Source organism: Cyprinodon tularosa, unplaced genomic scaffold (genome assembly GCF_016077235.1).
Source record: "Cyprinodon tularosa strain WSP-4 unplaced genomic scaffold, ASM1607723v1 ctg40, whole genome shotgun sequence".
Lineage (NCBI taxonomy): Eukaryota > Metazoa > Chordata > Actinopteri > Cyprinodontiformes > Cyprinodontidae > Cyprinodon > Cyprinodon tularosa.
In genome coordinates, this window is record NW_024039119.1 from 2,474,394 (window position 1) to 2,762,751 (window position 288,358).

The 288,358-nt window shown below is 40.1% G+C and overlaps 7 protein-coding genes across 13 annotated transcripts in view; 4 read left to right on the plus strand and 3 right to left on the minus strand.

Annotated features, from left to right (window-relative positions):
- Positions 1-31,698: 31,698 nt before the first annotated feature.
- On the minus strand, positions 31,699-37,255 carry fam72a (family with sequence similarity 72 member A). Its single transcript, XM_038298173.1, has 4 exons — positions 36,727-37,255; positions 35,421-35,498; positions 34,879-35,003; positions 31,699-32,487 (listed from the first exon to the last, which is right to left on the minus strand). The coding sequence occupies exons 1-4, from the start codon at positions 36,876-36,878 to the stop codon at positions 32,393-32,395; spliced, it is 450 nt and encodes a 149-aa protein (XP_038154101.1). The 5' UTR covers positions 36,879-37,255; the 3' UTR covers positions 31,699-32,392.
- Positions 37,256-44,181: 6,926 nt separating this feature from the next.
- On the plus strand, positions 44,182-159,261 carry srgap2 (SLIT-ROBO Rho GTPase activating protein 2). Of its 3 annotated transcripts, none has more exons than XM_038298045.1 (23): positions 44,182-44,719; positions 99,293-99,485; positions 113,593-113,755; positions 126,942-127,004; positions 128,788-129,003; positions 129,241-129,369; positions 133,973-134,194; positions 134,281-134,382; positions 134,480-134,677; positions 136,127-136,211; positions 137,142-137,169; positions 137,384-137,414; positions 137,988-138,048; positions 141,789-141,866; positions 141,962-142,096; positions 142,173-142,278; positions 146,339-146,563; positions 153,543-153,622; positions 153,862-154,060; positions 156,350-156,484; positions 156,554-156,767; positions 158,339-158,449; positions 158,526-159,261. In XM_038298045.1, the coding sequence occupies exons 1-23, from the start codon at positions 44,653-44,655 to the stop codon at positions 159,084-159,086; spliced, it is 3,402 nt and encodes a 1,133-aa protein (XP_038153973.1). In that variant the 5' UTR covers positions 44,182-44,652; the 3' UTR covers positions 159,087-159,261. The 3 variants fall into 3 exon arrangements, with proteins under 3 accessions (XP_038153973.1, XP_038153974.1, XP_038153975.1); XM_038298046.1 differs by having other exon boundaries at positions 153,880-154,060; XM_038298047.1 differs by lacking the exon at positions 44,182-44,719 and adding an exon at positions 94,524-94,584.
- Positions 101,117-102,771, minus strand: LOC119791761. Its single transcript, XM_038298048.1, has 2 exons — positions 102,514-102,771; positions 101,117-101,952 (listed from the first exon to the last, which is right to left on the minus strand). The coding sequence occupies exon 2, from the start codon at positions 101,933-101,935 to the stop codon at positions 101,132-101,134; it is 804 nt and encodes a 267-aa protein (XP_038153976.1). The 5' UTR covers positions 101,936-101,952; positions 102,514-102,771; the 3' UTR covers positions 101,117-101,131.
- An 11,284-nt stretch (positions 159,262-170,545) lies between the features above and the next one.
- LOC119791754 (putative nuclease HARBI1) lies at positions 170,546-177,132 on the minus strand. Its single transcript, XM_038298039.1, has 5 exons — positions 177,075-177,132; positions 171,465-171,500; positions 171,235-171,347; positions 171,042-171,153; positions 170,546-170,941 (listed from the first exon to the last, which is right to left on the minus strand). The coding sequence occupies exons 1-5, from the start codon at positions 177,130-177,132 to the stop codon at positions 170,565-170,567; spliced, it is 696 nt and encodes a 231-aa protein (XP_038153967.1). The 3' UTR covers positions 170,546-170,564.
- Positions 177,133-179,318: 2,186 nt separating this feature from the next.
- Positions 179,319-206,571, plus strand: ikbke (inhibitor of nuclear factor kappa B kinase subunit epsilon). Its single transcript, XM_038298005.1, has 21 exons — positions 179,319-179,625; positions 184,912-185,011; positions 185,185-185,322; positions 185,442-185,571; positions 185,636-185,817; positions 186,115-186,275; positions 186,365-186,475; positions 186,553-186,732; positions 191,537-191,733; positions 191,817-191,875; positions 191,944-192,035; positions 192,117-192,218; positions 193,885-193,942; positions 196,033-196,145; positions 196,227-196,303; positions 199,571-199,610; positions 199,703-199,804; positions 203,963-204,059; positions 204,221-204,312; positions 205,953-206,024; positions 206,117-206,571. The coding sequence occupies exons 1-21, from the start codon at positions 179,588-179,590 to the stop codon at positions 206,178-206,180; spliced, it is 2,205 nt and encodes a 734-aa protein (XP_038153933.1). The 5' UTR covers positions 179,319-179,587; the 3' UTR covers positions 206,181-206,571.
- Positions 206,572-213,246: 6,675 nt separating this feature from the next.
- On the plus strand, positions 213,247-273,187 carry rassf5 (Ras association domain family member 5). Of its 5 annotated transcripts, none has more exons than XM_038298105.1 (6): positions 213,247-214,044; positions 246,670-246,806; positions 265,862-265,975; positions 267,967-268,258; positions 268,351-268,466; positions 271,480-273,187. In XM_038298105.1, the coding sequence occupies exons 1-6, from the start codon at positions 213,351-213,353 to the stop codon at positions 271,621-271,623; spliced, it is 1,497 nt and encodes a 498-aa protein (XP_038154033.1). In that variant the 5' UTR covers positions 213,247-213,350; the 3' UTR covers positions 271,624-273,187. The 5 variants fall into 5 exon arrangements, with proteins under 5 accessions (XP_038154033.1, XP_038154034.1, XP_038154037.1 ...); XM_038298106.1 differs by lacking the exon at positions 213,247-214,044 and adding an exon at positions 228,017-228,092; XM_038298109.1 differs by lacking the exon at positions 213,247-214,044 and adding an exon at positions 228,358-228,882.
- A 6,907-nt stretch (positions 273,188-280,094) lies between these two features.
- Positions 280,095-288,358, plus strand: part of dyrk3 (dual specificity tyrosine phosphorylation regulated kinase 3) — an 11,568-nt gene continuing 3,304 nt past the window's right edge. The window contains exons 1-2 of the mRNA XM_038298079.1: positions 280,095-280,333; positions 284,729-284,838. Of these exons, the coding sequence (XP_038154007.1) occupies positions 280,291-280,333; positions 284,729-284,838 (153 nt within the window). The 5' untranslated portion in view covers positions 280,095-280,290. The remainder of the gene's footprint in view (positions 280,334-284,728; positions 284,839-288,358) is intronic.

Consider the following 288,358-nt stretch of genomic DNA (forward strand, 5'->3'; position numbering starts at 1 on the left):
TTTATAAACATGCAGAGATGTTGTTTACAATGTCTGACTGGATGGATTACACATCTACACAGACTAGTGAAGGAAACACTCTTAGAACACACACTGTTTACACTGGCAGAGGGAGAGAAGCGAGAAGCGGAGGGTGTTGAGTGCATCGCTCCGTAACGTCCCTGAGTGGCATGTTTTACAGAGTGAAATAAACATTCAATAAAATAAACACCCCTCAGCTGTGCTGCGCTGCGCTCTTCTGCTGGCATATTCTGGACTAGGATGACAAGCCGCTCTGTTCAGCGATTGTCTGCGCAGGCAGGTAGGTGGTGTGTGTCCACAGATGGGAAAGGACAGGAAACGGCTGCTTGATACACTGCAAAAACAATCTACAAATAAGTCAACATGTCTTAAATTAAGTGTATTTACCCTTAATTACAGTAGGTAAATAAGATGATTTGCCAACAGAATGACATTTTTACTCTTAAAATAAGATAATCAGATAATATGCACTTGAAATAAGACAACATAGTTGTTTTTTCTTATTTTAAATGTAAATTATTCCATTGACAAAGTGTCTCATTTACCTCCTCAATTCAGGAACAAATGCACTTATATTAAGAAAAAATGGCTTATCTAGATTTCGATTTTTTTCCAGTGTATGGAGACATTTATAGAAATATATGAAAAAAAATGCTCACATATCTTTAAAATCAGCGAATCTACTCAATGTATAGTCTGTTTTTTATTAATTTTCATTTCAAAGTATTAATTTAGACTCAAATGGGAGCAACCAACAGACCTAAACAGCGTTTTTTTTTTCATTAAACTTAACCAATATTATTCTAATTTAAAAAGTAAAAGGTCTTATGACACTAATATCTACATCTTAGTGGATGCTTTGTATAATTTTTGTCTTCATTTTTGGTCTTCAGGACCAAGCTGTGTGTCTCCTCTGCACCGAAATCAAATGACTGCCTTTCCTCCCTATGTAGGTTGTGAGGGATTTGCACAAACCAGCCAGAAAACCACTGAAAATTTCAAAAAAGTGTTCAAAAAATGATAAACTGGGCCCAAAAACAGAGCTCAACAAAAGAGACTTCAATTCAGGTGGTAACATAAAGAACTCAAGCTTAAACTGACCTATCAAACATGACAGGAGGGAAACAGTGGCTGATCAGACCACTGTTGACACACAAGGGGGATGACCAGCTAACAAACAAATAAACTTAATTAAACAGATAAATGCTGTCCAGTTACTAACTACTTTTTAAATTTAACAAATCAACAAAACTTTCCAAAACAGCGAATATCTAAACAAATGATAAACAAATTTCCCTTCCCATTACAACAAATTGTGCGACCCGCTGATTAGCCTGCAACGACCAATTGAGAAGAAAGCTGGAGCTCATTGCAGCCCTCCAGCAGGAGATCCAAAGGAAACTGTCAACTCAGAGAAAAAGAAATTTATCAATTGCATTTTCACCTAAATATAGCAAACTGACAAATAAAGTTAACTAAATGTGTGCACTGCAAAAAGCTAAGTTAAAGTCAGGATAATAAAAATATTTGAAATGTGCAACTCATTTTGAAGATGAAAAGTTACCAGACAGCTTAAGAGTGTGACAGCAGGCTGCAGAGGTCTGTTAATGCCTCATTTATTAAAGTCAGGTGTGTAAGAGTAAAGTGAGGAGGTCAGGACTCAACAAGCATCACAAGCATCACAACAACAGAGCGATAAACTTGTTGTAATGGCGTCTGCACTTATGAAGATTCACCCAGCATGGCAGAGTAAAATGCTGAGGCTCTCATTAACTCTGTAGTATTGAACTTTCAGCCCAAGATGGTCAAGCAATCTATAATTGTTGAAATTAAGTCAATATTAAATAACTTGATACTTAAGGTGTGAACTATTATTAATTTTTTGCCATCGGTGACATGATTTTTCTCCTCCCTCTCGCAAACAATTTGCATGGACAAGGTGGTGAAAATTTTTGCTGAACTCGCTTCACTGTGTCATCACATCGGCGGCCTGTCTGTCCTATTGTCTGTTCAACTCACCACTGCGGCCTTGACCAGCGAGTCCCTGTGCTGTTTGTAATGTGGAAAGCCAAACAGCATCATCAGCATCCCTGGGTCCAGCACATCTTCCAGAGATACAAAAAGTTTGGTGGGCTCCACCACCTGCTCCTGGAGCTGCGTCTGGATGATGGAGACTTCCAGTGGTACTTTGATCTGTCCAGGACCCACCATCAGGACCTTTTGGGAGTAGGTGGTTTTATGGATAAACAAAGCTTAACTCTGCTGTGCTCCTTCATCTGCTGTGCTCCAAACCACATCCAGTTCCTAATTGGTTAATGTGAAGCGATGTAAGCTGGATTTTGCTTTACTATATTCACTCCTTTACTTTACTATTCACAGTGTTGCTTAGCTTCAAGCTCAGATTGCCAGAAACCGTTCTCAGTCCTTCTCATTACCGACAATTATTCCCTCTTAATTACATCACAAGGTGGGATTTCATTCACCTGCTCCGTTAACCTTCTTCGCATTTGTTGTGAACGCAACCTTACACTGTTACCTGCTGCAGATTTTACAAGTCATTTTTCTACATACTTAGTATCAGTTATTACATGTAAAGTTGATGTTCTAGAAATCTCCTATTTTTTAAATTTGACCCAAGTGAAAACAAGTTTTTCGATGGATTCGGGGTCAGAAAGTGTCTGCAGGTTAACAGCAGCCAAAGTACATATTGCTGTTGTCCGACCAGATGTCCAACAGCATATATGCTGAGGTGCAGCGGAAATAGCTTGAGGCATTTCAGTCAAAATACGTCCTTTGTTAGTTTTGCTCTTTTGACACAAGTTGCAATGTCATTTACTGACAGGCCTGTCAATCACAGAACACAGTGGATGGGGTTATGATTAAGTATTAGGGCATTTATAGTTGTCTTTTTTGTTTATCTTTAAGCACATTCAATTTTCTCAGGCAAGAAAGAAAATTACAAAAGCCTTTTGAGCCATTGACTCGTAGACGCTGATTTTTACCTGTTTAACCTGAGAGAGATACGCTGTGCTTCGAACTTTGGAAACTCGTACTTCCACCATCATGTAGTGCTGTGATGATGCCATTTTTTGGCCTCGATACCTGGCTGTGCAGTATCAGTTGATACTGATAACATACCGATACCATCTGTTTGAAATTGGTGTGTGTCTATATATGAAGAACTGCATACTACTTGGATGCAAAATAATTACCATCATGGCTTTGTCAAGCTGCTGCCTTCCTTTGTGAAGCAAGAAAAAGGCAAAGTGAATCCAGTAGAACTTTTTTATTGCCTACCTGGAATGGGTGACAATAGTTGAATAACCTTCTGGCTCTCAAAATGGTATCAGTGCCCTATTTGTTGGTACTCGCCGATACCGATACCACCTGTTGGGGCCGTTTTGCATCTCTTTTTGTTTTTTTTTGTTTTTTGTTTTCTGAATTTATTATGAACTTATTGGCATTCTAATTCTCCTGATTTAGTTTTGAATCATTAGTTGGAAATATGTCTGTTTTCATTCTGATTTGTTCATATGCTCTCTTCCTGTCTGTGGGCGTGACGTTGAGCTGATTTGATTAATAGGTGCTGTCACCTGCCGCTCAGGGAGAGTGGAAGGGACAAACAGTTTTTCAACCGCGTGATGCGGGAGCGCTTTTGTTTTGTACGTTAGTGAAAGACAAATAAATGCCTCTATTTTTCGAAGACGCGCGTTGGATCTGATCTATATCCACTCTGAAGTGGTGGCTCCGAAGTTGCCACTACATTAAGTTGAAAAACTGTCCCGAAGTGTCGGATATTGCCTGATTGTGGATTAACGTTTCCAATATGGATTACTTGAAGAATTGTGGATTACTTCAAGACGTGTGTGGAATTAACGTTACCTGGCAATCATCGTCTCAGCTGTTGTGTGAGTAACCTGGTGGCTTATTGTTCTTCGACCCAGGTGAGCAAACATTTCGAGAGACTGGAATAGTTTGGATGGACAATAACGTTAACAGCGCATTCGCTCATCTAACGTGACTGTTGCTGAACTGAATGATTATTGGAAGCGGACACTTTTAATGTCGCTTGACGATGTTAATACGATCAAATAGACTGTTTGTGGACGTTATTTGAACCGCTGATTAAAAGGAAACAGACGGGCCTGCAATAAAAAAGAAGTTTAAGCGCTTGGATGCGCGCAAATGAAACTAAATGAATGCGCGTAATAAACGGAACTGAACTGTTGAATACTGACGTTGTTTTTGGAAAGACACGAAACGAATTTAAACGAAAGACTTAAAATAAACTGAGATCATGTCTGATGAAGAAGGCCAGAATGAGGCCAGAAGCTTGGAAGAGCAAGGCTATAAAAGCGAGCTGTCTTTCAAAGCGCTCAGCGCAACCCGACGTGGTAAACTTGGACAATGCACTCGCAAAATGAATGAGATCAAAGCTCTAATGTGTGAGAATGTTGATGTTGAGGATGTGAAACGGGAAGTGGCTGCGTTCCACACAATATTGAATGATTTTAAGTTCTGTCATGAGTCTACTCAAGCTTTGTTGTCTGATGATGTGAGAGAGAGTGAAAATCTTGATTGGTATGAACCTAGAATGGCTAGATATAATGAATTCCTTGTTAATGTTGATGAATGGTTGAAACAACAAAAAATAGATCCACAGACTCTAGTTGATGTGACTGACAGTGCGTCCAGGGTATCTAAGACTGCATCAAAAACTTCCAAAATATCCTCCACAGTTTCATCTATTCGCGTTCAGATAGCAGTTGACAAAGCTGGTTTATTGGCTAAAGCTAAAGTTTTAAAAGAGAAGCACGAAATAGAACTGGAAAAGGTGAAGTTACAAGCAAAAATGGAAACACTTCAATTACAAGAAGATCTTGCTATTTCACACAGTAAATTAAAGGTGTTAGAGGAACTTGATCCAAGCCAAGAAACAAAGCCACAATATGAAACAGAGGATGATATGAATGCATATCTAGAAGGATATTTGCAAAGTCACAAGACCAAAACTGTTGAAGTTAAATCCAGTGAAAGCAGCAGAATTGAGTCTATCCTGTCTCCCCCTCACTTCGTTGAACTAGGAGCAGTACCTAAAACCCCCTTACAGAAAACCCTGCGTGAACATCAAATGTCTGAACCACTGGTAACAGCAGCAGCAGCACCCGCAAAACAAAAAATGAAACCGAATTCATCTAAGGTCACCATGACAGATGTACAAACAAGAAAGGAATCCACTCCTGGAAGGGACCGGTCTGAACATTCAGATATTTCAATACAAAGACAGTCAGACTTGACAAATCTGCTTGTTTCAGTTGTATCTCAAACATCACTCCCTAAAAAAGAAGTTCCTGTTTTCAGTGGTGACCCTTTAGAGTTCCAGCTCTTTATGCAGGCATTCAGACACAATATAGAGAACAAGACTGACAGTAATGAGGACCGACTGTATTTCCTTGAACAGTTTACAGCGGGCCAACCAAAAGAACTTGTCAGAAGCTGTTTACATCTGGATGCTACAGCTGGTTTTATTGAAGCAAAGCGTTTGCTGAAACATCATTTTGGAAATGAGTTTAAAATCGCATCAGCTTATATGAATAAGGCCTTGACCTGGGCTACAATTAAACCAGATGATGCTAAAGCACTGCATAGTTATGGACTGTATTTAAGAAGTTGCAAGAATGCTGCTCAATCCTTTCAGTATATGTCAGAACTTGATTTACCATCAAACATGAAATTAATAGTGTCAAAACTTCCGTACAAGCTCAGAGAAAGATGGAGATCTGTTGTATGTGACATTATGGAGCAAACACAGCAGAGACCCAAATTCTGTGATCTTGTTAAGTTCATCGAAAAACAGGTAAAAATATTGCAAGACCCTGTGTTTGGTGACATTCAAGACGTCACTAAAATCAGCCAACCAAGACGGGTGGTAGCAGATCTGCCACATGTAAAATCTGGTGCAAAGAAAAGTTTTGCTACCACAGTATCCCCAGTCGTTTGTGTTGCTGACCCTAACAGAACTTATCCTGTAAAAATGGAAAATGGGATTAAAGGCCCTACAGCCGATATGAATGATGCATTTCTTAGACCATGCACCTACTGTAAAGGAAATCATGCTTTGGAAACATGTCAAAAAATAACAAAGATCCTTCACCAACAGAAAGTTGATTTTCTGAAGAAAAATGGTTTCTGCTTTGCGTGTTTGATTAAAGGCCATTTAAGTAAATCATGTAAGAACCGTTTGATATGCCGCTCATGTGGTAAGAAGCACCCCACCATCTTGCACATAGCAAACAGTCCTCCAGATGGCGCTGTAGGAAATGTGACTGTCTCTTCAGTAGCCAAGAAAGATGCCAGCAGTGGCACAGACTCAATCATCCTGGGCATGGCATCAACAGTCCAAACAGGGGCCGGTACCATCGACCACAAACTGCCTATCGTGCCTGTAAAGGTAAAAACAGCAAAGGGAACTCATGTTGTTGAAACGTATGCCTTTCTGGATTCAGGAAGTTCCGCAAAATTCTGTACAGAGACGCTCATGGAGCAACTGTCCATAAGAGGAAGGAAAACGGACATCTTACTTCGAACCATGGGTCAAGAAAAGCCTGTGCAGACCTACAAGGTGAGTGGAATCCAAGTATGCAGCCTAGATGGTGATGACTTCATAGAGCTTCCGGAGGTATTTACACAACCTGCCATACCTGTTAACGGAGGGAACATCACACATGAGGAAGAGCTCAAACAATGGCCTTACCTTCAAGCAGTCCAGTTGAAGTCCATCAGTGCCGACGTTAGTCTGCTGATTGGAGTGAATGTTCCCAAAGCCTTAGAACCACTGAAGGTCATTAACAGCCAAGACAAGGGGCCGTACGCTGTCCTAACACACCTGGGTTGGATAGTGAATGGACCTCTGGGTACTAGCCCACCCTTAGACCAACATGGCCGACCACAGATAACATCCAACAGAATATCAGTGGTTCGTCTGGAAGAACTCTTGGTCCGACAATACAATCAAGATTTCTCAGAATTGGCACACCAAGAGAAAGCAGAACACTCTGTTGAAGATAAAAGATTTCTTAAAATAATGAATGAATCCATCACAAAGAAAGAAGGTCACTATGAGTTACGACTGCCGTTCCGCAGAGATGACCTTCATCTGCCGAACAATAGGAAAATGGCTGAACAAAGAGCTCTAGGTCTCAAGAGAAGACTAGAGAAAGACCAGTCATTTAAAAATGATTACGTCAACTTCATGAATGATGTTTTCAATAAAGGGTTTGCAGAAATGGTACCTGAAGAACAGCTCCTCCGGATGGATGGAAGACTTTGGTACATCCCACACCACGGGGTCTATCACAAACAGAAAAAATCTATCCGTGTGGTCTTCGACTGTACATCTTCATTTCAAGGTACGTCTTTGAACTCCGAGTTACTGCAAGGCCCAGACCTTACGAACACCTTATTGGGTGTACTCCTTCGTTTCCGACAGGAATCAGTGGCAGTGATGGGGGACATAGAGGGAATGTTCCACCAAGTCAGAATTCCTGAAAATGATGTGGACTTTCTGAGATTCTTATGGTGGCCAGATGGTAACACTAACCAACCACTCAGAGAATTCAGAATGGTCGTGCATTTGTTCGGAGCAGTTTCCTCCCCAAGCTGCGCAAACTTTGCACTCCGACAGACAGCTGAGGATAATAAGAATAAAGCAGACACTTCCGTTCTTGCCACCATCAGACACAACTTTTATGTGGATGATTGTCTTAAATCAGTTCCAGATGCAAGCAAAGCCATCACTTTGGTCCATGACCTGACGGCAGTATGCGCCACAGGTGGATTTAAGCTTACCAAATGGTCTAGTAACAGCCGTGCTGTCCTAGCCTCACTACCTTCAGAGGAACGGGCAAAAGACATTAAGAACATTGACTTGGAGAGAGACAAACTTCCAGCGGAACGTGCCCTTGGCATGGGATGGGACATCGAATCTGACACATTCTTCTTTAATATCACTCTGAAAGAACAACCACATAATAGAAGAGGAATTCTGTCTGTGCTTAATTCAGTTTACGATCCCCTGGGATTCTTATCACCAGTTATGCTGTCTGGAAAAAAGATCCTCCAAGAGTTATGCAAGATGAATTGCGGATGGGACGAAGAAATCCCAACAGCTCTTGCATTTAAATGGAAGGAGTGGCTGAAAGAACTTCAGATGATTTCCAGCTTCAGAATTGGAAGATGCTACAAACCAGCTGGTTTTGAAGTCACAAGCGCTCAACTGCACCATTTTTGCGATGCTAGTGAGAGTGGCTATGGGACAGTAAGTTACCTGCGACTGACCAGCAGAAGTGGACCTCCTCACATTGCCTTTGTGATGGGGAAAGCAAGAGTGGCTCCTTTAAAGGTAGTGACTATTCCAAGACTGGAGCTGACATCAGCAGTTCTAGCTGCTCGGATAGATCGAATGCTGACGAATGAACTGGAGTTTGAGATGATAGACTCTGTGTTTTGGACTGATAGCACATCTGTTCTCAAATACATCATAAGTGACACAGAGATTCAAGACCTTTGTGGCTAACAGAGTAACGGTCATCAGAGACCTGACACAGAAGTCACAATGGCGTCACATTGGAACTGATCTTAATCCAGCGGACAAAGCATCCAGAGGAATGTGGGCAGAGACCTTTCTAAAAGGCACCAGTTGGATAGAAGCCCCAGACTTTCTGTTTGAATCCGAAGTAGCCTGGCCGAAGCTCATCATGGACCCTCTAGAGCTGTCTATCAGTGACCCAGAGGTAAAGCAAGCTGCCATGACTCTTGCCACGGCAGCCTATGAGAGTCCTCTAATTCGCTTCATAGAGTACTTCTCAGAATGGAACAAACTCCTCAGATCTGCAGCCTGGCTACTGAAGTTCAAGAAGCATCTGATCCAAAAGAGGAAGACAAGTGTCACATTAAATCTGTCAATAAAACCAGATCCTGCAGACCGACAGTTGTCAGTAAAAGATCTCAGCGCTGCTGAGGAGGCTCTTACGTCTTTCATTCAACATCACTCCTTTGGAGAGGAAGTATATGCTTTACAGAAGGGCCAAGCTGTGAAGAGAAGCAGTCGACTCTACAAGTTAGATCCTGTTCTTCAGGATGGAATTCTGAGAGTTGGTGGCAGGCTGAGCAGACTGGCTATGCCTGAAGAGATCAAGCACCCGGCAATCTTGCCTAATGACAGCCACCTGTCAACATTACTGTTGCGCCACACTCACAAATTAGTAGGACACTGTGGAAAGAATCAAATGCTCTCCAAACTAAGAACAAAATACTGGATCCCAAAAGCCAATTCGGCAGCAAGGAGAATAACCCGTGACTGCACACGCTGCAAACGATGGCATGGAGCGGCTATGACGCAGAAGATGGCGGACTTGCCTTTGGTGCGAGTAACCCCAGATCTGCCCCCCTTTACCCACACGGGCTTGGACTACTTTGGGCCCATAGAAGTTAAGAGGGGCCGTAGTCGAGTGAAGAGGTACGGCGCCCTGTTTACATGTCTTGCCAGCAGAGCTGTACACTTAGAGATGGCCTACTCCCTCAATACAGATTCCTGTATTTCAGTCATCCGCAGATTTGTCTGCAGACGAGGCCAAGTAAAAGAGATTCTGTCTGACAATGGAACCAATTTCGTGGGAACAGAGCGGGAACTGAGGGAAGCTCTGGCTCAGCTGGACCATAGTAAAATACAGAATCAGATGCGTACAGAAGGAATTAAATGGACATTCAACCCACCTTACGGCTCTCATCACGGAGGTGTGTGGGAGCGCCTCATACGGATCATCAAGAAAGCACTCTACTCCGTGATCAAAGAACAGACCTTGGACGACGAATGTCTTCAAACCACCCTCTGTGAAGTGGAGGCTATTCTCAATGCACGTCCAATAACAGTAACATCTGAAGATCCGACAGATCCTGAACCTCTTACTCCGAACCATCTACTACTGCTTAAAGCAAAGCCCATCCTTCCACCGGGGCTCTTTAACAAGCAGGACTGCTACGCTAGGAGAAGATGGAAGCAGGTTCAGTTCCTCTCAGATCTCTTCTGGAAGAGATGGACACGTGAATACCTCTCACTGATGCAGGAGAGACAAAGATGGAACGAAGTAAAAAGAAATCTTAAATCTGATGACATTGTCCTCATCATTGATGACACATCACCCCGAAATTCCTGGCCGATGGGACGTGTAATAGAAACTTTCCCTGACGCAAAAGGATTTGTACGTCGTGTCAAAGTCAAGACTCAGACTGGTGTTCTGGAAAGGCCAATCACAAAGCTTTGCCTCCTCAGAGACATGGCCTGACTGACCGTTCCTTATTGACCAGTACACTCATACACTTTACTGACCATAGAAAAGTTTATTGAATTAAGCTTTCATGTTTTCTATGTACTATGTAAAGGTATTGATTGAGTAAATTGCCCGATATGCGAAAAAAATTTAACCGCTTTTGAATATCTGAAAATATGACTAAAAACAGTCTGACTATGGTGTTGACTGTATGTTGTCTTATGGACTAAATGAACTTAATTCTTGAATTTTTTGGAAATCCTTTGACTTTCTTTTGAAAGGACTACTTTTTATTTATGAATGATTTACTTATGAATGATTTATGAATACATAAAGGGACTTAATGTGAAAAAAAGGGAAAAAAAGGATGGAATGTGAAAGACTTTATTTGAATGCTCTTTTGAAATGCACGGCTCCTTGTGAATGTATGTGTTTAATTGCCATAGTATGATCAATTAGGGGCCGGAATGTTTGAGCCGTTTTGCATCTCTTTTGTTTTTTTTGTTTTTTGTATTCTGAATTTATTATGAACATATTGGCATTCTAATTCTCCTGATTTAGTTTTGAATCTTTAGTTGGAAATATGTCTGTTTTCATTCTGATTTGTTTATATGCTCTCTTCCTGTCTGTGGGCGTGACGTTGAGCTGATTTGATTAATAGGTGCTGTCACCTGCCGCTCAGGTAGAGTGGAAGGGACAAACAGTTTTTCAACCGCGTGATGCGGGAGCGCTTTTGTTTTGTACGTTAGTGAAAGACAAATAAATGCCTCTATTTTTCGAAGACGCACGTTGGATCTGATCTATATCCACTCTGAAGTGGTGGCTCCGAAGTTGCCACTACACCACCATTTTAGTGCTAGATTGGGGCCCTGCCCTACTGGTATCGGTGCAACACTACTATAATGCTACTGTATGTAACTAAAGATTTTTAGATGGCAGGGTAGATCCACACAAAGGTTAAAGAACAGCAGCTTAATTTATGTTTTTTTCATGAGTTTTTTGGTGATTTTGCTGTGGCCAGTTAACAAGTTAATGGAGGCAAGTGAGGCCTGTAGTACCTAACATATTGTTTTGGGGTCTTTCATCTTTTGGATGAGTTAGGATTGTACACTGAGGAAGTTCAGAAGGCTATATAAAGGAAAATCAGTGGTCACCTGATTTTTGTTTTTATTCTGTATCTTATGGCGTTATTTTTTTTATTGATTTGTTTAATTGATTCGTCCACTTTGGGAGAATCTTGTACAGAGAAACACTGAGACATAAGACAGGATCATAAACTGTTTAAACTAATCGAAAAAAATCACAAAACAGAAGCAAATCCTTTTCCATAAGCTTTATATTTACTTTTAATGTTTTATGTAAAAACAGTTTAAAGCACGAGTTAGACGTGTTTTAGCGACGAGCTTAGGGGATGCAGCCAACATATTATGTGTGAGTGTCTGGGAATTTAGAAGCTACTATCAGCGGCTTTCCTCACCAATAAACTGGCTTACCTGTGTTACAAACTGTTTAATATTCTGCGCAGAGAAAGTGTGCATGCGGGCGGGAAAAGATGCTAACATCTCTGCCATGTCTGTAGTTGTCCTGGTTTCATAGAAGAGCAAAAAACTAAAGAATTCTATCAGGCTGCAAATTACTTTCTTACATTTTTTATCATTGAATAGATACAGCATCCTTTTTTGTGTTTTTTAATGTCATTTGAGCAAGTTTGATGATAAATAGAATTAAAACCAATCAGTCACTTTCGGTACTTGTAAGGCTCAGGTCTTCTGCATATACACTCACCGGCCACTTTATTAGGTACCCCATGCTAGTAACGGGTTGGACCCCCTTTTGCCTTCAGAACTGCCTCAATTCTTCGTGGCATAGATTCAACAAGGTGCTGGAAGCATTCCTCAGGGAGTTTGGTCCATATTGACATGATGGCATCACACAGTTGCCGCAGATTTGTCGGCTGCACATCCATGATGCGAATCTCCCGTTCCACCACATCCCTAAGATGCTCTATTGGATTGAGATCTAATGACTGTGGAGGCCATTTGAGTACAGTGAACTCATTGTCATGTTCAAGAAACCAGTCTGAGATGATTCCAGCTTTATGACATGGCGCATTATCCTGCTGAAAGTAGCCATCAGAAGTTGGGTACATTGTGGTCATAAAGGGATGAACATGGTCAGCAACAATACTCAGGTAGGCTGTGGCGTTGCAACGATGCTCAATTGGTACCAAGGGGCCCAAAGAGTGCCAAGAAAATATTCCCCACACCATGACACCACCACCACCAGCCTGAACCGTTGATACAAGGCAGGATGGATCCATGCTTTCATGTTGTAGACGCCAAATTCTGACCCTACCATCCGAATGTCGCAGCAGAAATCGAGACTCATCAGACGAGGCAACGTTTTTCCAATCTTTTATTGTCCAATTTTGATCAGCTTGTGCAAATTGTAGCCTCAGTTTCCTGTTCTTAGCTGAAAGGAGTGGCACCCGGTGTGGTCTTCTGCTGCTGTAGCCCATCTGCCTCAAAGTTCGACGTACTGTGCGTTCAGAGATGCTCTTCTGCCCACCTTGGTTGTAACGGGTGGTTATTTGAGTCACTGTTGCCCTTCTATCACAGAACTGCCGCTCACTGGATGTTTTTTCTTTTTCGGACCATTCTCTGTAAACCCTAGAGATGGTTGTGCGTGAAAATCCCAGTAGATCAGCAGTTTCTGAAATACTCAGACCAGCCCTTCTGGCACCAACAATCATGCCACGTTCAAAGTCACTCAAATCACCTTTCTTCCCCATACTGATGCTCGCTTTGAACTGCAGGAGATTGTCTTGACCATGTCTACATGCACTGAGTTGCCGCCATGTGATTGGCTGCTTAGAAATTAAGTGTTAACGAGCAGTTGGACAGGTGTACCTACTAAAGTGGCCGGTGAGTGTATATATATATGTTCATAAATACCCTCTGTGGTGGCCACATGCAATAAAAAAAAAACTGATATGAAGTAACTTACCATACTGCAAAAACAATCTCAAAATAAGCCAACATTTCTTAAATGAAGTGTATTTACCCTTAATTCGAGCAGGTAAATAAGATGATCTGCTAATACAATGAGTCTTTTAAAATAAGACAACTAGATAATATGCACTTGAAATAAGACAATGCAATTGTTTGTTCTTATTCTAAATGTAAATTGTTTGTTTTGTTCCACTGGCAAAGTGTCTCGCTTACCTCCTTAATTCAAGAACAAATGCACTTATTTTAAGAAAAAAAGGCTCATTTAGATTTTGATTTTTTTTCCAGTGCAAACTGTGGCACAGAAAAAACGGTGTGATTAATCCCTCATTTATTCAACTGCATACCAATAATCTGATCGAATGGTTTGTATTTCTCAGCCTTTTTTTCTTGTCACCATCCATAATAAACCCAAGGGGGCGAAGGGAGGCCGAACAGATCGGCAGAAGTAGTGATAAGGGTGTTGATGGAGCAACAAAGACAAGGAGATTTGGAGATTTGGAGGGAAGAGGATGAATTTATTGCTCTGTTGAGACACAGATATGGGGGAGATGTGAGGGGTAGGAAAAGGGCGGGGGTTTGGAGGAGAGGGAAATCAGACAGGTTGGACTTTAAGAGCACACACAGACGCACTCTGTTTAATGTCTCGCTGACATTTCTGCTCTCCGTCTGCTCCCCCGCCAAGCATCTCTCACTAGAGACGAATGGGTGAGAGGAGAAGCTAGAGCATGCGGAGACAGAGAGGAGAGGGGCCTGAAAGGATGTGCAACTCGCGGCCTGGATCTCACTCAAGGTCACAAGCTCCAGACAAAGTCAAGGGTCGCGGGTTCATGGGAGGGCCAGCCAATAACAAGGTGACCATGTCTGGATGGGATAAGGTTTCACTGCCAGCAGGTCTGCAAGGTGGTTCTGCCAAATTATCCTCTCTCCCTCTCCTTGGATTGTTCTGCAGACCCGAAACACTTTGCATAAAAATTGCATGTGCTAAAAGGCCATAGCTTTATCCCAGCATAAAAAAATAAAAAAAAAACTGCCCTTTAGACTCTCTTCAGACCAGTTGAAGGGGCTACCTAACAGCTCACTCTCTGAGTCCTTGATGAAATTCCTTTTGGATTCCGTCACTCCATTAACCCCGGCCGTTCAACGCTACACATGTGTGTATGTACACCGATGGGGCCTTCGTTCACTGTCACTGCTCAGTGTCTGCTGCTCATTGGATCGCTCTAATTCAGACCATCTGTGAATTCAATAGGTGGAATGTTGTCCTTCCAACACGCTGCCTAAACGCCTCTGTCTCACTGACCCAGCGCTAACTGGTGGTGTCCATATCAACAGATGAAAGACATTACAGTAGCTACCAGCTTCCTTGTTCTAAGATTTATACATGAACTAATAATTCCTTGCATTAATCGATTATCTGTTATTCAGTCTCAACTGCCTTTTATCTAGAACTGCACCAAAAGCAAGCAGCTGGTGACCAGATTCAGATCCTTTTCAAATTGAGTGGGCCTTATCTGTCAATTGGTCGCAGTAAACCCCGAAAGTATTTTGCTTTTGAGACTAAAGAATGCAAAATAGATAAATTTACTCTTAGTAATATCCCTATCACGCTTAGGTAGACAAGATGCTAAAGGAAAGTAATACCAGCCTCATGCTACACGTTTTACAGGATATGTAATTTGATCAGAACAGCTGCTGAACTGACACTGATATTATGGGATATGCATAATAATTCCTCCACCTCAATGTCACAGCTCTCACAGATTATACACATTTGTAACTCAGTTATTATAGAGATTACTAAATCATAATATATCTATCCCAATGCTACATGCCTCACTAACCTCGGGAACTGAAACTGACGCCATTACCTGCTTTTAGAGTACCTGGCAGAGTTTGTTTGGCAACTTGGGCATGGATATGGGATTTTCAGATGGTCACCTGACCCTGAGATAAAAAAGGTAAATAAAATAAGACATTAACATATATAAGTACATCAAATTAAGTTAATGTTCCCTTGGTTTTAGCAGTTAAGTTAAAACAATTTCCCAACAGGTTAAGATGATATAGCTTTGAGATGAGATTTTTAAAAACTTCAGTATCTTATTTTAGGTGAATATCATCTAACTATGTTAGTTTAAGAGCAGCAATATTCTGTTGGCAGGTTATGTTATATATCTGCTCAAATTAAGGGCAAATACAGATTTTTAAAGGAAAAGTCCGGTCAGCAAAGAATAACCAATAGATCATTATTCATACCTAAAACTAATACGTTTGCAATGATTTAATTCATTTAGCGTTAAGCAGTAAAAAAATAAAAGTAATATTTTTCGTCGTGATCACTGTGTCTCGGAGCGGCCATTTTTGCCCAAATTTAGTTAACACCTCTCTCCTGACATCTTCCAGCAGTGACGTCACGGTGCGGTAGGCCTAGCGCCATTCTCCCCGCTTTACAAGCAAAATCAATGGGAACTACTAGACACATCTGCAATCAACAACAATTATTGAAGATTTCCAGAGGACTTCACCATTGAAATTCACCAGAGCTATAGTGAAACTGACAATGCCCACGTGCATGGCAGCTGTATGTTGGAATACATTGGGTTAAAGTGGAAAAAGAAGTAGTGATTTCACCTTTCCGATTCCTGATCCTCCACGGACGGGTTCGTCATTGGATTGCCAACTTGGCGAGGGAGGATTTGCCATTGAACTTCTGGCCAGAGAAAAAACTGGAAATTGTTCTTCTAACCAAGAACTGCAATCTAAGACCTTTGGTCCAGATTTTTTTCTTAAAATAAGTGCATTTTTTCTTTAATTGAGGAGGTAAAAGAGACACTTTGCCAATGGAACAAGGCTGTTTACATTTAAAATAAATAATTGCATTTTCCTATTTTAAGTGCATATTATCTAATTATCTTATTGTAAGAATAAAAGTACTTATTCCATTGGCAGATCAACCTATTTACCTATTCAAATTAAGGGTAAATATAGTTGATTCAAGATATTTTCAGTTATTTCAAGGTCATTTTTGCAGTGTGGAGATACTACATGGAAAGCCTCCTTAAAATTATGTGATATAATCTCAAAACAAGAAGTCTTACCAAGTGTAATGGTCTTATTAATGCACAATCATACGATTGAAAAAACTTAAAGTAAGGGTTTGCATCCTGTTGAAATAGCAAATTTTTTGTAATGCTGAATCCTGCATAAACTGTACACTCCAGAATCATTTAGACTTTTTCATGACTGCTTCTTCCCTCTCTCTCCTCTTTTATCATGTGTCCAGCACTGGAACAATCATTTTCTCCACCCTTTGTTGTGCATTCACTGGTGACAGGCCATTTCCCTCCACCCAGCGCTCAGTGCAGCTGTTTAGACAGTCCCACCGAGGTCTGACCCGGCCGGCTGGCTCGAGTCATGTGGTGCAGAGAGCAGCGAGGACAACAGGCAGCAATGTGTCGACTTCTGGCCAGGCCTGAGAACACTTCACTAACCTGATCAGCACCAAGACAAATAGAGAGGTGATTGCTTCCCCGTGGCCCATCTGGCTTCTTTTAAGGCAAATGGGGGGGGTGGGGGGGGGGGGGGGTCAGGGGTGGATGGGTGTGTGTGCCTGCTCTTAAAGGCTGCTGCTTTACATAGACTATTTCAAACAGGCTATCGACTTGTCGACCAATTACAGCCAATCGCCGCTGTCATTCTGACTGCTTTCACCCATCAATAAAAACATTTTTGTTGGGCCTGTTTGAGGCTCCCTCCACTGCAGTCTGGCCCAGACAAACATCTCACCCACAGTTCTGGCACTCTGAGGACTTGGGCCGGCGGATTGTAGCACGGTGGGATTAACGATTATAAGAGGAAACGAGGAGCAGGTTCTAACCATGCAGGAAAAAGTTGACCGTGTTGTAACAGATGGGAGGGTGGGGGACTTAGATTAGGAGCAGTTTAATAAAACCTAAACATTATAGACCACCTTAACCAAACACCTGACAGTGACCATCTGAAGCAAAGGCCTGAACCTTTAGTTCAAGTTCAGGCCTTTGATTCATAGATACAACTATCCCCATCTACTGGCTGTTGAGAGAACTGCAACTGAAATCAACTCGATGTTCTCCGCAGCTCCTCATGGCTAACTCTTATACACACAGGTTCATGTTATGTCATGCATTAAAATCTGTATTTCCCTCTGTGCATCTCAATGTGTCCTGTTTCTACAAACTAATTAGGGTTGCTCTCCAAACAGCACTAGTGACCTTCTGCTGATTACAGGTGCCTGCTTTAACAAATACATAAATGGTATAATTAAGACCCTAAAGGTACATTCAGCCCCCTTTGGTTTACATCTTGCAAATTTTGAATTTTATTTCCCTCCTCTTTCAGTTTCTGGATCTTCCCATGCATGTGCACGGTGTGCACACGCGTGTGCTTAGGCTGAGGAATGCCCTGCCCGGTTAGAGAGTGTGGGCCCAAGCTGGGGGCTTTAGAGAGGGTCAGTGTTTGTGTGCCTGTGCGCACACACTTCGGTGTGTGTGTTTGAGCCAGTGGGAGCTTAGGAAGGGGCCCTATGTTTTGTTCTGTTCCACATCAATGGGACGTCAAGCCAGGTTTGGGCCTGACAGCACCCGGATTAAAGGTTTTCTACCAGACACTCTAACCCACCCACCCCCCCCCTGACACTCACACACATACACACACTCACAAAGTGGGCTGAAAGAACATTTTAACTCTTGGAGCACTAAATTGTGATTTGCAGAAAGGATACAAGAAGGAGGACCGTTGTTCACAAATGTGAGAAAAGAAGATAAAAGTTGTGCGTGTTAGCCGCTTTAATTGGCACAACTAAATATAAAGACAACTGTATGCTAATGAAAGCAGCATAAGAAAGAGTATTGCCTAATCCCTCCCCCCCTGTGGGTTTTATACTACCATATAGGAACTGGTGTCGTGTAAAAACATCTATTTCTCTTCAACTCATTCAGATTTCTTTTACAGATTTTAGCCATAAATGTTCTTTATTGGATTATTTAACAGAGCGAGACAAAAGAACAACATAACTGTGAAGAGGGCGGTTAATTTGAAAAGTACGGCCTTAAATCAGCGTCCTTTAGAGTAAAACCATGTCATGTAACCCAACTATAGATCCAGCTGTCCTGTGATGGCCTCAGACTTTCGTTAGAGAGCATTAGTGAACAAACAGCATAAGTGAGATCAAAGGGATTTAGCAGGTCAGGAAGAAAGTCAGGGAGAAGTTTAGGTGTGATTTTGACGGTTTGGCACATGCACTATTCAATTCAATTAAATTCAGTTTATTTCTGTTGTGCTGATTCACAACACATGTCATATCAAGGCGCTTTACAGTTCACCAGATCATACCGTTAAATGGATTCAAAGTTTCCTATCTAAGGAAAACCAGTTGATTGCATCGACTCACTGACTCAAATGCAATCCCTCACACTAAGCATGCTTGTAACGAAAGTGGAGAGGAAAAACTCCCTTTTAACAGGAAAAAACCTCCAGCAGAACCAGGCTCAGTGTGAGCGGCCATCTGCTGAGGCCGACTGGGGTTCAAGGAGACAGAAGCAGAGATACAAAAAGCAACAGTAAAAGCTCCGAGCCAGCTCCCATGTCAGAGGATGAAGAAAGCACATCCAGCCAGTCACAGTCAGAGAAACAGGACTACACTGGAAAACAGGCTGATCTCCGATATCTATAAACAAAGGTGTTGATGTCAGCCAAACAGGAACAGACGAGGCACAGCTACTATGAGAAAAAGCAGAGAGAGCAGAACGTTAGAGATTAGCCTATGAAGATGTGACCGTCCCATTAAAGCGACACAGACGACGAGGAAAGCTTTAAGCAGAGAGGCAACTGTGGAGGAGGCGAGACAAGCTGTTGTCAGAACAACTATTGGTCACATATCTGACCTTAGTGACCTTATCACAAAAAGAAAGTCACTGTTGATGTTCATGTAGGGGAAAAAAAATATAAGTGTCAGTTTTTCTTAAAATAAGTATATTTGCCATTTTATTTTAGCAGGTAGGTTAGAAATGTCCCTATGGATTAAAATTATTTACATTAAAATAAGAGAAAAATTAGAATTATATTATTTCAAATGCGCAGTATTTTACATTTATTTATTTTCAGGCCAATCATCTTTTTTTTACCTGCTTAAATTAATGACAAATATGCCTATTTTAGGACGTTTTTACTTACTTTGGCATGTTTTTTGCAGTATAATAATAAGCTCGTCTTAGGCTTGTAACTTTTTTTATTATGTTTGGGAAGAGAACAAACACTGTCTGTCACCCTGAACACCATATCACCACAGTGAAGCACGGAGGTGGTGGTATTCTTTTGGAATACCTCAGCAATGACAAGATTTAATGAGAAGATGGAAGGAGCTGAATGAATCAAACACCCAGACCCTCAATGGAATTGTTTACATCAAAGGTTAGTCATTAATATGTAAAAGAACAGACCGTCTACGTTTGAACAGTTTTGCAAAGGAAAATGATGTTATCTTTCACCTTTAGGTAGGCATAAAATCTCTATACTATACAGAAAGGAATAAGGGTTAATAAACATGTTTGAAACCGTTTTTCTTTGATAATATGTGAGAAAATATCTCCCACCAACTGCATGTGTGCAGTTATGCATCATATTAAGGCTTTACAGAGCTTTAAATTAATCAAAACATTCCAGCTCCAGATATAAAATCATGAGCATGTGCACCCTATGCAACATGAAAGAGATATATCGAAGTGAATAAGAAAAATAGAGCTAAAAGAGGAAATGCTAACCCAAGGACAGAAAAGGGTGCTCCAAAGGAAAAGACGTAATAAACACTTAGGATACAGACATTTCTGCCGAGGCCTGGAAACAAACAAATGCAGAAATGCCTCAGTTGAATCTATTCAAAGCTGCGATCATGAGGCATCTCCAGTTAATCATGGCAGATTCAGACCTGCATGGAACGTTCTTGATATAAAAGGAAACTGCCTTATTTCACTATAAGTTGAAAGAATGCAGCTGATAACAGTCGCTATATATCCTCTTTACATTGAAACCAACAGAGAGTAACTTGGGTTGAGCTTTGCTGGCTGTGGCGTGCAGGCAGAGGCAGAGAGATGGAGAGAAGATGGGAGGAGAATAGACAAGCAAGGCAGAGCTGCTTCTTTTCCCAGGCGGCGGCTTGGATCCAGCGGATCATGCCTCTGCCGGACATCCAACTGACAACATGCACCTTTGATGCTGACTAGCTGTTGGGCTCCCACTAAACCCCTATGGGTCGGGTGTTTGGGGGCACGAAGGGGAAACACATCCAAGCCAACCCCCTCATATCCCCCCATGACTTAATTAGTGCTCTCTGATTCCCCGCATTAGTTTACTGTATAGAAACAACTTTTATCCTTAACTGTAATCAGCTCGCCCAGAAGAACTGAGCACAATAAGGAGCCCCCGTTTGAAGTTTTTCCTTTGTGTTATCTTGAGCACTTCAACAAAAGCCCAGTGCAGCTAGCCTCAGCGTATGATAATGGTCCAGTGGGCAGCCCTGCTTGCTGAAAAACCTGCAATGTTGCACATGCCACCTGCAGTTACTTTTCCCCAGACTAACATAGTTGTATTTATTATCCCTTAATTATAGCAGGAGCGCTTATGGCTTCAGTGGGTTCCTCAAGGATTAGATGTTTTTGTGGGTAAGTGATCATATTACAAATGAAATTGATTTTGTTAAATTATTTAAGACTTCAAGCTGCCCAGTCTACCATTCTCATGAAAAGGCTCTCTCCTGATTAAAGGATTTATTCCTAAAGTGAATCAATTCTGTCATTTATCACCATTTGCCCTGCTCACCCGCTAAAAATACTAAAGGGGGGGGGGGGGTCATAAATATGCATAATCAAGGAAGGCTGGACATTACTTCAGCTTTTAGGTCTCTCACCAGAAGACGGCCATGACAGTCTGCAGAGTGTTTATGGAGCTCTTTATTTCTTTTTAAGGACTCGAAAGCTCAAGGTCATCAGAAACCTGATGGCAAAACTGAAAAACATACATTTAATTTTAAAAGTCTAAATGCATTCACTATGTTCTTGTCTAAAAGTCAGAAAAGGTGTACGTAGAACTTTGGCTTTCATGCTTAAAAAAAAAAGTGTTTTTGATTTTGAGCAGCCAAAGATTAAGGCAAATGCAAGGAGACTTTTCAACCTGTCAGAGATTTCAAATCTTGAATCTGTAGCAGAGATAATCTGATTAAAGTATCAGAAGAAACCTGCAAAAAAATAAAAGGTAGATCTGCTTTAAAACCATTTAAAATATCACTGATTACTAATAAAGGTTCTAGAAACATTTTCATGATAATTTGTTTTATTATAATGTAAAAAAAGAACAGAATAGTTGTTTTTAAAACTGATAGTCTTATTGGATTGTTTTGTTTTTTGAGAGATGCATGTTTCATTATCTTTCAGAGATCAGCCTTCTCCTTTAAAAAAATCAATTTAAATGAAACTTTCCAAGCTGCATGAATATTGTAGCGCTTAACTTTACTTTAAAGAGGAAGATGCGTTGAGGCTAAGCAGGTTGTATGCGTTGCAACCTTCACTCAGTCTGATGGTAGCCTATTGGTAGTCCATTGGCGCCATCTAGTGTCTAAAAAGAGAAATGGAAAATTTAAAATGAGCATTTCTTAGCCAATCTAAGAGAATGAAATATTAGACCACATGTTGTGGCCTTTGGTTCTGGACCAAAGTCAAAGTGCAGACTGATCCCACAGCAGCAGCATCCAAAATGCTGAAATAAATAAATAAATACAGGTGCTTGTAATCAGATAACGGAAAAAAATTATTAAATGAAGGAAAAAATACCAGGGATAATATAAGGTAGACAACTTTTATTTTCTAAATAGTCTAAGTTATTTTACAGTTCAGTACAGATCTCATGACCTTTCCATTTCTTAAAGTGCAGCAGTGATGAAATGTAAACAGTGTGGGGGAAAAAACAACATGGTGCAACAAAACGCATTGATATGGAAGTTCAGAGCATTAATATACACTCACCGGCCACTTTATTAGGTACCCCATGCTAGTAACGGGTTGGACCCCCTTTTGCCTTCAGAACTGCCTCAATTGTTCATGGCATAGATTCAACAAGGTGCTGGAAGCATTCCTCAGGGAGTTTGGTCCATATTGACATGATGGCATCACACAGTTGCCGCAGATTTGTTGGCTGCACATCCATGATGCGAATCTCCCGTTCCACCACATCCCTAAGATGCTCTATTGGATTGAGATCTGGTGACTGTGGAGGCCATTTGAGTACAGTGAACTCATTGTCATGTTCAAGAAACCAGTCTGAGATGATTCCAGCTTTATGACATGGCGCATTATCCTGCTGAAAGTAGCCATCAGAAGTTGGGTACATTGTGGTCATAAAGGGATGGACATGGTCAGCAACAATACTCAGGTAGGCTGTGGCATTGCAACGATGCTCAATTGGTACCAAGGGGCCCAAAGAGTGCCAAGAAAATATTCCCCACACCATGACACCACCACCACCAGCCTGAACCGTTGATACAAGGCAGGATGGATCCATGCTTTCATGTTGTAGACGCCAAATTCTGACCCTACCATCCGAATGTTGCAGCAGAAATCGAGACTCATCAGACCAGGCAACGTTTTTCCAATCTTCTATTGTCCATTTTCGATGAGCTTGTGCTAATTGTAGCCTCAGTTTCCTGTTCTTAGCTGAAAGGAGTGGCACCCGGTGTGGTCTTCTGCTGCTGTAGCCCATCTGCCTCAAAGTTCGACGTACTGTGCGTTCAGAGATGCTCTTCTGCCCACCTTGGTTGTAACGGGTGGTTATTTGAGTCACTGTTGCCCTTCTATCAGCTCCAACCAGTCTGGCCATTCTCCTCTGACCTCTGGCATCAACAAGGCATTTCCCCCCACAGAACTGCCGCTCACTGGATGTTTTTTCTTTTTCGGACCATTCTCTGTAAACCCTAGAGATGGTTGTGCGTGAAAATCCCAGTAGATCAGCAGTTTCTGAAATACTCAGACCAGCCCTTCTGGCACCAACAATCATGCCACGTTCAAAGTCACTCAAATCACCTTTCTTCCCCATACTGATGCTCGCTTTGAACTGCAGGAGATTGTCTTGACCATGTCTACATGCCTAAATGCACTGAGTTGCCGCCATGTGATTGGCTGCTTAGAAATTAAGTGTTAACGAGCAGTTGGACAGGTGTACCTAATAAAGTGGCCGGTGAGTGTATATGCTGCAGGTTATGCAGTGCTTTGGTTTGGTGTTATCAGTGTGATGCAGAGTCTGTGACATGATTTAGAGTTTTTTCAACAGTTCGGCTGTCTGATGGCGATGGGGAAGAAACTGGAAATAAAATAAACAATCTGAAAACAGAGACATGTTGTTTAGAGGAACTTTGAGAAAAGTAGATTAAAAAACACAAACTAAGAAATATACAAGAGAAGTATTTTACAAAACATCCTGGAAAAAAGGGTAAATAAAACAAACAAGTGTGACAAGCCCCAAAGAGAGAAAAAACAGGATAAGGCAAACCACAAAGAACCAAAACCATAAGATAACCTGCAGGAACTGAAATATTGAGCTTTCTATAGTTTGGCTGTTATAGCTTTACAAGGTTTCACTAATTAGCTCAAATAATGACGTCACGTCCCGTCAAAGTAGCTTTTTTACTGCCAAGCTGCTGTTCTATGCAAAGGATAGCTAGACCACTGATTATTAAATTGGGGGCCACCGGGAGGCGCTAGTGGGCTGCAGGAAATGGGAGAAAAAAAATATACAAAAACATTTTAAAAAATAAAATAAAATGTAACAATATTTTGGGGGGTTTTTAATATGACTTGTAATCATGCATCATATTAAGAGGAAAAAAAACTTTGACGATGTAAAGAAAATGCTCACATCTATAAAATTACATACGAGTCGAATGAACAGAATTGAAACAGTCATCTCAGGAAGAATAATGAACTAATTTAAAAGAGAAAAACTAACTTGGCTGTATGAGGTTACGTACAAAAAAAGGCCTAAGTTACTCCAAACCTTCTGAATAATTCCTGGTAAAGGCTTTATTGGCATCACAGTAGCTGCTAAACGTATGTATAGAGATCTGCAGGTTTACTACTGGTTCCTAGAGTTTCTAAAAGTAGAATGGGAGGCAGATCTTTTAGTTATCAGACGCCTCTCCTGTGGAACCAACTACCAGTTTTAGTCCGTGAGGCAGACACCCCGTCTACTTTTGAGACTAGGCTTAAAACTTTCCTTTTTGATAAAGCTTATAGTTAGAGTGGCTCAGTTTATCCTGATCTATCTCTATAGTTATGCTGCTATAGGCTTAGACTTCTGGAGGACATAGAGATCCATTTTCATTATTCTGTTTAGTTCTATCTCTGCAGAATCTGTTAGTTCAATCTCTAACGTTCTGCTCTCTCTGCTTTTTCTCATCATAGTAGCTTCATCTGGTCTGTTCCTGTTTAGCTGTGAAATTATCCTAGAGAGAAATATCAGCTGTGCTGCTGCCATCAACATCTTTGTTTATAGATGTTCGAGATCGGGCTGTTTTTCCAGTGTAATGTTAATATTTTACATTTGTAATGTAATCCGCAGTCTCTAAAGTTATGCTCTCTGTGCTTTTTCTTACAGTAGTTTTGCCTCGTCTGTTTCTGTTTGGCTGTGACACCATCCTAGAGAGAAATATCAGCTGTGCTGCTGCCATCAATACCTTTGTTTATAGATGTTGAAGATTTGCCTGTTTTCCAGTGTAGTCCTGTTTTCTGACTGTGACTGGCTGGATTTACTCTCTTCATCTTCTGGCATGGGACCTGGCTCGGAGCTCGTCTGCCTGGCTGTGTGTTTCCTGGATGGGGGCCGCCTTTTACAGCTGCTTTTTGTGTCTCTGCTTTTGTCTCCTTGAACCCCAGTCGGCCTCAGCAGATGGCCGCTCACACTGAGCCTGGTTCTGCTGGAGGTTTCTTCCTGTTAAAAGGGAGTTTTTCCTCTCTACTGTCACTACAAGCAAGCTTGGTGTGAGGGATTGCCTTCCAGTCAATGAGTCGATGCAATCAACTGGTTTGCCTTAGGTAGAAACTTTGAATCAATTTGACTGGATGATCTGGTTGAATTATCAAGTGTTTTGAGATGACCTGTTGTGAAATTGGCGCTATAGAAATGAACTGAATTGAATAGATTCCCCTGATTTGAAAAATCGGTAAAATACTAAGAGTTCAGCTTTCAAAAAAATGCCAACATTCACTCATGCGTACTAACATACATATAGCCCTATCTAGCACAAGCTAACTCCACTATTCTCTTTTATTTTTACTGTATAATGAATATTTACGTTGTTATAAGGTACTACTCATAGTCTGTGGCATAGAAAGCCTCATGGCAAGGACAGCAGAATTTAGTTTTCAGTATATGTCCTCTTGAGGGCGCTAAAAACCCAGGGCACAGCTGCACAGTGGTCTAATCATTTTCAAAGCCAGAGGGAGGATTCCTGCGTCATGCATCAGGGATTAGATGCTGATGTGGCTTTATTGACTGTTAAACACTTTCAAAACCTTTAATGTCACTGGAAAATAGTACTGCACATGGAATTCCTATTACTGTGAATGCAAATAGAGAACACTGTCACTTTGCATAAATATTACACCCTTCAAAACCCATTTTGTTCTTTATACTTCCAAGTAGAACAATATTTTTTTATCTAGATTTACTGATGGTTGGGTAAAGCAGATGTTTAGCTATGAGCATCACTACAGTGCTTTATTGAAATTTAACAGTCTTACATGAGGGAAACCAGGCTACAGCTTATTATGTGGGAGATTTATAAGTAGGTGTTGCTGATTCTCCAGTCAGGGAGGAAGTCCTGCACTGCATGGCTCTTGATGTGCCTCTGCATAGCGACCAGGCTGCAGCAGAAGTGATGGCACACGGTGCATGGGTCCTCAGATGTTTCATCATTGCAGAGTAGTCCTGTCAGCGTTGACCACAAAGACGACACTCATTAAGAGAAAGAAAACAGGCACTTGGACTTGGTGATATCAGTTATCCTGCTTTAGAATTATTTACTACACATCGGTACAACAATTTATGTGATTGCTTCCTAGTAATAGAGAGATGGTTATCATGCGGCTTCCTTCCTTTTGTGTGGAGATGTGAACCACTGATCTCTATCTATTCACTGGATTGCTAATTACCTGAAAAAAGTGAAGCCACCGTCCACCATATTTGTACTCCCCACTCCCAAAGAGATGCACAGTAAAAATGCCTACATGTGCAGCATTTGAATGCAAAAACAAACATTTTGACGGCTGTGGGAAGACGTTTCACATGTAATTTCACTGTCGGTGGATGTGCTGGCCAAGAAAATCCATATACACGCAAACAGTAATCTGGCTATCTCAGACTGACTCGAAGACAGTGACTGAGTTAGCCATTGACTTTGTGTCTATCGTTAAAAAATATAAAGTAGAGTAAACAGAAAGTAATTCACTGTAAAATGTCCATTTAGTAATTCATTATAAAGTGGATCTGACCGTCACTGCTTTGTATATCTCATTTGAAAAACTTATGTGCCGAAATACATTGCATGTTATTTTAAAGGGGGAAAAAAACAACACAAACATTTGACCTATATATATATAAAAACTGTTTTCTCACCCCTCGTGGGGTGGTATGTGTCATCCTCAAGCTCGGGTCCTCTACCAGAGGCCTGGGAGTTTGAGGGTTCTGTGCAGTATCTTAGCTGTTCCTAGGACTGCGCCCTTCTGGACAGAGACCTCTGATGTTTTACCTGGAATCTGCTGTAGCCACTCTCCCAGTTTGGGGGTCACAGCCCCCAGTGCTCCAATTACCACTGGCACCACTGCTGCTCTTACTTTTCAGATCTTTTCTAGCTCCTCCTTCAGTCCTAGGTATTTCTCAAGCTTCTCATGTTCTTTCTCCTTGATGTTGCTGTCGCTTGGGATTGCCACATCTATCACTACTGCCTTCTTCTGCTGTTTGTCGATCAACACGATGTCTGGTTGGTTAGCCATCACCTGTTTGTCAGTCTGGATCTTGAAGTCCCATAGGATCTTAGCTCGGTCATTCTCAACTACCTTAGGAGGTGTCTTCCATTTTGACCTTGGGACTTCCAGCCCATACTCATGGCAGATGTTCCTGTACACTATGACAGCTACCTGGTTGTGGCGTTCCATGTATGCACTTCCTGCCTGCATTTTACACCCTGCTGTTATGTGCTGTATTGTTTCAGAGGCATCTTTGCACAGTCTGCAGCGGGGGTCCTGCCTGGTGTGGTAGACCCTGGCCTCTATTGATCTTGTACTGAGTGCCTTTTCTTGTGCTGCCATGATTAGTTCCTCTGTGCTGTCCTTCAGTCCAGCCTTTTCCAGCCACTGGTAGGATTTTTTTATATCAGCCACTTCTTCTATTTGTCTGTGGTATACGCCGAGCAGCGGATTGTCCCTCCATGATGGTTCTCCTTAATCTTTCTTGTCCTCACTTTCGGTTTTCTCCTGCCTGAGGTATTCGCCAAGCCATTTGTCTTTGGGGGCCATCTTTCTGATGTACTCCTGGATCTTAGTTGTTTCATCCTGGACAGTGGTCTTGACACTCACTAGCCCTCGGCCTCCCTCGCTACGCTTGGTGTACAGTCTCAGAGTGCTGGATTTGGGGTGGAACCCTCCATGCATTGTGAGGAGCTTTCTCGTCTTGATGTCAGTAGCCTCCATCTCCTCCTTTGGCCAGTTTATTATACCAGCGGGGTATCTGATGACTGGTGGGGCATATGTGTTGATGGCTTGGATCTTGTTTTTCCCATTCAGCTGACTTTTCAGGACCTGCCTTACTCTTTGTAGGTATTTAGCTGTGGCAGTCTTTCTTGCTATCTCCTCGTGGTTTCCGTTAGCCTGTGGCACCCCAAGGTATTTGTAGCTGTCCTGAACATCTGTTATGTATATATATATATATAGATATAGATATATATATATATATCTATATATATATATATATATATATATATATAGATATATAGATATATTGCTGCATTGTTTTTATTATCAATGTAACATGCAAAATATTGTTGCACATGACACATGAGATATATTACATGATTTATAGACTTCATTGACTTCATAATAACTATGCTATTTTTTTTATTATAAGTTAAAATGAAAATGAGAACATTATCGTTGTTTGATGCTGAAGCACACATGTTGTTCACATCACTTCAGCTATCCAATGAATAAATAGAGATCAGTGACGTGAACACATACAGTGGTGACATCATGTGGCCCAAACCGTGAATAACAAGGGTTCCATCTCTTTAATGTGTTTTTTTTTTTTTTTTACCTTTTCCTAACATGAATGATGAACCAAGCCAAAACATCTTACAATAAAACAGAGATTCAGTGAGGTGTCGCTTTGAACCATGTATGACATTGGAGAACGGCTAATTTCGACTTGATCTGCGTCAGTTTCACAGCACCTACAAGGTACCGCTGGCTAACTGTAAGGCCAGCCAAGCTTCTGGCTGATTGCAATGCCCAAAGCCACAAGGCCTGCAGAGACCGGATGGCTGTCCAGAGAGATGGAAGAAATTCTGATTTCTCTCACTTGCACAAGTCTCCGCCTCGTGCTTGGTTTACTATCGGTGACATTCAGGAGTACAGAGCAGATTCTGTAATAGAAGCAGGGGCAGATTTACCATCAGGCAATACTAGGCAGTTGCCTAGGGCCCCAAGATCCTGGGAGCCCATAAAACTCTGTTTACATGTATGGTTAATACAACTATTCCTTATTTGTGCACATTGTTTTTGATAAAAATCCTAAATGCCATCAGAACCCCCCCTTCAGTGTCCACCACATTGGATCAGTCCACTTGCGGCACATGTTCAGAAAGGTCCAAACAGACAGCAGCGGCAAAACAACTAATGCGAATAGCTGTGTTGCCAACTTAGCGCTTTTGTTGCTATATTTACTGACTTTTCAGACCCCTCTAGCACTTTGATTTAAAAAAAAAGCACCCAGCGCCAAATCTAGCAACTTTTTTCTTCTACTGGAGACTTTGGGGACAACATCTAAAAGCACTGAACTCTGCTCTCCAGAGCGAGTAGATTGGTAACCCTGCCTCCTGCTCTCCTCTATCTTGTCTGCTGTCATGATTCATGTAGCTATTATTTCATCCAAATGAAAAATGAAAAACAGATAAGCAGATCATAGCTTGTCTACAGTGAAAAGAAGGACTGGGTTATTTACTTTTGCCGTCACGTTTTTGGAAACACAGGACGGAGAAATCGGCTCCTTTTGATGTTTTATTCCTTTTGAGACAGCATGAAAAGTCAGCTGAGTACAAAACAAGAGAGAAAAACAAGAAAAGGGTGAAGAAGAGAGGGACAAAACATATAACAAATAATGTATGTGTATTCTATTGAGATTTCTCTATCTGTATAATGGGTCTGTTTTATGTGTTGCCTTCTCAATTCAGAGGGCCCCCCTGCCTGACTTTGCCTAGGGCCCCAAATTTTCTAAATCCACCCCTGCATACAGGGAACGGAGATTGAGATAGGCTTAAAGAAAAACAACTTTATACTGATTGAAAGAATATTAATAGCAATAAAAATTAAATAAAAAACACACAAAGATTATTTTGAAAAAAACAAAACTTTTATTAACTTAACAAGCATACAAAACAACAAATCATTCTCAAACTACCAGTGCGTTTTTTTTAGTGCAATTCCAAAATATTTTCATATATATTCCATATGGGCATGTTAATAATCAACCGTCAGAAACAGCCTTTTAAATAATTTGATTATCTTTTAACAATTATCTATTTAAAGGAAATTCACACATCATACCGTCTTGAGGTAAAACTGTACACGTTCAATGCTTAATGTACAAAACAAAGCACTATGGATCGACACTTTAAATACATGAACAGAAGCACAATACAAATCAAAGCATTTGTTAACGACTTAAAGAAAAAAAAAAGATGTTTTGGTCTTTTTTTAATAAATATATAGCTAATGCATCATTTCATAAACAGAATTTGGTCTGAAAGTTACAGACTGTCAGTTTCTATTAAATAAAAAAAAGAAAAAAAAGTTATTTTCTCTGAATTTAAAGCTGCAGCATTGTTTAACCTGCAGGCCCAGGAGCTTTTTTTTATCCTAAGCCATCAGGTAGAAAAATAAGGATAATAATAATGTAACATTCAACCCTCGATTCTTTAACAGCGATCCTAAACAACACAAGCAGATTTCATTAACTTAAAGATTCCTGTTACTTTATGAGCAAATCATGGTATTACCCAGGCACAGCGACGCAAAAAAGCGCAAAGAAGCAAAAGAACAAAGTAAAAGTCACTGGGTTCCAACATGTCGCCCTTTTTTTGCATTTTCAGAGTCTTCCAGGTTTCGTTGCTGACTAATAGCAACCAATCATCATCCATATTCACCTTCATTTTGGATCTCTTAGGGCTTTTAATGATCAAAGTCATAAACCCTGGGAACAGGGAATCATTTATTTCATGTATAATTGAAATAAATTATGCATTTTCTGGAACTTCTTTCTACACAACTATGGAGTGAACTTTGTTACATTATTGCTGCAAGCAAAAAATCTGTTTTGTGAATGGAAATCTAAAAAAAGTGCACTCCAAAAATTTAACTAAAAAAAAAAAATAGAAAAGAAGGTATGGAGAGAAACTTGGCTGTTGATTCTAATTTAGCTCAAATTTTAATTTTTAATGCTTTATTTCTATTCATTTTTCATTTGCAGATATGATATTTTCAATTTTCTACTTTTTAGATTGCATTCTTTTAAGTTGTGTTTTACAAATCACATTGTCTTCAACCCTGGGGGGGGCGGGCTGTCCTCTGGCGTGAGGAAGCAATGAAACAGTTTTTATTAACATATAAAAAAAATGAAAGAAAAATAATTATTAGAAAAAACATAATTGAAGAAAACAAATAGTCACCCCCCCAAAATTTTTTTTTTTAAATCATAAAATTTTTCTAGTGTATCATTTTTGGATTGCATTTTGTTGAATTTCGATTTCCAAAACATATTATTTTATTGAAATAATAAAAGGGACATAATTAACTTAGTTAATCCAGAGCTCTGTAGATTTTAACTCTATAAAATGATCCTCACTTCTGCATAACTAAATGTTCCAATGAGATGCCCATCTATAAATACCTTTAGTTAATGGATATTTCAACTGAGCCCATAACCGAGTCGTCTCTTCTTCCTCAGATGCTGCAGGTACAACGTTGCATTAAGAAAAGAAATAAACTCATTGTGAAATTGTATGGTACTTTCAATACTATTTGCCCTTTATAAAAGCGAGGAACAGGTACATTATATAATATTTGTGCCATTTCTCTAATATGCGAGATTGAAAAAGCACTGGAGGTTTCATTCAGCACCAAGCCACGCAGCAGAACACCTACAGGCCTTTTAAGACACAACTTTCAATCACAGCATGTTGAACGTACAGATGACAGCTGGGTGAGCTGTGGCCGTCCTTTTAACCGAGTCTGGATTCTAATAAACACCGATTAGCATCAGCAGCTAACTTCTCTAGCTGCTACACCCAAAGTTCGTCACAGAATATAAAAACCAGGAGCTGATACCAGTCCAGATGTCCTGGGCTACATGTTTTAGTGTAGCCTGAAGAAATGAATGTGGGAGAGAACAAACACAAAGGAAGACCCGTGTTTTTAATGATGAAACAGAAGGAAAGGCATGGCCACAGCCTTAAAGGGTAATTCAACACGAAAGCTGTGGTGGACGTGTGCTTCACCTGCTGCCTGATGTCACAGCAGGTGTTCTCCGCAGCAGGTGTCTGCTGGTCCGGGGCTGTGGGGGGGGGGATTAGAGTAGAGCTTATCTGATTCCGTGTTCAATTACCCTTCAACGCTCCTCTTTTTGGTGTCCGCCCAGCAAGGTCTGTACACTCCACCAGCTCCTCCATCACCCAGCAGGCCGTCGGCTCTACCTGATGCACTCCTCATCTGACAGGCTTTCTGGTTCTTCGTTTTCGCTGTCGTCTAGCTCAGGGAGATCCCCCCACAGCAGCAGATTCAGACCTGCAGACGTTTTTAGGTTACAGAGAAAAGGTCTTAAACAGAATTCCTTGTTTAGTCAACTGATGAAAATATAACCACCACTTCAGTTCATTTAGTCGCACAAAGGGTGGTTCCACCTTAATAAAGTGATCATTTAAGTTTGAGGATATGAAACAACAGTTTGCTAAAGAAAGCAGCGCTGATTTATTATGATTTGGTTTATTTGTGATTAATCGATTATTAATCGTCAACTAATATAGTAATTGATTAATCGTTAACTGGAGTATAGAGACTGTAAGGTATGCCTGTAGCTGACAGATCAACACACCTAAAGCAGAAATTATAACAAGAGTAAAAAATATATAAATATTTTGCATTAAAAGTCGTAGGGAATCGGCCGTTCCAATCGTTGCATTTCCGAATTCTCCCGAGTGGTGCACGACTTAACACGAATGAATAAAGTGAAGGTGATTGGTTGTTTATCAAGGAGGTGGGGTTTGTTGTGGCGGAAGGTTCGCAAGCATGTTTGATTGTGACTGGTTTCTTCAAAGCATCGTTGCTAACCAGATTTTAAGACAGGATTTTTTTATTAAATAAAAATTCTCGAAATTTTGGGACAGTATGGTCTGATAAAGAGTACATTTATATACATGTTTAAGCCAGAATGATTTGAAATTCAAATATGACTTCCCTACAACTTTAAGATAAGAAAAAAATGTCTGTCAATATGCTCTATCCAGAACTCCTCAAGTGGAAAAGTTTGAGTTTCACCTGGTTGGATTTTGTGGAAAAAATCTTCTTTCAGGAACCTTTGGCTATCCAATTATTAATCGATTATAAAAAAAAAAAAATCTTTAAATTATTCGATTCGCACAATAATCAGTAGTTTCAGCCCTATAAGACAGTAAAACAAAAATAATCGGGTAATGCTTACATTGGGTAAATACAAATTTTAAATAGAAATTTTCAAAGCTGCAAATCATATAGGAAAATAAAAGTTTAGGAAATTAATATAATGTTTGGTGGGAGGTATTGCTGAAGAGTCAGAAACAAAATGCAAGTAAAAAGCATCAATGCAAGCTCACTGAGGAGGAGCTTGAAGTCAATGACTGGATGCAGTCAACTAGTTTTCCTTTCTGACTGCATCATCTCTGTAAAGTGCCTTGACATGACTCGTGTTGTAAATTGTTGCTATAGAAATAAAATGAACTGAAATCAAATTGAAAACGGTATGCTAAGAAGACTGAATTTATAAATGTTTAGATAAAAGTTTTTTATTTGCTCCTTACTGTTAACTTCATGTGACTTCAGATGATTTATCTGTGAGAAAACAAGTTTAGAAGTTACAAGAGTCCAACTACAAATCGAAAATGTATAACCCCTGAGGAGAATGTTCCGCTCCTCACCAGCTGGTGGCAGTAATGCACCTGAATTAAAGGACCATGATTAAAGGAGAAGAATAAAGGTGGACAACAATTAAACCTTGTACTGCATGTCACTACCCGATCCGTCCTTCGCATGCACAGAATGATATATATCCAGGTTTCCATAAATAATGTAATTATGGTACTAAAATCACTTACTTCTATCCTTAACTCTCTAAAGAATGCTGATACACATCTTTGAAAAAAGGTTTTCTGACTTTTCGGATACATTTTTGATGTTTTTTTATATACAAGTATTATAATTAAGTAATAAAGTAGAAGTTGAAATACTTCTGTTTAAAAACACTTCTGTAGAAGTTAAGCGTATCAAATTAAAAGTACTGCAGGAAAAAAATGATTCTTTACTGTACTACCCTATTAAAGGAACATATCTTTTACAGTTCTGAATCCTAATATCCTACTTAATTTTTAAGTAGGATATTAGTTCTAAAACTAATAGCAACAGTGTGAAAATGACCTTTGCATCATCTTAAAATATGTTGGTGTGTGTGTGGTGAACAACAGGTTGGGGCAGCACAGAGTCCAACCAGAAGGAAATTAATTGTCTGGATGAAACTAATTATTTTGATGGTTTTTATTTTTTTTAAATACCAACAGGCAGGAAATTAATCTTAAATGACACAAATTTAATTTTTAAAATGTAAGAAGTAGAAGTAAAATGTTGTCTACAGAATAGATAGCCCCCTCCAAGCTTTCTTTCTGAAATGGGTTGTTGTACGATGATTACAACCTTATTCTCGTAATATTACAACTTTTTTCTCGTAATTTTATGCCTTTATTCTCAAAGTAAACAATTTTAAAAATCTCTATCCTGGCCCTAATACTCCATCGTAAGATTTTTTTCCCCATTTCTCCATGTGATTGTTTTACTATAGTATTTGTTTTCAGGCTTTCCCTGCGTCATTATCAACTGTGCCACAAAAATGTGCCTGGTCAAAAATGACAAAGGAAGGGTTTTTATACTGACCCGTAGCATCAAGTCTGTTGAGAGTGGACACGGCGTCACTGTTAAACATCCAGAAATGGCCATTGTTACATGACAGGAGGCAGGGTTTGCAGGGGGCAACCACGTGATAACCCACAACATTGCCACTGGAAGCAGGAGTTAGAGGGAATAAAGAACAAACCATAGGTCAGCACTTTTAATTTGGGTTCATGTGTGAAAAAGTGCTTGCTCCACTAGTGCCTATTATGTACCAGCTGTTGGGGATTTTTTGCCTTGTGTACAACAACAACAAAAGCCTGGCAAAATAAAAGATGCTATGCAGCTCTGCTGTGATGTCAAATAACAGTAAAACATGCAACCATTAAACTACTTAGCATCTATTTTTATTTGTCTCACATGCATTTTAAGGGAAAAGATCACAACACCTAACTAGTATTGTAATAAAATAGTCCAGAACAAGAGATAAATTACATTTATTCCCATTAGTAACTTTATAAAATAAAAAAAGAAAGATTCAAACATCCTTGGGCAAACTTCAAAATGTAATGATAAAATATACATACCATTTAAGACATGCAATGTCTCTCAGTTTGCATTTGCAGCTGTCAGTAGAGTAGCAGCTGGCAACAAAATCAACAGTTCTGAGGACAGAAAGCATTCAGATATAAACAGAGGGCAAAAACAACATAAAATCAATGTTAAGATTGAATAAGATTAGGAGGATGGGGGTGGGAGGGAAAAAGTTTGTGTTATATTTTATATTAAATCATCTTCCTTGTATGGTTTTGACGAAGGAGTATTAGGGCCAGGCTAGAGATTTTTTTTTTCTATTTCGAGAATAAAGTCATAAAATTACAAGAATAAAGTAGTGACGTTACGAGACTAGTCATAACATTATGAGAATAAGTCATAAAATTACAAGAATAACCTCGTAAAATTACGAGAATAAAGTCGTAAAAAGAACGAGAATAAAGTAATAAACTAATGAGAATAAAGTCGTAAAATTACGAGAAGTCGTAAAATCACGAAAATAAAGTTGTAGCGAGAACAGTCATAAAATTGCGATAATAAAGTCGCAATGAGAATAAAGTTGTAACATTATGAGAATAAAGTCCTAATATCGCGAGAATAAAGTCATAACGTTATAAGAATAAAGCTGCAACGAGAATAGTGATAAAATTATGAGAATAAAGTAATAAAGTTATGAGAATGGTCATAACATTATGAAAATAAAGCCGCAATGAGAATAAAGATGTAAAATTACAAGAATAAAGTTGCAATGAAAATAAAGTTGTATAAATGCGAGAATAAAATCGTAGTATCGCGAGAATAAAGTCATAACATTACGAGAATAAAGTCAGATCAAGAATAAAGTCATAAAATTACGAGAATAACTAATAAAGTTAACAAGTCAATAAAAGAAAGGTAAACCCGCTAATTGAAAAGTGAAAAAATAAAGTAAAAAAATTTTCTTTAGATTTATAAACAAAGAAATTTGAAACAGTGCCAGTATCAGCATTAATACCACTAAGGTTTGGTTGTACCGACCAAAAAATGTGTTTCTTTCACTCTCATAGTGTTTTTCATTAATTTCTTATAGAAGCACTATTGTTATTTTCCTTAATATATTCAAGCAAGTTGCCTTTTTTCAAAGTATTTCACCGAGTGCCCTATAAAGGGTTAATAAAACAAATCTTTAAAAAAAAAACAGATTAAGATTTTAATTAAAATTTCTATACATGTTGCATTTTGAGTAGAAACACGTAACAAAACAATGTTGATATTTTAACTATTTCCATCCCGTTGTAGAAAAAGCAGCAGCGGGTAAAAACAAAGGCTAGCAGCAATGCTAATCCGGTTAGCACCAACCTGTTTGGAGGAATATCTGTAGAAAAAAGCTCAACTTCTGTGTCTGCAAGAAGCACAGCCTTCATCCCCCTGGTGCACAGCAGACTGTCGCAGAAGATGCAGTTCACCTGGGCAACACATTTGTTCTTAAAGCTGGAGTTGGATGTGGACATTGTTCTTAAGATAATCTAAATTAGGAAGAAATCCCTATTGGTGTTTAAATCGGTGACCTTAAACTAATCTAGATCGGGTTAATATCGGATGATTAATGTTTATTCTCGATGAGGAGATGCCTGCTGCTCTAAGGTCCTTGTGTAAACAACGTTAGCTTCTTTTATCCTCCCTCCAGCGCTAAACGGAAGACAGGTAACAGGAAACCGATCTAAGGAATAACAGCAGAACGATTGTTACATCCAAAGCGGTGTAATTTAATCCGCACACATGAGCAACATCGGCTTTTTAATCCGCTAGTTCAGCATCCGTGCAAATGTAGTGAACAGCTAACTCGATAGCTGTCAGCTTTGTTTACAACTTCCTGATATTTAACGACACTTCCTGAAACTACGTTTAAAACACCGGAGATCGGTTTCTCATTGGTTGCACACTACAGGAACCAATATCATTGGTCAGTTCCCTTCCAGTGCCTGGATTTGATTGGTTAAAAACTAAAGTTAAAAAAGTTTCACTGAATTATCTGAAAAGCTATTATTCATTTTTTAAAACCTTATTATTTTAACCTATTAGCCTACTATTCATGATAATTTCATTTAAATGTCAGTTGTCTAAAGAGCTAGATGTTTTTCTTTTCTGACATTTGTTTTATTTATTTTTTCAATAACTGACAGGATGAAAAAGGAATATACAATGAAAGACCAAAACAAATAACCAAGTTATGAAAAAAATAAGTAATAGAAGAAACATAAATGTGAGTAACAATGATTTACTAACAGTATTTAAGGTCTTTTATCATTTCCCAAATTCCAAAATCATATGTGGAGTTTTGAGTTCTTTTGAAAGAGGAAAAATGCAAATTGCATGTATTTTTTTTACATTTAATTTGTGATATTTATTATTAATATTAATATTTTACATTTGTAATGTAATCCACAGTCTCTAAAGTTATGCTCTCTGTGCTTTTTCTCATAGTAGCTTCACCTCGTCTGTTTCTGTTTGGCTGTGACACCATCCTAGAGAGAAATATCAGCTGTGCTGCTGCCATCAACACCTTTGTTTATAGATGTTCGAGATCGGGCTGTTTTTCCAGTGTAGTCCTGTTTCTCCGACTATGACTGGCTGGATGTGCTCTCTTCATCCTCTGACATGGGAGTTGGCTCGGAACTTGTTTGCCTGGCTGTGTGTTTCCTGGGCAGGGCCGCTTTTTACAGCTGCTTTTTGTATCTCTGCTTCTGTCTCTTTGAACCCCAGTCGGCCTCAGCAGATGGTCGCTCGCACTGAGACTGGTTCTGCTGGAGGTTTCTAAAGGTTAAAAGGGAGTTTTTCCTCTCCACTGTCGCTACAGGCATGCTTAGTGTGAGAGATTGCATTCGAATCAATGAGTCGATGCAATCAGCTGGTTTTCTTCCCTTAGATAGAAAACTTTGAATCAATTCGACTGTACAATCTGGTGAACTGTAAAGTGCCTTGAGATGACGTGTTGTAAATTGCCGCTATATAAATAAACTGAATTTAATTCAATTGAATAAATATCCATCTATATTAATTCCCTTGTGCAATAACCCTATATAATAATCCGTCTATAAAAAACTTTAAAAGCTGTCATGTGGACTCACTGTATATACTGTATATATATACGATGCACCTTTTTCTTCCTTTGGGACATTCTTCTTCTTTGACAATTTGAGCTGATGTCATGAGTAAATTTTTTCACTGTGAGATCAATAAATTCAATTAATCAATCAGTCAAGCTACTGTTCTGGTTCCACAAACCAAAAATAAGAATGATTAAAAAGGAATGATGAGAGTATCGTCTCCAGTATTCAATGCACTGGAGAAAAGTATTTGGCCCCTTGTACTTTTAAAACTTTTGCTACGTTTCAGACTTTGAACATAAATCTTATTTATTTTCATTTTTTGGGACATAAACAGGAAGTGGAATGAAATGTATTGGAAATAATTAGATATTTTATTGGCTATTTAAACATTTGATAGGGATATGGAGTATTCTATTGTAGATTTTGCTTTCTGTTTTGGATCATTGTCTTGTTGGAAGATAAATCTTCATCCCAGTCTCAGCTCTGTTGCAGACTTCAACAGGTTTTCTTCCAGAATGCTCCTGTACTTGGCTCCATCCATCTTCTCATCGTTTTTAACCATCTTCACTGTCCCTGCTGAATTAAAGCAGGCCCAAACCATGATGCTGTGGCCACAGCATTTGACAGTGGGGATGGCATGTTCAGGGTGATGAGCTGCGTTGCCTATATGCCAAACATAATGTTTTGCATTGCTGCCAACAGGTATAATTGGTCATTTCATCTGACCAGAGCACCTTCTTCCACATATGTGCGGTGTCTCCCAGGTGGCTTCTGGAGAATTCTAAACCAGATTTCTTATGGATATCTTTAATAAACTGCTTTCTTCCCTAAAGACCAGATATGTGGAGCATATAACTGTTTGTTTTCCCATGGACAGAGTCTCATATCATCCAGCAGGCATTCCCAAACTCGGTCCTCAAGGCCCCCTGTCCTGCAGGTTTTAGAGGTTTCTCTGCTTCAGTACAGCTGAATATAATGATTGCAGTAGACCAAAAGCCTGTTAATCAGCTTTCAATTAAAATCAGCTGTGGTGGAGCAAGGAAACCTCTAAAACCTGCATGACAGGGGGCCTTGAAGACCGAGTTTGGGAATGCCTGATCCAGAGTGATGATGGCTGCATCTCTCATCAGTCTTCTCCTTGTTTGACTTGAAAGTTTAGAGGAACGGCCGGGTCTTTGTAAATTAGCAGTAGTCTAACACTCCTTCCATTTCAATATTATCGCTTGCACAGGGCTTCCTGGGATGTTAAAGCTTGGGAAATCTTTTTGTATCCAAATCCAGCTTTAAACTTCTCCACAACAGTATCTCGGTCTGCCTGGTGTGTTCCCTGTTCTTCAAGATAATCTCTGCCCTTTAAACAGACCTCTGAGACGACCACAGAATAGGTGCATTTATACAGAGATTTGATTACACACACGGATTATATATATTATTATTTATTATCATCAGTCATTTAGGTCAACATTTGATTCATTCAGAGATCCTCACTGAACGTCTGGAGAGAGTTTGCTGCGCTGAAAGTAAAGGGGCAGATTCATTTTGCACACCCAACTCTTCAGCTTTTTTTTTTCAACAAAAGTTTAAATTATCCAATATTTTTTTTACACTTCATGATTCTGTTGATCCTTTACAAGAAATGACAATTTTCTATCTTTATGTTTCAAGCCTGCAACATGGAAAAACACCGATCAAATCAAGCGGAGCGAATACCTTTGCAAGGCCCTGTTGTTCTTTAGGAACTCTTGTGATCACAGGTTTATTATTTAGGAAGCATTTCACTCTGCTGGTGGGGAGGCTGTTATCTAGGCAGACGTTTATGCAATCAGTCACACAGATGTCGTTTCCGTGGGGCTGACACAGTGCATCCCAGTCCATAAGCCCCGAAACAACCTTGTAGGGTTTCTTCAGCTTCCTGTGACCATCTTTTTACAGTTCTTCCTAATGCACATTATCTTTATAAAGTGGCTTTTACTCTGAGCTGAGTATAAAGATTGTGATTTGATTTCTCAAGAAATCTTACTTTAGAAATGTATAAGTTCTTTACATTTGCATAAAACAAGTCCAAAGTTTAGTTTTCTCTGGTATAGCAGCAGAAGAACTGTTTGAACATTGGCAGTATAGCATAAAATGAGACATGGTTAAAATCACCAGTTACTGCCATAAATGCATTGGGCTTTTGTGTCAGTAGGTCAACACCAACAGAACAGATTACATTACATATAGTTTCGGCAACGGCAGAAGGTGAAGTAAATGGTTTCCAGATGAACACTGGTAAACTCTATGGGTAAATGATGTGGCTGAAAACCACCTGTCAATGGTTCAATATCTGCGCTGTAGTGATGAATATTCCTGGATGACACCATCTGTTGTTCACAAGCACTGACGACCCACTCCCCTTGAGTTTTCCAGTCTTCTTTAAATCTATGTCTACTCGTATGACCCTAGCATAGAGGCATTGGAGTCAAGGGATATGATCCTGCAGCCATTTTTCAGTAAAACACATAATGCTGCATTGCTGATATTCTAGCTGAGTCCTTTCTAGAACTAAGAGTGCTTTTAACTTGTTTCCTCTCTCTCTTCTCTTTGCTCCTGCTCTGCATCCTCTGCGCCTGCTGTTCAGCTAAGTTAGCACTTGTGGAAGTAGTTTAAGTATTATTTCGGCTTTAGAGATGTTAAAAAGCGGTTGCTGGCTGTAAAAAAAAATCTACTTCCTATGTTTTCCATGATTAAGCAACATAACAATTGTCCAAAAAAAGAAAAAATATCTGTAAAAATCCATTCAGTTTCACAGCATACAAAACCAGGGGCAAAAAACATAAGGAAAAGGAAGCCCTGATTCACAAAAAGAGCTAAGATTTTCTTTTAGAAAGAAATTTTTCATCAGAATCAAGCGAGCAGAGCTACTTCAACGTGCAGCCACCTTAAGCAGCACAATTTTACAATAATAATTTAGAAGAAAAAAAATATTTTGTTATAATATTTTGTTACATTTCTAGTCTTTACAAAGGGAACTATTTATATAGATACATGCCCTCTGGTTTTGCATAGTTTCTTTTCATTATTAAATACACAATGACATTAAAGAGATAAATTGGTCTTAAGGTAAGAACCTACATCTTAACGTTTCATTGAATACAATATTTCTAAATGTTACACTGAAGAAAAAAGACTGTAATTGTCCTTTAGGAAGGCTTTGACATCACAAGGGGAATAATAAAGTAGCTGATCAATTGGCGCTAAAAAAAAAACAGATGAAAAGCCTCAACAATCAACTTGTATTTAAGATGTAAGGGTTTCTGTATTACACTTTTGAGTCAGTTTGACTCCAGTGACCCTGAAAGCCATAATCGATGCAACCATTTTGATAGTTTTCTTCTTCAGGACAGAAGGTGGTTAAAATCTGTTAATTTTCCAGTTTGAATGTTGATCCATCTGGTCGGTTTATGTTTATATTACACACTCATAGGATTAGTTAATACATTTTGCTTACTGTACATTAAACTACAATAAAATTCATAATGCTGAATTAAAAGATAACTATAGTTATTTTTGTGGTTAAAAAGGATGAACAGAAATTTGGTTTGAGGAACATTTTTTGTATTCTTAAACCTTACGTTGTAGTTCTCATATTTGACTGTAGAGGGCGGTGTTTCCACAAAAGTGTTCTCTGGTGTCTTTATCCGTGTGAAACAAAAAAAGGTTGAATAAGTCAAACTATGTCTGATTTTAGGATCAACTGGGATGACCACCTCTGTCATCATTGGTAGTTTAGGAATTTGAGTTTGTTGGTAAAGGAAACTAAATGTAACTATATGCACATCAGTGTTAAACCTGAAAATAAAAGGGTTTTCTTTAATGGTTTATGAGTTATCCAACAACAACCTCATGCACAAATATAGATATTATTAGAAAATAACAATATTCAAAAATTAAATAAACCCTGATCATCTGTTTTATGCAATGTCACCAGAAGTGTGTATGTTTGTGTTAGATTTTGTTATGATTATAAGAAATATTTCACAGCAAAACATAATTTTGGTAGAATGGCCACTGCTGCGAAGGTGTGGCAGAATGTTAATGTTTTCTTCATTTCTCTCTCTGGAGCTGGAGAAATATGAGTATATGCCTGGCCCCTCTTAGATAAATAGATTTTTTTTAATGATGGGGATTTTTTTTCCAAGATATTTTATACTTAAAGGGGAGTGGCGGCCTAGTGGTTAGGGCAGAGAGCTTGGAATCCTGAGGTTCTGAGTCTGAGCCCCATTCCCACAGACTGCCACTCTGGGTCATCTCCGCTCCCCGGGCGTCCCACTGTGGCAGCCCACTGCTCCCCAAGGGGATGGGTTAAATGCAGAGGTGAATTTCTCCAAAATCATAAAGTTTAATTCGTTTTGTCAGATAAGATTGTATTAAATGTTTTTTTTTATTTATCTGGCAGAAATGTTGCTTTAGTGTGACCAGAAGCATGTAGCTAGTATAAAAAACAGTAGTTAATCCCACATAAACATGAAATTAACAATATGGTACAGTTCTTTTTTCAGTGGTCATTATAACGGATCTATTAAGATCATCTGATATTAAAACTAGTTTGACAATCTTAAACATTAATGTGTGTCTGGGGCGGATTTACCATTAGGCAACACTAGGCAGTTTCCTAGGACCCCATGTTCCTGGGGGCCCCATAAAACTCTGTTTACATGTATGGTTAATACAACTATTCCTTACTTGCGCACATTAATTATGTTTTTGATAAAAATCCTTTTACTAAAATGCCATCAGAACGCTTATAATGAGTGTGTCTCAGCCCCCCTTCAGTCCACCATATTGGATCAGTCCATTTATTGCACATGTTCAGAAAGGTCCAAGCAAACAGCAGCAAACCATTAGGAAAACAAAGGATTTGGTGCTATATTTAGTGACTTTTCAGACCCCTGTAGCACTTTTATTACAAAAAAGCGCCTAGTGCCAAATCTAGCCACTTTTTTCTGCTACTGGAGACTTTGGCGACAACATCTAAAAGCAGCTAACTCTGCTCTCCAGAGCAAGCAGATTGGTAACCCCGCCTCCTGCTCTCCTCTATCTTGTCTGCTGTCATAATTCATGCAGATATTATATAATCCAAATGAAAAATGGAGAACAGATAAGCAGATCATAGCTTGTCTGCAGTGAAAAGAAGGACTGGGTTATTTACTTTTTTTTATGAGTTATTTACTTAGCAATCAGCTAAGTGAGCTTAGTGCTTGGAAAAAAAATCTTTCATTCCTTTAGAGACATCATGAAAAGTCAGCTGAGTACAAAACATAGAGAGGAAAACAACAAGAAAAGGGACAAGAAGAGAGGGACAAAATATAGAACAAATAATGTATGTTTATTCTATTAACATTTCTTCATCTGCATAATGGGTGTGTTTTATGTGTTGTCTTCTCCATTCAGAGAAGGCCCCCCTGCCTGTTTTTGCCTAGGGCCCCACATTTCCTAAATCCGCCCCTGATTGTGACAAACTTCACGGTTTTAAATCTGCAAGGGTGGAAAAGCTTTATTTGGAGCGCCAGCCAAAAATGGTCTGGCTGTTAACCCTTCAGAACGTATGCAGAGCTTTAGAGGAGATAAGATGTTGCTTGCTGGCCGGTTAGAGTGCTGCCATGCTTGTCCTGCGCAGTAGAGCTGACCAGCAACACTCCATCACCACTTTGGTTTCCCCTTTCTCTCTCTTTCTCTCTCACTTCAGGAGGAGGAAGAACAGAGCAGTTGAGTTCAGACAGGCGGGCGGGCTCTGGCGAGAAAACCCGACGGAAGAGTTTTTGGCATCATAGGAACTTTTACCTATGAGCTGTGTTAGTTTCTCTTTGATTTTTCCTTTGAAAAGGGGATGAATCTTTTTCCTGTAGAAGCTGCTTTTACCATAACCGGTTTTGAGGAGGCGGAGAGGCAGGAGCAGCCGCGCCAAACGCACAATGCGCCCTGAGTGAGCCCAGGCAGGGAGGACAATACAGAGCACACCGAGAGGAGCTGCCAGCTCCCATCCCAGGATCTCTGCTTCTTTATTCCTCCAACTCTGCTCCCCTCACAGCCTTGTTCCAGGAAGGTTTTTCCTTTCATCCACAGCGGGCTTTTAGAGTTACTAGGGTGGAGGGGTGGGGGGGAAACAAGTGAGATCTGATCTCTAAACTCAGCCATGACGTCTCCGGCTAAATTCCGCAAGGACAAGGAGATCGTGGCCGAATATGAAACTCAAGTTAAAGGTAGGCTGCAACTTTTTTCCTTTGTTTTCCTTTTTAAATGTTTTTTTTTTCCTCCACAATGTGACGCAATGTTGCGTTAAATCCGCGCTCCCACGGTTTGGCACGCGCGCTCTGCGCCCTTACCTCTCATTTCTGCACCCCCTTTTTTCTTTATTTATGTTTCATTGGTTGCACCGATCAATTAGTTATTATTAAATGTATCTAATAACACTGAATGAGTTGCAGTCATTTAAAAAACGGACACCAGGGCGACTTGAAAGATGAAGGCTTGGAAATGAGGCAGCTCATTGATGGTTATAACAAAGGCAGGGGGAGGAAGAAAAAAACGCGCAGGAATCAGAGGTGTAGTCCAGATGTGGCCTAAAGAGAGAGAGAGAGGGGGGGGGGGGGGGGGGGGGGGGGGGGGGATGGATATGCAAAGGTGATGTTGAGGAGGAGAAGGAGGAGGTCAACACCAAAGCTGGGTGTAGGGCGTTTTCTTTCCCTCCTGCATGTCTGCCTCACTGCTCTGCAACATAATGGGTTAAACACACATTGCAATTAAACGATCCGATGCATTCTCATTGATTACAGCTCATCTAAAGGTCAGGGTGAGGAAAAAGCAGATTGCACTCACTGGTTTCTGTGGGTAATGTGGAGGTGGCTGCTTATCAGATTTGTGAGGTTATGAGTTTTACCTCAAGCTGCAAAAAAAGGGGGAAAAATGAGAGGTGGCAAAATGGGGAGAAGGATAGGGAAGATATAGAGAGATTAAAGGCTGGATTCTTCTTGCTTTGGTGCCAGATCACTTGATAAGATGCTCTACTACTTGCCTTATCATCAGTGGTTCTTACCTCCCATTGGGATCAACATGTTAACCTCTACTGTTACCCTTCTTCTTTAGGGGAACTGCTCTCCTTCATCGGTTGTTTTTGTCAGGGCCTGATTAGTCAGCAGCAAGGGGGACGAGGGATAAACTATGCTGCTGGACTGGAATTACTGGTGTTAAAGTACACAAATGAAAAGGGAAACATACACTGAATGTTCAGGTGTGGAGCCCTTTAAACTTTTAAATGCAGTCTCTACTTTCCTTTGGAAAGGATTCAACTCCTTGGAGGGTTGTGTGTCGCTCGCAGACTGAGAACTGTGGTGAAAATTAAATGATCACTGATGATGCTGATGGTTAAAGACTGAACATTTTCAGATTTTATCATGGTACTGAAAAAAAAGTAACTGACCTCTAACCTCTGTGGAGGAAATTGAAAAGCATTATCTGCTTCCTGACTATTTCATGATAAACACACATCTGAGAAGAGTGGGGTGTATTTTTGTGATCTTAATGATATTTAAAGTAGTACAATTTGGGTTGAATGAAAACAAATGTGTTTGGTTTGATCAAGTATCCCAACCAGGAAACAGTATGATGCAAAGATCTACAAGAGAAGGCCTGGGGTGTTTCTGGAGGAGCTTTTAAGATTCAAAGCTCAGGTGGGACGCTGTTGAGGGAGAAACTGTGGTTTATGGAATCCACAAATCGTGATGCTTAAAGATGCTTAAAGTGGAAGCATCTATTGTGCACCATCCCCGTAGTGGCACATAACAGTTGCAGCTTTACGCTGTAGGGGATCCAGGGAAGCTGCATGGAGCTAAATGCCAATCAGTCTTAGAAAAAAAAAAAGAAGAAAAGGCTTTAAAAGACCTGAGATCCATCTCCAAGCTGCACAAAGACCCAAATCCTACAGCTAGAGCTGAGCTCTGCAGCCTGCGGCGCCGGATTGGACCTTCAGCAGGGGTTAAAAATGCTAAAGAGCCGACTAATGGTTCTGATAGGAGCCTCAGCTGTTTTTTTTAAAGAGTATTTGAATTGAATTTTCCGAACTAAGCATCTTTAAAAGAGACAGAAATATGACTTTAGATTCAGGTTCTTGTCATTAGCTTAGAAGTTATTTGTGTTTCTTTTTAAATCAGCTTTTTCAACAAATGAAAAGATGATACGGAAGAAAACTCATTTTTCATATGTTACATTTTTTTCATCATTTTAAAGACTAAACATACGGATAAACTACAGGTTGTTTAAAATGGCAACACAGATATAAAAAAAAACAAGGATTTGTGTTTTATCGACATATCATTTCATATTTCCGTCTCTAAATAGCTTTATTTCATTTTTTATTTAATGAATTATTTAGCGGAGTCAGGGCAGGTTGCTGACCTTTGAACTTAACCTAAGGTGGACTTAGATCAAAGCATATTCATGTATCAGAACGGCCTAGTCAAAGTTCAGAGCTCCATCTAATAAAGAATTTATGTTTAAACTTCACAACACATGTTCACCGATGCCCTATTTTAAATCTGAGAGAGTTTCTTTAAACATTAGGTCTCAAAAAGGAAAAAAGAAAACATAATTTCTGGATGCACAGAGTCAGGTGGTACGTCCTCTATGAGCAGTAAGAGTGGTTTAATCCAAAGTCATGTCACCATTTGGGTTTTGTTGCAGAACCAGACACTTTTCTTCCAGGTTACAATCCTGCAGTACTTTGTGCATACTATTACATGAGATGTGATAGATGTGTGTGTTTGAGCCGCAGCACAGCCAATTACAGGTATATAAACATCAAAGGACGAAAACGCGCAAAGAAAATCACAGATGGAAATGAAACAGCTTACAACTTTGATTTAAGGTTATAAGCAGGTTCTTTTTGTTTTGCTACGATGAGAAAGCCGACTTCACCTAACTTAATCTTATTAGCAGTTGTTGAGTTGTTCTGATTTTACTATGTGTTGATTCAGATATAAAAAAAAAAAACACTGGGTCATTTATTTGCAATTAATATTTGTATTCAACTTTGTAAAAAAAAAAAAAAAAAAAAAAGGCTTAAATGACGAACCAGAAGTGAAAACAAGCCTTTGTTATGCAAGTCTCAGGTCTTTATCATCAAGCCTTGATGATAAAAAATTTGTCATTTTATTCTATTTGGATCACATTTTTCAATCTGCTCTGTTTTCTCTATTCCTTATTAAGCTTTATGAACTATAACATCAGCAGAATCGCTAAACAAGGCTTAGCTTTCACCGTAGCTCAGTGTTTCCCAACCTTTTTTGGGTTGTGTTCCTCTCTGGGCATTTTGTCTTACCATGAGTTCCCCTCTCTGTTAAAAGTCATGATGATTGTCCAAAAGTGGAACATACAATAACTGATTATAGAATAAAACTATAAAAAAAAAAAAAAAAAAAACATAAATATGTTTACATTAGTAGACATTTACATAAATATGTTATAAATGAGGAGCTCCTCTAATAATTCCCTTATAATCATATTTAAACTTGATGAATTAGGAACAAAATACAGAACTAAAATTATAGTCAGACTGACTTAAGTTAGTTTTACTTTGTTTTCATCAAGACACCTGAGCTGCTTCAGTGAGCTCCGATAGCTCAGTTGGAAAACCAGCTGATCGGCTGTTCTCTACATCCAGTCTGTTCCTCTGCTTGGTTTTGATGTGTTTATTTTTATTTTACTATCCTAGAAATAAATATTTTCAAGTACTCCTTGCAATGCACTTGTGGACCACTAGGGGTATGAGTACCCCTGGTTGGGAATAGCGATTTTTCAAGGCTCATACTGAATAAATCAAAAATAACTGGTTTGTATCAACCCACTGAATTCATTGAAATCCGAACCAAACCGGGTCGTTTTCAGACACACCTCAGAACAGAGTGAGAAGCAGCTTTCAGACCAAAACATTGATCTTCCACTTAATAAAGACTACTTATACTTCAGCGATAGTATCAAGGTGCTACTTTATTGTATCTCTTATACTGTGTCTGTTGGCTGTGCTGTTCTTGTTCATGAAGCAGACAGAAAACGTTTTATCATTGTCTCCCTTTTATCTCCTCTTTCTTTCATATTTTCTCCTTCTTTCCTGTTCTACTTACATTGCAGTGTCCATATACTGTGTAATACTCCCTGCTATTTATATGCATAAATCAAGCGGAATACTATGGCAATAGCCGTACTGCTCCACTTATGAAAGCAAAATCTGTTGGGCTCTTCTTTTGGCATCGAAACAATTATTCTTATTGCCACATTGCCAGACATTTTTTTGTAAAAACAAAAATATATATATATATAATTCATTAATTAATAAAAAAAATAAAGACCTTGACTGATAAAGAAAGGGTTTATAAACATGTCTTCTTTAAAGAAGCGTGACTTTCTTCCAAGGCCTTGGAGGTTCCAACACATTGAATGTTTGCTTTGTTATCTACCGATCTGTACTTTTGAACATGATGGACAAACAGGATTCCTGTAAACTCCACGAAACCACAGAAGAATCTCACCTGACTCACCTCGCGGCTGTTCCGACTTCCTCTTAGACTTTTTTAAAAACTCCTGTAATTACCAACATAGCGCAGTGTTTCTTCATCTCCCTCCAAACGGCTGTTTTTGCTTAGGCGCCTTTTTCCCCTCATTGTGACGGCTGGCAGCCATGCTTGACACACTGTGGCCTTAATGTTTGTCCATCGACCCTTCCGCATTGATTTCTGCTGCAAGTTGTTAAAGGCTGTTAAATCTTCGGGGGGTTTTTTTTGAATGAAACTGATAGAAGGGTGAACCTGCTTATCTGCATTGTTGTTTTAGGTATGTTTTCTACATTGTGCTGTTTGTGACTGTGGAGCAGAGAGGGATCTGTGTCATCCCTCTTTGTGAAAATGAGGCGCTCTGCAGCACCACACTGCAGCATCATGGGGGAAATAAATGCAAATCGTTCAGTGGATAACAGTCAGAAAGCTCTGCAGTACGAGGAGCTGCTGCACCAATAAGAACCACAATATCGTAGTGTAAATGAAGCACCTAAAGAACCTGATCATCTTGAATCTTTAAGAATAATGTTGCATCTATTCAATACTTCGAAACCCTGTAGTGTTTCTGCACTGTTCTATAACTTTACTGCACCTTACATCCAAAATAATTTTAGTAATAAAGTGCATAATGGATCCTTTTGTGACTGTCTTCTCAGCTTATACACCTTTATTTAGTTTTCACACCTTGACTTTTTGATGCTTCTTCACAGCTTTTTACTTCCTCTTATGTGCTTTATATATACTCGTAGTAACTGGTAAATTCTGATGCATCAGATCTTAAAGAGATTTACAACTAGTTAAACATTTTGGTTAAATATGTTGTAACTTTCCTATTATCTTCCTTCTTTTTGATCCTCTGCATCTTAATTACCTGTTGTGATTTCTACATTATCATAAATTTAACCCTGCTCCAATTGAAACTGAAAAGGTTTGGGGTTACTAATAGGGATGCACGATATAATCGGCCCCCTGTCGGTATAGGCCTGTATCGGCCTTAAAACTGAATATCGGACATCGGCCAGCCCACCAATATTTAACCCGATATTTGATCAGCTTCTGAGTTTCTAAAGTCTAAAAAAAAAAATACTACTACTTCTTCCTCAAAAACTTCTTTTTTACAGACTTAAAAACTTCTAAAGACGAGGGAAAAAATATTGATACATTAAAATATCCCAATATCTTCATATGCTGATATATTGCCATTTAAAAACACCATATCAATCTCTTTTACTAATGAAATATTGCTATATGTCATCGTTATGCTACGAAATCCCCCCAATTCACGAAATTTTGCCATATTTTTATATGTTGATATATTGACTCGGTATCGATCTATTTTACTAACAAAATCTCCCAAGAAATTGCAAAATATCACAAGAGTTTGTAACAGAACGATGAAATTTCACGATATTTTGAAAGTAAAATAGATCGATACCGCGTTTTTAAAAATCAATTTGATATCAGCATTTGAAAATATATTTGAGTATATTATTTTTCAAAGTGTCAGAAATGGATAACAAAACTGCTATTTTCAATGACTACTTATTTTTGTCCAGCTTTAACATCGATATCGGTTATCGGCTACATGAGTTTTAAAATATCGGCATATCGGATATCGGACAAAATCCCAATATCGTGCATCCCTAGTTACTAATTGCTGTTTAGGCTAAGCTAGCAGTACAGAACCTAGCTAATGTCTTTTACTCATAAATTGTTGCAGCATAAACAAAGTGGCAACATTTTATGTGACAAAATTTGATTTAAATATGTTAAAACTAAACAGCTAACAGTACTTTTACTTTATTATAATAAATATTTCTCAAATAAAGGCTATGGTTTTAACTAATCATGGATCCCTTTAACAGAATGTATCTTTTTGTGAAAGTTTTATTCACTTTGATGTTTTTCGTCCCCTCATCCCTTTTTTGAATCTGCCGTACTTCACACAGATGGAGTTTCTGGCTGGTGGGAGGAATGTTCCTGCTTGCTTTGGAACAGGGTGTGCTTCTGTGTGTGTATGTGTGGATTTAGAGGCACTCAGATAAAAGAGAAGAAAATATTAGTGTGGAAAGAAAGGCAAAGAGAGACAGAATGTGGGGCGAAATGCAGGTGAACTGTTAGAAAAAAACGCTGAAATATTTTAAAGAGTGCTCTTATCATCCCGTTTTGGGATTTTTACTATTGATAGTGGGTTTTAGAGCATAAGGGGAAAAACAGATTTCCTGTGAAGTACATTGTAAAAGGAAGACACAGAGAGATACAAAGCTGTATGAATGCTTTAAAGCACAGCCTCAAAATAATTCTTATTTTCTTACAAAGACATCTATGAGATTGTTGTCAAGGTGGAGGATGATTCTAAGATTGGGTCCCAACCTAACACTAATGTCAAGGCTCAGAATTGAAGACCCAAAATTCGAAGCAGACAGATTAGTGTTCACAAGAGCGTTTATCATACGTAGGATCTGCAATTCAGCAACAAAGGCGTCAAAAGCTTGAATCTGTGTAGAGGGAAAACTCAGGTTAGTGACCACTTAAATCTCACTGATTGTGAGTCACTAACCTGGTTTTAGAGTTTAATCTTTGCCCAGAAGAAGGAGGAGAGTCCAGCCCGATGGCTGCCAATAGCACGCAGTTAACACTGACAGAGATTCCCAGGAGCCAGAGCCTGCAGGCTGCTGAACTGGCTGACGAGCAGATCCTAGCAGACGAAGGAAGGCAGGACTTTCCAGAAGATGAAGCCAAAGTCAATGTTGAAGAGGTTAACAGGATTTCAGGCCAGAAGATCAGCGATCTCAAGAGGTCAATCCAAGTCAAAGTCAGCAGGAAGATCCAGGTTCATTCCACAGGCATAAACCAGCAAGAGTCCGAAGACAGATCAGGCAAAAAAAAAAAATCTGAAACAGGAACAGGCAAGCTCAAAGAGACGAACTGGTCAGGATCAGGCAATCAGAAGCGTACCTGAAGGTATCAGCAGGTTAGAGCACATTCATTGAGGGCTTGTATAATCTGGCACTGATGACTGGGAGCAAGCAGCTTAAATAGAGGAAGGAGCAGGTGAATAAAATGAACAGTGATTAGAAACTGGACGGAGCGAGAGCAGATGAATGGAATTAACCCTTAAACCAGTCATCAGTTCCAAGATCCTGACCACTAATCCCTTCAGGATAGGGCTTTTTGTTCCTCTAGGAATCACACATCTTCGTGCACTTTTCTACATTTTATCTCGGCCTTTTTTTTCACATCTATGCTGGTAGTTCATCACCTTTTTTTTTTCACCTTATATGAGCAGAAATAACACCTAAAAGACAAAAATAACATCTGACAAATTTGTAATAAACAAAAGTTGCAACCAGAGTGAGCTACTGGTGTATAAATTTAAATAAAGTGACTATGTACCTTTAAATAAACCCCTGAGGCCGCTATAGAACAGCTTGATATGTACTTAGATGAAATTACACAAGTGGACTCCTTTTCCATGTTAGGTTGCATCCGTTTGTATTTTTTTAGGGGGTATCAAATTAAGCAGACTGGAATTTAAATGCATGTGTCAATATTTCTGTATTTCGTTCGAATAATAAAAATAAATTCAGTGTCTTTAGGCTTTTAGGTTGTGTGTCTGCCTGCGTTTACATTACCAAGCCTTGAGCTGACCGGGGAGCTGTAGAAACATATGATTTAGGATAAAAGGCTGCCTTTTACTACCACACAATTGGAGAAGCGGCGACACAGAGCAGGATTGTATATCCGCATCTTTGTTTTCATGCAAGCCCTGTGCTCGGGCCATATGTTGAAGAGACAGCTCAGCAGCTGTGATGCATTAAACAGAACAACAGTAGGAAAGATGTACACAGCCCCACATCAGCTAAGTGTGATTGAAAGCTTGCAGACCGTATGCAAATTCAGGCAATTTGGCGGGTCAACAAGTGGAAAAACCCCGATCATAACGCGTTCCTTTAGCCCCGTGCGAGTGTGCTGATTGAAGCTGCTGACATAGCTCCAAATAATCAGACAGGAAGGAAGGATGTTTGTGTTCTAAACGGGAACACACTCGGATCATACAGAAGTGTGTGATGCTTCCTGTTAAGGCCTACAGCTTTGTGTTTGGCCTCTCAATCTCACACAGATGCACTCAAACAGACAGAGCACCTTTTTTTTCACTCTTTGCAGTTACGACCAAAAAAGAAACTGAATGAGACGAATAAAAACAGAGCAGAGCAGAGCTTCCCCCAAACCAGGTGTTCTTTCCCTCCCGTAGGATCCGTCAGAGCGCTGCGTCAGCACCGGAATCTACAATCATTGATTTCCTGTTTGCTTCCTTGTCCTTTGCTGCTCAATCTGACAATTTACTCTCTTACCTGAGAGGAAACAGGCAGCACTAAATTTAAGTCGCTCTGTAAAGTGCTGAGCTGGCCTCCTGCCTGTGGGCAGTGCTGCATAGTCGCAGTTTGATTGAGAAGTCTAATCCGTATGCATGATGGCTGAAGAATTAAACAGGAACGACTATAGTTAACGTTTTATCTTTAAAAAGTCAAAGAATTTATTAAACTATGAATATTTTGGACAGATATGAACTACTAAAGTAGGGAAAGAGCTGTGAAGTTGTAAAAGATCAGATTTCTTCTGCTTAGGGCTGCTTTGCCAGATGGTCCAGATGTGGAATTGATTGTGCAGCAGATGTTCAACCTGCTCTGATTGGCTAAACCTGACGCTGTAACTGCCCTCTAACCCCCCTCACTGCGAGCTTTATGCATTAAGGTGAGATTCAGCTGGTTGTAAATCTTCTCAGGTGCTCACTCCAAAGGCTGGCTCAGGCAGCTTCTCTCCGACTCGTTTCTCCCGTCACCATGGCTGCAGTGCTATAGATATTCTGCTGCTACACAGATGCTGATCGGTGACACCTTTTTCACCTCTGTCCCACAAACTGAAAACAAGGCCTCTCATTTGACCGACTCAAATCATGAAACGTTAGTAAAGAAAATGAAATTCAACTGCCCTTTTTCTATGCCGGGTGACAATCAAAACACAAACCATTTCATCACCAACCTGCGAACCATGCTCTTAAAGCTACAGTGTGTAATAATTATAGGGATATACAGTCAGAAATGTAATATATTATACATAACTATGTTATTTATCATCATTTACGAGCTCAGCCTCTTAACCTTAATATTTGCGTTGCCTTAGAATTCATTATTTATAATTACATAGGAGCGGGTCTCACAGCCATGGAGGCAGACATCTTTGCGCTACGGCAGCGCAGAGCCAACAAACTAGCGATTGCGAGATCGCCCATTACGCTCGAAAGTAACTACGGCAAGTTGAGAGAGATAAACTGAGACGGTACTGAAATCTATACCCTACACAGACTAATGAAATACTATCTGTAAAATTATCTATGTAAACAAACCTCCTCACTTGAGAAGGTAGGTGATGCGGACGTCATGGAAGACATTTTGTCCCGTAACGCTCGCCGTACTGTTGGGGGGGAGAAGCGGTGGGGGGGAGATGTTCATGTTGCTGCGGTCTGCAGTCTGGACGCTAGATGTCGCTGAAAATTACACACTGTAGCTTTAAAAAAGAACAAAGGAAGGATTTTAATACTAAATATAAAAGTAAATTAGGTTTAAATGACAGTGTGTAACATATATGTATTAAATATTAAATATTGCTTCAATAAATACAGATTCTTCCACAACATCAGATAAAAAATGAAAGTGTTTCAATCGCTTAGAATTTGTAGTTTATGAATTTATAGAGGGTGGTTCACCCAATGGGAGTCGCCATTTTTGATCAGAGTAGCTGGAAAGGGACAAACTTTTCAGCCTGATCTGTTTAACCTGTACCTGAAAAGCATGTCGTCAGTGATAGAGGAGATTAAAACAAGCAAAAACAACTCTAAGTTATTCTGCCTTCAACTTTCTGTTGCAATGGATAAGCATTTGTCTGCCGAGAGGCAGATTATATGAGCGGAGCGATGGAGCGGAGTGGAAGAAATATGTTTTTTAAAAATATGGTTTTCAAGTCAAAGGCCGGAGCGAGGATTTCGCTCCGCTTCAGTTCGTCAACTAAAAATGTTGGATTATAAAATTTGTAAAATTACATTTATTTGATTTAAGTGTGATTTTTTTTCGACATGCTTTTGAATTGAAAAACAGTTGCATATTGTTTGATAAAAGTAATCATAAAAACATACGCTAACTATACTTAACAATACAGTGTGGGTTTACGTAAAGTGATCGTTGCGGGATTAGAGGCGCTCGGCTCCGTTCACATGCTCTGCTGAGAGGCAAGAGAAACAAACTATCCATCCCTGATTGGAAAAAGTGGGTGTTTGTTTACCGTGCAGGCGCAGCGCAGTTAAGATGTGCATCCTGTAGGGGGGCGTTTATACGTTTGAATTCAACATCAGGTCATTTTCACGTGTTAGGGAGGAACTCATGATTGACAGAGATGCATGAATCGAGCAAAAAGTCTTAATGTCAATAATCGGAATCGAATCAGTTCTTGAAAATTTTAATCGATTCCCAACTCTGAAAACAGGTGAAATTAGAAACCATTTTAATTTGTCATATTTGATTCACTACTATAGTGTTTTGATTGATTTCTTTTATAGAGCTCTTATAAATCATCACTTCGAAAGATCATTTACTAGTAAGATATGGGGTTCCAAAAAGCTAAAAGTAAAGAAAGTGAAAGAATCTTGGCTGAAATCAAAGAAAATTGGGAAAAATTAAACATGAAAATCAGCCAGTGGGAAAAAAAGGCTGCATTTTTAATCTTTAGTGGAATTTCATCAGTAATGCCTGAAATCTAAAGATTCAATCAAAATTCACATCCCCCCCCCCCTCCTTTTGTCCTTCTTTTTTCCTCTGGTGTTTGTCAGCTCTCATGAAATACAACCCTCCTATGGAAACCCAAACCTATAATCTGCAAACTCTTTATTACAGTATACCACTCACGTATCGTGCATGTGTGCACGCCTCAGCTTCTCCGCAGGACGCTGATTTGAAAACAAGCTGAAAGCTGGGATGTGTAGGTGTCACTGCGAGTGTGCTGAGGTCAGTGTCTCCTTTAAGACTACAAAGATCCATGCAGAACCAATCAAGGTGGAGACATGGCCCGGTCACATCCTTTGTAGGACAATCGATGGGTGAACAGTCGCCCAGCTGTAAATAAATAAGAGAGAAAGAAAGGAGAAAAAATAAAACAGAAGAAAGGTTGTATAATTTACCCGAGGGGAGCCAAAGGAAACAGGTTGTGTTTAAACAGCCCTCATGCTGGAAGGGGGGGGCTTTTGCAAAGGAGGAAAAAGGGTCAGAAAAAAATAAAAGGAGTGGAAAGAAGAGGTGGATGTGGAAAACATGTGAGAGGAAACCTGAATAGATTTAAAAGATGCTCAGAAACCCCCCCACCACGGCTCTTCTATCCGCCGTATCTCTGTCTCTTCCTCTCTGCTTCCTCTTCCATCAGCAGTTTCTCCCGGCGCTGAGGAACAGTTTCGTTGCCAAGGTTACGGAATTGCCACATTTTTTTTTTTCTGGGTTTGAGAGACGCAGAAGAATGATGTAGATTTGACTCCCCTGCAGGCTTTGGTTAATCAGGTTCGCACCTCTGTCTAAAACCAGTTTTCCCTCATTCAGACGCCGGCTGTTTCAGATTTACTGTTTCCTTTCAACCTACTTATTGCTTTTAATTCCTTATTTTCTGCAAGATATCACTAATGTTTCCCTTCTTTTTGTCCTCCAAAGGAAACTGATGGTTTGGCAGAAAGATGCAGAGATCAGGTTTTAAGGGCAGATAATGATTCCCTGTTAATTTTGCGATTTTTGCTTTTTCAAATAAGGCAAGCTTATTTCTATTGTACATTTCAGAGGAAAGATAATTCAAAGTGCTGTATATGGATAAAAAGAAAGAAAGAAATGGAGTGCAATAGAGGCAACACAAATAAAAGTGGGATGAATAAAAGAATAATAATGTCACTTTTATAAAAGAAAAAAGAGGATTATATTATATTTATAGGAAAGGAAAGCTTGAACCCAAACTGATGTCATATTTTGTTGAAATCTACTGATGCTGTTTTTTTTTTGTTTTTTTTAAGACCGTCAGCGATTATTTCACATCACCCTAACCCAGGTTTTCCTAAAAAAATAATAAATATTTAAACCCCTGAGCACAAAAATAGCAATTCAACCAATTGGCGACACCTTAAAAATACAAATTTCTTAATAATGACATACGTTTTTGCAGTTTATATTGGTTTATACATAGGAATTACATTTTTTATATACATTTTTGAATTATAAAAAAAGTATTTTTTCTTACATTTGCTTACTTAATTCATCATTTTAAACGTATGTTTTATTATTTATTGAAAAATTTAATTATTTCATGGCACATTTTACAATTTAACCATATATTTAATATACATATACTTAGTTTATGGTACATTCACTTTTACTTATTCATTATTTTAATGAAATATTTTGGGAACTCCTGCTCTAACCGATCCCAGATATGTACTGCGGATATTTTTACAGATTTTTGTTGCTTTTACTTCCTTTACTTTCATAATAAAAACGAGCGAGTGATAACACATTTCACACAACTCTCAATTAAACAAAAAAAACAAACAATTTATTGAAAGATTAAACAAAATATATAAAAATGGAGGGAGCAGGATGCATGATTACGTGATCACAAGACTGCTGAACGCAGTAATGGATCGATGAACATGGGCTCGTATGGGCTGATAGGAAATATAGAAAAGTACATATCAGCCAGCCGATGTATCAGTCTATCTGATAAATCCTGTTTCTTTATAGACAGAAAATGAGTTTTTATTATTGATGGATTCAATCTGACTGTTCAGAATTGAACCTGCCATCTCTGGATAATGCATTTGCTCACCTTCAGTGGAACTATAAACCCTGCAGCTGTGCGATTTCACAATTATCTCATTGATTTAAACCAATTGTATCTGAAGCTGCATGTGTTTATAGAAGCCTGGTGCAGCATTCAGATCTCTGTAAATAATTAGCCCAGAGAGAAAACAGGATGTGCTGGAACCGAGGGGGAGAATCAGGCTTTCTGCGACAGGTTTTTCTCTGTCAGAACAGAGCAGGCGCAGCACACTGGCCCTCTATTCAGGTTCACACCTCTCCTAATGCTGTTTTAATGAAGCCATTCATCACCTCTTCTCAGCTGAATCTGCATCACTTTTTCGCACACACACAGCTTCCTGCTTTTTCTTTCTTCTGTGTAAACGAGTGTGAGAACGCTTAGTTCTTCGGCCCTCGTTGCCATGTGGATGCACCAGTTTTATTTTAGCTTTTTTTCCCCCAGATTTGGAGCTGCTCTCGTAGGGCTTAGAAAGCCTGCAAAAAAAAAAAGAAAAGCCTGACTTAAAATGCTGAGTCCTCCCTTTAAAACAGCGTTATATAGAAGCGCTGCAGTTTGGTTTCCCACGGTCAGCACGCATGCGCTGGTTACCTGCAGCAGGATGGTTGAACAACCAGGCTGCACATTCGCTGAAAAAAATAAGGCAACCGCTTTTGGCATTTACTTAATCATATTTAGTTACTTTAACACAATTGTTTTATGTCCTACCCTGCCAACATGAAACAATTGTGTTAAAGTAACTAAATATGACTAAAGTTGTAGGGAAAACGTATTTAAATGTCAAATCATTCTGGCTTAAACATGTATATAAATGTAGTCTTTATCAGACCATATTGTTCCAAAATAAAAATAAAAATTCTATAAAAAAAAAAATGCTTCTTAAAATGTGTGTGTTTTTTTCCGTTATGCAGGCCAGTTAGTTCTACGTCAGCCTGAACACCTAAATTCGGCCAATCATATATCAACGGTCATCTATCAATCCAATATTTTCGGTCATAGCATCTTGATTCATATGTTGCAGCTAATATACGCAAAGGTTGAAATAAGAAATCAGAATCATTTCCTTTCCCATTGAGTTGCGTCCCAGTGTTCACGGGGATGGACGTCTTTGTCTTTAGCAGGCGTAGAGCTAACAGAACTGGCAGCGTTGCGAGGAAAGGGCTCAAACATGTACGGCTGGAAGCCTTCTACACCAAACCAAGCTTCTGCCTCCCTGGCGTCCTCTTCCACAACATCTTCGTCCCCGCTTTCCTCCTCTAAATAAAAAATGGATGACGGAGGAGACTCATCCACGACCTCCGACACAAAACTCTCCTCCTCTTGCATGTTTCCTCTGTCCATAGCGTTCCTTGACAGAGTCGTTTCTAAGTCACCAATTTAGTGCTACTTGGTCCCAATGGAATTTCCCATTGGGAACCTACTAGCACTAAGTTGCTAACTGGTTAGCAAGATGCTCACGAGAAACCGGCCACAACCAAGCCTGCTTGCAAACCTTCAACCACAACAATCCCTCCCCCTCGATAAACGACCAATCACATTGACTTTTTTCACTCGTGTAAAGTTAGTGGCAGTAATGGAGCTGAAAGTTATTTACCAGCACATCTAAAGTCGTAGGGAAACGCAAAATTAATTCTATAAATGATTCTTATTTCAACCGTTGCGTATATTAGCTGCGACATATGAATCAAGATGCTATGACCGAAAAAATGTGATTGACAGATGACCGTTGATATATGATTGGCCGAATTTAGATGTACAGGCTGACGTATAACTAACCGGCCTGCATAAGATAATAAAAAAAGAAACATAACACATAAGACAGGATTTTTAAAAAATAGAAATGTTCTAACTTTTGGGACAATGTGGTCTGAATACATTTATATACATATTTAAGCCAGAATGATTTGAAATTTAAATATGACTTCCCTACAACTTTAAGTAAATGCCAAAAACGGATGCATTATTTGTTTCAGTGTTTCCATCGGAAGAACCGTCCTCTCAACTCTGATCCCTAAAACAGAGATTTCGGCATCTTGTGTTCCTGATTTTACATCATCTGCACAGCCTCTGGTGAGGCTTACACTAAAGCCAGTGTTACGTTACCACGTTTATAGGGGTTTCTGACGGTTTGTGGAAAGACTGCATCTCTGAAGGAGCCAGAGGTCGTCTCTCATCGTCTTAAAGGATTCAGTTTGTAACGTTAAACACATTTGGACTAAAAAATAACCAGTGTAGCATTTTTAGTTTGTGTTGTTTAGTGTGTTGAAGAAATACAGCCTTCTTTTTTAAGCTGAACACATGCAGAACATTTATATTTGGAACTACGTGTGAACTGCAATGTTCTGAGGTGACACTTCAAAAAATAACACATAAAAACCCAGATATTTCTTCCACCTATCTGTTCAGTCTGCTGCATTGAGGTTTTTCATGTAGCTACAGGGGAGATTACATCAGATAAATATTATTCATGAGGCTCAAGTCTAAAGCCTGCAGTCCAGAGTCTTTAGAGCTAAAGACAAAGTCAAATAATATGTTTTTCCAGTTGGTGTGATTTTGAAAGAACACATTTTTTAAGTGAAAATATAAAAAAAAATCACAAAAGTTAAAGAAATTTACCAAGAAATGAAACTTTTAATTAAAAAAAAAAGGTTTTTAAAATAACTTTGCTTTTTCTCCGATTTTATTTTTCGGGTTTACTTTTTAAATTTTTATATTTTCCAATTGATTTTTCCCTTTTTTTTATGCTTTTTCCCCCCTGTTTATGCATTGCATTCTTTTCATAACTGCGTTTTACAGATCACATTCTATGCACTTTAATCCAAATGCAAACACTCCCTCCTGACCAAACATGACCTACATGTATATCTATGCATATTTTGTATTTTTGTTGTTTTGGCCATTTGCAATTCATTTGATATTCACAATAAAGGTTGTTTTTTTTCTACATCTAGAAATCTTAACCTACTAAAAGTTGTGTTGCGCCGATGCTATTTTTTGGCCCCGATACCGATCCCTGATACCTGGCTGTGCACTATCTGTCATTTAAAATTGATCTTTGTGTGTATATATTCAATTCAATTCAATTCAGTTTATTTATATAGCGCCAAATTCACAACACATGTCATCTTAAGGCACTTTATATGAAGAAATTTTTATTGCCTACCTGGAATGGGTGAAAATAGTTGAATAAACTGTTGGCTCTCAAAATGGTTGGTACTCGGCAATACCGATACCACCATTTTGGTGCTGGATCGGGGCCCTGCTCAATACTGGTACTGGTATCGATGCAACAGTAACTAAAAGTATATTCTTTTGGATCAATCAATTAATCAGAAAAATAGAATAATCAGTAGATAAAATAATCGACAGCTGCAGCCCTAGTGTACACTTAAAACATTAAAGGTACACTATGCAACCGGTGTTGATTTTCCAGCAAGGCTCCCCCCAGAGGGCGAAAGTAAAAGTGCACTGTCGTAAATATGCACAGCTGTTCTCCTGGTTTCTCCGTTAAGCCAGGCGCGGTTGTTTTGAGCTTAGCAGATGACTAATGCTGCGTTCACACTGGACGCAGCTGGCGTGACAGAAGCAGCGAGTTTACATGCAAAGTCAATGGTTGACGCGCGTCAAGGCGCAGCAAAAGGTCCTGCGGCGCGTTTTGAGCAGCAGGCACAGCGCGTCTGAGCAGCTGAAGCAGCGCGTCGGGCGCGTTTAAGCATCTGACGCGCGTGACGCGCCGCAAACGCGCTGCTGCTCGAGATGGAAAAATTGAATTTTTGCTGCTCGACGCACCGCGTCAACCAATCAGTGAAGCTGATCTGGGAGCTGACAGGGAGAGAGACAGCGCTGATGATCAGAGCGCTATGATCACTCCTCTTAAACAGTTTATTGACGCCTAAATTAACTTAAAATGCAGAAATCTTCCGGCAGAATATGTTGGCTTTTATTATCCTGCTGCCTGCAGTTTGGATTATTTAGATGAAAAACACCTACCAGCTGCCGCGGTGAACCGTGAGGAGGCGACCCGGCCAGAGGCTGCTGATGAAGGGCGCACCGCTGGTATGTGGGGGTCTGAGCGGCTCCGACAGAAAAAATATTGGAAGGCAGGATGATAATCTGAATGAACTGACTGCACTGATTACGTTTTCAGGTGTATTTTCTCACTTAAAAACATATTAAAACTACTTTATTCCCACTGATCACAGCAAATATAGCTGCAAGGCAGAGAAAGGATAGTGAAGCTCCGCCCAACGCGCGTCAGACACACTTTTGCACCGCGCAGCCAGAGCAGCAAAGCTGCTTCAGAACCGCGTCAGAACTAACTGGTACAAGCAGCAAAAATGAAGCAGCAGACGCGATTTTGCTGCGTCCGGTGTGAACGTAGCATAACTGCACAAAGATCACCACTGTGCTAGCAACGAGCATGCTTTTAACTGGGGGCGTGTAGCAGTTCTCGCCGTAAAGCAAGACCGACTCTCGCGAGACTTCTGAGCCGAGGGCTCCTGCAATTGCAAGTGCGGTATTTCCCCCACAGACCACCAGGGCGGCCGAGAATACCTTTGTTCAAACTGAAATGACTCATTTAATCATCCAAAACGTTATGGAACACATTAATTAACTGAAAAATGTTGTATAGTGTGCCTTTAAACCTTTACTGAGATAGGGAGACAAACACATAGGCATCAGAAAAGGTTTTCAGGTTTTATTTAGTTTCTGTAAAAATCAAGTTGACTGGTGACTTTATATAAAAAAAGGCGGTTTCGTCAAAGTGGTGAGACTTTTTTATTATGATCACAGTATATTCTTCAGGGTGTGGTTGGTTTAATCTCTTTAGAAATGGTTTTATATATTGAGTTGAACCAACATACCGCTGTGGCTCGATTGAACCCCACCTTAAACTGCGGTTTACCTGCTGCTCGGCGTGTTTCTCAAGCTGTCAGGAGCTTCAGGCAGGAGGAACGGACCTGAGGCCTGTTATTTACCTCGCTGCAGGAACCTGTTAGCTGGCGCTGGCTCCTGAAGTGCCTTTCACTGAGCATGGCTGGAGGTGCAGCAGGATGAAGAGCAGGCTCCCATGTGCTCTTCTCTCATGCATGTGTGAAGTGTGTCCTGAGGCGGCAGGAGATGAGCCAAACTCATCGTCTACTAGCAAAAAGTGGGCGATTGCTGCGCTGATGCATTTCAAACAGTTGCACTTCTTAAGGGGCTTGGCTTTTTTTTTTTTTTGCTGCAGTGGTGACATCATCCTAAGAGCTAAGATACTAAATATAAGCACACAGAAATGAACAAAAGCCCTGCGACATAAAAAAAAATCCTAATTGTGAAGTGTTGTTTTTTTTCTTTGGCGTGCTGAATCAGTAGAGGCAAATCATTATTAAGATATCAGTGAAATTAGTGAGTTTTAAGTTTTTTGCTTGTATGCAAAAGTATTCAAATGCATGGACGATGTTTGACTTGTTGAAAAGGGGTTAGACACATACAGAATCATGCTACTTTTCTTCGTTGGCTGCGTTTTCTCATCTCTGGAGCCTGTGGCGGTTTTTTATTGTAGATAAATATGGCGGCATGACCTGAGGGGCAGGTACTCAGTTAAGAAACCATATATCAGTTGTTCCTGGACAGGTGTCTTTTGCACCATTTAAGCACTGTGAGGAAAAAACACCTTTACATCTTTGCTGCTGAAGGTGCTTTTGAGTTGGGTTACACACATGAGCATGAAAAGGTTCGATCCTACTGAGTTTTTTGTTAATTCAGCAAGGCGCCAAGCACAACAAATCACAATTCAGATGTCATACAGGAAATCCTACAAAAACCTCTCAAGATCAAACGTAAATTCACAGTAAATTAACATTTCCGATGGAGACGAATATGGTACAAATATATGGGCTAATTTTATTAGAGAAAAAGAACATTAAAAGACGTGGTAAACTGGTGGTGGTCTTTTGTTCCCTTTGTATTTCCATTTCTGATTGGCTACACATCACATTTAACGGATTGCGTCGTTTGAGCTCAGAGGAACTAGCATATCGATACAGAGTAACCCAGCTGTCATGATTCTTAGTTTAAGTTTTCTTTTTGAGATTCCAGTTACACTTTAACTTATATAATTCTGTGTTTTCTGGGTATTTGGTTTCATTTCAATTTTGTGTCATTTTTTTTGGTTGTATTTCAGTTTTTATGCATTTCTTGTTTGCTCCCTGTTCCCCTTTTGTACCTGTCTCGTTTCCTTCAGCTCCCCTCTAGATCCTTCTGCTCCCAATCCGTTGATTACTCCATTAATTGTTCTGTTTAACATGTATACTCCTCCTCTGCGGTTAGAACTTTGCTGGAGTTTTTTCATTCCTTCGGTATAAATTAGTGCTGCGCCGATGCCATTGTTTGGCCCCGATACCTGGCTGTGCAGTATCGGCCGATACCGATACATCCATCATGGCTTTGTCAAGCTGCTGCCTACGTTTGTGAAGCAGGAAAAAATCTAATACAAAGTGAATCCAGTAGAACTTTTTATTGCCTAACAGGAATGGGTGACAATAGTTGAATAAACTTATGGCTCTCAAAATGGTATTGGTGCCCTATTTGTTGGTACTCGCCGATACCGATACCACCATTTTAGGGCAGTATCGGGGCCCCGTCCGATACTGGTATCGGTATCGGTGCAACACTAGTATAAATGGAATAAAATGTCTCCTAGTTTTTGGTTCCTGAGTTTCTTGTCCATCAGTTCTGGATTATGACTTCCATATTTTTACTTCTTCATTAAATTTGGCAAGGAATCATCTCTGCCTCTCTGGCTCTGCATCTGGGTCCTCAGCAAATATCCACTAATCCTGACAGCGACCCGTTGGATTTTCCCATTCTACCATCACTTGATCATCCCTAGTTTAAACAACATTATAAACATTTTAATTGGGCTGCCCATAAAACAAATTCTCCAAAACGCGGGTCAGTATTTTTTTAATCTTTGAAAGAAGTTTGAAAGAAGCCACCTTTTGATCAATCCTAGGAGCCTGACGTTGCTTTGCTAATGTTACCAGCTACGCCTAGCAGGAAGATGGTATGTCTGAAGAAGCTGGATTTCCTGAGAATAGCCAATAGCAGGCATTTAACCTTCTCAGGCTGGTTTCGCCACTGATCCCTATTTATCCACTGGATGGCTGATAGCCCTTTGGTAGTACGGGGTTGAAGTGAAGCCACTGGCTGCCATATTGGTACTCCCTAGTTAGACTGGTCGCCATGTAAACAATATATGCTTTACAGCATCGAACAACGATGATCTCATTTTTATGGGGACTAAAGACTTTTAAAATAGACATAATTTCATACTGATACCATCTGTTTGAATTTGATGTGTGTGTATATATGAAGAACTGCAAACTACTTGGATGTAAAATAATTGCCATCATGGCTTTGTCAAGCTGCTGCCTACTTTTGTGAAGCAGGAAAAAGACTAATACAAAGTGGATCCAGTAGAACTTTTTATTGCCTACCTGGAATGGCTGACAATAGTTGAATAAACTTTGGGTATCTGTGCCCTATTTGTTGGTAGTCGCCAATACCGATACCACCACTTTAGTGCTGGATCAGGGCCCTGTCCCGATACTGGTGTCGGTATCGGTGCAACACTGTATATGTATATATATTTACTATGCCTGTGTACTTTTGGGAGTATTCTGATTTCATGTTATTCTTCTGTCTGTGGGAAATGTGGGCTTTAACGTTTGTCTGCTGCTGCGTTGTAATAACTCTGTCTGTTAACCAGGCAAAATAAAATAAAAAGATGTTGTTGATTCACAATGTTGCTTTTAAAACTATCCTGAGTTTGTGGGAGCTTTGTTTTCACTGATCTGTGTAGGCTAAGTGATCCTGCAGTTGGCATCTTGTCAATTCAGACAGTGATTGTGCTTCTCCTTTAGCCCATAGTAGTGCATAAAGACCATGTGCCTGCCTGCACTGTGGGATACCCCTCTCAGATTACTCCCTTCGCCCACCTCCCTTTCCCTCCCCCTACAGATTCCAGACTCACTCCATGTGCTTCAAATAGAGTGGAAATATGAACATCCCACCCTTTATACGTGCAACTACACATTCTCATTCCTGTTGTTTAGTGGCCCATTTAGCACAGGGTGTACAGTGTGGCGGATGGGTTATTTCCATTACAGATAATACACTTTATGGTACGTTTCATCTGATGGAAGAAAGTGGGAAGTTTGTTTCTGTCTGAACCTGTCATGAGTTGAAGACCAACGGGCTCTCCAGAAATGAGAGGGAAAAAAACAAGTCCCTGGTGTCAGGGTGAGGGAGATTATCACAAAGGGAATAAAGAGTCAAGGGGGGGAGAGGCCAAACCCAAAACCCACTTCGTCACATTTGTGGCATAGCAGTTTGACACAAGCATGTTCTTGTGACCCTCATCACTCTTTTTTTTGTTTTTGTCCTTTTCACTGGATCTCGTCTCTCCCTCTCTACCCTTTTGTGCCGTTTCCTTCTGTCCTAAAGCAGCGTTGCATGTTAAAGGTTGCTATCCATGACACATCTGCACATACACACAGGCATTGTCCATGTGCGAAGGTTGCAGTGGGAGGCAGCGGGCTAAGTGACAAGAGTTTGAGAGGAGCTCTTGTTGTGTCCTGATGGTGTTCCCTGTCAGGAATGTGGTGGCGAGAGTTTCCCAATCGGAAGGCTAGATTCCATAGCATGAACGTAAAACTTTAGGAATTATCATGGTCCCCTTTGCTCACTGAATTGGTTCTATTGTCTGGTTAATAAACCCGACAAGTTATACAGCTGTTTATTTTTGCAACATTTAGTTCTTCAGATTATGTAAGATGATATGTCTTCTTTTAAAATGTTTTGCTTAATACAGGATTTCTTGTTTTAAGAATACATATGATTTCAAGAGGACTTCCTTAGTGCGATGATCATACCGCACTGGCAGATTATCGCAGAAGTAACTTTTCAAATTAAAGGAAAATTCCGGTTTTTAACACTTTTAGCCCATTTTCTGTAGTGTCCAGGATGAAATCGAATGATCGACACCAACATTTTGACAATTGATCCTGTCTCTGCTTTTTGGCTCATTTAGAATCCACCCCTGGCTGCTTTAGAATGGCTTCCATAGTGCATGTCCGATAATGTCCTTAAAACAACCTTAAACGTTCTTTTTTTAAAATATGCTACTCACCGTGTCGTCAGCGCTGTTCAATGACGTTCCAAAAAAAGTTTCGTAAAGAAAAAACGTTCCTGTAGTGTTTTATTTAGCATTTTGTAAATCCCATTGAGTTCTGTTGGAATAGTCAATATCCCTCCGGAAACGGAAATGGGGCCTGTTTACACTTAGTTGTAGTCTTTTCGCTTCACTCTGTGTACTCCGACGTCGAGGTGCTAACGTCTCTGTTAAACACTTTAAAAAACTCTGAAAATGGAATACGAAAGGTGGATTCTTGAGGAGGACATATTGGACTTTGAGTTTGACGGTAGAGGATACCGTTTTGAACCGGAATATACTGCGGAGGAGTATATAGAGACATTGTCGCCAACTAGTGGTCTGGAGTGTGCAACGCTTCAGATTCGAACGGGAAGCGGAAGTTTATAAGCGGTTGTGATGTATCGGAAAAAATAGTTCTGGGATTTACAAAATGCTAAATAAAACAAGACAGGAACGGTTTTTCTTCACGAAACATTTTTTGGAACGTCATTGAACAGCGCTGACGACCCGGTGAGTAGCATATATTAAAAAAAGAACGTTTAAGGTTGTTTTAAGGACATTATCGGACATGCACTATGGAAGACATTCTGAAGCAGCCAGGGGGGGATTCTGCATGAGCCAAATAGCAGAGACAGGACCAATTGTCAAAATTTTGGTCTCGATCATTCGAATGCATCCTGGACACTACAGAAAATGGGCTAAAAGTGTTAAAAACCGGAATTTTCCTTTAAGACAAAAATCTGATATAATCTGTGCTAAAATCAGTCTAAAAACAAAATCGGAAAGACTTTGGCTAGATCTGAGATTGTAAGTTTTGGTTAGATGGAAGATATTTGCATTTAAAAAAAACACTGAATTAAGCGCAATAAAAAGGAGAAAAATATTACTGGACAAATCAAACAGTTGTAGAGAATGTGGAACTGAGGAAATATAACCAGAGAAGCTGGAAAACAAATAAATATATAAATAACTGCTGAAGTTCATTTAAAAGTCAGATTAATCAGATTGTTTTTTATAACATGGTGAACAGAGGGCTCCTCTCCAAAGTTCCTGAGGAACCCGTGAGGCCCGAAACAATTGTGCGATTGGTCAGGATTTGGTGACGCATGGTCAAGAAGGAAAAGGGTTTATTATTTTTCTTTTTTGTTGAAAGTTCCACTTTTTGTCGGATGTAGATATAGGTACAGTTAAAAGGGACAGCTTTAAGTTCTAACTCCTCCCAACCAGTAGGTGGCAGACTTGCCTGCTCTCGTTCTTTACTGTTTTCTCGTCATTTGCTAGTTTAACTAATAAGTTAGCATTAGCATTAGTTTTGAGGATTGTCACTACCTGATCCGTCCCAGAAGCACGATCCTGTCCTGCACATGTGCGAACAGAACTTCAGCGTAGGCAATATTTTAATAATGATAATTTTTACATTTTTGTCTTTTTGGTGAAGCGGGTTCCTTTTGAATATTTTTGTATTTGCGTAAATATTTCATATTCTAAAAGCAGTACATAAAAAAACACGTTACTGTGACTGCTCTGAGCATGTCCGATGATGGCAATACAATGGAGAGAATGTAAAACGTATCCATTTCTTCCAGAAAAGTTCAATATTTTCTATACGATGTAGTTTAGCATTCCTTAATGTTTTAAGTATATAAATGTTTATTCTGTTTGTGCATGCGCAGGCCGTATGGTTCTTCCTGGACGGATCGGGTAGTTACAATACTTGGCTGAGGTGATGAGAAAATGTTAAAAACTGTATTATGTGTTTTTTTTAGCGTGCTAACCAAAGGATAGCATTAGCAAACATTTAATGAACTAGTTCAGAAGAAAAGCACCATTCTAGACTGTGTGTAATGTTTAATTTTCGAACAATGAATCATTTCGATAACAAAGTTGTAGCTATGTAGCCTGACGTAGTCCTACTCAATTCTAGTCAGAATATGAGTCTGATGCTGCTCCATAGAGCTGTGATTATGGGGCGTGTTTCGAACGAACCAGGAAAAAAAATGCCTCTGCACTCAATTGGATAGACCTACAACCAATAAGAGCAACGGAGTGCGTGACGTATGTTAAGCGACGCATAGTTGTTAACAACAAAAATCAAAGCGTGCAGTTGCACACCTAGAATAAGAAGATGACCCTTGACACGTTTCTCTGTTCCTCTTTTAAAATTAATTTGCTGTCGATATCTTCTAGAACAGACCTAATAGCAGAATCTACACACCTCAACTCTCCAGCGGCAGCCATTGTTGGTGGATTACGTTACTGTTGATCATCTGTCCATCATCGTATAAAGCCCGCCCTGACAATTTGATTGGCCCACCAGATATTGTGCGAGCATACTCGCGCTACTGTTGAGCAATGCCAGACCGAACTTCCCGACCTCAAACGTTGTGGGCGGGACTAAGTTCGGAATGGCACCCAGGATAGTAGCTATGACCTTTATCTGTTAAAGAATTAATATTTTTGATGGTCAGTCAGCCCGCTCTTGATCTGTACTGTTTGCAACTTGGTTGCAAGGTCCCATTGCTGCTAATGCTAACCAAAGTTTAGCATTGTCGCTTACCAAAGGTTATTATCAGCATTCTTTTTAAGGAGCAACTGGCCAAGCTGATAAGAAAACATAGAAATTTGAATGGTGCGTCTTTTAGTATGCTAACCAAAGGAATGATTAGCATTAGTTTGAAATTGTAGCTAGGACCTTTAACTGTCATGTAATCAAGTTTTCAGGATATAAGAAATTATGAATGTTAAGTTTTTATAAGTAATATAAGACATTTTTTCTCTACTCCTTCATCAATCTGAATAAATGCCTCTGCCGCCATGGTGTCTGCAGATGTGACATAAGCTACAGTGGGCGCGGCTTTCTAAGGCCTTTCTAGTTAGAGAACGTTTGGAGGATAAATAACTTTTTTTTGTTCTTGCCATCAGAGAGCAATGAGAAAAAACAAATCATTGGTTGTTGTCTTCCAACCTCAAAGACTTGCCTCTAGTTAAAACATTATTCATTAGCAAGAATCTTTTTTGCATGCTAATTTTATTTTTTAGGGAGGGATACGGCACTAGTGGCTTGTTCTTTTTGACAGTAGGCTGACAGGAAAGGATGTATGAGAAGGGGTAAAGACGTGCAGCAAAGGACCACAGGCCAGATTTGAACCCCGGTTGGTCACGTCAAGGACTAAAAAAAAAACTTAAAAAAAACATGCGATTTTTTAAAGCTCCTTGGTGTAATTAAAATAACTTTAAATTTACATCATCCAGGTGTTTGTATATTTCAGTTTAACTAATAATTCAACCCTAAGCAACGTTTGGATACAAAACAAAGTAATTTACAATTAATCTGGCATCATCTAACAAAACTAAAAAAAGAAAGCAGACTGGTAGTGCTATGCAGAAAAACAACCATTATACCTTCACACATCATGATAACACTTACTGCCCATTGTTTTAGCTTCTGAAAACAGCCAGGAAGGCTTTACAGTGTGCCAGTCAGGTCCCTGGCTGTATCCCTCTCCATTGTTGTCATGCTCTACTGGGGATGACAATGATGGCCACTGTGCACCGAATGAAATACATTGCTGACATAGCTTTCATACTGCATGGTTCATATGCACCCAGCACAGCTGTCCTCAGCGTGGCTTCTGCAGCTTTTTGAATAACTGAATGATTTTGTTGTTTTCTAGAGGAAAAACAGCAGAATATGTCTGATTTTTGAATGAGAGCAGGGTGGGGTGATTTGGGGATTTCTGTGAAACTCTAAGGAAAGTGAGTTCTCTTGTTCAGTAAGGGAGAGAGAAAGAGAGGAGTGTTCACTTGATGTGGGAGCCAAAGAGTCAGAACAGCAGGACTCTGCAAGATCAAACAGGCTTCCTCTGCGGATAAGAAAGATAGCCTGGCGGGGAGGGAGAGAAAACACGAGTTGGGAAGGGATAAAGGAAAGCAGGAAGATGGCCCACAGCAGCCTTTCAAGCTGAGGATGACTGTAAGGCAGTGAGCAACAATACCAATCGGCTTACTGAGTTTGTTTACCGAGTCGGGTTCAGAACAGGTGCAAACCGCACGGCTCCTCCTCCGGTCAGTTCTCACCTTTGACCTCTTCAGGCACACACTCTACCTGAAGCTGCTCGCGGCTTTCCCGCTTGGCATCACACCGAATGGTGGCCGTGTATTTTTTTGACAGCTCTACACACGAGAAGGGCCATAGTCATCATGAGGAGAGTAAACCTTTCCAGGGAGTTTCATCTTCCCAGTCTTAAACTCAAAGACAGCATTAATAATTTATCCTCAGATTGCCTCGGAGAGATTTTTTTAAATTATGCTTTCTATTCTCCTCTTAGTCCATACTTGCCTGTTTTGTTGCTTAAGCCTCTCTGACAGATCTTCAAAAACCTCAATTTTCTTCTTAACTTTCTGCTTTTTTTCCCTTTCCTCCTACAACATTGTCAAATCAGCCGTATCTTTTAATTTATTTATTTTAGTCTGTATCCTCCTCCCAACTTTGTTTTGGAGGGGCCAAAGACGAGCCTTTGGAGAGCATGTGGAAGGAAAAGGTGTGTCCCCACCCACGCCGTCGGAATCCATTGTGCTGCTGATTTCGTCATGTCCTCTCTCCGACCAACACACGTTTACGCCACATGGAGCCGTCGACGCCTTGTCCCGCCGTCTCCACGGGCAGTGTATTCTCCTGGTAATCAGGGTTGTTCATTCCTGAGCATAGATAGCTTTGTTTAAAGCTATCTATGCTCTCAGCTCTGATACAAGAAGAACACTGTCTCCAGTGTCTGGTCAGCGAGCTTCATGTCCTTTAAGCTAACTGACCAGGCGGTGAAGTTAGCGTGTGTCAAAGGTCAAGGCCTGAGATAACAGAGCAGCTAATGTACAGTGAGATTGTATGAGTTACTGGAAACAAGCAGAACATTAAACAGGAAGATAGGCCGATGTTCTATCAGATGAGCATACCCGGTCAGACCAGCATACCCATAGTCAATACCCGTTTATCCCTTTAGTTTATCCCTTATATAAAAAAATGGACTTTACACTACTTCGAGGGGCGTGAGAAAGGGCCAGAGTTCTGTTTCCAGTGACAGGGGGGTGTTTGAAAAAGAAAGAGAAATCATTTAAAATAAAACCCAGTATACTGTGGAGACTAGTGAACAGGAAGTAAGTAGAAGTAAGGTATATTTGAAGAAATGTTCCTAAATAAATGCAAAGAACTAAAATAAAACATTTTGAATTGTTCTACTTTAATAGCTTTTCTGTTTTATTTATTTATTTAAACCTTTAAGGCAACAGGTAACTGTAATTTGATAATTGAACAGAGTTAATTCAAACATTAAGTAAACGAAAGTACGTTTTTGAAGGTGGTTGAAAGAGTTTGACCGTATTTCAATCGTATCTATGTTGTTGTTTTTTGTACATTTTGCAGCTTTTAGGGTTTTCCATACATATGACACAAAAACAGAAGAATGCGGTTTATATTTAGAGGTTTGATTGGATTAGATATTAGATTTTGTTTGAGTGCGACTTAAAAAAAAATCCTGGTAGCTGAGGATGTTTCCCAACTCTATGAGCCTGTGTTCAACCTCACAACATTCATCAAGGGGGTGTGGGTGTGAACATGCTGTTGCAGGTTCTTTGGGAGAATATGAAAAACAGAAAAAAAATCTGAGTCTACAGGTTAAAGAAACAATTACCGAGCTCAGGGCTCATCAGATGAAAACAAAACAAAAGCTCCATTTGTAACAGGTTTTTCTACTTTAGCTCGAAATGTTTTAAATATAAAACTAACCGAAAATAATTTTTAACCAGGAGGTTAATTAGTACAGTAGGCTCATAAATTCGAAGCTTTTCAGCTCTTAAATGGCAGAAAGTTGCAATGATTGCTAATGGGGATCAGGCTGCAGCAGCCATGTTGCTGCTGGTCCATCGTCAGCTGCATGCATTAAACACAGCAGCATGCAGAGACTCGATATTTAAAGGAATTTAAGCTGTGAGGGATAGTTTATGGAAAGTAAAAGTGAGAAGGAGAAACAGACAATCAACAGAGCGTATATGTCTGTGCAGAACAAAGGCTGTGGTCAGGGCGTCCCCAGGCTGCCTGTGGGGGAGCTGGAAGGGATTCACAGGCATCTTTAACCAACAATGAGCTCCCAAACATGTCTGACATTCATGGAAGGTCAAAGTTACTTAAAGAGAGAGGAGTTACTCTTGTCCAAGAATTATCAAAATGAATGGCAAAGATACAAACTAGATGTTTTTATAAGGTCAAAGGTCAACTAGTGATGAGAAAACTCTTTCTCTAAATTTGCTTTAAGAAAATTAATTAGTGGTAAGATTTTATATGGGCCATTTTGGCAGTTACCTATTTTCCTTAAAGAGACATTATGTAATTTTTACTGAAAAATATCTTTAAAACAGACTTTTTATTTAACCCTTTACGACTAAAACATCATTTGATGATCAGGGTGACACCTCAGTTGTTCAGCGCCGATGCATCTATAAGCCTGAAGCCTAATTCCCTTGATTTAATTTACTTGTCAAGTATGACCGTGAGCTACGAGAATGAGCAGAAGAGTGCTGCAGTTCTGTGTTTTAGCCACAGATGGCAGTATCATTGGAAAACAGCCTCTTTAAAGAACAACTCACTCCATCCTGGTACCTTACACCTGTCCTCATGTAATAATTGATAATTTCACCTTACACAGAAGGTGTGATCTCTCTGACGTGGTGTCACTCTGATTCGACTTGTTTCCATAATTTTTTTTATGTGCACCCTGAAGTATTGCAGAAAAAGAGATGAATGGAAACGGCAAGATCCAAATTCATCCAATTTTGTAATTTAATTTTCAAAAAAGGGAACGGCCCTAAAGAGTAGCTGGAAACACATCTGTTAGATAAGTTCTGATGTAACTTGATGCTGATGATTCTGATGCTTTTCTCTCTTGAAATCTCAGGATAGCGTGTGCTATTACTGATATTAGCTGATGCAATAAAGCCAGTCTAACTTTCCTGATTTCTGATTCTAACACACCCTTTAAAACCTTGGTTCATTATTGGTCAATGTTAGTTTGCTAACTATTTTTCCTGTTTATTTATTTATTGTGCTGCTGCCATCAACACCTTTGTTTCTAGATGTTGTAGATCGGCCTGTTATTCAGTGTAGTCCTGTTTCTTTGACTGTGACAGGCTGGATGTGCTCTCTTCATCCTCTGACATGGGAGCTGGCTCAGAGCTTGTCTGCCTGGCTGTGTTACCTGGACGGAGCCGCCTTTTACAGCTGCTTTTTGTAACTCTGCTTCTGTCTCCTTGAACCCCAGTCGGCCTCAGCAGATGGCCGCTCACACTGAGCCTGGTTCTGCTGGAGATTTCTTCCTATTAAAAGAGAGTTTTTCCTCTCCACTGTCGCTACAAGCATGCTTAGTGTGAGGGATTGCATTCTAGTCAATGAGTCGATGCAATCAAGTGTTTTTTCTTAGATAGAAAACTTTGAATCAATTTAACTGTATGTGGTTGAACTGTAAAGCGCCTTGAAATGACGTGTTGTGAATTGGCGCTACTGCCAAGTGTAACATCAACATCTGACATTAACAGATTTATTAACTTTAACGGTAAACAGAGCTGCTTTTATACGCTACTCACTTCAGTTTTCTCAGTGACGTCGCAGAAGTAGTAGAGCCACCACAAACACTTATTAAAATAGGATGCCATAAGGCTTTTTAAACCTTAGGATGGAACCAAACAGATGGTTTTAGACACAGAACGGGTAACAAATGGTTCAAATAATACCCCAGGCATGAAGATAGAACTATAGGACATATATTTTACAGTTTGTTAAGAAATAAAGTTACTTTTTGGTGTGTTTCCCTTTAATTGTGGCTTTTTTTGTCATTTACTGACTTCCTCTCTGCTTGCTATTTTGCAATTTAACATGTTCTCTTTGTGTTCCACTCGGTTCTAATCATGCAAACCTTTAGAAAACTTTGCTAATTTACTAAAAAAATAAAACACTTTGCTTTAAGTATCTTTAAGTTAGAGAGCGTGTGTTGCATCAGCTTCAGTCGAGCCTCACTTGTTTTCAGCGTCAGGACTTCTGTGTCGTGAACTATTCAATTCTATGAGGAAGCCTATAAAGCACATAGAATATTACACTCAACCATCCTGATGTTTTGAATTGCAGGGATAGAGCTTTTAAATGTGTTAAAGCATCAGTCATATAGTGCTTCAAAAGCAAAACAGAAATCCATATATATAAAAAGTATAGAATGCGACAGCGCTAACGCTATAAGTTCAAGTTCTTACTCATGTACATCTGAGAGCTCACAGAAGCCGTATTAATTTCTTCCTTCTCACATCACTGCCTGTAGTGCAGAAGTATAATCATTTAAGAACTGTGTGCTACAGACCGAGAGACAATGATTAGTCTAATCTGTTTCATTTTCATATTAAGCCTGCAGAAGCCCAATGAACTGTCTATAATTCTATTTCCTGTCTTTTAAAATGTATCCAGAAGCCTAAAATATTCATTAATGGTGGGAGGTTTTTCATTGGAAAGTCAGGACCTGAAATGAGCCCAAACCAGAGAGTTTGTGGTGAACTGAGCTTCTTGTTTCCTCTTTCACTTCAGCCATCTGTTGTGATCACATGATGACTATTTACCACGACGGCTAATGATCGAGTAATGTCCCCGTTGGATCATTTCTCAACAGAGCTCGTTTAAAAGCCCATTATTCTCTTTGCTTGTTTGTTTCCTGTTTGCGTCTGTACTTCTAAGCCGTTTCACTTCTTTACGTTGGCTATGTGTGTAGATTGATGCGATTGCCACTTCTGCTTACGATGACGTCCGATTTGTTGTCTGTCACATTGAATGAGCAGTAAGCTTTTGATTTGGATGGATTTACCCACTAACTCAAACCAGCAGAACATGTTTATTACGCCGTCTGCCTCGTTTGGCTTCATTAATGACACTGCAATTTAAACCACTTGATGAAGAGCTCCTGTATTTATCTGTTGTCATCTTAAAAAAGGAAATATACTTTATTCCTGTTCTTGTTTTTTCTAAATAAGCGCTTAAATTAGATTTATTAGACTTCGATTAAGTACTTGCCCTGGTCTAAAGTTGAACCATTCCGATGGAAGAACTAAAATAGCGATCGCTTCCCCAGTTTCTTTAAGCAGCCATATATGAACGCAGATTAAGAGAGAAGAACTTTAGACAAATAGGCCTAAAATGAGTCCTATTCTCTATCAAATTCTTTTTTTTAATATAATTTCTGCTGGGCTTTACTTCCTTTCCTCAAAGACCCAGTTTTCTGTTTCACCCCATTGTCCCTGCAGCGTTCAGACAGATGTCTCTGTGGATACGAGTGGAGGTGGGAATGCTAAAAACGGGTCTGCTTTTTACAAAGAAGGCAAAGAGAGAAGTGCAGAGCTGCCTCGGCCAAATTCATAACTCCTACTGGTGGGCAGATGTGGTAGGCTGGAGCTCCTGTGGTTGGAGACTTAATTTCATCTGCATTTATAGTCTGGTTTTGCAAATATCCTTAGATGTGTTTATAAGTTTAAGCTTGGATATTGTCTTCCATAAGGATTGCGTTGGATTGAAGCTAAAATGAAGGTCTTGAATGCTGCCTTTTGGAGGAGTTTGTCCAATCAGGAGGACCTTATTAGACTCCCTTTGTGTACAAACTGTATTGATTTACATTTTGAACGATCATATGTTTATTAGGACCATTCTCCAGTGTGGATATAAATGGCTGCTCCTAGACACGGTGACGGTGACAAAAATTAGGGATGCACGATATTGGGATTTTGGCCGATATCCGATATGCCGATATTTAACTCATGTAGCCGATGACCAATACCGATGTTAAAGCTGTACAAAAATAGGTAGTCATTGAAAATAGCAGTTTTTGCCCTCATTTCTGACACTTTGAAAAATAATATACTCAAATATATTTTCATATGCTGATATCAAATTGATTGTTAAAAACGCGGTATCGATCTATTTTACTTTCAAAATCTCGTGAAATTTCATTGTTCTGTTACAAACTCGTGATATTTTGCAAATTCTTGTGAGATTTTGTTAGTAAAATAGATTGATACCGCCTCAATATATCAACATATAAAAATATGGCAAAATTTCGTGAATTTTCGCGGGATTTCGTAGCATAACGATGACATATAGCAATATTTCATTAGTAAAAGAGATTGATATGGTGTTTTTAAATGGCAATATATCAGCATATGAAGATATTGTGATATTTTAGTGTATCAATATTTTTCCCCTCGTCTTTAGAAGTTTTTAAGTCTGTAAAAAATAAGTTTCTGAGGAAGAAGAAGAAGTAGTATTTTTTATTTTTTTATTTTTGGACTTTAGAAACTCAGAAGCTGATCAAATATCGGGTTAAATATCGGTGGGGTGGCCGATGTCCGATATTAGGTTTTAAGGCCGATACAGGCCGATACCGATAGGGGGCCGATTATATCGTGCATCCCTAACAAAAATTATTTAAAATTTTTTTACTGATTAACGCTAAATTCATTACCAATGATCCATTGGTTATTCCTTGCTGACCGAACTTTTCCTTTAACACCATCGTAAAAGATGTATTTGTTTTGATAAAATCAGTCAGGGGGCATTTTATGCCCACATGTCAATGGAGTCAGTCATCTGCAGAGAAGCACGGCTTGTAACAGTGTCCCCTTACTTCCAGTGTTAATAAACAAAAGTCACACTAAGAGACGTAAATGATACCAGCTTTGCCTACGTGACGGTATATACGTCCTTAGACAGCAGATTCTTATCCAAACATTTCACCAGATTCAGCGGCATGCAAAAAGTAGGGGGAAAAAAAAGATGGAAGCAGAGGATAAAGGGAGAACAGAGGCTGGGAAGTGACACACATCTGCTGATGGTGACTGATTCTTATCCTAACATTGGTGAAAGGCAAGGAGGCTGTGAGTACAGAGCTAAAGGGCTATGTTACATTAAATACAGGGTGACACCCTGAACAGCCGGTATTACCAGAAGATACTATCAGTAAATCTAACTTCATCTCCCTGCTCTGCTGTTCTGGTTTTTCAGCAAAGGCTAGGAAGGCTTTTAAGAAGACGTAATGTAAACTAAAGTGGATAGAGCACATGTAGTTCACTTTAATCTGTTTGTTTTTAGACATGGAAATCATTACTAATTGCTAAATGAAACCTATGTTTAGGCACTTTTAGTAAATTTCCAGAGTCTAAGAGAAAGGATTGACATTATTCAAAGAATTGGGTAAAATATTTCATTCATCCACGTTGATTTCCTTTTTGCATTATGGCTGTAAGTTAAAATTAGTTTTAGATTTTTGAAAAAAGACAAAAGCAATTTAGAAATGAAATCTTGATCAACTTCTTAATTTTAAAAAAAAGGGTATTGAGTGTATTTGTGTTGTTTTCTTCGATTTTATTTTTTCGAATTATTTTTTTTTCTGGGTTTATCTTTTTTTTTTTTTTTTTACAGATTTTGTATTAATTTAATATGTTTAAGTTTTTGTCTTTTTCAGATTGAGCTTTAAAAATTGCATTCTTTTCAAATTGCGTTTAACAGGTCACGTTTTCTTCACTTCTAGCCAAAAACAAACTCTCGCTCTAGACCAGTAAAAATTGTTGCTAACGTCCAAGCAGACCAATAGAAATACGTCTTCACTCTTCGCTCCAGTTCTCCTCATCCATATTGTCGCTGTCGGACGGAAACCTCGTATGTCCAAAACCATAAAGTTTACAGGAAATTGTAAAAACAGCGACAGGGGAAGAGTCCAATGGAGTAACAAGATTAAGTCCCAACCTTTTTTCAACACTTTTAATTGGTCAATATTTTCCAAAACATACGTTCACACATGGGGACTGACCAATCGTATCAATTTATGAAAAAAAAAAAAAAAAGTCCAAAATGGGAGTTACAAGGTTTTTTCCCGACAGCGACGATATATAAGTTTGTTTGTTGTTTGAGTTTTAGTTGGATATCATGGTTGATTTCCATAGTTCATATTCTCTCTTTCAGAGGCCAATGGTTTTTAATCTGGTCTTGGTGTTCCTGTTCATGTCCTGGCTCTTATCCACTGAGTGTCCCCTGTTCCTCTTTTGGCTCTGTGGAGGGAGCTAGTTTAAAGTTTTGTAGTTTCCCTAATATCACGTCTTGTTCTGCCTCTCAACTACCGAGCCTACCTGTTGCCATCTGAACATGTCAACCTGAACTTTCTGTTGGACTCATGGAAACCTGAAGCTGCCTGAACAGTCTATGGATTCCCAGAACCCTGGATCTGTCTGTTCCTGTTTTAACAGGAACCCCCAGCTGGGTTACGGACTCCTGGATCTCACAACTGTCCTGTTCTGAACTGTTTCCTTGACCTGGTTCGGACTTCTGCCTGTTGACTCGGGCTGCATCATCTGTTTCACTCTGGGTGGCTCCCGCATCTTGTCTGGCAGTCCATCGGCTGGATCCTGCCTCGCTGTGAGAAGATGTACTGAACTGTTAAACCAGAGTGCGAGTGATGGGTAGTGTCCCACAGCCCTCCGCAGCCACTACAGATCCAAAGCTCTGCGTTTCTGTTCTGTCCAGAGTATTCTATTAAATGTTTTGATTCTTCCCACTGTCTATCTTGCCTCAGATTCTGGGTCCTACATTCTGAGCTTATTACAAACGCTGTATTGGAAGTATTTTCATTTCATAGTTATCAGGTCTCTACTGCAATACATAAAGTTATTGTTTTATTTCCCAGCCATACTGTAAAGTAGGTGACTGTAATCAGATCTCTGAGGAGTGATTGTTTGGCTTGTCTGTTTACTTCCTGATTAGCCAGAGTGGATGTTAAAATTAAGACTTAATAATGACCAAAAGATCAGGGTAAAACAACATAGTGACCCACTGGTAATTAGGTTACTTCATTGCACTGACCCACATAAATCAAAGTTTTTAGGGAAATTTACAAAGTGCAGGATTACATCAAAAAGGTGATCTACTTTGAATATTCTCCTATCATTACAAGATTATCCTTTTGGTTTAAATGCCTGATGCCTGTATCACGTTTAGTTTTTTCAAAGTTCTTATTTCAATAATAATTTGAATGTGATATCATCAGCCACAGAAATCGATTGTGACAAAGGTGGTTATTTGCACCTCCGCTAATAACAGGGGTTCAATTTGGATAAAAGGTAGCCTAAACTCATCCATTCATTGGAACCACTTTTATAATGAAGGCAGAATCGATCCTTGACCCAACTGTTGCTGAGTCTGCAGATAAAACCATCCAAATGGGCCCACCATTATGTCAGAGAAGTTATGGACAGTTCTGCTGATGCCCGGTTGATTGAACGGGTGCAGACTGAATTAACTAAACTCACACACCAGCAGACAGACCTCTCTAAGGGAACACACACTTCTTCACATACTTGTGTTGTGGATTAGCCAAATCCCCCGACTGGTTGTTAAGCTGATTAAGGGGGTTGTTACAGCACTGGCCATTCTGAAATACTGGTGAGGACTGGGGTAGTACGGGCACAGAGATATAGTCAGCCTCATGCTTCCTCCCATATTGGTCCAGGTTGATTGACTCTCTTTGTCTGTTTGATGGAGTTTGTCTGAAATCTGTCCATACCTTCTTAGACAGATGGCATAGATCACCGGCGGTCATGGTTTGCATCCCTGTAGCAAAGTCGATGTGCATTTATCTGTGTGTATGTGTGTGACTAAGCTAGAGAGCAAATTAGTTAAAGGAATAAGAGACGGAGATGAAGCCTGTTGGAACAGACGGAGGCGCAGATGGCCATGTCCAGCAGAGACAGGAAATAGAGGTGACACCAGGTGGATGGACGGCATGCAGCAGTTCTAGTCTCATACTAATTCATCTTATTTAAAATGACAAATCTTTAGAGGTGCTGCAATTCATACCTAATTCAATTTACAATTTGTCAGAATTTCTCTGTATTTTACTGCTGTTGTTATAATAGACATTTTGATAGAAAGTATTCTGCTGGAGTTGCTCCAATACCAGAATAATGTTTCAGGTTAGGTCTGCTACTTGTTTGACACCTGGAGCAACTTAAACCAGCTCTGTTTTAAAAGGTGTAACCTTTTGGACAATTAATTGCATTTGCAATTTAATCACAATGGCAGTGGCACTCGATTTTGGTCGCATTATATTTAACTACAGATATAGAGTAAATTTGTCTCTGCAGCTTTTTAGATGGCCGTAATACACAAATAAATGTAAAGAGAGTTGCTGCTAGTACACTTATCCATGCATGCAAGTAGAAGTAAGCACTTTTTCACACAAAGATTACACTAAAGTGTAAATTTGCGCTATATAAATAAAGTTAATTAAATGAATCTTGCTACAATTGACTTTGGACGAGCGAGCTTTGACAGTGACAAAAAAGTGAAACCTTTTATTAAAACATTTACAAGCTTGTGAGTAGTGCTAAGCAAAATCGAAATAAAATCGCATTATTAGTAAAAAATAATCGCTATATTTGATTTTTGTTCAAATTGTTGAGCCCTTGTTTAAGTGGGATTCGAGTACTTTACGATAAATCTAGATTTTGTTTGTCAATTTTAGTGTATTCTTTAAATAAAAGGGGAAAATTAATATTTTAAAACATATTGACTTCAAATTTGTTGTTTAAGGAGTGACTTTTGTTTTATTATTGTTGCAGCAAAGAACATGTTTTGTAAATGGAAATGTAAAAAATATGCAATCCAGAAATAACACTTGGTCAAAAAAAAGTTTTTTAGATTAAATTAGCTGTTTTCTCAGTTTTTAGGGTTTCTAATGAAGTTTTTTTGTATATATTTTATACTCTCAAATTTTCTTTTTTAAAACTTCTCTATGTCTGACCTAGGTTTACAAAACGTCTTCTTATTATATTGCATTTTGCAGATCCAACTCATTTCTCACATGCATTCATGTCAGCAACATTATATTTCAATGATCGCAGCAACAACATTTTGATTGATCACTGTGAATGTTTGTATTGGGCTTGAAGTGAAAGGAATATCATATGTTAATCACAGTTTAAAAAGCACAACACAATTCCAAAATCTGATGAAAAAAGTCCCAATGTAAACGTTTTATCTTTCAGAAATAATGTTTAAAAAAAAGCCAATCATTCCATGTTCAGTATTTTCAAACTAACCCCATTTAAAGAAAACTCATCCACTTCAACCAGTGACATCTCCTCATTTTGATTTATGAATGTGTGCGTGTTCCGTCAAATAGGCTAAAAGTAAAAAAAATGATGGGTAAGGCTGCGCTATGTGGCTTAAAAATATAATCTGAGTTTTTTTTACATACCAAATCCTAATCGATTCTTTTTCTGCCTCTCATTTATTAAAATTTAGTTAGAAATGACAGATATGACCTTTTAAAACCGGCTCCTATTTTAGACTTCTTGTTAGTTGACATGAATTTAAAGCTCTTCTAATGGTACACTGTATAATATGCTAGTAAAAGGAATCTTTCTGTTTAAATGGAAAATATAATGCAAAATGTTTGCAGTTAGAAGCTTTATGAAATTAGTCAGTTGGTCAGTTTGATTAAACATCTCAAAAGGTAAGATGATGCAGAGGTCACTGCGTTATAAGGATGCCCAATGAGTTTTATCAGTGGGAGAAAAAAACTGATTTTTATAGAACAATTTAGAGCTCAGAATGAAGAGAAAGAAACATTGTTTAAAGCAGAAAGACAACTTATTTGACTGATGATTAAATCTTCCAGAAGAAACGCTCAGATTTCTGCTGCTACCAGCATGACCTTGACCAGATAATCAGACACAAAAATACGTGTTTGAACACAAAGCTACATATTCTGCATAACAAACACGGGGTCTCCGTCCTACAAAGGTATTTAATCTGATATTAGTTTGATGAAAACACTTTACTTCTAGTTCTAACAGCATCCAGACAAACCCCTCCCCCCCTCAGGCGCCTTTTCAAGAATAGGTTAGTAGAGCAGGCAGTGGTTGTAAGATTAAAAAAAAAGCTGGTTAACTTTTAATAAGCTGATTTTCATTATGCATGAAACGTCCATACTACCCCCCCCCCCCCTTAAGTCCTACATCCCGCAACTTGGAGATGGAGTCAGCGCACGCAAGAGCTGCTGGTGTCAGCAGGCGTGAAGCGTATCTGGGAAACAAAGAGGGGGGCTTCTAGAAAGATGCTTTTAGAGCTAATAGTGTTTTGGAGGAAAATGAGATGATTTTCCAGTTCTCAGTCAGAAGGTGTGGGGTTTTTTTTCTGGTGTTCCACAGCATTTAGGACAAATCTCAGGTCAGAATACAACAGGTTGGTTTAAATTCAAATTTTGTCTTTAAATGGGATGGTGCAGCTTTTGTTATTGTGAATTTAGGTTGTTTAGAGTGGATATAAATAGTTAGCATCCTAGATAAAACTACCAACAACCTCAGACAGAAAACTGATGACTTCTTGGATTCTGATTACAATTCATTTCATTCAGTTTTTTCCTATAGCTATTCGCAACACATGTAATCTCAAAGCACTTTACAGAGACAATTAAATAAGACCATACAGTGAAATTCATTTAAAGTTTTCTAAGGAAAACCAGCTGACTGCATCGACCTCACACTAAGCATGCCTGTAGCGACAGTGGAGAGGAAAAACCCCCTTTTAACAGGAAGAAATCCTCCAGTAGAACCAGGCTCAGTGTGAGCGGCCATCTGCTGAGGCCGACTGGGGTTCAAGGAGACAAAGATAGAAGCAAGAAAGGTGCAAAATCTATGCAGCATCTGAAGACAACTAAAAATCCTGATTAGAATTGAAATGTTAAATACATTTTAAGAATTACCTGGAGGAGGTGTCAGATGCAAATGTAATATGAGAAGGAAAAAATAGAAATGTATTAGTAATTTATGTAAAAGTTTTTATGCCATTGACTTTAGATTTAAATGGTGTGAAAATTGTTTGATTTTATGTGTCTTTAAATTGTGCCACCTCCGGTGAAGCACTGGATTAAACATGTCACAGCCCAGTAAAGGATTAAAGAATTCCTAAACTGAACGGGATGTGAAGCTGTGTGGAGGAATTCACCCCTGCTGATGACTAAACCCTCACAGTAACTCCCCCTCCTTAAATTGAAGATCTATTGGTCAAAACCAGCCTGGAAATATTCCTGACTTACTTCATTAGACTTATATGAACTTGTTGTGATGATTCGTCTTCTTATATTTCCTCTTTTTACATCATAATTTCAACTTTCTGGATGGCTGAATGTATTGCTGTAACATTGTTACAGTAATAGTACCCTTTGTTGTTTTCTTTATTCATTTACCCTCTCATTTTAACATTCATCCTTCAAAAGAAATAGTTTATAGACTATCAGATGGTTTAATTAATGTCCTTATATTTAGTTTAACATAGAAATGTCTATCTAATATTTCTCATTAATGCTTGACTCGGCCGACCCAGGTTCGAATCCGACCTGCTGTCTCTAATACCCCCTTTCCTGTCAGCCTACTGTTGAAAAATAAAAAACTTTCCTTAAAGTTAACATACTTATCAACAAGGACATATTTAAAAATGAGGGGATATATTTCTATAAGCTCTTTTCACTCTTCCCAGTGGGTACCCTGTCTTATTGCCTTTTCTCAGATACAAACAACTGTTTTGCGATCATCAAAGGGAGCTGACAACTTAAAATGGGTCATGTTAGGAAAGAGGAGTGAGAGGTCACACCATGAAATGATGGAGACCTGAATGCATGCTGTAAAGGGTTTCCCCTTCCTCAGGGAAATCTTCAAAAGTCGTATTCCCTCATCTGTTTCATAATCCATTTTTCCAGTGGGCAAAGCGTTTCATTGCGGTAGCTTGATCTGATGCCTTCATGCCATCCTAAAAGCCTTCTCCAGCTGCCTGTTCTCCATTAGGAGCTCGGGTCAGAGGGTCCTAAAGTAACAGAAAGAAGTCTGCAACTTTCCCATTCCAAAAAGCTTGTGTTCTTTACTTATTGATGGCGTAGATCGGCCATTTTGTTTCTCCCTGAGTTCCTTCTCTGCCCCTCTCGCTGCACGTTTTGCGCAGCGGTTTGGCTTCAGCTGGCTTTTCCATGTCTTCCAGTCGCTAAGCTTGTTAACTTGCATCCATGAGGCGACACTACTTTTCCTTATGCTCCCCATGTGTGTGTGCAAGGAAATGCCAGCATAAGTCTAATATGTATGTGTGTGTGTTTGTTTTTAGAGGAAACATCCCAGCCCAAGGAAAAGACTTTGGTTGGAATCGTTCCATTCCTGCAATAGTTTTCCCTCCAACATTTGGCGTACTGTAACTCTATCTTTCCTCTTCTCCCTCCTTACTGGATGTGTGTTTGCACACAAGCAGAGATGTCTGGAAGCAATAGATTCCACCCTGATGAAGAGTCGTATAAGAAAACCCTTCTTGTAACGTGAGACGTCAGTACCTATCCATTTAAATTGTCTGCAGAAAAAAAGGAATCAACCTGCAGACAGAAGCAGTCATACTTTTGTCTCATTTCAACCTGCAGACCACTAGGCCCAGTTTCCTGCTTAGGTCTGGTTTCATGGTGGCCTCCTTTACTGCCTGTTCTTTTTCCTTCATTGTTGTTTAGCCAATTCGTTTATAGATGCTCACCTCACTCCGTCATACGCATGCACACTTCCTGCAGTTGTTTTAGCGTAACCCCCCCCCCCCCCCCAACCAACACACACATTTAGCTCTACTGTGTACTCCCTGCTGGCACTAAACCGGTCCGGCTGACTTCCTGTCCTTCTGTCCTCTTTTCCTTAGTGTACTGGGATGAATGGACATATTATTCACACTGACGCACTACCCGCCCTCTTACTCACCCTCTACACTACTTTGTGTTTCTTTCTTCTTTTCTCTCTGGTTCGTTTTATTCTTTTGGGGACAATAGCATGAGCAACACGCCCCCTGCCCCGGTGGATGAAGTTGATGCTGACTTCCTAAACGGACTAAATAACTTCTTTGGGAGGTTTGAGGCACTAAATCGCACTCCAGCAGTGAAGGCTGTCCCACATCAGGAAGAGGAGGTTCTCTGCCTTGACACAGCCGACGTGTGGAAGACTCTGAGGAGGGTCAACCCGCGGAAGGCCCCAGGTCCCGACAACATACCTGGGCGGGTGCTCAAGGAGTGTGCAGGTCAGCTAGCTGGTGTCCTCACGGACATTTTTAACACCTCGCTGGAGCAAGCCACAGTGCCAGCATGCTTCAAGTCTGCCTCCATCATCCCAGTGCCAAAGAAACCTCAAGTCACCTGCTACAACGACTACCGGCCCGTCGCACTGACTCCCATCATGATGAAGTGCTTTGAAAGGCTGGTAAAGGAACACATCGTCTCCAGTCTCCCCCCAACACTCGACCCGTTCCAGTTTGCCTACCGGCGAAACCGCTCCACTGAGGACGCCATCTCCTCTGCTCTTCACCTGAGCCTGGCCCACCTGGAGGAGAAGAACACCCACGTGCGGATGCTGTTCCTGGACTTCAGTTCAGCGTTTAACACCATCATCCCACAGCACCTGGTGGGAAAGCTGGAACATCTGGGCTTCAACACACCCCTTCGAAACTGGCTGCTGGACTTCCTCACCAACAGACCTCAGTCAGTCCGGGTCGGTCAGAACACCTCTGATGTCATCACCCTCAGCACGGGCTCCCCTCAGGGCTGCGTCCTGAGCCCCCTGCTGTTCACCCTGATGACATATGACTGCGTCCCCAGGTTCACCACCAATCACATCGTGAAGTTTGCGGACGACACCACGGTGGTGGGCCTCATCAGGGACGACAACGACCGGGACTACAGAGAGGAGGTGGAGCAGCTGGTGGACTGGTGCAGTGAAAACAGTCTGATCCTGAACGTGGAGAAGACGAAGGAGATCATCGTCGACTTCAGGAAAAACCGCCCCCACCATGCTCCACTGCTCATCAACAGCTCAGCTGTGGAGGTGGTCAGCAGCACAAAGTTCCTGGGGGTGCACATCACGGACAACCTCACCTGGACTGTAAACACTTCATCTCTAGTGAAGAGGGCACAGAAGCGCTTGTACTTTCTGCGGAGGATGAGGAGAGCCCGCCTGCCCCCGCCCATCCTCACAACCTTCTACAGAAGCACCATAGAGAGCGTTCTGACCAGCTGTCTCTCTCTGTGGTGTGGAGGCTGCAGAGCTTCTGACTGGAAGAATGTGAGGAGGGTGGTGAGGACAGCGGAAGGAATCATTGGGGCTCCTCTTCCCTCCATTAAGGACATTTCATCACAGCGCTGTGTGTCCCGAGCCCGTAATATCATCAAAGACCCCTCACACCCCCCACCATGGACTGTTCTCCCTGCTGCCCTCTGGAAAGAGGTTCCGCAGCATCCGCTGCAGATCCACCAGGTTGTGCAACAGCTTCTTCCCCACTGCCATCAGACTGTTGAACCTTTGATCCACAATCCGAACTCTGCACCTATTGCACATTATCGGGCATCAAATGCTGCTGAACTTTTAACTTTTAGCCCTTTAAATTGTTCATCTCATTGTATTTTTCAATAACGCATTTTTTGCACAAATGCCATTTTGCACTGAACCACTGCAACTTGCACACTGTCTCTTATCCTCTGCACTGTTCACACTTTGACCACTGCTGCACTTTTTGTATTTTTCTATAACTCGTGCCATTGTGAAATATCAATGCAACGTTCATAAGCTGTATGTAACGCAATTTCGTTCTGTATGCACCCTGTGCATACAAAATGACAAATAAAGAAGTCTAAGTCTAAGTCTAAGCTCACAGTGGTACAACTGAAAAACCATTCCCAGTCGCCCCCCCCTCCTCTTCTCTTTTCCACAGCCGTGTAGTCTATGCTGCAGTATCAGCCCCCGGAGCAACAAAGACCAGGCCTTGCTGCATAAACACGCCGGGTATGCGAGCTTGCGCTCTCTAAACCACAAAAGAGAGCTAATGTTCCACCAGGCTTGTAGCTACATCACCTGGTCGGGTGTCTTTGAACCTTTACGTGTGTTAATATATCACAAGGATCCCTAGATATTACCTGTCAAGGTTTATGTTCACTTACGCTCCGAGTTGGCAGCTACCTTTAGAGAGTTATTTGAATTTATTAGAGATTGGTTTACATTATACAGATTATTGTAGCTAGTGGTAAGAGCTTGGTACCCGAGGCAAGGGTTGGGTAGTAAAATGGTGGGAATCAAAATTTACAACACTATTGCTTCAAATACCTTTACTGCCTGGTGTTTCCATTAGCCTGGCAAAAGGAGAGACCATTTAGAAGGGTTTGCCTCTGCAAAGATAATCTTTTACCAGGTAATTTGTATTGACCGAAATAAGTTTAAAGTGTGTGTATAAAAGGAAACTTTACAATGCTTGCTTTATTCTGATATAAATGTATATCTAGCCATCACTTGATTGTGTATAAAACAAAAATCGTTGAAATACTAAAGTAACGAGGAGGAAAATGGGATAAAGGAATAAAAATCATGAAAAAAGTTGCTTACAGTAGCAGGCAGTCAAAAGCCAGCCCAATGGCAGCAGAATCCCCTCCAACTTCCAGCCACTGGCCTTCTCATGGGCGTGAATATTTCTTTACTCTGACTCCAGCTTTTTGCTGAATTAAAGGGTCTGACCAGTAGATAACACTTCTCTTTATATCGTTAAGTCCACAAATCATGACAGAAAGAATATTTTATTTGTCTAAAAGGACATTTTAGGGGACCAGCCAAAACCAGCCAAGGGCCCTTTAAGGAAAGAGGGGAAATTTTTAATGGCTACTACTGTAGGTACATTCAATGTCACCATTTAACAATAGTATCACAATGACAGCGTGTTGCCACGCAGCCCTAGTGTAGACTAGTGTTGTAAAGTCTTCCAAATCTATAATGGTCTCATTCCAGCAAACGGGGCATATCCATCCCAAAAATGCCTGTTGATGTAGATTTAACACATATCAATGATTGTATTCCTTTAATGCCATGTAGTGACCAGAGTTATGCCTATCTACACACTAAATAAGTTTGTGATTTGGCCAGAATTAGGGGATACAATAGGTATCACCATAAACACGTCGCATTTTGATTTATCCCAATACATAAGTGAGGCGATATGTTGCGATTTTTATGATAATATACCTTTGGAAAACCAAAAGGAAACTTTTCAAACCGTGGCAGAGCAGCTGAGTAATAGACTCTTGGATGGTGCACTGCCCCCTTGCGGCTGGAGGTTTAAGATTTATCTAAAAGTAAGAAGATGGATGTATGCCTATAATATGTTTTTACATTTAAGATCCTTTCAGCTGTAGTTGTTGAATCCGTAACAATTTCCATTGTTCCATTGTTTCCATTTTCCATCGAAATATTGCAATATTTTGACATAATCTTATTCCAATAACTACAAAGGAGTTATACGTATTTCATGTGGCATTTTGAAAAGAACAATCTCTACTTAATTTAGCTTCAACGTTAAGTTAGAATTGCATTCCCCTCCGCAGGAGGCAAATGGTTCAAAGCACAAGGCCTCCCTCACCTACAGCACCTAGTATACCTATAGATTCTCTCATATACATTCTTTACAAGCCAGACACTTCTTAGGTTTGGAGGCTCTAAACATACCTCTTTTAAATTTAAGCCGATTTAAGTTCCTGACGTCTGACTCAGATCTGTGTTGAACCTTCCATCCATCCATTTTTCGTCACCCTTATCTCTGCTGGGGTCACGAGGGGGGGCTGGTGCCTATCTCCAGCTGTCTACAGGTGAGAGGCGGGTTACACCCTGGACAGGTCACCAGTCCATCGCAGGGCGACACAAAGACAAACAACCATTCACACACACCTAAGGAGAATTTAGAGAAGCCAATTAACCTAACAGTCATGTTTTTGGACTGTAGAAGGAAGCCAGGGTACCCGGAGAGAACCCACACATGTTCAGGGAGAACGTGCAAACTCCATGCAGAAAGGCACCAGGCCGGGAATCAATCCCAGAACCTTCTTGCTGTAAGGCAGCAGTGCCACCCACTGCGCCACTGAGCATCATGTGTTCAACCTTCACTGTAAATTGCATTCTTTGACCCTACTTTGAATCAGTCATTGCAAACATGTCATTGCAATAACATTACATCTCTTTATACCACAGCTGTCCTTTAAATCAACCGGTTTGTCTGTGCGGAGGATGTTTTCCAATCTGTTACATTTCCTCCGCTGCCATTTCAAGCCATGTCTCAAAGAGGCTTCACGTGTACTTGCAAAAAGTTGTCACATATGTGTTGGTGTGTATTAGCACTGTGTCTGCTGTGATGATGTGGTAATAAAGGAGTCAGTTTTAGCTTGGATAGGTTGCGTCCAAACAGAGGAAGTCTGTGCTGTGCTGATAACGTTTGCAGGTATGAAGGAGACGTCTGAGCTGCGTGTTTGTCTCCTGTATGTAGGCCAGAACCACAGCAGAATCCAGGGCGATCGTCTCACCTGTCAGCTCCAGCCTGAAGCTCCTGGCATAAATTTGCTTTGCAGCTACACCAAGCCAGAAGACGTAACTATGCGGGGAAATTATTTTTAGCTTTCGTGTTGTGCTTGCCAAAAAGGAAAGGCTGTCACATGCCAGACTTTGTTGCAGACTTCGGATAAATTTTCTGGTTTATTTGTATTATATTCTGGGCCATGCATCCGCATAGTTGTTCGCAGCCACATGCCGAGCTCTGGTTTGCTTTGAGGCGACCCGGAGTAACAGCCTTATAGCCTAAACCTGCTTCCAGAATGAATTGTAGTAACTATGATCCATGGTGGCCATGCCAATCTGATTTGGTTTGCTTTCTCCTTCCATTATCTATTTATTTTTTATCTTTGCGTCTTTTCGGACTAAAGCAAACGGCTTGTCAAAGGGAAAGAAGTGGCTGCAGTGAAAAGAAACCCAAATAATGATTGTTATTAATGTGGTATAATCAGTGTTATACTTCCCTAATAATAATAATGATTCCTATAGAGATAAGCAGCTATTTTTAAGGTAAAGAAATATTCCCAATGATTTATTACCCCTGGTTTAAAAGAGTGAGCGATGCGTGTTGAAGTTCCGTGCAGACTGAGCCAGACAGCCTGTAGATTCAGCTGACAGAGGAGGTGAGACACAAGAAGGCACAGAGGGAGGCAAGGGGAGAGGAACGCTTTGGTGAAGTAGAATCGCAGAGCTCTACTAAGACCTGCTCTCATCTGCCTGGAAAATGTGACGGGATTTTCTGTGCGAGTGTGTGCGTGTCGGGGGGGGGACCATTCCAGTTCACATCCTGTGGACTTACTCAGGATGATGACCATTACAGAGCAACAAACTAGAAGTAAAACCAGTTGGTCATTCTTTTTCATTGTCATCATGTGAGAAATAAAATCGGACTTCTGTTGATTCCTGTTTTTACCAGATCGAATTTCCAAGAACTATAACCATGAAGTCAGAATGCTGCCAACATATAAAATATATGAGCAGTTTTATATAAAACATGCATTTAAACTACTCTCCACACATTTTTTCTATATGTGTAGATTCAATACCATGAGCCCCCTAATATATCCCAACTCTTGTGCTTTTTATATCCTTGTAGATTCTCTCCTATTCGCCTGTGGACATGTTTCCTTGCGCTCATGTGAACTATTGTCACTTTTAGGGTGGAACCAACATGAGAATGTAAACTGCCTGCTATTGGCTAAATTTTAGGAAATCTCTCCTCTTGAGAAGGTTCTGTTTTCTACCTTGTGCAGCTAACAGCCCCAGTTTCCTCAGTATAAACAATGGAGCTAAGGTTAGCTTGGCTCATTCAAAGTTCCAAATTAATTTCAATTCAATTCAGTTTATTTATATAGCGCCAAATTCACAACACATGTCATCTCAAGGCACTTTACAGTTCAACCAGATCATACATTCAAATTGATACAAAGTTTTCTATCTAAGGAAAACCCGTTGATTGCGTTGACTCACTAACTCAAATACAATCCCTCACACTCAGCATGCTTATAGCGACAGTGGAGAGGAAAAACTCCCTTTTAACAGGAAGAAACCTCCAGCAGAACCAGGCTCAGTGTGAGCGGCCATCTGCTGAGGCCGACTGGGGTTCAAGGAGACAGAAGCAGAGATTCAAAAAGCAGCTGAAAAGGCGGCCCCGTCCAGGAAACACACAGCCAGGCAGACGAGCTCCGAGCCAGCTCCCATGCCAGAGGACGAAGAGAGCACATCCACTCAGTCACGGTCAGAGAAACAGGACCACACTGGAAAACAGGCCGATCTCCAACATCTATAAACAAGGGTGTTGATGGCGTCACAGCCAAACAGGAACAGACGAGGCATAGCTACTCATTCTAATGCTACGTTCAGACCGCACACAGCAGGAGCAGCAAAAACGCACGTGCTGCTTCATTTTTGCTGCTGGTACAAGTTTAATTCTGGTGCGCGGCTGAAGCAGCTTGCTGCTCTGGCTGCGCGGTCAAAAAGTGGGTCTCATGTGCGTTAGGCCACAGTTGTTGCACTGTAGTCGACCAAAATCCCGGACGATTTTCAAATTCCCCCCGGACATTTTTTTAGGTATGAAAAGTAGGACATGTCCGGGAAAAAGAGGACGTCTGGTCACCCTACCATATCAACAATTTGATGTTTCAGTGATTTAGTGCTTGTTGCTATGATGCATCTTTGCTCAGCAGCTTTGCTCGTTGTAAACCGACCAATCAGCACACAGCTCATCTAAATATTCATGATCATACCATAAAAGGAAGGAAACCTGTCGTTTCATTCTAGGCCTTTTAACCAGGTTTGCATTAGGGCTCATAGAACAGCAAATATGCCATTTTCACCCTATTAGGAGACCTGAAGGACCAGCACCAAATACCGTATAGAATCATTCTATCACCCCTTTGTTGTCCACAAATCATGACAGAAGGCCTTGGCTGTGACGTCATCCTGGAAAGAAACATCAGCTGTGCTGCTTCCATCAACACCCTTGTTTATAGATGTTCGAGATCGGCCTGTTTTTCCAGTGTTGTCCTGTTTCTCTGACCGTGACTGAGTGGATGTGCTCTCTTCATCCTCTGGCATGGGAACTGGCTCGGAGCTGGTCTGCCTAGCTGTGTGTTTCCTGGACGGGGCCGCCTTTTATAGCTGCTTTTTGTATCTCTGCTTCTGTCTCCTTGAACCCCAGTCGGCCTCAGCAGATGGCCGCTCAAACTGAGCCTGGTTCTGCTGGAGGTTTCTTCCTGTTAAAAGGGAGTTTTTCCTCTCCACTGTCGCTATAAGCATGCTTAGTGTGAGGGATTGCATTTGAGTCAATGAGTCAATGCAATCAACTGGTTTTCATTGGATAGAAAACTTTGTATCAATTTAACTGTATGATCTGGTTGAACTGTAAAGTGCCTTGAGATGACATGTGTTGTGAATTTGGCGCTATATAAATAAACTGAATTGAATTTAATATTTTAGTACAAATATATATGTTTAAAAAATGAATTGTAGGGGACCAGGAAAGGGCCCATCAAGGAAAGTGGGGAAATTTTGAATGGCTACTACTGTAAGATTGTTTATTACCCATCCTGGTCTGACCTGAAAGCAAAGAGCCACCCAGTATCAGCCAGTAAATGTCTGATCAGTGCATCTATATCACATGTGAAGAGTTTAGGTTTAGCAGCATAGCACAGTTTTGTACCACTTAAAGTCAATGTCGTTTAGGAGCCTTTTTTTAAGACTAATTAAGAGCATTCCCCTGCATATTTTCTTCAAGACGTCCTCCACCCCTCCAGCTGTCTCCAGCATGACTGCCACATGCTGGCCGTCTCCCCATCGCACACTCCCTATTTATTGGGGGGTCTGTTCCAATCTGAGGCGTTGCGTTGTTGTTGTTTTGGATGGGGCTAATTACAAGGCCACCATCTCGAGGTTTTGTGTCACAGCTTGAGGAGGCGTGACTCTGACTCACTCCCTATCACTGGCTGCGCTGCGCCACGAGTAAATTACACACAAACATGTCCGTGAACACACTGAGAGACAATAACACATGTTGTCAAAGCAAATCTTCACACCAGGTCATTAGCGTAGACGCAGGCATGCGTGCATTTTATTTGAGATTTGGTGCTGTAGTGGCTTTTTTTTTAAACTAAAAAAAGAGGAAAAAGAAATGAGTGAACTACTCTGAAAGGACATTTAGGTCCATGTCTATGGGGGTGTCAGAGAGAGGAGGGAAGAGCGGCACGGTCACAGACACATTTAGATATTCCACTTCTCTTTGTGATAATGAGAAACTGCACTCTCAGCTGGTAAACACAAAAGCTGCATCACTGCCGGCGTGTCAGGCGGCTGGGTCTCTGAGAGCCTCCGTGTGGCTCAGTGGGACTTACAGACTGCAGCGCGGCAAGTATGGAGGCCAAAACTGTCCGCTTTCTCTACGGCCAGCGTTGCAAAGGTAGGAAAGGATGCCTGCGTGTTGTTTTCTCAACTCAAGACAGGATTCATGCTCCTCTGCGTTGGCAGACTGCAAAGTGAGCATTAATCTGTCAGCACGGCTTCAGTGCGTGTGTGTCAGTGCCCTTGATTTTTTTTACCTACATATATGTGCGTGTGTTTTGCAGAGGTCTCGTTACCCGCAGTGGGCAGCCCTCTCCGGGGGATGTTTGTGTTGCCAGTGATTGAATGTGGTTTCTCAGTGTGTCTGCATTGAGAGCACTCTATTAATTTGAGGCCAGACCGGAGAGCAGCCGCGGTGCATGGAGTGGAGGAGGAGAAGGGATGGAGGCAGGAGGAAAAATGAAAAGTGATAAGCGAGGATAAATGGTTGCCTCTGGAGATGAAAGAGGATATCGGATATCTTTCACACACACATATGATTAGAGTTGGCTGTAAACATGATGATGCACGCTCATGAAGCCAAGTCTCCCGGCTCCAGGTGTTTCTTTTTTTTTTCAGTGGTAGGACACGTCTGGCTAGTTGTGTTATTTCTGCTAATGATAGTCCTGCTTTACCCCTTGTCATAGCTGTATCCCTTGTTGTAAAGTTAATAACATACCATTAAGGAGAAAATAAACCTTTATGTCAGAATTTCAGGAGGTAAACATAAAATACAGTGCAATGAATCATGTTCCCTCGTATATTTATCCTGTTTGTCCCTTTTGTTTTTGTCACATTTAAATATTTCAGATATTCACACAAATTTAAATGAGAATAGAAGATAACCAAAATAATAAAAATACATTTAGCATAAAACTGTTTTTCCAAAGCCCTGGTGTGTTAGATTTACTCCCATCTAGTGGTGGGCTAGAGGAATTGCAAACAAGAGAGAAGCTTGCTCTGGTGCCGTGCCGTTAAACGCGTAACAACTGCTACGGAAGCGCAGAGTGTCATAAACATGACGTCAACGTCCTAAAGGCTAATGCTACGTTCATACCGCAAGCAGCAGGAGCGGCAAAAACGCGCATTCTGCTTAATTTTTGATGCTTGTACAAGTTTAGTTGTAATTTGCTGATCTCTAGCTGTGCGGTCGAAAAGTGGGTCTGATGCGGGTTGGGCGGACATACCGTATCCTTTCTTTGCCTGTAACAATGATAGCTATATTTGCTGTGATCAGTGGGTAAAAAGTAGTTTTAATATTTTTTTTAAGTGAGAAAGTCCTGAAAACTTCATCTGTGCAGTAGGGATGGAACGGTTTATGAAAACCGCCCGAACTGTTCGGTTCGACTGCCTCGGTTCGGTTCGTGTGAGTTGCGTTCGGGTCACGCGCTGCTCCATTTTCTCATAGGTGAAGCGTTTACACTCCAGAGCAGAAGTCGGCAGTACTGCGACCAAAGCCAACCACCAGTAGTAAACAAGAAGAAGAAGAAGCGAAGCAGCGTAGACGGGTGTGGCAGAAAAAAATCAGTTGTTGTGGAGAATTGTGTGGGTATGGCGAGTGGGAAAGAACAGGAGTTGGAAGACGCGCCAGCAGCACTTTATAGGTCTGCTGTATGGGACCACTTTGCATTTAGAGTGACCTACGATGATGGCTGAAAGAAAGTCGTGGATAAAAGTGCAACAGTGTGCAAGCATTGTGCAACACGTTTTGTTAATGCTAACAGCAACATGACCAACATGTCATGCTAACCCCGAAATCCCACATACTCCGTCAGCACTCCGTTCCTGTGGCTCCCATCCGCTCCGCTCTGAGTTCCTTGGAGATCGTAGAGGGCATGCGTGAGATGATTAAATTCAAAGCAGCAAAACATGCGGAAATGATCCAGGGTTTCCGAGGATCATTAAAAATAATTAAAATTCATTAATTTTTTTTTATTTTTTCATTAATTTCATTAATTTTTATGGGATTTTTGGTGTAACAATCAACATACACCGAACCGAAAACTGTGACCACGAAACCGTGAACCGAACCCTGGATTTTGTAAACCGTTCCACCCCTGCTGTGCAGTCAGTTCATCCAGATTACGATCCTGCCTTCAAATATGAATTCTCTGTGTGAGCCGCTCAGACCCCGTACATCGGCGGTACGCTGTCAGTCGGAATCCCATTCAACAGCATCCTCTGGCACTGTTTTCTCTTCACGGTTTTCCGCTACTGTTCGCAGTGGCATGAAGGTATTTTTCACATACGTAATCCAAACGGCAGGCACCAGAATGATAAAACCCAACATATTTTACCTGCAGGTTTCGACATTTTAAGTTAATTTAGGTGTTAATAAACTGTTTCAGGAGAATGCTAATAGTGCTCTGCATCAGCAGTGCTTTGTCTCCCTCCCTGCCAGCTCCCAGATCAACTTCGCTGATTGGTTGAAGTGGCGCGTCGAGTAGCAAAAATGTTACATTTTTCCAACCCCAGCAGCTGAAGCATCAAACGCGTCAGATCCTCCAAAACTCATGACTCGCTGCTTCAGCTGCTGAGACGCACTGCTCCTGCTGCTCAAAATAAGCATGCCTTGATGTGCGTCAACCATTGCATGTAAACTAGCTGTTTCTGCTGCTTGCAGTCTGAATGTAGAATAATAGTTAATAGCTACAAATGCTGCTGGTCAGACTTCTATCGCAATCTGACCTATTTCTGTTTAGCATTGGATACCAAACAAGCTAGCTGTTTCTGCCAATGGCACAGAGTAGTTGCAGGACTACAATGCCATCTTTTTAACATAACGCCCAAAACTTCACTAATATATTGAATTATCTTATCTGTCCAGCTTGTAATGAAAGCTTCGTATAATTTCTGCTAAGCAGAACCTCTGCAACCTCCGTGTGTTTTCAAACTCTTCTTCTTTATGAATTGCCTCCGAATGGTGAAAGCTACGATGATGTATGCTCTGGTTATCACTGGAATGTTCTCCGTTTCATCAGAAAAAGCTAAACAATCTATGGTTGTCTTTGTTTCATACTACTTCTCCGCCGACAGCATGTCCCCATATACAGGCAAAACACGCAAGGCTAACAAGTTTGTCCCCTTTCAGCTACCATAATCAAAGATGGCGACTTCTATTGCCTGCACCCCCGTCTGTGTATTTAGAAACTATTTATACTAAGCTTTGGTAACAGTTTAATTTTTTATGCCATTGTAATTAGACTTTGGAATGATATTTATTCATAAAAGAAGTACTTGATTTTTACCAATAGAAAGCCCAATTATACACTGTCCCTTTAACTGTCATTAAACTTGGGCTCACCAGCTAAACACATATAGAACTATGTACTGACATTTAGACACAGAAAATAAGTTGTGTAGAACCTGTCTATCAACACGAAGTAGGCTTAATTAGCTAAAAAAAAAAAAAACACCATGCTACGATATACAGATATTCAAGAACAGCTATTGAGTCAAAGTCAATAGCTACGTTTACATGCGCAAAATTTCCCCAATCCGATCCAAACCTTGGTTGATCGGAAATTCAAAATCTCCGTTTACATGGACACTAAATGAAATGATCCGATCATGACGTGTGTATACATGTACCAAGCGTTGGATCAGATTAAATCTTTTAAGCATGCGCAGAACTTCCTGCCAAACTTGGCAGTTCTGTCTGCGTCTGGTTTTTGGGAGGCCTGACAAACGATGCGCTCAGAGCGAGCGGAAAGAAAAAAGGAGAGAGGAGGAAAAAAGCGCTTGGCAGCGAAATGTCCGAGAGAAAATGTAGAGAATGAGCGATTGAACCGGCGTGGGAGAGCGAGTGGGCTGTGGAGAGAGAAAAGAGGAAGAGGATAAATTCCTGCTTCCTGCAGCTTTAAATGAACTTGAGTGTATAAGTCGGCGTTCCTAGACTCCTCCCGCCATGTTGTTCACAACAAGAGCGAGAGCGACCGGTGGTTTCCTGTTGTTGACAAGGCGGAAAAACGTCACGCTGACGTCGCACACATGCGCAGGGAAGATTATTTTACTCTTAAGATCCGAATGGGTGTTTACATGGACGCCAATCAGAATGGCGATCGGCAAAAACCACCTCTCTCTTTCGGAATTAAATTTATTACCGATCGGACCGAATCGGATTAGAATCTTCAGTCTGACATGTTTACATGAAACATTTTTGATCTGATCAGGCCTTCAATCCGATTAGTTGTGTCCATGTAAACGTAGCTAATGATAATCGGGTTTGGAGACAGTTACAAATCTGTTTCCAATTACTGCTAAATCACAGTGAACGCCATTATCAATAAAAGGAGTCAAATGGAACAGTGTTGATGTTTGAAATGTTTTCAGAAAAACGGAATTTGTCTTTTTGTGGTTGAGCAGGGAAATCTGCTTTCAACACATCGGTTCTGATGTGAAAAAAACCCTGACTTTTCTTAAAACAGATGCATTTAAACAGATGCGTTTTGGTGTGACCTATTCATTCCAGACAACAAAAAAATAAAAAAGATCCCTTAAAGAGCCAGTTTGTGTTCAAACATCCTCCAGGGTGGCTTAAATCAAACTATTTTGAAAGGATGAGCCAAACTCCCTATTTTCTTACTGTTGGAAAATTATTTTGTTTCCTCATAATACGTATTTTCGTAATAGGTAACATTTATATTCAATTAAATGTGAAAAAGGAAAGAAAAGCAAAAGACTTCTACTTTCTTAAAAAAAAAAAAAAAAACTCTTATATTGCAGCTACCACAACAAAGTTGGCAAAGAGTTTTAGTTTCACAACCCTCTTCTCTCCACCTTCGCAGAGGTTCGAGCCCAGTTGGTGGAACAGCTCAAGTGTCTGGACCAGCAATGCGAGCTTCGGGTTCAGCTACTTCAGGACCTGCAGGACTTCTTCAGAAAGAAGGCCGAGATCGAGATGGACTACAGCCGCAACCTGGAGAAACTGGCTGAGAGGTTCCTCACAAAGACACGCAGCACCAAGGACCATCTACTAAAGTAAGCACTGGAACAGTCAATATGTTTGCACTCAATTAAGCAGAGCAGCAGGTTGATGCTTTGCACACGTAGATGTGTGCCAAAAATAGCCAGTCTCCTTATTTAGCCTTTTTGAGCAACATAATGTTGAACAAACTGCTGGCTTCCTTCCTGAGACAATACAGAAGTAGAGGCAGCAGGCGAGGAAATGAAACCAAAGGAAACGCACAGAGAGGTGACTGATGTCCTAATAATGCTGCTGAATTTCTAACCTAAATCCTGCATTACTCCCTGGATTAGATTTACCAAAAACGAAATATAGAAAGTTCAGGATCTTTAGCCTATAGGTACTTTTCCTTTTGAATATATTTATCTTCCTCTGATTGCACATAAGAGTCCGAATCTGCTGCCAAAAAGGGGCAGGTAGGGTTTCTATGCTGTGGCTGTTTCATAGCTTTTTGTGGTATGGGGAAATTTGCTCCAACATGGGGGCCTTTTTCAGTAGAATCTGTGACTTCCATTTCTATTTTGTTTTTTTTTCCCTTCTGCAGGATAGGATATAAGAGATGCACTTTAAAATGCACAAGTTTATGCAGATTCAGTTTGTCTGGCAGTTTTTAGTAGGAGAGAGCAGGCTGTTGCCCTATGGGAAGTGCTAGCTAATCATAAACCACATGCACACACAAACCTGGCAGAGCTGCTGCAGATAAAGGAAGCTGGGCTTTTACTGTCATATCTGCATCTAACCCCTATGACTTTTCACAAGTGACAGTGATAAAAAAACCCACAACACCTTTGTAAATCGCATGTTAGCAGAGCGGCTTTGCAACTTATTTAGACAATCGGTCTTTGTCAGACACGTGACTGACACGCCCCCTAGCGCCATTTTTGTGGTGAGCGGAAGAAAAACAAAACAGCAGAAAACAAGAGGAGAGCGCTGCCAGCAGTGAGGATTATCAGTTAAATGGAAAAGAACAAGAAAACTGAACGGATACCCTACCCAGACAAACTTTCTAAAGCTGCTAGGGAACGATATTATATATTATTATTACAGTGACAAGGCAGATGTTGTGGGCAGTTGCACAGATAGCTGCAGTTATTAGAGTAGATTGTGCTGCTCATCAGACTGAACGAAAAAACTTGTCATAATTTTTGCACATTGATAAGTTGCACACTGTATTTGCTGTTCACTTTATCCAGGCCTGTTTTCACTGGGATCTGCAGTCTTCTTCACAGATATCACCTGTTAGGTAATATCTCTACGGAAGACCACAGACCACAGTGAAAACAAGTCCAGGGAAAATGAAAATCTTCTAATTCAATCTAAAGAGCAATCTGCTATATACGAGGGAGGAAGACAAAGTAAAACATTTGAAGCTTTGCACTGTTCTGCATTATTTATGTATTTGAGATTTTGTATTGCATTTTCATAAATTCTCTGCTTGATTGAAAAGATAATAACAACACTTGTTTCAAATTTCAAATCCACTCTTTATTGTACACACATTTTTACAACCTCAGAAACATTGTTAATATTTGAAGTGATGGTGAAACTTATATTTGTTTTGCTGTTATTTTTCAAAAGTAACTTTAAAAAAAGCAAAATTCTATTTGTGTGAAAAGAAGAATAAAAAAGAAGAAAGTTGAAACAGTACTTGATCTGGCATTCATTTATTAGCTGGTTTCTCTGTGAAAATTTCAAAACAGTCGATAATCACTGTGACTCTATGTCCAAAGGCATCCACAAACTGATGAGGCATAATTTTGTGCAAGGTGTCTCTATCTGGCCACACAATTGCACGCTTTAGATTTGCATATAAAAATGACAGCATTTCATTGAATGTTCTGTACACTGTCTTTGGTGAAACACAGAAGAGATAAGCAAGGTGTTTTGAGGGCAGATCCAATCTCAGACGCATGAAGGTTAACAGAAGCATTTGAAATGGACTGAGAATTTTATTTTGAGCAGACATGAGAGGCAGCAGAAAATTAAACAAAGCCATAAAGGTTGCCAAGTTTGGTAGACCCGTATAGTACTGGACTTTTTCATTACTGTCTCCAAAGAAGCCATCAGAGATCCGCAGCTCATCAAGTTCACGCCGCAGCTCTCTGTTTTCTTCCAAAAGACGGTTCATCTCTGCACACCTGAGCACACACAGGTTACATTCTGTCTGTCCTTCCTGACGACCACCTTCTGTGTCATCCTTGGTGTTTGGCCGGCCAACGTTTTCAGCAGCCTTCTGCGTGTCAGTCTGTTGCTGGTTAGGGTTCTCTGTCGCCTCATGTGTAACTTCATCCTGTCGCTGAAGGATTTCATCAGCCTGATGGAGCCCCGTTTCAGTTGCTTGCAGGGCATTCTTTTTCAGCTGTTCCCGATAACCACGTCTTAAAGAGCGGTCTGTGTCTGTTGGTTTGATGTCAGTGTGGCCCAGATGCAGGGATGGAGCCCAGTCTGGGTCAGTTTCCATCATCTCATATGCGGGTTGACCTGCAAAGTAGATGAAAGGTTGAGTGTTTTACACATCTATTCAAAACACTATATAAAGCACCTTAATAACAGAGCCCATTAGATTAGATGAGTTATAAAATAAGATATGCTTATGTTTCCCACAGTGGGGAAATTTGCTATTTGAAACAGCACAAGTACATCGGACTAGTAAGGCCAGAGGTAAATAAATAAACTGAAAAGCTTACAGGACGAACAAAGGATTATAATAAATAAACTTAAGTAGATTGCACAGGATGAATAAATGCAGTGAGTTGGCTGACGAGTGGGTATGTACAGTGTTTTTATATGTACACTGACACACTAATACTATATATTTATTCATAAAAAAAATATATTTGTATTGCAGATTGTGTAAATGATTATATACAGATAATGCATTATTTATTAAATTTTAGCGGTCTAAAAAAGAAATAAAACAAACATCACTTTCCGCTTCTCTTCCACAGCATGTTTCAGTAGGTTTACATGAACTCCTGCAACTTTATAAGCAAACCATTTCAGCGTGTTGATTTCTATTAGTGTATATTTATAAGGACTTACCTTTGTGAAAATGCCGAGAGCAAACACGAGCATGAGGAGATATTTTATGAAACGTGATGTCTTTCCTTCTTACAGCAGCGACCCACGGAGCCCGACACCTCTTTGTTAAGTCCTCTGTCTGCGGTCCGTATTTTTTTTCCAAGTGGGGAATACGAAAAACCGTACGGCCCCATCTGCTGTTTTCTGTTTAGAATTACTATTGCATCCTTTGACGCAGCACCAGTGTCCCATTATTTCCACAGAAGCAACTAGAACACGTCTGCTCTCTGTTAGTTTTCTTTTGTTTGTTGCTGCTGTCTCTTCCCCACAGAAATGGCGCTAACTACCCTAAATGAATTGCGCTTTTGCGGAAGTGACGTACACTGTCACAGACAGATACCCCCGAAAACCGAGACTGAGCCGATACCAAGACCAGCCCCCCATACTTGGCGTCACAATAAAATGTGAAACATGATCAAAAGTCCTTTTCAGGTCAATCAAGGTTTCACATTAAGATTTAAAATATAAATCTCTCTTTCTCTATTTTATACTCTTCACTTTTTTAATCAAATATTTGATTAAAATATAGTCAAGAAATGCACATGTTTGGTTAAAGGTATACTATGCAACCGCCGGTGTTGATTTTCCAGCGAGGCTCCCCCCAGAGGGCGAAAGTAAAAGTGCACTGTCGTAAATATACACAGCTGTTCTCCTGGTTTCTCCGTCAAGCCAGGCGCGGTTGTTTTGAGCTTAGCAGACAGGCGAACGCAACGAATGACTAACACAGTGAAAGTATGAACATGCACACAGAGAGAGAGAAACCATTCCAATGTTACTTACAATCGCATCAGCAGAAACGCGAGGTCCGCGTCAGCCTTGCAGCCTTCTTTTTATTTTAGCTCTCGCAATTCGGAAAAAAGCTTGCCCGATGTTCACCCGTGTACGACTCCTCTCTCTGTCCGGAGCCCTTTTCCTCTTTCTTGCCTGCTCCGACATGGGCTTTCGCTGTTTTCACGCTGGTTCCGCCATGATAACTGCACAAAGATCGCCACTGTGCTAGCAACGAGCATGCTTTTAACTGGGGGCATGTATCAGTTCTCGCCGTAAAGCAAGACCGACTCTCGCGAGACTTCTGAGCCTGTGGGTGCGGGCCGAGGGCTCCTGCAATTGCAAGTGCGGTATTTCCCCCACAGACCACCAGGGCGGCCGAGAATACCTTTGTTCAACCTGAAATGACTCATTTAATCATCCAAAACGTTATGGAACACATTAATTAACTGAAAAATGTTGCATAGTGTGCCTTTAATGTTACGACTTTATTCTCGTAATTTTACGTGATTATTCTCGTAATGTTACGACTTTATTCTCCTAATGTTACAATTTTATTCTCATAATGTTATGATTTTGTTCTTGTAATTTTACAACCTTATTCTCGTAATGTTACGACTTTATTCTCGTAATTTTACGACATTATTCTCATACTGTTACAACTTTATTCTCCTAATGTTATGACTTTATTCTCGTAATTTTACGACTTTATTCTTATAATGTTATGATTTTATTCTCGCAATTTTACAACCTTATTCTCCTAATGTTACAAGCAGTAAAAATGAAGCAGCAGACGCGATTTTGCTGCTTTTGCTGCGTCCAGTGTGAAAGCAGCGCTGCACAAAGATCGCCACTGTGCTAGCAACGAGCATGCTTTTAACTGGGGGCGTGTAGCAGTTCTCGCCGTAAAGCAAGACCGACTCTCGCGAGACTTCTGAGCCTGTGGGTGCGGGTCGGTGCTCCTGCAATTGCAAGTGCGGTATTTCCCCCACAGACCACCAGGGCGGCCGAGAATACCTTTGTTCAACCTGAAATGACTCATTTAATCCTCCAAAACGTTATGGAACACATTAATTAACTGAAAAATGTTGCATAGTGTGCCTTTAACTATTTTGCCTCCTTTTCTAAATCGCATAATGAAAGTTAGCTAATCACCTTAGTGTTATGACTGACTTTCATGCAGCAAGAATGGCTGTGATTTTTAAGGCTAAGAGGTAATGAATAAATCCATTATTTATTTCATTGATTTTAACACAAGGAATGTGTTGGCCTAGTGGTTAGAGTAGTGCGCTTGTGCTCTCAGAAGGTTGCAGGTACTTGGTTCGATCCCCTGCACTCTGGCTCCCTGAGCAAAGACCCTTAACCTCACACTGCTCCTCGGGCGCCACACAGTGGCAGCCCACTGCTCCCTTAAAGGGATGGGTCACATGCAGAGAGTGAATATCTCCATTGTGGGCCAAAAAAGGGATTTGCATTTACATAATTTCTTCAGGACAGGAGCATTCAGTAAAAGTATGACATATTTATATTATCTGATTATTCTAATCTCTCTCAAATTCTAGGGAAATTGTGTTTTTCTCCAAATTCAAATATTGGAGTCTTGTTGTATAAATGGCTGCAGTACCGAAAATAGGATCATCAGTGAGTTAGGTTAGTGTTTGGATGTGAATTAGTGCATTTTATATTTAAAAAAAAAGGTATCAAAGAAAGTAACAAATACATTTCAGATTTTCACAGTGTTGCTCTTGTCTGGTATTTAGATAAAATCCAGAGTGTGCAATGTTAAGAAAAAGCATTTTAAGACCGATTTGAGACCAGACTGGACTTCAGTACTACAACACTGTTGTAGTTTGTGCTTTTCTGTGAGCTGTGTGTTCAGGGCATTGGTTTTACTTCTAAAATTTCTAGACAAATTTTACATATTGAGAAACCAGACAGTTCAAGGCTTAGAAAGAAATGCGCCTCAAGGCAGAAACATAAGGAGGTGCTTTGGTTAACTTTTTTAACATTCTACTTTGCTAGTTGATATATGTATACAGATTGTTGAGTGACAGAGTTGTTCATCTCTGTTGCCTTTTTGCTGTGTTTTCAAACAAACAGTCTCTCATGGTACCCTGGTTTCTTCACACAGTCCAAAGCAGGACTAATTATTGGTCTGAATGGCCCTTAGGAGTCAAAGTGGATAGTCCTGTGTTTCTGTGTGGGCTTCTGATGGAATGGAAGCCAGTCCAATCATATTACAGTTATTTGTTTGCTTTTTCTTCTTGAAGATTTTTATTTATTGTAAATATGATAAACTCATATCATTCTCGTAATGTTAGAACTTTATTCTTGTAATTTTACAACTTTATTCTCGTAATGTTACAACTTTATTCTCAAAATGTTATGACTTTATTCTCATAATGTTATGACTTTATTCTCTTAAAATTACAACTTCATTTGTGTAATATTACAACTTTATTCTCATAATATTATGACTTTATTCTCTTAATGTTACAATTTTATTCTCATAATGTTATGATTTTGCTCTTGTAATTTTACAACCTTATTCTCGTAATGTTACGACTTTATTCTCATACTGTTACAACTTTATTCTCCTAATGTTATGACTTTATTCTCGTAATTTTACGACATTATTCTCATACTGTTACATCTTTATTCTCCTAATGTTATGACTTTATTCTCTTAATGTTATGACTTTATTCTCATAATGTTATGACTTTATTCTCTTAAAATTACAACTTTATTTGTGTAATATTTATTCTCATAATATTATGACTTTATTCTCCTAATGTTATGACTTTATTCCCTTAATGTTACGACTTTATTCTCGTAATTTTACGTGATTATTCTCGTAATGTTACGACTTTATTCTCCTAATGTTACAATTTTATTCTCATAATGTTATGATTTTGTTCTTCTAATTTTACAACCTTATTCTCGTAATGTTAAGACTTTATTCTCGTAATTTTACGACATTATTCTCATACTGTTACAACTTTATTCTCCTAATGTTATGACTTTATTCTCGTAATTTTACAAATTTATTCTCATAATGTTATGATTTTATTCTCGCAATTTTATGACATTATTCTCGTAATTTTACAACCTTATTCTCCTAATGTTACGATTTTATTCTCCTAATGTTATGACTTTATTCTCGTAATTTTACGACCTTATTCTCGTAATTTTACGACTTTATTCTCGTAATTTTACGACTTTATTCTCGTAATTTTACGACCTTATTCTCGTAATGTTACAACTTTATTCTCCTAATGTTATGACTTTATTCTCGTAATGTTACGACTTTATTCTCATAATGTTACGACTTTATTCTCGTAATTTTATGACTTTATTTTTGTAATGTTACAATTTTATTCTCGAAATTTTACGACCTTATTCTCGTAATGTTACAACTTTATTCTCCTAATGTTATGACTTTATTCTCGTAATGTTACGACTTTATTCTCATAATGTTACGACTTTATTCTCGTAATTTTATGACTTTATTTTTGTAATGTTACAATTTTATTCTCGAAATAGAAGAAAAAAAGAATTTAATTACTTGATCCCATCTTAAATGAGTAGTTTAGGGTCTATTTTTTGTACAAAACTGAAGGGATAAATGCAAATCTGAAGTCTTGCGCATGTGTATTGACTATGGGTATGCTGGTCTGACGAGGTATGCTCATCTAACTGAACACCACCTCTTATCGAATAGTGAACATTGATAGTAAATGAAGCATCTGAAGTACTTTACATGTCGTGTCCACCTGGAGCAGCAATTGCTGCATCTTGGAGTAATTTCAGCAGGTTAGCCATGCATGGGAAGGTTAGAAAAGGTTTCCTAATTGTTTTGTGGAAGGTATGGCCGTGGTCGGCTTGAGAAAAGGCTTTAAGACCCTTTTTGAGACCGATAGATGTTAACACATTTGCTTCTCATTGCTTCATATGTTTCTTTAGAAAGATGTGTGGCGTTTTGAGATCTCTTTTCCCTCTTCAAGTTGTCGGACAGATTTTATCTAAAGGATATCTTGATTCTACATGTCAGGCAGTGCTCGCCCTGGGCGTGTCAGAAGGTACTGAAGCAACAAATATGGTTAAATCACATTTCATTCGTTTCACAGTGGGTCCAGTCAGTTTGGAAGCTCTTTTTTTCTTCCCTTTATAAAATCCATCATTATTTTTAACCATTTTTCTCTTTTTTTTTTCATTAAAAAATTTTGATGATTCAAACCCTTTCATTCTGAAAAAAAAAAAGCAAAATATGAAAAAGTTCCACGAGAGGGAAAGTCCTCTCTTTGGACACTTTATGCACATTATTTTTACTTGAAGATATTAAATAATTTCTGGAGAAACAGGAAGCCTTCTCCGGACTTTAAATCGACTGGATGTTACAAAATGATGGGAAACATTTGAGAAAGACTGGATCTTTGGCCCTCTTTAGGTTGTCTCGTTTCCTGTTTTTATTCCCCATTTACCAAAGGCCATCTCAATTGTCACTTTCTGCTTTTCTTTACTCTTATTTTCATCTGCTCTTCTTGTCTTTTAACTATCACAAACTTTTTCTTTTCTGCTGGGGACAAACCCCACATTTGTGCTCCGTCTGGCACACAAGCACAGACTAAAAGGGATCAATAGCTCCTCTAAACGAAACCCAATTCCTACCCCCAGCTCACGCCCCCCTACCTCAGATCAATATTCAGACAGTTGGAAAGTATTTGTTGCGTTTTGGGGGAGGGAAAAAACGACAACTAGAGTTACTCTGTTTGTTCACATGCTGCGGTCCATTCAGATCAGAAATAAATTGCTGCAGTTAATACACAGTGGTCAGCATTTCTTCTTGTATTTATTTAGCTTCTCTTTAGCTCCAACATCTGTGTGTTTAATAGTCTTCCTGCATCTGCTGCTGCTCTGTCAGAGTGCCATGCTGGAATTTCAGTTATTTTCCAGTGGTGTGAGTGTGTATTTATCTGGGTGTTTGAATGGAGATGTGTGTGTGGGTGTCTGTGTGTGAGGGCTGCCTCTGGCTCTTGCGCTCTCAGCAGAGCAAGCGTCAATGGTGCTCCAAACAGTCCGGGGTGTGAGGGCTGTAAGTATGTTAATGCCGTGGAGATCCCTGGTATGCGTGCTATTTGGCAGCCTGCACAAGGGTTATATGGTTAAACTGTATGGTGTGTCTGAGAGTGTGTGTCTTTCTGACCCTAAACGTTAGGCAGGTTTCAGTCGTCAATCTTTGCAGCATCCATGCTCTCATGGCTGTGTGACCAGAAATATAAATTTTTAATTACATCTGCTTTGTCTGGCCAGTTATGATCCCCCCCACTACCGCCAATGGACAACAGATTTAAACAATGCTTTCTGTCATTATGGCATTTAAGATGAAGAACTAAATTCATGAGATCTGGGAATTTCAATTAATAAAGAATAGGATTTGTTAATCCCTTACTCATGCCGTGGATTTCACATAGGAAAATCACATGTACTGCATGTGTAAAAGTTTGATTTCTGGAAAGTTTAATGCATAGAGCACATGTGATTGACATAGTTTCACATGTGCCTCAAATGTGAGTCGCGTGGGGAAAATATGGGAATCGAATGTGAAAAAACATGGAAATAACGTGGAAAATGTGCATAACATGTAAAATGTTCGTCACGTAGGGCTGCAACTAACAATTATTTTGAAAATCGATTAGTCTGTCAATTATTTTTTCGTTTAATCGATTAATAATCAGACAAAAGAACTTTAAAGAAGATTTTTTTTTATATATATATATAAAATTATACCAGGTGAAACTAAAATATTTCCACTTAAAGAGTTCTGGATAAAGCATATTGACCAATAATTTTTATTTTTTTTTTTAACCTTATTCTCGTAATGTTACGACTTTATTCTCGTAATTTACGACATTATTCTCATAATGTTACAACTTTATTCTCCTAATGTTACAATTTTATTCTCGTAATTTTACGACATTATTCTCATAATGTTACAACTTTATTCTCCTAATGTTACAATTTTATTCTCATAATGTTATGGTTTTATTCTTGTAATTTTACAACCTTATTCTCGTAATGTTACGACTTTATTCTTCTAATGTTATGACTTTATTCCCATAATGTTACGACTTTATTCTCGTAATTTTATGACTTTATTTTTGTAATGTTACAATTTTATTCTCGAAATAGAAGAAAAAAAGAATTTAATTACTTGATCTCATCTTAAATTGTTTTTTTTTGTACATGGCTAAAGGGATACCTGCCTGTCGAGGTAGTTTAGGGTCTATTTTTTGTACAAAACTGAAGGGATAAATGCAAATCTGAAGTCTTGCGCATGTGTATTGACTATGGGTATGCTGGTCTGACGAGGTATGCTCATCTAACTGAATACCACCTCTTATCGAATAGTGAACATTGATAGTAAATGAAGCATCTGAAGTACTTTACATGTCGTGTCCACCTGGAGCAGCAATTGCTGCATCTTGGAGTAATTTCAGCAGGTTAGCCATGCATGGGAAGGTTAGAAAAGGTTTCCAGGACCAATATTTTTTTTTTTTTTATCTTAAATGCAAACTGTTTCAATTTTATTATTTATAATTTTGATATAATTAATGCTCTAAGTGGATCGCTCTGTCAGCTAAAGGCATGTTTTAGAGTCTCTAAACTCCAATTAACGATTAATCTATTACTAAATTAGTTGACAATTATTTCAATTATCGATTAATCTGATTAACTATTTCAGCCCTAATGTCATGTGAAAAACATGGGTATGGAATGTGGAAAAACATGGAAATCATATGTGAGAACGTGTATCACTTGTGAAAAACATGAAAATTATGTGGTAAAATTTATGTGTCGCGAGAAAAACATGGGTATCACTTGATCTTAATACGAAACGTTCGAATTCCACACATACATGTGTTTCTACATGTGATACACATGTGAATTCCCATGGAATGCATAGATTTCACGTGGGTTTTCACATGGAAATTTCATGGGATGTTTCTGTAAGAAAATGAAATTTCCGATTCTGACGGCTCAAGGTTTTGCTAATAACCACATCTAGTTAGATTATATCTAAAATGCAGCATTAATATGTTTTATGTCATGTCCAGGTGTTTTTTGATTAAACAACGTCTAATATCTCTCAGAGGTAAACCTAACATCCTATGAATATTGTTTCTTCACCCGTTCATGAATGAGGGTGTCATTGAAAGACTAGAGACTAGTTGACAATAAAGACTGATGGACTGAATTCATCGATTGATTTCCCACTGAAATTAGCGGGTTAACCTGCGACTTTCAAACATGGGTCGACCCGCTAGCTATTGGCACTTGGCTCCCTTACCATTAGTTAAGAAAAAGTGGGTCAAAAGGGTGATTTATACTCAGAAGCCAGGTTGTCTGCTTGTGTCGCAGTGAAATCAAATTTGCCTGCAGACTCTGGTGCAACTCTCCAAAATTGTAGAACAACAGACAAGAGGCATCTGATTAGTCAAATGTACATCCCCTCTACACTATGTGTATTTCCTGTTTTGTTTGACCACCATTGTGGAAAATGACTTGTGAAGATGGACGAGCTAGAAGAGTGAGGTGCGTGAGAACGCTGGGTATCTGGTGACATCACGCTGGGTTAGCGTTGATGATGTTATCAGTTCGACATAAATCAGGAAAGTAAACAATGGACAGCAACACGGAAGGAAGCCAGGGCGTGGTTTATTTTATTGTTACGCTCTTTTATCTTTCCAAATCCCTCTCACCAGTTCTGTGCCATGTTTAATGAATCTAAGCAGAGTTGTTTCAGCTTGTTAGATCAGACGTAGTTGGCGCTGTGTATTGACGTCTGTACGTTGCCTTCAATGGTGTCGGGTAATTTAGCGGATGAAACCGGGTCTGATGTTCCCACAGCATGTAAAACAGAGCCAAGGCAATTTTAACGTGGGTTGTTTGACGAGTCTTTTGGCCCGGTAGACACACGTCAGTCAGCTGTTCCTACTGCCACTAAAACACGATTGTTCCCGGGTTTTAACCGTTTTTTTGGCCAATGGGAATGCGGTACAGGTGGCTTGTATCTGTTGGATGATACTTTTAGTTTTAGTTAATGGTTTATTAAAGGTTTATAGTTTTGGTTTTTATGTTTAATTAATAATATAGTAAAACAGGCTGGCACAGTTAGTTTTGTTCATTTGTTTGTCTGTGGCCTTTCAGCAAGAGGGTGCTGCATGTGTTTGTTCTCTCTTGGTTCTCCAGCCTTATCCTAAAGTCCAAAAACATAACTGTAGGTTGACTGGTGTCTCTAAATTGCCCTTAGGGGTGTCTGCATGATTGTTTCCCTGTATTGCTCTGCGATGTACAGGTGGATAGATAGAAACATGTCTATTGCGACCATCGGGCATTCACGCCTCTCTCACTATTTGCTTGTGTTGTCTGGAAAAAGGGTAGTGATTCAGACGAGCGGCATTGCCGCATCAACGACGGGGCGAAATGTCACACGGTGGTGCAGCCAACAGCTTGTTGAAGCAACAGAGGAACTTCAACCCCCGTCTTGGTGTTGTGCAACCAGTGGAGAACAGAAAAAAAAAAAAACTGCCAACCGAGGGAAGTGAACACTCACTCTGGTCCACATGACTTTTCAGCCTCAAACGTATTGTGGGGGGGTGGTGGTCAGTATTCTTGGTTTTGAATTAGAGTATTGGGGATTTTTTTTCTTCCTTTTGTCATGCCACGGTTGTTCTTATCACAGCCATTTGACCTGTGACATCATGTACCACCTCGTCCCGTCCCCCCCAGACACACCTCCCTATGAACAAAAACCCCAAACTCAATACCCTTCAATCAAGGACTTTCTCTGTCCGTGTGACATTGTGTATGCTTCAGTCACTGCTCTACTTTCCCTGGACCCCCCCTCATGTAAATGCCTTGCAGCTCTTTTGCTCTCTATCCAGCTAAGCTGCTCTTAACGACACAAAGGCCTTCTTTCATCCACTTACACTCACTCATAATCCATTTTACCCACTAGATCATCCATGGATCACCCATTACTCGTACTGTACTTACACAAAGCAGCTGTACTGTTGCATAAGCGGGCAGTTTTTTTACTACGCTAGCTTTTTTTTAATGGCTTTCCAATGGAGTCTTCAAAAAAAGTTGGTACTGTAGTTTTAAGTTTTCCGTTTCTTATAAATGGCAACTGTGCCTTTGCAGGAAAGGCCTCCTCTCCCTGATGGCCTTTTTTATGGCTGTGGCTTGTGTTTCTGGGCAAGGTTTCAGTTTCTTTAGAAGACTTGTGTGTGTGTTTTAAAAGAAATGATGATGGCTTTCTGCTCATATGTGTTTCTGATGTTAAGTTTTAATGTTTTAGGTGTGTGTTTAAAACTAACCAGGATAAACAGCTACATTTAGCAAATGTGTTAAAGCGTCAGACTTTCAAATCAAGGAAGGTCTGTGAACAAATTGCTGCAGATTTCATTTTGTTAGCTTATCAGCGAGAGTCCCGTCCTCAATGCTACTGGGCCATCATTCATGAACGTGCTTTGATCCAAGCAGTCTCCATTGGAGCTCTGACCTTATGTGACGTTGGAAAAAGAACCTCTGCCCCACAGGCTTCAGTCATGTGTGAACTTTAACAGATTTGCTTTCATGAGTTAAGCTCCATGCAGCTTCCCTGTCCCTGCTGAAGAACCACAGCATGGTGCCGCCACTGCCGTGTTTCATGGTACAGACTGTTCTCCAGGCTATTTTTCCACCCCCACATAGTATTGGACTGGAGTGCAGAGGCTTTTATTGACAGTATTGCATAAAGACCAGAACTTATCCTGTCAACAGATTATCACCCAAGCTTCGCTTCTTTACAGCTCCTCCGGAATTACTGTGGGTTTTCATGGCTGCTTCTTTGATTATTGCTCTCACTGCCTGCCCTGTCATTTGGGGTGGACAGAAATGACTCTGCTGTCAGATGAAGGACTAGTGTGCAGTGAGACGTTCACAGCTTATAGGATTTTTTTAAACTAAGCCTGCTTTAAAACTGTCCTTAGCTGATTTTTTGTGGTGTTTTGCTACCATGGCGATTATGTTGACTAATTGTTAATTAAGTTGTTTTTTTTGTTTTTTATTGTGCACAATGTACACGATAACTTACAATAATTAGACCTATTAATGTATGCTGTAGCTTTACTAAATATAAACAATAAGTCAAAGAGGGTTTGAAAGCTTTTGCAAAAAAGACGCACTGGTTTTAAAAAGCTTTTAAACTCTCCCCGTCTGTGTTTGCAGGAAGGAGCAGACCATCTTGTCTCCGGTTAACTGCTGGAACCTACTGCTGCTGCAGGTGAAAAGGGAGAGTCGTGACCACGCCACTTTGTCTGACCTCTACCTCAACAACATCATTCCCAGGTTTGCGCAGATCAGCGAGGACTCAGGACGCCTCTTCAAGAAGGTAAAATGCTCTAACCCTCCGACACAAGCAAAATGAAGGCAGCAGAGGTGGCTTCATAACCCCCATTTACACTACCCTTTTGAAACCAGTCCGAGATTGGTCTGAGCACGGTAACGGAGAAAACCTTTGAGTGTAAATGGCAGCCAGAACTGAACCGGGTCGCGCTCGACACACCTGAACCACGCTAAAGTGGCACTAGGTCATCAATAGATCTCGGTTTAGTTGTGTTTAGTTGTGCTGCAGTTCTCTGATACCAAAGAGCGCATGAGTATACCGTGTCATGTCCTTACAGTCAGATTCTGTAGTCATGAAATTTCAGAGATTCATAGAAATACAAGCTTCCCTACTATGCCCGACGATTTCCACTGATGATTCTGTTTTGCAGTGTGATTAACCTTAACTTCTGTCATTGTTTCCTGCGTCTGTAAGCCCTGATTACACAAGTGTTTGTTATATCCACTCCCCAAAAGGCTCCCTTCTGCGCCTGACTCTGCACGAACTTTCTGAATGTTCCATGTGCCGCCATGTTGGTTTGCTTGTTTTCTTCTAGAAAGCAGTAGTACCGTAGAACGTCACAATCTGTGCTAGCGTGGTGTGTAAACGGTCATAAGGAACAGAGCTTAGCACGGATCGGTTTTCAGAGGGTAGCCTAAATGGGGCTATTAATCCATGGCGTGTTTCAGGCGTTTCCATCCATCTCTCTGGCTTCTGCTTTCTGTCCTAAAAGACTCAATGGCAGCTAGAATGTTAGCCTGGGCAATTGATAGTGTCTGGTTTCCTACAGGAATCTGCGTTTATCTTTGCTGCCCGGTCTGTGAGATAAAGCAGATAAGAACAGGAATTGTAGTGGGAGAGCAAAAACAGCAAAGGATTGGGGGGGGGGGGGTTTAAACGTGATGAAGCAAATACCAGAGTGCAGCTCTCCCCTGGGAGACGGCTGTTCCTCTCCAGGAAGGACGTTTCAGCATATTTGTTCTGCAGCAGTCTCACGGTGCCAGCGCCACTGCGGGAGGCACTCATTTTCCCCTCCAAAGATCAAACCTTGGCTGGGTTTTAAAGCGGAGTGGGTCGTACCAGAGTGTAGAGGAAGAATGCAGGGAATCCAAAACCCTCTCAGGTAGAGGAAGATAACTCTTCGGAGCAAGTGTGGACCATGAAGGGAAGTTGTGTCTGCATGTGTGGAATGCTGCTGCAGCAGCGGCTGATTTCCACCCTGATATGTTGTTTCTGAACCAGGCTTACGGCCTGATCCTGATACACCTAAACAAACCTACAAAAAATCTCTCTTTCCTTTCTTTTCTCTCGCTCTTGGTCATCGATGACTAATGGTGGATTCGTGGGTATTTTACTAAGGGTTGTTTTCATCTTATCTGGTTCATAAACAGCCTGTGAACAATACACCCACATAAAGCTCTAAAGTCTAATTAAGCATATAATGAGTCCATTTATAATGTTCCCAGTCAGCAGCAGTAATACCAGTAAAAGCCAGAGGCTATGTCAGTTTAACCACAGTTCATATTAGACAATGCAGTGTTGAAGGAGCTAACAATAATGCTGTTTGACTGAAGGATCTTAATCATTTGAGCTAACTACAGCTCACTTTATGCGTGTGTATATATATATATATATACATATAACACACACACACACACACACATATATATATATATATATATATATATATATATATATATATATATATATATATATATATATATATATATATATATATATATATATATATATATAAAACAGCATTTTTAAAGCTACAGTGTGTAATAATTACAGGGATATACAGTCAGAAATGTAATATATTATACATAACTATGTTATTTATCATCATCTACGAGCTCAGCCTCTTAACCTTAAAGGAATAGTACACCCAAAACATGATTAGCCTTCATTTTCTACTCACCTCCATGCTGAACAACACTCTGGAGTACTTTTTTGATATCTCAAATGCATCTGGAGATCTGGGAGGCTTCTTGCTGTCTGCTGACATTCAAATAATGGAGGTCCATGGCGCCCGAGACAGAAAGGTCCATAAAAGTCCACAAAAACGTGTCAATATTCCTCCATACTGCTCGTCCAATGTAATCCAAGTGTCCTGAGTGGGTAGCATCCAGAATTTACTCGAAACGAAGTCATTTAGAATGTTTTTAGAGCATAAACAGTAGTGTATAGGATTTCCTAATAGTGCCCCCATGCACGCTCACGATTCTACGGAAGCCGGCAGACCAAACCGGAAGAAAGTGCGCATTCATCGTCTGGTCTGCCGATAATGCAAGCGTAGAAGAAGAAATGTGCTGTTTACCTGTGCAAAGAAAGAAACAACGAAAGAAAAATGTCTGAGGTCTTCAGTGTTGAGGAAGAGCATGAGTTCTTTGCCGAGCTGAATGCGCTGGTTTGGTCTGCCGGCTTCCGTAGAATCGTGAGCGCGCATGGGGGCGCTATTAGGAAATCCTATACACTACTGTTTAGGCTCTAAAAACATTCTAAATGACTTCGTTTCGAGTAAATTCTGGATGCTACCCACTCAGGACACTTGGATTACATTGGACGAGCAGTATGGAGGAATATTGACAAGTTTTTGTGGACTTTTGTGGACCTTTCTGTCTCGGGCGCCATAGACCTCCATTATTTGAATGTCAGCAGACAGCAAGAAGCCTCCCAGATCTCCAGATGCATTTGAGATATCAAAAAAGTACTCCAGAGTTTTGTTCAGCATGGGGGTGAGTAGAAAATGAAGGCTAATCATGTTTTGGGTGTACTATTCCTTTAATATTTGCGTTGCCTTAGAATTCTCGTACTCGTCGTACTCGTCGTCTCCCGCTTTATCCGGAACAGGGTCGCGGGGGCAGCAGACTAAGCAGAGACTCCCAGACTTCCCTCTCCGCAGACACCTCCTCCAGCTCTGTTGGGGGAAGCCCTAGGCGCTCACAGGCCAGCCGAGAGACATAGTCTCTCCAGCGTGTCCTGGGTCGTCCCCTGGGCCTCCTCCCGGTGGGACGTGCCTGGAACACCTCCCGAGGGAGGCGTCCAGGGGGCATCCGAAAAAGATGTCCGAGCCACCTCAACTGACTCCTCTCGATGTGGAGGAGAACCGGCTCTACTCTGAGCCTCTCCCGAATGACCGAGCTCCTCACCCTATCTCTAAGGGAGAGCCCAGCCACCCTGCGGAGAAAGCTCATTTCAGCCGCCTGTATCCGCGATCTCGTTCTTTCGGTCATGATCCAAATTTCATGACCAAAGGTGAGGGTAGGAACGTAGACCGACCGGTAAATTGAGAGCTTTGCCTTTTCGCTCAGCTCTCTCTTCACCACGACAGACCGGTCAGCGTCCGCATTATTGCAGCAGCAGCACCGATCCGTCTATCGATCTCCCGCTCCATTCTTCCCTCACTCGTGAACAGGACCCCAAGATACTTGAACTCCTCCACTTGAGGCAGGGACTCTCCTCCAACCTGAAGGGGACAAGCCACCTTTTTCCGGTCGAGAACCATGGCCTCGGACTTGGAGGAGCTGATTCTCATCCCGGCCGCTTCACACTCGGCTGCGAACCGCCCCAGCGCACGCTGTAGGTCTTGGCAGGAGGGAGCCATCCGCAAAAAGTAGGGACGAGATCCGCTGTTCCCCAAACCAGACCCCCTCCGGTCCTTGGCTGCGCCTAGAAATCCTGTCCATAAAAGTTATGAACAGGACCGGTGACAGAGGGCAGCCCTGTCGGAGTCCAACATGCACTGGGAACAGGTCCGACTTAGTGCCGGCAATGCGAACCAGACTCCTGCTCCGCTTGTACAGAGAACGGATGGCCCCTAATAAAGGGCCCCCAACTCCATAATCCTGGAGCACCCCCCACAGTGCAGGACGATGGACACGGTCGAATGCCTTCTCCAAGTCCACAAAACACATGTGGACTGGTTGGGCAAACTCCCATGAACCCTCAAGCACCCTGCAGAGGGTGTAGAGCTGGTCCACTGTTCCACGGCCAGGACGAAAACCACACTGCTCCTCCTGCAGCCGAGGTTCGACAATCAGCCGGACTCTCCTCTCCAGCACCCTGGCATAGGCCTTTCCTGGGAGGCTGAGAAGTGTGATTCCCCGATAATTGGAACACACCCTCCGGTCCCCCTTCTTGTGGAGGGGAACCACCACCCCAGTCTGCCAATCCAGGGGAACTGTCCCCGACCTCCACACGATGTTGAAGAGACGTGTCAACCATGACAGCCCGACAACATCCAGAGCTCTAAGATACTCCCGAAGCCTTGCCACCGTGGAGTTTTTTGACCACCTCGGTGACTTCGGCCTGGGTGATGAACGATCCCAGCCCCAAGCACCCCATCTCTTCTTCCCCCACGGAAGGCGTGTCCGTCGGGTTGAGGAGATCCTCAAAGTATTCCTTCCACCGCCCGACAATATCCTCCTTCAAGGTCAGCAGCTCCCCACTCCCACTGAAAACAGTGTTAGCGAAGCCCTGCTTTCCCCTCCGCAGGCGCCGGACGGTTTGCCAGAATCGCTTTGAGGCCAACCGATAGTCTTTTTCCATGGCCTCTCCGAACTCCTCCCAGGCCCGAGATTTTGCCTCTGCAAACGCCCGGGCCGTGACACGCTTGGCCTCACGGTACCTGCTTGCTGCTTCAGGAGTCCCACAAGCCAGCCAAGCTCGATAGGACCCCTTCTTCAGCTTGACAGCATCCCTTACCATCGGTGTCCACCACCGGGTTCGGGGATTGCCACCACGACAGGCACCGCAAACCTTACGGCTACAGCTACGGGCAGCTGCATCGACAATAGAGGCAGAGAACAGAGCCCATTCGGACTCCATGTCTCCAACCTCCCTCGGAACCTGAGAGAAGCTCTCCCGGAGGTGGGAGTTGAACACGTCCCTGACCGAGGGTTCCAGCAGACGTTCCCAGCAGACCCTCACTACACGTTTGGGCCTGCCGAGTCTTTCAGGCTTCCTCCTCTTCCAGCGTATCCAGCTCACCACCAGGTGGTGGTCGGTGGACAGCTCCGCCCCTCTCTTCACCCGAGTGTCCAGGACATGCGGCCGAAGATCAGAAGATACGACTACAAAGTCGATCATCGACCTTCGGCCTAGGGTGTCCTGGTGCCAAGTGCACCGATGGACATCCTTATGCCTGAACATGGTGTTCATTATGGACAATCCGTGACTTGCACAGAATTCCAATAATGAGACACCACTCGGGTTCAGAGCTGGGGGCCCGTTCCTCCTGATCACGCCCCTCCAGGTGTCACTGTCATTTCCCACGTGGGCGTTGAAGTCTCCCAGTAGAATGATGGAATCCCCGGGAGGGGTGCTTTCTAACACCCTCCCCAGGGATGCTAAGAAGGCCTGGTACTCCGTACTGCCGTTCGGCCCATAGGCCGAAACAACTGTCAGAGTCCTCCCCTCAACCCGAAGGCGAAGGGATGCGACCCTCTCGTCTACAGGGGTGAACTCCAACACGAGACGGCTGAGCTGGGGGGAGACAAGCAGCCCACCCCCGCCCTCCGCCTCTCCGCGCGGGTCACTCCAGAGTAGAAGAGAGTCCAGCCTCTCTCAAGGAGCTCGGTTCCAGAGCCCTGGCTGTGCGTAGAGGTGAGCCCAACTATTTCTAGCTGGTATCGCTCCACCTCCCGCACAAGTTCGGGCTCCTTCCCCGCCAGTGAGGTGAAATTCCACGTCCCCAGAGCCAGTTTAAGCGCCCGCGGATCAGGTCGCCGAGGTCCCTGCCTCTGGCTACCGCCCAATCCACTTTGCACCGATCCCTCATGGTTCCCCTTGCAGGTGGTGGGCCCACTGGGGGATGCTCTCGCGTCGCTCCTTCGGGCTGGGCCAGGCCGGGTCCCGCGAGGAAGAGCCCGACCACCAGGCGCTCGCCAACGAACCCCAACCCCAGGCCTGGCTCCAGGGTGGGGTCCCGGCACTTGCCTCGCTGTTGTGCTCATCATAAGGGTTTTTGAACCGCTCTTCGTCTGACCTGTCACCCAGAGCCTGTTTGCCTTGGGAGACCCTACCAGGGGCATTTAGCCCCCGACAACATAGCCTCTGGGATCACCCAGGCACTGAAACTGAAACCCCTCCACCACGTTAAGGTGGCGGTTCAAGGAGGGGGCCTTAGAATTCGTTATTTATAATTACATAGGAGCGGGTCTCGCAGCCATGGAGGCAGACATCTTTGCGCTACGGCAGCGCAGAGCCAACAAACTAGCGATTGCGAGATCGCCCATTACGCTCGAGAGTAACTACGGCAAGTTGAGAGAGATGAACTGAGACGGTACTGAAATCTATACCCTACACAGACTAATGAAATACTATCTGTAAAATTATCTATGTAAACAAACCTCATCACTTGAGAAGGTAGGTGATGCGGACGTCGTGGAAGACATTTTGTCCCGTAACGCTCGCCGTACTGTTGGGGGGGAGAAGCGGTGGGGGGGAGATGTTCTTGTTGCTGCGGTCTGCAGTCTGGACGTTAGATGTCGCTGAAAATTACACACTGTAGCTTTAAAGAGAAAGTTAGTTGATTATTAATTGAAAGTGTTTTTAAGAGAAAAATCTTCAGCTCAGATGCTGATGGATGTTTTTTTATTTTTTTTATGTGGAGCTAATCAGGTTTAAAGAAATATCTGTATGTCATTTTGACCAGACAAGATGAGAATGGAAATGCAGAGAAGTCCAAAGGTCAGCCACTACTGTTTACAAGTAGGATAACCCTTTTCATTGGTCGCCGCCCCTTACCTCCTACAGCTCTGCAGTGCCTCAGTTTCCTTGATATCACTGTCGTTATTGCACCTTCTCTTAATCTGCTCTCTTGCTGCTTCTTAGTTTTTTTATTGGTAACCCTTATGAGGCAGTGCGGTCAAGGATCAGCAAGGTGAACGAAAAAAAAACAGCATCATCCACCGGTTCCAGATCCCTCTGAGGATTTTTATTTGGTACTCTTTACTCTGACAACCATCTTCCTGAGCTTCCAAGAACTCAGTGCTTCTATAACCGATTAGCAACACACTTGCACTTGAGTGGACCAGGCCACCATTAAACAGGAAGAAAGAAATAAAAGAGTCTAAAAGAATAAAATTCACTAAATTTATTAAATCAACATATTAGTTTCAGGTATAAAAAATGATCCATAGATTATTCCTTGGTGATCGCACTTTTCCTTTAAATGTTAAAAAAAAAAATTTATAGTGACTTTTTTTTTTTTTTTTACTGTGAGCTAGGGCTGGGCGATATGGAAAAAAAAACTATATCACGATATGGATTATTTTATATCACGTTAACGATATATATCACGATATACCACAACTGATGTTGCATTTTATGTTTTCTGAAGGGGAAAAAGTGAATGCTACAGCACCTTTGTGTGTAAACACAACACTCACAGGTGCAGTAGCCTTCACTTTTCCCCCCTTCAGAATAAACTATACTATCAGTGCGTCCAGTAATGGATGCGTATGCTGTAAAAGCACACAGTTCATTGGTGTAAGCATATTAGTAAAACCAATAATAGTAAAACTAGCGAACGCACAAAAGTGCATAGCAATGTCAGGCTCATACCTTGGGCGAGCATCACTCCGGTGTGGTCCTCAGGAAAGTACACGGTCTGTAGACACCGAGCGCGGAGGGTCCAGTCCTTGATGAAATGGATGGTGAGACTCATATAAGGCTGTGTTGCTCTACTCATCCACATGACCGTAGTCAACGCATAATGCGTCGCACCACTGCGTACCTCTCTCTCCACTTCAGCCCGACAACTAGCATATAAGCCAGGCAGCTCCACTTTACTGAAATGTTTTCGACTAGGCATCACATATCTGGGATCGAGTGTACGGACGAGGTCCCGAAAGCTGTCTTTCTCGACTATGTAAACGGGGGCCATGCCTTTACAGATATAGCGTGAAATAGCACCTGTGATCTGCTTGTGTCGCTGAGACGTCTTCTCATATTGTGATCCTTGGGCGAATGCTTCCTTAAGCTTCGGCTGTGAGAATTTCTTTCCAGTGCTTCCTGTATTTTCATCCCTTGTTTGTTTTGATCGGACTGGTTGTAGTTTCCCGTGTTCTTGTTCATGATTTTTCTTCAGGTGGTAAAAGAGGCCGGAAGTATTTGCATCAGCCGCTGGAACGGCTTTGCTGCACAGTTTACATATCGGCTGCGTTTGTTCTTTATCAGATGGCTGAAATCCGAAAAATAACCAAACAACCGAGCTGCCTCCCCTTTTGGGCAAAAGTGGTGTTTGTTGTGTCTGTGACCTGGCAACCGTTTCGGACTCTGTAACCGCTGCTGTGGTAACATCTTCTTGGGTGTCCATCATTCATTTTTTTTCAAGCCAGAAAGAAATTTCGCGGGCTCTCTCCGTCAGTAATGTCGCAAACGTATGGTGCAAAGCCCCGTGACGTAAAGCGGTGTAGTGTCGCAAAACCACGTTCTCTACACATTATCTTTTTATTCTCTTTTTTTTTTTTCGTTATATACATTTAGAGTTTGCATAGCAAAAACGCAAATGTTATATTAACAAATTATATTAAAATGTATATTAGCAGTAATAATAATAATAAAAAAGTTTATCACGATAGAAAAAATAGAGGAGAAAGGTCACGATAGACATGTTTCTCTCGTCCTCACGATATATATCGCCATATCGCCCAGCTCTACTGTGAGCTGTCTAATTCAGTCAATCTAAACAAACGAGCAATCATGAATGGATGAATGTGACTGTATTCAACATGTTTTAATGTAAGAGATATAAAAACAGTTTACCAAAGCATTGTTTTTGGCCTTGATATCACCCCTCTATGCTGTGAGAAATGATACATAATTAAGCTGTTTGTTTTGCTTTGAAAGATGAGTGTCACACTGCTTCCTGCTTTGATTAAGCAAAGTTAACAGATCTCTGACCCAGCTTTCTGAAGGACTGGTTTCATCAAACAGCTCTGGGTCTTGTCACTTTGGCAGCTGAGATAGTTGATGCTGATCTCACTTTGAGCTCATTAAGGAAATCAAGTTGTCGTTTTTATTACTTTCAGTAAATGCCAGTGGAGGTCTTTCTCTATGTTGCTTCTTGTAATATTAAGATGTTTAGTTTACAGTTTGAAGGTTTTTCTAAATATATTCCCTTTCATGTTAGATTTTTTAAAAATTATCCGATTCCCTTTCATGGATCTGCTTGTTGGGTTCAGTTTGTTCCTATTTGTTCCATTGCATGGCATCAGTTGTAAATGTCCTTCATGTAAACCAGTGTTTCTCCATCATTTTGACTCACAACCCCCAATTCAACATGCACTGCTGTCCATACTATCAGTATACGTGATCAATGGTCTCACCTTTATTTAATCAGACAAGCACTTGTGAACTCACTTCAGTATTTAGTCTCTATCTCAAGTGACTAACTTCCCGAAAAGACAGACGATGGTCGCTACATGCCATCGTTTTGCATTTAAAATGTAAACAAATAACAAACACTTTATTTTCTTTTTAAAGTCATAGGGAAATCATATTTAAATGTCAAATCATTCTGGCTTAAACATGTATATGTCATGATGGGTTCACTAAAAGCGACCCAAGAATGCAGAACACCACTGACGGACACAGGGATGAAAGTTTAACAGTTTATTTATGCACAAGCACACAGAATATACTGGTTCAGGTTCGGGGCCTGGATACTGGTTCACCGGAGTCTGCGTGAGAGATAGTTCAGTTAGCGTTGCCAACAGAGGTTTGATTTCCATAAGTTTACTGATTGTACCTTGAGGGTTCTTGAGGTTAGCTTTGGGAGAGTCTCTGTTGGATCTGGAGAAGAGTTCATCAGCAGAGTCCGTTTGCTGCTTCAGCGTCTCACGTCTAACATGAACAGACCTTGGTTTAGGGTTTCCCAGCTCTAGTCCAGAGCTGCTTGGAGGTTCTCTGTGATTCTTCGGGTTTGGCTCTGAGGGTCGGCTCGGCAGGTTAGCTCTTCCTGAGCTTTCACAGAGGAGGCACAGGTTACCTGGAAAACAGAGACAAGGATTAGAATCCAAGCTGGATTCAAAAGTCATCGAGTTACTCAGAGGATCTAGGCTTAAGCGCTGACCAACTGGAACAACACTGCGGCGTTGAGGCAAGGTCTGAAGACAGCTTAAGTAGTGGATCCTCTGATGATCTTGACGAGCTGCAGCTGTGCAGGAGGCTCCCTCAGAGGATCCAAGGCGGACTCTGCTGGAGAAAGGTGGAATTTCTCCAGCTCCCAACAGTATATAAATGTATTCTTTATCAGACGATATTGTCCCAAAATTTAGAACATTTCTATTAAAAAAAAAAAAAATCCTGTCTTAAAATCTTTTTTTTTTTCCCCTTTATTTTATGTAGGCCAGTTAGTTCTACGTCAGCCTGAACACCTAATTTCGGCCAATCACATATCAACGGTCATCTGTCAGTCAAATTTTTTTGGATATGTCGCAGCTAATATACGCAACAGTTGAAATAAGAATAATTTACTTTTCCATTGAGTTCTGTCCCAGTGTTCACAGGGATGGACGTCTGTGTCTTCAGCAGGCGTAGAGCTAACAGAACTGGCAGCGTTGCGAGGCAAGGACTCAAACATGTACGGCTGTAAGCCTTCTACATCAAACCAAGCTTCTGCTGCCCTGGCGTCCTCTTCCACAACATCTTCATCCCCGCTTTCCTCCTCTAAATAAAAAAATGGATGACGGAGGAGACTCATTCACGACCTCCGACACAAAACTCTTCTCCTCTTGTATGTTTCCGCTGTCCATAGCGTAGGGTGACCAAACGTCCGTATTTCCCAGGACATGTCCGTATTTTACGTCCTGTCCTGGGCGTCCCGGTTTTTATTTTAGAAAGTGAGGAAATGTCCTGTTTTTTTAATTACCTTCATTTCACCATTAAATTTACAGGCACTAGGGCACTGCGCACGGCGCTGCGTGTGACATAATCCCTGAGTCAGTGCGGGCAGCCCTGTTCTTAATCAGAATACAGATAGCGTGGCTGTCAGTACGCCAACAACATGTAAAAGCGCAAATGTATGTTTACCAAAGATTTACAAAAGAGTTTTCCCGCTTTCACACCGGGTCGAGACAAGTGGGAGGCCTTGTGCACAGTGTGCAAAGCAGGCACATATGTCTTGGTGTCCAATGGAGGTGCAAGGGATCTGAAAAGACACCTGGACACCAAACGTAAAGATATTCTATTGATATGTTTGTTCGTTTTTGGTACATTTTGAGTTGTTTTTGCTACACAAGAAGTATTTTTTGTTAATTAGCTCATTTGTTAATTTATTTTTTCCAATAGCCTACAGAACAGACATTATTTCGTTCATTGCTGAGGCTGAGTATCATCTGTTATTGGGAGTTGAGAGTCATTGTTAACTTTTATTGTTAAGTGAGGGATGTTTAGATGAGACATAATTTCTTTCGTTGTGCTATTCATTCATTACAGGAATTGTTAAGCATTATTAATAAATACATTTTGAATAAAATTATCATTTATTATTGGAGTAATTGCTTTTCACTTTTACTGAAAAGCATTTTTTAATAAACCAACTGTAAATATATTATGTATATATATATTATTGTAGGATTACGTAGGCCTATGTTAAGTGAGTGCATGCCACAGACATCTCTATGGATGGGAACAGAGATCCCCCCTGCCGCCGCCCCCCGCTCCAAGGTGTCTTGGTTTTACCAAATGAAAATATGATCACCCTACCATAGCGTTCCTTGACAGTGTCGTTTCTAAGTCACCAATTTAGTGCTACTTGGTCCCAATAGAATTTCCCATTGGGAACCTGCTAGCACTAAGTTGCTAACTGGTTAGCAAGATCGTTACGAGACACCGGCCACAATCAAAAAGCTTACAAACCTTCCGCCACAACAATCCCGTCCTCTTGATAATCGACCAATCGCATTCACTTTATTCACTCGTGTAAAGTCGTACACCACTCGGGAGAATTCAGAACTGCAACGGTTGGAAAGCCCGTTTCCCCACGACTTTAATGTAATCCACTTTACGACTTGAAATAAAAGGATAACACCGTGTGCTAAACTTAAACAAAACATACTAGAAAACAAACCATGTTTAATTTTAAACATCTACATTTCTTGGAGCTTTAACATGAAAAATAACTTCCTGGTTAAAAGAAGTTTTTCTGCAGCTATTTAATGTGGTGACTGGGCCTGCTTGTTTGAACGGAGCAGCTTCTTGACACCGAGGAGTCATGATCTGTATTTTGTTTTCATTTATTTTAGATCAGAAAATGTCTTTTTTTCTCAGATATGTGGATGCAAATGGAATCAGCTCATCCTTTGAAGCTCTTGACAGTGCTGTGTACTCTGTTGCTATTGACAACCAGAACTCTTCCAACACGGATGCAGAAAAGTAGCAATCTGTGATCAGAGGGGAGATTGAGCAGAGCGTCCTGCAGCTCTGATGACAGGATATGCGTGCTGAAGGAGGTGAAAGGCTGCCGTATTCAGTTGTACTTTTGTGGCCTGTGATATTTGGGGTAACAGTTATTGAAACTTTCAAACAGGCTCCTGAGGGCTCCAGAAAGGGAATATTTCAACACTACAGATTGGTGACATGTCTCACAGATAAGATTTAATCAGAGGAACAGGCAGATTTAGTGTATTTTGCAGAAAATGTGAATGCATTTTTTAGAGTAGGGTTGTCAAAAGTATCGATACTCAAAAAAGTATCGACACTGAAACGTTGAATCCGGATACAATACTCGTTTTTAAAAGTAGAATAGAGGTGCAGAATAGAGGACAATGCACTTTCAGAACACTGTGTGATTGAATAATTCTGTGCACTTTTCAGTTTCAGACTTTTTTTTTGTAAGAGGTGCAGCTGCTGAGAATTATTTTTGTTTGTTAACTGGTTTGGCTAGTGTCATTGTTATGTCTGCAAAGCATAGCCAAGGAAGGAACACTTCATTTTAATTTTATAAGTTTTTTTATCAAGCTTGCTTAATATTGTGCAAAGCATACAACCTTTATTGTATTTTATTTATTAATGGAAATATTTCTGTAGAATTTTGGAGTCTTTATTTTTATCCTTGTGGTATCGAAAATGGTATCGAGTATCGAATATTTTTCTTAGCATCGGTGTCGAGTTGAAAAGTATCGTGACAACCCTAATTTAGAGTGCTTTGTTCAAATCAGCCTGTATTTTCTTTTCATTTCAGAGCAAAGAGGTTGGAGCCCAGCTGCAGGAGGACCTGATAAAAGTTCTCAATGAACTTTACTCGGTGAGAAACCTCCGCCCCCCGTTTGGTTATCATCACACATTATGTGTGATTGTTTCTTTTAGGATTAGAGATGCCTTCCTTCGAATTGGTCTGATGCTGAAATTGCTCTTTCAGATTAGCTAATGCACCAATGCAGTATTTTTACAGGGATTATTCTCAGTAGTGAGGGATGATAACCCTGACTACAGAAGCAAAAGCATGAAAATGTATTAGTTTTCTGTCTTTTTTTTTATTTTTTATTGAGGGTTTGTTGAAATTTGACCCTAAAAACGTGCTCACTTCATATTACTTGGCATCAGTAGTATAGTGGTCCCTGGAGAAGTGGGTATACACTGGAAAAACTATCTAGAAATAAGTAAAAATTTCTTAAATTAAGTGTATTTACCCTTAATTTGAGTAGGTCAATGCGATAGTTTGTCAATAGATTGAGTATTTTTACTCTACACTTACAATAAGAGTCACAGCTCCGCAGTGAGATGTCGCTACTCGGACTCGTCTATCCGGAAGCCAAACGAGTAGAAGAGGAATATGAAGCTGAGAAGAGTTAAACGCTGCCTTGGCAATTTCTATAATTTTGTGCTGAAAGCCCTAAAAAGAAAAGGAGACGTTGTATTTGGACAAAGACATGGCTGAGCAAACTTGGCTACTATGGTCTGTCAATTTTACTGAAAAAACTGCATTTCACTCATTGCATCCCTGACATGCTTCTGTGTTTTCATCTGAGAGGAAGAAGAAGAAGAGCCTTTGTTTGTGCACGCCCACTGAGTAATTTGCTCACGACAGTCGACTGAATTTCAAACACGTTTGATTTTCTACTGACCTCATGATTCCTGATCGGGAGATGAGAGGCTGATCACCGCTCGTTACCCCCCGTACACCACGTGACTCACCATCAGGCTGAAAGTCGGCTCGATCAAAAAATTCTTGCACGACTGGAAAGTTAGCGCTACACTGGAAAAAAATCTAAATCTAGATAAGTCAGTTTTTTCTTAAAATAAGTGCATTTGTTCTTGGATTGAGGAGGTAAAAGATACAATGGAACAAGACAATTTACATAAAAAAAAAAAAACACAATTGCATTGTCTTATTTCAAGTGTATATTATCTAATTATCTTATTTTAACAGTAAAAGTACTCATTCCATTGTCAATCTATCTCATTAACCTACTCAACTTAACACTTAATTTAAGAAATTTTTATTTATTTCAGGGTCGTTTTTTCCAGGGCAAAAACATCATACAGTGTATGCATTGCTTAAGACACACTATACAAATTAAAACTCATTTGCACAAATTTACATTTTATGATTATAGTTTCTGTTAAAATTAAAGATTTTCCAAATGTATTCCACATTGAACGTATTAAAGGGTTAACATCAGAGTAATTGTTTTACTTTATCCCATGTGTTATAGTATCTGGCTCTAAATAGTGCATGATACCACCAAATGACTGAGGCCATCAGCGTGTATTCCTGGCTTTATGCTAAAGAAAACTATTTAGCTGTACTGTAGGCCAGCCAGGCCCATAAAAGCAGTTCTTATTCTCTAATTATAACGTATAGAAAGAGATAGAAATAGATTGCTCACATAGATGCATAGGGTGTTTTTCTGCTGTTCTGTTTGATGGTCTGAGCAGAACGGTATAATGACAGCTCTGGTGGTGGTCAATGAAATTCGGCTGACGCTGCATGTAGTAGGTGCTAACTTAAACCTTCACCGTGAGCTCACAGAGGCGCAGGCTATCTGAAAAACGCATCGATTAAAGCCTCAAATTCCTGCTTCCAGGTGATGAAGACGTACCACATGTACAACACTGACAGCATCAATGCAGAGTCCAAGCTGAAGGAGGCGGAGAAGCAGGAGGAGAAGCAGATGGGACGCTCCAGTCGACAGGAAGACAAGCAGACGCCGCGCTCCCCAGACGCGCTGGGCAGCATCAGGACCGAGGAGAGAGTCGTCCGCCGTTCCAGCGTGAAAAAGATCGAAAAGATGAAGGAGAAGGTCAGCTGGGGCAGAAGATTTTTTTGGGGGGAGGCAACATGTCTGCGCCTCATGAATGATATATGGAGGATGGCTAACCCTTTCTGCTGTGGCTGCACCTCGTCTTCCCCTTTCATCAATACTGAAGCGTCTCACATTAACACCTGTTACCCTCCACCTTTCCTTCACGCATCCTGCCATCCTTGTTCAAACATCCTTCCTTTTTTTTTTTTTACATGAATCTCTTCTGCTTTTCAGAGACAGGCCAAATACACGGAGAACAGGCTGAAAGCCATGAAGGCCAGGAATGAGTACCTGCTGGCACTGGAGGCCACCAACAGCTGCGTCTTCAAATATTACATCCATGACCTCTCCGACATCATTGATGTGAGTGGAAACGAGCTGTAACCCTGTGATACGAGCCGGTGTGTGTCCTTCGTTCCTCTGCTTAGAGCTTGTGCTGTCCCCTGGGTCCGTCTCTTCACATTAGCCTCAGCGGCTCTAATGAAGGCGGCAAAGCGGCCGTCCTTTGTCCGTGTGTCACTTTTGTTTCCAAAGGCTTCATGCCATGAGCGCCAACAGCTTCTTTATTAGCATTTATGTAGCTTTCTCTCTGAGCTGAGACACATGGGGTACAGAAGTGTAACAAAGTCTTGTATAAAAGCTTAGAGAGACTCTGATGGTTTATAGGTGAATGCTTTAATAGATTATTAGAGCGCAGAGCTGCGCCATAAACGCGACATAAAATGAAGGAAAATATTTTCTCCCCGACTTTATCCCCTACCCCATTATTTAAATGTAGTTTTTCTTTCCTTGCTGTTTTTCTTTTGTCTTGAATTCCGCATGTGCTTACTTTTTGTCAAGATCATTTTTTTTTAAGTGGGCAGACAGGAAGGGGATTGAAGAAGAGCAGGGAGGGAGATGCAGCTAAGGTCAAAGGGTCGGGACTGGAAGCTGTGACAGCCATGAGGTCTGAGGCCTCCATCCAGGACATGGTCTCTCTGTTCTCTATGCCGAGGATCCAGGATTAGTTTCTTTCTTTCTTTCTTTCTTTCTTTCTTTCTTTCTTTCTTTCTTTCTTTCTTTCTTTCTTTCTTTCTTTCTTTAATGGAACCTTTTTACTCCTTCCTTCCTTCCTTCCTTCCTTCCTTTCTTTAATGGAACCTTTTTACTCCTTCCTTCCTTCCTTCCTTCCTTTAATGGAACCTTTTTTCTCCTTCCTTCCTTCCTTCCTTCCTTCCTTCCTTCCTTCCTTCCTTCCTTCCTTCCTTCCTTCCTTCCTTCCTTCCTTCCTTCATATTTTATGTTTCATTCTCTTTCCTACTTCCTTCCTTACTTTTATTTGTTTTATTACAACCCTTTTCCTTTCCTAGCTGTTTTCTTTTCTTTCTTTCTTGTTCTCGTTTATTTTCCCCATCTACCCTTTAATACACACTGCTTTTCTTTTCTTGTTTCATACCCCTCTCTTCCTCTATTTCTTCCTCCCTTTCTTTCAAAACTTCCTTATATGTGCCCTTCCTCTCCTTCCTTTGATTAATTTAATTTTTACATTAGAAACAAGCAGCACACCTTTAATAGCAAAACCTCCCTCTGTGTGTCTGTTGCACCTTCTCTGCTCCTCGGTGTGAATCATGGCCGACTGCAGCAGGGTAGTCACCTAGCCAATCTGGTGTGAGTGTGTGAGTGGATGGCAGCATGCAGAGCTCTCTGTTAGCGCTCAGTGGATGCTGGGTCAGCCGGTTCATGTCAGGGACACATTTGTTTGTTTTCTGTTTATTTGATTACACCTCCTTTTTCAAGTAATAGCGAAAAACTTCTCTTCCAATTAGAAATTGAGGAGCAACACTATTGCTCTGGCTCATTTAGAAGGAAATTCGTGCCATGTCTGAAAATGGACACACAAAAAAAGGTTATGTTGTTTTTAACTTATTTCATTCCTTCGTTGACCTGAAAACGATGAAGAACCACAGAATATAACCAGAAAACCATACAGTAGTCGCCATTTAAAATGGCTCTTCCCACTCAAATGCCAGCCAAATGGCAGCCCACTGCCCTGCAGCTCCCAGCAAAATCCCTCCAACTTCCAGCCACTGTAGTGACCCCCTCCGTCTTGTTGGCATATATATATACATATATATATATTTTTTTTTTACTGTGGCTCTACCGTTTCACTGAATTACAGGGTCTGACCAGGGGATGACGCCTCTCTTTAGGTTTTAAAGTCCACAAATCACGACAGAAAGAATATTTTAGTACAAAGATTCATATTTACCTAGGAATTGTAGGGGACCAGCCAGGGGCACATCAAGGAAAGTGGGGACATTTTGAATGGCTACTTCTGTAAGATCACGTTGAATCAGGTTTCACACAAAAAATAGATATCCATCTGATGTTAAACAGAATGTTATCCTGATCAGAAGTTCATTCCCCTTAATGAAAACAGTTCAATCTGAAGCAACGTGTCTTTAGATCATGATGCTTCCATCCCTGTGTTTTGAAAAGCCACCATCTTGAAAAGTGTTACATTAATTTTTATTAGCGCTGATGCCATTTTTGGCCCCGATACCAATACCCGATACATGGCTGTGCGGTATTGACCGATACCGATACCAACTGTTAGAAATTAATGTCTGTGTATTAGGGGTGTGCAAAATAATCGTGATGATGATGCATCGTGATTCTAATTTTCACGATCTACTGCATCGATTCTTGATGCCAAGTATCGATTATTAATTAAAAAAAATGAATAAATAAAATTGCATGAATGGTTGGCGAACATCAGCCATAAACAAGTGCAATACCACTTCCAGTCCAGTAGATGTCGCTGCAAATGTGTTGACGCCCGCTGCCTTGTGTCACAAGCATTTCCGGCCGTGGGATACTGTGCCGAGTCATTCAAAAACAAAACATGGAGGAGAAAATATTGCAATGCATCGCAATAATTCAAGTATCGTGATGCATCGTGATAGAATCGCATCGTGGCCTGTGAATCGTGATTCGAATCAAATCGTGACTTCTTTGGCAATACCCACCCCTAGTGTGTATAGATGAAGAACTGCATACTACTTGGATGTAAAATAAGTGCCATCATGGCTTTGTCAAGCTGCTGCCTACCTTTGTGAAGCAGGAAAAAGACTAAAACAAAGTGAATCCAGTAGAAATTTTATTGCCTACCAGGAATGGGTGACAATAGTTGAATACAATTTTGGCTTTCAAAATGGTATCGGTGCCCTATTTGTTGGTACTCACTGATACCGATACCACTATTCTAGTACCCGATACTTGTGTCGCTATCGGTGCAACACTAATTTTTGTGTTCTTCCAACAATCCTCTCATCCCTACCCCCAATAAAAAAAAAAAAAGCATCCCCACTGCATGATGCTACCACCACCATGTTTCCCCATGTAATCAGTTAGGATATGCTGCATTAGTTTCTGCATATCTGGTCAAATACATTTATCCGTGCAGTAAGCCAGCAATATATTAACACTGTGATGCACTGTGTCACAAAGCCTCTGGTTGAATGAAAGTAATAAATAATATTTATTCTAGAATGAAAATTTTGCAGAACTCAGCATGTGTTGATAATTTTTCCTGTGTATTAGATTACAAACACTGCTTTACACCGGAGTATTAGGGCCACACATGAAGAGAAAAAATATTTTTGCCATGGCGAGATTAAACTCGACATGTCGACTTTAAAGTCGACATGTCGACATTAAACTCAACATTTCGAGAATAAAGTTGAAATGTCATGTTGAGTTTAATCTCGATGTGTCGACTTTAAACTCGCCCTGTCGACTTTAAACTCGCCATTTCGAGAATAAAGTTGAAATGTCATGTTGAGTTTAATCTCGACATGTCGACTTTAAACTCGCCATTTCAGGAATAAAGTTGAAATCTCATGTTGAGTTTAAACTCGCCCTGCCGACTTTAAACTCGCCATTTCGAGAATAAAGTTGAAATGTCATGTTGAGTTTAATCTCGACATGTCGACTTTAAACTCGCCATTTCAAGAATAAAGTTGAAATCTCATGTTGAGTTTAAACTCGCCCTGTCGACTTTAAACTCGCCATTTCGAGAATAAAGTTGAAATGTCATGTTGAGTTTAATCTCGACATGTCGACTTTAAACTCGCCATTTCAAGAATAAAGTTGAAATGTCATGTTGAGTTTAATCTCGCCCTGTCGACTTTAAACTCGCCATTTCGAGAATAAAGTTGAAATGTCATGTTGAGTTTAATCTCGACTTGTCGACTTTAAACTCGCCCTGTCGACTTTAAACTCGCCATTTCGAGAATAAAGTTGAAATGTCATGTTGAGTTTAATCTCGACGTGTCGACAATAAAGTTGAAATTAGTTCAAGAGAGCCAACCGCTGCACAGGATACATGCACAGAATCCAGAATGTTACGTTATTATTGGTAGGCCACCGCTTCCTGTGATGATTATACAGTTGCAGCACGTCAAAGACTACCTTCACTCTTAAAACGCAGACTGCAGCTGTGGAGCGCGGTTGCTCTTTTCTCCAAACTTTGGAATGTCGAGATTAAAGTCGCCACGATATATCAACTTTATTCTCGAAATGGCGAGTTTAAAGTCGACACGTCGAGATTAAACTCAACATGACATTTCAACTTTATTCTCGAAATGGCGAGTTTAAAGTCGACACGTCGAGATTAAACTCAACATGACATTTCAACTTTATTCTCGAAATGGCGAGTTTAAAGTCGACACGTCGAGATTAAACTCAACATGACATTTCAACTTTATTCTCGAAATGTTGAGTTTAATGTCGACATGTCGAGTTTAATCTCATCATGGCAAAAATATTTTTTCTCTTCATGTGTGGCCCTAATACTCCGTCGTACTGATGAGCTCTAGTCACGCAGACGGATATGATTTCATCTCAACTCTGCTGTCTCATCACTTCTCTCGTTATCTTTTTTTTTCTTCTTCTTTCCCCTCGTCCTATAATGCATGTGTGACAGTGCTGCGATCTGGGCTACCACGCTAGTCTGCACCGGGCCCTGAGGACCTACCTGTCTGCAGAGCAGAACGTAGAGACGTCTAAGCACACGGGTCTGGAAACACTGGAAGGAGCAGCGGAGAGCCTGGAGGCCAATGCAGACAAGCAGAAGCTGATGGAGACCTACAACAACGTCTTCTGCCCGCCGGCTCGATTTGATTTTCAGTCTCACATGGGCGATACGGTACGGATCGTCTTCCGTTAGCGTTGTCTGCGTAAAAGGCAAAGAATTTATTAGTGAAAAGTGCTGTTTTTTGTGTGTTTTTGTAGATGGGTGGGATGTGTGCGCAATCTCCTCTGGAAACCGACCTCAGCCAGAGGTGTCAGCAGCTGCAGTCACGCCTCTCCACTCTGAAAATCGAGAATGAAGAGGTGAGAAGCCCCGTTGATCTCGCCTTCATGCTCCTCCCTTTCTTTCTGGGACAGCGGGTTGATTTGTTTGTTTCCCCCTGCCGTCCCGTTTCCTCAGGTGAAAAAAACCATGGAGGCCACTCTGTCCACCATCCAAGACATGGTGACGGTGGAGGACTACGACGTGTCCGAGTGCTTCCACCACAGCCACAGCATGGAGTCGGTGAAGTCCACGTTCAGCGAGTCGTATCTGAGCAAGCCCAGCCTGGCCAAGCGGCGGGCCAATCAGCAGGAGACCGAGCAGTTTTACTTCACGGTTAGTCCCCAAAAATACAGAACCACGCAGTTTGAGAAACAAGCCTGGCCTCCATCTGATAAATCCACTTCATTACCCTAAAAACAGGAGAAAATACTCACTAGTGGTGATGTTATGAGATGAGCTGAGGCGTGTCGAATAATGGAGGGGCCTTTTTCTCGAGGCGTGATTCATTTATGGGAGGGGCCAGAATTGATGATGTCCGAAGCCTTGCTACCGTGATAGCACAAGAACTTTGACCGGCATTTAAACAGCCTCATTGTTCAATCCAGATGTGGGAGTTTGTAGGAGTTGCTTTCAGTTGGATAGAGTTTGGATAGATTCCAAAAATAGATTGGTTGTTTTTCCAACCAATCTAGTTGGTTAAAACTAGTTTAGTTAGATGAAGCAATGTAATGATCAAAATCTGAGCAAGCTGCTAGATACAGTTGTAACTTTAGTGCTAAGTACTATTGCTGTCTGTTGAACGGTTATTAATGTTGGTAGCTAGAGACTTCTAGCCTGTCCAAAAGGCATTTTTGATTTTTCTATCTGGATCATTGAAATGCATCAGAACACATTTTAAATTTGTTTCTTTTTAACTTTCACAAAAAATGTATTTAAAGCTTGTAACTTGCTTCTTTTAATCCCTTGTGATGTTAAGACACATTAAGAGAGATGGTGTTGAAAAAAGAGCCGGAGAAGTTTGGAATCGTTTTTCATTAATTCTCACTTTTATGTCTCCAACAAAAGCACAGAGATAACCTTGGGATATTTTCTTTAAAACTTTTGTGTAAATACTGTAAAATTAAGTGATGATGTCATATCAGCCCAAACCTTGATAATGTTATCTTTGAAAGCAAGCAAAAAAGAGCCCTGATGTGCATATATGGAGTGAATTTTGTTCCATTATTATAGAAAGTGCAATCGAGAAATTAAACTAAAAAGGTTTTGAGTTACTTTGTTGTTTTCTCGCATTTTATAAGATATGTATATATATATATATTATTATTATTTTTTTGTGATAATTTTTTTATGGTGTTTTTTCAAATTTCACTTTTTCAGTTTCAGTTTTTTACAGATTACATTCTTTTCAAATTGCATTTTACAGATCAAATTGTCTTCACTTTATGAAGAACCAGGGCTTGAATTGAAGTTTATCCGATGTGCAAAACACTATTTAACAAGAATGCAAGTCATAAAAATCAGTCTTAAAATAAAAAAAAAATTGAAAATATATGTTTTAGAAGTAAAAATGAAGAAAAAAAATATATTTTTTTTCTGAAAGACAAGCAGGTTTTTGTTTTATATAAGAATTTTTCTGGATTGCGTTTTGTTTTTTAAAATTTCCACCTTCCCTGCTTGCAACAACAATGATACAAAATTCACTCCGTAAGTGCAAGCTTTCAAACAGCTTTACAATCTGCAGCCACACTGACCCTGCTGCGTGGATGTATGGTTGTGTTATAGAAGCTGAAGGAGTTTCTGGAAGGAAGGAGTCTGATCACCAAGCTGGAGGCCAAGCAGGACCTAATCCAGAAGACTCTGGGCGAGAGTGAGTGTCCTTCATACCTTCTGCATATTGCCTCTTTTTCTAGTCGTGTGAGTCCACTGTAAAGCCTTATGTATACTATAAAATTGTAGGTGACTGCAGACAGGAGGCCTCTGATTGGTCAAATCTACATCCGCTCTACACTATGTATATTTCCTGTTTGGTACCCTACCGGTAGTTTTGTTTGTAAAGAAAGACTTGTAAAGTTGGACCCAGATAGAAGAGCGAGGTGCGCGAGAACGCTGGGACCCTTTTTCCACCTGGATCCCCGCTCTTAGTCGCCCTCATGTCCCTCCGTTGTCGCACCAACTTGCCCCTTCTTCCTCACCGCCTTGGCCGTATCTAGACCGTCAGCTAGTTCATGATTGCCCCTGTTACGTTGTGGCATAGAATAACATGGCGCAGACCATACTTCAACATTTGGCATAAATCTAAAATATCTGCGGCAAGCTCACTGAGACACATAGGATAACCAGCCCTTAAGGGGTGGGGGGGGGGGGGGGGGGGGGGTCAGAGAGATGGGGAATGTGGCACAGACACATCGGGGTCACAGCAGTGAAGCAGAAAGAGTTTAATAAATCTAATAATCACAAGCTGTGTGTGAGTTAAAGGGAAGGTCGCAGCAGCTCTGACCATATGTGGATGCAGCTGTGCCCTCCAACATGTCTGCTTGGGGTGTGTTCCTCCTGCTCACACATGTCACAGTTTCCACAGCCTCAGAAAACATCTTTATTATTATATCTATGTGTGCACCCTGAAAAGGGAACTTAATGTCCCTGTTTTCATCTAAAGCCATTTCCTCATGAGTCTTGTTCCTGTTATAAACGCCTATCTCTGTGTCTCCTCTATAAACCCCCCTCTTCCCTCTTCCACTCCCTTTCTTCTTCTTCTTCTTCTTCTTCTTCTTCTTCTTCCTGTTTCTCCCTCCTATAGGTCAGAAAACGGACTGTTGCCCTGCCAGGTAGGTGTGGCTAAGGAAGGAAATATGCTCTCTCACACACTCATAAATGTGCGCTTATACATCGCTGCCAGTGGTCTTTGTGGCTGTTTCTCAAACACATATGAGTCTGCTAGTACAAATAGAGCATAACAAGAGTCGTGCATATAAATAGACTTTCTCTGGTGACATAATGACAGAGTGCTGTTACCAATTTTTCTTTTTTCTCCCTGCATAGTGGAAGGAGAAATTCAACCGTGCGGAAGCAGGTAATTATGTGTCTCAGGGTGTTTTTGCTCTAAAATCCGACTTCTTTCTTCATCTTTTACAAGGGGAAATAAATAATAGCTGCAGGATTAACCTGCAAATTTGGGTTGTTATGTGACCTAGATGACAAATTATACACATATGGGGGGCTAAATGATCAAAGGAGACTTTCTAAGTGAAAAAAACTTCAGTTTGTAGCGCCCCCTGGTGGACTGTTCTGGAGTATTTTTACAGTGTGAAGATTAACCAGTTTAGTTTCTAGTGTTAGAATAAACCTTCATCCAATAGATTTCATTTTCTTTAGCATAAATAATAGTTTCCAATGTATAATCATTTGTAGCCAAACCTCCCTGGGTTTCTGGAAAAGCAAGACAAAGAGAAAGGAAAAAGTGTGGTTTCCTAGCAACAGCTGCACCCGTCATGTCTACCTTATGTCTGATATGTTTTACCCCCTAAATGGGTTCATCTGTGCAAATTGCTGTGCCAGCATGCATCATGAAGAAACAGACTGTGTGTGCGTGTCGCATTTTTTCCCACCTATTTCCAGTAATAGCTTTCTAATTTCCCTCTTTCAGGACTCAGGTGAAACCATTCCACTAATGGTCGAGAGCTGCATCCGCTTCATTAGTCGCCATGGTGAGAAAAACCTCCCTGTTAGGTGATAGGTTCAGGCCCAGCTTTACTATTCCCTGATTGGTTGTTGACTTTTTAGTCTGAACAGTTGGATTGATTCTGAGTTTGCTTAAGAAAAACACTTTGTTTACTTTGTATCCTAAACCTGTGAGAAAGAGAAAAATAAGCATTAGATCTGAGTTGGTAAAAGATTCATACAGTGTTATAAGTTTGAAAAAGATACCTAAAGATACCTAAAGGTATATATATATACATATATATATATATACACTCACCGGCCACTTTATTAGGTACACCTGTCCAACTGCTCGTTAACACTTAATTTCTAAGCAGCCAATCACATGGCGGCAACTCAGTGCATTTAGGCATGTAGACATGGTCAAGGCAATCTCCTGCAGTTCAAACCGAGCATCAGTATAGGGGAAGAAAGGTGATTTGAGTGACTTTGAACGTGGCATGATTGTTGGTGCCAGAAGGGCTGGTCTGAGTATTTCAGAAACTGCTGATCTACTGGGATTTTCACGCACAACCATCTCTAGGGTTTACAGAGAATGGTCCGAAAAAGAAAAAACATCCAGTCAGCGGCAGTTCTGTGGGCGGAAAGGCCTTGTTGATGCCAGAGGTCAGAGGAGAATGGCCAGACTGGTTGGAGCTGATAGAAGGGCAACAGTGACTCAAATAACCACCCGTTACAACCAAGGTGGGCAGAAGAGCATCTCTGAACGCACAGTACGTCGAACTTTGAGGCAGATGGGCTACAGCAGCAGAAGACCACACCGGGTGCCACTCCTTTCAGCTAAGAACAGGAAACTGAGGCTACAATTTGCACAAGCTCATCGAAATTGGACAATAGAAGATTGGAAAAACATTGCCTGGTCTGATGAGTCTCGATTTCTGCTGCGACATTCGGATGGTAGGGTCAGAATTTGGCGTCTACAACATGAAAGCATGGATCCATCCTGCCTTGTATCAACGGTTCAGGCTGTTGGTGGTGGTGTCATGGTGTGGGGAATATTTTCTTGGCACTCTTTGGGCCCCTTGGTACCAATTGAGCATCGTTGCAACGCCACAGCCTACCTGAGTATTGTTGCTGACCATGTCCATCCCTTTATGACCACAATGTACCCAACTTCTGATGGCTACTTTCAGCAGGATAATGCGCCATGTCATAAAGCTGGAATCATCTCAGACTGGTTTCTTGAACATGACACTGAGTTCACTGTACTCAAATGGCCTCCACAGTCACCAGATCTCAATCCAATAGAGCATCTTTGGGATGTGGTGGAACGGGAGATTCGCATCATGGATGTGCAGCCGACAAATCTGCAGCAACTGTGTGATGCCATCATGTCAATATGGACCAAACTCCCTGAGGAATGCTTCCAGCACCTTGTTGAATCTATGCCACGAAGAATTGAGGCAGTTCTGAAGGCAAAAGGGGGTCAAACCCGTTACTAGCATGGGGTACCTAATAAAGTGGCCGGTGAGTGTATATATATATATATATATATATATATATATATATATATATATATATATTACTGGTGTATTTAATGTCATAAATACTGTTTTCATTTATATATAAATGGTTGTTGACTGGCCGTATCTCTCTCTCTCTCTCTATATATATATATATATATATATATATATATATATATATATGTACATATATATATATATATATATATATATATGTATATATAGGGTGACCAAGCGTCCGTATTTCCCGGGACATATCCGTATTTCCCGTCCTGTCCCGGGCGTCCCGGGTTTTTTTTAGACAGTGAGGAAATGTCCTGATTTCACCGCGCACGACGCTCCGTGTGACGTAATCCCTGAGCCGCGTCAGTGCGGGCAGCCCTGCTCTTAATCAGAGGCTCTGTTCAAAAACCTGGCCTGCATCCTCCAAGGACACGGTCTACCTAGACTGGATCCTTCGAAGTCTTTGAAAATAAGGAGACCGGAAGAGTTTAGGCTGTGAATTCGAACAGGTCTACCCTTCGGCGGGTTTTACCGGCGTATGCTCTGTTGCTTAGCAACCGTGAAAGTTGACACACAAAGCAGGAAAAGAATGAATACCGAGGTTTTCAAAACTGTTTGTTTATTTATTTATTTTTTAAAAAGTTAAAGTGAACAAAGACTACACTCACAAGAATCCAGAGTGGAATAAAGGTTCCAACCACCGGGAGCAGGAACAAATCAAATCAAATGTAATGATAGAAACCTTAGTCAGTTAAATAACCTGCTGCTGTCATTCTGCACATCTCTGATGTTGCTGCTATTTTCAAATATCCATTACTGTAAAAATGTCCATAGCTGCATATTGGTTATTAATTCTCACGTTTTATATTGTTAAAACACTTTACAGAATTTTATTTTTTATATTTTAACTCTTCCCTATTATGTTATTGTTATACATTTCTCTAAGGTCCTCATTTGTGTGACCATTTTCAATAATCTTTCTGCTGCTGTAAATTTCCCATTGTGGGACAATAAAGGGATTTTCTATTCTATTCTATAAAAGGGTTAGAAATATATAAGTAAATCTAAACAATGTATCTACAAAATATATCGGCAAAATCTCTAATATTCAACAACAAAAAATACTTAGTTAAGCATATTGTGCAAAACAACAATAAAAAAATTAAAATCCTATCAGATTTATAGTCCCCACTCTGCAGATCTATTAGAATCTGTCCTTAAATTACAGCCAAACTCATTTACACAGTAACAGATTAAAACCTTTAGATAAACCAAACATTACCGCCACATATCTGACTCTATAACCATTAAAACAACTATTTTCAATAATTTCAGACGGAACTATTCACAGAGTTGTATTATATTAAACTGAACTTCAAATTTTCACAACTGTTCTGCGCCAAGTAACATTTCCTCTGATCATGGAGCAAATCCCGATGATGAGACATTTGTCCCCCCCCCCCACCCCACCCCCCCCCCCCCCCCCCCCACCCCCCGCTCCAAATGAAAATATGGTCACCCTATGTATATATACCCTATATATATATATATATATATATATATATACTGTTTTCATTTATATATAAATGGTTGTTGACTGGCCATATCTATATATATGTATATAAAAAATGCCAGTCATGTGTAAGTGTTGATGGCATAAAAATACATTAAAAGAGCATTAAAAAGCATTAAATAAGAGTTAATCCTTCCTGTATAAACCCTGTGTTAGCATCCCTCCATGAATGACGTAAATCCAGAAGGCGCTTTTGGGGAGAGGTTTTAAAGGAAGGCCAACCCCAACACACATTTTTTAACATGAAAAAGTCCTATTTCCTGGGTTTTCAAACCCGCCCTCTCCGCTTAAAAAAAAAAATGCACATGCACAACCCTGTACCCACTACTGAGAGGGAACGCCTATCAAAGGCGCATGAGAGCGTGCAGGAGCCCATTTGTCCTCGTACATGCCCTGTTCAAAAGTTGCTGTCCAATTGCATCGCTCATACAAGCTTAGTTTCCAAAAGAAGATTTGCAATTTTTCACTATGTCAGACTCACCACCGGTAAGTGAAAATGGGGTCAAGCACGTAGGAGGGCCTTGCGTATTAATATCACCAGAATGACTGACAATTAGGAGGACTACTTATTTTGATGATCCTCCCAGAGAAAGAACATCCTCCCTTATAGCTTTAAAATCCCTAAATCTGGAAACCAGTCCACTCCAGGACAGAACATCTAAGAATGTTTATGTGTGCTTTTGTGTAGGTCTGCAGCATGAGGGCATCTTCAGAGTGTCTGGATCTCAGGTGGAGGTCAACGACATCAAGAATGCCTTTGAGAGAGGTAACAGTCCGATCCAGAAGGATATGTCATTAAAAAAGCCGTTTTTGTTTGATATGTTACACCCGTTTCTTCGTCACTCCTTCCTTCACATATAGGCGAGGACCCGCTGGCTGGGGACCAGAATGACCATGACATGGACTCTATTGCTGGAGTGCTGAAGCTCTACTTCAGAGGCCTGGAGCACGCACTCTTCCCCAAAGAAGTCTTCCATGACCTCATATCCTGTGTCTGTGAGTATCTCATACTATAATCTCTTATAGATCACTGAAGTGTTTGTTTTTATCATTTTTATTTTTTTTCTTCCAGCAATGGAGAGTCTCCAGGAGCGAGCAGTTCACATTAAGAAGGGTCTGCAAAGCCTTCCAAGTAAAACCCTCATCATCATGAGATACCTGTTCGCCTTCCTCAACCAGTAAGTAGCAGCAGATCCAGTATAAATAAAGCTGGGCAGGAGAAAAACACTTAATGTTAATATAGTCAAAATAATGTGCAGTGGCTTCCCACAGTGGGAGCCTTAATCGTTATTCCCTTGAGGTTAATTACCCTGAACCCTCATATTCTGCTTAGCTGTTTCCCAGATGTGCTTCTAATAATAAAACTAGAACTGATGATTTGATCATTTCGCATCAAAATGTCGCTCCAAACTCTGTGGAAAGGTTAAACTGTTTTTATATTTATTACATAGATTGCCTTCATTAAATCTGAACACAATCGATGACCAGAACCCGTGATTTGTTCAAAAGAGTGTAGCTGCAGACCCGCACTGTGAGGACCCTTCATTTTAGCCCAGCACTGTCAGAACCGGAAGTTTATTCAAAGCTTTTCAAAGTAAAAGCGAAATAAAATAAAATCTAGTATACCGGAAATATTTCAAGTTCCCGTGTTTATTTCCTGGCCCTTCATTATAGAAATATTTTCATCTATTTATATGTTTAATGAATTATATTTTTAATCTCTTTTCAGTTAAACTGGATAAGGTTAAAAAAAATGCAAGAAAATGTCAAGATAAGAAAAAATAAAAAGACATCTCTTATGTGTGTTTGCAAGCATTACATTATTCAGTTTCAATTCAGTTTATATAGTGCAATTCACAACACATGTAATCTCAATGCACTTTTTGAAAGTGGAGAGGAAAAACTCCCTTTTAACAGGAAGAAACCTCCAGCAGAACCAGGCTCAGTGTGAGCGGCCATCTGCTGAGGCCGACTGGGGTTCAAGGAGACAGAAGCAGCCCATGGCTCCGAGCCAGCTCCCATGTCAGAGGACGAAGAGAGCACATCCAGCCAGTCACAGTCAGAGAAACAGGACTACACTGAAAAACAGGCCCATCTCCAACATCTATAAACAAAGGTGTTGATGGCAGCAGCACAGCTGATATTTCTCTCCAGGGAGCAGACAAGGCGAAGCAACAATGAGAAAAAGCAGAGGGAGCAGAACGTTAGAGATTAGACTAACATATTCTGCAGAGTGGGAGAATAGAGATAGAATGAAACAAAATGATGAAAAGGGGTCCCTATGTCCTCCGGCAGTCTAAACCTATAGCAGCATAGCTATAGAGATAGATCAGGATAACCTGAGCCACTCTAACTATAAGCTTAATCAAAAAGGAAAGTTTTAAGCCTAGTCGTAAAAGTAGACAGGGTGTCTCCCTCATGGACCAAAACTGGTAGTTGGTTCCACAGGAGAGGAGCCTGATAACTAAAAGATCTGCCTCCAACTCTACTTTAAAAATTCTAGGAACCACTAGTAAACCTGCAGACTGAGAGTGAAGTGCTGTGTTAGGAACAGAAGGAACAATCATTTAAGGCTTTATATGTGAGAATGAGGAGTTTAAATTACATTCTGGATTTAACAGGAAGCCAATTATATATTCTTTATTCTTTTAATGATGTTTGTGCTATATCCTTTGCTGCTGGACCACATAGATTTGCCAATGGAGACTGTGTTATTTCAAATTAACTTAGCTTTTTGTTCTAAAAGCGAATCACTGAGCCAATAGTTTCTATTAGTTTCAGTAGAAACAAAACATTAGTACTAATAAAAACGATACATCACTTTGAAAGTGTTTCAAAACACAAAAAATAAAGCAGCAATAAATAGGGATTTAAATCAGAAGTGATTAAAAGTTACGGTTTGGTTAAAACTCTTATACAGAGGGGAGGTTTAATTGGAATACAAACAATAGGATATATTTTTTCCTGTTAACACAATCTACTGTTTGACAGGCATGTAATCATAATACATATTATAGCTCGAATAGTATCGGGTTCGGCAGTGTTTAAATTCAGGTAACCTGATCGCACTGGATGTGAAAAAAAATGCTCTAATAAACCAAGTTCTAGAACCCAAAGATCGTGCTGCAACTTTGTCCTATTTGCAATGAGATTTCCACAAACAGAAGATTATTTTGGGCCTTCATACAACATCCTCTAACCTTTGTCACTATCAGTGTGGGCTGTCATGAAATGTCAAACTACAAGCAACGGAAATGAAAGTCTCCCATTTGATAATCAGCCTAATTTCCTCTTTTAGGTTTATTTTGATGGCCCATAATAGCATAGCTGCACCCAACATACCCCCACTGAAGCAGCTTAACTCCTTAAGCCCAGAGTGTCTTAGGAGCAAATTCTGCCTGAATATATATGAATTAAAGCAAGTAGAGCTCTCAAACTATCAATCGGAAATACAGTTGTTTTTATTTGTGTGACAGAAAGGCATTGAGAAATATTTTTCAGGTTGGACCACTATTTCAAATATCACCATGTCTGATTTACAGGTGATTAAACAAAGAACAAATGGAAAAAATGTAGCCTCGCCAAAATTTTGTTCCAAAATAAACACTGCAAAACACCATGAAAGCCCATCTAAAACTCTGGATAAACCCTCAGACTTTATAGATCCACATCTTGACTATAACTCAAGCTAAAACTGCAGAAAGGCATTTTTCTACTCATAAAAAGGGAATATGGAATGTGCTGATTTACATTATTGGAGACCTTCTGCATAAGAGAAAGCCTTTGTTTGATTGAAATTTACAATAATATCAGCACACTGAAAAGAAAATAAGATTAACAGAGCAAGCTTATGTAATGGTTTCTTCACCTGAAATGGTTACACAATCCCCTCAAACCCCTCCTTGGAAAGGTCTGAGCCTCTAGTTTCCATTAGGGGGTGTGGCTAAAAATGAAAATCTGTTGTTGCATTACTCCTGCAGAGTCACACATGTCAGGTGGAATTTTAACCTCTTACACCCTCAGGGGGTATAAATAAATTTCTGCCTGACAAAAACACACAAAAGTAAATCACTTATAGCCTCACAGCTATTAGATTTAAGAATAAACTTTTGGTACCTCTGTAAAGGTAAGATGTCATAGAATGGTTTTCTGGTGTCAGCACCATTGTAGCTTTGACCCTGCCTGAAATATTAGGGACAAAATACAAAATATTTTGCTTTTTTTTGAACCTCGCCAAAATTTTCTTTGAAATAAACAGTGCAAAACACTACCAAAATATTATTTATAGCACAAAAAAGTAGTACAGACTTTTAAATCTACCGGTAAATGTTGTGTAAAAATATACCAAATTTGGACTCAATCAGATGAATCATATTTATTTTAGAATGGTATTAGTGAGAAATTTCTTAGGCGGAGGGGCCATTTTGGTACATTTATCCAAAAATGTCACCAAACTGTGCCAAATGTGTTTTTTACATCAATACTGGGGGTTTGTTAAAATTACGAGGTCACGTAGCAGCTGGACCCACCGGTGGGTCCAGCTGCTAAATTATATTTGTTTAAACAGCTATAAAACAAAAAGTACTTGTGAAAAAATTATTATGAAAGATTTTGAAGCGCCATTTGAAAGGCGTGTGGATGAAACACCATGTGACTGTGTTTTGGCCATTTCTAGAACTGGATCAGCATACTGTAAGCAAGTGTCAGATGGGCCCTGTATTGGACCCGCTGGACTAAAGGGGTTAAAGATGCAAGGAAGGAAACATGCGTTACAGCATGCCTATGAAGAAAATCCTGGAAAACAAAAAAAAGAGGTTTTTGGGGAGAGCTGAGGATAGAGCTGCCATTTCAGCCCTCTGGGTAAACCGAAGAGCTTTGTGTGAAGAAAGCGGAGATCTGATTTACCGTCACCTCCTGTGTTCCTGCGTTGTATCCTCGCTCACCACAGTGTGCTGAGCGTCATTTAGCGTCGGCCATCCTAAACTTTGGAATCTGAAACTTTTTTATGAGGCCGATTCAGTTTGAAGTTGCTTCTTTTTTATTGATAAGCAATAAAATGCAAAGAATTTAGAATTTTGTGTCCATTGGATGTTACTTTTCGCATGTATTTGAATTAGATTTTACATGATGTCAAAAATTAAAAAGTTGAAAACACACAATTTTAGCATTGTACTTTGTCTCTTGAAGGTAGTGAATATATGAATGTTACAAACACCTCTGTCCCCTCCCTTCCCCCAGTCTGTCTCAGTACAGTGAGGAAAACATGATGGACCCCTACAACTTGGCCATCTGCTTCGGCCCCACCCTGATGTCTGTCCCCGAAGGCCATGACCAGGTCTCCTGCCAGGCTCACGTCAACGAACTCATTAAAACTATCATCATCCATCATGACACCATCTTCCCTGGCCTGCAGGACCTGCCAGGCCCGATATACACCATCCCTGGAGCAGGGGAGGACTTCTGGTGAGGACAGAACGCTAACGGGTCAAACTGCCGGGATGTTTTTGTCCAAGTCTTTTCTAAAGCACATTTTGGAGGGAAGGAGGGATTTATTTAAGGGCTGCCAGGGAGAGATTTGCTTGGCCTGTCTGTGCCACTCTGAGCCATGAGACCATGGGAATCAGCTTACTGTCCATCACATGGGAGATTAAAGCCGCGTCTGAGCAGATCAAGCAGCACACAGCGGTGCAAGCAGAGGCTAATTTTCAATCTCGGTCTACTAACAAGTCTTGGAGTGAGTTATAATGATCACTGACACTCAGTGTAACTGGAAAGGTTTAAACGATGTAATCAAACTGTTGATGGCTGTGATTTATTGAGCTCCTAACTTAGAAGTCCAGCCTTTTATTACAGAATAAAATGACACTTGGGTTATTTTGCTTCATTTAGGCACAATATCTAGAAATAAGTAAAACATTTTCTTAAATTAACTGTATTTACCTTTAATTTGAGTAGGCAAATGAGGTAGTTTGCCATTGGGATGAGTATTTTTACTCTCAAAATAAGATAATTAGATAATATGCACTTGAAACAAGACAATGAATTGTGTTCTCTTATTTTAAGTGTAAATTGTCTTGTTCCATTGGCAAATACTCTTTTTTTACCTCCTCAATCCAAGACAAATGCACTTATATTGAGAAAAAATTATTAATCTAGATTTCAATTTTTTCCAGTGTACTTTAACCCTGCTATAACTACAGTTACATATAGACTATACTGGATTTACAATGCTTTTATGCCAGTAGATTTATCAGAACAGGTACACTAAAAACTTTTATTCCTTCCTCCAATACAACTTTTATGTATTACCGTCTCAGTTTTTTTTACTGCGCAATAAAGTTTAAAGGGCAAAATCACAAAATCCCAAGCCAAAACTAATCAGCACTAAAGGGTTGCTAACTTATAAATTATTTTATGACCTCACCATTGCTTAATAAAACAGACTTTAAAACCCAGATGGTTCCTGAAAAAAACGTTCATGCCCAATTTTTCTTTCGATAGAGCCGTGAACTTCAGTTCGTCGTATTTATTTTTATTTGCAAGAACAAACAGACACAAAGTTGCACTGTTACACACCAAAAAAGATGTTTTTTTAGTTGTCTCAACCCTAATATCTTTAAATGATATTCAGTCCAGCAGATGCCAACATGGTCCCTTTGTGTTTATTTAGAATTCAGTTTAATCTGTGAAGGCCCCTGGGGTTATTCAGTTTATTCAGTTCAGGGCTGAAACAATTAATCCGATTAATAGTGATTAATCGATTATTGATATAATCATCAACTAATTTAGTAATCGATTAATTGTTAAATGGAGTGTAGGGACTGTAAAATATGCTTGTAGCTGACAGAGCAACCCACTTAGCGCAGTAGTTATATCAATATGGTAAAAAAAAAACTATTGAAACATTTTGCATTTAAGATGAAAAAATGTTTTCGTCCATCAATATCAGGCCCGGTCCACACGAAGTCAAAACGAACACGAAACGCTAATATTTTCCAGAACGTTTGTCGTAAAGACGGAGACGTAAAATAAATGTGATCGACCACACGAATGCATGAAAACGCAGCAAAATGTATGCCAGGCCTGTAAGTGGCGCTGTGGTGCCAAAGCAAAAATAGGCGAAAACAGGCAACGAAATGTTGGGCATGCGCAGTAATATTTATACAACAACCAAACCTGCGGGTCCATTTTCGTGGTTCAGTCAAATTGAGGTGATGAACTATGTCGTCGATATTGCTCTGTTCTTCCTGGAGATATTCCAGAAGAAGAAGATTCTGTTGTAAGCCCGACAGCAGGGTGAGTAGCATGAGCAGCAACCATTCAACACAGTACGGCGCCATTGTTGTTGTGATACTGTGTCGCGCATGCGTGTTTAGAGGCGACGCTATGACGCATGCGTGTAAGAAAAAAAATGCGGTCAGAGCTTAAAGATGGAAACGCGAAAACGGCGTTTCAAAATCTTCCCACTCTGAAGGCTGAATAAAAGAAAGATTGTTTACAGACCCCCGAAACGCCGGCTTCGTATAGATGAGAGGCTGGTTTGGTGAAAAATTTGTTCGTTTAGGCCAGGGTTTGACTTTGTGTGGACGGGGCCTCATTGTTGCACCATTGCCATTTTTTGGCTCCAATACCCGATACCTGGTTGTGCAGTATTGGCCGATACCATACCGATACTATCAATCTGAAATTGATGTGTGTGCCTACCTTTGTGAAGCAGGAAAAAGACTAATACAAAGTGAATCCAGTAGAACTTTTTATTGCCTACCTAGAATGGGTGACAATAGTTGCCTAAACTTTTGGCTCTCAAAATGGTATCGGGATCAGTGCAACACTAATCAATGTGCTCTATCCAGAACTCCTCAATTGGAAACGTTTTCAATTTCATGAAAAGTCTTCTTTAAGGAACCTTTGACAATCCGATTATTAATTAATTTGCTAAATAATCGTTAGTTGAAAATTCAGTCAGATCACACGGTCATATTGGTTGAAAGTTTTCTTACTAATGAAGACTAACTGATTGAATTAAATCATTAGCTTTCCAGGATTTGCTTCACCTGGATGAGCATGAGGATTGAGAAGATATTTGTACTATGTCATTCTGACGCCATCCCTCAAAGCTAGCATGTAGGAGGTTTTAGTGGAGAGGAAAAACTCCTTTTAGACAGGGAGACACTTCTAGTATAATCGGGCTCTGATGGAGATTCTATAATATAAAGTTAGAGGTTGAACTTACAAGTACTGCAGAATTAGAGAATAGACATACGGTGAAAAGTGGTCCCTTAGTCCTCCAGCAGTCTAAGCCTATAGCAGCATAATTATAGAGATAGATCTGGATAACCTGAGCCACTCTAACTATAAGCCTATAAGTTTTATCAAAAGGGAGGTTTTAAGTCTAATAAAACAGGGTGTCTGCCTCACTTCTTAAAACTGGTAGTTAAACATTAGTGACCAAAAAGCATGGTGAAAGTCTGAAGGAACCCAGCAGCAGTTCTGAGTGTTAAGGCTACAGTCTGCAAAGGTAAGTAAAGGCACCACTGAAAATCCACAGGAACATCCACCTATACTGACAAGACAAACAGCCAGGAGGCCCCTGATAACTCTGGAGAAGCTGCCGGGATCCACTGCAAAAACAGGGAGAATTTTGCCTCATGCAACCTTTAAAAGAGTCATAGCCTGTCTATCCTTCGTAGATAATCCTGAAATTGTCTTTAAATTCATGTAAAATGATTTTTTGGGACAAAAAAAATTAATGTAGCTGATTAAGTCCCCTCTTTATACCCCTTTTTTTTATCCCGAGGGTTCATAGGCCTATGGCTATTGTGTGTATGCGTGTTCATGTGGATGTGGTGTTAGCAACATTAGCACTTTCCAGGTCTCGTACAAAAACTTACACAAGTAACAACACTTACAGTCTGCCTGTATGTGAGGCCCTGACTGGTGGAAGAGTGGAGATACCAAGGCGGGCTAATGTTAGCATCTTTCCAGGATTGATATCAATGCAGGAGTATCAAAATCACGCTTTGAGAAGAGCGTGTTTTAACTGAAACCCAACACCTGCACACAGAGTAAAACATAGAGAAATCTGATTGGTGGTGATTCCTTTAAAACACACATATAAAAGCCAGCGAGAGGAGCAAAGCATGATCTTAGAGCAGGATAGAAACACCAGAAACAAATCGATGGGTTACAGTCAAAGCCTAGCAACTCACATATCAATCAATCGATCACTTTCTTTATTGTCAATTACAATTTACATTGTAATCGAGATTTCAGTGTCAGTACAACTGTTCATCACATACATCGCATACATTGGGATGGGTGGGGAGCTGAGGGCCATGCATGCCCCAGAACGCTGACTTGGGCGTGCTCTTATTGCTGCCCATGGCATGGCCCCACGGTGAGGCGTTTTCCTATAGCGCTGCCTATATTCTTTGGAAAGATAGGAGCCACACTGGGGAGGGTGGGGGGGGACATATGTCACACTTAATCCTCGACAGGATACAGTTTGAGATAGTCAATCTGACATATACCACCTTTCAGATCCTTCTATGGAAACAAATAAAAAAAACAAAAATATATCTTCATAATTAAAGGTATTGTGGAGGAGTTTTTAAAGGACCTGCACTCTCCACTTTGCAGATGCAAAAGCGTGCACAAGCCCATTTCTCCTCGTGCACGCCCTATTTAAAACGTGCTGTTCTCATAGCTCATACAAGTCCACATACAGAGGGGAATATATAGTGGACTATAGTGAATTCAGTTAACTGACCTTAACTGACCGTTCATAACTCCTACTCCACTGCGTGGTGCATACGCCATCTTTGTTATTAGTCGCCGCTGTCGGGTAGTGACAGCCTATGGCGGCAGTGGGCCGCTCTGACAGCAAATCCCATAATGCTTTTTGAAGAGAGATCTCCACGCAAAGCAATCTGGGATATATTTGCCTTTTGTGAGGCATTTCTTTTCTTCTCATACAGGTGCTGGTCATAAAATTAGAATATCATGAAAAAGTAGATTGATTTCAGTAATTCCATTTAAAAAGTGAAACTTGTATATTATATTCATACATTACATACAAACTCATATATTTCAGATGTTTATTTTGTTTAATTTTGATGATTACAAATGACAACAAATGAAAATCTCAAATTCATCATATCAGAAAATTAGAATATTACTGAAGACCAATAAAAACAAAGGATTTATAGAAATGTTGGCCAACTGAAAAGTATGAACATGAAAAGTATGAGCATGTACAGCACTCAGTATTTAGTTGGGCCTCCTTTGGCCTGTATTACTGCAGCAATGCGGCGTGGCATGGAGTCGATCAGTCTGTGGCACTGCTCAGGTGTTATGATAGCCCAGGTTGCTCTAATAGTGGCTTTTAGCTCTTCTGAATTGTTGGGTCTGGTGTATTGCATCTTCTTCTTCACAATACCCCATAGATTTTCTATGGGGTTAAGGTCAGGAGAGTTTGCTGGCCAATTAAGAACAGGGATACCATGGTCCTTCAACCAGGTACTGGTAGCTTTGGCACTGTGTGCAGGTGCCAAGTCCTGTTGGAAAATGAAATCTGCATCTCCAAAAAGTTGGTCAGCTGCAGGAAGCATGAAGTGCTCTAAAACTTCCTGGTATGTGGCTGCGTTGACCCTGGACCTCAGAAAACACAATGGACCAACACCAGCAGATGACATGGCACCCCAAACCATCACTGACTGTGGAAACTTTACACTGGACTTCAAGCAACGTGGATGAAGTGCCTCTCTTCTTTTCCTCCAGACTCTGGGACCTTGATTTCCAAAGGAAATGCAAAATTTACTTTCATCAGAGAACATGACTTTGGACCACTCACCAGCAGTCCAGTCCTGTTTCTCTTTAGCCCAGGCAAGACGCTTCTGACGCTGTCTGTGGTTCAAGAGTGGCTTGACACAAGGAATGCGACAGCAGAAACCCATGTCTTTCATACGTCTGTGTGTGGTGGTTCTTGAAGCACTCACTCCAGCTGCAGTCCACTCTTTGTGAATCTCCCCCACATTTTTGAATGGGTTTTGTTTCACAATCCTCTCCAGGGTGCGGTTATCTCTCTTGCTTGTACACTTTTTTCGACCACATCTTTTCCTTCCCTTCGCCTCTCTATTAATGTGCTTGGACACTGAGCTCTGTGAAAAGCCAGCCTCTTTAGCGATGACCTTTTGTGTCTTGCCCTCCTTGTGCAAGGTGTCGATGGTCGTCTTTTGGACAACTGTCAAGTCAGCAGTCTTCCCCATGATTGTGTAGCCTATAGAACTAGACTGAAAGACCATTTAAAGGCTTTTGCAGGTGGTTTGAGTTAATTAGCTGATTAGAGTGTGGCACCAGGGGCCATCAATTTTGAACCTTTTCACAATATTCTAATTTTCTGATATGATGAATTTGAGATTTTCATTTGTTGTCATTTGTAATCATCAAAATTAAACAAAATAAACATCTGAAATATATGAGTTTGTATGTAATGTATGAATATAATATACAAGTTTCACTTTTTAAATGGAATTACTGAAATCAATCTACTTTTTCATGATATTCTAATTTTATGACCAGCACCTGTACATTTCGTAGACACTTTTTCTCTTACCACCCTCGGCCACTTTCAAAGAACCACGGTGAGAAAGGTGAGCTTCAATGGCTGTCTGAAACCGTAGCTCACCACAGAAATCCGCCTGAAAGTGAGCATGTGCAAAAAAAGATAGCTAACAGGACGAGCACTTAGGACGGAAATAAAAGATTGTGCTGTATACCTTTATGCATGGGCGGTACTAGACAGGGGCTAACAGGGGCCAGTAAATCATGTCCTGGCCCCTGTTATGGCCCCTGTACTGAACACATAATGCTAAAGAAAAATGCACTGGAACAGACATGGTTACTGATAGGTCCTTTGGATCTATTTCTTTTTCTTTTCTTTTTTTTTTTTTTTTTTACAAATTCTGTTCTGCTAATTATTTAAAAACAATAACAAATAAAAAAATACTTGAATTTTTACAGCTGAATTTATCAGTTTTTCTTGAGTTCTGATTCAGATTTTATAGGAAATGGTAATTGTAAGTTAAATTAAGTCAAAAACGTGTTAAATTCTTAAATTATGAATGTATATTGACCTAATAGGACACAGAATTTGAATTAAACCTAATTGAATAGAAATGTCACTTCTTTCAGCTCTCTTAATATATTTGAATCCCTTGCTCTGTTTTGTATTTCATGCTTGTCTGTGCCCCCATGGAAACAGACTGGCCCCCTCTTGGCCCCCTGGTACATTTGGTCTAGAATCGCCACTGCCTTTAAGTCCCTGCTTGTGTCACGCAGCTCTAATAAGTCATGATTGATGTTTATGATTTTCCAAAGCAGTGTAAATGAAATGTTTCCCCTTATTTTTGAACATCTTCTGCTGTGTGTGTTTCTGCTTCAGTGACAGTCCACAGTGTGAGCCCCCCCTAGTGGAAGAGCCTGCACCCGATGCCGTCTCCGTCAGCCGCAACAGTGAGGACGGTACGTTTTTTCACTCCGTTTACCTCAACACTCCCTCTGCTGCTCATTATCTAGAAGCCAGCTTTCCTTAGTAACTCCGTCACTCGCTTTAACCTGTTTATAATCCCACTGTAATGCTGCGTCACTAACCAGCTATGCACTAACCGTTTTCTCCATCTCTCTTTCTTTCTCTCTCTCTCCTTATGCACCCTGGCTTTGTCGCTCCACCCGCCTCTGTTTGCCCACCTTCTGAATGTCAGGCACCTTGGCTGTTTCAGAGTCTGAACCAGTCGAAGCCGTCGCCCGTTTCGATTACACGGGCCGCTCCGGTCGGGAGCTGACGTTCAAAAAGGGCGCCTCTCTCCTACTCTTCCAGCGAGCCTCCGAAGACTGGTGGGAGGGGCAGCACGATGGAGTGTCTGGTCTGGTGCCGCACCAGTACATCATTATTCAAGAGACGTAAGATCTTGGTTTTGTATTCTTTTATTTATTACTCTTTTGACAGAACCGTTACTGATGTTTGCTGGGTTTATTTTTTTCCAACTATTTTTATTAACTTCTGGAGAGAAAATAAGCATCATGTAACCAAAACATCCATTTTCTGTCACGTTTATCCCTGCTGGGGTTACGAGGGTTGCTGGTGCCTATCACCAGCTGTCTACAGGTACACCCGGGACTGGTTTGCAGGGCAACACAGAGACATACAACCAATCACCCACACCCTAAGGAGAATTTAGAGAAGCCAATCAACCCAACAGTCAGAAGCCGGAGTACCCGGAGAGAACCCACGCATGCACAGGGAGAACATGCATACTCCATGCAGAATCAAACCCGGAACCTTCTTGCTGCAAGGCAGCAGTGCTACCCACTTATCCTCTGACCAGCCGTCGTAACCAAAGCATGAAAAAGCCAAAAAAAGGAGACTGGAAAAAAAAGAATCTAATTTAGAAGCAGATGGGCTACCCCACCCAAATAAAATAATGCGAAATTATTATAAGAATAAATAAGCTAGAGAAACAGTCCTCAAGTTGTTTTGTTTTGGGGTTTTCTTGCAACAATTTTTATTAATTAAATGAACCCCATGTTTTTGCTTACAGGACAAACAGTGGTCTGTTTAAAACATAAAGAGGGAAGAGGTCGAACACATGTTGAGATTTCTGACCAAACACCAACTGAAACTCATGCACTGGAAATCCCCGTTGCTAAGGAAGTGGAGCCTGCATGTGACTGGGAATCTAGTCTCCTTCCCCGCATAAACAGAGCAGACAGAGGTTTAGTGAAAGGCTCTGATTTTTAGATGTTTTCACTAATAAATAATTAAAACCTGCAGCTGTTTGCTTAAAGGAATAGTACACCCAAAACATGATTAGCCTTCATTTTCTACTCACCCCCATGCTGAACAACACTCTGGAGTACTTTTTTGATATCTCAAATGCATCTGGAGATCTGGGAGGCTTCTTGCTGTCTGCTGACATTCAAATAATGGAGGTCTATGGTGTCCGAGACAGAAAGGTCCATAAAAGTCCACAAAAAACGTGTCAATATTCCTCCATACTGCTCGTCCAATGTATTCCAAGTGTCCTGAGTGGGTAGCATCCAGAATTTACTCGAAACGAAGTCATTTAGAATGTTTTTAGAGCATAAACAGTAGTGTATAGGATTTCCTAAAAGCGCGCACCTGCGAGTTCACGATGCTACGGAAACCGCGGCAGACCAAACCAGATGAAAGTGCGCATCTTAGACAATGGATTTTTTTTTTATATTCAATGAATTTTATTTTTCATATTTTATATTTTCGAAGTTCTTTATTTTATTTATCTTCTCCAGATTGAGTTTTACTTTACACAAGCTAAGCTAAAAGCTGTTGTTAGCTGACAGACATGCTGTCATCCAGGTCATAGTCATTCCAAAAAAAGTTAAACCTTATGGACAAAGTACGTTCTTTTGAGGAACAGAATGTTCACATTTTGGACAAAGCAGACAGGTGGTTTGAGAGGGGTGTGACGGAAGCCATTTATGTCAAGAAAGAAAAACCAGCCTTAAACAGAGGGGGTGGACTCAGCTTTCAAAAACCTACAGTGCAGCGATTGAGTTGATTCCTTCCCGCTATCATCTCAACCTCCACCTCCAAACAGTGGAACAGAACATCTCACCTATTCAGCCAGGACAACAATTCCCTCTAATGACCCCCCTTTCAGAGACGTAGACGGGTATCGGGTATTGCAGGCTAAAAAAAGAACTCAAACGGCCCCCATTCCAAAGGGGCGGACGCATTTGTTCGGTTCAAATTGCACATTTTCTAAGCCAAAACAAAGCTTTGTTTTCAGTCCACTATATAAAGCCTCGAACTCAACTCTGTTACTGTCATATTGAATTGAAAAAGCTTCCTGGATGGGAAGCGAAACGTCTTCAAACTTGGAAACAAAGTCCAGTGGATTGTTTTTAACTTTGTTTTTGGAATAGCTGACAGACCTATATCTGATGCAGAATTTCATCTAGAATGCCTGAGTTTATAACTCCACCACCTCTCAACCTGCTGGGCTAAACTAATCTACTCTCCGATTCAAACCACAGAAGCAGACTGATTCATTTAGCCAGTGTTGCTTTTAGGATTTAGTTTGGGACTGAAACCTCTATATTGTTGCTCTTATAGCTGTTTTGGGGCCGTCGTCCTGAACTCTGTTTCTTCCAGGATTGTCCTGTTTTAGCTTCTGTGAAACTTCTGAGGTTTTTTTTCCTCATTTTCAGAAGCGAAGTCGATCGTGGAAGTCCAAAGCCTGATGTGGACAGCAGGGAGATGCTGGAGGAGAGGGTGTCCGCTCGGGGCAGCGCCCCCTCCCCCACAGGAGGCCATGTAGCTGACATCTACCTCGCCAACCTCAAGTGGGTCTTTCATCCACAGAGCACGACTATTTGAGGTGTTTGCGGTTCTTACCATGTTCTGTGTTCCAGGCTGAAGAAGCGCCCTGAGCACGGAAATGTCCGAAGAGCATTCAGATCAGAGAGCGACGGCACTGGTCCAGGAGCCAGCAGCAGTGGGGCAGGAGGTGCCAGAACGGCGTCTCTACCCGGTGGAGCTCAGCTAAAAGACTTTGGAGACAAACGTCCAGTCAGCGTTCATAACATCCTCAACTCTGTCACTCGACACTCTTCTCTCAAAACCAAGGTACGCTTCCTTTAGATCATCTTAAGGCTGAGATATATATACATATATATGCATATATATATATACTCAGAAACCAGGACGTCTGCATGTGTGCAAATGTGCCCCCCGCCCCTTCCACACTTGGATGCACCTCTCCAAAAGTGTAGGGGACTGCAGACAGTGCCGCAGACACTCTACATAATGTGTATTTCCTGTTTGGTGCCTTACTGGCTTGTTTTGTTTGTATGACCGCCATTGTGGAAAGATTGTGAAGATGGACTTCGCGAGAACGCTGGGACCCTTTTTCCACCTGGATCCCCGCTCTTTTTGGCCCTCATGTCCCTCCGTTGTCACACAAATTTTCTCTCTTTAAAGGGCTGGTTATACTGGTTATGCATGTCCGCAGCAGTGTTAGCTAGTTAGCTAGCTGTTAGCTAGTGGAAGATATCACACAGATATTTTGGATTAATGTCCAATTTTGAAGCGTGGTCTGCGCTTTGTTATTCCACAACACAACGCAAGAGGGACAATCACGAACTAGCTGTGGATTCTGGGTGTCTGTGTGTGGGTTTTCCGCCGTCTACAACCCCTCATCCAACGCCGGACGACACACAGTTCACCTGTGAGTGTTCCCCAAAGTCTTGCCGTGTAGCTGCATGTTTTGGCTTCGGGTGCAAACCAAGAGACCGTCGAACAGAGCTACAAACTCGCGTCCTGCACGGTGTCTGGGATAGTGTCCAAGGTGTGCCAGGCATTGTGGACGGCTCTACAGCCAGAGTTTCTGCCATTAGGTACCAAACAGGAAATGCATGTAGTGTAGAGTGGATGTAGAATTGACCAATCAGAGGCCTGCTGTCGCCTACAATTTTGGGGGAGGTGCACCAGACATTTTTTCGGGAATCCCACGGGTCGCGGGATTCCCGTGGGATTCCCGTGGGATGGGAGTCAGTATTAGTAACGATCACGTGATTGGGACGGTACAGGATTACACATTAACGGGAGCAGACGGGAGCGGGTGCAAACCAATAGCTAAAAAAAAACTAGGATCGATGCCAAAAAATAAAATAAAATAGAAAGAAAAAATCCAGCACTGGCGCCGCCATTTTGTAGTTCTTTTCCTTGAAGTCTACACTATAATGCGAGTCAAAAAAACTACACGACCCAAAAACCTACAGTGCTTCCGCTCTGAGTTTTTCACCTGAGCTCAAAAACAACAAGAATGGGAGCGGGATGGGAGTGGGAGTAATTTCACCAGGAGTGGGACGGGACAGGATTTAGATTTCTACTCTGGCCCGGGATTGGGACGGGACACAATTTTTTTCTGTGGGAGTGGGACGGGACAGGAGTGAAAATCCACTCCCGTGTCAGTCTCTACACCAGAGTGTCTGCGGAAGGGGGGGGGGTTCTGAGGACAACCTGGTTTCTGAGCATAAACCAGGCTTTAGACTATGATGTTTTATGTGCTGAGGATCCTTTATCAGTTCCTCACCTTTTCCTGCTTCTTCATAAACTACTTGTAAGAATCTTGTAAGCAGAGTGAGAAGGTAAGCAGGTAAAGAAGGTTTTTAATGGAGGCCGTTGTTCCTGTTTAGGTTGAGAGTCCTCAGTTAAAGAAGACCACCCCTGCAGGACGCTCCAAGAGTTTCAGCAACCACAGACCCCTGGATCCTGAGGTCATAGGTCACGTGGAGCTCAGCTCACAGGTACGGCTCTATCTGCTCTGAAGCTTTGCTTCCCTCCATCCTCCATGTTTGCTCATGTTTAGTCTGCCTGCTGCAGGACCCGCAGGACTCCTCCCTGAGTGAGCTCAGTAAGTTTGAAAGACAGAGCACCTCCAAACATACGCACACCCCTGATGTGGTTCTGGACACACTGGAGCAGCTGAAAGGCATGAGCGGAGGCGGCGGCGGAGGAGGAGGAGCTTCCGAGCCCTCCAGCCCGCTCCACTCCCGGTTGCTGCGGGACGGCGATGGCGGCCCCTCTTACGTCCACCCGCTTCAGCGCAGCGCCTCGTCAGCAAGCGACGTCCCCTCCTCCTTCCGCCCGGCGAAGACTCCGACTCGGAGCCCGCTGCCATCCGCCACCTCCCCCTCTCTCTCGTCATCACCCCTTTCCTCCTCCGTACCGTCCTTCAGGGAGATGCGACCGCCGGCCACCAGACCGAAGCCTGTGGTGTTCCCCAAGGGTGGAGGAGGCACGGGAAGCCCCGCCATGGGCTCTCCGACCTCCACAGTCCCTCCGACGCCACCTCCCCCACTGTTAGGACACACACACTCTCTTCCTCACACACCACCTCCTCCTCCTCCTCCTCAGTCTAATGATAAATCCTGTCCGGCTTAAGATTCCTGTATTCCTCCTAACAATCCTCACAGCTCTTTTAGTGCAGAAGCACTTCGGTTCTTTTATAACATCTACTCGCTAGCAGCATCTTAGGATTAATTGACTTTATCAAGAAGAGTGCGCCCTCTGCTGGCGGCTCTGATTTGCTACAAGTCAACTAGGAGGAGAAGCTTGGATTTTTGCAACAACAGTTGCTGGATATCCAGAGATAGGAGCTACACACTAGTTTTTTTGTTTTGTTTTTTGATTGTGTGTGATTTATTTTCGCATATGAAATAGCTTTTAAGTGCAGGTGAAAGTGTGACCTGCTCTACATTTAAAGAACAAAAAAAGCACTGTTTGTTTTTTGTATAATAGACACAAAAGGGTTCTTCTTTCCTCTCTCTTTTTCTTTTTTTTTTTTTAGGATAACCCTGTGAGTAAAGCGAGACGAGGGCGTTGTTTGATTCCTCAGAACAGACTGTGAAAGCCACGCTCTCACTTTGCAGAACCGAAACACACTGACTCGCTGCTTCAGAGGAAGGCAGATGGGACATTTTTTGAAATGAGAGGGAAACTGGGCCAAATATCGGTGCAAGTCACATGATCAAGAGCTTTATTGAACCTCTCTCACTCAGTATTTAACACGTTTTCATGTCTGATTGCGTAACATGAACTTAACACGGCCGACAGTAAATCTAATATAGCAATAAAACAATGAAAGCAAAAAGTTTCTGCGGTGTGATGCTGCTTTACTGCAGCAGCTTTTTTTATTTGTGTTTTTTAAGGAGGGACCGTTCATACATTCTCTCCTGATGTGTGCTGGTTTGAGGCAGCTAAACGCCTTTCAGGTTTCTATCATGCATGCTGGCGCCCGCTAATAGAACCAGCTAGCCGATTAGGCGATACCAGCTGTGATATCACTTCTAGAAAAAACAGGATTACCATAAAAAAAAAAGGGTTTAAACACGCCGATCTTCTGTTTTCTATTTACTAGTCATGTTGATAACTGGAAGCATGCAGCTGCAGGTCTTCCCTGAGTGTGTGCAGATGTGAGCACAACCAATCACCTCATCTTATATGTCACCAAGTTAATATGTTGGGGGTTCGATTCTGGACTGTTATATCTCTCTGTGTGCACATCCATGGATAGAGAGCTTATGCACCTCCCTGACCCAGGTCTGCACGTAAATAAACGCCAACTGTAAGCAACATGGTGGAGACACCTTCCTCAGTATCCTGGAAATGTGGGATGTGCAGTTTGTAAATGTATTCATATTCCTTTTCCTTTTTTGTCACATTAGAACCTTAAGATTTAATGTATTTTGATGGGAATAAACCGACATAAAGTAGCTCATAAATCTGATGCACATTTCGCCCAAAATTGAAGATTGACAGTTTATTACATAACAAATTCCCGTTTAATCTCTTTAGCTGTTTTTAACGCAAACTTATAAAAAAATAGGTTTAAATAAACAGCTTATTTAATGTCAAGATTGTTTATTTAGTATTTCCAAAGTATTTTTGCTCAAAATGAATACCAAGGAGTTTATTTCTAATACATAAAATTGCATAGAAATCATGTTACCTTTATGCAAATAAACTAAATGTGTTTTTAACAAAAACGTTAAATAGTTTTAATTTTGATAAATACTAAATACTAAAATTTGACAGTTATGTATTTGAAATAAATACGCTTTATTAAAACAATGTATATGCACCGTGTAAGGGTTAGAAATGAATAAATAACAAATAATAAATGGAAATGTATTATCTGATAAATTTACACAAGTCTTAAAATGTGGGTGAAATATTTCTGTGTAGAAGGAAAATAGTGAGGAGATCCTACTGCCATCTGTGTAATTTCAGCTGTACTTTAAAGTAGTGATGGATAATTGTTGTTCATCATTACTGGAAAGAAAAACCTCTTATAGTAGAGTTTGGATTTTTCCTAATGGAGATGAAATTCAGTCGATGTTGTTTGCAAGATGCCATCATTTGTTATAAAATGTTGTTTACAACAAAAGTGAGTTGCTGGCTTTAAAAAGTCAAGTAAAGTGAGTGTACATTTAAGCAATTATTCGTGGAAAACGTGTTCACGAGGGGTGCTGGTGCCTATTTCCAGCTGTCTATGGGCGAGAGGCGGAGTGACCCTGGACAGGTCGCCACACAGGAAAAAGCTCAAATCTAGATACGTCATTTTTTCTTAAAATAAGTGGATTTGTTCGTGCGTTGAGGAGGTAAAAGAGATATTTTGCCAATGGAACAAGACAATTTAAATTTAAAATAAGAAAACACAATTGCATTGTCTTATTTCAAGTGCATTTTACAGTAGGTAATTATCTTATTTTAAGAGTAAAAATACTCATTCCATTGACAAACTATCTCATTTACCTACTCAAATTAAGGGTAAATAGACTTAATTTAAGACATTTTTACTTATTTTATAGATGCAGTCCATCACAGGGCAAAACAGAGACAAACAGGACAACCATTCACACACACTCACACCTAAGGCGAATTTAGAGAAGCCAATTAACCTAACAGTGGACTGTGGGAGGAAGCCGGAGTACCCAGAGAGAACCCACACATGCTCAGGGAGAAAATGCAAACTCCATGCTAAAAGACCCCTGGCCGGGAATCAAATCCGGAACCTTCCTACTGCAAGGCAGCAGTGCTACCCACTGCTCCACTGAGCAGCCCCAAAAGTGGAAAACCTTCTGGGTTATTTCTGTGTTTAATAGAATTAGTTTGTTCCTTTTCAGTTTTTTTTTTTTTTAATCTAAGATTATTTGGAGCCACTTTGTCTGCAGACCCGCTACAGGTTTAAAGCATTCCGTTTTTTGTAATTACAAAAAAAAAAAAAGGTTGCATGCACATTCCACCAAACCATGGGTCATTTTTGTTGCACTTTCTATTTTGAACCACTTTTTTGTTGGCTTATTGTGCAAAATCCCATTAAAATACACTGCGGCTGTGGTGGTAGCAGTAAAACAGTGAAAAGGGGTGTGAATACTTTTACCAGACACTGTAGAGGTGGTCAGAGCTGTTAGGAAGGCTGATATGTGGTCTCCAGTCATTGTAGCAACCCCCAAGCCCAGACCAGCTTTTTCTTATTAAAAGATGATGGTAAAAACAAAATGTATTCTTTTTTTTTTTTTGGTTTTATATCCTTTGCCCTTCCCATTGCAAAAAAAAATGATGTGAAATAATGAAAGAGTGTGAGCACAAATGTATATTTTAATCCTTTTTCTGTGTCTGTAACCTTTTTTTTGTTTTGTTTTAATCATTATTTGTAAAGTATTAAATGGGATCATATCATCCCCCAGCTCTACAGCTCAGTCTGCATTCCTGTAATAAACTGTAACTGTCAAGTCTCTCTGAAATCTTTGTACACTCACCGGCCACTTTATTAGGTATCCCATGCTAGTAACGGGTTGGACCCCCTTTTGCCTTCAGAACTGCCTCAATTCTTGGTGGCATAGATTCAACAAGGTGCTGGAAGCATTCCTCAGGGAGTTTGGTCCATATTGACATGATGGCATCACACAGTTGCCGCAGATTTGTCGGCTGCACATCCATGATGCGAATCTCCCGTTCCACCACATCCCAAAGATGCTCTATTGGATTGAGATCTGGTGACTGTGGAGGCCATTTGAGTACAGTGAACTCATTGTCATGTTCAAGAAACCAGTCTGAGATGATTCCAGCTTTATGACATGGCGCATTATCCTGCTGAAAGTAGCCATCAGAAGTTGGGTACATTGTGGTCATAAAGGGATGGACATGGTCAGCAACAATACTCAGGTAGGCTGTGGCATTGCACCGATGCTCAATTGGTACCAAGGGGCCCAAAGAGTGCCAAGAAAATATTCCCCACACCATGACACCACCACCACCAGCCTGAACCGTTGATACAAGGCAGGATGGATCCATGCTTTCATGTTGTAGACGCCATATTCTGACCCTACCATCCGAATGTCGCAGCAGAAATCGAGACTCATCAGACCAGGCAACGTTTTTCCAATCTTCTATTGTCCAATTTCGATGAGCTTGTGCAAATTGTAGCCTCAGTTTCCTGTTCTTAGCTGAAAGGAGTGGCACCCGGTGTGGTCTTCTGCCGCTGTAGCCCATCTGCCTCAAAGTTCGACGTACTGTGCGTTCAGAGATGCTCTTCTGCCCACCTTGGTTGTAACGGGTGGTTATTTGAGTCACTGTTGCCCTTCTATCAGCTCCAACCAGTCTGGCCATTCTCCTCTGACCTCTGGCATCAACAAGGCATTTCCACCCACAGAACTGCCGCTCACTGGATGTTTTTTCTTTTTCGGACCATTCTCTGTAAACCCTAGAGATGGTTGTGCGTGAAAATCCCAGTAGATCAGCAGTTTCTGAAATACTCAGACCAGCCCTTCTGGCACCAACAATCATGCCACGTTCAAAGTCACTCAAATCACCTTTCTTCCCCATACTGATGCTCGGTTTGAACTGCAGGAGATTGTCTTGACCATGTCTACAAGCCTAAATGCACTGAGTTGCCGCCATGTGATTGGCTGCTTATAAATTAAGTGTTAACGAGCAGTTGGACAGGTGTACCTAATAAAGTGGCCGGTGAGTGTATACTTTCTGTGCATAACTGGTGTATTTGGTGTTGCTCTTACCTCACAACTGGAGGGACGGTGTGCGTTCAGGACCACAACTTTTCACATGTGCGGCATAGACATGCATGCGGTTGGTGAAAAGCCGGCGTGGCGGTGGGTGGGGGGTTGTCCTTCTGTGATCTCTAATCATTGTGCACTCTGCTTGCATGTGGACTAACTGTGTGGGGACGATGAGTTGAATATTGTTGAATATGCATTTTACTGTGTGCGTGAATTTTTTTTTTTTTTGGGGGGGGGTAAAAATCACAGAACTAAAAAAAATGAAGACAGTAATGTCAAATCTATTTATAGTTGTCTCTGTATTACTGGAGAATCGTGTTCGGATGTATTTTGTATATACAATGTTGTACATTACAGAGGTACACTTTTTTGGTACAGTATTGTACAGCAATAGTAGTTTAATCAAACAGGCCTTATATAATTCTATGTGTAGTTCATCTTGTAGTAGATCTGTTTTTTTCTTTTCTTTTTTTTAAAATAAACATGGCTTGCTATAAGATTTGTCGATCGAATGAGACTCAAAGAATTCACAACCGAAACACAATAAGATAGATATTACATCTAATTTAACACGGAGAATTCCACGGATGTCCCGGAGAATTCCAGTTTTCCTGCAAGCCCCCCTCCCCTCTTCAAGTATGTGTATTCACTCTATGTTGCTAACTGTCCTTATTGTAATGCAAATAACCTGTGACATGACCAGCTGGATAAAGGCTGAAACAAACTGGCATCAGAACAAGAGCTTGCTTCAAACACTTTTCATTACCTGCCCCTGCAACATCAGACCTTTTTGCAGGAATATATTGTTAAGTCATATCTAAATCTTTTATTTCGACAAACCTATTGAACAACCAGATGTGATACGGGTCCTAGTTCCTGAGTTGAGAACAGGTCATAACCATGCTTTTCCAACAAGGCAAGGCAGAGCCTATTTATAGTGTTCATTCACCAACAGACTCATTTATATTGTTGCAAAGCTCACTATGTGAAAGAAGGAACCACACAGAGCAGAGGTCTTCAACAGGGGGTCTTGGTTGATTACTTTTTTTAATATTCCCTCCTGCAATTTTTTGAACTAATTAAAATGTCTTTAAATACACATGAACATGAATTTAGTGAACAGATAAATGGAGGCAGAAGATGTCTTTCAGTCATCAATGCACACATTCAGAGACACACAGGAGCTCTTTCAAGCTGGACACCGTTTCATTCACAACACCCATCAACCAGGAATCAGAATCAGAAATACAGGTGCTGGTCATAAAATTAGAATATCATGAAAAAGAAGATTGATTTCAGTAATTCCATTTAAAAAGTGAAACTTGTATATTATATTCATACATTACATACAAACTCATATATTTCAGATGTTTATTTTGTTTAATTTTGATGATTACAAATGACAACAAATGAAAATCTCAAATTCATCATATCAGAAAATTTGAATATTGTGAAAAGGTTCAAAATTGATGGCCCCTGGTGCCACACTCTAATCAGCTAATTAACTCAAACCACCTGCAAAAGCCTTTAAATGGTCTTTCAGTCTAGTTCTATAGGCTACACAATCATGGGGAAGACTGCTGACTTGACAGTTGTCCAAAAGACGACCATCGACACCTTGCACAAGGAGGGCAAGACAAAAAAAGGTCATCGCTAAAGAGGCTGGCTTTTCACAGAGCTCAGTGTCCAAGCACATTAATAGAGAGGCGAAGGGAAGGAAAAGATGTGGTCGAAAAAAGTGTACAAGCAAGAGAGATAACCGCACCCTGGAGAGGATTGTGAAACAAAACCCCTTCAAAAATGTGGGGGAGATTCACAAAGAGTGGACTGCAGCTGGAGTGAGTGCTTCAAGAACCACCACACACAGACGTATGAAAGACATGGGTTTCTGCTGTCGCATTCCTTGTGTCAAGCCACTCTTGAACCACAGACAGCGTCAGAAGCGTCTAAAGAGAAACAGGACTGGACTGCTGGTGAGTGCTCCAAAGTCATGTTCTCTGATGAAAGTAAATTTTGCATTTCCTTTGGAAATCAAGGTCCCAGAGTCTGGAGGAAAAGAAGAGAGGCACTTCATCCACGTTGCTTGAAGTCCAGTGTAAAGTTTCCACAGTCAGTGATGGTTTGGGGTGCCATGTCATCTGCTGGTGTTGGTCCATTGTGTTTTCTGAGGTCCAGGGTCAACGCAGCCACATACCAGGAAGTTTTAGAGCACTTCATGCTTCCTGCAGCTGACCAACTTTTTGGAGATGCAGATTTCATTTTCCAACAGGACTTGGCACCTGCACACAGTGCCAAAGCTACCAGTACCTGGTTGAAGGACCATGGTATCCCTGTTCTTAGTTGGCCAGCAAACTCTCCTGACCTTAACCCCATAGAAAATCTATGGGGTATTGTGAAGAAGAAGATGCAATACACCAGACCCAACAATTCAGAAGAGCTAAAAGCCACTATTAGAGCAACCTGGGCTATCATAACACCTGAGCAGTGCCACAGACTGATCGACTCCATGCCACGCCGCATTGCTGCAGTAATACAGGCCAAAGGAGGCCCAACTAAATACTGAGTGCTGTACATGCTCATACTTTTCATGTTCATACTTTTCAGTTGGCCAACATTTCTATAAATCCTTTGTTTTTATTGGTCTTCAGTAATATTCTAATTTTCTGATATGATGAATTTGAGATTTTCATTTGTTGTCATTTGTAATCATCAAAATTAAACAAAATAAACATCTGAAATATATGAGTTTGTATGTAATGTATGAATATAATATACAAGTTTCACTTTTTAAATGGAATTACTGAAATCAATCTACTTTTTCATGATATTCTAATTTTATGACCAGCACCTGTACTTTAACCTCTTACACCCTCAGGGGGTATAAATAAATTTCTGCCTGACAAAAACACACAAAAGTAAATCACTTATAGCCTCACAGCTATTAGATTTAAGAAGAAACTTTTGGTACGTCTGTAAAGGTAAGATGTCATAGAATGGATTTCTGGTGTCAGCACCATTGTAGCTTTGACCCTGCCTGAAATATTAGGGACAAAATACAAAATATTTTGCATTTTTTGAACCTCGCCAAAATTTTCTTTGAAATAAACATTGCAAAACACTACCAAAATATTATTTATAGCACAAAAAAGTAGTACAGACTTTTAAATCTAAATGTGTAAAAATATACCAAATTTGGACTCAATCAGATGAATCATATTTATTTTAGAATGGTATTAGTGAGAAATTTCTTAGGCGGAGAGGCCATTTTGACACATTTATCCAAAAATGTCACCAAACTGTGCCAAATGTGTTTTTTACATCAATACTGGGGGTTTGTTAAAATTACGAGGTCACGTAGCAGCTGGACCCACCGGTGGGTCTGTAGGGTTCTAGGGGTTAATAATCCCAGGGAGAAGTTACTTTCGTTACATGACTCCATATGTAATAGAGTGACTATAGGACCAGTTTGATATAACACAATTTCATACAATATATATAATTAAGGGGTCCCCGCTCCATCTCGCAATCAGTTTGGGGGTCCTTGGCCTCGAAAACGTTGAAGACCCCTGACGTAGAGAATAATTGTATTTTGTCTTGTCTCGCCTTTCACATCATTCAACATTTCAGCTTAGAAAATGAAAAACAGTAGCCTGCCCATCTTTACCGAACCTCCTGTAACTGGGTCAACGGTAAAATGGACGGTTTTCAGTCTATTTATACGCAGGTATTTTAACTCTAAACAGCGAATCAGTTACTATTCTGCTGTAAGCCAACCATTTATAACTTTATGTCAGGTGCTATTTCAGTTCTAATTCTGAAAGTTAGGATGTTTTTTCATTTTTTATCATCCTAGATTTAAATCCATTAAGCAGGTTTTAGGTTTTATTTATTTTAAAACATACTTGTTTTAAATGTGCCAAAAAATGATTATTAATTTTTCACTCTCTCAGGAAAATATGCCACTTTGATTCAAATCTTTCAGGAATTAATTATTTATTTTTGAAAATCTATAATATTAGTTAATAAACTCATAGCTTTTATGTATTTTAGTTGCAATTCCCCAAACTACATCCCATATATTTGATTATCTGTAAGGTTTATGTATTTTAAACACTTAAGGGATGAAAATTTCTGATTTCATTGTTTATATGTTTTAAATTATATAAGTAGATAATAATATTTTTGGAGGAAAGGAAAATCAATTTCTCTTAGCTTTTCATTTAGAGAAATCTAATTCAGATTAAACTGACACATAACTTTAGATTACATCCTATTGGATTATATTATTCATCCTTTTTCATCTAGAAGTTGCTGTTTTGTTTACATTTTCATAAGTCAGCGCAACAGTCAGCTTTTCTCTGTCTTAGTCAGAACCTCAGACATTCATGGCACAGGGATAAAGCAACATACCACAAAATCATGAAGAGATGAAGCTAATCTCTCCGAGTGGCTGCTGTGGAAATGGAGAATTTGGTTTGTGACTAAAACCTGTGCGCATTTCACAACTACTGTGTCAGACCATGTTTGGACCCTTTTCTCTCTCTGGATTTGCCTAAGTTTTCATCTCCAGGTCCGTCCATAACATTATGGAACATGGTGACAGCAGGAAATGAACAAAACGAGACCCGTCCTGTTTTTAAACAACTACAGGCCTGGGGCCTGTTTCAATAAGGAAGTTCAACCAACTCTGAGTTAAAACTTGAACTCTCAGTTGACTTATCCTGAGATTGGAAACTCTGAGTTTTGGGTTTCAGAACAGCTGAAATGAGTTAGTTCAATCAACTCTAAATTGACTGACTCCGAGTTAAGCGCGTGCACCACAACTATAAAAAGCCATTATCAATGGAGCACAGATATTACGAGTCACCATGGCAACAGCGTCAGACAAAAAAAGGTGTGCATATTTCTCACCAGCAGAACTGGATGTGCTTATGCAAGCATATGCAGAATTTGAACATGTATAAAAAAAAAAAAAGCAACATGGCTGCAGCGGCGAAGGAGAGAGAGTTAGCTTCGGTGAAAATAGCTGCTCGAGTCAATGTGTAAGTTTACATTTTAATTACTTTTATAGAGTGTTGGGTGTAATGACTTAAGTTACTTAAGTCATATAAATACTGTAATTAAATTAAAGACTATAAAACAATAGTGGATTTAATATCAAATTTTAAAAGGTATATTTTGATTTGAACTTTCTCCCTCTAGTTACACACTTTGGTCAATTTCAGATTAATTCATGCAATTGAATATTGTTTATTTGAAAGCATTAGAAGTGCAGTTTCTTGTCTCTCCTTGTATTGTTCAAGTGGTTGAGGTTGATTTGGGATTTAGAAAGTAATTAATAAGTAAGTAAAACAAATTAGTAAGTAGACCAATACTTTCTAGAGACAGTAATTATTACATTAATCTAATTAGACTTGTTGAAGATAAAATTTGTAGTTAGTAATTAAGAACTATTTTAGAGTAACTTACCCAACTGTTATACTATCAGACGTGAAACTGGAAGAACAGTATTTTATTAAACCTAATTTAGTTTTCATGGATAGGTGCAATCCTGCAGGCATCAAAAGAACATGGCAGCAGCTGAAAATGAAATATAAAAACATACTTCAAGCAGGTAAGCCTTGAGCACATCATGGGAGTAGAGTAGCTACCTGGCTTTACAAACATTTGACATATTAAATGACTAAATGGCATTCAGTGTCTAGCAGTGCAGAAGCATTTTTGACATAGGTCTAAATGTTCATTCTCATTTGACTTCTACTCAGCCAACAGAAAGAAGGCAGAGGCTCGTAAAACAGGGGGAGGACCTGCACCACCACCCCTGACAAATGCAGAAGAGATGGCCCTGAGCCTAAATGCTGGAAGGCCAATGGCTGAGGGAATTCCTGGAGGGACTTCATCAGAGCCAGTCACTCCAGAAGATTTAAGTGCCTTCATAAAATGTAAGAGGTCTACCTACAGTGTTATTTTTTTATGTAGACTAAATGTGATATTTCCATTTATATTACTTTGGGTTGGGTTTTTTGTTGGTCCCAACAGATTCGGATGGTAATATCTGCCTCTTGGAGCGTCCTGTCCCAACAGTACCCCATCCAGTTGTCAGTAGCCTACTCCATACACCATCAATTATGACAAATAGTATTATAAAGTGTACTCTATGAAATGCTCATCTTCACAGGATGATGGGGATGAAGAAATTGTTTCTGCTGCCACAGACAGGCCTAGAGAGGTAATTTTAATATTATTTGTCTACACATCAAACAATCTACACATTCACATTTATATGTGGAGTAGCCTATAGAATCCAAGTTTATATCTATAAATGTTCATTATTATCTCTACACCCCAGAGTGTGGAAGAACAGCAGGAGGAAGGTCCATCAACTTCTGGTGCACAGATGGACACAGTTCAGTGATTTACAGTAAATGCCAGTTTCATTCTGAATTGTAGACTACATTCATGATGTGACTCTAATCTAATGTATTTTCAGTTGCCAGTTAAGGAGTTATATAGACTTCTTATTAATAAGATAGAAAAAAACAGCAAAGAACTTGTATACTTGGACCGCCAGATCCAAAAGGCAGATCTGGAAATTGACATTCTGAAACTAAAGCTAGAGGTGAGTGTATGGTCACAGGTGAATTCTAGGAAGTATTGAAACTATTTTAAAATCTTTTTTTTTTTTTTTTTAGCAAATGAAGAACACCATATAAATTGCTGTGATTTTGTTTATTAATTAGTTTATTTTGTGGTTGCATTTGTATGAAATAAAGAACACCATAAATTGCTGTGATTTTGTGTTTATTCGTTTTTTTTGTAGTGGTGGTGGATATCATGTGTATTAATCTGAGAAGACATTGCGGCATATCATATCCCGGACTACCCTTCCATCCTGGAAATCTGCAGGGTTGATGGGCTCTTCCTCAGGGTCTTGTAATTGTAGGGCAGGGTGTTGCTCCCCTCTAATTATGGCAATATTATGGAGAACAACACATGCCACAATAATGTCGCAGGCCCTTTCAGGGGTTACCCTGAGGTGACGTAGGCACTGGAAACGTGCTTTCAACAGGCCTATGGTCATCTCCACCCGGGCTCTCGTCCTGCAGTGTGCCACATTGAAGCGCTGCTGTGGGCCTGGTTCAGGTTCTGGGTAAGGGGCCATAAGATTTGGTCGGCATGGGTAACCCCTATCTCCCAGCAGAAAGCCATCAATCTCTCCTGTAAGAAAGTTCACATTGCTTTAGAGCCGCATAGAAATTCCCCTGTAAGTGTTTAGTGCATACATTGAAATATGTGTAAAGGATATACATTTACTTACCCCTTTCCAATCTGTTGCTCAGGGTTGACTCCCGATACATTCTTGAGTCATGAACAGAGCAAGGCCACTTGGCCTCCACATTTGTAATTATATGTGCAGCATCACATATGATCTTGACAGTGCAAAGAATGAGAGATGTTACAGTATTGTGGTGTAGTCTTTGACCATTAGAAACAGTAGGCTGTCAGTGTACCTGCACATTAATACTGTGGATGGATCTCCTGTTCACATAGTCCGCTTCATTTTCAGAAGGTGCAATGATCGGAATATGTGTGCCATCAATGCATCCAACCACATTCGGAAATCCTAAAGGGAATTCTAATTATTAGGTTACTTCCAGGGGTCACAGCAAGATATTCTTAACTGAATGTAATTTATCAGGTTAGCCTCATTTACAGGTTAACCGATTTATACACCACTGACCTGTAATCCTGTGAAACTCCTCTTTGATGACTCTCACTGGTTTGTGCCCAGGAAACAATACAAAAATTCTCAGAAAGCGCTTAAGAGCGAGGCACACTTTCCTTACCGCTCTGCAAACAGTAACCTTACTAATATGTTCAGCATCCCCGATGTTATAAAGAAAACTTCCATTCGCAAAGAAACGTAAGGCAACGCAAAGAATCTGCTCGGATGTAAGAGCACGGCCACGATGGTTGATGTTTCTGATGTAAGGATGGATGAGATTATGGATGTATCTTATTGACTGTAAAGAAAAACGGTAACGCTCAAATAAAAATGGATAGGGATATGACAAAAAATCCACTCTGGGCCTAAAAATCCTTTCCCGACGTAAATGTAACTCCTTACGGAGTAATACAGCCTCTTTGTCAACAGGATCATCCATAAAAGGACATGCCATTTCATTCCCTTTGATGCGCTCTACGTGACTGAAATGTGTGCAATGAATACTGTATGTCCCCAAAGAGTCAATGAGGTGTTTAAACACCACTTCCTCTTTAAAAAAGGGGAGGAGACCAAAATAAACTCTGGATTTTCTGAAGAAAACCTGCTCCCGACCAGGTTAGGTTCACAGAGTAAATTGCCATGGTAACTGACTCTGAGTATAAGTTGGGCTTGACTTACTCTGCTTTCTCAGGTTTAACTTACCTCCCTTTTTGAAACAGAAAACCCAGAGTTTCCATCATTTCAGGGTTAACAAACTCAGAGTTTTCACTTAACCTCCTTTCTGAAACAGGCCCCTGATAATAAACGTTTTGTTTTCCAGTCCTGAAGCCGACATAGGAAAAGACAGTTGCTGCTGAGTTTTTCAAACAAACAGACAAACAGGACAAACAACCATTCACACACACTCACACCTAAGGGGACTGTATTAAGGTAAATATGTGCCAAAATGAACGAACTTGTGAATTTAATGTGAAAACTTGAGAATGCAATGTGAGAATTTGTACCACAAAAATCTGAACTTGTATGCCAAAATGTTCTGCTGTAAAGAAAAATCGCACACAAACAAACTGAATTTGAAGTTGCACTAAAACACATATCAGGCAAGACCATGTAGAAAAAAATTACACTTGTCAGTCCAATCTTCACCTGAAGAGGATTTTCACTCAAATCTGATTTAAATGTGAATGCACAAAAAAATATTTACTGGTGTGTTCATATAGTTTTACATAAAAAAAATTACAGCTGACAAATGATTATTGATAGTTTATTTGTAATTATTATTATTTTTTGCATATGTTAATCTTGCATTACAACCTCAATTTAGCCATTACAGCTTCTTGAATCTGCTGCTGCAAGAACACAAACGCGCTCTCGCGAGACACAGTGATCTTACCTCATACACCGCGCTCTGACTTTTGTCACATTCCTTGCGAGATATTTGTGCCAAAACGAACTTCTATAGGCCAACCAATCATAGGCTGCGTCTCAATTTGCTGCGTACTTGGGAGGACGCATTTTGATGCCGGTGTAAGGCTGTCCCATTTGGCAAAAATTATGAGGACGCTTAAAATGCAGCCTTAAAGGAATAGTACACCCAAAACATGATTAGCCTTCATTTTCTACTCACCCCCATGCTGAACAACACTCTGGAGTACTTTTTTGATATCTCAAATGCATCTGGAGATCTGGGAGGCTTCTTGCTGTCTGCTGACATTCAAATAATGGAGGTCTATGGCGACCGAGACAGAAAGGTCCATAAAAGTCCACAAAAAACGTGTCAATATTCCTCCATACTGCTCGTCCAATGTATTCCAAGTGTCCTGAGTGGGTAGCGTCCATAATTTACTCGAAACAGAGTCATTTAGAATGTTTTTAGAGCATAAACAGTAGTGTATAGGATTTCCTGAAAGCGCGTTCACGGCGCTACGGAAACCGCGGCAGACCAACCCAGATGAAAGTGCGCATTCAGCTCAGCAAAGAACTCATGCTCTTCCTCAACACTGAAGTCCTCAGACATTTTTCTTCCATTGTTTCTTTCTTTGCACAGGTAAACAGCACATTTCTTCTTCTACGCTTGCATTATTGGCAGAGCAGACGCTGAATGCGCACTTTCATCTGGTTTGGTCTGCCGGCTTCCGTAGCGTCATGAACGCGCAGGTGTGCGCTTTCAGGAAATCCTATACACTACTGTTTATGCTCTAAAAACATTCTAAATGACTTCGTTTCGAGTAAATTCTGGATGCTACCCACTCAGGACACTTGGAATACATTGGACGAGCAGTATGGAGGAATATTGACACGTTTTTTGTGGACTTTTATGGACCTTTCTGTCTCGCGCACCATAGACCTCCATTATTTGAATGTCAGCAGACAGCAAGAAGCCTCCCAGATCTCCAGATGCATTTGAGATATCAAAAAAGTACTCCAGAGTGTTGTTCAGCATGGGGGTGAGTAGAAAATGAAGGCTAATCATGTTTTGGGTGTACTATTCCTTTAAAATGCGTCCTCCTTTTCCCCGAATTCTGACCCCCAGATTCCACATACTCCGTCAGCGCTCCGCTCCGCTCACGTACGTCGTGCGGAGTACTTGTCTGTCAGGTAAATCAATTAGAGCGGTTCCACATCCTCCGCTACTCCTCCGCACGTCTCCGTCCACGTACGTCTTCTCTGTCCTTCACCTTCAGAATATGGAACTGAGCTATTTTTTGCTCCGCTCCGGTCCGTCCCAATCAAGACTCGCAATTGCAATCACACCAGACAGGAAAAAATATGTAGAGAAGACCGGGTTTCAGATCGGTAACTAGAAATTAGAGCATAGTTGGTATATATTCCCAAAAACTAAGAGCAATTAATTAAATAATTGGATGCAGACTGTTGGTGCTTAAACAGACCAGGAAGACGTTGTGAGATTCTAGAGCACATCTCACAACTTTAAAAGAAAATTCTTATGGCAGGAATGGATGAAGAGATGATGAGTTTGGAAGCAGAGAACAAACATAGTTCATACAAACTATTTTTGATCCTAGTTATCCCTGTTACAAAAATCCACAACAGAAAGAAAATATTTGGGCAGAAACTGAACATCTGCTGGATGATGATGGGGATTTCTTTTATATTAAATTAAACTTTCACAGGGTTTATACAGGAATGTGGAACTCTAATTTAATGCTCTTTTGATGCTATTAACAAATAATTTTATTGCCATCAACAAGTATCATGTACACAAGTTACACTCACCGGCCACTTTATTAGGTACACCTGTCCAACTGCTCGTTAACACTTAATTTCTAAGCAGCCAATCACATGGCGGCAACTCAGTGCATTTAGGCTTGTAGACATGGTCAAGACAATCTCCTGCAGTTCAAACCGAGCATCAGTATGGGGAAGAAAGGTGATTTGAGTGACTTTGAACGTGGCATGATTGTTGGTGCCAGAAGGGCTGGTCTGAGTATTTCAGAAACTGCTGATCTACTGGGATTTTCACGCACAACCATCTCTAGGGTTTACAGAGAATGGTCCGAAAAAGAAAAAACATCCAGTGAGCGGCAGTTCTGTGGGCGGAAATGCCTTGTTGATGCCAGAGGTCAGAGGAGAATGGCCAGACTGGTTGGAGCTGATAGAAGGGCAACAGTGACTCAAATAACGACCCGTTACAACCAAGGTGGGCAGAAGAGCATCTCTGAACGCACAGTACGTCCAACTTTGAGGCAGATGGGCTACAGCAGCAGAAGACCACACCGGGTGCCACTCCTTTCAGCTAAGAACAGGAAAATGAAGCTACAATTTGCACAAGCGCATCGAAATTGGACAATTGAAGATTGGAAAAACGTTGCCTGGTCTGATGAATCTCGATTTCTGCTGCGACATTCGGATGGTAGGGTCAGAATTTGGCGTCTACAACATGAAAGCATGGATCCATCCTGCCTTGTATCAACGGTTCAGGCTGGTGGTGGTGGTGTCATGGTGTGGGGAATATTTTCTTGGCACTCTTTGGGCCCCTTGGTACCAATTGAGCATCGTTGCAACGCCACAGCCTACTTGAGTATTGTTGCTGACCATGTCCATCTCTTTATGACCACAATGTACCCAACTTCTGATGGCTACTTTCAGCAGGATAATGCGCCATGTCATAAAGCTGGAATCATCTTAGACTGGTTTCTTGAACATGACAATGAGTTCACTGTACTCAAATGGCCTCCACAGTCACCAGATCTCAATCCAATAGAGCATCTTTGGGATGTGGTGGAACGGGAGATTCGCATCATGGATGTGCAGCCGACAAATCTGCGGCAACTGTGTGATGCCATCATGTCAATATGGACCAAACTCCCTGAGGAATGCTTCCAGCACCTTGTTGAATCTATGCCACCAAGAATTGAGGCAGTTCTGAAGGCAAAAGGGGGTCCAACCCGTTACTAGCATGGGATATCTAATAAAGTGGCCGGTGAGTGTATTAGTTTACATGAAATAAGGAGCTCTAAACACAGTTCCATGACTCAAGTTTGTAGATAGATAGATAGATAGATAGATAGATAGATAGATAGATAGATAGATAGATAGATAGATAGATAGATAGATAGATAGATAGATAGATAGATAGATAGATAGATAGATAGATAGATAGATAGATAGATAGATAGATAGATAGATAGATAGATAGATAGATAGATAGATAGATAGATAGATAGATAGATAGATAGATAGATAACACTGTGAAATAATCTTTACTCTCGACAGGCTGCAGCCATGTCACAACCCTGTACCCGCTCCAGAGAGAGAATGTCTATTAAACTCATGAGAGTGTGCACGATGCCATTTCTCCTTGTGCACGCTCTGTTTAAAAGTAGCTGTTTGAATTACTCATACAAGCGAACTTTCCAAATGAAGATTTGCAATTTTTTTCAGTATGTCAGACTCACCACCGGTAAGTGATAATGGGGACAAGCACGTAGGACGGCCTTACGTAAACAAATCACCAGAATGATTGGCAATTAGGAGGACTACTTATTTAGATGATCAACCCGGAAAAAGAACATTGTTCACTATACCTTTAACAGTTCAGAGTACTTTTTTTATTGAATGTAATTAATACTTTTGTTCTGAATTTCTCTATATGTTCTGTGGATTAGTTATTTTCTGAAAATTGTTTTAATTAAAGGTTGTAGCTATGACCTTTAATTGTAATCAATCACCTTTTGGGGTTTTTTCAGTGCAAAAACCTGGTGTCTAAAATCAAGAAAAAACTATTTCATAATAGCAAAATGCTATTTAAACAAACAAAATCATATTTAACAGATAATATGAGAAATTATATATTATTATCTAAATATGTTTTTTTTTATCTTGGTAAAATAATGTGCACACAGATCCAATGATTCAAGATATCTCTGAAATAGATCCTGTATGAAAATGTAAATATGGCTTAAAGATCTCAAAAAGCAACAAGTAGCCTACTGCCAAGATGTAAAAGAGCAAACATGTAAAGTTTTGACATCTGTGAGTTAAAACACATTTCCAGGTTTTCTCACTTTAGTGAATCAGTGTCAGACATTATCTAGAGAGATAAAGGATGTAAAAATGGTGATTCTTCCCACAGGATTGCTAAAAGAGTGCATTAAAACTCACCCAGACGGTCAGTGAAAGGCACTCTAGAAACTTTGGATTTACTGGGTTTGGACGACATGCACTGGCTGGTTCAACATACACATCACAAGAAAACATCCTTTCTGGCATTTTTCAACAGATTACAGACAAAGCATGATGGTTTTACAACCCTATAAACCAGGGGTAACCAATAAAAAATCAGCAGGGTGCAAATAAAGAACATCAACAACCAGTAAAGGTTTGGAGACATATTTCATTAGAATCTGTAACTTTAAACAGAATTTAACACTGAAATAAAATGAGGTTTTTATGCATCCATGTTACACACTGAATTTTTAAATATAAAGAAAAAAAAGAAAATGTTTCCATTTAAAATCTAATGTGTTTTTTGAAGTAGAGAACAACAATTGTTAGGTTTGGTATATAGACAATTTCCTGATTCACATATTTTATAAAAGACTGTGAAACACTGTTTTTCTGTCTTAATGAGAGCAGTGGGCTTTATGCTGCCCTGCAAGGCTTTAAACCTGGATTTGAATGGAGACAAAGCCATTCTAAAGCACATATCAAGGAGCTCATTTTGTGCCTAGATCCATATTTATGTTTTATTATGTTCAGAATTATGAGGAAAAAATGAGAATTATGAGAAAAAAGTCAGAATTCTGAGATTAAAGTCAGAATTCTAACAAAAAAGTCAGAATTCTGAGATTTAAGTCAGAATTCTAAGATTTAAGTCAGAATTCTAACAAAAAAGTCAGAATTCTGAGATTTAAGTCAGAATTCTGAAATTAAAGTCAGAATTCTAACAAAAAAGTCAGAATTCTGAGATTTAAGTCAGAATTCTAAGATTTAAGTCAGAATTCTAACAAAAAAAGTCAGAATTCTAAGATTTAAGTCAGAATTCTAACAAAAAAGTCAGAATTCTGAGATTTAAGTCAGAATTCTGAAATTAAAGTCAGAATTCTAACAAAAAAAGTCAGAATTCTAAGATTTAAGTCAGAATTCCAACAAAAAAGTGAGAATTCTAAGATTTAAGTCAGACTTCGAACAAAAAATTCAGAATTCTAAGATTTAAGTCAGAATTCTAACAAAAAAGTCAGAATTCTAAGATTTAAGTCAGAATTCCAACAAAAAAGTGAGAATTCTAAGATTTAAGTCAGAATTCTAACAAAAAAGTGAGAATTCTGAGATTTAAGTCAGACTTCGAACAAAAAATTCAGAATTCTAAGATTTAAGTCAGAATTCTGAAATTAAAGTCAGAATTCTAACAAAAAAGTCAGAATTTTGAAATTAAAGTCAGAATTCTAACAAAAAAGTCAGAATTCTAAGATTTAAGTCAGAATTCCAACAAAAAAGTGAGAATTCTAAGATTTAAGTCAGAATCCTAAAAAAAAGTGAGAATTCTGAGATTTAAGTCAGACTTCGAACAAAAAATTCAGAATTCTAAGATTTAAGTCAGAATTCTGAAATTAAAGTCAGAATTCTAACAAAAAAGTCAGAATTCTGAAATTAAAGTCAGAATTCTAACAAAAAAGTGAGAATTCTGAGATTTAAGTCAGACTTCGAACAAAAAATTCAGAATTCTAAGATTTAAGTCAGAATTCTAACAAAAAAGTCAGAATTCTAAGATTTAAGTCAGAATTCCAACAAAAAAGTGAGAATTCTAAGATTTAAGTCAGAATTCTAACAAAAAAGTGAGAATTCTGAGATTTAAGTCAGACTTCGAACAAAAAATTCAGAATTCTAAGATTTAAGTCAGAATTCTGAAATTAAAGTCAGAATTCTAACAAAAAAGTCAGAATTCTGAAATTAAAGTCAGAATTCTAACAAAAAAGTCAGAATTCTGAGATTTAAGTCAGAATTCTGAGATTTAAGTCAGAATTCTGAAATTAAAGTCAGAATTCTAACAAAAAAGTCAGAATTCTAAGATTTAAGTCAGAATTCTAACAAAAAAGTCAGAATTCTGAGATTAAAGTCAGAATTCTGAGATTTAAGTCAGAATTCTGAAATTAAAGTCAGAAATTCTTTAAAAAATCAGTAACTTTCTTATTTTCTCAGTGGCCCTAAGCCTCTTCCGTAGACTTGTGTTCTATAACTTATACCTTCTCTATAAGTTATTGCACTGTTTTCCTTCTGCCTGCTGGGCCTTTCCGGCAGCATCCAGGTCGCTTATTTGCGCAGCTTCTGGTTAAATAAGTGAAATTAAAAGGTTGTAAGTCCCCTTGTTATTTCCGCTGCCATTACCCACCCAGAAACGTCCGCCCCTTTTGAAGCCCACACACTTCCTCCATCAGACGGATCAGCCACAAACAGAGACAGCCTGCTGCTGCTGCCTTTCAGGAATCCAACTTAAACCCTGCTGTCACACTCAGGGAACACGGCCGGTCCTGCGGCATGCCGTCTGTCACTGTCTTCTTCTGCTAAACAACTTATTAAACATTGGCCTATTTTTGTTCCCAGGCGAGGGAGTTTTCTCCTCAGCTCAAAGGTTTGAGTCTTGGATCGAGTTAAACGGATTAAAGAAAGAGTGAAAGATGAATAACAGCTCAGCAAACTGCAGAGCCGGAACCAGGTGAGCTAACTGAGCTGCTAACTGAGCTGCTAACTTTATTACCAGTTAGCTAAACAACTGTTACTACCTGAAACTATGTAGCTAACTGCTAATTAGCATGTAGCCTCGTTGTACCTCGTTAATTTAATTGGTCCAATGCCGGGGGTACGGGTTCGAATCCCGGTTGTGTGGGTTTAAATGCTGGGGACAGGTAGCAACCTTATTTCACCTGCTGTGTAGCGATGGTTTAAAGCGGAGGTCTTCAACAGGGGGGTCCGCGACCCCTAGGGGGTCCACAGAGGTACTGCATGGGGGTCACGAAAGTTTCGGTTGATTAGACTTTTTTATATACCCCATGCAATCTTTTTCCACTAATTGAAATGTCTTTAAATAAACATTAAAATGAATTCAACACGCTGTAGTAAACAGATAAATGGAGGAAGAAGATGTCTTTCAGTCATCAATGCAGACATTCAGAGACACACAGGAGCTCTTTCAAGCTGGGCACCTTTTCATTCACAACACCTGTCCCATCAACCAGGAAGCAGAATCAGAAATACTTTAATAATCCCAGGGAGACATTACTTACATTACATTACTCCATCTGTAATAGAGGGACTATAGGACCAGTTTGATAGAACACTATTTCATATAATATATATAATTAGGGGGTCCATCTCACCATCAGTTTGGGGGCCCTTGGCCCGAAAAATGCTGAAAAACCCCCTGGTTTAAAGTTTGACTTTAACACACTAGTGTGGAGTTTGTTCACTAGATGTCAAGAAAAACAATGTATTTTTATTATTTAGTCACAAATAATTAAGATCCAGCTCCACAAACAAAAGCATTAAGCCTTTGTAGGGAATGATGGCCTAGTGGTTAGGGCATAGAGCTTGGAATCATCAAACCCACTCCCACAGACTGTCACTCTGGCCCTTTGAGCAGGACCCTTAACCCCACCCCGCTCCCCGGGCGCCCCAGGATGGCACCCCACTGCTCCCCAAGGGGATGGGTTAAATGCAGCGGTAAATTTCTCCAATGTGAGATCAATAAAGTTCATTTATAATTATGATGATTATAAGGACAGAGCTGAGCGATACAGACTTAAGTTTAATCACCATATTTTGTGATACTGTTAGATAAGGATTAAACTTATTATTTAAAAAAAAGAACTCTTATTTCTTTGCAGTCTTTCTTAGATAACTGAATGATCCCATTCATGGGCCCAGAAGCATAAAAAAATATACACATTTAAATTAGGCTTCTTCAGGACAATAGTTACATAAATAAGTCTGATATGTAAACTACGGTATTTTCACAACCATAAGGCGCACCGTACTAAAAGGCTCAGTCTCAGTTATGTGTGTCATTTCTGTATTTAACACACACATAAGGCGCATCGGATTATAGGGCGCGTTTTTTATATACAGGTGCATGTCCTCTACTACGTTTAAATACCTCTACTGCGTATTTAAAAATAGAGCGGGAGCAAAACTGAGTATGATTGTGCTTTATTCGTGTATTTATTACAAAGTATTAATCAAACCCATCAAAGTCATCATCCTCTGTTTCTGAATTAAACAGCTGCGCTAAATCAGACATGCCAGTTTCCCCTTCTTCGCTGTCAGAGTCACTATCCGTGACGTGCGGCTCCTCGGAAATGATGCCGGCTTTTGCAAAAGCTCGAACAACAGTGCCAGCAGACACGTTAGTCCAAGCATCTACAATCCATCCGCAAATGGTGGCGTAACTTGCCCGGCGCTGCCTTCCACTTTTCGTGGAACTGTGGTCTCCGTCGGTCATCCATCGCTCCCACGCCGCTCGCAGCCTTACTTTGAACGGCCGGTTCACACCGATGTCGAGCGGTTGAAGTTCCTTTGTCAGACCCCCCGGGATAACGGCGAGCACAGCGTTCATTTGTTTCACCTTTTTTTTCACATCGGCTGTGAGATGGGCACGCATGGAGTCACAGATTAACAGCAATGGTGATACGTGGAAAAAACGGTCCTTTTAATACCCCGTTGTGTGTATCGCTACAGTGCTGGTCCCCTTCTTCTCCACCGTGTGATTCACCAGGATGTCGAAAGTGAGCTGCACCTCGTCCATGTTGGTGATGTGGTTTGGCTGGATGCGTTTGTCGGTGATGTGTTTGCTGCAGTAGGAGTGGAAGCTCGGCAGCTTTTCATTATAATCCGCCAGACGTTGCTGCGCTACTGTAGTCCTGGTCCAGATGGAAAAATGGCACCGTTTCATAAAACGAAAGCACCACGACGGACCTCCTTGAAAATGTTCAATTTTCATCTCTTCCGCTAGCTTTACTGCTTTTAGTGGAACAGTGACCGTCGAAACGCTCGCCCCACTCGTTCTTTGCTCGATGATCTGCAGCTCGAGTCTTTCCTCCAACCCGGGCCACCTCGCCTTAAGTCCGTGGAAACTCAGCTGCGTCTTCTTCACCTGTCGGAGTTCGTTTTCCATCTTCCTCCACTTGCAAACCATCGATTCATTAATCTTGAATTCTCTCGCGGCTGCTCGATTTCCATGTTCCTCTGCGTAGCTGATAGCCTTCAGTTTAAACTGTGCTTCATAGGCGTGTCTCTTTGCCATTTTTAGGGTTGTTAAGACAACAATGTTCTGCATAAAGCACATACCTGTTCTTTTATACACAAGCCACGCCCACACTTCCCCCTTTAACATTCTCATGGTGGTCTCAACAACGTCCGCAGATAGGGCGCACCGCACCATAGGGCGCGCCACACATTTTGAGGGAAAAAAAAGACGTTTATATGCGCCTTATAGTCGTGAAAATATTGTAAACATTATACTAGGGGTGAGTATTGGCATGGGTGTTGCGATACTTGGTCACAATACGATACTATCACCATATTACAATATCACCATATATTTCAATATCTTTCTGGCTATCAAAATTAAATTTCCAGTTTCTGTCTGCTTCTGCTTTCTTTGTTCCCCCTTAACCTACCACATGTTTTCCTTCCACTTAACTTTCCCTTCAGCTGTTTGGATACAGCGCTACGGTACGAGCCAGCTTCTCTCACCACAATCCTGTTTTTGGTCTTACTCTGTTTAAACGTGGGGTGAAGGAAACAACTTTGGGTCGTCACGATTAGGGCTGGGTATTTTCCCCAAAGTCCTCAATCAATTCAATTTTGATTCATACAGTTCTAAATCAATTAATTTCGATTTGATCTGTTTTTACAATAATGAAAGTGGTTCAACTGCGTTTCAAAACACTCATATATTTTACTTTTTCTTGTCATTTTAAACACAAAGTGCAAATTGTAAATCAGACTTTTTTAACTTGAGATGTGAACAAAACTTTCTCAAAAGTGCAATATTGTTTGTGAAAAGTGAAAAAGTGAAGCCTAACATGAGCAAGCAGACGTGACACAGAGGGGTCACAGCAGCTGCATGGAATATGGATGGCAGCAAGGGCTAACGTTAGCCCGTCTCTCTGCATAGCCGTGTATGAAGGACTGCTGGCTCTGATGCCGATTTTTTTTTTTTTATTTGGCAAAATGCTCATTTGATTTGTGTTTATCTGACTGTGTTCATTATTATTCCGGCACTAAATGAAAAAAGTCAGAATTTATTATGATCTAGAAACTATTAATAGCAGGAGGTGAAATGCAGCTCTAAATGAGCCGAGCGTGTGGTGATGTCACAACTACGCTTCTGTTCCAATTGACCCATATTTTTGCTGCGTGCTCCTGTTCTCCCAGAGTCCACACTTTCCTGTGTTCTTCTCAAGAACATACTTTGCGAGGACACGAGTCTGAACTCGCGTTCTAGTGAATAGAGAAACGGCCATGATCATCACATTGAAAAGAATTGAACACTTCTTATGAATGACTCTCCTTTGGAGCCATGGCCGCGGGAAGCGGGGGTGCTGCAGCACCACCTAGTGGCGAGAATGAGAAAATGTTTTAAAGATACTTTCCCCAATTAAGAAATTTCTTATGAATATTTTGGGAAATGATTGAGCCTTTTTTCATTTTACGATAACGTGTCTTCTGACTTTCTATTTTCTTATTTTGAGACCTAATCAACACAAGTTTACGACATTACGTTTTAATGGCAACATCAAGTAAGCTAGAGGTTGCCGAGTAAAGAGGAATTCCGCTCACGGCAGACTAGTAAATTTACATATTCAAATGACAGAAAGGAGGAGGAAATATGGCACAGAAATGCATTTCAGATTCGTCCGCCGATGAGAGACTTTATCTCCAGGACCTCAGGGCGCAATTCAACATGTAACCATGGCAACCTGCCTGTAGTTCAAAGTTAGAGCATCTATTTGTGCAGTTTAAGGTAAGCATAGTATTTCAGAGTGTTATTTCGATCCTGGGTTCTTTGTGTAATGGATGTGGAGAACTGTTCAATAGTTTTAAATAGTGTAATAATATAATTATTTCCTTGTGGTTTGCTTAAAAGGATTTTGGAGATGAACATAGTGACTCAGGGACATGCCAGCTGACCAAATCTATGGTGTTATTGTGATGTTTAATTAATAGTGCATATACTCACCTGAAAACTGAGGATGTCTGTGTGTTACAGACCCTGGTTGCATGCACTGAAGTGTATATAACAATAAAGTAGTGAATCTCAGTCTATTTGCTTGTTGATTTATTTTTTTGTATTTTAAATAGTTCTTTAGGCTCATAGGTCTCTTAACCAAACAAAAGCAAAACATTTTCACAGCACCCCCGTTCAAAAATACTTCTGGCGATGTTGTGTGGAGCTAAATCATTCAAGAACAATTTTTTAACGGGTATTCCAGCACACCCTTAGTAATACGCATGCGCGCATGATCGTCATTAGAAGCTATCCGTCCCATAGGATTGCCTCAGATCCTAACCCTTAAGTCATTCCTTTTCACCCTTGGAATTAAAGTGTAATCTGAAAATAATTTCAGCAGTTCTTCATGTTCTCTAAATTAAAACTGAATAAAGATAAAATAATCAGCATGCCGCCTATGATAAACAAACTAAAACCCAATAAATCTCATATCCTGAGTTTTAGAATCCTCTCCCTATAAATGTTTAATCTCTGTGAAAAAATACAAATCATTCATCAAACGGACTTGCAATTATTAAAAAAACAAAACAAAAGCTAATGTGTGTGGTGGAACTATCAAACCTCCATGTAATGCGTATTACTGAGGGTATGCTGGCTAACACCAGATTCCTTTTTTTTGTCCACTTCTTAAAATATTTGTAGGGATGAAGTTGGTTTGTCTCATTCGTTTCAGCTCTTGCATGACTCTTCTTCCTGCTGCTTCCCTTTCAGCATGTCGGGGATAACAGGAAGCACCACCAACTACTTGTGGTCGGTACATGACGTCCTCGGTCAAGGGGCCACCGCCAGCGTGTACAAGGCGCGTAACAAGGTACTCACGCCTGAAGAGCCGTTTGACATCAGCAGTACTTCCCGTATCATTTTAGTCATCAGCTCAGACGTCTTTTGCTGATGCAGCTTCAGAGATAAGAAAGTGCTGTGGCTGCAGTGGTGTGGGCTGTCTGTGACGCTGTTGTGTGATGTTTGGGATGCGTGTTTGTGCAGAGATCCGGCGAGCTGGTGGCTGTCAAAGTGTTCAATGTGCTGAGCTACAGCCGCCCCCACGATGTCCAGATGAGGGAGTTCGAGATGCTCAGGAAGCTGAACCACAGCAACATTGTGAGACTGTTTGCTGTTGAGGAGGTAGTGATACAAATATAAGCTTGCAGATTTTTCCAATTTAAAGTCTGAACTTTTTTTCTATTTTCAAATGATGCCCACAAAAAAAGTTAAGGCTCCCGACTTTGTTGTTCTCCTGGCAGCTGCAGACGAAGCAGAAGGTTCTGGTGATGGAGTACTGCTCAGGAGGGAGTCTCCTCAACCTGCTGGAGGATCCAGAGAACGCCTTCGGCCTGCCTGAAGCGGAGTTCCTCACCGTGCTTCAGTGCATCGGTAGGTTCCCACGTGTGATTCTGGCTCATGTTTTACGTTTGTCCTCAACATGTGGCCTCCACAGTGCAGGGTATGAACCATCTGAGGGAGTACGGGGTGGTACATCGGGACATCAAGCCGGGGAACATCATGAGGCAAGTGGGAGAAGATGGCAAGTCTGTCTACAAGCTGACGGACTTTGGAGCAGCTCGAGAGCTGGAGGACGACGAGAAGTTTGTGTCTATTTATGGAACTGAAGAATATCTGGTAGGTTTTTTTTCATTTTTGAGATTAGGCAATTTAACAAGTTTTAGATTTTCTAAATAAAAAAAAACAAAATGCAGTCCTAACGAAAATGACAACTCCACTGTAAGCCGACTATACTCTACAGAGCCCTGTCACACATGCCGATTTAGCCAGACGTCCCAGAATCATCTAAATCACTGCCATAAGCTGAACTTTCTATCTGCTTTTTCAATTTTGGGCGTATGCATAGCGTATTGAAAAGTCCAGAGCTTATGTCCAGCCACATTTTTCCTCCACTTTCTCTCTTTCCATGAATAGCACCCAGACATGTATGAACGCGCCGTGCTTCGTAAGCCTCATCAGAAATCCTACGGCGTGAGCGTGGACTTGTGGAGTATCGGCGTGACCTTGTACCACTCCGCCACAGGGAGTCTGCCTTTCACGCCGTACGAAGGACCCCGTAAAAACAAACTCACCATGTAAGCTGCCGTTTCTAGCGCCCATCTCAATTCTGTTTGGAGTTTCGGACACCTCCAACGTTCCCTTTCCTGTTTGACTCATTCTTTAGGTACAAGATAACCACAGAGAAACCCATGGGGGCGATAGCCGGTACTCAGCAGGTGGAAGGTGGTCCCATACAGTGGAGCTACCACCTGCCGTACAGCTGCCAGCTCTCTCAGTAAGTCTGGATATCTTTATCCTCTTTACATCCGTTTCTTTCCATTTTTACTCAAAGTTGTATCTGTTTGTCTGCAGGGGTCTGAAAGTCCTTCTAGTTCCGGTGCTCGCAGGCATAATGGAGGCTGACCAGGGGAGGTGTTGGGGTTTCGACCAGTTCTTCACAGCCACTACTGACATACTGCAGCGGCAGCCGGTTCATCTGTTCTCCCTGCAGCAGGCCGTGGCTCACAGCATTTACATACATCACTACAACACGTATGTCTGCGCCTGAATGTGGTCCACCCCCCCCCCGATCCAATTTATCTGAAATTTCATGTTTGTGGAGGCTGACTGTAAGGAGATGACGCGGTCTGCTCGTGCGCTTTTTGTTATCTGAGAACTGAGCCAGAACTGAACCGAGCCGAGCCCTACTGATGAAGTAGTACCAGTATAGCGCGGTTCGGTTGTGTCTGGCACTGTCTGGTTCAGTTTTGCGTGCCATTTGCACTCATCTTTGCACGGTTTCAAAAGGGTAGTGCAAATGGGGGGCTACTGTCACCTGAGAAACTTTGGCTGTTAATTCAAACAGTTCTAGCCTTTTGGGGGCTTTTACCGCTGTACGCTCTGTCCCCTAGCAATTGTGACAGTTAACACACAAAGCAGGAAATGAATGAATACCTAACTTTTCAAAACTGTTTCTTTTTCATTTTTTAATTTTTTTTTTCATTGGAAAGTGAACAAAGACTTCACTAATGTGGAATAAAGGTGCCAACCGACGTGAACAACAAATAAAAGCTAATGTAATGATACAAACCTTACTTAGTTAAACAACATGCTGCTGTCATTTTGCACATCTCTGATGTTGCCGCTATTTTCAAATATCCATTACTGTAAAAATGTCCATAGCTGGATATTGGTTATTTATTCTCCAGATGCACAGTTTTATATTGTTAAAAAACTTTATAGTACAGTATTTTATTGTTTACATTTTAACTATTGTTATTGTTATACATTTTTCTAAGGTCCATATTTGTTCAATTATTTTCAATAATCTTTCTGCTGCTGTAAATTTGCCCATTGTGGGACACTGAAGAGGTTTTCTATTCTACTTTATTCTATAAAAGGGGTAGAAATATATAAGTAAATCTAAACTATGTATGTATAAAACATATATCTGCAAAATCTCTAATATTCAGCAACAATAAATACTTTAAAGCAAATTGTGCAAAACAGCAATAAAAAGATAAACATCCTATCAGATTTATAGTCCCTGCCCTGCAGATATATTAGAATCTGTCCTTAAAGGAATAGTACACCCAAAACATGATTAGCCTTCATTTTCTACTCACCCCCATGCTGAACAACCCTCTGGAGTACTTTTTTGATATCTCAAATGCATCTGGAGATCTGGGAGGCTTCTTGCTGTCTGCTGACATTCAAATAATGGAGGTCTATGGCGCCCGAGGCAGAAAGGTCCATAAAAGTCCACAAAAAACGTGTCAATATTCCTCCATACTGCTCGTCCAATGTATTCCAAGTGTCCTGATTGGGTAGCATCCAGAATTTACTCGAAACGAAGTCATTTAGAATGTTTTTAGAGCATAAACAGTAGTGTATAGGATTTCCTGAAAGCGCGTTCACGACGCTACGGAAACCGCGGCAGACCAAACCAGATGAAAGTGCGCAATCAGCTCGGCAAAGAACTCATGCTCTTCCTCAACAATGAAGTCCTCAGACATTTTTCTTTCGTTGTTTCTTTCTTTGCACAGGTAAACAGCACATTTCTTCTTCTACGCTTGCATTATCGGCAGAGCAGACGCTGAATGCGCACTTTCATCTGGTTTGGTCTGCCGGCTTCCGTAGCGTCGTGAACGCGCAGGAAATCGCGCTTTCAGGAAATCCTATACACTACTGTTTATGCTTTAAAAACATTCTAAATGACTTTGTTTCGAGTAAATTCTGGATGCTACCCACTCAGGACACTTGGAATACATTGGACGAGCAGTATGGAGGAATATTGACACGTTTTTTGTGGACTTTTATGGACCTTTCTGTCTCGGGCGCCATAGACCTCCATTATTTGAATGTCAGCAGACAGCAAGAAGCCTCCCAGATCTCCAGATGCATTTGAGATATCAAAAAAGTACTCCAGAGTGTTGTTCAGCATGGGGGTGAGTAGAAAATGAAGGCTAATCATGTTTTGGGTGTACTATTCCTTTAAATTACAGCCTAACCCATTTACACAGTAACAGATAAAAACCTTTAGATAAATCAAACAAACCGCCACATATCTGAATCAATAACCAATAAAACAACTATTTTCATTCATCTCAGATGGAACTATTCACAGAACTAAACTGAACTTCCAATATTCACCACTGTTGGGAGCCAAGTATCTTTTTCCTCTGATCACGGAGCAGCTGGCTTGCTTGGTCTCGCAATGAATCCTGGGATATCTAAGGGCAGAGAGGATACATCGGACCCTTCCTTAGAAATCAGGCAAAAAGAAAGATGCATTTGTATGTCGCATAACGAGGAGTCTTGGAATCCAACCAGACCTCAGCGCCGCGCTGTGACCTAATCGGCCTCCGAGGAATTCTAACAGAATTCTACCAGTTCCCCTTAAAGGAACACCTTGTAACTTTAGCCACTAGGGGTGCTAGTGGTAGTGCTGCAGCACTGTTGTAAAAGTAAAAAAAAAAAAAACAGCCGCCCAGCATCCCGTGTCTTTTCATTGGGGACCACGCTAGGCGTCTAGGTTCAGCTCAGAGGGCGTGAGAAACTCTGCTGCTCTCTGGAGAGCACCGCCGGGGCAAGATGTCCAGACCGCCAACGTGGCGGACCAGTGGCGGAGCGCCAAAGAAGATGCTGGTGAAGATTCTCAGTCATCCAGGTCATAGTCATTCCAAAAAAGTTAACAAGAACAATCCACTGGACTTTGTTTCCAAGTTTGAACATGTTTGGCTTCCCATCCAGGAAGCTTTTTCAATTCAAAATGTCAGTAATAGCGTTGAGTTCCAGGCTTTATAGAGCGGACCAAAAACAAAGCCTTTAGAAAACATGCAAATTGAAACAGACGAACGGGTCCGTCCCGTTGGAATGGGGGTCGTTTGGCTTCTTCTGTCAGGCTTCAATGCTCCAAACCTGTCTATGTCTCTGAAAGGGGGGTCGTTAGAGGGGATTGTCCAGTGAAGAGGGACTCGGACTGGGCGTCTCAATTAGCTTTTGTTTGTAGCCTGCTAGCTCTCTTAGACTGTATTTTACTTCTACTAAACATTGAGAATAATAACAAAGATATATGACTGCACACTAGGAGCAAAGTGTTAACTAATAATAAAGTTGAAAAAAGAGAATGGTTTTTACATCCAACTCCTTCTTATAGCGTGCGCCAACGAATAAACCTTTCCGTGATCTGCTCTTGTTTTTCCTCGCACACGATCCCTTTCACGTTTTCTCTTTTTGGCCTCAGTGTCATGTTTGATTTAACGTGTCTAACCCACATGCAGAACACTCAGAGGCAGGAGAAAAGTTCAAAGGTTTATTAAAAGATGAATGTACAGGTTAAATGATCAGGTCCAGTGGGGAACTCGTCTGGTCATGAGTGGGTTCGCTGCAGAGGGGGACAGAGGAGTTAGTGGAGGTCTAGGTATTTTGCAGGATTGAGAGTGTGCAGGGCTGTACCTGTTCTGGAGTAGAGCAGAGCAGCTGAGGGGGGGAACCTTGAGGTTCCAAAGGCTGTCGGCAGGCTGAGGGCTAGGCGGAGGCAGAGCTTAATGAGTGCAGGCAGATCAATGATTAAGAGTTTCCTTCCAGTATCTTCTGAGAACGGACAGCAAGATCACCGGCAGAGAAACTCTTCAGAGTTTCAGGTTTCAGGCAGGTTCAGTCTAGGAAGCAGAGAGGAGAAAACAGAACAGGTTCAGGTTCTCAAGAAGTCAGAGTTTCAGACAGGCTGGTTGGCTCAGGCTTGCTAACCGTTACTGGCAAACACTCTGGCACTGGAGAGAAGCCCTCCGCCTCCTTAAATACGGATCTCCTGATGAGCAGATGAGAGACAGGTGGTGCAATCAGCTCCGGCTCCAGGAGATCTCGTACGCCCTCTGGTGGAGAAAGTGGACAGACCTCCAGATCCCAACACTCAGAAGGTTTAAACTTTTTCCTTGCCTCAGCCATGACCAGTAGAGTAGGCAGAAAAATAGTAAAATAGAGTAAAAGCCTTAGCTCCATGGCGATATAAGCCTGTGGCCGTAAAGCCATATGTTCTTCCAGGTCACATGACCTGGCCAATGGCGGTGCATCTTCTCCCAACTTACATATTTGGTATTTCAAGAAGGGGAGCCCCGCTCGTAGCATTGATAGTGTCAAGTGCTATATATTGGTCCCGAGAAATCATTTAAAATAACTCATATGCATCAACTCTTTAGGTCACAAAGTCAGCGACGTGCCTTTAAATACTCGCGCTCATAAGGTGACCAACATTCTTGTTAAACTGAGATACAATGCAAAAGTGAGACATAACCAACGATTAAAAATGAAAAAAAATATATATATGTATATAACTGAACATTTAGCATCTTACCAGGGTGTTATACATTTACTTTGAACTGTAGAGACTTGATGCCATCTAATGAGTATAATATTATTATTATACAGAACAGATCCGTTTTTAGAGGCTAATATTTTACTTGAAATACAATCAAAAGATAAATATGGCTCTTTAAACCCCAGGGGTGCTGGTGCCTCTCCAGTTGTCTATGGGCGAGAGGCGGGGTACACCCTGGAAAGGTCCCCTGTCCGTCGCAGGGCAACACAGAGACAAACAACCATTCACACGCACACACTCACACCTAAGGAGAATTTAGAGAAACCAGTTAACCTAACAGTCATGTTTTTGGACTGTGGGAGGAAGCGGGAGTACCCGGAGAGAACCCGCACATGCTCAGGGAGAACATGCAAACTCCATGCAGAAAGAGCCCAGAGCAGTTTGGAAACTGCAGCAACGTATCGCAGCTGTTTTCTCAAACTGACAAAACAATATGGCTGAAATAAACCCAAACATGTCTCCTCTGGCGCTCCACAGAGTGTCGGTGTTCTTTGAAGAGGTGGCGGCCCAGACTGGTATTGGCATCCAGCAGCAGCAGCTCATGTACCTGGGTCATGACCTGGTTCTGGAGGGCGCCATGAAGGTGGTGAACCTTCCCTGTACTTCAGCGTCTCAGCCTCTTATTCTGCTCAGCAGCGCGCCGGAAACCAACACCAGCCTGCCCTTCAGAGAACGTGAGGCGACTCGCGTTCTTATTCTTTTGGTCTGAAACATAAACAATGACTTCAATAATATGATAATAATCATTTCTATGCAGCGGAGACGCCCCCCATCCCATCCAGGTTTGACGTGGTGACGGATTATAATTTCTCCAAGGTACTGCTGCATTTTTCCATTTTTTTATCATCAGCAATTCACTGATGGTTTGTTGGCTTCTCCTTCAGGTAACAGTGGGAATAGTCCACCAGTACAAGAGGATCGTACAGCAGCTTCACACGTACAGAGAGCTGCTGCTGCAGGGCTACCACAGCTACATGTGAGACACGAGCATTCAGAAAACTGCAGGTTATTTGACCCCCCTCTCATTCCTGTCTGTTACTCCCCTCTTTTTTCTCAGGATGAAGTTGCGTCATGAGTGCACAGAGGCCATGCACAGCATTGCAATAATCACCATTCGACTGCAGTCCTGCCTCAGTGCGGAGCACAGGATCCACAAACTGTACGTTTACTTACTGAGAGCTGCACAAGCCAGGGGAGGATCTAGGATTCTAGGAGATCAGGGGCTTAGCCCCGAGGGTGAAGATGAGCGTGTAGACTTTCTGTTAAATCCCGTTCTAATGTGAAATATGACAGATTACTGGATTAAAGAAATTTCTAGTATACTACATGCTATCACACATAACAATTCCAGCTCCATAACATGGGAAGAAATTCATTTACCTGCAAGTATTTAACTATGTTTATTTCTTTCTTCAACAACAAGCTCTGTGGAGACATTTAATCATTATTTGCCAAAGTTATGAAGGGGAAATCATATATTTTAGCCACCTGATATAATCTGCTCCCCCATAACATGGGAAAAATTAAACATATCCTGTGAATTTTGAAACTGTCATTATTTTTCTCTGTTATGTTTGAAACATTTATTATTTTATATTTTTAAATCTCAAATAGTTAATAAAAATATTTCAATTCTCAATTCAAAATGTCTGGAATAGCATTACTTCAGACATTTTGAATTGAGAAAGCTCCAGCTGTTTTGATTTGAACTTTTCTTTTGAAATATATTTGTAAATTGTTAGATAAACATTTAAACAGAAAAGAAATTTCATAAAGATCATCAAAGGGGAAACGGATTATATCAGGTGGCTAAAATATACGATTTCCCTCTCATTACTTTTGGCAAATAATGATTTAATGTCACCAAATCCACAGGATTTGTTGTTGATGATGAGAGGAATAAACACAGTTAAAGATTTGTAGGTGAATTAATTCCTTCCCATGTTATGGAGGAGGAACGGAATATTCCAGGCAGCTGAAATATCCATTCTCCCCTCTCCTCCTCCCATATGTTTAGGAAATAAACAGCAACTGTTTCCAAATTCTCAAAAAATGTTAGCATGTAGTATACTACTGTAGAAATTTCTTTAATCCAGTAATCTGTCATATTTTACATTAGAACGGGATTTACCAGAAAGTCTACTCTCTCATCGTTTCTGGAAATCTTAATTTTTGTGTCCTGCTATCAGCCAGTTTCCGTCCTCTTATATCAGCAGTGAAAAATGATAAATACTTCTGACTTTTATTTCTGTCAGGCTTAACTGACAGAAGTTGGAAAAAGACAGATTCTCTTGGCGTTTAAAAAAATAACACAAAACAGCTTAAAAGGACCTCGTCTATTTATTTATTTTACAATATTATAGACAACAGCTGCTGATTAAACTGGATGTTACAACATTGACATGAATGAAAATGGTCCCATCCGCCATGTTCGCCTCTCTGGCTTCAATGTGCGCTCCCGACACAAGGGGAACAGAATTTTTAACAACTCCAGGACAAAGAACGTCTGGAAGTCAGTCAGAGCTTCACATACCTGGGACATCAGTCTGTTTAGCAACAGCTAGTGGGGACTTCTTCTGCACAGGAATGCTACAGGCTGCTTTCCTGCACATGCTGCCACTCTCTGGTGAATTCCAGTACTGCACATTTTACTCTGATCAGCTCAGAAGCGAGATCCGGGGCTCTTGGGGAAACATCCGGGGCTGCAGCCCGAGTAGCCACCCCCTAGATCCGCCACTGGCACAAGTGTTAAAGTTCACATCTGTTCTCTGAGTTCTTATCTCAACAACCTTGTTTTTTTTCCTTCTTCTCTCTTTTTGTGTTAGAGCTTCTTTCTCTGAAAATCAAGGCTCCGTTGATGGCTTGAGTCAAAAGCTGCACCTGGTAAGTGACTCTGAAGTAACAGCAGGGTTCAGTCTAATGTGATGCAGTTTATTCCGCCGTGCTGCTTTAAATTGCCGCACAGATTGGTTTGCACAGTTAAAGCTTAAAAATGATTTCAATCTAAAGTGTTGAGCTGATTTTCTTTTGAACTGGATGCAGATCTTTATAAATGTGGAGAGAAGAGAAGGAAACCTGCATAGAAACATGTCTTTAATCATTATGACTGATTATTATGGAGCGAATATTATTGTTGCAAGCAGAATATAAACCTTTTGTAAAAACCTATCCGGAAGAAAATGCAATCTAAAAAAAAATTATATATTTAGACATAGGGCTGGGCGATATAGAAAAAAAGCTTGTCGATAAAAAAAAATGCATATTGATCGATATCGATAATTATTGAAAAGATTTGAAACCATTTTTTTTGTGCAGCTCTGCCTGGACTTTTTATGATATTGCTAAATGATTTAATTTTAGTAAAGAACACAAACACAGACTTCCAATTAAATCTTTATTTAACCAACTTTTTTAACCATAACAATTGTTTTAAAGAAAAATAACTTAAGAGACCTGAGTTATGATATTAAATGCTGACAAAGAATAAACTAAAGTGACCAGAAAAGTGACCAAAATAAATATAACAAATACATAAATAGAATACCCTATTTGGGTGGGAATAGTACACCACCAGCTTGTGGTAATTAAAAGATTGTAGGACTGACTACCATGTAAACTCCGCTCAACAAGAACAAAAACCCAAACAAAAATCAACTCACCCTTTAGCCTAGCATTTCTATGGGGTATTTTTTCTCACCCCTATTCTTCTAGAGGTGCTGCTGGCACCTCGTTATGGTTCAGCTTAGTTTCCTGCTTTAACCTGAGTTAATACTTTGAAGTTGCTGGCCCCTCATCATTTTTCTCTCAACTGTTAGAACTACGTGGGAAACTGCCCAGAACTGAATTATATATATATAAATATTTTCCCGAAATTCCCGAAGAAAAAAGCTAGCTTTTTAAAATTTCATAATGCTTTAAATTTAGATTTGGGTTGCTGAATGAAATTTCTTCTTTTAAAAGAAAGTATTGTTTTTTTTAACGGGGCTGTAACTATTCCTTGAATGATTCGAGCACCACATTTATTACATTTCATTGAGGCAAAGTATCTTTCTCAAGGTTTTAATGTTAGACACACTGTGTTGCAGGCAGGTGGCTCCAGCTAACGATAGCTTAGATGGCTAACACATGGATGCTACCATAGATATACATATAATAGTAGACTCCGTATTGATTGTTGCGGCACAGAAATTACAGGCGCCATCTTGGGGAGGTCAACCAGCTACCCCAACCTGCTTGTTTACATAGAACAGAAGATGAATGCCTCAGCACTGAGCAGGGTACTTTTGTTTGAATCGACGGGTTGTTGACATCAGGGCTGGAGGATCACTTTGTGAAGGCCTCAGAGCATTACATATATGGAGTGTATATGTGTAGTTTTTCAGTTTAACAATATATCTATTTTTTCTATTTTCTTTTTATATATGTATGCATTTATCTATGTATGTATGTAGATTAATATATATATATAGATATATATATATATAATATGTTTGTATATGTGTATATATGTATATATATATATATATATATATATATATATATATATATATATATATATATATATATATATATAATATGTCTGTATATGTATATACGCGCAGAACCCTCAAACTCCCAGGCCTCTGGTAGAGGACCCGAGCTTGAGGATGACACATACCACCCCACGAGGGGTGAGAAAAACAGTAGTATATATATATATACACAGTATGTATATGTATGTGTATTTGTATATGTATGTATATGTGTGTGTATATATATATATATATATATATTTATATATAATGAAGCTGGAGCAATAAGTCAACAATTTGCAGAATGTTATTTCTTTTTTGTTTGATTATTTGTGTAATCACTAGAATTATTGATTACCAGAATAATAATGTTACAGCCCTAATGTAGATGTTTGAATAATAATAATCATATTAATTAGTTTATTTATCACTGAAGAGATTCTGTTCATATTGTCGTTTTAGATTCATCAGCACCTGCCTATTTATTCTGCTGGGATCCGGGAGTTTCAGACCCAGCTGGAGCACCTGCAGATACAGCAGGCCAAGCTGGCCGAGACCCTCACACATGATAAGGGGTACGGCTCGTTTTAGAGCAAGGATTTGTTGTGGAGAATATATTTGAGTTGTTTGAAACTATGGTTAATTTTGCTCCTCAGCTGTCAGAAGATGCAGATGCTGCTGGAGAAGATAACGGCAATTCATCAGCAGTATCGCAAAGACAGGCTCACAGGAAGTATGCAGACTTTTTTTTTGATCACTCAACACTTATTTTATTTTTATTGTGGCCTTTAAGGACAGACTATAGATTTAGTACTGTGAAAAAATATCACAATAATATATATTTTTTTATCAGATCAATAATAATCTTTTGTGTACATTCAAAAGGAAGTTTTAAAGATACATATATTTATTAATTTGAAAAAACATTTTTACACAACAACCTGTTCTATAAGTTATAAAAAAGCTTATTGAAACTCTGCTCGCTATATACAGTCCTGATTACTGCCAGAGCTGTCAAACAAGAAATCACTTAACCCTTCATAGAGCACTCAGTGCAATACTTTGAAAATATACATTTCAAGCCAATAGTTTCATTGGAATCCTGGACAAAATCGTATTATCTTGGTAACATTAAAAAAATATGAATATTTTGATGGCAAAAATTAATGTAGATGTTACAACTAGAAATGGCAACTTGCCCGAATATAGTAAGAAAAATAACAAAAGCGCTTCTATAAGAAATTCATGAAAAACACTGAGAGTGAAAGAAACATATTTTTTTTGAACAACATAACCTTAGAGACATTAATGCTGATACTGGCACTTATATTTTTTAGTTTATAAACCTAAATACAATGGTTAACTAGACCTATTAACTTTTTACCTTTACTTTTAAACTTTTCAATTAGCTTTTACCTTTTTTCTTGACTTGTTAACTTTTTCAACTTACAGTAGGTAATATATCATTCAAGGGCTCACTTAATTGGTCAACTGCTAAAATAAGATGTAGCAGTATCTTTGCTGAATGGCTGGATATAGATCTTCTACTTCTAGACCTCACTGAGGGACGGGGGGGCCTTGTTTGTAAACACTATGCAAATGATCAAAATTGCTAACTTGGCCTATAAAGGGTTGAGAAGAAGTCTGACAAGAGGAAGTAGGCTTAAGCATTGCAAAAAGAAGCACATCATGAGAAAACGGCATTTAAATATATTTATATTATATATAATACATATATATATAATAATTTTTACCTTTACGCTCTATAAAAACACTTGCTTTCAACCAATAAAAATCAAGTTGCTAGCGTCCATACAGACCAATAGAAATCAGAGGAGAATTCGATCTGTGAAACTAGAACTAAATGTTTAGGGAGAAATAAAAAAATAAATAAAATCTGGAAAAAACATATGAGGTGAAAAATGTAAAGAAAATTTGGAAATAATAAAGTAATAAATTGTTTAAAATTTGTCATTTAAAGTTGTAGGGAAGCGGCCGTTCCAATCGTTGCATTTCCCAATTCTCCCGAGTGGTGCTCGACTTTACACGAGTGAATAAAGTGAATGTGATTGGTCGTTTATCATGGGGGCGGGATTGTTGTGGCAGAAGGTTCACAAGCAAGTTTGATTGTAGCCGGTTTGACGGAAGCATCTTGCTAACCAGTTAGCATCTTAGTTGGGATTTTAAGGCATTTTTTTTTTTTTTATAGAAATTTTCTACATTTTAGGACAAAGTGGTTTAATAAAGAGTACATTTATATACGTGTTTAAAGCTACAGTGTGTAATAATTACAGGGATATACAGTCAGAAATGTAATATATTATACATAACTATGTTATTTATCATCATCTACGAGCTCAGCCTCTTAACCTTAATATTTGCGTTGCCTTAGAATTCGTTATTTATAATTACATAGGAGCGGGTCTCGCAGCCATGGAGGCAGACATCTTTGCGCTACGGCAGCGCAGAGCCAACAAACTAGCGATTGCGAGATCGCCCATTACAATAACATGCTGCGTGATGATGCTGTTACTCTCCAGTATACTTATTCAGCAACATCCCTGACGTTTCACAGGTAATGATTCAGTAATTTTCTGTAAAATAATTTTCTGGATATATACCTCGGTTACTTCTCTCCGGCTCCTTTGGAGATCTTCAAGCCTTTCCTCCTCTGCTCTAGTCACCCCGCTGGCACCTCTCCTTCGCCTGGCCCTGGCTGCAGGCCCACCCCGGCCTCTCTGCCCTCTTCCTCGCCCTCTTCCTCTCCCTCTTCCTCGCCTTGTAACCCCCGTGCCACCAACAAGACTTGGACTCTGTAAACGGGGAATATATATTCTTCCAGCGAACACAATCTCGCTGTTAAACTAATGACTACAATTACTTCGTCTGTTTATATCACCATGCAAAGCAGCTCACCAAAACGTCACAACGATGTAGGAAAAATAACGGGTATATTTATTATCTTAAGTCTACATGAAATCTATACCCTACACAGACTAATGAAATACTATCTGTAAAATTATCTATGTAAACAAACCTCATCACTTGAGAAGGTAGGTGATGCGGACGTCGTGGAAGACATTTTGTCCCGTAAAGCTCGCCGTACTGTTGGGGGGGAGAAGCGGTGGGGGGGGGATGTTCATGTTGCTGCGGTCTGCAGTCTGGACGTTAGATGTCGCTGAAAATTACACACTGTAGCTTTAAGCAACAATGATTTGACATTTAAATATGACTTCCCTATGACAAAAAAAACCCCTCAGAAAACAGGAAAATTGCTGTTTTTCACTGTTTCATTTATTGCAGGCATCCCCAACCCTTGACCTGCAGGTTTTAGAGGTTTTCTTGCTTCATCACAGCTGATTTTAATTGAAAGCTGATTAACAGGCTTTTGGTCTACTGCAGTCATTATAATTAGCTGTGCTAAAGCAGGGAAACCTCTAAAACCTGCAGGACAGTGGGCCTTGAGGGCCGAGGTTGGGGATGCCGGATTTATTGGATTGCTTAAAACAATAATGGAGCAAAATTTAGTCCATACATTGCCTCAGTAAACATCAGTGTTTGTGATTCCACAGTAGAAAAATACAGGAATGGACAAAAGAGATTGCATGGATAGCGTACTAAATAAAAAATACTGTTGAGATAAAAATCCATTCCGAATTTCATATTCGCAAAGAAAAAAAATCGTTTTTTAAAGAAGAAAGTTATTAGAACATACTAGAAGGAAAAAATCTGTTAAGGTTTCTTCAAGGAGCAACATACCTCCAGTAAAACACGGTGGTGGAGGTGTAATGACTGGAGGAGAGTTGGAGGCAGATTTCCACTGATTCAGAGCAGATACTGTTTCACAGCTTTGCTCCAACAAATAACTCTTGAGACTCAAACTATTTGAATTATTTTTTTAACTCTTTGGTAAGGTTTTAATGAACCACTAAAAAGCAAAAGCTGTTAATGTAAGTCAGGATATTTACTTCTGTTTTTTTTTTTTCATTCTTTTTACCAGAACTTGCTTATAATGACGAACAAATACACAAGTTTGAGAAGTGAGTTTGCATCTTTTTTCTTCATGTTTCCACTGAGCTGAAGCATCAAGCGTTGGAAAGCCTTGAACTTGTTTTTTGTCTTTTTTTCCCAGAATCCACCTGTCCTCCCACATTAAGCGGGTGAAATCTCTATTCAGGGAGGAATGTTTGCTGAGATATAAAGACCTGTTGGCTTCAACAAGGACGTGGAGCAGGTCAGGGCAGCAGCATGATCAAAGTCATGCGTCCGCTTTAAATTAATTCTCTTTTTTTGGATCGATTTATCTTATTCCAACCTCGTTGTTTTTCATAAATTGAAATTGGTAAAAGCATTTTTTGTTTTAAATGATCTTTGGGTGCTGAGTTAGAAAAATAAAACCTTTCGAAAACGCGGTGTTTGACATTATTCCTGTTAACCTTATCAAGCACACCTGCCGGGCAGCCAGGGTGCCACGGTCCCATCTGTGTAAAAGGAAAACAAACTTAAAATATTTATACAAAAAGGTAAAATACAAAATAAAATACAAAATTGAAAAATCCGTACCATCACCCCATTTGCGCATGAGCAACCAGATATACAGTGGGGCAAAAAAGTATTTAGTCAGCCACCAATAGTGCAAGTTCTCCCACTCAAAAAGATGAGAGAGGCCAGTAATTTTCAACTATGAGAGACAAAATGAGAAAAAAAATCCAGAAAATCACATTGTCTGATTTTTAAAGAATTTATTTGCAAAATATGGTGGAAAATAAGTATTTGGTCAGTTACAAACAAGCAAGATTCCTGGCTCTCACAGACCTGTAACTTCTTCTGTAAGAGGCTCCTCTGTCCTCCACTCGTTACCTTCATTAATGGCACCTGTTTGAACCTGTTATCAGTATAAAAGACACCTGTCCACAACCTCAAACAGTCACACTCTAAACTCCACCATGGCCAAAACTAGAGAGCTGTCAAAGGACACCCGAAACAAAATTATAGACCTGCACCAGGCTGGGAAGTCTGAATCTGCAATAGGTAAACAGCTTGGTGTGAAGAAATCAACTGTGGGATCAATTATTAGAAAATGGAAAACATACAAGACCACTGATAATCTTCCTCGATCTGGGGCTCCACGCAAGATCTCACCCCTTGGGGTCAAAATGATCACAAGAACGGTGAGTAAAAATCCCAGAACCACACGGGGGGACCTAGTGAATGACCTGCAGAGAGCTGGGACCAAAGTAACAAAGGCTACCATCAGTAACACACTACGCCGCCAGGGACTCAAATCCTGCAGTGCCAGACGTGTCCCCCTGCTTAAGCCAGTACATGTCAAGGCCCGTCTCAAGTTTGCTAGAGAGCATTTGGATGATCCAGACGATGACTGGGAGAATATCATATGGTCAGATGAAACCAAAATAGAACTTTTTGGTAAAAACTCTACTCGTCGTGTTTGGAGGAGAGAGAATGCTGAGTTGCATCCAAAGAACACCATACCTACAGTGAAGCATGGGGGTGGAAACATCATGCTTTGGGGCTGTTTTTCTGCTAAGGGACCAGGACGACTGATCCGTGTGAAGGAAAGAATGAATGGGGCCATGTATCGTCAAATTTTGAGTGAAAACCTCCTTCCATCAGCAAGGGTAACGAAGGAGTGGCTTCGTAAGAAGCATTTCCTGGTCCTGGAGTGGCCTAGCCAGTCTCCAGATCTCAACCCCATAGAAAATCTTTGGAGGGAGTTGAAAGTCCGTGTTGCCTAGCGACAGCCCCAGAACATCACTGCTCTAGAGGAGATCTGCATGGAGGAATTGGCCAAAATACCAGCAACAGTGTTAGAAAACCTTGTGAAGACTTACAGAAAACGTTTGATCTCTGTCATTGCCAACAAAGGGTATATAACAAAGTATTGAGATGAACTTTTGTTATTGACCAAATACTTATTTTCCACCATACTTTGCAAATAAATTCTTTAAAAATCAGACAATGTGATTTTCTAGATTCTTTTTCCTCATTTTGTCTCTCATAGTTGAGGTATATCTATGATGAAAATCACCGGCCTCTCTCATCTTTTTAAGTGGGAGAACTTGCACTATTTATGGCTGACTAAATACTTTTTTGCCCCACTGTACATACGAGGCGCCCTCTATTTTACTTTGTAAAAAAGACCTAAATTACATCTTTCCCTCATTTAAAATATTAAACGTACAAAAATATAATTTGTTAAAAGTTAATAATGGATTTCCTGAGAAAATTCATGCCTTAAAATCCTTTCTGTTTTGTCAGTCGTCTCTGCCCAATCTGAACCGGAAATGTGATCCTACGCTACTTCCGGGAGCTAACTTTTTCGGCTTTGGGTTTAAACATAAATCTGGTCTTATTGAGTTTTCTTTTTCCTTTCATGTTAACATTATGGTATACAGTTCGTAATCTAAAGAAAGAAACAACTAAAATGCAGATAAACATGGTTTAATCATATTTTGCCGAACTGCTCTGAGCATGCCTGATGACGTCCGAAAAGCAGTTTAACGGAGAAAATCTTAGAAGCATCAAATTGTCTCAGAAAAGTCATCAGGCATTTTTTAAAGATGTGTATTAGCATTCTTTAGTGAGTTAAGGAATAGAAATAAGTAAGGTTTATGGTTTATGGAAACCTGAATGAGTATCTGCTTGCACTTTAGCAAATGAGCCGATGGTACGGATTGTCCTTTCGGGATGGATTGTGCAGTGACGAGCTTCTACACTGTAAAAACGAAAAAGTTAGTTCAACTCAAAATTTCAAGGCAACCGGCTGCACAGAATTTTTGAGTTGAAGGCATCAACTTAATTTTTTAAGTTTTGTAGAACTACACTTATTAAGTTAAGTTTTAAGCTAAGTTTTTCAAGTTCTGCCAACTAAGTTTTTTTAATTCAAGTTACTGGAACTTTCAAGTCTGTAAAAACTTATTATTTTAAGTTCAGATTATCTGTAAAAAGTTATTTTAAATTCAGATTACCTACCCCTGTAATAACTTACATTTTTGAGTTTAAACCAGTCAAATTTTGCGTGTTTATTTGAACCACTTTGGCAAAAACAGGTTTACAGTTCAACAATGTATACAAGTATATATGTATAATCTTATGCTTAAAGCAAATCAGGTTTCAGCATATATTTTTTTACTTTCCAACTCCTGTTAAAACCTTACAAATAATGCAATATTGCCAGAGATGACAGGAAACCAGGGAAAGTTTCCTCAGGGAAAGTTACCACCAGCAGAGTGACCAGATGACTGAACCAAACTTTAGAAGGGAGCTCCTGGGAAAATCCATGGAAACCCTGTAGCAGCCGGTTGCCATGACAAATTTGAAATGAGCATGTGCAGATAAGTTGACCTCGCTCGGACTGGGTGTCAACTACAACTTCTAAGTAAACTCAACTTAATTTATAGAATAAGATTAACTTTTCATTAGAAACTTATGAAAGTGAGTTCAACTGGCTCACAAAAGACAGTTCAAGTTCCAACTGGCAATTTTATTGTCAGTGAATGCAAAAATCTTAGTAAGGTGAACAATTTTGAGTTGTCGTTTTTACAGTGTATTGAACGTCGTCAGCTCTTTATTTCAGCTCTGCAGGCATTGAGCCCAGTCTCTTCATCAGTTTGGCAGCTTTAATGTGGCAAATAAATGCCAAAATGTGTGATTTCGGGACACGTGTTCTGTGTGGTGCCTGCTGCTTTGCATTTTCTTATGCTAAAGGGAAATTAGCCCCGTATTCGTTTCATTTCCAACTTTGACTTCCCGCTCTAGATGTTAGAAAATCCACAGAAAAGCTGTTCCTTTTTATGAGCTGCATGGTTCAAAGCCCTGGGGAAAAAGTAGGGACTTATAATATGGAAAATACGGTAATTACTGTTTTATATTAAACGTTTTGTTTAGCATGCAGGTTATATTAGAAAATATGTGTGTGTATATACGTATGTATATGTGTGTGTGTATATATATGCTTTTGTTTTTAATACATTTTTACACCGTCTGAAAAAAAAAAGAAACAAACAAAATATACATACATATATATGTGTATGCATGTATGTATTATATATATATATGTATGTATGTATCTATATATTTATCTGCATATGTATGTATGTATATGTGTATATATATATATATATATATATATATATATATATATACACATGATCCTTCCGTTTTGTCCGGATTAAGAAAATAACATTTAAAAAACATCATTTATAATAATTTTAGAAGAAATAATATATCAGTTTTATGTCTTGAAGGTTTTAAGGAGTCATCAGAGAGGCGGTTTTCTCTGCCTCCTGGTGATGCTGTGGTGTAAATACTAGTGATTCTCATCTGTGTTATCTTTATAATAACTAAATGTTGTTTTTCTTCATATTTCCAGTGTGTTACTGGAGATGCAGAACCGACTGCGGGATTTTAATTCTTTCTCGGCCGGCTTACTAGCAGACTTGGAAACGAGCGAGCAGCAGCAGAATAAGGTAAAGGACTCTCAGCCGTGCTCTTCTACATGAAGCACCAACACTGTCTCCTTAACTAGGAACAAGCAGCACACATGTGCTCTCTGATAGTGAATAGTGGGGCATTGTGTTGGTGGTGTTTTGGGTCCCTGAAGATGTTTTGTCTGGTGTTTCCTCCGCAGGCAGTGGACAGGATCCTCAACTCTCCACAGTTTGGTCGAGCTGAGCAGCAACCTGAAATCACACCCAGGGACAAGGACCAGATGGTCTCCAGGTGTTTTTAAGTTTCTGCTTGTTTCATGACATCAGCCGGACCGCTTGGTGCTGTTTGGATCAAGCCCTGTTGAGTTAGGACTCGGTCTAGTTCCTGGAAATGACCTCAAACCCAGATGTTACCATCTGCTCCCCTTGTGCCTTTGGTTAGGCAGTTTCATCTGTTGAAAACGTTCATGGCCGTTGTTTGAACCTTTATTTTGCTGGTTTATCAATTCAAATGAAATAGAATTAGATAAAAGAAGCTCATCTAGAGCTAAATGATGTTTAAGGCTGGAAATTTAGCAAGATAGAGGAAAACAAGCAACACTAAATCCAAAGAGCAGAGCGTAAAACGTGAAGCTTGGCAAGCTAATCTAATTAAAACAGATCAACTGATCAGCTGCAAAAAATTTACCTACAAAAAATTTGACTGCAAATGTTTTGACCTTTTGATAAACTCAAGCCAAAGCAATCTGCACTAGATGCAGTCAAGCAGCTTCTAGCCAAGGAAATTACCTAATTTGGTCGGAATACAAAAAAAAAAATAGGTTTGCCACCGGCAGCTCCTTCCGGATCAAACCACCAGCCTTGGCAGACAGCGGTGCCGCACTAGCTGTGATCGGCTCAGTTATTTTCCCCAGTCCGATTAGATCAGGGATGTCAAACTGGTTCCAGAAAGGGCCGTGTGGCTGCAGGTTTTCTTTCCAACCACTATCTTTGACACCCCTGTATTAAATGAAAAATTCTAATGGTTGTCTATTAGTAGCTAGCTGACGTTTTTTAATCATATCTATTTAACAAGAAAACCTCCTCATCAGCTTCATTTAGCCTGGAACAAAGCTATGTCCAACTTTTTTCTCACGTGACCAAATGAGGTAATTTCATTGGCTAGATGCTGCTGGAGTGCATCGAGTGTCGATTGCTTTGTCTTGAGTTCACCAAAAGGCAAATTTTCACTAGATAAAAATTCAGTGTAAAGAATTGAAAGTGTAAAAAAATTCAGTGTTTAAAATTTGGTGCTAAAAACAAAGCGGATTCCAATAAGACTGGTTTTCTTCCATAATCATTAAGCTCTGTGAAGTCACAAGTTATTTGTTCCTCTTTACCTTCAATATATTGCAGCTATTTCGATAGACTTGAGCCTGAAAAAATATTCAGACCCCTGTCACATCGAGATTTAAATTTAACTAAAGCAGAGATGGATAAGCCTAGTTCTATGTAGTCAGAATAAGGCAAAAGTTGAAGAACTCGATCCATCTCTATCTATCTATCTATCTATCTATCTATCTATCTATCTGTCTGTCTGTCTGTCTGTCTGTCTGTCTGTCTGTGTATATATATATATATATATATATATATATATATATATATATATATATATCTGTGTGTGTATATATGTGTTTATATTTACCGTAAGAGACAGACATAGAATTACAGTTGAAAACATAAGAAATGTTAATCTTCAGCCACTAGATGGCAGCAAAGTGCTTGTAATGAGATCCCTGATGTGTGTTGACGGTGCATCAACATGCATTAGTGAAGTTATTTTGGCTGCGGGGGGAATTGCCATCCATAAACGCGTAAAAACTTAGACTGTCAGGACTGTTTGGGTGTAAACTGGGTCAGCAGCGTGACGTTCTGTCTCTTTCTCTGCTGTAGGATGCACAGCTTGAGGGACGAAATGGAGCTTTTGGTTCGAGAACTGCAGTGCAACAACAGCATCATAGAGAGGTGAGTTTTGAATAACAGCTTTCTTCTTATAAACCCTGATTTATTAAACTATTCTACACATTGAAGTTGTCTTTATTTGTGTGGTTTCTCAGCCTGGGAGCCATGAGCCCCTCAGCAGCTCTGGATGCCGGTCCAACCAGACCCTCCACCCTGTGACAATCACCAACAAAAAGAGGAAGCAGTCAGAGAGATAAAATGTGAATCTGAATATTAGTGGGTTGTAGTTTAGAGCTCGGGTGTTTGTTTGTTTTTTTTGTTTTTTCCCCTGTCTCCATTGGAAGAGTGTTTGCTGACTGAGTGAAACGGTTCAATACAAAGGTCATTAATGCCTTTTGTGTTATTGTATTTTTAATAGGCTGCCATAGTGAGAGACTGGGGATGAAACCAAGCAATGCTCTGTCAGCAGCTGGAATGTTTTATTTCATTTCATTTCCTGTTTTCCCTTCCACTGAAAAAGCCACTTGAGATTCCAACCATTCTGCCTCTGTGAGTGCATTTATATATGAATACTGACATTCCAGATTAGAGGATGAAAGGCATTGATATTTAGATGTTTTTGTCTTTGTGTTTATGATCTTTAATCAATAAATCCAGATATGTTATAAACTGTGTTCAGTATTTTATTTTTTTTTATTTTTTTTACTATTATAGTTGATTTATCCGGCCCTAAGTCTTTGTTGGTTCATTTTTCTTTAATACAACTTTACAGCTTAAACCTCCACATTACCTCAGCCTCCCTTTGGCTACCAGCTCCAATATGGAGTGAATTTTGTTCCATTATTGTTGTTAGCAAAGAAAACACTTTTAAAAATTCAAATTAAAGTTAAAAAATTTGATTCCTTTTTTTTTTTACAATTTTCTTTTTACATTCACATTGACCAGTACAATAGTGTAGCTAGCATCCAGCAGACCAATAGAAATGCATCTTTGCTCCTTATTCCAGAGGAAAGCCCGCCCCAAGAAGAGAATGCGATTCTTAACTCATTCCTTTGGGTACCAGCTCCAATGCGGAGTGAATTTTGTTCTGTTATTGTTGTAAGCAAAGAAAACACTTTTTAAAATTGAAATTAAAGGTAATCCACAATTGACTCGATAAAAAATGTGTTTCATATACTGTATATATATATATATGTATATATACATATGTATATATATATTATAATTTTCTTCTCACGTTCACATTGACAGGTACAATAGTGTAGCTAGCATCCAGCAGACCAATAGAAATGCATCTTTGCTCCTTATTCCAGAGGAAAGCCTGCCCCAAGAAGAGAAAATAATGCAATTCTTAACTCATTCTAGTAACAGTAGCATTCAAGTAACAGAAATTTGAAAAAAAAGACAAATTTTTAAAGAAATACGATTTTTATGAAAACATTTTATTAATAGAAGGTTTAAAGAGTAAAACTATTTTTTTTTTTTCTCTGACTGCTTTTGATTTATAAAAAAAAATTGTTTTAAAGTTTAATTCCTGGGTTGCATTTTGTTTTATTTCAATATACAAAAAAATATTTACTTGCAGATAATGGAACACATTTCACCCCATACCAGCTACCATTTGACTGCCTCCAAATAATTTATTTTAACATTTAGTCAAACTATTCCCTTATCATATTTCATAGTCACAGAAAAATGTTTAAAAATCATTTATACTACAAACATTTCCTGGTGGGTTTACAAGAATATCACGAGTGAGGTGGTGAATGTGGACTGTCACAGTTTTTTTAGAGAGTTTAATGATTTTTTATGTTTAAATCCAATTTTTTTTTTTATAAATAAATAACATTTTTGAAATGTATTCCAGGCTTCCTTTATTTTAAGAATGCTTTAATCTCAATAAGACATCCTTATGAAAAAGAAGGATTCAAAACTAATTCAAACATAAGCTGTTTTAATCTCCAGCGACAGTTTTTGCCCATTATCTATGTCCATTTTACTCTAGTTATCACCAACATCTGCTTCTCTGATTAATCCTGGGATTCGGCTTTGCAGTCCTTCCTCCCTTTGCAGATGATGGATTAAAAGATCCTCCTTAAGAGGCTGAAGGCTTGATGACAACGGAGAAATCCAACAATATCTTTTTACAAACAATTTTCAATAAACAATTGAGTTTTTTTTTTTTTTCACAATTATTATTCCCTTTGAATCGGTTTTGCAACTTAAATTCTCAATAAAATGCATCAGTTTATGATTATGACAATTATAATTAGTTAAAGGGATGTAAATACTTTTACAAGCTGACGTAGCTGAAGGGATGACTTCATTCTCTTTGTGTTTTTTTTTTACCATGTGATTTCCCTTAAAACAGTAAACATGAGGGAAACTCTGCAGTGACCCCGCTGTGTCTCACTATTTTTTACTGACAGCACATTAGTGTGAAATCTACATAATTGTATCTGTGGTCAGGTCTGTTTGGGGGAATCCCAGACGTTGTTGTTTGTGGTTAAAAATAACATTTTAAAGGTAATTTTTCATGCTTTCACACCTTAACACTTTATTCCAACGTTCCCATAGTTATCCCCATGAATTCAACCTGAAGGTTCGTTTTTTTATCTGTCAAGATCAAACAGAACCTTTTTTAAAATTGAGAGCAAATCAATTCAATACAGCAAAAAATCAAAACAGTAGAGAGAGTGAGCCTTTTTTTTCTCAGTGTGGGTGTTAGGGAGGTTTCAGTTCTGACAGGGGGAGCAGCGGGGGTTCATTCAGCTGCCTCTGTGGGTTTTTAGCTGCTCATATGACACGCTTTTGGCAAAGTGGAAATTTCTCTGTCCTTTTCTAACCCCCACAAACAAGCAATACTTTGTGTTGTATGTTTTATACTGTTGAACACTGTTAAATTGCTGGTGATTTATTAACTATTTCAAAGCTGTAATTCCAAGTTAAAATGTTAAGACACTTCTTCTTACTGAACCTATTCAGTCAGAACCTATATATATATATATATTAGGGGTGGAATAGTTCACAAAATCCACGGTTCGGTTCACGGTTTCATGGTCACGGTTTTCGGTTCGATATATGTTTATTGTTACACCAAATAATAAAACATAAAAATAAAAATTATTAAAATTTATGAATAAAAAAAAAATAAAAAATTATGAAAAAATCCAAAAAAATTAATGAATTGCAACTATTTTTAATGATTCGCTGAAACCATGGATCATTTCCGCATGTATTGCTGCTTTGCACCTCTCCAATGTCTGAGAGGAAAAAATTTAATGAACATTTTTTAATGTATGACCACTGTACAGAAGACTGCCATATGATAGCGCTTTCTAGCTTGTTTGTCGTTTTGGTAACTACGGCTCTGTTCGAAAACCTAGGACGGGTTAAATAACATGCTGCTGTCATTCTGCACATCTCTGATGTTGCTGCTATTTTCAAACATCCATTACTGTAAAAATGTCCATAGCTGCATATTGGTTATTTATTCCCCAGTTTTATATTGTTAAAACACTTTACAGTATTTTATTGTTTATATTTTAACTCTTCCCTATTATGTTATTCTTATACATTTTTCTAAGGTCCACATTTGTGTGACCATTTTCAATAATCTTTCTGCTGCTGTAAATTTTCCCATTGTGGGACAATAAAGGGATTTTCTATTCTATTCTATAAAAGGGGTAGAAAGATATAAGTAAATCTAAACAATGTATTTATAAAAAATATATTTGCAAAATCTCTAATATTCAACAACAAAAAATAGGAAGTTAAGCATATTGTGCAAAACAGCAATAAAAAGATAAAAATCCTATCAGATTTATAGTCCCCACCCTGCAAATATATTAGAATCTGTCCTTAAATTATAGCCAAACCCATTTACACAGTAACAGATTAAAACCTTTAGATAAATCAAACATTACCGCCACATATCTAACTCAATAACCATTAAAACAACTATTTTCATTAATTTCAGACGGAACTATTCACAGAGTTGTATTGTATTAAACTGAATTTCCAATTTTCACCACTGTTCGGCGCCAAGTAACCTTTACTCTGATCACAGCTTGCTTGGTCTCGCAATGAATCCTGGGATGTCCAAGAATACCGAGGATACATCGGACCCGTCCTTCAAATCGGGCAAAAAGAAGGACGTATTTTAAGGCCGCATAACGAGGACTCTTGGAATCCGACCAGACCTCGGCGCCGCGCTATGACGTAATCGGCCTTCGAATCTGGTCTTCTAAGGATGCGTCCTAGGTTTTCGAACAGAGCCAAAAATTACCACTAGGTTGACAAAAATCACGCCATCTGGCGGAAAATCTCGCGGCTTTTTCAAATCACGCGTCTTTTTCAAATCACGCAAGAATGTGTACAAAACAAAAATGGCGCCGGCTGGGTCGTTTTCAGCTAATGTCGGTGATTTTAAAGTAATTTTGAGTGATAAATACTTTTTTTGCGATCACTGCACTTGCCCGGCGGGCAAATGCAATGAAATTTGTACTCTCCCGACAATAAAAAGTACTTGCCCCGGGCGATCGGGCAATGGTTAACATCGAGCCCTGCCTGTTCTTTCCCACTCGCCATACCCACACGATTCTTCTTCTTCTTCTTGTTTACTACTGGTGGTTGGCTTTGTTCGCAGTACCGCCACCTTCTGCTCTGGAGTGTAAACGCTTCGTCTATGAGAAAATGGAGCAGCGCATGAACCGAACGCAACACATGCGAACCGAACCGAGACAGTCGAACCGAACGGTTCGGACGGTTTTCATAAACTGTTCCATCCCTAATATATATATATATATATATATATACACTATATTGCCAAAAGTATTTGCTCACCCATCCAAATTATTGGAATCAGGTGTTCCAATCACTTCCATGGCCACAGGTGTATAAATTCAAGCACCTAGGCATGCAGACTGTTTTTACAAACATTTGTGAAAGAATGGGTCGCTCTCAGGAGCTCAGTGAATTCCAGCGTGGAACTGTGATAGGATGCCACCTGTGCAACAAATCCAGTCGTGAAATTTCCTCGCTCCTAAATATTCCACAGTCAACTGTCAGCTGTATTATAAGAAAATGGAAGTGTTTGGGAACGACAGCAACTCAGCCACGAAGTGGTAGGCCACGTAAACTGACGGAGCGGGGTCAGCGGATGCTGACGCGCATAGTGCGAAGAGGTCGCCAACTTTCTGCAGAGTCAATCACTACAGACCTCCAAACTTCATGTGGCCTTCAGATTAGCTCAAGAACAGTGCGCAGAGAGCTTCATGGAATGGGTTTCCATGGTCGAGCAGCTGCATCCAAGCCATACATCACCAAGTGCAATGCAAAGCGTCGGATGCGGTGGTGTAAAGCACGCCGCCACTGGACTCTAGAGCAGTGGAGACGCGTTCTCTGGAGTGACGAATCGCGCTTCTCCATCTGGCAATCTGATGGACGGGTCTGGGTTTGGCGGTTGCCAGGAGAACGGTACTTGTCTGACTGCATTGTGCCAAGTGTAAAGTTTGGTGGAGGGGGGATTATGGTGTGGGGTTGTTTTTCAGGAGCTGGGCTTGGCCCCTTAGTTCCAGTGAAAGGAACTCTGAATGCTTCAGCATACCAAGACATTTTGGACAATTCCATGCTCCCAACTTTGTGGGAACAGTTTGGAGCTGGCCCCTTCCTCTTCCAACATGACTGTGCACCAGTGCACAAAGCAAGGTCCATAAAGACATGGATGACAGAGTCTGGTGTGGATGAACTTGACTGGCCTGCACAGAGTCCTGACCTCAACCCGATAGAACACCTTTGGGATGAATTAGAGCGGAGACTGAGAGCCAGGCCTTCTCGTCCAACATCAGTGTGCAACCTCACAAATGCGCTTCTGGAAGAATGGTCAAAAATTCCCATAAACACACTCCTAAACCTTGTGGACAGCCTTCCCAGAAGAGTTGAAGCTGTTCTAGCTGCAAAGGGTGGACCGACGTCATATTGAACCCTATGGATTAGGAACGGGATGTCACTTAAGCTCATATGTGAGTCAAGGCAGGTGAGCAAATACTTTTGGCAATATAGTATATATATATATATATATATACACACACACACATATATCATCTTTGTTATTAGGCTTTCCGCGCAAAGCATTATGGAATATATCTGTCTCTTCTGAAGGCTTTCTTTTCTTCTCATAAACTTCATAGACACTTTTTCTCTTACGACCCTCGGCTATTTTCAAAGAACCGCGGTGAGAAAGGTGAGCTTCAATGGCTGTAGCCGTAGCTCACCACAGATGTACACCTGTGTAGGAAAAGATAGCTAGCGGGACAAGCATGTAGGACAGCCTTATGTAAACATATCACCAGAATGATTGACAATTAGGAGGACCACTTATTTAAATAAAAGATAGTCCTCTATACCTTAAAAACAAGATAATCACTTGAAATAAGATGAAAGTTCTATTTCTCATAACATAAATTATTTTATTCAATGTGCAATTTGTCTTACCTACCTGCTTAAATCATTTAAAGTCGTAGGGAAGTCATATTTACATTTCAAATCATTCTGGCTTAAACTTGTATATAAATGTACTCTTTATAAGAAGATATTGTCCCAAAATTTAGAAAATAAAATAATAAATACAACATTTACTGCATTTCTAAGTTATTATTAAAGTAGTTTTTTATCTATGATTTCACTGAAGACTCCTAAATGACTTGCAGAGGCACAAAATTTTATCTTTACCCAAAATAATTCAGAATTTTGTTCTGAAAAGAACATGATTTCTGTACTTATCATCTTTAATGATTGTATATAGATGTGCATAATTAACCACAGTGTTTCTGTTGTCAAGTAGTTGTTAATATTTGAAAAATTGAAATGTTTAATAGATTTGAACATTCCCCTTCAGAGTATTACTGCTGCCAACAACTGTATTAGAGGGGGAAAAAATGATGGCCATGGCCCCCCATCTAGCTCCGCCTCTGCTTATCAGGACAAGATCTACAAGGGTCCTGGCACTCATTCACCCCCATCTAGACCCCCCATAACCCAGAAATCTAAAATTAAAACAGCAAAAATGTGCAAAGTTAAGTTGTATCTCTAGTATTTGACAAATATTGAGAGTAAAAACATAAATATATATGTTCTGCTTGTTTTGGCTGGGAAGAGGATAAAAAACACCTCTTATAGGACTTCTCAGAAAGTTTCATGCTCTATAGTGAAAATCTCAGTGAATTAGCGTGAGCAGCGCGCGCTCCCGACGTTCCGGAGGTGGAGCGCGCGCTGCCTTTATCGCTCGTGCTCCTCGCGGCGCCTCAAAGCGACCTGTCACCAAGTGAGCGGAGTTTACGTTCAGCGCACGGAGAGAAAAGCAGCAGCCAGCTGACGGTCAGCAGCGTGATGGCGTCTGTGAGCGTGGTGGGTCAGCAGCCCGGTCCGCACACGGAGCCGCTGCTCTTCAAACTGCCCGGAACCACTAACAAAATCCCGCCGCGGAGAAGGTCGTCCTGGGAGAAGATGATGCTCGCCAGGAGCGGCTCGGAGATTGCTGCCGCTGAGGAGGAGCTGCGGGCTCGTCGCCTGCGGCGTCCGGGACCCGCTGGAGGAATGATGCCCGCCGGAGGATGCGGTTCCACGGCCGGCCGCGGAGCGCCACGTAGCCCCGCGGAGGACAGAGAGGCGGTTAGCTGCGGGGTGGTCGCCTCAGGGATGAGCAGCAGCGGCTTCATGACCTGTGACTCCAACCAAAACACGGGCTGTCGGAAGGAGGCAGGAGGCTCTGCCATGGAGAGCGGACCGAGGAGAGCACACCGGCTCCGGGACGGTCCGGAGGGCGGCTGCTCCGCGGCGTCAATCCCCGGAGAGAGCCGCGGGTTGCCGCTGGAGCGGGTCACTCAAGGCAGGACGGGCGTGGTGAAGCTGGCCCGCACCGAACCGCACCGCAGGGAGGCCTGGTCCATCTTCCCACGGGAAATGGACCCCAGAGTGCGGGCAGAGAGAGGAGAGGGACACCGATTCCTGCCCAAGCCGGTGAAGCAGGACTGGTGTGACGCCTGCAGCAGGCAGGTCACAGCCCGGGGACTGCAGTGTCAGAGTGAGTAAAGCTGAAGATAATTACTCATTTATTTACACAGCATTCCTAAAACAACAGGGATGATAGTTGAGTTTAAAAACAGGGTGTCTGCAGAGTTAAATCTGAAATAATGTGAGGCTGAAGGACATTTAGAGAGGTCATCAACCACCCACTGCCTGCAAACACAGGCGGTCCGGATTATTATGGGGCCCAAATACTGTCCCCCTTATTTTTTAAGTCATTTGTCGGACACATTTTCTCATGGCGGAGACTTAGGGCCAGGCCAGATTTATTTCTTCTATTTCAAGCATAAAGTCGTAGCATTACAAGAATAAAGTTATGTAATTACGAGAATAAAGTCGTAGCATTATGAGAATAAAGTTATGTAATTACGAGAATAAAGTTGTAACATTACGGGAATAAAGTCGCAACGAGGGTAGCCATAAAATAACGAGAATAAAGTCACAACAAGAATAACCATAAAAATATTACGAGAATAAAGTCGTAGCATTATGAGAATAAAGTTATATAATTACGAGAATAAAGTTGTAAAATTATGAGAATAAAGTCGCAACAAGAATAGCCATAAAATTACGAGAATAAAGTCTTAGCACTATGGGAATAAAGTCGCAACAAGAATAGCCATAAAATTACGAGAATAAAGTCGTAGCATTACGAGAATAAAGTCATAACATTACGAGAATAAAGTCGCAACGAGAATAGCCATAAAATTACGAGAATAAAGTCATAACATTACGAGAATAAAGTCGCAACGAGAATAGCCATAAAATTATGAGAATAAAGTCTCAACGAGACTAGCCATAAAATTACGAAAATAACGTCATAATATTACGAGAATAAAGTCGCAACGAGAATAGCCATAAAATTACGAGAATAAAGTCATAACATTACGAGAATAAAGTCGCAACGAGAATAGCCATAAAATTACGAGAATAAAGTCGCAACGAGAATAGCCATAAAATTACGAAAATAAAGTCATAACTTTACGAGAATAAAGTCGCAACGAGAATAGCCATAAAATTACGAGAATAGCCATAAAATTACGAGAATAAAGTCATAGCATTACGAGAATAAAGTCATAACATTGCGAGAATAAAGTCTCAACATTGCGAGAATAAAGTCGCAACGAGAATAGCCATAAAATTACGAGAATAAAGTAGCATTACGAGAATAAAGTCGTGACATTATGAGAATAAAGTAATAAAATTACGAGAACAAAGTCGTAATATTAAGAGAATAAACTAATAAAATGACAAGAAACCAGTTGTATTTTACGACAACTCCCTCAAGAAGCACTTTCTTCCCTAAAATGTGGAACGTCGAGCATCATATGAATCTTTACTTTGGCTCTGGTTTGACCAATAAGGAAATCTTTTAGCAGCAGCATCAAATTGGGCAGCAGGTCAAAGTGGTTGCTGATTGGTGGAGCTGGTCGGCCGTCATCTGCTGGTTGGAGCTCAAAGTTTTCTTTCTGAAACGGGTTGCTGAATTGTTGATGACTTTATTCGCGTAATATTACAACTTTATTCTCGAAAGTTACGACTTTATTCTCATTATAATATGACTTTATTCTCGAAGAAAATTTTTTTTTAGCCTTTTCTTAATACTCCATCTTATTTTCTAATCCCCAGATTTTAGATAAAAAATACTCTTCTCTAATCTAATGTTTCCTCACCAGACACAGAAAAAATATTTTGATTTTTTTCCATAGCAACATTATTATCTGACATTATTAAAACCATTTTACCCGAACAGACACACTGTCCACTGAAAGTTGAATTTTGGCTTTATTGTCTCATTTAATGGTATAGAGGACGGCCTTTTTTTTCTGGGTGGAAATAAAAGATGGTCATATAAGATCTATATAAGTGGGTGTCCTGATTGTCAATCATTCTGGTGATATGTTTACGTAATGCCGTCCCAAATGCTTTTTCTGGGCATGTGCACTTTCAGGCGTATATATTTGTGATGAGCACAAGAGTAACTTTCTGAAGGACTGGTGTGGACATGTCCCCACTAATAATTTCACGACATAGACTTCAGGTATTACAGGAGACAATCCCCCACCTTTAACGACTGACCCTCAGAATTATAGACAGGTTTCAGATATTACAGGCTAACGATGGAACCAAACGACCCATTCATCGGTTACCATTTGCATGTTTCCAAGCGATACAAGGCTTTGTCTATATAAGACTCAAACTCACTGCGGATCCAGACATTTGAATTGAGAAAGCTTCCTGGAGAGGTGGCGAAACGTCTTCAAATCTTGGAAACCAAGTCCAGTGGATATTTTTTGAATTTTTACGGAATACATTAGGGGTGGGTATTGCCAAAGGAGTCACGATTCGATTCGAATCACGATTCACAGGCCACGATGCGATTCTATCACGATGCATCACGATACTTGAATTATTGCGATGCATTGCAATATTTTCTCCTCCATGTTTTGTTTTTGAATGACACGGCGCAGTAGAAATGCTTGTGACACAAGGCAGTGTGCATCAACACATCAGCAGCGACATCTACTGGACTGGAAGTTGTATTACACTTGTTTTTGGCTGATGTTCGCCAACCATTCATGCAATTTTATTTACTCATTTTTTAAAATTAATAATCGATACTTGACGTCAAGAATCGATGCAGTAGATCATGAAAATTAGAATCACGATGCATCATCATGACGATTATTTTGCACACCCCTAGAATACATAGACTTTGGCTCTCAGCAATTTGTGGGACAAATTTCTAAATTTGATTTTGATGCTTTTGAAGGAGGATAATCACTGATGTAGCAGGAAGGGAAAACATCCATCAATTTATCCACATATTTATGGATGGATGAAACCGAAATTCTGTCCATACTAGGGAGGCATGACATGTTGCTGTTGGCATCGAATATTTGCTGTTATTCGTCCTTTTTTTTATACATTAATGTCTAACTACCCATAATCATAAATATCAGTGTATTTTGGTTCTTTTGTGTTCTCAACAATAAGAAGGCTTTAAATAAATATATGTTTGAGCTCATTTTTGGAAAATACAAACCCTATTGAAAGTGTTTGTGTCGAGTAACTGTAGGTCCTTCAGCCCCCCCTCTTAGAGTGTCCCCACCAAATGTTATCACAAAGTTACACCCTTGGAGGTGAGCTACAGTTCCAGCCAGTCATTGAAGGTCACCTTTCTTACTGTTGTTCTTTGAAAATGACCCAGGGTCATAAGAGAAAAAGTGTCTACGAAGTTTATAAGAAGAAAAGAAAGGCCTCAGAAGAGGCAGATATATCCCAGAGTGCTTTGCACAGAGAGCTCTCCTCTTAAAGCAGTCTTGGATTTGCTGTCAGTGCTGCCCGCTGCCGCCATAGGCTGTCACTACCCGACAACGGCGACTAATAACAAAGATGGCGTATGCACCGTGCAGTGGAGGAGGAGTTACGTGACCAATCGGGAGCAAAAAGCAGTGATCATCTTGTAGCTCAAGTTAGCTATAAGAACAGCACATTTTAAACAGGGTGTGCACGAGGAGAAATTTGGCTCCTGCATGATCTAGCACGCACATTTTTTTTTAGAGTTGAAAGGGCGGGACTTTTAAAAAATCCTCCACAATACCTTTGCATTTTAAATGCGTTTATAGTTTTACAAAATTATCATTAAAAAATCTGAAACTGGATCAGGGTTTCCGCGGGTCATTAAAGAATCATTAAAAGTCATTAAATTATTATTGTTTAAATTAAGGCCCTAATTGGCATTATCATTCATTAAATGTGATTATCGTGGCATTTAAAATACTTATTAAAAAAAAAAGTTTATACAAAACAATTACATCAGATATATTTGATCAGATATATCTGGTTCCGCATGTTTGCGAGGAACTGCTTCTGGTTTATCGTAAACCCATATGTTCGGAAAAGAAGCTTGAGGCGGAGGAAAAGCTAGAGAATGGGAAAATGCAGATTTCAACAAAAGTAGCTGGAAAACAAGGAATTCGGGATATGGCTGCAACCTGTCGATGGTAAAGATAATAAATTATTTTGCCGTGTTTTATATATATATTTTAAAAGAGCATTAAAAATAGGGATGGAACGGTTTATGAAAACCGTCCGAACCGTTCGGTTAGACTGCCTCGGTTTGGTTCGCGTGTGTTTCGTTCGGTTCATGCGCTGCTTCTTTTTCTCATAGGCGAAGCATTTACACTCCAGAGCAGAAGGTGGCGGTACTGCGACCAAAGCCAACCACCAGTAGTAAACAAGAAGAAGAAGCGAAGCAGCGTAGCCGGGTGTAGCAGGGGAAAAAATCAGTTGTTGTGGAGAATTGTGTGGGTATGGCGGGTGGGAAAGAACAGGAGTTGGAAGACGCGCCAGCAGCACTTTATAGGTCTGCTGTATGGGACCACTTTGCATTTAGAGTGACCTTCGATGACGGCGGAAAGAAAGTTGTGGATAAAAGTGCAACAGTGTGCAAACTTAATGCAACACGTTTTGTTTATGCTAACAGCAACATGACCAACATGTCATGCTAACCCCGAAATCCCATATACTCCGCCAGCGCTCTGCCCCGCTGCGCTCCAGACCGGCTGCACAAAGCAAAGCCTACAGCCACCACTGTGGCTCCCATCCGCTCCGCTCTGAGTTCCTTGGAGATGGTAGAGAGCATGCGCGAGATGATTAAATTCAAAGCAGCAAAACATGCAGAAATAATCCATGGTTTCCGCGAATCATTGAAAATAATTACAATTCATTAATTTATTTTTGATTTTTTTCATTAATTTCATTAATTTTTATTTTTTCATTAATTTTTATAATTTTTATTAATTTTTTTTATTTTTCGGTGTAACAATCAACATATACCGAACCGAAAACCGTGACCACGAAACCGTGAACCGAACCGAACCGTAGATTTCTTGAACCGTTCCACCCCTAATTAAAAAGCATTAAATTAGAGTTACCCATCCCTGTATAAACCCTGTGGGTGGAAACCTGTGATTTATGCCAGAAAATGGAAAATAGGAAAGTTCTTTATTTTTTAATAAATGATCTTCCCTTCTATTTTAATCTGTTGTTTTTGTGTTTAGAATACTCTAATATCAAAGCAACACTATATAGTTTGTACATTTTACTGAAACGTAGTCAAATTTTGCTATTTTTCCCCCGATTATGTATATTTGTTCGCAAACTACCATTTTTACTTAAATTCTAGACTTTATTACAAATCTCACTTTTTGAGATCTACTTGATATTGTGTGGAAACACTGAGGTGCTTTTGAGGCCCCCCCGCTGGCTTAGGGTGGAACGAGTGTCGCTGGACTCTAAAAATGTGCGATGAACATATCCAATTATTTCACTCCACAGACTGAACCAGAAGCCTTTAGTTTAAATCCCTTTATCTCGTCCTGCCAGATTTGCCTCCCAGTATTCCCACTCTCACCAGTATAACAGTGAGGAAGGAGAGTGGAAATCATCCTGCAAAGAGATGTTTCTGTTGCTGCAGTAAGAAAATATAAACCTGATGCCATGATGGGGTTTTGGGAAGTGTTTACCAACTCTGCTATGCTTTTGAAAATATTTCAATGAGTTAAATAGATAAATCAGCTATTTAACTAAATAAAAACAAAACAGGTGTTTTGAAAAACAGGGTTAAATGTCATGAATTAACACGTAGTTGTCTTTAAAAAAAAACACTCTGGGGTAGGAGAAACCCAGCTTTCAAATAATAAAAATCATTTATTTGTTGCTGTCCTAACTATTGAGGGACAAATAAATGGTTTAGCAAAGCTAGTTTCACCTGGTCATGAGTTTACGTGTTGACATGTAAACACAGAGTCTGTGTTTTGCTGCAAACACTAAAGTCTGCCCCAAGAAGCTCAGCGAGCTTCACGCCACCCAGGTGCTATATGTATGTGAATGTCTGTGTGGCTGCTGAGCAAGCATGGTGTCATTAACACTGCAGAGCAGCGTGGGATAAACCAGAACAGAGGAGGAAAGGATGGGAGAACAAACTCTAGATTTAGAGGAAAAAGGAGGCTGAAGGTTACTGGGTTAGTTGGGGATTTTAAGGAAAAATTTGGCCAAATTATGGGAAGAAAGACAAATAAAGCATGTTTGTGAGGAGAAACCTAAAATGATGCGGGAAAAGAGCAGGAGTTGGTCCAGCACTGCAGAGCTGTGTGATTTAGAGCACTATCAGCATGAGCTCGCTGGAGCAAGAGCAGCGATTACTGGAGCATTAATCACAGGGAGACACAGTTTCTCTACTGCAAAATAACTCCACTCACTGTGGATCACAGTAGTTACTGTGGCGGCCGAGTACGGAGCAAATTTTGTTTCATTATTGCTGCAAACAAAGAACCTGATTTGTAAATGATGATTTGAAAAAAACATATTTTTCTAAAGTTGAAATTGCAATCCAGAAACATTTTGACAAACATTTAATAAAAAAACACAACAGGTTTTCATAGAAAATTACCGTAATTTTCATACTATAAGCCTCACCTGAATATAAGCAGCAGAAGCTAAATAGCATGATTTGTACATATACAAGCCGCACCGGACTATAAGCCTCAGGTTTTTTATTTTTACACACAAACTGTCTTGCGCTCGCAACGTCCGTCTTTCTCGCTGTCCCCCGTTGAAGACCTCCACTCTAGAGGGAGGAGAAAATATGCATTCCTATTAGGGATGCACGATATAATCGGCCCCCTATCGGTATCGGCCTTAAAATTGAATATCGGACATCGGCCACCACACCGATATTTAACCCGATATTTGATCAGCTTCTGAGTTTCTAAAGTAAAAAAAAAAAAAAAAAATACTACTTCTTCTTCTTCCTCAAAAACTTAAAAACTTCTAAAGACGAGGGAAAAAATATTGATACATTAAAATATCACAATATCTTCATATGCTGATATATTGCCATTTAAAAACACCATATCAATCTCTTTTACTAATGAAATATTGCTATATGGCATCGTTATGCTAGGAAATCCCCCTAAAATTCACGAAATTTTGCCATATTTTTATATGTTGATATATTGACGCGGTATCGACCTATTTTACTAACAAAATCTCACAAGAATTTGCAAAATATCACGAGTTTGTAACAGAACGATGAAATTTCACGAGATTTTGAAAGTAAAATAGATCGATACCACATTTTTAAAAATCTATTTGATATCAGCATATGATAATATATTTGAGTATATTATTTTTCAAAGTGTCAGAAATGGATAACAAATCGGCTATTTTCAATGACTACTTATTTTTGTCCAGCTTTAACATCGGTATCGATATCGGTTATCGGCTACATGAGTTTTAAAATATCGGCATATCGGATATCGGCCAAAATCCCAATATCGTGCATCCCTAATTCCTATTGGTCTGCAGGGATGTTGGCAAAAGATTGCATTTGTCAATGTGTGAGCATTTAAAAAAGAATTTAACTAGTAAAACTCAGCCTGAAAAAAATAAATAAAAGAATATAAAAACTGTGGAAAAAAATGCAATTGGAAAAAATGTAATTTTAAAATGAATGTGAATAAAATTGGGCTGCTCAGTGGAGCAGCAGGTAGCACTGCTGCATTGCAGCAAGAACGTTCTGGTAGGGTTGTCAAAAGTATCGATACTCAAAAAAGTATCGATACTGAAACGTTGTATCCGGATACAATACTCATTTTCAAAAGTATCGAGTACCAGTGACACCTAAACAGTCATTCATCTAAAGTGCAGAATAGAGGAAAATGCACTTTCTGAACCCTGTGTGATTGAATAATTCTACGCACTTTTCAGTTTCAGACTTTTTTTGTAAGAGGTGCAGCTGCTGAGAATGATTTTCTGTTTCTTAACCGGTTTGGCTAGCGTCATTGTTATGTGTGTAAAGCGTAGCCAAGTAAGGAAAAGTTAATTTTAATTTTGTAAGTTTTTTATCAAGCTTGCTAAATACGGTGCACAGCAAACAACCTCAAAATGTTGTTCTTATTGTGTATTGTATTTATTAATTGTATTTTAATTATTAATCAAAATATTTCTGTTGAAATTTGGAAATTTTATCCTTGTGGTATCGAAAATGGTATCGAGTATCGTATATTTTCCTTAGTATCGGTATCGAGTTGAAAAATTTAGTATCGTGACAACCCTACGTTCTGGGTCCTTCTGCATGGAGTTGCATGTTCTGCCTGAGCATGCGTTCTCTCTGGGTACTCCGGCTTCCTCCCAAAGTCCAAAAACATGACTGTTTGGTTAATTGGCTGCTCTAAATTCTCCCAGCACTCCTTGTGACCCTAGCTGGGATAAAACATGACGGAAACTGGGTGGATGGATGGAAGATCAGCAAATTTACTCTCAAATCATTTAGAGAAATTGCATTATTTTAACCTTAAAGGAATAGTACACCCAAAACATGATTAGCCTTCATTTTCTACTCACCTCCATGCTGAACAACACTCTGGAGTACTTTTTTGATATCTCAAATGCATCTGGAGATCTGGGAGGCTTCTTGCTGTCTGCTGAAATTCAAATAATGGAGGTCTATGGCGCCCGAGACAGAAAGGTCCATAAAAGTCCACAAAAAACGTGTCAATATTACTACTAATATTAATACTGCTCGTCAAATGTATTTCAAGTGTCCTGAGTGGGTAGCATCCAGAATTTACTCGAAACGAAGTCATTTAGAATGTTTTTAGAGCATAAACAGTAGTGTATAGGATTTCCTGAAAGCGCGCACATGCGCGTTCACAAGCCTACGGAAGCCGGCAGACCAAACCAGCGCATTCAGCTCGGCAAAGAACTCATGCTCTTCCTCAACACTGAAGTCCTCAGACATTTTTCTTTCGTTGTTTCTTTCTTTGCACAGGTAAACAGCACATTTCTTCTGCTACGCTTGCATTATCGGCAGAGCAGACGCGAATCCGCACTTTCATCTGGTTTAGTCTGCCGGCTTCCGTAGCGTCATGAACGCGCCGGCGCGCGCTTTCAGGAAATCCTATACACTACTGTTTATGCTCTAAAAACATTCTAAATGACTTCGTTTCGAGTAAATTCTGGATGCTACCCACTCAGGACACTTGGAATACATTGGACGAGCAGTATGGAGGAATATTGACACGTTTTTGTGGACTTTTATGGACCTTTCTGTCTCGGGCACCATAGACCTTCATTATTTGAATGTCAGCAGACAGCAAGAAGCCTCCCAGATCTCCAGATGCATTTGAGATATCAAAAAGTACTCCAGAGTGTTGTTCAGCATGGGGGTGAGTAGAAAATGAAGGCTAATCATGTTTTGGGTGTACTATTCCTTTAAGTCTACTTGCATAAAATAAAATCCAGTGTAAAGTTTTGTCAGAGAACTTTATAGAAGAAGTAGCATCACACAGAGCACACTGGAAAAAAACTTTAGCCTAAATAAGCAATTTTTTCTTAAAATAAGTGCATTTTGTCTTGAATTGAGGAAACAAGAGAGACACTTTGCAAATGGAACAAGACTGTTTACATTTGAAATAAGAAAAAAATAATTGAATTTTCCTATTTTAAGTGCAAATGATCTACTTCTCTTATTTGAAGGATAGAAGTACTCATTCCACTGGCAGATCATCTTATTTATCTACTCAAATTCAGGGTAAATACACTTGGTTCAAGAAATTTTTACTTATTCCAAGATAATTTTTACAATGCAGAGAAGACGTTATCAAAACACCCGAACATCATAAAGCTATCAGTTTTGGTTTCAACAAATCTGGGGTTTATAAAATAGCAGCAGGAATATGATAAGTTATTTAAAAGGATTTGGTTGTTTAATGAAAAAACGTGCAATAACCTTCAGGGTATGAACACCTGTGAAAAGCCCAGTATCTGCGCTGTGCTGCCAGCTGCCTCGACCGTCTCCACGCATCATCGGAGGTGAGAGTGCTGCAGAAACCTGAGGGTAAAAACACAAGGTCAGTCATTTTAGGGTACGCTAGGCAAAGAAAAGCAAACACAAGTGTCAGAATAGAAGCAGCACACATGGGCCTATAATTGCCTTTCAGCTACTCCCGTCAAATAACAGGGGACAAGAGATGGAGATATGCGACCACAAGCATTACTCTGCATCTTTGTTTTGGTTGCTTCGCTCCGTCGGCACTTCTTGGATTTACTGCGCCCCCCCCAAGCTGCTCAAGTCCCACAGGGGACCGCTGCGGCCTTGCCCTGTAAAGGAGCTCTTCAGTGTAACCTCCACGCTCAGCCTCCCCCCTGCACTGCTTTCCCTCTGACTGTGCTGCCACCTTTCATCTTTGTAGGTTTTGTTTTTGGTTTTTGATTTTCATTCCTCATCTTGACAGTTAGATGAGAGTGTCATGGGTGATATAATGTTCCCACATAAAAAAAAAAAGAAAATACAGCACAGGCACTGCATAAAAAACAGTGATATGTTGGGCTTTAACTGAGCACAAAATAAAGCAAACTCTACAAAGCCCATCAGTTCACTGTAAATTATGTTAAAGGAGTCATAATCTGGTGTCCTCCTGAAATCGTCTAAAAATACGTTGAATTATTTTTAAATAAATACAGCTACAGGCCCCTGAAATACAGCTTGTGTATGTGCATTTTCATATGGATATAGAAAGATTAGCAGTTTGCATTGGCTTAATATGGTGGGGTGAACCATTGCAGACTGCTAATGTTGCTAATGCTAGATCCGCAGTTGTGCATTTCTCTTGCGTAGGCTTGCATGAAAAAAGAGGGGCTCTATTTATTTATTTTTATACTAAAAAATGATTAAATATGAATTTAAAGACAGTTTTAGTAGTTTGGTTTATGTAAAATACCAGGTTGTGGCTCCTTTTATTCATTTTTATAAGAATAAAAAAAATCAAATAGATAAATTTGACCACTTTTTATATCATTTTATTTCTGGTGATGATAAGTATGAGAATTTGACTCATGTTAGCAATATAAGCCGTTAGCTCAATTTTCTTTTTATCCAGTATTTTTTGTTTGTTTGTTTGTTTTGCCATTTGCAGTTCGTTTATACCACGGAGTATTAGGACCTGGCTAGATTTTTTTTATTTATTTTTTTTTATTTTGAGAATAAAGTCGTAACATTACAAGAATAAAGTTAAAATTGTTAAATGGTTTTAATAATGTCAGATAATAATGTATGGGGGAAAAAAATCAAAATTTGTTTCTGGTGAGGAAACTGGTTTCTAGTGAGTCTGGGGATTAGAAATTATGACGGAGCATTAAGGCCGGGCTAGATATTTTTGTTTTTTTCAAGAATAAAGTCATATTATTACGAGAATAATGTTGCAATATTACAAGAATAAAGTTGCAATATTACAAGAATGAAGTCATCGTACAACAACCCGTTTCAGAAAAAAAGCTTCAAGCTCCGACCAGCAGATGACGGCCGACCAGCTCCACCAATCAGCAGCCTGAGTCCACTTTGACCTGCTGCCCAGTTTGATGCTGGTGCTAAAAGATTTCCTTATTTATCCAAACAAAGCCAAAGTATTAATTCATATGATGCTTCACATTCCTCATTTTAGGGAAGACAGTGCTTCTTTATACAGTTGTCATAAAATCTAACTTGTTTCTCCTAACTTTATGACTTTATTCTCTTCGTATTACGACTTTATTTTCGTAATTCTAAGACTTTTCTCGTTGTGACTTTTTCTTGTAATATTACTTTATTCTTGTAATTTTACAAGTTTGTTGTTGTAATTTTATAACTATTCTTGTTACGACTTTATTCTTGTAATTTTACAACTTTATTCTTATAATATTACTTTATTCTTATAATGTTACGACTTTTTTCTCGTAATTTTACAACTTTATTCTTATAATGTTACGAATTTTTTCTCGTAATTTTACAACTTTATTCTTATAATGTTACGACTTTTTTCTCGTAATTTTATAACTATTCTTATTGCGACTTTATTTTCATAATGTTACGACTTTCTTCTTGCAATTTTACGACTTTATTCTTGTAATAGAAGGAAAGAAAATCTCTAGCCTGGCCCTAATACTTCGTCGTACATTTAAAATGTGAATGAACCCTGTTTTTTTTTTTTATACATTTTAAATGTTTGTTGACTTTACTGGAAGTTTCTTTTTTCGATTGAGAATATGATTAATAGATTATCAGCTATTAGAATAACCCATACGTGCTGCCCTAGTTTTTTTTTATTTTAGCTATCATAAATTGTTTTTATTTAATTTATTTTAGGGCCTCAACTAACAATTATTAGGCAAATCGATTAACCTGTCATTTTTTTTCCCGATTTATAATTGGATAGCTTAAAGAAGACATTTTACTAAATTAAACCAGGTTAAACTAGAACTTTCCCACTTTAGGAGTTCTGGATAGAGCATGGTGACAGATGAAAATAATTTTTTTTTTTTATCTTAAACGCAAAATTTTTATATTTTGTTTTTATAATTTTGATATCATTACTGCTCTCTCAGCTTAAGGAATGTTTTAGAATCTCTACACTCCAGTTAACGATTAATCGATTGCTAAATTAGGTGACGATTATTTCGATCATCAATTGATCCAATTAATAGTTTCAGCCCTAATTTATTTATCCTGCTAATTCCCTTTGTTGTGGAGAAGTAGGTAGTAATAGTCTGGGAATTGCAGCCACTCTAATCCCAGCAGCTCTGACTGTCTCCTGTGGGATTATATCCCAGCAGTGGAGTGATTGGAATAACAGACAGTCTGATGTCAGATTAATATGTGATTAAATGTTTCCCGGTTGTCATACTGTTTTGGATCCAGTGCTTTGACTTGCTGGATTTGTTGCTCTTTGCTTCACAGTAGCTGATTTTAATCTCATGTTAGTAGCGTTAGCATGAGAAGGAAATGTGTTGAAACATGCAGTGAGTTAATCAAGTATGAGTATATAACCTTCGTAGTAACCATATTTAAAAGGTATAGTGGTGGATTTTTGCGAGTGTTTTAAAAGACCCGCCCTCTCCACTTGCACATGCACAACCCTGTACCCGCTCCCGAGAGTGAACGCCTATTAAATGCGTACGACTATTTAAAAGTTGATGTTCTCATAGCTCATACAAGCTAACGGTGTCCGGACGTTCGCCCTAAATCCCCCAATCACTATATAGCGCGGGGACTATATAGTGAACTTTATTGTGAACTCATTTAACTGACCGTTCGGACAGATGATCACTGCTTTTCGCTCCCCATTGGTCACGTAAATCCTCCTCCCTTTGCACGGTGCCTGCTCCATCTTTGTTGGTATCTCAGGGATCACATCACAAAAATTGTGGAAACCATCTTGTGACCCCAGCATGTTGTCTCGTGACCTCCCACTGGGGCCCTTACTTTTGGAAGCTCTCTTCTAGCAGGACAGTGACCCTATCCATGCTGTCTGAGCTTCATGTTCCCATGTTACAGTGCCCTAGTTAAAGCCTAGATCCAAATTGGATTGAGAATCGTCAGAAAGCATCGAAAATGACCAAATAAGCCAGAACTTTATTCTTTATTTTTCTTTTTGTATCCTTTAGCAATGTTTCAAGCATAGGAGAGAATGAAGCATTGACCCAGAATATAAATGTATGATATGCAGTGATGATCAAATCTAAAGAGATTAGAGGTAGTTTGGGGTGGGAATGCAGAAAAAAAAATACATTTATAAATTTTTCTCACTGCATCTCCTGAACTGTCTGCATTGAAGTAGAGTGAAGTTATTTTTAGGATGCCCTTGGGTCGGACGTTCTGGTGACTGCAGAGCTTCTTTAGACACCAGAAAGAACAAAGTTAAATCTCAGTATATATCCTACTTCTGACGCGATGCTTGGGATTATTTCATAATACTTGTGAGTCAACGTGTCGAGCACATGGGCCAGTTTCTTCTGGTTCAGAACTGGGACAGGAGTAGGACTCTCTGTCGCTCTCCTTCTTTCCTGTTCACAGGGCATATTAATAACCGACGCACCGCACGTCATCTCGACCCACACATACACAGGCTGGAGGTGATGTATCCGCTTCACACAGACCAGATATGCTGTGGTGGGGCGAGATTGACTGGCTGACTCACTTCCCCTCAGCTAGGAGACTTAAAGGTGGGAGAAGCATCAGTTATCATCTATCTGGAGTTTGATATTCAAAAGAAATTATTTTCTTAGCTGGAGCGAAGAGGAGAGAAGCTTGAGAGGAGTGTTTGTATTTGGGGGTCTGTGTCTCTTTAAGCTGGCTGGCTGCTGCTGCAGAGTGTGTGGGTGCTGCAGTAGACGGAGAGAGGATGAGGGAGCAGCGGTAAAAGCAGGACGAGGTGGGAACGGATTCAGGATTGAAGTCTCCAGGTTCAGGTGTGAGCTGCGGCGTTCAGGAGCATAGGGGAGTCCGTGGGGAGAACAGGTGGAGGGGTGGTGGAGCGTGTGGAGAAGGGGCTGTTTATTCGGAGTGTGGCACCGGTGGCAGAGTGGCTCCGCTGGGATGGCAGAGGGGGGCAGTGGGTGGGCTGGCGCTGGTGGAGTCCGCAGAGGAACAGGGTCAGCAGGCGACAGGACAGAAGGTCCAGCGACGGCTACACCCATCGGACGGTACCCAACGGATGGTGCCAGCATGCTCCATCCGGGCCACAGATAGCAGCTCTCCGACCGGGGCAGGAGGAAGGAATGGAGGGGCCGGGGAGGGTTGAAACGGTGAGGAGGACTTTTCTGGGTCAGGTGTCTCTGTGTCTGGAAGAAGTGAAGGGGGATTCGGAAGGGGAGGCCGGCAGCGCCTGCTTCGGTCAGGTGTCCCGGCGGCTGGGCCGGCTGCTGAAGAGGCTGCCCAAGTCTCGCTCCTGGAGCGACGGCTTGAGAATCCTGCGAAGATCGTCATCGAATGGATCCCTGCTTACCAGTTCAGGTATGATCATGGCCATAAATATGTGCTCAGGTTTATCACGACCTTGGATGGAAGGTCAGTATTTCAGATAGGAGAAAAAAGTTGATGAGTGGACAGGTTAGGCTGGTGCGGGCTCAGAGAGAGGCTGGCTGTGGGCCAGAATGTTTCTGTTTTGTGTCGGCCATTCTGTCCATCACTGGACACCAAAGCCCTGAAGCCCTTTTAGTCTTTGTCTCTCACTCGCTATTGACTGAACTATTCCTGTCGCTTTTTGTGTAAGGGCATATCTCTGCCTGTGCAGCACCAAAATAACTACAATCCAATAATTATAATTTTTTATTCCATCTTATCCATTTGCAATCCTCTCAATGTTATTTTTCAGTACCGGTACTTGTGTCACGGTCCTACGGAAGTGGATTAGGGCCACTGAAAGAATAAAAAAAAAGTTAACTGATTTTGAAATATTATTTCAGTTTAATATGGGGAAAAAGTCAGAATTCTGACTGAATTCTGACAGCTAACATGTTAGCATCAAGCTGTAGCCATGTCTGTTTTAAAGACTAAACCAGCTCTGTTGTTTTAATCATGTTTTGCTCTTCCATTAATGAAACAGCATCACCAGGGACCCCTTGGACACGTAAAAATTCCATTATTTTCCACCAATGTGTCACTGACCCTCCCAAACAACTCACATCTTTGTCAGTGAAGCTGAGTGCTCCCACATCTATTCTGAGAAAAAAGTCAGAATTCTGAGATTAAAGTCAGAATTCTGATGTTTTCCCATATTAAATTGAAATAAAATTCAAAAATCAGTTAATTTTCTTCTTCTTCAGTGGCCCTAATCCTCTTCAGTACAGTCCTGTGCTGAATTACAGGGAGAATTTATTTAACCTGTCACAGTTTTCCACCAGAGTCAGTAATGGATTTGGAAGGTAGAAACTTGATATGAATGATGATATAAAACAATATTTTTAACATATCTTTTGCTTTGAATTATTTATTTGTGTTTAAAAAAAAAAAGTTTACCTTTTAAATATTTAAATTGTTTATCGATTAATTTGAAGTGATAACTTACAGTTTTCACATACAGATATTTCATGAAGAATTAGTTAAGAATAAAATTACTTTATTCTCACATTTTCTGAGATGGAGATTTTTCTTTGACGTCTGGTAATGGTTCATACAAAAGTAAAAATGTTATAAAAAAATAAATTAAAAAAACACTTTTTTTTTTAAACAGTTTAATAAAATACAATAAACAAATAAATAAACAAAGTGAATTATTACATTTTGGCACTTTTGGCCTTCCATATTTCTCCCTCATCCAGGCTGCAGACTGGTTTACAGCAGAAATAACCAGGCAGACCAAGTCAGCCGAATGCTGCAGTTGCTTTTTCATCACCAGCCAGTCACCGTCCCAGTCAGACATACCCAAAACACACCTTCAGTTTGTTCCCCTTCAAGTCCTCCCTAAGTGAATTATGATATTGACTTAGTTCTGTGTGGCAGAAATTTGAGGAAAGATGGAGCCTGCAAAAAGCCGACAGCATTGATTTTTCCCCATGTTTTACCCAAATAAAGGACTGAGCTAATGTGTTTCTTTTTCATGGGCCCGATGAGTACATGATGTAACATTAGCCTGAAGTGCTGCTGGGGCGAAAGGAGTCAGGGAGTGAATATAGGCTGGGCACTGCAGACCCAAATCTTTAAAACAAAGGGGGGTTTCAGCTTTTCTCTGGGTGTGTTTGACCTCCTGCGTACGCCTGATAAGACCCTGACCAAACACGACTTCTTCACCAGCAGTTCTCTTCACGAGTGACGTCATCCTGCAGCCTTTGAAGCAGCATCTCCAGTGCAGCCTCACTGCAGACTGATAAGTGCTATTTATAGGCGCACCCTGGAAGGAAACCCAGTTAATCCCTTTAAATGATAAACTGGACAAACTGGACTCTTCGCTTCCTGAAGAGTTTATTCCATTAGAAACTCTGCAAAGTTTAACAGCGATGGCCCAGACGAGGTTTAGTGGCTGGTATGTGGAGAAAGTGGAGGGGGGTAACTTAGCAGAAGAAGGTAATCCCTTTGATCTCATTAGATGCTAACAATCTGCAGTCACGGACTCCATGGTTTGTGACATGCAAGCAGAAACGTTTCTGTTGAAACTAAATTCTTCTGTTGCAGGAAATGTAGTGTAGAGTTCTGTTGAGTAGAGCTTGATTGCAAGCATGAAACAGTGAGGCTAAAAGGGAGTTAAGATATCTTCCCAAGAAGTTCTGACATAGCAAGTCAATACAACTTACCCGATTAGAACAGTTGCTCCCTCTGCTTTTTCTCATCATAGTAGCTTCATCTGGTCTGTTCCTGTTTGGCTGTGACTCCATCCTGGAGAGAAATATCAGCTGTGCTGCTGCCATCAACACCTTTGTTTATAGATTTTGGAGATGGGCCTGTTTTTCAGTGTAGTCCAGTTTCTCTGACTGTGACTGGCTGGATGTGCTCTCTTCATCCTCAGACATGGGAGCTGGCTCTTAGCTCCTCTGCCTGGCTGTGTTTCCTGGACGGGGCCGCATTTACAGTTGCTTTTTGTATCTCTGCTTCTGTCTCCTTGAACCCCAGTCGGTCTCGGCAGATGGCCGCTCACACTGAGCCTCGTTCTGCTGGAGGTTTCTTCCTGTTAAAAGGGAGTTTTTCCTTTCCACTGTCGCTACAAGCATGATTAGTGTGAGGGATTGCCTTAGAGTCAATGAGTCGATGCAATCAGCTGGTTTTCCTTAGATAGAAAACTTTTCATCATCACTGACTGGATGATCTGGTGAACTGTAAAGTGCCTTAAGATGACATGCGTTGTGAATTGGGGCTATATTAATAAACTGAATTGAATTAAAACCTCAGTCCTCTTTACACTCATGCGTAACATCAACATTTTGTGATGTCATGCTTTTTATGACGTTTATTCGCCCCAGTGGATGGAAACACGTCTAATTCCATCCATCCATCTTCTCCCACTTATTCCATTAAGGTCTCACACTGCAAAAGCTATGTAGAAATAAGTTAAAGAATTCTTAAATTAAGTGTATTCACTCTTAATTTGAGTAGGTAAATAAGACCTTTGCCAATGGAATGAGTGTTTTTACTCTTACAATAAGATAATTCATCGTCTTGTTCTTAGAATAAAGCTACTAATTCCATTAACAATCCATCTTATTTATCTACTCAAAATCAGGGTAAATACAATTCATTTAAGAATCTTTTATGTAGATCGTTTTTGCAGTTTATCTCTGGCAGTATATGGGCGAGAGGCAGGGTATACCCTGGACGGGGTCACAGCAGGGCAACACAAAGATACACAACCATGCACACACACAATCACACTTAACGGCAGAATTAGACTTCTACAACCGCACACATCAAATGTTGCTTGGGTCTGGTCGAGAACCAGTTTTGCTGGTATGCTTCTGCACCGTTCGTCTGGAATTTCTAGGGACATACAGCAGTTTCCCGGCAAAGCACAAGGGGGAGCCTATTCGAGAACTTGCAATAAGTTTGGCGGCGAGTGTTTATCTTCCAAAACAACAATGGCGTGTCTGCAAGATATCACGATCACTAAGATGGATCTAGAGTTTCTAGACATCGAAGAGGAACAGGTTCTGAGCGAACCTCCTCGATTAAGCTTTCGTCATAGTTTTCCATTGTAGTTGTTCCTCGGTTTTTAAAAATGACGCCCCGGCACCGAAATCGAGAAGGACGATCACACAGACAGCCGGAAAGGCATACCAAGGAGCAATCACAGCTGCTTTTTGTTTGCCCACTTCCGCTTGAGATCTGTGTGGGTTTGCGACTGTCCAAAGCATAGTCGTTTTGAGGTGCGCAACAACGGTTGCAGAACCTCTGCGCGGGGGGCGTGGTCGCACACACAGACAGATTTGATGGTTGCAGAGGCAATGCGTTAGAAGAATAAATTGACCTTTAAGGGTTATTCAGAGAAGCCAGTTAATGTAACAGTCATGTTTTTGGACTGCAAGAAGAAATCAGAGTAACCAGAGAGAACACATGCATGTACAGGGAGAACATGCAAACTGCATCAAAAGACCCCAGGACCGGGTATCGAAACCGGGACCTTCTTGTGGTGCCACTGTGTAGCCCCACGTCTCATTCACATTTTCTCTTAACGTCTATAACTTTTGCTCAAAATACCCAGCAGATTTGGAAGGAAACGGGGCTAATGGGCTCTATGCACAACTCCTCAACTTAAGGCAGCTCTTATATTTGCTGTCTTTTCCTACTGGATGAACTGATTAATCCAGGGGTGCTTCACCTTATGGGCAGACACACCTGGATTATTCAGTCCATCCAGTAATGAAAGTGGGGACACACAATAGCTTTGTTAAGTTCAGGAAGTTGTGCATAGAGCCCATAATAACGGATTGTAGAGGTGAACTGGCTTACAAGTGTTCACCTTGGTCTTTCCCAAATGCCCCTAAAGTTCATGACCTCACTAAAGTAGCCCGTACCAGGTCATGTTGTCAACACTCTTCGGTAATGTTTACAAAAGACAGGTCTATAGGTGTGAGCAGGCAGACCATTGAAGCATCAATAGGTGTCGTTTGTGAGCATAGAGTGAAATCATTTTGATACAGCAATTGAGATTTTACATGATAACTATGCTTTCTTCAATATTATTTCAACTTAGAGGGATAGAGAGGAGTGGGTAAATGCATGTCTGTGTGTGGATTCCTGATAATTAGTTAAATCATAAATAGAAAAACAGGTTTACTTCATTTTAATTGGTATTGTTAAAGAAACCAGCTTGATTTTCTCAATATGTGAAATTCTTCCCGACTGGATTAAATGGAATCAATCATGAGGTTTATGAGAAACACTGAAAATATTTATATGGAGAATCCAGACAACAGTGAGATCTTTGCAGGTAGTAGCTCAGAGCGTGAGAGCAAAACACGGACCACAAGAGGAGAGGCTTGTAAACAGAGCTGGTTAACAGAGAACTCACAGCAGGATCTAATAAGGAAGTAACTTCACAAAGAAATTCCGAGGCCCAGGGGAAAAACCCAAACAAATCTAGTAAGACATAAAACTACACAAGAATGACTCAAAATGTCAAAACCCAAAAAGACCAGAATACAAATCCCCACAAAGAAAAAAAAAAGCTGAGTGAGATCACAAAAACCACAACTCACAATAGCCAGATCTAAACCAAAGTCCCTACATCATAACAGACCAAGCCGTCCCTTACTTTTATTTTCAGCTTTTGGTTTCTGTTTTCCCGTTTAATCCGTCCCTAAAGTGTACGAGCTGAAAACAGCAAAAGGAGAAGATATAATTGGTGACAAAACTCTGTCCTGTGATGGACCTGACCCTTCCTCCTGTTTCACCTCACTGGAAAAACGATCTAGAAACGAGTACAAATGTCTTAAATTAAGTGTATTTACCCTTGATTAAGTAGGAAAATGAGATGATTAGCCAATGTAATGAGTATTTTTACTCTTAAAAAAAGATAATTAGATAATAATGTTCCATTATTGATGCAAGCAAAGAACATGTCTGCTAGAGGAATGCGTGGAAAAAAACAACACATTTTTTAAATAAAAAGTAAAAAAAAGAAGAAAAAAAAAGAAGATGCGATTCAGAAACGAAACTTTGAAAAACGTTTAATTAAAACATTTTTTTAAATATTTCATTTCTTAAAGGCTTTCCTTAAATGCAATTATTTAAAAAACATTTCTATTGTTTTACAAATTTTTTGTTTTTCAACATTTATTTGACAGATTTTATACTTTTAAGTCTGACATATTATATATATATATATATTTTTTTATTTTTTATTTTTATTTTTTTCCAAATATAATGGTTTTTTTTTGATGAATGCAATACGCTTCCGTGTTTTATAAAGCATATCCTTTACATGCAGCAATACTGAAGTAAAATAAACTTCTTTTAATTTCATTCAGTCGTCTTTATGAAAAAAATCTTGTCCAGAGGTTTGAAAACCCAAAATGCCTCTTCTCTTTTTTAAGTAAGTTAGTTAGGTTTAAATATCTTCATAATAAATCACATTTCTTTTTACTAGAAGGTTAAAAGAATCGATCATTTTTAAAGCTTAATGATGTTTCATTTTTGGTACTTCCTAATTCATTACCTAAAAGATATTTAAAAATATTATTTATTTTTTCTTTGACGTACCACATTACAACCTAAGTTTTAGTCCAACATGTTTATTTGTTTGGTTTATTCAATAACTATCAAGGGAAAGTTAAATTTTTACAAAAACAGGTGTATTCTGGATTATTAACTTTGCTATAAAGAATCTACTATTGTTAGTCACCTATCAAATTATAAGTGCCATATTTGAAATAAGAGTTCCTCTGAATGAATCTGCATGCAAAAAAGGGAAGTGAAAAAGTATTATACCATGTCACTATAGCAGAAGTCAACGTCACCGTTATGTTGGCTAATGGGCTGCGACACATACAGCTGCCAGAACCCAAGTAGGAAATATTTTGTTGCTCCAGCGTCCAGAAAGTGTTAAAAAAAAACTTTCATAAAACTGAATTGCACAGATAAAGATGTAAGGTAGGCATCCCCAAAGTCCGTCCTTGAGGGCCGCTGTTCTGCAGGTTTTAAAGGTTGCCCTGCTTCTGCAAAGCTAATTTTCATTGATTGCTGATTAACAGGCTTTTGCTGAACTGCAATCATCAGAATCAGCTGTGCTAAAGCAGGGAAACATCTAAAGCCTGCAGGACAGCGGCCCTCGAGGACCGACTTTGGGGATGCCTAATGTAAGGGGTGAGAAAGAGGACAGACCCGTCCGTGCCACATGTATGAACGAACTGGATACATAAACAGACAGATGTCAGCAGGAAGGGGGGCAGATTTTATGTAGCTTGAGGATTAGACTGCTGGTTATGTCTGAAGCGTGGTTTGTCTTTAATACTGCTCACACATGGAAGAAGATGAGTGATAAATCAGCTGTGATAGGATCAGACTGGTTAAAGCTCCCCCCAAAGACCCTTTCTTAAGCTGCTTGCCGATCCTTCTTAGACCCCAGAGCTTCCTTTAGATTCATTAGAGACGGTGTTAGTATCTCTGCCCCTAATGTTAAATCTATCTAACCCCACTGACCTCTCCTTCCTGAACCAGACATGGAGTAAATACAATAATCCCTCCCCCCAAACACCCCCACTAGGCCTTTATTCCCCCTCTCTATCTACTGCCACGCAGACACATCCTCTTTAACCTGAGAGACACCGCCAATCTGTCCCACACCCACTGTCTCAGAAACAGAAAAACATCCACCCACATCCAGTAATTCCTGTCCCAGCCCAGTTTGCAATTGCACACGTCTATGTTTCAGGTTACTGTACTTCAGATAACAGTGAAAGTTTAAAGCATCATGGGAGAATAAAGAAAAAGAGCTAAATTATTTTAGACTACACACAAAAGATGCTTAGTGCGGAAGACAAAGTGCCCTGCTTCCCATCTTTCACCTGCTTATCGATCCCTGCAGCAGTGAGAGTTAATACAGCCTCTTTAAATGGATGTTTACATAGTGCGGTTCTGAGTTCCCTTCCTCTCCTGCCGTCGGCTGCACTGATGCAAATCCCTGAGGACGGGAACTTTCTATTTCTTTTCATCCTCGCCTCGCATCGCTCTCTGTTGAAGCAAGGTTGTTTGGAAGGTAAAAACCCTGCATGTTTTTCCGGCAAAGCAGAAACAAGCCCCACTTGTCCGTCAGACACACAACACCAGAGCCAACGATCATGTTGGGACAACACACCCTGGCTCTTGGCATCAACACTCTGCAGGAGGATCGGATGCTAATGATTGTTTATGGCACTACTTCATCATAGTCTCTGTGCTGGAAGGTGGAGAAAAATAAATCATTTTAAAGTCAGGTACGGCAGGATTGAGCAATAATTGAGTAGTAGCAGGAGTGTCATGGTTTCAGACTGGAGAGGGTCACAGTCTTTTCTAATGCTGCGTCATAGAGAAGAAATCTGAGACGAAAAAAGTGGAACGTATTATCAATACATCATATTCAGACAACACAGTTTTATGCTAACAAATAATACTTCTTCTTTGTAGAGCAGGAACTAGACCAAAGAAATCTAAAAAACTAAACGGAACATTTGAGAACACTAATGAGACAAATTGATTTCTCTTTGTAAATAAAGAGCTTTAGCCAAGACGTTCTTGTCTGTCTATGCCTGAACCCTCAGCTGTGATTATGGCCTATTTTGGTGGTGTGTTGGTGTAGTAGTTAGAGCACTAGGCAGCCTGCACTCTGGGTCTCTGAGCAAGACCCTTAACCCCACACTGCTCCCCAGGCTCCCCCTGGTCTCCCTAAGGGGATGGGTTAAAATGCAGAGGTAAATTTCTCCAATGTGAGATCAATAAAGTTCAATTGTTATTGTTATTATTAGGTGGAGACCCTGGATACCTTCACATTTGCTTCCTCCAATTTGTTTAACTCTTATCAACTAATGGAAACTTGATTAAGGGTGATGCTCTTTAGTGTCACAGTAAGCTGAGCTAGTTTAGGCATTAGGGAATCTCTTTTTTGAGATTTCTGGTATGTTACACTGGAGAACACCCCAGTGATCACCCAGAACTTACTGAAAGTGTTGTGTATACCAAAGGTATGTAATTCCAGTTCCTGCAGGCCACTATCCTGCAACTTTTAGATTAATCTTTGGTTCAACACACCTGAATCAATTGGTTGAATTACCTCCTCAGTATGCATTCAATTTCTCCAGAGTCCTCCTCATCTTTTAATTTCTTGAAACAGTTATTCTGGTCTAAGGACACATCTTAAGGGCTGTGTATACTTCCGCAGCAGTGTGTTGTAGTTAGCTTGTCGCATGTATGATGCAGATATTTTTGATTTATACCCAATTTTGAGCATGGTTTGTGCTATGGTAATCCATGCCACGATGGACAATCACGAACTAGGTAGGATTGTCCAAGTAGGATTGTTCAACACAGATCACCCGTGAGTGTTCCTGAAAGACTGGCCGTCAGGCTGAGTGTTTTGGCTTCGGGTGTAAACAAACAGACCGTGGCACAGAGCTACAAACTAGCGTCCTGTGCAGTGTCTGGGATAGTGTGCCAGGCATTGTGGACGGCACTACAGCCAGAGTTTCTGCCATTAGGTACCAAACAGGAAGTAGAATTGACCAATCACAGGCCTCCTTTCTCTCCTACCTGCGACGCTGTCTGCGGCACTGTCTGTGGTCACCTGCAATCTGTGGAGGTGTATCTGAGTGTCTGCAGAAGGTGGGGGAGCATATCTGCTTTAACTGCGACACACATGCAGACGACCTGGTCTCTGAGGATAAAGCAGGCTCTAAACTCCATACCGACCTTCAGGAGTTGGATTTGCCAACCCCTGGTGTATAACCTCTGACCTGGGACAGCTTGGGATTTACCAGATATTGAGTGTATCTTAACCGAAGCAGAAGATAATAGTTGGAGGGATTGACTTTCAAGTGGCCTTTCAGTAATTTGTTTGATGAGTAGACCATTGGTAGGCCAACTTCTCTGTGGAGGGGATTTTCTTTCCCAAAACAAAAGTAAAAATGTAGAGTAAATCATTGTTTTTTCCCCAGCCAGTAATAGGAGGATAAATAAAAGTTTGTTATTCCTGTAAGTGAGTCTGAAATTCCAGTATAGGGAACTTCTTCACCCAACAGAGGGTTGAACTATAACATTTCCACAGAAGTAAAAAAAAGGAAAGTCCCCAGCAGGCTACACAAGAAGACCTCCCTTTTCACTGACCCCATCCTACTTCTTCTATTTCATGTTCTTTCACTTTTATTATTTTCTCTGCTTCCACCCATGCCACTTTACCGTGACTGTTGGAATCCCCTACTGATCACCGGCTGTGATTTCCTCTCCTGTTCGTTCATAGTACTCAGCCTCTAGAGTCTGCAATGCAAACAAGCAAGTAAAGACTTGTTTGTGAGTTGTGTAAATCTCGCTTTTAGGACTTGAACAGAGGCCAATGATACCAGACTTATTCGTGGCTTCAGTTGGGGCATTCCCCCAGCAGGGATAGGAATACTTAGTAAATGTAAATGTTGGAGGTGATGCCAATGTGTGTTTTCCAATTGGAACATGGATAGAGAACAGAATGAAAGCCAAAGACAGGAAAAGGAGTTTCCTCTTTTGGCTTCCTTTCTTTCTGTCTCTAGGGCTGCAACAACGAATCGATAAAATCGATAAAAATCGACTTTTAAAAGCGTTGGCAACGAATTTAATCATCGATTAGTTGTGTCGCGCGATTAATGCGTCATCCGCCGCCGCCGTCATCCCGGGGAAGAAAAAAAAATATGGCGGAGCGAGTCAGCGCCGCAGTTGCAGTGTTGCCAACTCAGCGACTTTTCAGACCCCTCCAGCGACTATTTTTTTAAAAAAGCGACTAGCGACAAATCTGGCGACTTTTTACGGTGTCACTGGCGGCTTTTGGAGACTCTTACGTGAAAGCATGTATCGTTCCTACTCTTGTCCTCCAGCGGCAGCTGCTGCCGTGGGGCGCCTCCCCCATCCCAACGCCTTTCTCCCTCTCCCACAAGAATCCCTCTCAGCGCTGCAGTCCGAGCCGCAGGATTTTAGTGAGGAGTTTAACCTCAGCGTCCAGACTGCAAATGAAGCGCGCATGCCCCGGGATTGACGGCGCAAATTGATCACAATAATTAAAATAGCCTGCGCTTTGTAAAGTGAAAAAAGTCGTAACACGCGACTTTTGTAAAAACAAATAAACATGGCACGGAAGCACCACTGTTATGACGCAGCACCTGAAAAGAAAACATGTTGGAGCCTTCAATGGCAGTGAAGAGAGCTGATCAGCAGGATGAGTAACCATGTTTGTTTCATTTTAAAGTGGGGAAACGTAAGTTAGTTTCTCAGGTAGCTCATCTGATGCTTTCCTTACCGTGTTAGTAGGTTACAGACAGTGATAAGGTTGGCTACTTATTTTACTTTTAATTTCATTTGAATTAGCTTAAGCAGCGTTTATATTTTCTTTATAAATAAATTAATTTGCAAATTATGAGGGCAAGGCTTTTAAAGTTTAAATCTTCTGGCAAAGATAAAGTAAAGAAGATCCTGCAATTTATGGAAGTAAAGCAGAATAAAATCCAGCAAGATCAGTAATATGTCAATTAAGTATATGCCACATTCCCATGTAAATATCTGTCTTTGGAGGATGTGTTTTTTAGCACCCCTAGTTCTCTCATTTTTATTCCAAATACAGTTTATAATTTGAATCACAGGGCTATTTTTATCTCTATGGTTCAGTATTTTCTCAAGTAGCAACTTTAACTGCTGTACTTTCCTGTCTTAAAAGGCAGAACTCTTCTAGTCTAAAAAAACCTCATTTGTTGAAATGGGGGGGCCTATTGTTTGAACCCCTTAGGGGCTTTAAAAAACAAAAATGCCTGTCTCTTTTTGCGCTTTATGAAACAAAGTACCCTATATTTTGTGGATGTACAGCTACATTTCTCATGTAAGTTTGCGTAGTTTTAAAACAAACATTTATTTTTCATATTGCACCAGTACAGTTAATGAGAAACCTGTACTTGTGTGCTTGTTTGTTCTGTCTAAAATGTTTATTTTGGAATAAAGAGGTTAATATAAAAAAAATATTTTGTGTCCGATTCATCGATTAATCGAAAAAATAATCGGCCGATTCATCGATTTTCAAAATAATCGTTAGTTGCAGCCCTATCTGTCTCCCTACATTGACCTTAAAAGTACCACGAGTGGGGCGTCCTCTTATCTGAACCCTTCCCTGTGTTCAACACATCCCTGCCTATCAAAGACGCCGTTCCAGCTCTTCCCTCAACCTCTTTATCTGCAAATTCAGTCGCTGTCGTTCACACATACTTAAATTTGTCCTCCTGTTTCAGGGCAGTCATCAGTGTATTCCTTATCTACATGCTTTCCTCTTGTTTGAACACATTTCTACCCAAAGTTGAAATTCTTTGCCTTTATCTGAGGTTTAGATCTTACAGAAAAAAAAAAGCTTATTTTCCCGTGGATCTTAGCGCATGCTCAGGGAGAACATGCAAACTCCATGCAGAAAGACCCCGGGCTGGGAATCGAACCCCAAACCCTCTTGCAGCAGTGCTACCCACTGCCTCACTGAGCAGCCCATGTTTTTCATTATTTGCCTAATTGTTTATCATTTTCTTTGGTTCCTGGCCTTATTCTGTAATTTTGACATTTAGGGCTTGCCATATCAGTCCATTTTCATGTGCCCATCTTTTTCATGGGTTTTTAATTTCTGTCAGGAACAAAATGGTTAATAAAAGTTTGTTTGATTTGTTCTGATATCGTGTCTGGTTAATATTGGTATTGATCAATAATAGGAATATCCCGATTACACTGTTTTGAGTTCTGATATACCAATACTGCAGACCGACACCAATATTAACCCAGTGCAATATAAGCAGGGGAGAAAAGCATACTTTTGTTATCAGTTTGTAGTATTGGGTGATTAATAAAGTCAATAGAATCACTCAAACGGAGAACAGGATAACAGGTATGACAACATTTATTATGAACCACTTGGTTACATAAACGTTAAACAGAAGGGGAATGTTTCTATTAGCATTTTGATATCGGATATCTGATATCGATGTTGGATCATTCAGAGTGAATACTTAAAGCAGCAACATTGACATTACATCAGGAATTAAAACGTTGAATCAGGGCGACCCCTAGTTTTCAATATGATCTCTGTTTTTGTTCTCCTGTTGCTCTAGTTCTTTAATCTTACGATTATTTTATAATAATAGCACTCTACCACTCTCTTAATTCTCCTCACCTAATTGTCTCCACCCCCAATTTAAATGTATTCCTTTAGTTATTTATTTAATTATTCATTTTTTATTTATTCATTTATTTTTACACTTTTGTTTTAATTTCTGCCTTTTTGTACAAATGAGGAGTTGCGGTGCCTTCAGGCTTTAACTTCTACCTATAGACAATTTTACTTCTTCCATTAAGCTATTTCTTACTGGTTGAATAAGGTGAGAGTTTTAATGTTTTCAATTTTTTTACTTGCACAGAGTTGCCTTTAAAATCAGTACATTTTCATTTATAAAGGAACATATTTTATCTATTCCCCTCCCTGCTATAATATTGAACTGGGAAGATAAGATGAAATTTACAAAAATGTAACAAATTAGTTAAAAATGATTATAATTAAATAAAGAACCAATTAATCATACTTATTAAGCATTCATTTATTTCTCCATTTCTTGTTATTTATGTCTATTTTGGTCCTCCATAAGTGAGAGCTGTTAACCAGAATAAAAGAAACGTCTTTAAGATTACTATGAACCAAAAGACGAGAACTTTTAGAAATTTTAAACATAATACCAGCTGTCAAACATGGAGGTGGAAGTATGATGGTCCTGGTAGATTAAAAACCATGAATTTTGATCATAATTAGTAAATTCTTAAGATGAATCCCAAAAACACACAGCCACCCAGCAGTAGTTTGTTGCCTTTAACCCCCTGAATTGATATACATGTACATAAAAATAATACATTTTTTGCATGTTTTTCCCTTTACTGAGATGCCAAAATAAAATGGTTAATGTTACTAAATAGATAAAAATTAAGGTAAAATATATTTTGTTACAGTAGTTATAACATACACTGTGACTAGCACTGGGGTGATGCAAAAAATCTATGGTGGCTGTTTGCCTACGCTGCAAAAATGTTTGAAAATGAGTAAAGATGTCTTAAAATAAGTGTCTTTAGTAGGGCTGCAACTAACGATTATTTTAAAAATCGATGAATCGGACGATTATTTTTTCGATTAATCGATGAATCGGACAAAAAATATTTTTTATATTAACCTCTTTATTCCAAAATAAACATTATAGACAGAACAAACAAGCACACAAGTACAGGTTGCTCATTAACTGTACTGGTGCAATATGAAAAATAAATGTTTGTGTTAAAACTACGCAAACTTACATGAGAAATGTAGATGTACATCCACAAAATATAGGGTACTTTGTTTCATAAAGCGCAAAAAAAGACATTTTTGTTTTTAAAAGCCTCTAAGGGGTTCAAACAATAGGCCCCCCATTTCAACAAATGAGTTTTTTTTAGACTAGAAGAGTTCTGCCTTTTAAGACAGGAAAGTACAGCAGTTAAAGTTGCTACTTGAGAAAATACTGAACCATAGAGATAAAAATAGCCCTGTGATTCAAATTATAAATTGTATTTGGAATAAAAATGAGAGAACTAGGGGTGCTAAAAAACACATCCTCCAAAGACAGATATTTACATGGGAATGTGGCATATAATTAATTGACATATTACTGATCTTGCTGGATTTTATTCTGCTTTACTTCTATAAATTGCAGGATCATCTTTACTTTATTTTTGCCAGATTTAAACTTTAAAAGTCTTGCCCTCATAATTTGCAAGTTAATTTATTTATAAAGTAAATGTAAACGCTGCTTAAGCTAGTTCAAATGAAATTTAAAGTAAAATAAGTAGCCAACCTTATCACTGTCTGTAACCTACTAACAAGATAAGGAAAGCATCAGATGAGCTACCTGAGAAACTAACGTAACGTTTCCCCACTTTAAAACCAAACAAACATGGTGGTTCCGTGCCATGTTAATTTCTTTTGAAAAAAGTTGCATGTTATCACTTTTTTCACTTTACAAAGCGCAGGCTATTTTAATTATTGTGATCAATTTGCGCCGTCAATCCCGGTGCATGCGCGCTTCATTTGCAGTCTGGACGCTGAGGCTCTGACTGAGAGGGACTCCTGCGGGAAAACGCGGTTGTGGTGGGGGAGGCGCCCCACGGCAGAGTAGGAACGATACATGCTTTCACGTAAGAGTCTCCAAAAGCCACCAGTGACACCGAAAAAAGTCGCCAGATTTGTCGCTAGTCGCTTTTTTGAAAAATAGTCGCTGGAGGGGTCTGAAAAGTCGCGGAGTTGGCAACACTGCACCTGCGGCGCTGGCTCGCTCTGCCGTATTTTTTTTCCTTCCTCTTTCAGTCAAGAGGCAGTGATGACGGCGCAGCGGATGACGCAATAATCGCGCGACACAACTAATCGATGATGAAATTCGTTGCCAACGCTTTTAAAAGTCGATTTTTATCGATTTTATCGATTCGTTGTTGCAGCCCTAGTCTTTAGCTTTATATATGTAGGAAAATTAGATGATCTGCCAATGGAATGAGCAATTTTGCCCTTAAGATAAGATAATTAGATATTATGCACTTGAAATAAGAGACTGAAGTTGTTTTTTTCTTATTTTAAATGTACATTGTCTTGTTCCAATGGCAAAGTGTCTCACTTACCTGCTCAGTTCAAGGAAAAAGGCTGTTATTTTAAGAAAAAGGGACTTACTTAGATTTACATGTTTTGCAGTGTAATACAAGCCGTTTGTTGCTTATTACACTGGAAAAACAATCTAGAAATAAGAAAAAAAATTCTTAATTCAATTGTATTTACCCTTAATTTGAGTAGTTAAATTAGATGATTTGCCAATGCAATGAGTATGTTTACTCTTAAAATAAGATATTTAGATAAAACATATTTAATATTAGACAATGCAGTTCGGTTTTCTTATTCTAAATGTAAATTGTCTTGTTCCATTGGCTAAATGTCCCTTTTACCTCCTCAATTCAAGAAAAAAAATGCACTTGTTTTAAGAAAAAACGACTTATCTAGATTCAGATTTTTTCCAGTGTAGCAACAACTGGCATGAAAGGGTTGAATTGTCTGAAAAGCTTAAGGCACCTGTGTTACTAATTAGGGCTAAACATGATGTGATGCAGGGATTAAAACCTTTTGCTGTACTAACAATCTAGTCCTTCCTATTTTAGCATAATATCTCAAATTAAAATAACTATTTTATGTCTGTCTGTCTATTTTCTTCCTACTGTTGCACTGGGCTGCGTCACCGCTGAGGAGAAGTAAGATCTGGAGCTGGGAAAAGCCTCCGACCACAAGAAAGTGTTGAAGGCAGGCGTGACACAGACTTACATTCTGTTTGTGGAACTGGTCTAAAAGCGGAGAACAAACGGCGACTATTTTAAGACGTTTCTGTGGAAGCAGCTCCGTTCATGTTTTTTCTAAGAAGCATAAGAGACTCGAACATTGTACATGTGGGAAGCTTTTTACGCTTTTAAAAGCTTTAAGGGTGTAAATGCAGGGAGGCTGTCCATTATAACCTCTTAACATAGTTCTATGCTATATATTCTGAATCCATTAAGAGGCTCAAAGCAAATCCTTATGTTTCAAACAGTTGGATTTGGATTGAATCAGGGGATTTTCTTTGTAGCTTTATGTGTTGGCTGTGTTTAAAGGAATCTGGCTCAAAATGAGGGCTTTCAATTATTTTTTTAATTAAGCAATTAACAATAAGACATGATTCTGCAAAGAATTTAAACCAACTGAGGCTAAAGTGGGCCTTTTGATGACTTAGATAGAGAATATTAATCGACATAAAAGGTTTTTCGTCTTGAATGCAGAATTTCTTTATATATATATATATATATATATATATATATATATATATATATATATATATATATATATATTGGAGAGTTGTTGTATAAGAACTGTTCTGAGTGGTTTCAGGTAATGGCATGTGTTACACTGGAATACATCAAAATCTAGATAAGTAATTTTTTCTTAAAATAAGTGCATTTGTTCTTGGATTAAGGAGGTAAAAGTGACATTTTTCCATTTTTCGAACAAGACAATTTACACTTAAAATAAGAAAACACAATTGCATTTTCCTATTTCAAGTGCATATTATCTAATTATCTTTGTTTAAAAGTAAAAATACTCATTCCATTGGCAAACTTTCTCATTTACCTACTCAAATTAAGGGTAAATACACTTAATTTAGGACATTTTCACTTTTTTCTAGATTTTTTTTCCAGTGTATTTATACTAAAGTTAAGGATTAATCGATTACAATTTTATCAACCATCAATTAATCGCATTCCTTCCTTTCGAGTTCCTTTCATTGATCCTATTATTTGTTTCAGTTCTATAACATATTAATCTGTCAACTATGATTTTGATTAATTATAAAAAGTTTAAAAAAACAATCCACTGTACCTTTTTCTTCCCAAGTTTGAAGGCATTTCGCTTCCAATCCAGGAAGGTTTTTCAATTTAAAATGTCTGGGTTAGCGTTTAGATCCAGGCTTTTATTGAATAGCCCAACTAAAGCCTTGTAATGGCTTAGAAAACACGCACATTGAAGCAGGAAAACCAGCTCCACCCCTTAATAATGGAGGCGTTGAGGTCGTTATTGGTCTGCAATAAACGATACTGGCCTATTCCTCTGAAAAGGCAGTCGTTCAGGGTCATTGTTGGGCTGGCTGACCTGGCCCTTTTCATTAATAATCAGAAGGCAAAAGGTAAAGAGGTTTATATACAAATTTAATCCAGATAAAGGTAAATTTATTCCAGTTGAGGACTGGGATAAAAGGAGATAAAATATTTTTAATTTTGAATGCAAAATGTTTATATGTTTTTGTTTTTACATTTTTGTTTGATCAGTCTCTATACTCCAATCAATTACTTAATTCATCACAATTAATCCATTAATTTGCCAGCCCTGGTTAACATTAGTTTATCCACCTAAACATAATGATATTTATAGTAATATTTATAAGAAGGAATCTTGCTGGTTGTATATGTGATTCTAGTTTCAGCCACTAGATGGAGCCAATATGCTTGGAATGTTTTATCAGTCCGGCTCACTGATTGGTTCCTGTGTGTTTGTCCCCTCAGACTGCAGCTACACCTGTCACCTGGAGTGTGAGCGTCGGGTCCAGCTCGACTGCAACCAGAGGGACAGAGAGGCAGCAGAAAGCCCAGATCCCAAAGGACACGTCTCCTCCTCTTCCTCTGCAGCTCCTCTGCGTAAGGTGAGATAAGCAGGATTAATTGAGAAGAGTGGACGACTTACAGATAGGTGTCCATGACTCAGCTCTTTATCGATAATAGCAGGGCTCTCTCTGCGTCATGCCCACGCTCTTACATAACCATCATCCTCTTGCACAATAGGCCGTCCAGCGGTACGTCAGGTAGCTTTTATTCTCACAGAATGTTCTCCGAACAGGACACTGCTTTAGATCATCACCTGCCTCCTTCATCCTCCTCTGCTGCTGACTCTTTAGATCCCCCCCCCCCTTTTCTTTTTTTCTCTCCGGCTCCTCTCTCCGACAGCTTTATCGAATCACTGCTGGGCCATGATGCTCTCACTTCCTCGCATCCTGTCAGATGGAGGAAGCCAATTAAGTTAATCAGTGTTCCCTCAAGGGACATCAGTCACGGCAAAGCTTCATTTCCTCAACATGTTTCCTCTGATCTATGACAAACGGGCAGAGCCAATTAAGAGGGAATGTTTGGTCAACATGACCACTTTTCTTGTTTAGGTCAAGTCATTTCTTAACAGTGAGGTAGCAGATTAATCCTCCAAAAATCTGCCTCAACAGGAGTTCATGTTAATTAAAGTAATCTGTTCTAAATGCATTAGGAGTTAGTGTTGCACCCAACGTTTGTCTAACCCACGATGGGAAAGCCTGGTAATAGTACTAGCACTTTAAGGGAATAGATTACAGATTTTAATATTTGTAGAAGTAAAAAGAAAGTACAGTTTTGGGTTTTATACTTTTCCTGATCTGCATCAGCATAGAAAAAATAGAAAACATATATGGGTTTGACCTGCTAGACCAGAGATCACAGATCTGGACCCACCTGCTGGCTGATGGACCAACCTGATTTCAAACATTTATAAATTACCACATGTTGTCCGACGGCAGAGTCTAATTTCACTTGTGCCACTTCTCCTGTTTGTACGGTAAAGCCCTCCGGCACCAGGCTATACGTGATGCAAATTAGCCAGTGAGCTGCTGTCAGTCTGGGTTGCTGCTGCTGCTACTTTTAGACACAGCAGGCAAACCTGTGGCAAGCCGGGCGATGGGAAAGAAGGAGAAGATGATGAGAAAAAGAGAGCAGAAAAAGTGTGGACTGCTGGAAGAACTGTGGTGAACTGGTGACAGAAAAGTGAAATGTTGTGTTCAATGATGACCCTGCACATTTAGAGGATGTTTGGCTCAACCTGCTGCTATGAAGCAGGATTCTCCACCATGAATAGAATCAACAATAAATATGGATCCAGGCAAAGAATGAGCTCCTTGATATGTGCTTTAGAATGGCTTTGTCTCCATTCAAACCCAGGTTTAAAGCCTTGCAGGGCAGCATAAAGCCCACTGCTCTTGCGGACAGGAAAACGAAAAACGGTCAGTTCAGGTGTTTTAATAAAATATGTGAATCAGGAAATTGTCTACATACTTTTTAAAAAGATTTATTTATTTAAAAAGTCGGTTCAAACATGAATGCATGTTTAAAGTAACAGATAAAAATTGTCTCCAGACCTTTACCGGTGATTTTCTTTATTCGGACCCCGCTGATTTTTAATTGGTTTCCCCTGTTCTAGACTTTTATTTTCTAAAGGACATAATTCTAACAAACAACTAAACATAATTTAAAGTGATTTGATTAGAGAAGCCAGTTAACCTAACACTCATGTTTTTTGGACTGTGGGAGAGTGCCTGGAGAGAACCCATGCATGCTCAGGGAGAACATTGAAACTCCATGGGGGCCGGGAATCAAACCCGCAACCTTCTTGCTGTAAGGCAGCAGTGCTACCCATTGCGCAGCCCAGCGACTTGCTTCACCATACTTTTTTTCTTAAATGGACACTCCATACCTAATCGATACTTTAAGGACATGTTGGACGACTAAGATTCACAAAATGCTGGAAAACCAGGAAACTGATCCGAGCTCGGGGCTTCAGGGAGCCAATAAGAAAACACAGAAGGAGACAGTGTCACTTAATGTCTGGATTAGAGCTGCACAGTGCAAAATATGCAGTTTTTATTGCAATATCAATGTTTGCAGATACAGCAAATGTAAAGAAGTTTAATATATGCAAATTCTGCGTGAATTTATTTGGTCCTTTGGAGGAGCTTTCAGTGCCCTGATGCATCATCTTAATAGATGGGATTAAACTTCTCAAGTGTTGTGAGGAACATTTGAAGGCAAATAAAGAACTTGTAAAATGTCCTTTAATTAAGTTAATTAATCATCTTTACTCATCAGAAGTGAGAAGTAAACTCAGGAAGAGGTTGTCTTATCTTGCTAAACTATTTATTAAATATTATTAACTGGTCTTTTGTGCAGGTGTATGCTTAGATCGTCTTTTGTGCAGTTTATTAAAAAATTAAGTGAAAAAAGTGACTTTTTATCTTGAGAGAAGCAGCCAATCAGACGTCAGGGTTCCTATGGAAGCTGTCCTAGTCCCGCCCACTGGATCGAATATAATTGTTTAAATAATTTTATGATGGGAAAATCAGTAAATAGATAATAAAAATAAATCATTTTAATGAAAATGAGAGATTTATTTATATATTTAAAAAATATATATTTAATTATTCAGTTTTTCATTTTATAATTTAATGGTATATTTGATTGTTAAATGATTTATTAAATATTATTAAGTGGTACATTTATTGCTTTGATAACACATAATACATATTTATGTCATGCTATTTTAATTTAATTAATTTTGTCCCCCTTAAACCTCCACATTCAAGCTTATGCTTTTTCACTTGTTTTTTCCACTGTTATCAATTTTAGTTCAGTTTTACTGGATTTATATTTTAAAAAATGGCTTTTTAATTATAATACCCCTACAGTGTTTTCTCCAAAGCAGTCTCTACCTCCAAAATGCCCTTTAAACATAGTTGACTGAATTTTAAAGAACAACAAACAGCAAGCTGATCATGATGCCTCCTGAAAGAGGAAAACATTAAAAATCTCTGCTTTGCACACGGTTGAACCCAGTGACTGAGGTTTGTTTCTGTCTACGCTGTGGTTTGGCTCAGAATACTGCAGCAGTGCTACAGACCAGAGGGAAAAACCGGCTGTTTATTTCCTGCTGTCCCCCGCTTATTTTTCATTTTTTTATTGCCTCTGTTTCATTGCTGTATCTCTGTATCCGTTACTTTGTGTTTGTTTCAGCAGGAATTGATCCCCTCCCTCACAGATGGTCACAATTCAAAGCATCGGCTGCACTTTATTGATCCGAGACCCCCAGGCGTGTGTGTGTGTCTGATTTTTGCATCCGAATCCTTTCTTGCCTTTTTTCACTGTTTGCAAGTAGGCCGAAGCAGATCTGCATTTAGTCCCCCTATGAGACGAATCGAAGCTTAAGATAGATGCTGATTAAATCTGTCACTAAAATGGCTCAGATGCAGCAGGAAACCAGCCAGGACTGCATTTATGTAGAAAGCATCTTACAGAAGCAGCATGCAAATGCAATCAATATGAAGGTTGAAGGGGGAGGCTTTAGCTCTTTTCTGACAAGGGAGGTCACAACCAGAGCCAGAGGTCAGGGGGGCTGCAGTCACCTTCCCTGTATTGTTAAGTCAGGTTCTGTATTGTTGTAAAGCACATGGATTTGGAAACCACTCTGTTTTAGCAAAAGCATATCAGTGAATTACACCACAATTAAAAAGATCAATTATTTCCATCGTATGTTGTATAGATACATTTGATTTAGAGTTTAACAATTAAAGCATCTCATGAAGGCTTATATCTAAAGAACAAACACAGCTGTCTGACAGAACTGATGTCAACGAGGGTAGGCCTCAAATAGTAACAGTGAACCAGGAGACTGTTTATATCATCTTTTGTGCAGTTTATTGAAAAAAATAAGTAAAAAAGGAGAAATTTTTCCATAATTTATCTTTACCTTTATCATTTGCCGAGGTTTCTACCAGACTTTTTCCTTCCACTCAACTTTCCAACATATGTTAGAAACTCTGTGAACGAGCCTCTGTAGCCACAACCTGTCAAGCTAGCAGTCTTCCTCATGACCAAAAATGTTACATTATTCTATTGAAAATCATCAGAACTTAAATTTTAAATTGTACTCTGTAAAATTATATAACTTTCTTGTCCCAGGATATGTGTGTATGTGTATGTCTGTGTGGCCATGTCTTTAATACCTGGTGGGGACAATTTCCTAGGAATATGCTACATTTTGGGGACTCATAGGTACTTGTGGGGACCAACAACTGGTCCCCATAAGGAAAGTTTCTCTTCTTGGGGTGGGGGTTAGGTTTAGGACTAAGGTGTTAATTGAGTTTAGGTTAGGTTTAGGGATAGGTATGTGTCGGTAATGGTTAGGGTTAGGGCAAGGGTCATGGTTAGGCCATAAAATTAGTGGGAAATGAATGGAAGGTCCCCACAAGGATATTGTGACACAACATGTGTGTGTGTGTGTGTGTGTGTGTGTGTGTGTGTGTGTGTGTGTGTGTGTGTGTGTGTGTGTGTGTGTGTGTGTGTGTGTGTGTGTGTGTGTGTGTGTGTGTGTGGCTATTTGATTCCTGAGCTAATGGAAGGTCGAAATATATTATTAAATGAAAAAAATTTGAGTATCCCATTAAATAAATGCATGAACCATGATTTGAAATAAAATGTTTTTATTTAATAAATTATAAAATGTACACGTACATACTAAAATATGTCCCATTAAACAAATAAAAATAACACTTGAAATGAATTAAAGGTCAAAGCTCCAACTTTCTGGACAAAAAAAAAACATGCGCAAGGCGCATAGAGCGGTGCAGAGAAAAAGTATTAATTTAACAAAAAATATAGTATATAAATAATACATTTTGATGGGTCTTTAATCTACAAATGCTTACTTCTGTTATGATGCCAATTTTGTGGTCAAAGGCATAGGGCAGGATTAACTTTTTCCAGGTCAATCATCAAAATAAGTGGTCCTCCTAATTGTCAATCATTCTGGTGATGTGTCTGCACATGCGCACTTTCAGGTGTATATGTGTGGGGAGCTACGGTTTCAGACAGTCATTGAAACTCACCTTTCTTTTGGTTCTTTAAAAATGGACGAGGGTCTTAAAAAAAAGCGTCTGCAAAGGGTTTGAGAAGAAACGAAACGATACAAAAGAGAGAAACGAGACCAGAGTGTATTTTTGGGAGATTCTTTCACGCGATGGCGTACGCTGAAAGCACAGGTCAGGCTTCCCACTGATGCCTCGGTTGCAGAGTTTCTACTTGACAGCGCTGTCAACTCTCACAGTGTATTCTCATTATGAGTTCGTATGAAATCGTACGAAAAGTTATGCATCGTAATTTCGTACGTTTTGGACGTTTTTTTGGTCGTATGCGCATGCGCATCTTACGCACCATTCAATAACATAGAATTTAACATACAATTAACCCTAACCCTGACCCTAACCCTAAGATATAAAACAGCAAGCAACGTAATTAGAGACATGAAGAAGTAATTATTGCACTGTTTTTGCAAGTTTTACGTCTGCCTGCGCATGCGCACTGATCTGTTTTTTTTGAGGAAAAACGTCCAAAATGTACGAAATAGTGTGCATAACTTTTCGTACGATTTCATACGAACTGATAATGAGAATATGTTGACTCTCACCTATTGGGCGTGAGCCTCACGTATCTCAGTGTCTTCACCCGCTCTCACTCCATATCCGCAATTTTTCACGCTAAAAAATTACGGACATTAATACTCAACTCCATTACACTTATTTATATTTATAAATACTATGATGATAAAAATCCAGTTCGCGTTTTCAACACAACCTTAATGCTTAAGGCCAATTTATGCTTGTGACGCATAGCCTCTGCAATTGTCAAATCTGTCTGTGCGCACCTAAAAAAAATCCTGACTACGCGTCGGACGGACGCAAACCGATGCAGATCTCAAGCGCTAGTGTGCAGACAAAAAGCTGCTGTGATTGGTCCTTGGTATGCCTTTCCGGCTATCTGTTTGGTCGTCCTCCTCGATTCGGCGCCATTTTTAAAAACCAAGGAACAACTACAATGGACAACTACGACGAAAGGTTAATCGAGGAGGTTCGGAAGTACAAGTACTTGTACGATGCCTTAGACAAATGATATAAACATGCCAAGGTCTCTGCCAAAGCGAAGTTCTCGTGACCATCCGCCAAAGTTCTCGCGAGTTCTCCAATAGGCTCCCCCTTGAGCTTTTGTGGGAAACTGCTGTGCGTCCCTAGAAATTCCAGACCGACGATGCAGAAGCATACCAGCAAAACTGGTTTGCGACCAAACCAAAGAGACATTTGATGTGTGCGGTAGCAGAAGTCTAATCTGCCCTTAACACATAATGTGAAGCCAGGTTCATATCCAGTCCGTATTTTTGCACCCGCCCACCTTTTCACTGTGTTGACAGCAGAGGAGGTGAGGGACTTACATCAGATATTAAAAAAATACCAGAATTTCTGAGTGATTATTAAGTAACTTAGTTAACTAAGATAATCCACTTTTTAATTATTGAAGATTATAAAATATACAGCATTTAGCTTAAATTATCAATGTGGAGACTGTGTGGTTTCTTTTCTCTTTACCTAGTGATTTTTGCTCTAATTTAGAATCCTAATTTGGTCCAAATTTTGGTCCATGTTTTGCTCACAAGTTAAATCACTGCTCAGTTTAGTTTAATAATCTCCGGTTGGATTTTAGGATTAATTAAACAAACACAAAACTAAACAAAATTCTTAAAGCTTCAGGTTTTGCCTCAAAAACCCATAGGAGCTCCACAAAAAGAAGAACAATTGCATTTTATTTTCCAAAAAATCAGCAACCAAAGAAAAGTCCAACCACATTAAGAGAGAATGTGCAGAACAACTCAGTTATGCAGGATTGATATAAGAGGAACCAGAGGGATGTTCTTATTTTATTATTACTTATCCTATTCATTTATTCTTATTTTGGTCCATTAAATATGTTTAAAAACTTAAATTACATCACATCTACCAGAATCAAACATTAATGGAAGCACTGTCTTGTGTCATGGTGAGTTTTTATAAAATCTGCAGCCTCCTAGAAGGTCTGAATAATTTAGCTGTTTTGTCAATTGTAAAAAAAACAAACTAATAAGATAATTACTTACCGTATTTTCGCGACTATAAGGCGCATATAAACGTCTTTTTTTTCCCTCAAAATGTGCCCTATAGTGCGGTGCGCCCTATGTGTGTTGTTACTGCGGATGTTGTTGAGACCACCATGAGAACGTTAAAGGGGGAAGTGTGGGCGTGGATTGTGTATAAAAGAACTTTGTTTCAGTTAAATCCCCTGAAAACCTTCAACCTATAGCTACACCTGTCCTCATCTAACCCTGACAAGCGTTGCATGTCCAAATTCTTTCAAAATCTCACTCCAAGGTTTGGTGAGAAGTTGGATGCCCTGACTTGACAGGTAAAGTTTTGCATTTTATTTGCAATTCCACTTCACATCACTGCTAAAGATCTCCCCAAAGTTGCGTAGCAACCAGTGAAATAGAAGGTCTGGAAGTGTCTGGACTAACCCTAACCCCGCTACAGTGAGAAATCAATGAATAACCCTAACCAATCACAAAACATGGTCTGTTGTACATGATTGGTTTGTGACACGTCAATCAGGGTTGTCTGCTTGTCCCCACCCCCTGACACATAAATGAATTGACCTCCCAATGCTCATGCAGGACGCCATGGCTGGAAGCTAGCCACTGTTATGCTACGTTCACACCACAAGCAGCAGTAGCAGTAAAAACACACGTGCTGCTACATTTTTGATGCTTGTACAAGTTTAGTTCTGACGCACGGCTGAAGCATCTTTGCTGCTCTGGCTGCGCGGTGGAAAAAGTGGGTGTGATGCGCGTTGGGCGGAGCTACCCTATCCTTTCTTTGCCTGTAGCAATAGCAGCTATATTTGCTGTGATCAGTGGGTAAAAAGTAGTTTGAATCTATTTTGAAGTGAGAAAGTCCACCTAAAAACATGGTCAGTCCAGTCAGTTCATCCAGATTACCATCCTACATTAAAATATTGTTTATGTCGGAGCCGCTCAGACCCCTGTACGCCAGCGGTGCACTGTCACTAGGAATCCCGTTCAACAGCAGCATATGGCCCGGTCGCCTCCTCGCAGTTTGCTGCGGCGGCTGGAAGGTGTTTTTCATGTACGTAATCCAAACTGCAGGAACCAGGACAATAAAAGCCAACATGTTTTGCCGGCAGATTTTCTCATTTTAAGTTAACTTAGGCGTGAATAAACTGTTTCAGAGGAGTGATCAAAGCGCTCTGCATCATCAGTGCTGTGTCTGTCTACCTGCTGCTCTAGACGCGCTGCAGACAGCATGCACGTTCATGTGTTTTGAAGACGTGGTTTAAAGGGGTCCTTGTGTATGTTCAAAAATATAGCCTGCTGGAAGTGTTTTTCCAAGATCTCTTATGTCACCTTTAATGCTGGACAGGGGAGTTAAATCTTTGGTTTGGTTAGCTTCAGCATCAGCAAATTGGGTACCATTACAGCACTAGCGCAGGCCTGCGTGAGGATGCCACCTACTGGCCAGGAGGAGTTTAACCGACAGTTAGTTTTCACTAACATTAAAACATTTATATAATCACTTGACTTTTTGTTTATAAATAAATATTCAAGTGAATGTGCATTTTTAGGAGTCATGTTTGGGTTCCCAGGCGGAAACCCCTGTTTTAATCTGTTGAGATGCACCTGTATGGTGGCCTGGCTGGTTACCAATCAGCAGCAGAATTTATGTAGGCGATCGGCCATGTTTTCCAGCTCTGCTTCTGTTTCCTGCTGCTGCTCAAACATACGCTTCACAAGAGCAGCGAGACTTCATATCTCCAGCTCATCAACGTTTTTGTTTACTCATGCCTCTGCCCCTCTCTCTTGCTTTCGCTGTCTTCTGTGAGAGGAAGTGGCCATGCTCTGCAGGGTGCAGTTGCCTGCAGGAAGAGAGGGAGAGGGAGAGAGAGAGAGAAGGGGGAGGGTGCTCTCGGCTTGATAACACACTCAAACCACAGATGGTTGAGGGAGGTTGCGAGAGACCGAGGGAGTGAAACAATTGCAGAGGCAGGAGGACTGAGAAAGATAAGAGCTTGTGTGGGAGGATTCCATCCGAAGCGATGGAGACAGCTGGAGGGTGCCTTGTCCTCACCGCCCAGATTTCCTCTGCTTCTTCAGGAACAGATGAGGATCACTAAGCTTCTTCTTCTTCTGCTGCCAGATCATGACCTAAGCTGTCATTTGCCCCATTCAGTGTGACGCAGAGCCCAGTCTGAAGCAGGATGTGGTTTTGCATGCGTGCCTTCATTAGATTGCAGGCATAGCAGGTGCCATCAGGTGAGCAGGGTTAACTTGACACCAGCCCGTAAGCCGACCCCTCTCCACCCAGTGTGGACATGAAGGAGCCGCGGCTCACTTCGTGAGAGGGCGCACATCAGCCGCTGACAGCCAGGTGCTCCCACAGCCTGATTGTGACAGCAGCAGCATCAGAGCTTTCTCGAACACAGGCTTGAAAAGGAGGAAGTGACACGTCTGTGCTCGCTCTCGTATTTCCTGGTCCTGTTCTCCGGTAGCAGTGAGGGTGCCGGAATCCAAACCGAACTCACCTGTTTTCATTCAGCCGTTTGAGTCGGATGCATCGTCGGAGGAGCTCTGCTTCTTCTGGATGAGCCAAGGACGTTCAGATGCCTCTGGACTCTGACTGCGGCTGAGCACTTTGAGACGACCCAAACGCTTTCCTCCTGAGCCGCCGGTGTGACGCTCCGCTGTTCTGGAAAAGACCTCTCCATGACCGTCAGTACGGTGCTGACCCCCTCCATGACCAGCAGTAACAGCATGAGCAGCGGGTACTGCAGCCTGGACGACGAAAGCGAGGACTTCACTTTCTTCACCGCCAAGACCTCGTTCTTCCGCAAGCCCAAGCATGCACCGAAGGTACAGGTCTGCATCGTCTCTCTCTCTCCCAGATCCTGATAAAAAGAGGGAAGGGGGGGCCCCTTTGATGGATAAAAGCCATGGTTTGATTCAGTACAGCAGGAAGCAAAAACAACGGCCATTTAGATGACAAAAAATATACAGCCTGAAAGCAGAAGTCTGGAGAGGAAGTGGTGTTGTTCAATAGGGCCTCTAGGTGTGTGTGTGTGTGCAAACCTGAGAGTATAGGAGGGGAGTTACTTTCACACATCTGCATTGTGTAACTATGAGGAACCTTAAAAATCCATTTTAAACCCCTCCTCTATCATCAGAACCACTGAGAGCTGAAACCAGAGCGCCGCCGCCGCTGCTGCTTCATCACTTCCATCCAACCCAGCTGGCGGATTTAATGTGTTTGCAGAGATGTTAATGATCTGAACGCAGCGGCCATAATGGCTTCCTCTCCACTGTGAGCGGGAGAGGTTTCTGTAGAAACGCCTCGTGCGAAGCTTTACGCTTTTAGTTTGTGTCTGTGTGTACAAGGTGCAGACTACTTACCAGTGCTTTGTAGTTACCATAGCAACTCTTGGGGTTTTGTATTGGCACCGTTTGCATTTTCTTAGAAATGTTCACTCTGCTTTGCTCTGGAGCCACTTTACGCCTGGTTACTGGATGGGGGGGACATGGACGGTTGCTTTAATGAGTGAACTCCTCAGGCCGCCTCCTGCTGACCTCACGCTGGCCTCCCTTTGGTTTCTGAAGGTTTGCTCTCTGAATAATTCACCAGCTGTTCAGAGTCGGGGTTGCTGCCATGCTGACACAGACGTCTCAGATCTGTCAGCGTGGAGGCTTGGTACCGCAGATCCAGAGACAGACAGCGCAGCGATGGATGTCATAAAAAAAAAAAAAACTCTAGTAAGAGAAACATGTAAAGGAGGGGCTTCTTTCACGGTGAACAACAACTGACCGCATCCTTATCTGTATTTGAATATGAAAAAGAGGGACAAAAAGACCAGCATGGCGTCCTGCGATAATCCTTTGATTTTAGGCATGAGGCACCTAATTTATGTCAGCTTGGGGTTGCTTATTTAAAAACGTCTGCATGCTGCTGATCAGCCGGAAACCATAGTGACGTTTTTAGCAGTTTAATTCCGTAATTTGAATGTCGCTGCACACTTTTAGTGATTTTGTGTATGTTTTATGATCCATCAAGTGATAATATACAAAGCATCCATTTTCCTTCAAGATTGCAAGTGAGTTAAGCTCAATACAGGCTGCAGAGGAATTACAGTAGTAGCCATTTGAAATTTCCCGACTTTCCTTGATAAGCCCTTGGCTGGTCCCCTACAATTCCTTTTTAAACATCAATATTTGTACTAAAACATATTTAAGTCATGATTTGTGGACATTAAGATCTAAAAAGAAGCATAATTTCCTGGTCAGACCCTGTATTTCAGTGAAAGGGTGGAGTCAGAGTAAAAAATATGCAAGAGGAGGTCACTCCAGTGGCTGATAGTTGGAGGGGATTTCGCTTGGAGTTGCAGGGAAGTGGGCTACCATTCGGCTGCCGTTTGACTGGGAGGGGCCATTTTGAATGGCTGCTACTGTAAAGCATGCATAATTAGGTTTAAAAATGGCCTAGTCAAAGGCCAGTCCTCAACACAGTTGAAATTCTATGCAGGACTTGAAAATTGATCCTGAGCTACATTGCAAAGAAGAATGTTTGACAGCTCAAACCTTTGGAGCATCCTTTTTGGAGACATTTCTAGAAGGATTAGCAATTTAAATTATATTGAAAGGTAGTTTCATAAATTATCTTTATATTCAGAGCTAAAAATGTCTTTTCCTCTAAAGAAAATGATCAGGTTTCAATCCCAGGAAACAAAGTCAGCGTACTCTGAAGTAATGGAGACACTGTTTTCTATCTTCTACTTTAACGACGGCTGATGTGAGCGACGACCTCAGAGCTGTGAAACTGAATCTCCGCCTGAGAGTGTGCGTTTGTGTTCGTGCAAACCTCTTCTGCTGATACAATCGTTGCAAGCACGGACCTGCAATCGTTTCACGGACGGAAACTCAGATGCTTGATTGGGCATTGAATAAGGTTAAGAAGCAGCCGCTCTGGTTGACGGAAACACAAAGTTTGCTTCAACGCTGACATTTCAAGCCATGGCGACCTCCCCTGTGTCCTCCCATCAGAGTAACAGGCAGATCAAGCATGACTCGTGTCACTCCCTGAGGTTGTGCATCTCTCATATCTGGGTCCTTGAAGCTCCATGCCGGGTTCTCTGAGTTTAAACAGAAAACTAAACTTTAAATGCAACCAATAAATGAGGAAAATCGTAAAAGCAGGTCACTCTAAAACATGTATTGGTTTTTACAAGAGATTGACAAAACAAACTGTTTTCAACACAGTTTATTTTACAGTATATTCACGTTTTGATGTTGTCTCCTTACAATCAAAAATGTGAGTTTTATAAAGGAATTGTATGTGACAGATGGATGTAAAGTATATAATACAACAGAATATCCATTTATTGTCCCACAATGGGGAAATTGTGGTGTTAAAGCAGCAGCAAAAGTGGTCACACAAAGTGGGCCTTAAAAATGTGTATAAAAATAACAGAATAAATGACAGAGTTAAGAAAAAAAAACAAAATACTTTACAGTGTTTTTACTTTATAAAAATTCTCTATCTGGAGAATAAATAAGCAATAAACAGCTATGGACATTTTTTAATAGATTGGTGTAAAATAGCAGAAACATCAGAGATGGCATGTTATTTAACTGACTAAGACAGAAATTGCAAAAATCTGTATGAATGTAGCAACTCATTGAGGTTGTTGGGAACAGTGGTGGTTATAGAGTCTTCCAGCTGCTGGGAGGAAGGATCTGTGATAACGCTCCCTGGTGCATTTAAGATGCAGCAGTCTGTCACTGAAGGAGCCCTCCAGTTCCGCAACAGCTGTTTATTATATAGCTTCCCACAGCATGATCCTGCCACTACCATGTTTCATCATAGGGGATGGTGTGCTGTTAGGGTGCTGGGTAGGTATGTGCAAGGACTGGACAATTGTATTTGTAGTATGAGTGTTATGGTGGGGCGCCATGTTTACAATCAATGGCAGATGAGACCCTCAAAATGGGAATTTCATAAAGAGTCCTAACTCTGACTTTTTTTTTTTTTTGTTTGCCAGACCTTTATTGGCAAAACTATTGACCATCAAGTAAACACAGAACATTAACCAAAGCTTGGGATTAGATTAAAACTCTAGATCAAAACTTTGATAGGTCAATAGAATACATACAATAGAAGAATTTAGGAAAAAGATTTGAAACGATGTGATCTTCAATTGGATCTCTGAGGCATTTGATTTTGGTTACATTACAAGAGTAAGACGTTAACTTTCTCACTCCAGGTCTTTAGGTGGCGCTATTCAGCTGAAAAGTTTGTTTGTCAACATACAGAAGGTAAAGCTTGGCATACACTGTACGATTTTTTATTTTTTCCTTTTTCAGGACGATTCTCCAGTTGTGCGAGAATTTTTAAATTGGGCCGACTTTCAGCCTGATCGTTCGTCATGTAAGGTACATAGGGTAACGAGAGGCGATCGGCCTCTCACGACCACCTCCCGATCAGGAATCGTACGGTCGGGTGAAAATACAGCATGTTTGAAATTCAGTCGGCTGTCATGAGGTCACATCAAAGTGTCGGGCCGCACAGTGTGAGAACATGCATCATGAGCTGTAAACTTTTAAACCCTGCAGTTTCATCGTACAGTTTGAGCTGTAGCTAAGTGCATTACTTGAAAATATCGCACAGTGTTTGCCCGGCTTAAGAGAGTTACAGTTTGTAGACAGATTCATGCATGCAAACAGAATGAAGCACTTTACCACTCAACAGCAACAGTAAATCTGTGCGACAACTGACTCAGGATAAAAGCTTTTAAGGCCTTGGAAACAATGAAAATCTCGAGGAAAACACTTTGATTTCAAAATTTAAAAAAATCTACTTTAATAAAAAAAAAAAATAATAAACTGATTTCCATGAAGTGGATTTAGTTTCATTGTTTTTGCAAGCAAAGAAATGTGAATTCCAAGTCTGTTTTTCAATTTCTTTTAAGTTTTTTTTTTTTGAAACCTTCTTTCCTTTTTTTTTTTTTATATAATTTTACTAATTGAATTTTTATTCACATTTGGAATTCGTAAAACTCAATCTGGAAAACAGAAATAAAAAGAAATATAAAAAAGGTTGAAAATATCAAATCTTCAAAAAAATTAAAAAATAAAATCTGCAAAAAAATATTAATTTAATTTTCATGAATTTGAAAAATAAGATATGAAAAAGTCATTTAAAAAGCAGTTAATCTAAACCTTTTTTTTTTTTTTTTAAGAAATCTTTGAAAATTTATTTCTGGATTTTATTATTATCTTTTTTTCCATTTTACAAACTTTTTCTTTTCTTGCAACAACAATGGAACGAAATTCATTTCCAGAACTCCTTATCCGTGTTTGCCATGTCATCTCGTGTAGCAATCTTTATTCTACGTTTGATCCCACCTTAAGTGCGGAAATCTGTTTTCTTTTTACCCTAATATGGTAGGAAAAACGTTCTATTAAACGTAATTTAGGAGGTTTCAGTTTATATGGGACTGTGTAAATAAAATGCATGCTCCAACTTTTAGATTTTAATAATAAAAATAACAAACTATGCAATTTGTGATAGTCTATCCAGTAAAATCAGTCTGCAGTCTTAATGTGACTATAGCTAATGATGGTTATCTTGAAGCTTTAACCAATCAGATAGCAAATTGTTGAAACAGTTTGTTAAGAGAGATTTTTTCATATTTCCTCTTTATTACTGTAAATGTAGTGGAGCTCCTCTCTGCCTCTGAGCGCTCTCGGTCATCGGCTCCCAGAAGACCCTCTCCAGCTGGGTAGCTGAGCAGGAGTCTCGGCTACACCCACACAGTCCTGCTCCATTGTGCTCCCATCACTCTCACTGGTATGCAGAGAAGGGAGGGCAGGCCACGGCCTCGATCACATTTAGAAACTCTCATACAAACGCAGGAATTCCTGCAAGGCTCCTTTCAGTTTGTGAGGAATTCTGGTCGACTCCTTCGTACAACAACCACCCCACCCTAACCCAAACATGGAGCTCTCAGCGCTCGCTTTAAATTGGTCCAGCTTGTGGCCTTTATTGTGAAAAATATGAAAGAAGTTTGGAGTTGGTGTATTTTAAACAGTTAACATTATGGTGACTCACAGAGGTATTCAATTCAGTTCCACCTTTAATCTTTCATCACATTAAAACCATAACCCTATACAGTTTGTTGGGGTTGTTTGTGATTGACTGACACAAAGTACAACCTAATCATGGAGTGGAGAGGAAATGTTTTTTTTGTAAATCTGGAGAGTGAAACGTATGCAGGTTTAGTCTGACTAGATAGGAAACATCTAAAAAAAGAATCTACAAGTGATGCTTGCAGGATTTTCCTCTATTTAGTCTTTTGTGACCAGTGTCCGGTATCTGCATCCTCCTCAACATGATGCCGCCACCATGGTCACTTTGGTTTGTTCATCATGATGAGCCGTATTTGTTTCCCCAAAACAGGGAAATATGCTGAATGCGAAACTGAATGTTTAATTCACAATGAAACTATAGTCTGCGTTAAACACATATTTTGGTTGGAAATTAAAACGTTGTTTGCTGAGATTTACAGCGGGAACGGATGTTGCCGCTTTTTTGTTAATCAAGTAAATATTGTCTTAATAGGCTCTATGCACAACTCCACCACTTCCTGAACTTCAGGAGGCTCCTTTGCTTCCTGTCTTTCATGATTGGATGCACTAATTAATCCAGGTGTGTATGACCTAAGTAACTGGCCAGACACACCTGGATTAATCAGTTCGTCCAGTAATGAAAGACAGGAAACAAAGGAGCTGCCTTAAATTCAGGAAATAGTGGAGCTGTGCATAGAGCCCATTGCTACATAAAAACACTCAGATGATCCTAAAATGATTATCACTGCTAGAAAATTGAGGGTTTAAATTGATCTGCAACCTTTACTTTTAAATCAGCTAAATGAAACGGCAAAAGTTGCCCAGATGAAAAAAAAAAAGAAATATTTTTTTCTTTAGAAAAAGATAGTTTTTTTGTCAAAAAGATTAGATTTATTTTCATCAACAGGATGCTAATATCTGTGTGATGTGAGGGAGTTTTTATTGTAATGCAAATTAAAATTGATCAAAAAGAAACAATACTACCTTTAGAGTCATTCTTTTGTGGAGTTCAGATCATTTATTCAACAAAAAATGGGAAAAAATACTCATATCAGTGATAATTTTAATTATTGTTCTGCCTGAAAGTTTTCATAACTTCCATTCAAGACAATGACAAAAGTGACTTTATGATTTTATTTAATGGGAGGGTGCACACAGGGTGCATACAAGCACAGCTGTATATATACATATATATATATCACGATTCACAGGCCACGATGCGATTCTATCACGACGCATCACGATACTTGAATTATTGCGATGCATTGCAATATTTTCTCCTCCATGTTTTGTTTTTGAATGGCTAGGCACAGTATCCTGCGGCTGGAAATGCTTGTGCGTCAACACATTTGCAGCGACATCTACTGGACTGGAAGTTGTATTACACTTGTTTTTGGCTGATGTTCACCAACCATTCATGCAATTTTATTTACTCATTTTTTTAAATTAATAATCGTTACTTGGCGTCAAGAATCGATGCAGTAGATCACGAAAATTAGAATCACGATGCATCATCATGACGATTATTTTGCACAGCCCTAATATATATATATATATATATATATATATATATATATATATATATATATATATATATATATATATATTTTTTTTTTTTTTTTTTTTTTTTTTTTTTCCTAATAGAAACAATTTAATTCCTTCCCTCCTGTGCAGTTAATGCAAATAGCAGTTCCAGCTGTCCTGATGGTATTTAAATAGTGGTTTTTGAGCCTAAATAGAATTCCAGCACTGGGCCGGGTGAGCTAAACAGATGTTTTGCCACCTGCTGGTAGTTCCATAGAACTACGGGAAAGCCAGATGGTGGGAATATGCGACTACTTAGTGGAGCCTGACCGTCTTACAAAGTGACAGCTCAGCGTGGTTGATAACCAGCCGATTAATTACTAATTAATTAAAGAAACTGATCTACAGCGACTCAGTTCTAGTCAATCCTTCTCAAAACCTCCTATTGGAACTTTAAGGAAAAAACATTCCCATTCCTATCAAACACAAACAGGGACACAGCATCAAGGTGAGAAATATTTCAGTAAATAAATGTTAAAAAGCAGTTGGCTGAAGCATTTTCATTCAATGAACAAACCCTGCGGTATTTCAGTCTTATGCCTCTGGGAATCAACATTTTTTTAAAATATTAATTTATTTTAGTTTTATTTATAACCCTAACCTTTAGGCTTTACTTCATTAATATCTATGCTAACTAGCTTATCCCTATTTCTCCCTTGTTTGCCCCCTTAGCATCACACCTCTGTTAAGGTTTATTTGATCATAAACTGAGCAAAAACACAAGAATGACCAAAGATACATCAGCAGGAGACGGCAATCTGTCAGAAAAACTTAAAATGCAACCAGAACGAACTACTGGATCAATGAATTACTGGTGTATAAATAAAAAAAAAAATGTCAAAAAATATTCACTACCCCAATATTTTTACTTAAGCATCTCTTCAGGATAAAGTCACTGGCACTGCAGGCAAAATTCCCACTTCCTTTTCAAATAAACATGGCCTCTCCTAATATCCAATGTTTATTTTTAAAGCTAATATCAGCTGGTAAAGACACCTTGCAAGAATAATGTTTACCACTTTATGTTTAAAAGCAGTAACCGGTTCTCTATCGTTTTAGCTGAAGTTAGAGCCATTGTAGAAGGTCTGCTGTAGTAGATACTACTGTAAAGATTAGGGGCATGGTGAGGAGGCCTTCCACTTCTCAAACGCTTGGAGCTCATCATCAAAGATAAACGTTAACTCTACCTTTAGGAAAACAGAGGGCTGCCCAGCAGAGAGGGATAGACTGCCGTAATTCTAATTCAGGTTTTTAAATTGGTCACTGTTGAAGTAAGGTGCACATTTTTAATAAAATGTAACTGAAACCAGTTTTTTTTTCAAAGATTTCTAATCCATTTAGAAATCAATCTCATTTCATAGTGTTTAAATAACTGTGATTTTAAAAGTGAATAGTTCTAGGCTTGGCGCATTCAGAATAATCACATAAACACTGGAGCTGAACTGGTGTGGCTTTTATTGGCAGATTTATTGTTTTCCTTTAACGTATCACTGGCCCACTCTGGTTGAGCTCCTTCTAGTGAAATGAGAAGAGGTTGAAGGGTTTGTTTAGATCGATGCTTCAACATGTCATCCAGTTCAGATATTTCAGAACCAAACTAAAGAGACGATCCTTCGACTTCCTTCCCTCTGATCCTCGGAGCTCTTCTGGCTCTACTGTCCTCCAGGATTCATGTTAAAAAGCGCAAACTCCCCCTGTAACTGTGACCTCATCACCCTTCACTCGTCCAGTAATGTTTGCCCCCCCCTCCAACTGCCTCAGAAAATGCAAACGAACTGTAGAAGAGGAAAAGAGAGAGAAGGAGGGGGGAAGGAAGCTGTAGTGAGATAGAGAGGATGGATCCCGGCGTACTATAAATAACTCAGTCAAACTATGTGTTGCTAAGGCTTGCTCAGCAGCCTTTCTTCCATCATTCCTCACCCCTCTTTCAGAGTCTCCCCCTCTGTGACTCCCCCATCCACATCTTCATTTCATGGCATCATGCTAGCTGGTTCTAAAGCACCATTCATAAGATTTCTTGACTCCACAGCTTGAGCATGGTTTTATGTCCCTGCAGAGGAGCCAAGGAAGTAGATTTTCTATTACAACATCTCCCCCTTTTTTAGTTTGGTCTCTGTATCACTAAATGCACCAGCAGACTCCTTCGTTAAAAACGTAAGGGTTAAAAAGTTTGTCATTCACTTTTTTGATGTATTTGTTCAACTGAAAGTACTAAAGCAGCGCCATCTTCTGGCAAAGAGACAGCATTGAATTTGCTGATACTGATTTTTCTCTTTCCAGCAAAATGAAGCAAAGGAGGAAGAGGAGGGAGGTGCTAAGCAGCTGTCGGAGGAAGAGGTGCGGGTCAAGATAGAGTCCTACAACGCTCAAGTGTCAGAAAATGGCATGAACCTGGTGAGTTCACACAAAAGAGATCATAACTCAGCTTTGACTAGGCCATTTTCAAAGTGTTATTTTCTGCTATTGAGGTCATTCAGTGGTTGGAATTGGATCAATTAGACTCACTTTAAACAATCTTCACCCTGAATAAAAGTAAACCCAGAGCATAATACTGCCACCACCGTGTTTCGATGCGAGCAGCGTCTAAATGAGGAAAAGTGGCTCCAGTTTAGGATGACTGGATCATCATTCTCTCAGGGTTTAGGAGATCAAAGTGGTTTCTCTCTCAGGTTTCCATCATTTAGGTTTAGTGAACTCCCTAACATGGTCAAATCTTTGCAACCTATTTCCCTAACTAAAAAAAACATTTAAAAAAATCTAGTTGGACAGCAGAATGTTTTCGTTGATAAGACTCTATCTAATTAATTAAAGTGAATTTAATTTAACTAAACACTGAAGCTGAATCCTAATGTTATTAGTGTCCCATAAGATAAAATCATTCTTGTTTATAAATTTAGGTTAATTTTGCATTTTTTAAATTTTTTTTTTCTCCATCTAATAAATAAAATTTCTCACTTGAAATATGATGATTTTTTTTTACACTTTTTATATTTAAAGTGATGCTGTATAACTAACCACCAGGAGAGAGTGTAGCGGTAGTGCTCTGTCTCTAAGTTAAACAGCCTCCCAGTAGTTTTATATCCGACAGCAGACCAGTTTGGACCAGAAGGCTGAGAAGTTATAGAGTTCCTGGTAAAGACGAGGAAAACTTCAGTCCTCTACATTAAATCCTACATCAGAAAACCAGACATGTGTCTGTTGGGCTCTTTTTGGCATCAAGACAATTATTGTTATTGCCACATTGCCAGACAGGACACTGTTAAAAAAAATTAATTAAAAAAAAGAATTAATAAATAAGTCTGTTTCATGGTGAAAAATAAAAAAACTAGCTTTTATTTCTATCATCTGCTCTTTGGGGGGACCTTAAGTTAAATGGCAAAGAATTTCAGGCTTTAAAATAATCGTGTTTCACTCAAACGTATGACAGGCCAAGTGTTAGAAGCTGGTGGCGAAGCACTGAGAGCTGCTGTATCAGTTATGAGGACACATCTAAGAACTGGATTCACTCTGAGCTTTGGAAGCCCAAGGAGGGGATGGATTTTTTATAAAAAAGGAGTCATAGAATGATTCTATAGGGTATTTGGTGCTGGTCCTTAAGGTCTCTAATAGGGTGTGTAAAATTGGTTGGGCTGAAAATGGCATATTTGCTGTTCTATGAGCCCTAATGCAAGCCTGGTTAAAAGCCCTAGAATGAAACGACAGGTTTCCTTCCTTTTATGGTATGCTCATGAATATTTAGATGAGCTGTGCTCTGATTGGTTGGTTTACAACGAGCGAAGCTGATGAGCAAAGACGCATCGTAGCAACAAGCTCTCACTCACTGAAACATCAAATTGTTGATATGGTAGGGTGACCAGACGTCCTCTTTTTCCCGGACATGTCCTACTTTCTATACCTAAAAAAATGTCCGAAGGGAATTTCAAAATCGTCTGGAAGTTTAGTCGACTACAGTGCAACAGAACCGAGCCGTCAGCTCCGGGGCTGGTCCGGGAACTCCGGCAGACGGGGGCAGGGAGCCGGTGGGGGAAGGAGCGACCGAACCCAACCCGGTGATGGTAGCCTGGACACCGGCCTCAGCCCCCCTCCGTAGGCTGAGGTCCGGTCCAGTCAGCGGCCCAGCAGTCGACCCGTCATACCCTCCATGGATTCGCCCGTTTTATGGTGGAAGTTTAGAATTGTGAGATTTGCGGAGAAAGGAGGTGTCGATTGGGTTTGAACTTCTCTGGACTTCAATTTCACCAACTGAATTATTGTTATTCATCTATGACAATGGAAACTTGGTTTTGCATTCTATGACCCCTTTAAAATAAAAAATGTGACTAACAGCCGAGCTCTACTAAAGGAACCTACTCTGTTTTCTCTGCCTTCTCCATGACTTTCTCCAGGCTGCAGACGGATCTTTCACAGGCTTCATCAAGGTCCACCTGCGGCTCAGTCGACCCGTCACAGTGGAGGCCAACCGGGGGCGCGGCCCGTCAGAAGAGCAGGGCGGAGAAAAGGGGCAGCAGACGGAGAAGAGGACGTCCTTCTACCTACCGAGCGACTGTGTGAAGCAGATCCACATCAGCTCTCTGACCACCACCGGCGAGGTGATACAGGGCCTGCTGAAGAAGTTCATGGTGCTGGACGATCCTCGCAAGTTCGCCTTGTACAGGCAGACGCACAGAGACGGACAGGGTGAGGGGGAAAGAAAACAAAGAGACTTCTGGGGATCTTTTTTGTGCTGCAGGACGTTTGGCTCATGGTTTTGTTTTGTGTTTCCGGTGCAGATCTGTTCCAGAAGCTCCCTCTGTCGGAGCATCCTCTCGTCCTAAGGCTGATAGCAGGACCTGATGCGGATCAGCTCACCTTCGTTCTGAAGGAAAACGAGACAGGAGAGGTGGAGGTGAGACTCACTGGATATCACACTGAGCAACAGCAGCTTTTCTTATTATTATTTCTAGGTTGTTTTTAATGCTTTATTAGGATTGTTTGTTGTAGATCGAGGTTGCAACATTTAGAACCCGATGAGACATTTATACCCTCAGTCCAGCAAAATAAAACGTACCTATAGAAGCAGATGTTGGTTGCTGGATTCAACTGTTTATGGAGGAACAAACAACATTGTTTGTAACAGAATAACAAGAGAAATAGACCTTGGATCTGATTTCCTTCACTTTTAGAGACTGATATGAAAATCATTAACTTCTGCTCCTAAAACATGTTTTTATTATTTCGCTGGTATTAGTTAAGTTTTTGTTTTGGATAAAATAAAATGCAAAATTAACACTTATATTCTGCTCCATTCTAGTCGCTCCGTGGACGTATTATTTTTGAAAAACGTTGCGGGTCTTCAACTTTATACAACTTTTTACAATCCAAAGAGCCAGTTCTCTTCCTATTTCAGGTAAATAAAACTTTTTTAGAGTATTTGGGTCGCTAAAAGAGAAGAATGATGTCCTGATTTTGCTTTTCATTGGAGCTAATCTTCTTTCCTAATATAAACCTTTTGAACAAAGACAACATATTTTTTTTTTTATAATTTAGGAAATGTGTTGTCATTGTCATCTAACGTTTTATTTCAGTTCAATTCAGTTTTATTCTATAGCGCCAATTCACAACACATGTCATCTCAAGGCACTTTACAGTTCAACCAGATCATCCAGTCAATTGATTCAAAGTTTTCTATCTAAAGAAAAACAGTTGATTGCATCGACTCAGGCCCCGTCCACACAAAGTCAAAACGAACACGAAACGCTGATATTTTCCAGAACGTTTGTCGTAAAGACGGAGACGTAAAATAAATGTGATCGTCCACACGAATGCATGAAAAAACGCTGCAAAATGTATGCCAGGCCTGTAAGTGGCGCTGTGGTGCCAAAGCAAAAATAAGCGACGAAATGTTGGGCATGCGCACTAATATTTATACATGGTTGCCCTGAGGGTCCATTTTCGTGGTTCAGTCAAATTGAGGTGATGAACTATGTGGTCGATATTGCTCTGTTCTTCCTGGAGATATTCCAGAAGAAGAAGATTCTGTTGTAAGCCCGACAGCAGGGTGAGTAGCATTAGCAGCAACCATTCAACACAGTACGGCGCCATTGTTGTTGTGATACTGCGCATGCGTGTTTAGAGGCGATGCTATGACGCATGCGTGTAAGAAAAAAAAATGCGGTTAAAGCGTAAAGATGGAAACGCGAAAACGCCGTTTCAAAATCTTCCCACTCTGAAGGCGTAATAAAAAAAAGATCGTTTACAGACCCCCGAAACGCCGGCTTCGTATGGATGAGAGGCTGGTTTGGTGAAAAATGTGTGCGTTTAGGCCAGGGTTTGACTTCGTGTGGACGGGGCCTCATTGACTCGAATGCAATCCCTCACACTAACCATGCTTGTAGTGACAGTGGAGAGGAAAAACTCCCTTTTAACAGGAAGAAACCTCCAGCAGAAACAGGCTCGGTGTGAGCGGCCATCTGCTGAGGCCGACTGGGGTTCAAGGAGACAGAAGCAGACATAGAAAAAGAAACATAGAAGCACAGATAGAACCAACATAAGAAATGTTATTTTAAAAAAACTGATCTAAATTAGAAACAGCATGGCAGGCTGTTTTATGACCAATGATCAAAGAGAAAACTGCAATTAGTTACTAATTACTGGTGCCTTTAGGATATTTATTATATCTATAGTATTTAATATATTGTATTATTATATTGTTCTATAGGTGGAGCAGTGGTTAGTGCGCATGACCTGTGTACAGAGGCCTTAACCCTCGATCCGGCCGACCTGGTTTCGAATCCGGCCTGTGGTCCTTTGCCATGTCTCTCCCCCCTCTCTCATTCCCTCTTTCCTGTCAGCCTACTGTCAAAAAAACGAGCCACTAGTGCCAAAAAAACCAAAGAGTTGTAAGTTGCAGACCAATTATGGACCAACACCAAAAATAGGGTAGTAACAGTTGGAAGAGAAAAGATCCACAAATTTGGTTTGATCTACGATATAAGATGCTAATGAGATACAATCAAGTTTAAAGTTTTAAAGTCAAATGTAAACTGAAACGTGGTGAAGTGTAACTGGGTTTCCGCGGGTCATTAAAAGTCATTCAATTATTTATTTATTTTTTTTATTAAGACCTTAATTGGCATTATATATATATATATATTTATATATATATATATATATATATATATATATATATATATATATATATATATATATATATATATATATATATATATATATATATATTAAATGTGATTATAGTGGCATTTAAAATGCTTTACTTAAAAAAAAAAATTTTATAGAAACAATTTTGTCCTATATATAATATCAGATATAACATGTTCTATGTGTTTGCGCGGAACTCCTTCTGGTTGATCGTAAAGCCTGTTTGGGAAAGAAGCTTGAGGCGGAGAAAAAGCTAGAGAATTGAAAATGCAACGTTCAACAAAAGTGGAAAACGAGGAATTTGGGACCAAACTGCATTGATACTGTCTCACAGAATACTAACACCTGCTGGACATTTAATGACACTACAGGCAGCTTATTTGACAGACTGAACTGAATTGATTTGATGTATTATTATGTTTAAATTGAAAATATCTTTGATATTTTTAGATGCAGCCAATAAATAATGTAAACATATAGCCTATCATAACGTGAAAAGTGAGAGTCATGAGTACTTGTTGATGGCATTAAAATTATTTCTAAGAGCTTTAAAAACCATTAAATTAGAGTTAATCATTCCTGTATAAACCCTGTGTAAGGACTATGAATTAATTTGCTACCTCCTATCCCTGCTTCGTCTCTCTACATGCACGTTCAGGATTATATGACATTTATGAACCCATCAGGAGATTTATGTGTGCCAAAAAAACAACCAAACAGTAGAGTGAAGGTGAGCTAACATTTCCCCTCCTGTCCCTCAGTGGCACGCCTTCTCTGTCCCTGAGCTGCAAAACTTCCTGGTCATCCTGGAGAAAGAGGAGGCGGAGCGCGTTCGAGCCGTGCAGCAGAAATACAGCGTTTACCGACAGAAGCTCCAGCAGGCGCTTCAAACACACGGTCCATGATGTCTCCAAGCCGGACCTCCAGGACACGCGCTGGGATCTCAGTCCAGGGAGCGGAGCCTGAGCTGAACTGAACTCCGGACTCTTCATGGACAAGCGCTCAGACAGAGAGATCCACGTACTCCCTCTCAGGTCGCATGCAGGCTCTCTTTCCCCACAGAGAACGGGATCACCCTGCCAAGGAAGATCTGAGGCTGCTCCCACTTCGGATCCCATCAATGACTGATGTGTTTTTGTTGTTTTTTTAAGTTTCCCATCTCTCCTGCTACAACTACTGCTGCTGCTACTGCAAGTGTTACTTATGCATGAGTCCATCAGCTCATAGGAATAAAACAGAAGGCATGGTTGCTTTTAGCCGCATCGAGCTGGAGCCGCAGGACAATCATACCTAAAACACGTCTGATGATGTCATCAGATCTCCTTTTTTTTTGTTATTGTCTTCCCAGATTAAAGCAGAAAAAATGCAACAGATAACCGTACCCCCCGCAGCATGACGCTGCCACCAGCGTGCCCTCACTATGTTTATAAGTTCCATCCTGGCTCATACATGAAAAGATATTTTTTTGGTTGTTTTTTTTTTTTCCACCACACATGTTTTTGTTTTTCTTTATTGCTGCCTAAATCCAAAACTAAGAATGCATGAGCCCCAACCCTGGTGCGACGCTAAGAGAGGCAGCTCAGAACCCTTTAAGTTGTGAAGAAACTTCTTGTTTTTGCTGTGTGGGGATGAATTTGAACGTAAGAGGACGTTTACAGCGATGCTTACACTGACAGTTTTTTACTGAGAGGATCTCGTTTAGATTGGAGGTGATGTATGTAAACAAATAACATCTCAATCAGCTTTTTTTGCACATGTTGATCCAGGCCAAACCTCTGAGGCTGGCATGCATTGTAAGATTCATAATAACGGCTTTGATTTGTTTGCAGTCCATATAAATTGTGAAGATACTGGGGGAAAAAAGAAAAAAGAAGAGTTATTGGCTGATATGAGTTCATTTTTTGCATCATTCCTACCTGCTGGTGTTTGTCTGCGGTCATCCTGGGTAGACAGGATTTATTCCACCGCTTCTCATTCTTATGTTCATTATAATCCGCGGATAAGTCTGGTCCGATGTCCACGAGGACACGCTTCTCTCTAAAGCCCACACCTGTGTGTCACCATCCTCACCTCCCCGAGCTGTTCCTGCTGGCAGTGCCTTTTGTGTCACGTCTTCTACCCATAGCATGGGTTTCAGCACATGTACAGGTGCCTGATTGAGTTACATGTGCAGGTCCCTCTGCATGTGTGCAATTATGTCTCTGCAGTGGTGCTATGCGTTCATTTTTATTAGGTTTTTTTTTCGGTTTGGTTTTGATCTTTTCCTGGTTTCAAAAATACTCCCACGTGGGAGTTTATGTGTATGTGTGTGTTTTATTTATTTCATTGTTAACCACCATCCCATGTGAAATTATGTAAACGTGTCGCTTTATTTTTGCAATTTATTTTACTTGTAAAACTCTGTATAAATATGTGACTAGACCTGTACAGAAATTTAAATGAAATAAAAGACTAAGCTCTTTATTGAAATGCTCTTATGTGTTTGCCTACGCAGGGGTTTCTCTTATTAAGGGTAAAAAAAATCACACACAAACAAAATAAATCCCAGTTTAATGTAAGTATCTTTATTTTTTGTTGGCCAGGAGACAGTGAAGCATCACTAAATAGATCAATAAAGTGAACAGAGCGGTTTAGGAGCCAAAGTGTGTTGCTCTGAGCCACCAGCAGATGGCGAAATATCACCTTAATTAGTAGCATTAAAGACATTTGGTTTATTTTAATGCAGAAATTCCAGTGAAATTGCTAATTTAACACATGCAGAACATTATTTATATACTACTTTATATGTCTAATTTAGTGTCAATGTCTAAAGTAACTTATTTAATCATACACCTTCCACATGCTGCATTTCTGCTATTTTGCGTTTTTTTTTTTAAGGGGCTTAGTTAGAAAACAAAGAAAACAGTGCATCTTCATACGATCACCAGCTGATCTCACATTAAATCATCTAATTACTCAAACGCTATTAAGCAGTGGAAGCTGTAGATGTTTAGATAGACGTTAAAGGTCATAGGTTCAACTTAATCAAATGTATTCATTTTTAATCAAGAAAGTGTTCATTTTACTGGAAAATATATGGTCCATCTAACTCACATCTGCTAATCAGTGGCTCTGCATTCAGAACAATTAGACTGGTAAAGAAAGAAAAAAATCTACACTTGGAATATCCTTTAAGCAAGTTAAAGATTATTCAAAGAAAAAAAAATCACCCAAACATGAAAAGCATGATAAACAATGTAGCTCATTTACAAAATGATTTTTGTAAGGCCAAGGCTTACATCAAACGTAGTTGAATAACACAAATCACTCCAAAAATAAACAGAAAAAAATGTCATAAGCAGCAACAATAACTTGTCCAATTGAACTTTTGTGGAGGTGAATTTGTTTTTTTCTTTGTTTCCATGTATTCCAGTGAGAGCATTAATTAACATATAAACAGGTAACAGGTATATCTGAATTAGCTGGAGTTCTGCTTTACAAGCAGATCAAACATCCCGCTGCCTGCTGTTTGAGTTGCTTGTTTGTTTTGTGGCTATTGTTACCGTTTTCTGACTAGGAGGATATTTGCTTTACACTGAGGCCAATTTGACTTCTTTCTAATTCTCCCTCCTTTGTTTTCACAATTCATGCCCTTTTATAAGGTGAACTCTGTTTACAATGTCCTTTCAGAATAAGGCGTTAAAGCAATAAACTCACAGGTGCCAGTGTCTGTCACAGGATTTATGACCAAATACAGCCAAACACCCTCCCCCACAAGGACCTATAGGTAGCTTTGCACCTGGCCTTCTGTTTTGCTGTAGCTGTAAATTCAGCAGCCAGGGTTAGATAGGGTTCACAGCCACACTTTTAATCCCTCACTATTTTTGAGGAAAGTGCAAAAAGCATATCAGTTTATAGGCATTGTCACACTTCTCTCTATACACATCACTGCCTAAGAATAATCAATACGGTGTGCAAAGGTTGGCTGTTGGCCAGAGGGCTAGCTAAAACTGTGTCAGCATGTGTATTTATGGCAGCAGATATAGACAGGACCCTCCTCTCACCTCTGAGAAAGAGTTATGATTAGCTTTACCCTCTGTAGCCGCCATCTATCACTTTCTGAATTTAGCCCTCGGACCCCTTCTCGTGCTGGGCCGCTCTCACTCCGTCCGCCTCCAACTATTTGTGCCTCGGTATGGAACTTCATGACCTCTCAGGTTTCGGTCCACAGTTTTCCTCATAGGGTATTTGGATGACCATTAGCAAAGCGTCGCCTTAACAACTCTGCAAAAACATGTGCTTTAAATATTAACCCACTTAAAAGGCATTTATTCTTCTCTCTTAAACTGATAAATGAAAAACAGAACAACAAAGTTTTGCATATTTTGCATGAACTGAGATATAATTTATTGAAAAATGTTTGTTGATGTTTTTTCTTGTTAACCCTTTATAGAGCACTCAGCGAAAATACTTTGAAAATCCATATTTCAAGCCATTAGTGTTATTGGAATCCAGGACAAGACCTTATTACCTTTGTAACATTCAAAATATGGATATTTTGATGGAAATAATTTACCCTCTCAGGCTCGAATGAAGTTGTAGTTGCAGGAAAAATTTGATATTTGGATAAAATGATCATATGGGGTAGTAATATACAATTCAGACTATTTTTTAAAAGAGACCTTCACATGCAATTCATTCTGGGAAGTTGCAGATTTGCAACAGTGGCCTGGAGTGATAAATTAACACTGAAGACTGAATCTGATATGAACGTTAACTTTATTTGAATGTCACAAACAAAAAATTAACAAAACAAAAATTTTCTTACAAAATTAGAGAAAACGTTTTCTCAAACAGTTTCTGTGTTAAACTGTTGCTCAAAATATAGGAAAACTAGTAGATAAAGCATGTAGCATCCATGGGTACCTGTTTGGGCACACGTTGCAAATCCACAACATTGAAATCGAGATGCCAGAGGAGATAAAATCTACTAATTGGCATGTGTCATATTTATACACATTCATGATTCATGTTATGTAGTATAGATTTCAAAATCATGGAAATTGGTAGTGATACTTACATGAAATTAGTGCTTAGAAAATCTGTTTCAGTGACACCAAGGACTCAGCCATGTTGAAAGTGAGTCAGCAGTGCTATCTGGTGAGCTGGAGAGAAACTGTTTGTTGCAAAAGCACAACTAAGTCCTTCAGTTGTACTTCTGAGTAGTAAAAGCTCTTAAAGTATAGATGTGGAGTAATTAGCTAAGTGGCATTTAGCTGTTGCAAATCTGCAACATCTGCCTGGAGAGGGTTAATGTCAATGTAATAACAAGAAACGCATACTTGCCCGAATATATTAAGAAAAATAACAAAACTGCTTCTATAAGAAATTGAGTGAAAGAAACACATTTTTGTTTGGTCAAACATAACCTTAGAGGCATTGATGCTGATACACATTTGACATTTATCAACTTTGTTCTTCTTTTTAATTTCCAGTAGGTAATATATCATTCAAGGGCTCATCTAATTGGTAAAATGCCCAAAGAAGATGTAGCAGTATCTCTGTTGAATGGCTGGATATAGATCTTGTGCTTCTAGACCTCACTGAGGGACTGGGGGGGGACTCCATTTGAAAGGGGTATGCAAGGCATCAAAAACGGTAACTTGCCCTATAAAGAGTTAAATGTTATTTTGACCGCCATTGTGGAAAACGACTCGTGAAGATGGACCAGCTAGAAGAGCGAAGTTCGCGAGAACGCTGGGACCCTTTTTCCTCCTCGACCCCCGCTCTTTTTGGCCCTCATGTCCCTCCGTTGTCGGACAAACTTGCCCCCACTTCCTCACCGCCTCGGCCGTATCTAGACCCACAACTAGTTTATGACTGTCCCTCTGCGTTGTGGCGTGGAATAACATAGCGCAGACCACGCTTCGATATTTGGCATAAATCAGAAATATCTGCGACAAGCTCACTGCGACACACTGCTGCGGGAGGATAACCAGTCCTTAACGCTACATTGATGTTAAAAATGGATACATTTCTTTTAGATTCTCGCTCCAATCATGTTTAATATACATTCATTTTAATTTTACGTATAAATGATATTTCCGTTTTACATATAAAACGGAAATATCAGTTACTTTTACAGAAAAAAAACTGTTTACTTTTGTATTTGTCCACTTCATATGAATCTATGCTAATAACAGCCTTCTTTACGCTATATCTTTTTATTAATGCTTTTAGATTAGAAAATGTATGCTAAGTTTTAACTTGGAAGCTCTAAGTTGAAAAAACAACTTATATTCATTAGCCAGCTGCAGAGTACACGCATATTTTCCTCGCAGGCTAACATGGTGCAACACGCTGTGGGGTGCTGCTCCTCCACTGACTGGACAGGAAAACAAACAGGCGAACAGATGTTTGAGAAGGAACCCTCACTTGTTTTTTTCTTATTTGAGTGTTTGTAGCGCCTATACTATATATCTTCTTGGGTGGAGAGTCTTGCTTTAGAAAAACTAAACTGATTAATTCAACTCAGTTCAAAAATACTTTATTAATGCTATTTTTTTAAACAGGTGTTGTAGGCAGGAAAGATCTTCTGTAGTGGTCTGTTTTGCACCAGCTTTGGAGAATCTCTTACTAAAGACACTCTGTTGGGGTTTAAGAGTCTGATGAAGAGGATGATCACTGTTTTTCAATTATGTTCTTCACTTTGTGAAGAAATCTTTTTTAAATCGTCTCCAGAGGAGATCCTAGAACAGAGCTCGCCTTCTTTATCACCCTGCAAACACTGAAGGACCTAAGCATCCTTAAAAAGTCCAGGCTGCTCTGTCCCTTCTTGTAGACGGCTTCACAGCCGGTCCATCTTCACGAGTCAATAGTGCAGTATAGATACTGCAGATTGAAATCCAAATTTCAAGCCAATAGTGTTATTGGAATCCAGGAAAAGACCTTATTACCTTTGAAAAATTCAAAGAATATGGATATTTTGATGACAAAAATTGATGTGAATGTAATAGCAAGAAAAGCCAACGTGCCGAATATATTAAGAAAACTACAAAAGTGCTTCTATAAGAAATTCATGAAAAACACTCTGAGAGTAAGACAACATTTTTTGGCACAACATAACCTTAGAGTAGAGGTCTTCAAAGTTTTCCAGGTCAAGGACCCCCCGCGATGGGCAGATGGAGTGGGAACCCCCAATTATATATATTGTATTAAATTGTGTTATATCAATCTGGTCCTAAAGTCATTCTATTACAGATGGAGTAATGTAACTAAAGTAATTCCTCCCTGGGATTATTAAAGTATTGCTGATTCTGATTCCTGGTTGATGGGACAGGTGTTGTGAATGAAACGGTGCCCAGCTTGAAAGAGCTCCTGTGTGTTGCTGAATGTGTGCCTTTATGACTGAAAGACATCTTCTTCCTCCATTTATCTGTTTACAGTCGGTTGAATTCATGCTATTGTGTATTAAAAAGACATTTCAATCAGTGGAAAAAATTGCAGAGGGGAATAAAAATAAAGTCTAATCAACCAAAATTTACTCGACCCCGATACAGTACCTCCGTGGACCCCTAGGGGTCGTGGACCCCCTGTTGAGAACCTCCGCCTTAGAGACATTAATGCTGATACCGACACTTACATTTTTTAGTTTATAAACCTAAATATAATTGTTAATTAGGCTTATTAACTTTCAATTTCAATTAGCTTTTTACGCTTTTTTCTTGTTAACTTTTTTCTACTTAATATATCATTCAAGGGCTCATCTAATTGGTAAAATTCAAAAATAAATTGTACAGCCATGTAGCAGTATCTTTGCTGAATGGCTGAATATAGATCTTGTGCTTCTAGACCTCACCAACGGCGGGTGGGACTCCATTTGCAGTGGTGTCAAAAGTACACATATTTCTTACTTAAGTAGAAGTATAGATACTGCAGTTTAAAAACACTCTGGTAAAAGTTGAAGTATCAACTTGACCTCTTTACTCAAGTAAAAGTGAAAAAGTATGCGCTCCAAAAACTTCTTAAAGTATAAAAGTATAAAGTAACCTTTAAAAAAATAACCTGATGCCACTATATGAATTGAAAGCTCAATTTTCAACTATTTTGAAAAATTCTTTGAGATAGGGCCAAGGATGAGGGAGGTCTTGTTGGTCTCCATCCCCCGATACGCTCTCGCCTGTGTCCGACCTTTCAGACATTTCAACATCTTTTTCTGAATCCTCCATTGTAGCATGACATAGACAATTCATGTTTGCAGTTTGAAGAACACCTGCTGCTTCTGATGATTTCCTTTAGCTAACCAATGAGTGTTTGCGTTATATGACTCATCTAATTATACTAGTTTTCACTAGATGTGGATGGAGCCCATGATCTGCATTAGATTGCGCACATGACGGGAAATAAATATTTATAAACATTAAACTAAAAGAGTAACGAGTAACTTTTGTTTTAAAAATGTAAGGAATAGAAAGTACAGATACTTTTGTGAAAATGTAATGAGTAGAAGTCAGAAGTAGGAAGAAAAATTAGTAATGGAGTAAAGTATAGATACCTAAAATGTGTACTTAAGTACAGTAATGAAGTATTTGTACTTTGTTACTTGACACCTCTTTCCATTTGTAAGGGGTAAAAAACGCCAACTTGCCCTATAAAGGGTTAATTTTAAGGTCTTCAGAACAGAGTGCAGCTGCTTGGTTGAACAGAGGTCACGGTCCTTCTGCAGCACCTTGAGTGGACGCTAGAGGGCGCCTTTTCCTCATGATGTCAGCTTACCTAGCTAAGCCCCGCCCCCTCCCTCCCTCTGGTTCCCTGCTGACTCCGGAGCTGAGGACGCCCTTAGCATCAACACACAGCTCGGGTAGAATAAGATACTCTTACTCCTCTGAAGACGGATTAAACAGCGCTGACTTCAGCTGAAGCTTTAAGCGAGCGCGCGTTTCCCCGCTGCGGACATGGAGCTCGTGTGCGTCTGGCCCCGATACTCGGCTACCTTCTCTTGAAGAAGAGAGAAGCAGCTCGGAGGTGTCCAGAACGAGGACGGAGCTGAGAGAGGGGGGTTCAGCGCGAGGCTGTTTGCTAATTACCGAGTCAGCTAACCGGGGGAATGGTGCTCTGGACCGACTCTTTGTCCTGTCAGAGAAAGGCGAGGGGTACGAGGGCCCAGAGAGCCAGCTGTAGCAACCGGACTCAGGCTGTTTGCAACGGAGGGAGCGGCTTCGGTCCGGACGGGTGCTTCTGTGGCCGCTCTGAGAGCTAGCTGGGCAGGCTAGCTGCGGGCGACGACCCCCACCGCCTGTTGGATCCTTCCAGCCTGAACCGAAGCTAACATTAGCCAGAAAAGTAAAGTGCTTTAAAGAAAATCATCATTAAAGCCCCAATAAAGCGATACATTAACAGCATCAAAAGAAAATAAACTGGAATTTAAACTTTTACTTAAACGGACAAACTCAAAGAAATCACTTCTTCAGGAAAGTTTTTAGATGCTATTAGCAGTCAGCTAGGTGGGAGCAGAGTGGACGTGTTGTTTTTTGGATTTTTTTTCTGGGTTTTCTCCCTTTCTTGGATGCTGGGATCACCTTTTAATTGCAACAATGATGATAATAAGCAGAAAACCCGAAGGCCCGATAGCAACAGGTAACCAGGAACACTTCTTTCTCTCGCTTTGCTTTTAATTATCTTTAAAGTGGTTGATATTTAATCATTACATTCACTAGTTTCCAACCGCCCAACTGGAAAAAATCCAAATCTATAAGTCAATCTTTTTTTTTAAATCAAGTGCATTTGTTCCAGAAATTAGGAGGTAAGTGAGACACTTTGCCAATGTTGTCCCATTTACATTTAATATAAGAAAAAACAACTATATTGTCTAATTTCAACTGCATATTATCTAATTATCTTATTTTAAGAGTAAAAATGCTAATTCCATTGGCAGATCATCTTATTTACCTTCTCAAATTAAGGGTAAATACACATAATTTAAGACGTTTTTACTCCTGATTGTTTTTGCAGTGCCCTGAGTTTCAATGCTGTGATGCGGGCTGTAAACATGTTTTCTTGTGCTTATCAATCATGAGACCCTCCCTGTGTTTTTAGAAGATAATCCAGGAAGTTCAGCGTTGTTTATTTGCTTTAACATCCCTCCAGTAAGACCCTATTTCTTTATAGTTATACTATTAGCTGCTGTTAACATTTACAGTGTTAGCTGCTTGTGTATTTTTATGTATAGCAGGAAGTACATAGTTTATGGTAAGTGTTGTACCAGGAAGAACAAAAAGTAACTTTACTACTCTTAACAGCCTCACTTACAGCTTTTATGATAAATGAACTCCTGAATCTGAGTTATTTCCAGGAACAGCAGCCTTTCTAAATACCTGAACCCAGTTTTATTTGGGTTCAACTTAATCCTACAAAAAAAAAGAAGAAAGACAGCTGTATATGCTTATATTTAAAGTTGGTGAAATTAAACTTAAAGTTGAAAGTTTTTCTTTTTTCATCTCCATTGTTTCCAAGAGGTGATATCTTATATTTTATATTTACCATGTAGCTTTTATGTTTTATTTTCCAGTTTGCTTGTTTAAATCAAAGTGAGGGAGACAAGGTTTAAAACCCTTTATAGGGCACTTAGTGAAATACTGAGCCAGTAGTGTTGTTGGATTCCAGGACAAGAGCTTATAACATTTTTAAGATTAAAAAAATGGATATTTTGATGGATAAAAATGTATGTCAATGAGAAACGCCAACTTGCCCAAATGCTTTTATAAAAAATTCATAAAAAACACTGAGAGAGAAAGAAACTTTTTTTTTTAAATACAACATAACCTTAAAGTGGAGGTCTTCAACAGGGGGTCCGCGACCCCTAGGGGGTCCACAGAGGTACTGCATCGGGATCGAGAAAATTTTGGTTGTTTAGAATTTATTTTTATTCCCCCTTGCAATTTTTTCCACTAATTGAAATGTCTTTAAATAAACATTAACATGAATTCAACAGACTGTAGCAAACAGATAAATGGAGGCAGAAGATGTCTTTCAGTCATCAATGCACACATTTAGCGACACACAGGAGCTCTTTCAAGCTGGGCACCGTTTCATTCACAACACCTGTCCCATCGACAAAAAATCTGAATCAAAAATACTCTAATAATCCCAGGGAGGAATTACTTTGGTTACATTACTCCATCTTTATTAGAGTGACTATAGGACCAGTTTGATATAACTATTTTATACAATACATATAATTAGGGGTCCCTGTTCCATCTCACCATCAGTTTGAGGTCTTTGGTCTGGAAAACAGGCATTAAAGCTGATACTGGCTCTTAAATTTTTTTGTTTATAAACCTAAATACAATTGTTAACTAGGCTTATTAACTTTTTTAATTTTCAATTAGCTTTTTACCTTTTAACTTTTTTTTTTTCCATCTTAATTTGCAGTAGGTAATATGTCATTTAAGGGCCGTTCTAATTGGTTATATGCCAGAATAAGATGTAGCAGTATCTTTGCTGAATGGCTGGATATAGATCTTGTGCTTCTAGACCTCACTGAGGGACGGGGGACTCCATTTTTTAAGGGGTATGCAAGTGATCAAAAACGCTAACTTGCCCTATAAAAGGTTGATGCATAGTACTGCTTTTATCTATGTTTCTTTTTCTTTCCTGCATGATTTCTCTATTATTTTGTATGTTTTATAGTCTTTCAAAGAAATAAAGTTAAGATTGGAAAGTGATGGTTACACATTATATATTTCTTAATGATCATGTTGAGGTGTTTTACATGTATATGTTTTTTTCCTTTTGAGCTGCATTCAGGGTTTAGATGTGGATAGGAGGCAGGAGATCGATTGGTATCTGTCAATAATTCTCTGTCCTTTGTGATCCATGACGGAGCTGAACGCTAATCAGGATAAAACTACAAAAAGTCCTGAAAACAAATGGGACATGACGTTTCTTTTTTTTTTTTTATCGGGTCTTTAGGTGATCAAAACTTGAAGTTTAACAAATAGCTTAGTGCTGAAATTGTTATTTTGCCAATTGATTATCTGTCGATTCTTTTTTCCGATTAATAATCAGATAACCCAAGGTTAGAAGATTTTTTTATGACATTAAACCAGCTGAAAGTTCTGCATAGAGGATATGAACAGACAAAATGGATAATTGCAAAATGTTTGAAAAATATATATATACATTTTTTTATATAATTACTGCTCTAAGTGGGTCGCTCTGTCAGCTAAACACGTTTTAGACTCTCTGTGCTGGGGCTGAACGATTTTTGAAAATAATCTAAATGCGATTTTTTCTTTTAGCTTAATATTGCAATTATTTTTTCCAGTTTAATTTGTTTCATGTTTTTTTTAAACATACAAACAAATCTATTTCATAATAATCAGAATTATTTAAAGCACAGATTGCAGCAGTAAAGGAAAAAAAATCTGTGGCTTTACCTTATTAACATCTTTTTGTTTCATGAAACACTCCACTCCTTAAAGACTGACAGATTTTAACGGGACAGTCTATAAATAAATAAAATAAGATACGAAAAATAATAAGTCTTGATACAGGTTTGTCATGTTACCTCGTTTGGTAGCAACAATAGCAAGGCAATTTCCTGCAGGACACCTAATGATGCGCATCATCTACTTTTTTAAACCCAAAATAATTCCAGTATTCCTGTAGTTGACCTTCAGTTGGGTCAGTTTTTGTCGAGTCTGGGACCATTGTTCAGCAGGTTACTCATATACGACTATCAACTTTCCCTCCATGCTGCTTTACTAGCAAGTCACCCCCGATCACATGACCCGTCAAATCGCGTCCTTTACGGTGTAAAAATCTAATTTTACCCTATCACGATGTTATTGCAAATGCAATTAATCGTTCAGCCCTACTCTATACTCCAGTTAATAATCGATCATTACTTCACTGGCCGCTTCCCTAAAACTTTAACAGCTTTTTAACCTTCTGTCCTTTGCTAATTTGAGCGTCTTCACTCATGAACAGGGAGACGTGTTGCTGTTAGGTCACCAGGTAGCACTGAGGTATGCTGCCCCCACTTTGTTTGTTTGGTAACCAGTTAGTTCTGGTCAAGCTGATTTTCTAGTGTGACTCTAATACTTCTATCATTGGATGGAAGTAAAGTCAGAAATAAAACGTAGAAAATGAAAGTTTTTCTTGAAGCAGTAAAGTCGGATTGGCTACAGAAGCTGCTGATTCCCTGCTGAGTAATTAGGAGTTTGCAGAATGCTAATGGAGCCCCTGCTTGCTTATTACTGTGTGTGTGGCCCTAATGCGACTGGTTGCTGTGCAGATTTAATGCGTCTGTATCCCAGCAGCGGCTCTAATCTGTCCAGGAGCTGCACATGGGACATGGGCCCTCTGCGTATGGCTGAAACACTCCCAGGACCCAGTCAAGTAGCAGATCAAACAGATCAAAGCTCCAAGCTTTCGCCCCGGCCGTAGTTTAAGGTTTATGCTCTGATCCGCTCGTCCTGCTTCCCTGCCTCAGCTGCGGTTACTCGAAGGTGTTTGGCTCGAGGCCGCGGAGGTGAGCGTGAAACTGCCCCCTGCGTCCATGTATCTGTTGGCTTATACTCCCCGAGCACACCTGGTGTGGGCCTTAAAAGATTTGGACGAACAGACAGATGGAAAGATGCTGTCGTCACTGAGGCATCTGTTACCCCCGTTAGGCCAATAATACCACTTGCAGCGCTAGCGATCTGGGACCCTAAGCCCCGTCTAAGCTGTTCAGGTCAGAGCCCTGGGCTCTAACACAATGGTGTACCTGCTAATAAAGGCCTTTTCACTGTAAACGGGGGCGGGGGGGGCATCCTGCTGCTGCAATGCTCTGCAGAGAACAGGATGAGGGAGGCCTGCTGAGGTTGGCGCTGTCAGGCTGGTGCAAAGAGCCACATGATTGATGAGCTGATCAATGAGATTTTGCCTGATTAGGTCTCTGCAGGGAGAGATTACTCCCGCTTACCAAGGTTCTTACCCTTAATTTATTTGTTTGCTCTTGTGTCCCCCCCCCACCCCCCACCTCAGCACGCCACGGTGACGGCCTCTACGACTCCTACATGAGAACAGACCACATCCTGAAGGAAGAAGCCGACACAAACAGCCCCTCTGCTCTGCCCACCATGTCCAAACACACAGTAAGTACAGAGAAGAACACCCAGAGCGGGTTAACACTCTTTTCCTGTTCCTCAGAGACACGTCTCCTACAGTCTCTGTTCCTCTTCACTCGCCTGATCATCGCCCGTCTCAAACACGATTTAACTCAGCCGCTCTGATTCCCTTTCATGGAAGAAGCTCTGATTATGTAACGTCGATTAAACCGCAGGTGATGGAGAACGATTAATGTGGAGCAGAAGGTGCAGTCCGTCCTCTGAGATCCTTTATTTACTTTGTCAGTTTAATGGAGCAGGGAAAACGGATGCAAATTAGCTTCCCCAAACGTACGCCTCCTCACTGAGCTTTTTTTTTTTGTCACATTATTTTAGTAAACTGAAGTGATTTTAATGCGACTGATCAAAAACCAACATGAGGATAAGGACCTCTGACTGATGGGATGAGTAAAGGTATGGAGTCATTTTTGTTCCATTATTCTTCCAAGCAAAGAACGAAATATGTAAATTAAGAAAAAAAGAATCAGATGAAGTTAATAAAACGTTTTGAAAAGATATATTTCTGGATAGATTTTTTTTTTTTTCCTTTACAAACTTGTTTCTTTCTTGGAACATTAATGCAACAGAATTCACTCCATTCGAGGGAAGCATTAATCAGACGTACGCTTCCAAAACTGATCTGAAAATAAATACAAATGTCTTTCAATGTGTGTTTGCCCTTAAGTTGAGCAGCTATATAAGATATTTGGACTTAAAACAAGATCATCAGATTTACGCTGATCATCAGATCAGTCTATTTCGGTTTTTGCAGTGTTAGTTTAGAGGCCCATGGCTCCTCTGGAGGAGCTGCAGAGATCCACAGCCCATGTAGGAACCCTGTGTGGACAGTCTGGTCTGAGAGCAAACAGGAGATCATTGTTGAAAGAATGAGCAGGAAACATTTACCTAAATGGACCTTTTCCCCTTTTATATACAAAATGCTGCACTGTCCCTGGAGGGAAGGCAGACGCACACACGACTGTCTTATAAACGATTCTGTTTGTTCTGTAAAGTTTTTCTCTGTGTGGAAGTCCAGCACTGATGACTTAACGTGTCGCTCTGGATGTCCTTCTTCAACGAGGCACTGTTTTCACCATCCCAGCAAAAAGAGGCTGCTTTGATACATTGTAAAGATTTATTGGGCTTGAAAATGTGACCCACAAACAAACCGCTGATCCTCGCTCTCCCTCCCGCTCCTGTTATATCTGTGTAATCATGTCGTGGTTTTCCTCTGTTCGGTGGGACTGACAGGAGATCGTCTCGCTTTGGGTTAAAGTTTCTTCCCAAGTGGAGTTTAGAGATGCACCGATTGATCGACCAGCCGATCAGTCGGCCTTCCTTCACTCGATCGGCCGTGACACTGATTTGATCTACTTCTGTAAAGGTCTAAACCCCCCAATAACCTATTAATAGGTTATTCTATTGGTATCGTTTAACGTTTTTCAGTGAGATAAGTTTGAAATATTGAATGTTTCTTAGGTTTTTATAAAAACTAACTATTCTAAAAGAGATCAAAATCAGAAATTTTTGTAAAGATCAGTCAGAGACCTACAATTGTTGCTCCTCGAATGTGAAAAGTAGGGGTGAGTATTGGCAGGTGTGTTACGATACGTTTCACTATACTTGGGTCCCGATAAGATATTATCACAATATTGCCATATCACTATATATTGTGATATATGTCCAAAGTGAAATGTATAGATAAAAAGCAAGTGCTGTATATGGTCATCAGAATCCACATTGTTTGGGGTTTCAGGAAGTCAGTCCACATCTTCCTCTGTGACTGCCTCCACTAGAGAAACCATGCTGCGGCGCACAGTAAAATGGCTCCACAGCAATATTAGGTACTGAAATTTTAATATTATATTGGGCAGCCGAAAATCCCGATGGATCCCCAAATAGATTTTTTCCCACACCCCTAGTGAAAAGCTGGACTTTCTATTCTTTATGTATCTCATAAAATTACAACATATTCATTTTCTGGCTTTTTAACAGCATTTTTACACATTTCGCCTTAAAAGCTGAAGTGTTTTTCCTTCACTGATTAACAGTCTTTAATTATTAACTGAAAAGCCACAGATAACTTATTGGATTCTATTATAGTCGCCACTAAAGAGGCTTTACTAATCTAATCGATTCAAGTTGTCTTTGTGTCATTACAATAAAAATACACAGATGATCACATAGCAATGCTCAGAGCAAATGATGGTTAGTTGGTAGAAATGAGAGGAAAAATAAAAGTGCTTCAAATGGTGGTAAATTGTAAAATAAGTTTTTGTGCTTTTTTTTAACAGTCTAGAAAGAAGGCAAAGCTGTTTTTTTCTCTTAGTGTTGATGAAAGAAAGTGAAACCACTGATTCCTCGGTGTGAGGATCTATCACCAGCTCCATCATGTTGCTTGATCTCTGAGGTCTCATAAAACCTTTTATTCCTCTATTTAAATTCATGTATTTCTAATATAACATCCAAACCCTCAGAACTGGAACAGAGGAAAGATGAAGTGGATGTTTTCTACAGAACTTCATCTACAGAAAAAGGAAAAAAGGGACAGAGTTTGATATTTAAAGGTATAAAATGATGCTAATTTTTCTGTTCCCTGTTTCCAGTCTGATGCTGATTTAGTTTTTTTTTGTTATCGTCGTGTTTCTTTTTAAGCGCTATCAAACACCGTCAATTTATCTTTTTTCATCGGAAAGAAAAGCGCTGTTAGGTGTTTCTGACAGCAAGGAGCTAAGCTTTCCTCCAGCTGCTCCGACGTACATTTGAACACGACTTGTATTGCCCTCAATAACACCGGCGTTAGAAGCCTGCTTCCTCTTTCATTTTTTTTTTTATCCTAGTTTTGAAATGATTATTTTATTCTCCCATCAGGCCCATGGCGCAGCCATCCACTAATCCATCGTCCTGCAGCACGTGCATGAAGCCTCCTTTATTTATTTTATATATGAGCGCGCATGTTTGCCTGAGCGAAGGGGGCTGGATCGATGACATTCACTGCAACTGCAGAGAAGCGCTTCGGCAGAAATAAGCTCAGACTATATAGTTACACGTATGGAGACCCGTCCTGCATTCCTGGTCTATTTTGAGGACTCCGGCTTACAACACAAACACTCTGCCGGCTGAGTCCTCTTTCAAGGGAACATGGCGGCGTGTCCTCTTTAAACAGCTCGTTTTGTTGTCTCTTTAAATCGCTGTGGTTTCACTCACTCCAGCTTTAAGGGAAGAGTTTCTCACTTTCACAAACCACTTTGCCATTAAAAGAATAACTTTTCAAATGAGAGGGACAGAAGTCTGTGTCAGGGAGTCTGCTGCTCTTCTAGTCTGGAGCAGAATCTGACTTTAATGACTATTATTTCCTCTGTGCTCCGTAATCTTGCGGACGATTTTTTTCCGCTGGTGATAAAAAAAAAAAAGGAGGTCAGACAGCGAGGAAGGAATTCCTGGCGTTGTGGAAATGAAATGCTTTACTGGAACGGCTTGAGACCTTTTTTATTTTTGTCTTTATGGG

Excerpts from the sequence above, each read along its gene's own strand:
- srgap2 (XM_038298045.1), top strand. The coding sequence starts at position 44,653 with ATGACGTCTCCGGCTAAATTCCGCAAGGACAAGGAGATCGTGGCCGAA. Across the intron at positions 127,005-128,787 it reads TTCTCAATGAACTTTACTCG|GTGATGAAGACGTACCACAT; the intron begins GTGAGAAACCTC and ends TCCTGCTTCCAG. Across the intron at positions 146,564-153,542 it reads GGAGCAGGGGAGGACTTCTG|TGACAGTCCACAGTGTGAGC; the intron begins GTGAGGACAGAA and ends TTTCTGCTTCAG.
- fam72a (XM_038298173.1), bottom strand. The coding sequence starts at position 36,878 with ATGTCCACATCCAACTCCAGCTTTAAGAACAAATGTGTTGCCCAGGTG. Across the intron at positions 35,499-36,726 it reads ACAGATATTCCTCCAAACAG|AACTGTTGATTTTGTTGCCA; the intron begins GTTGGTGCTAAC and ends TTCTGTCCTCAG. Across the intron at positions 35,004-35,420 it reads GACATTGCATGTCTTAAATG|TGGCAATGTTGTGGGTTATC; the intron begins GTATGTATATTT and ends TCCTGCTTCCAG.
- LOC119791761 (XM_038298048.1), bottom strand. The coding sequence starts at position 101,935 with ATGATGGAAACTGACCCAGACTGGGCTCCATCCCTGCATCTGGGCCAC.
- LOC119791754 (XM_038298039.1), bottom strand. The coding sequence starts at position 177,132 with ATGTCGTCCAAACCCAGTAAATCCAAAGTTTCTAGAGTGCCTTTCACT. Across the intron at positions 171,501-177,074 it reads GCCTTTCACTGACCGTCTGG|TGAGAGTCATCAAAGAGGAG; the intron begins GTGAGTTTTAAT and ends GGCACAAACCAG. Across the intron at positions 171,154-171,234 it reads TCCACAGTATTAATGTGCAG|ATCATATGTGATGCTGCACA; the intron begins GTACACTGACAG and ends TGCACTGTCAAG.
- ikbke (XM_038298005.1), top strand. The coding sequence starts at position 179,588 with ATGAATAACAGCTCAGCAAACTGCAGAGCCGGAACCAG. Across the intron at positions 199,805-203,962 it reads TCAACAAGGACGTGGAGCAG|TGTGTTACTGGAGATGCAGA; the intron begins GTCAGGGCAGCA and ends TCATATTTCCAG. Across the intron at positions 204,313-205,952 it reads AAGGACCAGATGGTCTCCAG|GATGCACAGCTTGAGGGACG; the intron begins GTGTTTTTAAGT and ends TCTCTGCTGTAG.
- rassf5 (XM_038298105.1), top strand. The coding sequence starts at position 213,351 with ATGGCGTCTGTGAGCGTGGTGGGTCAGCAGCCCGGTCCGCACACGGAG. Across the intron at positions 214,045-246,669 it reads CCGGGGACTGCAGTGTCAGA|ACTGCAGCTACACCTGTCAC; the intron begins GTGAGTAAAGCT and ends TTGTCCCCTCAG. Across the intron at positions 268,259-268,350 it reads GACGCACAGAGACGGACAGG|ATCTGTTCCAGAAGCTCCCT; the intron begins GTGAGGGGGAAA and ends TTTCCGGTGCAG.